Source organism: Lobosporangium transversale, assembly GCF_002105155.1.
Source record: "Lobosporangium transversale strain NRRL 3116 chromosome Unknown BCR41scaffold_23, whole genome shotgun sequence".
Classification (NCBI taxonomy): Eukaryota; Fungi; Mortierellomycota; class Mortierellomycetes; order Mortierellales; family Mortierellaceae; genus Lobosporangium; species Lobosporangium transversale.
The window spans coordinates 128,369-381,723 of NW_019029001.1; the positions used below are offsets into that span (position 1 = coordinate 128,369).

A 253,355-nucleotide genomic window follows, 5' to 3' on the forward strand; every position below is an offset into this window, starting at 1 on the left:
GTACTGCGTATGTACTCCCCACCTTCGGACAATTATAACATCCGACTTGGAAAACAATTGACTAAGTTTTTAGCCTTAAAGGAAATGATGATCTGCAATAGCCGATGAAGGCCCGTTTTGGAACAATAATGTTGAAAGAGATAATGATAAGGCTGATTAAAAAAAAAAAAAAAAAAAAAAAAAGAAACCTCTCCAGTCCAAACAACTAAAGAGAACATGACTTGAGATGATAGCGACAATGATAAAAACGGTTTTTAATGGCCTTCTTCTGATTCTAGTTAATTTAGCATTCATACAAAAGGTTCCTTAGTATGACGTATTTCGCAATAGCAACTATGAGGAGAAAAGTCAAGAATCTGGTGGCTGAACATGGGCAACTCTTTCATCATTATTTATCCTATATTGATTTGTGTTGTTGTCCCACGTTGGCCTAGCTTTAATTGTGGGCTGAGTTACTACATCTTATGGTTAACATATGGCCTCGTCTGAGTCATCAAGGTTCTTCAGGGTTAAAAGGCATTAGGAATATGATCACAAAGAGTATATTAAATAAAGCATGGCTACGCTTTTTTTCTTTTTTAGTTTCTAACCGATTTCACATGAAAGTGCAGGGGCCACATTCAACTTTGACTCGTGTCAAGGAACCATGTAAACCTGTATAAAAGTAACAAAATTGCTTACCTTAATATTCTTCTATACCTCTTTATTTACTTTGTTGCTCAAAAAATCTTATTATAAATATATTTATACAATGTACAAACACCTTTTCCCATCAAACACGTTTTTGACCAACCTATTTTCGATCCTTCCTCCACATTTCCCTGTCTATACCAAGTCTTCACATGCGAATTTCACAGATTTGTTTTTGCGAAAAACATATTTTGGAAAGCCTGTCTAATGTGGACTTGTTTTTCACGGTTCTGCTCGATTAGGCAAACAATTGCAATTGAGAAGGTGGGCGAAATAAAAAGATATTTCAAAGATGGATGCAAAGTGTCTGAGTAATTTCAACTGGAGTGGTATCCTCTGTCCTCTAAAATAAAGAAAATTGAGCGTCTATTTTTTTTTTTTTTAGATCAAGTAACGGATGTTGACTGATGCGAGCCATGGCATGCCATCCCCATAAAAATCATACATCTTGTTCAACCATGTTTTACCTTAGTCGTGCTCATATTATGTATATATATATAATATACATGTAATATCCAGCTATTGTTTTTTGTGATCAGAATGTTTATGGAGTCTAGAAAAACGTATGACGTTAAAGGCTACCGGAAACCTTAGCTATTGAGCACGATGATGACTTTTCAGGGACATGGGAGGAGATTCAACGGTTCGGCTAGGATCGGACTATTAATTATTCACCCGTCTCTATCCGATTGGATGGCTTAGCAGCCTACAGGCCCAAGTGATCCCTTTTCCAGGGCCATCAAGAAACATTTAATTATTATATAAACTAAGAGATATAAACGAATGCTAAATAATGTTACATATAATATACATTTGGATACTATCATTGAAATCATTTATCCAAAGCAGAGTTCAGAAAAGGCCTAAGTTATTAGTCTAGTGCATGGAGCATTAATTGGAAAGTCATTCAACTTGACTACAGTACAGCATTGAAGGAGCATTGGAATAAAACAATGAGATAGACGGAGTTATCACCTGTTAAAATATTCATGTCATACCTTTTTCTTATATGTACGTACACCCATACACCATCGATAGATACAAACCATCGGTCATCTTTTTTCCATCTATTCCTTTCTCATTCGAATCAGTAGATCTTCTTCTTTTCATCCATGTGTCTAAACTTGCATACATATGGTCAAAAGATCTGATTGTATACTTCAAGTGATACGTTGGAATCATAGGATCTAGAGGATTTACGCGTTTTGTACTGATTTTTTTTTTCTTTGTATATTCTTATTAACATTATTATTTATTTGGTCTTCTCTCTTTCCTCCCCTTCTGAGCTCTTCGAGAGTTCAAGAGTTGCGAAGAGAGAACCAAGGACTATTGTTTGAAGACAGTTATAGACAGACTCCATTCTGATCAATCAATTCTTCTCTTCCCATGGATATTGAAACAGTTCATTTAGATAAGGGTCGTCTGCTTCAAGACGTGTTCTTGGATTAAAATGGCATGTGCGGCTGCCAAGGCCAAGACTTTCTGTTGTGGAGACGAAAGTTTTGTCCGTTCTGTCCATACTCTCTCTGCCAACTTTTACAAGCGATAACCACTACTTTACTTTGTTAACTTCCTCCTTTTTGTCTTATTGTTTCCCTTGTTGACTAGGAGGTGAGTCAAGGAAGCAAAGAAAAAAAAAATACGAACGGAGTTGGCCTTTTTTTTTTTTTTTTTTTTTTTTTTTTTTATTCTCCCCTGTTCCACTGCCTTTCCTTCAGTGACTAATGCAAAGGATACAAGGAGAGGGCAATTTCCTCTATTATTTATGCCTTTTGCTTTTGTGGAGGAAACGGATAATACAGATTACCTGGTGCACGCGCACTGTCCTTCTCTTCCTTCTATCTTTTGTTACAAACAGATGCTTTGTTCTCTCTCTGTCTTCTCTTCTCTTGGCATAAAAAAGGTACTCTGCGTCTCCTTTTTTCATTCTTGGGGTAGAGCATTTAGCATGATAGCGGTAGAAATGGTAAAGAGGCAGGCTTGTGATTTTTTCACGAAATGCGGAGATATCAAGACGATAGATATAAATTGTATTGGAGAGACCCAGGTCGTCACAAAAGTCGAAGGAGAAAGAGACCAAGTCGAATATCATGGGCCTGACCCCTCAATGATAATGCTGATAGAGATGACATAAAACCACTCGTCAGCGTTGTATTTGCCACTGAAATCGTGAACCCGGCCTTTTTTTTTTTTTTTTTTTTTTTGTCTAAACTCCTATTCTTTGGGGATGACCAACATACCATCATATTTGCCATCGGGTCAGCCCCTGAAAAGTGGTCAGAACTCGGGCCACTTTCAGTTAGCAAGAGAAAATAACATTGGCAACAACCACAAAAAAAAAAAAAGAACGAAAGTTTGTCAAAGTACAGATGGTATGATGAGCTGTGCTTAGGTTAATTGTCTCACTCGTCAAAACATGTTCCCTTACTCCACTCTTTTTTCCCTTGCTCCACAACCTCTTTGTGAAGTGTCTTTCTTGTCTTACATGAGGTTTTGGCCTCGGCGTATGGGGGATATAATGCATCCTGGAAAATGCTGTGGAAATTGCATACGCGGATAGCCTTTGAAAGAAAGAATTTGCAGAAAAAAAAAAAAGCGAGGATGTGGCGATAGACAGGGCACCTCCCCAAGTTTCCCTTTTTTCAACAATAAATAGATGAAGCAGGTGCAGGCGTAAGTATAGTCGGGCCTTTTGCCTTTACCGAGGCTTAATGCCGCAATGAAAGGGGCAAATGAACGAATAGAAGGATACACCACGTATATAAAAAAAAAAAATGAAATAAAAAATAAAAAGGTAGGAGGTAGGAAGGGGCGTCTCCACTGTCAAGTATTGGTTCTAATTTGATTCTGTGGTTTGCTTTTTCTCGCTTAATGCCAATAACGTAAACGCAAATACCAGTGTTGTTGTTTGGTGGTACAGAGACTGATGTAATGATGCGACGCGCGTTTTTTTAGTCTTAGTTAGCTGGTCATGGCATTGTTATTGTGGTGCGAGGCTAATAAACAAACATGTAGAATGCTGTGCGTTGCCTATTCGGCTCTATCTCAAAGTGGGTCTTGTAGAGCTTGATACCGACCACGTTTAGACGCGCATGTTTATTTTGTTTTATATAACTAACACGACATGGTGAAGAGATATGGTTTAACAGACAATTATAGATGGTGCATGTAGATTGTTTCTTGACAAGTTGATATGCAACGTAATTATTATTCGTGAATATGTGAACCTTTTTCTGCCTTGTTTATAAAAAAAAAATAAAAGTATATAAATAAGGACAGACATTTCGGACCGTTATAGGGCCATCAGTTACTCTTCTTTTTGTTTAGCTTGTTCTTGCCTTTGATAATGGATGGATCAATCTGGCGAATACCGATGGATATTATGGGCGCGTGTGACGACAGTTCGTCGGTCTCGGATTCATTGTCTAATAAAATACAATTCCATATATCTTTATATTCATTTTTGAAGGAAAGAGCGGAGTGGAGTGGAGTAGGATGGAGCAGGGCTAAGTGCTCAACTATTGGATCGAGGATCACTTTGACAAATTTATCGATACAAATGACATGTTATACGAATAAAAGTATAGAGTGTTATAAAATAAATTTAACATATTTTATTTTCTTTCCCAGCACACTCCACATTGCTCACTTTCACATGCTTACGGTTTTACTTATTGCAATGTTCTCTAATGTCCCTATTTGTGTCTTTCTTTTCTTTGAGAGGACGGGCCAAGCACTCTCCCCCTCCACTTTTCTTTACAAAAAGTAAAATATTATATATATATATATACATATTTATATATCTGTATGTGTTATACGCATAATATATATATTTATATATATTCAGTAATGGCTAACATTCTGTCTTTTTTTATTTTTTATGTTGACATATGCGATATCCGTAAAAGGAAATCACATCTGGCACTTTAATATGAACGTGGAGAATAGCTAATAAAAACGTGCACAAGAACACAACTGAACGATGTGCTTCTTATAACATTTTCTTTCTCTATTTGTTTAAGAAGTCAAAAAGTGTTCTTCAGGTCAGTTTGTTGACCTTTTGATCGGATGATCATTTCGTTACAATGATATGGACTCTATTGCCATTATCTATCTACTCTTCTGATTTCTTCAACAAGGATGTATTGAGAATAAGTGACGAGAATGGAACGGAGGGTTGACTGAGAATGGCGAGGAGGGGTCCAAAATTTGGATCGAGAACAAGACAGAAGCGGCCGTGGTTGTGATTTGCTAACCATATAAACAAGCTGGTTTGATAAGACGACATATGTTTGTTGCGGTTAAAAAAATAAAATATAAAATATTACAGTATAAGAATATAAAAACATGCATATAATGAGAATATTTGATCCTTGCTAAGATGTGAGCATTATCACTATTCAGTCCAATACAAAAAAAAAGACGCACCCCTGTCAACAACCACACAATCACACCACTTTTCAGTGGAAGCCCGCAAAGTTACAAGTTAGTAAGTATATCTATAATATTTTTATATTGATGAAGATTTTAAAGGTTTAAAATATTCACTATTTACTATTTACTTTTGTTTATTAAATCTGTCGGTCTCTCTGTTTGCTCGCATTCACATTTTGCGCAACCGAACCTATGCTAGACCCCTACCCTTCCTTCTCCTTGGAAGGAAAGGTCGGTATAAAAGGGAACTCTTCCCCACCCCGCTCTTCCTCCTTCGACGTCCTTTTCTTTTCTTTTCTTTTCATTTTCTTCTTTTCATTTCTTCTTCTTCTTTCCCTTCATACTCTTGCTCTTGCTCTTGTTCTTTCTCTTTCTCTTGTTCTTTCTCTTCATTATCTTCACTTCAACTAATCATCATTATCTCTATTGTCCTTAACCTCTCTTTTGAAACGACCCTTGTTCTATTTCACATTTGACTTGAGATTTGAACACAATAAACTAAAACACACGATCATCCAAACAATATCCACACACACCACTCTTTCCACACAACGTACATACAAATAAGCTTACAATAGCCAACAATTATCGCTTACACACGGATACATCACAACAATGTCGTCTACATCCTCTTCTCCTTCATCCTTTTCACTCGCTACTATCATGAATGATCCTGCTCCAGTAGACAAGAGTCGGGATACCAGCAGGTCTGGCACCCCTACTTCCTCCAGTGCTGATTCAGATCATGATGCTCCCGAACAGGCTGTTCGTCCATATGAATGCCATCTCTGCGATAAATCTTTCTTTCGTCTAGAGCACCAAACACGTCATATCCGCACCCACACTGGCGAAAAACCTCATCCTTGCGACTTTCCCAACTGTGACAAACGCTTCTCGCGATCAGATGAACTCACTCGTCATATGAAGGCCCATACCTCTGCCTGCAAGACCGGTAATGCAGACATTCTCTCCACCTCTCCTCATCACTATGCTACCTATCAAGAATATCTCCATGCTCTCGAATCTGCAGAATGGGCCCGGAAGCATATCTGTCCCGTGCCCAATTGCTATAAATCCTTCACTCGATCTGGTCATCTTGCTCGTCACATCCGTTCCCATACCTCTGAGAAGCTGTTTGTCTGTCCAGTTGAGAGCTGTGGCCTTGGCTTCACGCGTTCAGATGCCCTTCGCGAACACACCAGAACACATGTCATCCGTAACAGGAGCCGCAAGCCCGAGAATCTCAAAGCCAGGTCAAACAGCGGAAAGAAGTCTACTTCTCATTCGCCTGCCAGCTCTGCGCGTTCATCCGTCTCGCCTTATCATTCTGAATCGGAGGATTCTATGCCTGAAGTCCCATCTTGGGCTAGGATGACGCCCATCCATCCTCCCAATGCTGTTCAATCTAACGTGGATAGATCTTTTGTATCTCAACATGCCAGCTTTAATAACATCAGTAACAACAGCGATTTGTTTGCAGAGCACACAAGCATGCTTCAAACTCCTCCTTACTCCCCCCCCACATCCCCACGTTATAACAGTGTGAGCTCGACTCGGTATGCAGTAGCGCCCTATCCTCAATTCAAACAGCAGTCTGCACTCCAGCCTAGTCTTCCTTCGCTGATGGAGACCAACTATAACTTGCACCAGCATCACCATCAGAACAGCAATAACTGCAGCCATCGCATCAGTGACATCTTGAATGGTTCAACCAACTTGTCGCTTCCTCCACCCACCCCTAGCGGCAATAATAATTCTAATAGCAATGGTAGCAACAACAGCAGCAACAATAACGGACTGAGCTTCGGACCAGAATTTAGCAGGACATTGCCTCCTATCTCGTCCTTGCTTCCTATCTTTTAAAAGGCAATACTATCTTTCGAGTCTTTCGTGGAGAAACATCTTCATGAGTTCATCTTGTACATAGCTCCTATCCAACTACATACATATTAATATTATCATTATCACTTTTTATTTTAGTTATTTTTTGTATTTCTCTTTTCATCTCTGTAGACAATTGCTTTGCTATACTTTTTTTTTTTTTTTTTTTTTTTTAAAAAAAAAAAAAAATACATAATAATTTCACATTCCCATAATGATAATAAAATTAGCATTCAATCCGAGCTGACATATGAAGGCGTGTGGTGCTGTATAAAAAAGATTCATTTCTACCAACTCATGTAATAGAAGAATAAAAACCATTACATGTGGCTTTGACTTATTTCACTTATACAGCTATAGATGACTATTCTGTCGATCAAGGATATCACGTTTTCCCTAAATGACTGGTAACTTTGATCCGTTGCGACACAAGAGTAACAAAAAGGATATGCCGCTATCAATGACATCCTGACAACACTGATCACTTTATGGTTCCTTTTTTATTTTATTCTATTAGAATCAATATGTCAACTCATGCTTCTGTTTTGTAAATAACAAGGTATGGCCCATCAGTTCCATCAAAGAAGGAAATAAAATAAACATTAGTAAGGGTAGAATACAACATTAGACAAGCAAGAACACCTTGCAAACCTTGTATAACATGAACATAAAAATCACACATGCATTGCAAATGAGCATGAAAAAGGGTGGATGCCCATTTGTGGAGCAAATTTCGACCGTTGAAAACCTTAAAGTGTGATTAAGAGCTCCGAATGTGTGCAGCCGTCGGTCGTCGTAAACCTGAGTTGGGTCGTCTTCCTAACCGAGCCGTCACCCTTTATCTCTTCTCATCTTTTTTCTATTTAGCAACCTGTTTTTGAGCAATTTTTCTATTTATTATATATATGTGCATGTATATATATTTAATCTGAAGTTTCCATGAGGAGCATTGTTAAATATTTTTTACTATTGTCTATTTCATCTCATGTTCCCCTAAAATATCAGATTGGATTGACGAATGTCAGTGAGTTTGTCTTTCGGACTATGCTGGGAACCCCTTCTGTTCGTCGTGCGTTGATTCAATTCATCAAACCAGAACGACTCTTATTACCAATCTTGTAAACATCCAAGTAACTTGAGGACTGTCAACTATGTTACAAAGAAAGGAATTCGATCACTGACAATGCCAAGACTGGATGAAATAAAATAAAAAATAAAAAAAATAAAAAAAAAAAACAAGGACTCTCTTGTTTTTGTACATACCTTTATGTCTATGCAACCCCACCGGAAGTATTTTGAATAAGCCTACCAAGTTTATTGATCTTCTTCGTGTTCTCACTTTCAGATGCTCTCAAGATTTTTTTTATCTTATTCTTCGTGTCGCCTTGGGAAAGTATTCCCAGAAAGATATAAATCAACCTTTGTCAATTTGTTGTTAGTCAGCCTTTTATTTTAAGTGTAAACAGTGTAAACAATGTAAACAACATGGTTCAAGCAATAAAAAACTGGCATGCCAATTTTCTCTCTTACATCTCGCTATGCTCTTTTTTTTTTCTTCTTCCTTCTTCAATAGGTTTGTGTAAGTTGATTCGTAAGCTCGAACAGAGTTTAGGAGAAAGATATTTAATATTCGCGTGCTGAAATATGGCATGAGGCCCAACACGTTGAGACAAAGGATAAATACATTCCGTACAAACAATCATTAACGAGCACATGTGCCTCACCGTTTTGCCTCTCACAATGCAGCACACGCATCCTATCGATTGTCTACTATGTCTTTTGAATTGTGTAGGTTCGCGTAAAACTCGTGTGTAAAAAAAAGGTGAAATGAAGGGCATCCTTGTTTTTTTTTAATACTTTACGATTCAGATAGGAATCAGCTCTTATTTGAATGGACCTTTTGAAGACAGCTAGGATAGATTCCTATCCTAATCCTATTCTACATTCCTTGTAGCTTCTCATGTCCCGTATCATATGTGCAGCCCCGGTTGCTCGATCCCTCACGTGAATCCAACCAGTTAATTATTACATCTCCAGTAATAGCTTTGTCTAAGTCTAACTGTAACATTATTAAATAGCATATCATATGACATATGATAAATTTAGGATATGATGCGTTATGGCATGATGCGTTATCCAAGATCAACCTTTGACTCCCACACTCTTTTTCTCTTTTTTCATATCACTTTTCTTTCTTCGTTTACAAGCACCAGGAAAACGCGGTTACAAGCGAAAAGACTTTAAATCCACGTATTCATATCTTCAATTATGCCTCCAGCTGCTATCCCGTCAACGCTCGCTGACCGCCTCACGGCTCTTGTCAAGGTAAAGACCAAAATATATATATATAAAAGAAAAAAAATCAACAAGAGTAAAGCAATGAAAGGCATGCCAACTGAGGAAAGAACAAAGCGGCAAAGCAATATGGGCAGGGTCGTATGATTGGAATAAAAATGGGCAATAATGTATGTGCAATACAAAGGATCCATAGACAGACCGGCAGACTGACAGATGAGAAGTGCTTTCACCATTAAGCTGAGGATATCAAAGGCAACAACAAGCATGACGTACCGCTTTCAGAAGTCTGTATTGGAAGTTTTATGCATGGATTGGCTCTCTCACAGTACATCAACACACAAGAATGATCAGCCTCTTGTCATCATAACTATGGGCTAGGACATGAATCACTTGAATTAGGGACCTTTTTTTTTTTTTTTTTTTTTTTTTTTTTCCCTCTTTTCTCTTTCTTTCATTGTGCGTGTTTGCACGCCTTAAAAGAAGAGTCATCGCTCGTTGTTGCTGATCTGACATCATGTTCATTGAATTGTTTAGGGCCCCCAATTCATTTGGTGGTTGGGCCATGTGATGATGCTGGTGTCCACTGCATTTTATGCATTATATTGGATCACTTTCAATTCCAAAGCTGGAACGCATTGGTATACGCGTGCTTTCTTTGGAGCGCTTGTCAGCTACAGTGTCGTCGTCTATAAGTCATTCCCTGTAAGTAGCCATGTCACCCTCTATCTGTCTATTTTCGCTTTATTTGGCTGTGACTTTGGGTGCAGTGCCCACTTGATCCAGCGCTTTCGAATTGAATATTATTCATGTCAAATCGAATGGCAGTAAACAGCAGCAAGTATTTGGTAACAGCAGCGTGCACAAATATACTCCACGGAGATGGCATCATCGAGTTGGATCAACTTTTTATTATACTCATGCTTTAATGTTATTTACTTTAACATGATTCTTGGCGTTCTGGAAAAGGGCTTTTGTCACCACACCCAATACCAACAGGTTGACTTCGAAGCAGGACTTTTTAATTTCATCTATCTCTCCTTTGAAGCAGCTTCTGCCTCTTACAATGATCAACACCTAGCTTAAAAAAAGTGCTTGCTTTTGCATTCTGTCATCCCTCGCCTTTGGAACCCTAACGACGAAGGAAAAAAAAAAAAAAAAAAAGAAAAAAAATGACGAAACATGGAGCAAAGAGAGAGAGTAGGATTTGTGAGAGAGCAAATGCTTAAACATAAACAAACATGCATCGTTTTCTTCTGGTCACACCTGTTATCTCTTGGCGAAAAGAAAAGTGAAATTAAATTACGCGCAAACATGATACCTTTGTTTTCTATCACACGGACTCGGGACTGCGGACTGTTCAAGGGGAAGGAGTGTATGCATGAAAAAGAAGGTGTTGACATGCATGGACCGTGCTTAATGCGTTTCCCTTCTCACTTTTTTTTTTTTTTTTTTTTTTTCTTTAAATTCTTTTGTCATGCGAATAGAATATCCAATTCACAGTAGAGTTTGTTCAGACTCTTTTTAGCGAGGTAAGGGAGCTTGCCAATTTTATTTGCATATTTTCCTGTAGTGTTCTTTATTGCAGTCTTTTAGTCGCTTAATTAAGAAATAATAAGTATTGATGCCTTACATATGATCTCGATTGGTCAACCTAGGAAAATGTCCAATATCTGCTCATGGCTTTCTTCTGGTGGAGATCGACACCCATGCTTGGTAAGTAGTCCAAACGAATACTTAAAGGCAGAAAATATGGAAAGAAGGATAAATTGCATTTCGTTCAGACCAGTTTTTTTGACTGATGACTTGACTATTTTACGACCAAATGTGAATACTTTCAATCCCCGCTAGCTCCTCTGATTCCGTATGCTATCTTTGCATTTTTCAACTCGCTCAACTATGCCAGAACAAATATCCTTCCTGCCATCTTCCCTTCACTCCCAGCTGGTACAACAGACCCTACTCATGCTTGGGTTGCCAATGTCTCACGCAAGATTCAAGTTTGGACTGAAAAGAACCATGCAGGTGCCATGGCTTTTGTCGCCTACGTCGAGGTTGTTGGAGTCATGGGCTCGTTAATCTTTGGTGCCATTACGTATGTATCTTTCCCTTTCACTTGAATAACATAGACATTATCAGTGCATCTCAATAACTAATAATGACACGTATTTTTTTTTTTTTTTTTTTTTTTTTTTGCTTTATTTTATTTTATAGCTTCCAATCGTCTTTCTTATCGCCTATTGTGTATGCCAACTTCCTGCGCTTCCGTTATTTTTTCTCTTTGCACACCCGTGCTGCGTTCGCATTAATCCGTGCACGCCTTGACAATTTGATTGTGCCTCCAGGCGGCAATCCCAATGTCCCACCAGTAGTTGCTCAAGGATACACCACTATCCGTGGCGCGATCACACGCTTTGGTCAAGCCGCTGTTCAGCAGCCTGCTGCACATGCTCGTGCTCAATAAAACGGAAGTAGCCCACGTGACATACCACAGATTGAATTTGTTTGTGGAATTTTTTTAGACGCATTGGATCAGATATGAAAAGAGAAAATAAAAATCAATGTTAATGTCGCCACGGCGACATAAGCGACAATAAAACAGGAATCAATAAAAAAAAATAAAAAAAAAATAAAAAATCGATAGTATAAATATAAAAATACCCCATTGTGGCCAAGAAGGATCATTGAAAAGCATTGGCCTGTTGCTACAGCAGTAAAAAAGCGGACCAAACTATCGGAGGGTAATAACCTTTTTGTAGAGCCCATAATGACATGACAAAGAACACTTGTTATGTGGAAACTTTTTTCTATTATTCAGTACTTTTGAAAGAAGCCTTTTGTGTAGAAGCTAGATGTGTTCTACAGTAAAAGTTACAGTAAAGGCAATCATTAAAAAAAAAAAAAAAAAAAAAAAAAAAAAAAGATACTTTTCAACTGCTTTCGCCAATCTCTTACATGCGCTTTATTTTTACTCTGTAGCCATTTTTTTCCGTTAGTTGACTTTTTTTTTAAACCCACTTCCTTTCCTGAAATTCTAGTACAGGATAGCTCTTCGTTCTACAAGGGGTCATCATTCTGAACGCAATCATAGATACAAGCACAGGCACGACATGAACAATCGAAATCATGACACGGTCATTTTATCCTGTACAACCAATAATGTTGATCCTTTGAGAGTAAAAAGTAAAAAAGAGGTCTTTTTACGTAGTAAGTAGTCTTATTTAGACAATAGGGGGAAAAAAGAGTATCTGGGTATGACTGACTGGCTGTTTAGCTGACTGACTTATATATATATATATAAATAGTGGGTCGAAGAATCAGAAATGCCTTTGAAAGGCACAGTCGTAACGAAGCAGGCAGGCCTGCGATGATGATGACCATCCCTAGATCGCTCCAAGGGAGTTTGGTTGTCGAGAAGGAAGATGGCCTGGATAATGAAGCTACCCCCAATGTCAGTACCAAGATAAGATCAATCGAAAAAGCATCAGCAGCATCTGTTGTCCAATACCATGGTAACTATGATGGTCATAGCATTTTCAACGATAGAAGTAGCGATGGCTCAGGATCTGCCAGAGATAGGGTGTCTTCCCATCTTCTCAACAAAGCAAGCCCCATTATTCTCACATCTTCCCCTCCAAGGCCTTATGCACAACAATATCCGAGTCCACTCGTACAGACTAATGTCCACGTAAATCCGAGGGTTGTCAAGTTCCAGACCATGACGGAGGCCCTACAAGCTCACAAAGCAAAGCGACGAGGGCATGAAAATGAGACACTCCTACAGCAAACACAGGAACAAAAGCAAATAAAACACCAAAAGCCTCGAGATCACTATAGTGGCAAAGGGGTAAACAGGGTCAGTGATGGGGAGTATGGTAGCTATGCGGATATAGGGGAAAGTGATTGTCGACCTCTGCGTTCCAGAACTAATCGATCAACATCCAAGGATGAGCAAGCACCTAAAGTTTCTACTATTCCTGTTGCTATTGCTGCTACTGCACCAGAAGAAGAGACCAAGAACAGGCTCATTAACAATAATTCGCCTGCACACCTAGCAGAAAGCAAGCGAATTAATAATAACTGGATGGATCAGTATCAGGATTACTGTATGACTAACGGCTATGACGGAAACACACATAAATCCGCCTCTTTATATCCACTTTCATCCTCATCCTCCAGCTCCCCTCCTCCGCTCTTTCGTGCCGGCAGTAGTGACATTGCCAGCCACAATAGTCATGGTAGGGATATGGCTGACGTGAACGATGTTCAGGAGGATCACAATGAAGGACAGGGTTTCATAAGCTGGACAGATCATTTTATTGCGCTCCACAGCACCTACAGGGACCGCCTTGCGTTACTCCACTTTCGGCTTTGTGCAGAGGTACATCAGCTCCTGCTTTTGCATCGACATGCGATACGGCATCTCCAGACTCAAATTCTACGCACAGTTGGAGAACTAGAGCCTCTGCTGTCGGACACAATCCATAACAAGATGTTACCAGAAATGGCTCGAGATTTAAAAGATCAACAAAGCTGTTGTCAGGCCGTTGGTAAAGTTATTCGGCGAGAGTTACGGCATGGAATGCTAACAATTTCTTCAGTAGAGAGTGACTTTACTGGAATTTATCTCCCAGAGGATGATGGCGGTTTCTTTGAGAAGGAAAAGAGGAAGGAAAAGGAAGAGAATGAAGAGGATGTAGAGTGGACACTCTTTGGATGGTCTGAATCGCAAAAGCCATTCGAGAGCTGGCGAGATGTCTCTATTGCACGACAGAAGCTACACAACATTGAAAGTAAAGAGAAACAGCCTCTGGAGATACAGTCTTATAATAAGGACGATGAAAGTGTGAGGCGGCGGAAATATTTCGGTACTGGCGGTAATACTAGCGATGCTGACATTGATATTATTGCTACTGTCGCTATGGTTCCTGTCAAGGATCTTCATGACCAAGATGGGAATACCAACGACAGCGCTTTGGTGCTGCGCGAGCACAGCTGTCATGGTCATAATCCCACCCGCAGCTTTAACCACAGTAGTAGGGACGATTACCACAAATATGTTTCTCAAATAAGTAACAAGTGCAGCAACAGCAATAGCACTAGTATTAACAGCCCTCTGCTTCGTCCTTCTTGCATTTCAAGGCTACAGCCCGAGCCCATATCAGCATCGTCTTTAGTTGATACCGAATCGTGCAAATGCGCCCGATCAACTGTTTTATCAACATCGCTTTTGGATGTGCATGTTAACACATCTACTACTCGACCAAGGACCCGTCGAGGCGGACAATTTTGGCCTATTTCATATACTCCCATAGAATCTCATCCCCCTGCTGCCACCAATATCACCATTTCTACCACACCTTGCAGACATAGCATACATGGCAAAAATGACTGTAGTAAGAGCAGCAGAAGGAGCTCTCAAGAAATACATTCCACGCGCTCATGCTCATATTCCATTCGTCAAAAACATTTAAAAAACCATAGCAATCGCAAGAGGCGAATCGGTCCTTCAGGGAATGGAGGGGCACTTCGGACGAGGATGACGGACAGCGTGCGGAACTTTTATCAAGGTGGAACCCATTTTCACTATGCGACTGCTCCTTGTTGTGTTCACTGGCACAGCGTCCACCATAGCCATCACCATAGGAGCTGTATCAGAACCTCAAGTCCTGGAAAGGATAGAAGCGCGGAAAGGGATTACCACCGCCATCGATGTGGTCAATCGTATCAGGAAGATCATAATGACGAAGATAGCAGCAGCAGCGAGGTTGACGAAAAAGATAGGAATATGAGCCACGATCCTTCTACTAGCATGCAGGGTTGTTGTCTGAGATACAGCATCCCGACCCATGGAGGCGATAGGTACCTTGATAAAAATGATGAAAGAGTCTATACAGGCCTGATGACAAGTAGGTGCAGAGATGGTAATCGGGAAGACCCCACCTCAGCGAAGCTTCAAAACGATGATATTTTTTATTATAATATTGCTGATACGGACATGGGCGTTAGTTCTGGTTGTAGAGGCAATGGTGATACCCCCCATAACGGCAATGGTGATACCCCCCATAACGGCAATGGTGATACCTCCCATAACGGCAAAGGTAAAGCCGAGGTTCTGGACATACCATCATCTTCCAAAGCCGGCAATAACCGAGTCCACATCTCTCGTAACAAACCTTGTACTCGTCCGTGCCCAGGAACGCGGATTCAGATACAGACACAAAGCGTCACACAGAGGCATAACAATTTGCCTTCTCGTAGCAGCACTTGCTCGACTTCATCATCTCAAGACGTTTCTTCTTTGTCCCTTATCTCACTACCTTCAATCACTCAAGACAGTGATAGTGTTGGAATTCGAGGCCGATCTGTTGTAGTGATTGACTTGGCTGATTGGGCAAAGGTTTACAAGTCTCAACTGCTACGCGAACGATGGGATGTCCAGGAACAAGAGCTGGAGCAGGAAGAAGCACAAGCACAAGTCTTGGCAAACAAAAACACCACATCGTTATTAATGTCATCCTCATCATCTTCTAAAAAGCAAAATCAAAGCCGACGAGGTAATCATAAGAAAGAAACCGACGAAGATTCGTATCCTCCAGATCAAAAATGGATTCGTGAGATGCATGTACAAGAGTCAACATTGCTTCTTGAGGGCCATCGAGAGGAGGCCAAGGCACTTCGAAGAGCACGAAGGGTCAAAATGGCACTGAAAACAGCCAGTGTCTATCATCTATTGGATAATATCTATCAAACTCAGTGTCTTCCACATAACCATAACCGTCATTTTTATCGCAGTTGCGTGGTGGGATTGCAGAAGAGTTAGTTAGCATTTTTGAAATCTTAAAGTATCATAATATGGGTTTCTAAAGAGTAAAAAATAAAATAATGGGGACTTGAAGAGAGAGACAAAAAACAAGAAAGAGACGACTTTTTATTAACTCTTTCTAAACGAACTTAGTCAGTAGGTTCTTGTGATATTCTCCCCAGATACTTATTTCCTCCAGAATGCTTTGTTCAAGCTTCACTAGCGGCAGCAGTCTCGCTTGCAGCAGCAGCATTGGCCTCTGCAATCTGGAGCAAGTTCATAATGAGCTCTTGCTGCTCTAGCGTAGTGGCCTTTGTGAGCTCGTGGTATGAGGCAGGATTGTGTTGCTGGAGACCAGTCAAGACCTCACGAAAGACCACATAAGGATCCAGGTCATCCAAGGGCGATTCAAAGTAGATCTCTTCCTGCAGGCTGTCCGAGTCTTCATCGTCATCCTCATCATCGTCCTCTTCTTCACCGTCATTTCCAGTAGCTCGGGTCTTGGCAGCCTGCTGAGCCAAATACTCAAGGTACTCGTGACCTTCATCGTAGACATCCTCTTCATCATCCACCCACTCTTCTTCAATTTCATCATCTCCTGCAAGAGCGGCCTCGAGGGCAGTCTGTCCTTCATTATCACTATCTTCATCATCATCGTCATCGTCATCGTCATCATCATCGTCCGATCCAATATTGTACAGCTTTTCCATTTCCTTGCGCTCTGATAGTAAAAAAGAAAGTACAAACTATAGTCAATAAACAAAGAAGGAAAACCATAGATCATCAAAAAATAACGTTTTTTTTTTTTTTTTTTTTTTTTTTTTTTTTCGTGGGCTATAATGACGAACGACTTACTAGCTTGAGCAACAGGAAGACGTTCAAAATTGCGGAGAATGCCGTTCAAGACTTGAGGCCAAGCATTATGGAGGGTTGGAGGAAGTTTCTCCACAGGGACGTTGAGGATGGCACAGAGCGCAAATATGGATAGCTTCCTGTCATGGACACGCGTAAATTTGTCTAGGTTGGCAAACCAGACCTCAAAGAAGCGTTGAGTCCATTGGTTCTCTTCCAAAACGCGCAAAGTCTCCGTAGCATTGTAGTACAGAGCGTTCATTACAACTTCCGTAGCTTGAACGCGGAATTCTGTCGTTTCGATTCCCTCCTCAGGGGCCAAGTAATAAAAGACCAAGTTCAAGATCGGGGTCACATACTTGTCTACATGACCACGACAGTTTAACAAAAATGATTCTGCCAACTTGCATGCCTGTATACGGTCATTCTCAGAAAGACGATCGCTCTTCATCACAGTTTCAATAATGTCATAGATAGAATGCTGTACATTTGCGTTGGCGCAAAAGATCTCTTTGCCATAAGAGAGATAGTTATCAAGCGAGGGTAGCATTTCTTCCATAAAGTCCAGAGCCGATTCCTTGAAAGTCTTGTAAATGAGTTCAAAGACGCCCCACATATTGGCGGAAATGGCCTTGGCAGAGAAGGTGCAGCTGTCAATGATTTCGAAGATGCCATCGAATAGATCAATGATCGAGTTTTGGAGAGTAAAAGTAATGACAGGTAGGATTGCGACTTCAAGCTGGTTCAAGACATCGGGTGTACTCTCAAGGCTCAAAATCAAGGTACCCATAGTTTTAAGAACACCCATAGCAGCCATAGACTTGTCAGAGGTGTCATCATTTGCTTTATCCGTAAACTCATCGAGACCATCCGAGTTAGGCCCCATATCCGCACAGATGCGCATGAACGTGTCTCGAAGCTGCTCGCAGAGTTGAACAGCAAAGGGCGTCAGATCCTGTGCAAAGACCTCTACGAATTCATCCATGACTTCTGACAAAGTGTCGATGTCGATTTGGTTCGTGATAGCGAGGAACTCATGCATAATAAACTGAAGATGAGGCTTCATGGCCTCACAGACAACCTCGTGTCGGATCATGGGACGAAGTGCCAGCGCGGCAGCAACCTTAACAGGTAGCTGATTGTCACGAAGGTTTTCCATCAAGTTGGTAAATGCGATGCCAGTGTTGTTGGGATCTTCAAAGTCCAGGTCACTGAACTGATTAATCATCTCACAGGCCTACAGAAATAGGTTATAGAGATGTTAGTATTTGGTGTACGTGTTTTCTGTTCAAAAATGTACTTAACCGTACAGTTTTTTTTTTGCTTATTCGGTGTAGCTTACACGAGCACGAAGGAATGGATATTGACTTTTGAATTCAGTGAAGACGTGGTTGACAAAGAAAGGCTCCATATTGCTGGCAAGAGCTTTCTAAAAGTAGAAAAAGATAAAATAATAATAGTAGCAATGATAGTTCAGTATTAGCTGAAGAGTTTTGTTTTTCAACAATGAAGAATTAATACGGATTTTTTTATTTATTTATTTACTTTACCTTGCGCAGAATCATGGGAGCCAAAGCACCGATCATGACCAAAGCGCCATCCTTTTCCCTAGGGTTCTTTGCGTCTGCAGGAGATTCATTGTACTTTTGAAGAACATCATTGGCGAAAGAGAGAACTTGCATGAAAGCATTCCGTCTATAACGGGCCATGACACTCATAAAGTTGATAGCAGCTGTGGACGGATTACTGAAATCCTCGAGGACATCTAAGATATCGCAGGGTTGGACAGTAAGGTTAATGAATCTGATTTGGTTTTCTTGACATGGAAACCATCATCTATCGTCTTTTTTTTTTTTTTTTTTTTTTTTAAACCTTACCACTCTTGGCATGAACATATTCGACAGGATCATCAACCCAGAGGGCTTCATCAGCGGGTGTGAAGCATAGTTGTGGGAATACAAAATGGGTGATCAAAGTCACAGAATGAGGCTTCATCATGGACCAAATGTGCTTATCCTTGACACTATTTTAGACCACAAAATAAGAGGTAAGTCCAAAATCCAGCTATTTGTTAATACGTTCAGGATCGAATAGTAAGAAGTAATAAAGAGCAGCATCTTTTACCTTTCCTCAAAAAAGTTGCCTATCAAGCAGAGGACGCGGGGGCTGAGCCAAGCTTGCTTTGCCACCCATAACTCAACTTGTTTCAAGTAAGCAGTCAAGATGTTGGGTGCAAAATTCTGAACAAATCCAGTGGCGAAGGTTTTAAATTTGGAATCAGAGGTCAACGCCGTAGGGTTTCCATAACGAGTATAGAGACGGTTCAAGCACTGGTACGCCCATCGTTTAGCCTTCCACCAAGGGTGTTTCTCTAGCTCATCCAGATCAGTGGGTAAACCCTCTGTGGGTACAGACTTTTCCACCATCTGAATAAACAGTGTGCCCCAAGGGATGAGTGAAGAATTGTCACGGAGACGTTCTGAAAGATCCAGTTGAATGGTGTGGTGATAGCACTTGAAGATGATTTTGAGCATCTCTGCAGCCTCGACATTGTTGGCACTGATGAGTCTTGTGCCGATTTGTTGGATAGCTGGAAAGAATGATGAAATGATTTCCTCAACAGGCTCGCGATCTGATGATCTGAATCTACAAAAAGCAAAAACAAAAACAAAAAATAAAAAATAAAAATCAACTTATGCTCTTGATCCACACATACATACATTGAATTTTTTTTTTTTTTTTTTTTTTTTTTTAAAGAAAAAAAAAGATATACTTGTAAGCACGGGTGAGCTCCTTCAATGCTAAAAGTCCGACAAAGGCAATCTGAGGATCTTGAGATTGAAGTAAGGCTTGGACTTGAGCGAGGTAACCTGGGTATTTAGAAGGGAAATCATTCGAAAGGATCACACCAAGAATTGTGATCAATTGGGTACTAATTGTGATTGATCCACACGGTCCAAAAAGAAGACAAACGCATTTATGATTAAATTAAGGCGAAAAACTATTATGCCTCAATTCAGGTATGCAGAAAAATAGCAATGATAATGTCAAAAAGGATAGAGAAGAACAAAAAGGAAAAAAGAGCGAATTTCTATAGGACAAGATGAGAAAGCGAGGCGTTACCGAACAACAGAAGGAGTACTAACAAGCAACTGGAGAATGTTGTCTTTGATGGTCTGCCTGTCATTATCTGAAATCTTGAGATGGGTCGGTGTAGACTCTGTCTCAAACCAATATCGCTTCACAGCATTCTTGAAGTAAATGGACGCTTTATATATATGTCAATGTTTTGTAAGATTGGTTGTTTCCACCAAGGTCAATTGAATTGTTTTTAAAATATATCCAGATTTGTCTACGCTTATGAGGCAAAAAAAAAGTCTTTGCCCTTACCAGCTTGGCGTACATGTAACTCGGATTCTTCAGATCCAATAATCTGCATTGAGCAGAGAAGAGTACCCTGGGTACCTTCCAGCTATATGTAGAATTAATCAATCATTGTCCATCATCAGCCAAAGTAATAATAATAAAAAAGAAAGCGCGCTTATACTATATGGAGACACATTTAACGCGTCAAATACATTTTTTTTTGTTATAATACGCGTCAAATACATATCAGTTATAGTAAAATAATTATATGTAACGTGATTTTTTTTTTTTTTTTTTTTTTACTTGTTTGAGTTGTAGCTCTGCCTGCATGCGAATATTAGCATCAGGTTGAAATGTAGCCTGAAACAGATTATAAAGTGTCTGGATATCCATGATATTCTGTAAAGTGAATTGAAATAAGGTTGATTTAGGATGAAAGAGGATGAGGATGAATGGAAGAAAGCGAGAAAAGGATTAAAGGGGTATGAAGAGGAAAGGTCGTCAAGCAGAGCCAAGTGTCAGTGTCAGTGTCAGTGTCAGTGTCAGTGTTCAGTTTTATGTCTTGTGTTATTCAAGGTCAGGAACAGGAAAATAAAAAAAATAAAAAAAAAAAAGAATAAACACGACCGTTGTTGAGCAGTCACTTTTGACCTTTTTTTTTCCTGAGTCAAATGATCATCTAATTGCTAATCTCTCTCTTCTCTCTCTTTTCCACCTCCTCCACACATAAACACGCACGCATATTCCTTTCTTTTCTTCCATTGATGCTTCCTATCAAGACTACTGTCGCTGCTGCACGCTTGCAAAGCTCTCTTCGCACTCAAGGAGTCCGATCCTTACAGCAACTGCTTCCGAAGAGTTCTTTCACCACAACTCAAATCATTTGTGCCACAAAAAATGCTCGCCTTGCTACTTCTTTCTCTGCTTCCTTCTTGACATCCTCGAGGACAGCGTATGCCTCGTCCATATCAGGAAGTAAATTACCCCTTACTGCTGACAAATACCCTTATCTCAAGCGAAATCAGTCCTACAAGAAGGTCTCTTTTTTATTTTACTTTTTTTTATTTTTATTTATTTATTTTATTTTTATTTATCTTTATCTTTATTTTTATTTTTATTTTATTTTATTTTTATTTTATTTTATTTTTATTTAATTTTATTTAATTTTATTTTATGTTTATTTTATTTTTATTTTTATTTTTACTTTTTTAATTTTCGTCGGTATGAACCTCCTCGACTTTCTTCCTCCATCTTCCTAATTTGGCCTTTTCTTCTGGTACATATAGCTTGCGGATAAGGATATTGATTATTTCAAATCTATTCTCGCTCCTTCAGCAATTTCCCAGGACGAGGAAGATCTGGAAGCTTTCAATATTGACTGGATGCAAAAATATCGTGGTCAGTCCAAATTGGTGTTGAAGCCATCTTCTACTGATCAGGTTTCCAAAATCCTTAAATACTGCAATGATAACAAGTAAGACTCCAGCGTTTACTCACACTGTCTCCCTTATCATCATCACACTTGTTATTTATAAAGAAATAGGAAGGAAAAAAAGAAAAAAGAAAAATAATGCTCACATGAGGATTGGGTGATGGGCGATTGCATTTTTTTTTTTTTTTTTAATCTTTGATGACTGATAGATTGGCAGTGGTCCCTCAAGGCGGGAATACTGGTCTGGTAGGCGGTGGAGTGCCTGTGTTTGATGAAATCATTATTTCTACTGCTAACATGAACTCAATCAGAAGTTTTGATACTGTCTCAGGTATAAGCGATCGTTTTTTTTTTTTTTTTTCTCTCACCGATCCTATGCTTCCTTATTTTAAGGCATTCGAAACTCTCTGATCGCTTTTCCTTTATTATTATTATTGATATTTATAGGCGCATTAGTATGTGACGCAGGGTGCATTTTGGAGGTATTAGACAACTATTTGGCAGAAAAAGGATATATTATGCCACTGGATTTAGGCGCTAAGGGGAGTTGCCATATCGGAGGCAATGTCGCCACGAACGCTGGCGGATTGAGGCTTTTGCGTTATGGGTCCCTTCACGGTACAGTCCTCGGACTCGAAGCCGTCTTGCCCGATGGCACCATTCTGGACAACCTCTCAACACTCCGTAAGGACAACACGGGTTATGACTTGAAGCAACTGTTCATTGGCTCTGAAGGAACTCTAGGCATCATCACTGGAGTCTCAATCATGGTGCCCAAACGCTCCAAGGCTGTGAATGTGGCACTTTTGGGCGTCAGTAGCTTTGAACAAGTTCAGGCTGCATACAAGAGATCTAAAGATGAATTATCTGAAATTTTATCCGCTTTTGAATTTTTTGATGGAGCCTCGATTGATCTGGTCAAGAAGCATCTGGTCGCTGGCAAGAACGACCCTCTGGAGTCACAGCATCCTTTCTATGTTCTTATCGAGACTAGTGGAAGCAACAAAGATCATGATGATGAGAAGCTGAACAGCTTCCTCGAAGGACTATTGACAGATGACATTGTTCAAGATGGCGTCATGGCACAGGACACAACCCAGTTTAAGAATTTATGGGCTATTCGTGAAGGTATCCCAGAGGCATGTTCCAAGACCGGATCAGTGTATAAATATGATCTCTCAATTCCTGTACCAGTATTTTATCAGATGGTTGAGGATATGCGTGCTCGACTTGATCAGGAGGGCGTATTGGGCGAAGATAAGGATGTTCGCTGTGTCGTCGGCTTTGGACACATTGGTGATGGTAAGAGAGGAAGGAAAAACGTAGAGGAAGAACAAAACAACAAATGACTGACATATATCGCATTTGATCACTTTAATTGGAGTTGTTGTGATTCCTATGGCTTGCTGACATGAGCATCCTTGTAATCATTTTCTATTAATGCTATATACAATACAAATAGGAAACTTGCATCTCAATATTGCTGCAAAAAACTATTCAGAAAAGGTGACCAATATCATTGAGCCGTATGTGTATGAATGGACGGCAAAGTACGCAGGGTCAATTTCATCCGAGCATGGTCTCGGCCTTTTCAAATCGCCTCATCTTCATTACTCCAAATCGTCATCTATGATTCAGTTGATGCGACGAGTCAAGGATATGATAGATCCCAATGGAATCATGAACCCATACAAATACCTACCCGAGAAGTAGTAACCTATACTATATAGACTAGACATGTACAGAAACGCATTATGATTGTTTTTTTTTTTTTTTTTTTTTTTTTGTAATGTAATGCAGCAATTCCGCCTTAATGCTTGCACACGCCATAAAATCGGTGCCTATAGCTTAAAGACATGACATGTACCTCGCTTGACGAGGTGTAAAATCGCCTATGGTGTCCTTGACCCAACGGTGTCGTGATCGTAGTAGGCTTGGCAGCCGTGACAGTATTTGAATCGCTTCCACCCTTTTTTATCAGTAACCGAGATCCACATAGGAGAGACTTGTAACTTGTAGGGCCATGATCATTATGCTTGCCACAAACAGCTATTACTGTGTCCTCTTCCGTCGGTCGTTGCGCAAGGCGCCTTGACACTCACTCTATGCCATGTTCGATAAGTAACCCCGGTACCTCTTATGAGGCGGCCTGGATCTAACGTTATTATTTAAGTCTTAACCTGCAATCGCTCAGTTGCAAATGTCCCTGTAGATGTTTAATAACTCATTCATCAGTTACCGTTCAAGTTTTGACGACAAAAGAACTGAAATAAACCGACAAATTATCTGATATGCGTCTCTTGTTCAGAGCTGTGATATCCACAGCCTTCCCTGTCTCATCGCCCCTTCACATTGTTCCTGTTTCAAATATAAACTGCGTCGCCATGTATGTGGCAATGAGTGTCCCAACCGCACCTTCTGTCATTGTACCATTGCTAAGAACAAGATATTACTCATATGATTCTTGATCTCGTTTTGTCCATCTCAGAGACTACTGAATGTACCTCTGATTAGCCTTCATAAAGCTCAGGCGGGCCTTCAGGTTTGTCTGCCTTCTCTCCTGCCATTCACGGAATGAATGGCGCTCGGCTTTCCTCCCCATTTGTGTCGTCTTTCCAACGTTCTCTGACCAAGCACTCTTCCGGTATAAAGTGTATCATAACAGTTACAAAGATAATGATCTGCCTCAACTCCTTCGTCACATCGTTTCCAACGCTCGGGACCATATAAATAAGAATACCGTTGCTTCATCTGTTTCAGCATCGGAAACATGACTAACAGTTTCTTGACTATCTGCTCGCGCTTAGTAACCTTGCACACTAGTATACAAGGCTTTGGGAGTTATTGTGTATTGTGTAAGATGCAGCTTTTTCGACATGCGTACTATTCATTCCTGGATGTAATGGCGTATACTACTCTTTCATTTCGGCTGTGCTTCATGATTTTTTATTAAGGTAGCACAGAGTGTTGTTCATGAAGACGTCTTCTATTGATTTAAAGGATGACAAAGACATGCATGGAGTCCTTCTGTACTTTGTCAGCCAAAGAGAAAGCAAAAAAAAAAAAAAAAAAAAGCATGAGAAATTACAAATGAGCGCATGCAAGGGTAGTACGAAAGTGATAGTGATAGATAAATATGATTAGAAAGGAGGTTTACACAAGTAATATGAATGAAGCTTTTTCGTGATTAAATTTTGATTACATTAATTGGTAATACATTTTTATTATGAAGTGATGGCTCACCTGGACCTTTCTTTTCCAAACATCTTGCATGCAGAGCAAAATAGTTTCTTCTAACGGTCAACGGCCAACGGGATAACTATTGCTGGGAAGTTTTTTTTTTTTTTTTTTTTTTTTTTTCCCGTTAAATCTCTGCAGAAAAACATCGCGGGCCAACGTCAAGATGAAGTCTCTTTCCAGGCAAAGTATAAATGTTTGTGTTTGTCTTATTTTTTTTGTATGTGTGTATGTTGTCATTTAGCAATGATTCAGGAACAAGAAAAAAATATAAAAAATAAAAATACAGGGGCATAAGGCGTAAATGTTGATGTAAGTGTATCCTCAGATTCAAATCCTGGCCCTGGTCCAGGAGTAAGCAAAAGTATTCACGCGAGGACAAGCGAAACAAGTGGTGGTATTTCCAGAACCAAGCAGAGGATATGAGGAGAGATTCCTCGATCAGAAAGGACAAGATCTGCATTGTAGAAATAACAGAATCTATCGATCGTCTCGTGGCAATGATGGACTAAAAGTACAAGAGGACATACAACAATGTACATGTATAAAATATACAGGATAATATACGTGTATTATATATATATCTAGATATGTATAAACATGTATTACTTCGCAATAGAACAAGGATAGAGTCAAGGAAAAGACATGCAGTTGAAAACCAAGACAGAAGAGGCGAAGTGGCTTCAAAGAAAGGAAAAAAAAAAAAAAAAAAAAAGCAGTTTTTTCATCATTTTCTTCCCGGGGAGACGTACATGTATCCAACGTCTCGTAGATCAAAGAAAGGAATCTTTCAGTGAGTAAAAAAAGAACAAAACAATGAAATCAATGCCGCTTTTCCCCTCTTCCCCTTCTCCCTCTCCCTACCCCAAATATAAAAATGTATATATTTTCAACCAACATGTGGAGACAGAAATAGGATCAAAAAGGATACAGCCTTTAGAAATATTCTGCATATTTTTTGCCTTTTGAGTAAGGATAGGGTAAAGAACAACAGGGGGACTTAGATGTGGCACTCTAAAAAACAGACAGAGACACTCGACAGGGGTTAAAACGAAGGAAAGAAAAAATTGTCTTGCGGGTTGAAAGTCGCTTTTATTCTTTTTAGCACCTTGCTCCATCCATGCGGGAAACAGTGATCCATGCCAGATCCTCAATGCATAGACTATGCAACGCCTTTTACTCCTCCTTTTGTCTTTTCCCATGCAATAAAATAAAATAAAATAAAATAAAATAATAGCAACCAAGGAGGAATAGAAAAAACAACCCTGGCAAGTATCCTCATGAATGCTTGATTGGAAAGCAATTTCGAGAGCATTACCAAACATGTCGAGAGCACGATTCGCAAAAGAAATGGTTTTTCTTGCAGTGATTTGGAAAAAGATTGAGAGCGTCCGACATCATGACCGAAACCCAAAAGCCGCCTGCTACTCTTCTCCAAACAGTGACAGCGAGTGTCAATGACATGGATCTTTAGCCTCTCACTCGTCTGCCCGTAAAGACCTCTTGCTCCTTCCTCCTTCTGGATCCAAGTCCGAGATAACAATGAACCCTTAAAATGTCTCATAACTCTATCCTTTTCAGCTTTTTTTTTTTTTTTTTTTTTTTTGATCTGCAAAAAGGAACAATAGGGAATGGAGGAAATAAAAAAAACTTTTGATACGAGAGCGGAATATATTATGGAGTAACAAGAATACTGACATGGTAGGTATTCAAGTCAAGCGAATAAAGATCGATGGTAAATTGACTATATTTCTTTATTCCAAAAGTGGGGTGGAAAGGGGAGAATGACGGTGATGATGATGGTAAGGTATGGCATGTTTTCCGTTAGTTTGATAGATCCGATGACAACGAATGACAGCAGCTTTTATGAATCCTAGTCTCTCAGCGTACCCATCATGACACTAACTATGAACTATGCTATCGACATCCATCATCTTTGATATCTCATTTACCCATGGTTGCTCGACATTGGTGAGCATGAATAGGAAAGATTGTTGTGTAGCAGGATTGATATCGTGCCCTGTTGGGTCAAATCGCCCAATGATAAGAATGAGAGTGAGAAAAAAAAAAGCAAGAGCGAAAACCATGCGCCATGTACCACCCTGTCCATGTAGTGCAGTATCTCCTTCTTTCTTTTCTTATTTTTTTTCCTTCCATCTGTTGTTTGTCGATCTTGCACTCGAACTTTGTCATCCACTTCCTTTGCAGTCCATTCACATTCACATCACACTCACATTTACATTCATATTCATATTCACATTTATATTCATATTCATATTCATATTCACATTTATATTCATATTCATATTCATATTCACATTTATATTCATATTCATATTCACATCCATATTCACATTCATATTCATATTCATACTCATATTCATACTCATACTCATACTCTTTTTCTTAAAAAATCATTTGTTTCTTGCATACGATTCTAATTGATACATCCAGGTCAGGAACAAAGCCCCTCACCTTGTTTCATACTATAAACAGTATTCAATTTACACATAACGACATCAAACTACTACATCCAAACAGCTTTAGATGTCAGATAAAGGATGATGAATCCTTCTTTCTTTTTTTTCCCTTCCCCTTTCTAATCCCTCCAACGGACGCGTTTATTTTATTTTTATTTTTTTTTTATATATAAATGTAAAAAAAGAAAAGAAAAAAAAAAAGCTAACGAGACAGTCCTGTCGTGTGCTTTTCAGGGCACTTGCCACTTGAAACGCACACTCGATATCTGTAATGCATGTGTAGTTGTTCAGTTATTGGCCATCGTTCTTTTATTTGGTCATTGGAGTGAGCTCAACACCCATCCATGCGCCGCTTTCTTTCTTGCATCCCCGCGATCTTTTTTAGACCCGATGTGTCCTAACCAACTCATATCTTTTTCAATCTGGCGACACAGGGCTTTTCTTTGAATAATCGATTTTGACCATGCAATCTGTTATTACGTTTGTGGCCTAACACTACTCCACTGTACCCAAACCAGGTACGAGTCTCTTTCTCCCTCAAACACATCCACGTTCTGTCTCTGTTTTTCAACACATCCCCTGCAGTTTGACAACTTGATAATTTGGACTAACCATTAACAAGTATTACAATTCTCTGCTTGATCGCAGATCCGTTGTCGCTATCACCGCTCATGTTGCGCAAAAAGTCATCATTTTCTAGTCGTACTTCCTCTCCAACACCCTCACCTATCCCTGCGCGTCCCAACACACCTGTTCACTCCCTTCTTCATCACGAGTCTAGCGGGGTCCGACGTGCTCTGTCTAGTCTCCAGAACGCGTTACATCCCGCTCGGAGATTGTCCTCTGATGAAAAGAGAATATTTGCCCTTTCGGACCAACAAAGCCATCTCAGCGCAAATAACTACCGCTCTATCAACACCAATCCTACCAAACTCTATACCTCCATTATTAACAATCGTCGCATCCCCCTGAGTCATTCCAACGGTACTTCTGACTCCCTCTACACTGCCAACTCGACCATGACCCCACTCACCACAGACGACGATAGCTCTTCCACTACTAGTCACCCTCTTCGTCTCCAGCGACCACGCCGATCAAGTAGATCTGGCTCTCTTCCATCATCACCGCTTGGCTCTTTCCTGTCGAACGGGAGTTCAGTCGCACTCTCTACCCACAGTACACACATTACCGAGACAGCGAGCGAGTGTCATGAGATTGAGGATGAGGATGACGCTTCTGACAATCTTCACGACAGTCCAAATGGCGCTGCTCTGCGGGTCCGACATCTCGAGCATGAAGCCTCATATTCGGGCTACTTGGCTAAATTCTCATCTAGGACCTTCTTCTCGCGCAAGCAATGGAAACGTCGCTACTTTATTTTGAACCAGTCCTCCCTGCACTGCTTCAAGTCCTCGGACCCACAACATCCACTATTAGAGTCTCTAAAGCTCTGTGCTGATACCATTATTTGTGTCACTGATATGTTTTCAGGCAAGCGATATTGTCTTCAAATCACATCGCCTGGTGAAAAGAACTGGTACGTGCTTGCAGATACAGCTGCAGATATGTCGAGCTGGCTTCGTGAGCTTAAAGGCACGGTGCTTCGAATCAGGGGTCTTCCTGTCAACTCTAGGCCAGGCACTCATTACTCGGACTCGTCCGAAATGTCAGACCTTTCCTCATCTTCTGCAGCCATGACAGACAGCATTCCAGCTATTCCTCATATTCCAAGTCAACATGATGGTTATGTCCTTATTGGTAGAACGCCGTCACCAGCACCATCTTCTCGTTCTTCCCATCTCTCTCATCCCCCACAGCGGCTCGACTTGTATCAGTTTGCAAACATGACAGATTTTACCCAGTTAGGAACACCCAAGTTATTGGAATCATCATCAAATTCAGAACAAGAGATTAAATGGAAAAAGGACAGTTCTTCATCTTCGGTACATATTCCCGGAGAATACGCTAGCTTTGGGACCGTTATGGAGCAAGCGGATGCCCTCCCACTTGAGAGGAATGAGCATTTACCCACACCGATATCTCAACAAAAGAGATTGAGTGAAAGTCCATACGCCGCAACGATAAAATCCAAGATACCCTATAGCACAAGCGATAGCAATAGCAATAACAATAACGATAGCAATAGAAATAGCACTAACAGCAGTAATGGACGTCGTATCTCGATCGTCACTGACCAACCTGAGATAATGATGAAACTGCCTCGTCGAAGTTCACAGCGATTGAGCCCTGTATCACCGCGGCCAATGAGTCCCAACCGTAACAGCCCGCGCTCTTCATTGGTGGTATCTCCTCCTCCACGAAGTATCCATCGACCCAGTATTTCTGTTAGACAATCTGCACAAATCATCCCATTACAGATGACGGGACGCTCGCTGTCACCGACTCCAGGTCAATCTGCTAATATTCTACATAGTTCTCTTGCAAGATCGACTAGTTTCCGGGGCAGTATGCTGACTGGATCGTTACAGGAGCGCTCGTATAGATCACCTTCTAGACCAACCATTATTACTGACTACCATTCGCGGCCCACGTCCCCAACACCGATAGCGTTCTCCTCGGCCCCAACTTCACCGCTGCCAGAGCCACCGCGCTCTGAATCTCCTGTGATGGCATTGAAGCATTCTCTATCTCTTAGCTCGAATGGATCATCACAGCGAATCGCGATAGTGCCTCGCCATCATGATCCCGAGCGGTTGATTAAGCATCGGCCATCCAAGTCCCGCAATCGTTCAAGGTCACAGGAGTTAGCTCTAAGCGTCCGTCTGAATGATGTACAGATCAGTATGGCCAAAAACAGGGCGAGCACTCCCTCCCCTCGACTTAGTGCTATTGTCACCACGAATGATCTGAATGACGATGCATTGCCGACCCCTCCAATTTCACCATCGGGCATAAAGATGAATGGCGATACTGTCTTTAAGCATTTTCCGCTTCTTCACAATGGTGGTTTGGTCCTACCACCGCCTCCAACTGGACAACAGCCAGACCTTCCAACGTCAACAGCGACTTCCAATGATGGTAGCATCAATCAAAGTGGACCTTCGAGTCACAAACACTCCCTTTCAACTTCATCACTGCGATCTGTGAGCTCTTCATCCTCAATTGGATCCTTCTCGACAGTGTCGCATGGAGGGTTGAACAAGAAAAATTCCACTAGAGAATCTATGAGACTTTCAGCTCGTCTTTCAAGTTTGGTTCCCATTCCGTTGGAATCCACAGTGTTTGTGCCTAATCCACCTCAAACAGCTCTGCCACCCATCCCCAACCAATCCACCTCTCCAACTTCGCTTGCTGAAGTAAAGGATCAGAACATTAAGAAACAATTGTCAGTTGAGACAGAGCGCATGGAAGAGCTCTTTAAGGACACTGAAGCGGAGGCCAAAATCACGAACGCGAATGAGTCTCATGACCTTACTACTGCTGATACAAAAGAAGGAGGGGACAAGTCAGCAGAGGTTTCCACGCCAGAATCCAAAGATGGTGATAGGGAGTTGAAGGCAGCTGAGACCGCGGTGGATGTTCCGATTAAAGAGCATGTGGCGACTTGTATCCAGAGTCGACCTCTTGGGAAACAGACAAGCACGTTTGAAATGATCTTGGAGGAGGAAGAGGGAGCAGATCACGAGTCAGTTACGTCGAAGGACATTAGTTCGCAAAGGGCGAACCCTCAAGTCAGCGGCGGCATCATTCAAGCAAGCACTGATGAGGAAGTTGACGCTACCAATACTTAACCACTAACTGCTTCTGCTCCTGTTTCTTCATCCTCCACCATTCGTTTTCAATACCCTATTTCATTACTAATCTTTACCTACTTAATTTTATCATAATACCCTTTGTTTATTCGTTTTATTAGCTTATTCGTCCTTTCTGCCCATATCGTTTGTTTCTTATTGCTAATGCTTAATTTTCTTTACTTTCTTTACCTAATTCTGCCCTCCAGTCATCCTAATACTAAGATCCTTTCCTCTCCTTATTATCATTGTCCCTTTTTATATTTTTTATATATTTTTTCTTTCAGTTTTTTTTTTTTTTTTTTTGTCTTTTTTTATACTTGTCAAACCATGCTGTCTTGAATAAAAATCTGATTGCTAAATAGTAAACTATAATTTTGCACAGGGATGGGGACTGTTGCATACTTTACAGAACGTCTGTTGCGTAAAAGATTAAACGAAATAGATACTTTCTTGTGGATAAGAGCATACATCTTGTATTAATGGACGTAGCACCTTGTACACGCTCTATCTATGTTACTCGTACACAGACTTGTAGCTCTGCTCTGGATATGATAAAAACTTCAATAAATACTCCATCGGTGTGGTATGTAAAAAAATTTCTCGCCCCGCATTATAGACAACAAAGAAGCGCCTAAATTGTTTGTTCAATGTTTTCATGTTCACACACATACATCTTTTACTGTTAACGTGTTTGTTTTGTCTAGAATACCCACATCCAAAAAAAAAAAAAAAAAAAAAAAACACATTCCCATGATCGGTACCAAGTTTGATAACAGCATACCATGCATGAAAGATAGAGCCTTGACACCATGGCTATTGTTATATTCACCTCATGCAGACTCCCCATAATCAACTTGTGATCACAACTGCTACTTGGACGCATGGACTCTATTGACATGTTGACATGAGTTTTTCGATCGTGCTCTGTCTCTGTTGCCAAGAACTTGAAAAGATATATAGACCCATTCTTCCCCGCTGAACTCCCCTCATTACCGCTCACATTCTCTCAACACTATCTACAACCACAACACTCAAATCATACACAGACATTTCACCACTCACTCCAACAGCCCCCACAAATCCTATTAGCAGTGCTTACCAAACTAGGTCTATCAAGGAAGATAAGGAAGCAACGGATGTGGGAAACCAAGCCTCACCGAATTGTATAGGAAAAGATCGAATTAGTCAAGCTACATAATGCGGTAGAATGGATCAACCTAGATTGCCCTCGTTTCAAGTTGATACTACGGCGATGATAGCAGCCATCACCACTACATACATCAGTCAATAAGTACTGGATAAAAATCATGCTCTCAACATCATTAAATAATGCCATGAAGGCCCCCAAGCGGTCACTGGGATTATGAGTAAGTCTTCATATATATATATATTTGTGTAAAAAAGGAGCCAGGGTAGCTCCATGAAAGGATACATGTAGCCACAGTTTTGTCAACCTATTTTAATATGTAGGATAAGCTAATCAATTCAACATTTGTGGGCCATAAAGAACATCACTTCTGATGACATACTTTTCTCCCTGTGTAACTTTACTTCCCTCATGAACTAAATCATGCTGAAAGACCAAGGCCTGTCCAACTTTTGGGGACACAGCCACACAGTTGCGCAGAGTCATCTCCTCGTCAGTTTTGGCCCACGCCATCCGTTCCTCTAAAAACGTAGTTGCACCTCCTTCACAGCCTTCATTCAAATAAAACTGAACCGTGACCTTGGTGACATGACCAGACCCATCGGTTCGCCTATATTCGCCATCCATATGAGGCTGGAACTGATCACCAGGTCTGTATTTCAGGAACCGGAGTCGCTCATTCATCCCAATGACGGGTCGTTTCTGATAGATGGTGGGGACATGTTGCTGAATTCGTCTCCATAGCTCTGCAGCGACAGCATGGTCATCAATGATACATCGTTGACCATCGCGATATCCTGGGATATGAACTCCAGAGCCTTCGCTGCCAGTGTTGACGAGCGCAATATCGTATCCCACCGCTTCGGATCGAGCAATTAGAGATTGACATTCTTGAGGCGTCAAGATGTTTTGGAGTGTGAAGGCCACAATAGATTGGTCCTGACGATGTCGACCCAAAAGAGGTTTTAGATCCAGATGTGATGGTTCTCCTGGCGATTTGACCAAGGCTGCAGTGACCTTTGGGTTAAGGACGCCCTGGAGTGAGGAAGTTGTTGATATTGACTCTGATGCCATGGAGCAGTAGCTGTATCGACTGAGTTTTGATGCGGGATATCTTGAGGACTATTTGGTAGCAAAAGATTCCAGAGAGAACGGAAAGGAAGAAAAAGATTTAATAACCAAACAGTTCAAAGTTTTTATACTAAAAATGTTCAACCGTGGGCAATGCACCGATGTCAACGTTTTACAATGCCGCAGTCAATAACTCTGGACAGGAGGCGCAGGCCATATCGTGGCGGGAAAATGTTCGGTCATGTGGTTCACAGTAACTATGTCAGAACTCAGTAATTCATATTCCGTTGTTTGAGAGTTGTAAATATAATCAAGAGGCAAAACTATGAATGGCGATTGATGGCATGCACTTCTACCGAAGCAATCAGTAGCCAATCAAAAGAAAGTCCAAAATAAACATTATACTCACGCTCCACTCGCTCATTCTTTTATTGTTGCAGTTATAATCCTTTACCATTCATTCTTAAGATTATTGCCTTCATTCATTCAATTCATTCACTCGTTCTACCATATCATGGCATCATTCTCTTGGGACCAGATTCGCAATGAGGTGCGCTCTTTTCGGGCATTAGTTCAACCCACAGTTGTTACCATCTGCGACGTCGTTTTTGATCCCACTCGAGACCGCATCTACTTCCTCGCCAGCGACCTCTCGCGCTCATTCAAATCTCCCATGCTCTTCCGTGTTGACCTTCCGCCATCTTATTCAACCTTGTCTTCATATTCCCCCGAAGTGGGCAAGACTGAAGACGACATGGAATCACATATTGATACAGATACAGATACATATATATATACAGATACAGAGACAGAGACAGATACCGCAGCAGATTCAGATACCGACATTAACACAAATAATAGCACTATTCAGGTCTCAATCTTAACAGGTCCAGAAGCTGCACAGCATTCACACTCATCCTATCGCCACATAAGCCAATCCCATGATTGTCGTTGCCATGATCATCAGCAGTGTCAATGTCAGTCTCAGCCCCAGTCTCAGTCTCGGCCCAGGCACACTCGATACCGACGCAGACGACGACATGGACACAATGATCATGACATGGATCTTATACCCTTCAATCCAGACTCATATCAAGGCTTTGCCTCCCTAGCACCACCGATCCACATCTTTATTAGTCCTAGGACAGAGCCCATCCAAGCAGCAATCGGGTCCTCCTCCACCTCTACTTCATGTGCTAGTTCTGTTGGCGCTAATGGTTCAGCTAACCAGAGATACCCCCACAATGCCTATACACCTGATGTTTCACTCGAAGCTTCTACAGCCACGGACCAGATCCTTGCAGCTGCACCTGTGTTGGACTGGACCCCTGTCTTGACTGAGGAATGGCTTAAATATGCCAGTACATGTTGGGGACATTCTCCATGCGATCGATTATCTTCCTTTCAATTTGAGCCTCAAGTAAATCGTCTCATGTTTTCATTCGGTACAGTCATATACACTGGCGATGTCCAAGAGGTATTTATGGATCCTTTGGCGCACTGTCCTTTATATAATCATTCCTAAACTGAATGGCACCATTTCCTGCTACTAACTATGGTTACTTCCTTTTTTTTTTTATGGCACACTCTACACTAGGATGGTAAAGTCAACCCGCAGCCTGCTCAATCAGATCCACATCCCTCAACAGACAGCCCGAGTCTCAACCGAACATATTCCAACATGGTTCACAATGCTCTAACAGCAGGACTCAACCTTGTCTCTGTCTCTGGGCCTTTGACATCGCCACGGGCATCACTTTCAGGATATGGGTCTACACCTACATCTACATCTACATCAGCGTCTGCATCTCCATCTCATCTGGATAAGAGTGGTGCTGGATCAACAGGAACCAGAGCAGATCCGAGGCTCGGCGGATCAGCCATGGATCTAATCGCATTTACGCGTGATCAGGATATTTGGGTCTCTACGATGACAGGAGTCGAGACACAGCTGACGTTTTGCTCTCGTAACACAAAGAAATCCGACATCAGTTGCGGCATTGCCGAGTTTGTGATGCAAGAGGAATTCCATCGCTCCACAAACTATTATTGGGCTCCGCCTCCACCGCAGTCAAAATCACGTCGGAGGCCGCAGACACAAATACATATGCAGACAAACACACAGGCGGATATGCAACCATGTATGCATATGCATTCAGATCACCCATCATCTATATCGCAGGATATAGACGCTCTTCCTGTGTCAATAGCCAACAACGCGTCTTGTAGAACAACTGAGAAAATCTTGTATCTGCAAGTGTCCGAAGCCATGGTGGATTTGGTTGTGATTCCAAGGCAAGGAATGCATCCATCCTGTGAGGAATATAGATACCCGCATGCGGGCACTCCAAATGCGGTCTCGGATCTCCAGATTGTAGAATTTGTCCCGAAACGGTTTGAGAAGGTAACCGTGCTGGACGGCTTGCGAAATAGCCTGATGACGGCTTTATAGGGCTCCTTATCCTTCTTGGCCATACTAATTAATAGTCTATATTTTTGTTGCTTCGCATGCTACATTAACCTGTAGGACGAAGTACCAGAGCCCCTTCATAAACGTCTATGGGGTAGGGCATCACTGTACAAACTATTCCCTTGGCTCGAGTACATTGTACGCTTTGGATGGATGCCAGATGGAGGAAGGTATAGTGGGACAAAGGCAAAAAAAAAAAAAAAACTGGAAAAAAGTGTAGATATTGATATAGCACTGCTATTTGTTTCTACTTTTGATCAGTGTATGGGTACAAATCTTAGATCGCCGACAGCAGGTTACAGCAATTATTGTGATTCCATTAGAATGCTTTATGTCTGTGGCGGAAAAGTCGGATTCATCAGAAGAAATCGAAGACAAACTTGCCAGTCGTATCCGCGTTATACACGAAGAGCAAAGCAAATACTGGATCAATGTAAGTTATAGAAAGCCTTTCCGTGCACAAAATATAAATAAAAGTTAGATTTTTATATTGGCTTCTGCCCTTTGGTATTATCGACTAATAATATCAATTAATAGGTGACAGACATCATACATATTCTTCCATCAGAGCATCATATTACCGACAATCACTCTATGGGAGCCCAAAGTGAGGAAGGCGCTTTAATTCAATTTATCATCCCATCGGAACGTACGGGATATCGTCACTTGTATCTAGTAACCCACTCCTTCAAATTTGGATCCACGGTCAGACCTATTACTGCAGGGCAGTTCCAAGTTGTAGATAAGCAGATCACTGTGGACCCATCTCGCCAGCTCGTTTACTTTACTGCTAAACGTGATTCTGTCTTGGAAACTCATCTCTATGTGGCAAGCTACGCCCGCAGCGCTCGACCTGAGAATATGAAGCGATTAACAGAACTTGGATACAGCCATCAGGCCATTGTAGATGTGGAGAAAGATCGGTTCTTGACCATGTATTCAAGCATGGATCAAAGCCCGGCATGTGCAGTGATACATCTACGGTGGAATGATTGTCGTCTTACAGAACCGGCTTCACCTTCGACCTCAATTGGAAAAAATTATGGAAACAACCATACAGAAAAGATATGCTGGTGCGATTGTGGATGTCACTTCCCAAAAATTTCATCTCATGCATATCTTATTAAGCAAGGGATTATTAATCAAAATGCTGAAAGGATCCGACGCGCCCCTGTTGTGGCTTCTTCATGTCGCCAACAGCAAGGCCACACGCGGTCTTTTTCAGAGTCATTTGTAAAACCATTTACCTCATCGCCTTCTCCACGAATGGATTCTGCGTTGGATGGATTCAAAGCAGGACCCATGAGCTCGGTTTCAGGATTCCTAGCTAATCATTCACTGTCAAGCAGTCTGCCAAAAATGTTTACTCAACATCACCATCAGCGTCGCAATCATTGTGACTCAAGTATGGTTGTAAGCTCTACTGATGATAGCCATAATACCGAAGGATCCAGTTCAACAGGGACGCGCTTACCCAATTTTAAGTTTATATCAGCGATTCGGTCCTCCCCTTCTTTTTCTAAAGCGCCGTCGCTCTCTCCTTTTTCCTCCTCTCGGTCTTCTCCATCTTCATCTGCTGACTCATCATCTGGTAGTAGTCTTATTAATGCGACTCATCACCCTGTGGGGGAATTTTTCTCATTCATGAGTTCTGATAATATAAAACTACATGGCTGCCTGTACAGGCCTGCGAACTATATCGAAGGTCAGAGATATCCGACGTTGGTTTGTATCTACGGCGGGCCAAGGTCACAGATGGTGTTGAACGAATACAAACTTCCTAGATTCTTACGTGTGTTTTTAGCGGCTAGTCTAGGCCATGCAGTAGTAATGATCGATGGGCGAGGTAGTAATGATCGTGGACTGGAGTTTGAAGGGAGATTACGTCATCAAATGGGTTTGGTCGAGATTCGAGATCAGGTTGAGGGCCTGGAGTTTCTGGCGAGACCTGAAAATGGGGGTATAGTCGATATGAACCGCGTTGCCATTTCTGGGTGGAGCTACGGTAAGTACTGCAACAAATACAGCCAAAAGCGCGTATCTTTTATTGGATAGAGTAGATTAATTGGTTTCTTAATTCCTTCATCTCGTGTTTGTAACAAAAAAAAGGCGGCTATCTGTCTCTGATGGCTCTGGTGCAATATCCCCACATCTTTAAGCTGTCTATTGCAGGGGCACCTGTCACACAATGGGAACTCTACAACTCGGCTTATACGGAACGCTACATGGGGCTTGTTCATGAAAACAAGGATGGCTATGCTAAAAGCAATATACTCAACTGGGTCGACAAGTTCCCAGACAGGTAAAGAATGATCGAAACACGCTTTTTTGTTAATATTGTTTGCTGATATTAATATTGGCATGCCTTTCTATTTTTTCTGGACCTTTGTAGTGAAAATCGTCTATTAATTGCGCACGGACTAATTGATGAGAATGTCCACGTCAAGAACACAGAGACCTTGGTGGAGGCTCTCGTGCGAAATAATAAGCCACACCAGACCCAGTTCTACCCAACTGAGCGTCATGGTCTTCGAGATTCTCGCACTAACGAGCAATTCGAGACATTATTGCTTTACTGGCTTAAAAATTACCTATGAAGTGTAAAAAAAAAAAAATGGCTCTTGTGTTTTGTATCTAAAATCTATTTACTCAAATCCATTAATGGCAACATGCTCTGTAGTGAAGTCCTTCAGGCTGTATTCAAAAAGGATTGTGCTCTCAAAATCCAGTAAATATAATAGAACACATCTTTAGAAAGCTCCCAGTATTTTAGAGGGATTTGGCATCTCTCATGACGAGGTCAAACAACTTTAGAGGAGAATCTAGGCTAGAGTATGTTGTATGGATCTGTCTAAATTCTATGGCTCTCGCCATGTTTACTCGCTTAAACTCACTTTTAAGGATCAGTTATTTGATGGACAATATTTGTGTAGGGGGTTTGCCTATTGTCAGGAGCTTTTGAACGTCCGTACACCATTACAGTATATATTTTTGAACAAAAAAAGGCAAATTGGAGTTTTACATGAAACAACTATCAAGATGCATTAAATTTCTGATAAAATAAATGAAACAAATTTTTGAAGGCGTTCCTAACGCCTATGAACTTGTTGACTTGAACTTGTTGGGCCTCGTTTGTGTAGTTATATGGGACAGGCACACACGCGCATTGTTCTCGGATCCGACCATGTCACGATCACAATATATCTGACAGCTTCGACAATACTTGGACCTGTTGACATGAATTTCTAGGAATGCGTTGCGGTTGGGGCGGGGACATTTAGCACCAGTGTAATACTCATGAACGCCAACAACTTCGTATCCAAGGGGCCTCGCCTGTTTGAGGAAAAAGTAAATAAATGAATATAAATAGGATAGAGAATAGAGTGACCAAAGTCTCTTTTTTTTTTCTGATACTTACTCTCGTTATGAATCGCTTTTCGAACTCGGAACGCTTCGAGGATAATGCAGTTTGTGTGTTGAAAGAACCAAGATCGATTACGAAAACTGCAGGGTTGGAGGAATCCATCTTCCTCCCGTTGTTCCCTCCAGCAAGTTGAGGGATTGAATCAATCCCATAGTCGTATGCAGTTTTCTGAGCTTTTCTCAAGTCCCAAGTCTTTCGGAGATGCCACTAGCGGAGATAAAAAGATCGGAGTCTTTTCCCCTCTCCATCCCTGTACAGGTACTCCAAGTACGAATTGATCCCTGAAAGCGTCATGGGCGGCAGCACTGACTCGATCAGATCGATACCGAATTGGGCCTTTCACTCTTCAAGCAAGTGACGGTACTTGATATAAGGCCCGTACAAGAACGATCGACGGATGGTGGTGAAGCGAGGGACTTGGGGCTCCCCTGGACTCAGCGCTGCTGCAACCATTGTCTTTACCTCTCCAGGATCCATCCCAACGACAAGCGGTGTCGGACCGGAACTTGAGGAGACATTCTTCAGCATCTTGGAGCCTCGTTTCCAGTTGATGCTAGAGACACGCGCTCTTTCCGTATCCGAAGTGTCTGATCCATCGTCCGAAGAGAGGGTCCAGAGCCAGGAGCCCTTGGAAGCACGGGAGTACGTGGTGCTCCACCTCGCGCACGTTTCACAGTCGCAGGCGGGGCGGCGCTGAGCTTTCGCTTAGCACAAGTACGTAAGTGGGCCCTTGATGATGAGCTTTCAGCTTCCTGCTCCTCAAGTTGCAAAAGAGCGCTTTCCATGTCATCGTCATTTTCATCATCGGGGGGCCTGGATGAAGACGCTCGAGGCTTCGGGCGTTCCTTAGTGGTGTCATATGCTAACAGGTTGAGCACGAGTTCATTGGTGCAGATGGTCCCCTTCAACTTGAACCGATCCGATAATGTATCCATAGTCCCACCTTGCCATGATATCCGTTTATGCGCTGACGGGTTCGAACAGGGCAGAGCAAGCTACTGATCGACAATCCCTTACGCCTCAGAACCAGCTGGGCAGCCTCATCAATGCTCGCATCATTTGCGAATTCTAATGCGTGGGGGCCTTACGACGCGTGTCCTCGTGACCGTGGAAGATGTGGAACAAATCCTCCTCAGATAGATAGACGTATGTAGGCTTGTGTTTACTTTTTGGGAAGTCTGCAACATTCTGTTTGACTATTTTTCTCAAAGAATTAGCCAATCGGGTTTCTGTTTCCTGGCCGCTGCCCAGTCTCGGAGAACTGCTTGAGTTACATCCAAATGAAAAAAAAAAAAAAAAAAAAAAAACCTAATTGTTGTTTCGCGATGCAGGAGTGCCGCCTCATGTTTAGGCTTGGACATAAAAGTGCGACCCACCACTGATCCCATGAAATGCACTCGCATAGCATGCTTAACGGAGATCATTGTCAATATCAGTACAGTAGTGCGGACATGAGCCGACGTATGCCCTGGCCGCTCGGCGAACCCGAGGAAATTTGTTTTAGCCTTGTAATGTACGAAGGCTCGCAGGGTATGGGGCTTTTGAGGAGGCGGCCGATGACCAGGAACGGGATTTGAACGCGTTACTATGGTTGTCTGTGAAGCACGCAAAGCTCTTTCATATCCAGACATCCTCCCAAGTCGCCCTTTTTGGATTAGCGTACTCAATGAGAAGTAAAGTCCTCGCTCTCGAGGATGTCTTCAAGGTCCGTGATATCTTGCTGAGAGAGGATGTGTTGCACCTGAGCCGGCGACAGGGTATTGAGGAGGATTGTCGGTGAGCCGTACCCGTGGTTGGATTGCTGCTCGAGAGCCCTTGAGATATGGAAGATATCTTGCTGTGAGAGTCCTGGTTGCGTCCGAGCCACCAAAGGCGTATTGGAAGGGATCACCGGTGGAGTAAATGTGCAGCTGTATTTCCGCCCGAGGATCCTGGCGATATCGAGGGCAATAACCTCATAACTTATGATCCTTGCCGAATGAAGATAGAACACATGAGACTGCAGGGCATTAGACAGCTTCCTCGCTGCAGGGTTGGACATGTTTCTACACCGCAACGTGTTTGCCTTGATACTTCTTACAGCCAAGGCCTTGGTGAAGTATCTCTTACGCAAGCTATGGTCCCTTTTTGTGGTAGCAATAAGGCCTCTCCTCTCTTCTGGTTCTGATGTACTACTTCTCCTTGGTAGTATCTTCTTCTTGTAGAGCCGACGCTATGTAGCCTTCCTAGACGGATCTCGCGGTGACGCTGGACGAGAACTGTGTATGTCAGCATTCAGGGTCATTGTTTGGGGATGCAGCTTTGCTTCTTTACTCTTGAAGTGTGGCCGGAACTGATTGGGGCTTGATCCTTCGCGGATATATGCTGTGAGCGGCCTATCAGTCATTCAACATAAAATAAAAACAAGATAAATAATTAGTTGTTTGTCAGCTGCAAATTATGTCAACCACTGATTAGTTGTGTGCTAGTATTGATAGCAGCAGCAAGAAGGAGGTACGGTGAACCAACTTTTGAACTACAATCTCAGTGACATGAAGAGCTTTCAGTTGATTGAAAGTGGTGAGCCCGGACATGAACATCTGGTTGGTAGGGGATGGGTCTTACATAGATGAGGTGTGATATCTAAAAAGACATTACCAGCTAGAGCAAAGTACTCAGAAGCGATAGCCGTGATTGGCCTTTGGTTCATCGTGGTGATATAGGAGGCTAGTAACGCACGAGCCGATTGAGCTTGAGGCAATTTTCGGATGATGTTTAGATTCCTCGATAGGCCATACTGTGGGATATTATTTGTATAGTCGTTTTTAGACACCACTCCAAAATCCTCAAGGTGATCAGGGGACGGTAGCCGAAGAGCTTGCATTACATCGATCTTCCTCAACAGAACAAACCCTTCTTGCCCTGTTAACCTCCTAACTACGTAGGAGATACTTGGATAGATTAGGAAATCACTATCTGACGACACAGCAAACCTTTCAAGCACATTCAAGCCTCTATTAACCCGGGATTGGCCACGACATAAAGCAGCAATGTATGCATCAGATTTTCCTTGACAGCATACAGTGAACATGGTCACGAGACCATCTGCCAATCTGTTTATTGTCTCAGTGGTGACGACGAAGGCTCCTCAGGCAAGTTTCAATTCGGTGGATAATAGGTTTGGAAGTCCATCTTCCCTGGGCTGACCGACCGCGCATCATAGCGAGGTTTTCCTGCAGCCTGTATTTGGCTATTTTGGCGCTCATTATATGCTTTTAGCTTTTCTTCCGTGCGCGCCCGTCGAGATGTAACGTAGAACAACGTGGGTCAAACGACGATGATATGATGTGCGCCAGCCTTATACCCGCTTGATATGGATTGAGGCTGGAGGTTGAGGCTAAGCTGGCCAAAATAAACTGGTAATAAGTGCCGAAGATATCGATGTCAAAATGCACATCAGATTGTGTTAAAGGCTTGAAGCCTGCGTTTCTTCAAATACTGGTAGAGGCCGTGCACACCCATGGTATGGATTATAGAAGGGGGGTGATTTGGGATGGGGTTTTTGGATAGGCTTGTAAAGTGTTGGAAGGAAAGATGGATTGGAGAGTAAGGATAAAATGTGGGTCTGCACATCAAACCCGTAGGGTATTTATATGATTTTTTTTATTTCTTTTCTTTTCTTTTCTTTTCTTTTCTTTTTTTTTTTTTGTCGTTTGGAAGATGGGCAAATTTACCCTTTTTACGGACGAAGGGATAGAGTATTTTTGTGCCTTGAGTGTTGACAAACATGGCATTAAGAATGCAATGTTTTAACCTGATTGAGATAAACATACTGTGTAATACGAACTAAAGTTCAATAGGACAAAAAGTGGGACCTTTATTTTCAGGACAGACGACATTTTATACATATACTAATATGATATCGTCTTCTAAGTCATCGTATATACGCTCTGTGTGTCTATATGATGCAAAGAAACTAAAATTTGATATAATTAATAGTTTTCTAAATTGTTCATGCGCCCAATCCGTCTGTGCGTTCCAAAGAAGCAAAAAAAAAAAAAAAAAAAAAAAAAAAAAGGAGACACGAGCCGGTGCCAAGATTTTAGTATTACACTTCTTTAGGCTAAATCACTTTGTTTATCCCTTGAACCGTAAAACGGGAAATATTTGCCCATTTAGCTTTCAATTCATGGCAGATCAGACCCAGTTCCCTGTGCTTTCTACTGGGATATATTTTCCGTCTTTGCATGCCAAGGAATAAAGAAAGCAGTAAAAATCAATCGGCAAAAAATTAGCACATATCAAGCTATATAATCACAATGCACTCTGTCTACCATTCACTTGCCTCGACTTCTTTGCGCATATGGCAACCTTTACCGTGCATTCATTTCTTGTTGATAGTCATGGCGAAGGCTGGAGTTGGCAAATGTAGATTGGAGAAGAGCTGTAAACAATACTCAAAATAATAAAAAAAAACCCTATTTGTTTTTCTGTTGAAAATCTGATGAGTGTGTTTATTTCAAAAAACGTGACCCTTTTGTTTCGAGTTGGATTGCCGAAGTATAAAAAAAGCGGCTCCACATTGAAATCAAATTTGTGGTAAATTCATCAGCGTTTTGTTTCGTTCTCTTTCATGCACCCACGAATACATCCTGCCTCTCTCTCTTCCTACATAAAGAAACAAAAGAAATTTATTTGCCAAGATTTCAAGTACGTCCTGTACTGTATCAATGTCTTTGAGTGACTCTTGTTGGCCAGGAGAGATTTAAGGACATTGTTGGCGCAGATTTTTCTCCGTTCTGCTCTTTCCTCAGACGAATAAGATGACTGAGGGTAGCTGGAAGAGCTAGTTGTTGCTGCACCGATCATCGTGCCTTGGGAATAGACCCGTTTGCGAGGGTTGTATTCCTCGGTGACATCATGGACGTCTACAGAACAGGCCTTTTTTTTGCCCTCGCGGATCTCTTTCCCTTTTTCTCTTTCATCTCTGGCTTTCTTAGCCTTTCATGCATAACCACTTCTTCCTTCTTTCCCTTGCTTCACGCTAAATTCAAAGAAAGCACCACTTGCTGATGAAGAGGCAGCATTGCCAGAAGATGATGAAGCGATAGCATTTCTGCGGGGTATGTTGATAGATTGCTTTGTATTATTGAGGGGATTGCGTAGATATTTGTGAGTACGAGCAAGTGTTGCAAGTAGTGGTTATCGTAATAAATGGTGATGCATGATGTATAATAAAAAAATAAAAGAGAGAAATATAAGTGAGCATGGTTTTATACTTTTAATGGATATTATCAAGCCAAAGATCAAGAATATACTTTCCTCATATTTCAATTATTCAATCGTTATCTTAATGGTCTTGGTTGCTTAATTCCCTCAAGCGTCAAGCGCACTTTTTTTTTTTATTTTTATTTTTTATTGTTTTTCCTTTGAATAAGGAATGAGGAATGAAGGTATGAAGAATGGAGCATGAAGCAGGGTGTTGATCTGATCAGATCGCTTTTTAGAGCGCTGCGCGCGTGTAACTGAAGATTTTTTTTTTACTTTTCAGTTAAAAGACATGTGCCTGAATTAGTTTCTTAAGGCTCGACCTATCACGTTCACGACAGTTGCTAATATCAACTGTAGGTCTGCCTAATATGTTCAACTTATCAGGAAAGATGGGCTTCTATGCGATCTTCCCGCTATATAGAACGATTGCGTGTCTCAAAAATATCCAAGAAATAGCCAGTGATTAATACCAAAGATGTTTGGTTTCAAGGCCAAAATTAAGGCTTAAGCTCTCTTACGTTTCGCGACGCTGTGATCGCCTTTGCTGAGCCATTCTATGGCGGAGATTCTTTCCATCAAGTAGACGCTTCTTGAAGTTATCGAGCTCAGTGTTTGGTGGCAACACTTAAGTCGACATTTGATGGCCGGAAGCTAAGGCGTGGCGAGCTGCTTTGAAACAGCCTTCTCCATAGGCTACACTCTCCTCCAACTTCTCGCTAGCCTCCCTAAGGTAACTGCGAAGCATTATATTGTAGCTCTTGTTCCACGCAATGTTTCGAACTAAATCTGGGGTTATTAATCGGACCCGGTATCTTAAGGTTTTTCGAGTAATCATTGTCTGAGATCACACAGAACAATACCAGATGTTCATGGGCTGGCGGGCTTAATGCCTGGATAACGTTGTCCACGTCGTAAGCCCCAAGCTTCCGTTGAGGGCACTGAGGAGGCCACACTGGGGTGTAGACTCATTCATACGCGAAAAAATTGAAGTCTTGGGATATCACAATCTACCATCCTCCACACCATGGCATCTTATGCATGGGTCTGTTTCATATACGCACAGGCGGGCATCGTAGATAGAGGCGAGGCCTGTTGCCTGTTAGCCCCTGTCATGGTCGCTCAGAATGTGGGCTTCTCGAAGGCTTTCTTTTTGGATGTGCCCCGTGAGTTGAAGCTTAGTTCAAACCCCGTTCCGTGGATTTTTCTCGAAGATGTTCATAGCGTTCTCCAAAGCGCCCATATTTCTACCTTCTGACTTGTCGTTCTGTCCTTGCGTGTCCTTTTTCAGTACAAGGACCGCCATCAATATTTATGGTTAGATAGTCTGTTTTGAAAAGGTCCCTCAGCTTGAGAGCCAGAGGTTTGCCTACATCAATAACGGATTTGTGTTCATCTTTGCATGGACTATTCTACTGTGAATGTCGTAATTGAATGTATAGCCCGTTTCATTTGGTCACGATACCTTATATTTTTTAAATTGATTGAATAGACTCAAGCGAAAATTGAATTGTATTGAATAGCAACTCTAAATCCGATGTCGTTCGCTACTTGCAAGCTTGGCTCGCTGTCCTCTATTTGCACGCCGAGCGACGGAAGAGGTCAGTGGCTTTGACGTTGAATAACTGTTATGCGTCACTATGTTTTGCTTCCTTACCTTCACTCTAGCTCTCACGCAACACAATCAAACATGATGATCGTCAAATTCACAGAGTTCCATCAAGTAAGTAATAGACTATCTTTTTTTTATCATTTACCTGCGCTTCCTAATTATTTGTGAGTAATCTCTGGTTTCTTACGATGAATAGACGCGGAATCTTTCGATCCAATGAGAACATCGCAGCTTCCTTCTCCCTTTTCTTTTTTTTTGACCTTGGAGGTCGTTACAAGGAGACGCCAGATGTTCTGCTGATTCGAACTGGCCACTACCCATAGTGGGGAAACTTTTTGAGCAGGTCTTTGACCTTGTGCAAAAGTTTCAGCCCTCCGGTTTTAAAAAGATTCTGTCAAGCATCTGAGTCTTTTCTTTTTTTTATATTTTCTTTTTCTTTTTCTATGGCTGCTGAGGGATATACGAAGGGACGCCGGATGCTCTGCTGATTCGAACTGGCCACTACCCATAGTGGGGAAACTTTTTGAGCAGGTCTTTGACCTTGTGCAAAAGTTTCAGCCCTCCGGTTTTAAAAAGATTCTGTCAAGCATCTGAGTCTTTTCTTTTTTTTATATTTTCTTTTTCTTTTTCTATGGCTGCTGAGGGATATACGAAGAGACGCCAGACATCTCACTGATTCGTTAACTGCCCACTATTTATAGTGATGGAAACTCTTGGTCTTTGACCCTGGTTTCAGCAACCCAGTCGTATCGAATCTCAAGGGTTCTGGCTCTATTTCTTTTTTTTTTCTATTTTTTTTTTCCCCCTCCAAGACATGGTTCCGCCTTGGTTCTTGCTATCTCCTGCCAGCTCGCCAGGTCTGACCACAAGTTGCCGTCTGTTCTCCGTCGCGGAAAATGGATAATATGATTATTTTTTTGCATGGTATTACAAACGCAAGGCCTTTATTCAAACCTACAACATGCAACTCGACATCGAGACCAATTTTAACCATCATATATACTCTGAAGTAATATTAGGCCAACCAAGATTTTACCCATTCGCACACTCGGATTCTTAGCAGCTGTCGGGCCGCGGTTTTTGTCGAGGCGTGGATGAGGATATCGTGGGCAAGACTCTCAACAATGTTTATATTTCGTTGGAATAACAAAAAGCATCAAGCATTAAAGTCGAATAACAAAAAGCACCAATCATTATACTCGAATTGCGCAACAAGAATTATCAGGCAATAAAGCTGCATATTTTCGATAAACCCTTAATATTTATTTATATATATCATGTATTATGCAAAACTTGACTGCAATTATGCCAGCTAATGGCACACATGTCTGCGTGATCATGGTAAGAAAGGCTATATCTTCTGTATGCCATCGATAGCGTTTTCTTCACAAAGCTGCTGAAGTATTCAATTTCTTGCTGTTGTAGATCTCGATCATTAGACTAGGTCATACACTGAAGGCCTAACATTAGTGACGGCTATGGCGGGGTTCAATAAAGGGCTCCCTCTTGACAACAAATAATAAACAACTTTTTATCTTCCTTCACATTCCAGCAAAATTTTTACAATGTCTTCAGCACAATTTTCTTTAATCCCCAAAGAACTTAGTGCGGAACAGGCAAGCCGGAGAAGCGAGTCTTTTATTTATGAAGAGTCCAACCAATCCATGTTTTCTCAAGAACATGAGAATGATAATCCCTTCCTCATCAGCATGGATGAAGGTGGTCTTCATGCACCGCCACGACTTAGTAAGACAACCGTAGCGGAGGAGGAATACCGCCTAATCGCACATATCTACGCAAAGCTCAGCAATGCGCCGCCAGAGTTTCAAAAATGGATGAGACAATCGTTTGGCATGAAAGAGTGTGTGCAGATGGCTAAGCTTACCGGGGTAAATGCACATTCCTGTCTAGCAGCTATCAACTACTCAAGGACAGGGGTATTGAAGTTGCCCAACAAGGGTGTGGGACGTGGCCGTAAAGCACAAGCAAAAGATAAAGTGCTCCAGGGACATATCACGGATATCATCAGGAGAACTAATCTGGGAGGTATCCCGAATACACTTGGACGAGTGGTGAATGAGCTCAGAAATGAGCATGGTATCAGGACGTCAAGGTCAACAGTTCATCGATACCTACATGCAAGTAACTTTTACTGGGGAAAGGGGGTTCGAAGGAACTTTATGCACGATGCACCTCACATTGTGCAATACCGACTGAAATACCTCACAGAGCGTTTCAAGAACCTGGTGGAGCTTGACGATGGTTTAATCCCTATGATGCCAGAGGTATTTCTTGATGAGTCCTATTGTCACCTGGACCATTCCTCAAAAAATCGATGGGTAGAACGGGACGGAGGCATTGTGTGTGAATCATCTCGGCAACCACTTCTCGTCATGTTCGCTGCATTTGTCATCTATTACGACCGTGACGAACAGAAGGTGGTGGGGAAGTTTGTTGAGAACAGTGTTCACATCTGGGCGGCGAACAGCAAGGCATCTCTTCAGGGAAACGCCGATCATATGCAGCCCAATAGTCAGATTCTTGCAAATGATCATGACTATCATGGTCATTTTAACCACGAGGTGTTCGAAGAGCTGTTTACGACGGTTTGCCAAAGTCTGGTAAAGATGAATCTCGGTCCTTGTAAAATACACATGGATGGTGCCAGGTACCATTTCCATTGCCCTGATAGGAAGCCAACGGCCGCCAATAAGAAATCGGAGATAATGGAATGGCTTATATCTCATCAATTTGGAATTCCACCCGGTTCTAACGGTGATCGAACGCCAAGCAAGTCAGAACTACTTGCTTATATAAGGACCCTTGATTACCAGCCACGGTACACGGTCTGGGACATCGCATTAGAGAATGGGGGCCACTGGATTATTAGGACACCTCCTTATCATTGCGAACTCCAGCCCATTGAATTAATCTGGGGCGTTATAAAAAACAGCGTAGCTTACATGATATCCGGATCGATGGCTGCCGATCAACTTATCCAGATGCTGAAGGAACTCTTCCGAAATGTTCAAGTTAAAACTTTCGTTTCTGCCTGGAAAAAAACCCTTAGTTTTGCCTACAGATACATGCAGGAAATTCGTGGCCAGACATTCGAGACGGCCGAGGTGCAGGAAGAGTTGGAACAAATTTTTCATTCGATTGATTTTTCCGAGGCCACATTCAACAGGCTTTTTGGGATTGGTGCTGCCAGAGGCCGATACAATGTCTTAATTGAGCCCATGGAAGATGGTGATATTGGTGATGAAGTTGATGAAGTTGAAGAAGACGTTGATCTTATCCCGACATCTCGATCCTTGGCTCCTGATGAATTGGAGGAAGACGATAACTCAATGCCGGCTTCACCTTCAGCCCGTTTTTACCGCCACTAAGTTAATAAAAAGCATGTGCTGGTGGTCCACCTCAGTCTTAAAGCATTGATTTCCTACTCTGTTGATTCCATCCATGTTGCTTATTCATTTAGCACAGTCGTTACAAATGTTCCTGATTTCATCTGGTAAGCTTGGTCCACTTATTCCCAGAGGCGGGGCATTGTCTCATGTTGCACAAAGGAGTTAGGAGTTATATTTTTGTCGCTTTCACAGATAAAAAGAGGTCTCTGAACTTCTTCGCAATACTAATAAACCTCTTCACAAACTCTTCACAAAGCTTCACACAAAACTTCTTCACAAACCTCATAAATACCTCACCAAACAAAAATGGCCACCAGCACAATTTTTCAGAAGCCTCAAAAGGTCAAGGTTGACTTGGATACTATGATATCTCAACTTCCAATTGGCAAATGGCCAAGCCCAAAAGATCTTACCCTTTTCCATTTCGTCGAATGGGCCGTCAAGGAATACGGCGTGGATCGTGAAGCTAGCAGTTTCAGCAAAATTATCAGTGAGATCAGGAGGGCGGCGCGACCAAGAAGAGATGACTCAGTCCTGATCATCATTTACAAGGAGAACTTACGTGCCTTACTAAAAGGCATAAAAAAAACAAACATCAACAATTACCTGAAAGTATGTGTCGAATAATTTAACGTTGAACCAATGTTTACTTCCATTATGATCCAATATTAATAAAAATAATAACAACTAGCCCGACGAGTCTGACAAGACTAACAAGTCTGACGCGGATGAGCCTATCAACCACCTCACTGGGGAAGGCGAGAGGAGTAGTCAGGTCACCGATAGGTTGGTCTTAAACGGAGGTTTCGATGTATCTTCTCCCCTCATGGAGGTACGAGAAGAACTCATTAAACTTGAGGAAGAGCGCCAGGGAACGCTCCTCTCTCCACATGATATTCTGTGAGTGCTTTTTACTACCATTTATTTCATTGCTTGAGAACACACCGAAGGCCGTGACGCTGATACAGTTCTTACTGTGTTTTCTAGCTCCATAAACTTCATTTTCACAAAAGAGTTTATGGAAAAATATTTTTCAAAGGCGGGGCGTCGTAAACTCAAGCGCTTTTTCAAGGTTACAGAGACCAGTGTAGCCTTGAGTGAGCAGGATTTGGATTTTTCCAAATTCTGCGTGGAGAAAGCAAAGGCGTCGAACTCTGCTTCCGAGTATCGCGCCTTTCTTGAAAAGGGTCAGGAAGGAGCAAGTGAAATGCTCAAGAGCATTTTCACCAAACTTGGCGAGGACGAGATGTTTTGGGAGTCGCCTGGCAAAATAAAAAAAAACGAGGCGACGTACAGCGCGCTCTACGTCAGGCCCTACATCTGCGCCATCGCATCGACTTTGGGATACTGGTGAGTAGTAGATCTGTCAGTTCTTTGTTCTTCATTCATTTCTGCAGGATATTCACATGTTATTTCTTCACTCTTGGTATAACACGTCTCCGCTTTCAGCGATAGCAGAATCCCAACGGAGAAATACTATACGGAGCGCTTTAGACCAGATAACCTGGTTATGGTCGACGGCCTGCCTCTACTCGTAGTGGAGGTGAAGCCCCCAGGAACCTCTAAAAAGCTCCTTGATAGAGATTTCAGGAAGTTACTTTCTGAAATGAAGCTGGCACTAGATCTCTTGTTCGCCAAGGGTGTAAAAGACCCAACGGTCCTGGGTCTGCTTGTCCAAGGTATGTTACACTCTTGTATATTTTTACGATCCATGAAACCTAAACGGAGACAGTGGTGCTAATTCACGCTTTAGATGGTCAAATGGAAATCTTCGTGATGACCCTAGATTACGAAGCCGTTTATATCCCCAGATTATTGGGCAAGGTCAAAGTGCCCAAGGGCAGGAAGAGCCTTAGCGTGGTTGCGGAAGCAGTGCCAATTCTGGAGACTACAAAGACAGCTTACTTGAAAGCCAAGGAAGCTGTCGGGGAGCGTGTGAGGGTTACAGACGAGGTGAAACATACATGGGTGAGGCCATCTTTTTACCTCCAGATCAATAGAAAGCGCAAGAGATCAGAATAAATTGCTTCATTTAGGATTGTTTATTGTGTTATTCGACTTTAATGCTTGATGCTTTTTGTTATTCCAACGAAATATAAACATTGTTGAGAGTCTTGCCCACGATATCCTCATCCACGCCTCGACAAAAACCGCGGCCCGACAGCTGCTAAGAATCCGAGTGTGCGAATGGGTAAAATCTTGGTTGGCCTAATATTACTTCAGAGTATATATGATGGTTAAAATTGGTCTCGATGTCGAGTTGCATGTTGTAGGTTTGAATAAAGGCCTTGCGTTTGTAATACCATGCAAAAAAATAATCATATTATCCATTTTCCGCGACGGAGAACAGACGGCAACTTGTGGTCAGACCTGGCGAGCTGGCAGGAGATAGCAAGAACCAAGGCGGAACCATGTCTTGGAGGGGGAAAAAAAAAATAGAAAAAAAAAAGAAATAGAGCCAGAACCCTTGAGATTCGATACGACTGGGTTGCTGAAACCAGGGTCAAAGACCAAGAGTTTCCATCACTATAAATAGTGGGCAGTTAACGAATCAGTGAGATGTCTGGCGTCTCTTCGTATATCCCTCAGCAGCCATAGAAAAAGAAAAAGAAAATATAAAAAAAAGAAAAGACTCAGATGCTTGACAGAATCTTTTTAAAACCGGAGGGCTGAAACTTTTGCACAAGGTCAAAGACCTGCTCAAAAAGTTTCCCCACTATGGGTAGTGGCCAGTTCGAATCAGCAGAGCATCCGGCGTCCCTTCGTATATCCCTCAGCAGCCATAGAAAAAGAAAAAGAAAATATAAAAAAAAGAAAAGACTCAGATGCTTGACAGAATCTTTTTAAAACCGGAGGGCTGAAACTTTTGCACAAGGTCAAAGACCTGCTCAAAAAGTTTCCCCACTATGGGTAGTGGCCAGTTCGAATCAGCAGAACATCTGGCGTCTCCTTGTAACGACCTCCAAGGTCAAAAAAAAAGAAAAGGGAGAAGGAAGCTGCGATGTTCTCATTGGATCGAAAGATTCCGCGTCTATTCATCGTAAGAAACCAGAGATTACTCACAAATAATTAGGAAGCGCAGGTAAATGATAAAAAAAAGATAGTCTATTACTTACTTGATGGAACTCTGTGAATTTGACGATCATCATGTTTGATTGTGTTGCGTGAGAGCTAGAGTGAAGGTAAGGAAGCAAAACATAGTGACGCATAACAGTTATTCAACGTCAAAGCCACTGACCTCTTCCGTCGCTCGGCGTGCAAATAGAGGACAGCGAGCCAAGCTTGCAAGTAGCGAACGACATCGGATTTAGAGTTGCTATTCAATACAATTCAATTTTCGCTTGAGTCTATTCAATCAATTTAAAAAATATAAGGTATCGTGACCAAATGAAACGGGCTATACCGAGGGGACATACATGGGCAGGATGATCAAGATTTGCCGGCAAAGAAGTGTCCACGCCAGTTTTCGAGGGCAAAGCCCCACGAGCCGCTATCAGCTTGAAGAAGGACTGACTAATACCCAAGCAAAAAGAAAAGGAAAACGCGAAAATAGGATTGCTGTCATTGCATTGATGGAGACTTTGAGCTCTGAGATAAATACACTAAAATGTCTAAAGTATAAATATCGGCTAGACATTAAAATTTTTTACGAGGTTGCTAGTCTATGTCCTTGTTCGCTTATTTTTTTTTGCAATAATTATGACTATGATTGTTACTTTTGTCTCTTCCCTACTGTCATCTTCATCCCATCTCGTGAGCGAGCAGCAAGTTAGGCCCCAGAACTCTCATAGCCAATCTCGTCCCATACTCGATGACGATACGGACGATGAAGAACTAGCACACAGGAGCATACACCCAAGGGTTGAAGACGAGAGATCTTTTTACCGAAAAGTGGAAGCAAGTGCGCAAATTGGGCGGGATTGGGTTGCTCAGTGGTTGAAAGGCTATGGCAAGACCAAACTGGTTAGAAAACTGCCTCTTCATTAATGTGGAAAAGCGGCCTTGTGAATGTCAGTGAAGTTGACATCTGTTGTCCGATCATCTAATCCAAGCCACATTTATATCATTTATTTCAACCAGCCAAAAAAAAAAAAAAGTTTAGATAATGTCCATGGATTGCTGAATTTTCACCCTATTTACAATGGCAACTTGATCCTTTTTCCGGACGAAGGGATACACCTGTTTCACTTCAAAGCCCATGCAACTTCACAAATAGTCTTCAGTCCTTGCCAAACATCGGATTAGAATGCGCGTGGGTTGCAATGGATACCGCTCTTTCCCCCACCAATAATGGCCGACACTTTAGCTCCAAATTCAAATGGATCACCATTATAAAGCACCAAGCCCGAAGGATTTCTGGGAAGCCCTGCGATTTGCGCTAGATTCCAGCTCAGCAGGCCGATGGCTTCCTTCTCTGTCAGACCCAAATCCGAGCGAGCCCATGCAGCCATCCATAGTATATGGCGAATATCCTCGAATTCTTCTGCAGCAAGGCCTACAGTAACACCTGCCCCGTACAATGCAGAAAGTCCAGTGCCTTTTGACAGGGGGGCTCCCGGGAGGCACCTTTGGGCTGTCCATTGGTGAGGAGTGCAATGATATGGGCGCAATATGACACCAATGTCTGCCTCTGCCAGGTGCTCTGCTACTGTCCAGGCTTCTGTTGCTCCAAGCAAGCTCAGCTTGATCTTCGCTCCCTGGTGTTCTAACTCCTTTTTGATCTGTATCAAGCGAACAATCTCGTCTCGGTTATGGACCTCGACCACTAAAGGAAGATTTCCTTTGACAACCCGAGCAAACTCATGGGAAGGATTAAACAAATTTAGCAGTCCTTTTTCCAGTGAAGAGCGTAGGAATGCAATTTGGGACGAAACCGTAGGAAAAAGCCTCGACTTGGATGCCTGACCAAGCCTGACATGCAGTGCTACATCTTTTTTGAGGACAGCATCCTTGGATGCAAGTGCTATTCGTCGTTTTTTTTTTTTTTTTTTTTTTTTTTGTTAAAAAAAAGTCAGTTGCCTCGGTCTCATTCATGGCGCTTGCTTAAATAATAACAAAAAGTACCATTTTGAGCGCCAGTACTGAATGCAACGCTGACCCCTGGATGACATGCTGTGATACTGGCGCAGTGACACCAATCAATACTCCTGCCTTATAGGCTTCATCCATGTGAAGGCCACCAAACTTGAGGGCGTCAGCCGCGTGGAGAATTTCGGGATTCAGATTTGAATAACCGTCCCCCGTACTGGACTCAGGTGGAATTTCAAGTAGACCAAGATAAGGTGTGCCGACAGAGATAAATGAAGGTAAAACAACGCCCTCGCCACCCAGATCATACATTGGTATGCCCTCTTTTTCCGCCGCAGCAACGTGCTCTCCACAGTGGCCGATACAAATGACTCGACCGCCTTTGGCCACTACACTCAAACTGTTGTTGGAGGACACTTCTTCGACATTCTCAAGGATAATCTTTTTAATCACTGTGAATATACCATCCTCAGCTTTGTCTGTGCAGGCGTCCTTGGCCTTGGGCACAGCCAGGTCTAGATACTCTCGGAATCTGAGCGGCTCACTTTGGTGACTCCATTGTGATGGATCGGCGTCCTTGATTTGAGCTATGCCATCAATGTAAACTTGTAGAGGATGTGATCCTAGAGACAGGGGATGCCTCTCCCAGACGACCAAGTCCGCGTCCATACCCACTGCAATTTTGCCGATACGGTGATCCTGTCCTATGGCTTTGGCTGGAACAGAAGTCACAGAGGCTAGTGCCTGCAGCTCTGTGAGGCCATAATGACGAGCCATGGATGCTTGGTAGATGAGGTGCTGTGAATTTAGAATTGGATGATCACTCTTCATAGCCACAGATATACCTGCATCTACCAATATCTTTGGTGAATTTACGGAGCTCTGAAAAGCTTCTTTCTTGTAGCCGAATTTTCCAGCAAAAGTAGCAATTACAGGGACACCCTTGTAAGCGCGCTTGAGAATATCGGGGATACGATAGGCATCAAGGCCATGGTGGAATGCTGCAATCTTGAACTTGAACTCGTTCGAGTGGCGCACCATTGCCTCAATATCATGTGTTTCATAGCAATGAATGTTGAGCTTGACATCGCCTCTAAGGATGCCAATTAAACTCTCATATTGCGGATCCTCTGGGAATGGAATGCTCAAACGATAACGGCCAAAGCGAGGTAGTCTCTCTATAGCGTTACACCAATCGTCCTGAGCTCGTTTAAGTTCCGTTGCTTTGGCGAATTGCTCGCGGAAGACCCAGCCCTCGCCAAGTCGTGTAGAAGGCATCTGGCCCCGTCGTCCATAATTGTTTTTAGCATTTTCACCACATGCCATCTTCATATAGCGCCACTTCTCTTCTACACCCGCCTCGATTTGCATATCCTCTGTACTGAGTGTATCGACCTTTCGTAGCTTGAATGCGAAAGCTTCACCACCTATCACATTACCGGACCCAGGTAAGACTAGGGTGCTAGTGACACCGCCCGAAACGATCCATTCTCGCGCGACATCACTGGGGTTGAATCCATCGATGGAACGCACAAATGGTACCGTTGGGTTGCTCATTTCATTAAAGTCGTTTGTTGCTGATAAAGTTGGCCAAGAAAAAACTCCTACATGGCTACCCAACAAAACAGGATAGAAATTGGTTAATATGTTGAGTAATTGTTCTTTATGCATCCTTTTTTTTTTTTTTTTTTTTTTTTTTTTTACTTATGCATGTCCACAATGCCTGGAGTTAAGATATGCCCTTTAAGGTCGACAACAACTGTGTCCTTGGATCCCTTGATATCCTCACCAATCTCGACAATAATGCCATGGTCGACTAGGACGTCACCTTTGAAGACCTCAGAAACACCATCAAAAATGTGTAGGTGCGGTCCCATTGACGAACCTTGGATTATGCGTTCTAGTTTCAGGAGCCGGGTACAGATGTTTACCTTCACGGCGGATGGCTTTACACTTGGCTACACCTTGCATGAAGTGTTTTGCAGAGATTCCTGGAGCCTCAAACTCAATCGGGTGGTGGGAAAATTCATTGGTGGCTCCAAGAAGATATGCAGTCATCCCTAGGAGAGCTATCGCTGCCGCGACTAAGAGTGCCGTAATATTTTTGTCCTGAAAAATAGAAGTCATTCGACTCCGAACAGAATAGCCTCCGCGTTCAGGGTCTTGTTGAGGAAGTTGTTGGTAGTCAGCCATGATTGAAAATGCAATCAAAACACCTAGAGTTTATGTATGCCTTTTTTTTTAAAAAAAAAAAAAAAAAAAAAAAAAAAAAACTATAATAATGACAATGCTGAGGAAAGAGGAGTATAGAGGAAGAGGGGAAGGTGAAAGGTAGGTCGAAACCCCCAACTATTTAATGGTAATGATCTAAGCCGTGAGAAATTTGCACCATTCAAAAGAATTACTGATTGATATCCACCCCTTGCTGCCAATGTCGCACAAATGTGCAATTTAAAAAGCACGACGCTTCCAAAAGAGGAAACCATTTGTCATAGGAATAGCTCACAGATTCAGTCACTCACGGGCTTTTATGCTTCCAGTGCTAGGAATCGGATACGTCATCAGACTGTGAAGGATGCATTAAGAATGAAGATGTAGGATATGGTATTTAATTACAATGCAAAAACATGCTGTAGGCTAGCTTTGGATAGGGCCGAGTCGTGGTGAGGATCGTGGGGTTGGAAGTGACCGTTCCATGCTGCCAACACTCCTATCACTATCCTCACTGTTCCTAGAGGCTGTCCAAGTATGACTAACTGTAAATGGAGCTGTCTTGATTGATGTTGTATCCTGATTCACTGCTAGATCTCTATTCACAATCAACGTCGAGTGGGGAAATCCTGTCTCTACTACTTCTGTCGTCGATGACATAATCTCTACAGCATGAGGATGCATTATAGGAGGTTCAGAGCCGCTGCCTCGGGTGGTTGATTTTAAATGGTCTGGCATGCCAGACTGAGATAATGCCTCATCTACTATTCTTTTATAAGCCTTTTCGTTATAAACATCATGGATTCCATCGCCAGGCGTGTTTCCATAAGGGACTGCGGTAGAAAACAAACAATAAAATAAAAATAAAAATAAGATAGAGGCTAAAAAAATATAAATAAAAAAGTAGGAAAACTAGGTATGTCACTTACCAAACCATAGCCACCATGATGGGCCCATGATACTCTTCCAGTTACCCATCAATGAGCCGCGGTGCCATAACTGTTCGCCAGGCTCAACTTTGACAACGTTGAAACCTTGTCCTGACCAATAAGGAGAAGACGAGAAAGAAGACGCTAGGGCTGGGTCCGATCTGATGTATTGAACTCGAACGAAAGTAGCTCTTACATCCTGTAAAGACTCAATTGTTGTCCGATTTTTGAGGATATAATCAGTGTGAGCCGCCGTGAACGAGACAATGAGCAAACCCAACAGAAAAGCTACAGCGGTCATAATCGGCCAGTGTGTATTAAACACACAACGAGGTTGAGTATCATGTCCATCAGCGTCTGAACCATTCAACGGAGAGTTTATCTCGCACCGCCGTACAGCAGATGTAATCATAGGTATCATCGTTGTAACAACAAAGACAGAGATTACAGAGGCATAGAAAATGAATAGATAAAAAAACTTGTGATTGTTATAGCCGATACAGCCTCTGACCCAAGGACAATGGTGGTCCATCCTGAGTACGCATTTATCGCATTCGGAACAATGGTGGCACCGGTCTGGTTTGACGATCTTACATATATCGCACCATCGAGGACGGCCATCTCGCTTAGCAATGCTGAGGGTGGCAATAGGTTTCTCCGCACGCCTCTTTCCATGTGTGGCTTGTTTTATCCTTTTATCGATATCAATTCTAAAAGAGCCATTTCCTTTATCGTTGCATTGAATCATTGTCGCCTGGCTGGAACAACGCCTTTCCTTCTGCTTCATTCCCTCTGCTCCAGAAGATGTCGCTTGATATTGATGTTGCGCACGATTAGAGCCGGTTGTAACGTTATCAGGCTTCAGCAATGGCGTGGTATCTGTTACTGGTGAATTGAGTCTCTCTCTTCCCTCCCTAAGATCATCCCGAAACGATGGCATCAGCAGGGCTATGGGGATTCTTTGAGGTTGATAAGGAGTGGTCGTGGGTGGGATAGGAGGCGTGGGGCTTCTCTGCGGTGGCTAGTGAAAAGTAGTCCAGAGTAACATGCGCATAATATTTTTAAAGTTTCCGTGATCAGTCTATGTACTAGCACGAACGGAACACTAAACGTAAGACAACAAATGATAGCATACATCCAATGGAGATCCTGGCCCACAGTTGAGACAACGGATATATGAGATAAAGAAGAGCAGCGATAGAGTATTAATCACGCCCAAATAAAGACCTAGGGTAGTAAAAAAGATCATCAGGCATACATCAACATATGTACCCACATGTCAAGCATACACCCCTTTATTGGCAATCTATCCAGCTCTGGAGGTCTCAAGAAATTGTGGAAAGTCGTCGGTGCTAATAACCACATGTTACTCCTGCTAGTCTTCATCGTTACCTGCCTGTAGGGGACGACGCTGCTCATGAAGTATAAAGTCAACTTGTATCGACAATAGAAACATAAAAAAGCTCATTAATATTATCAAATCAACTATGCGCAGCAATGAGATGAAGGCATGCAGAAAACTATGGGAGAATAAAACAGAAACTTCAAAGAAAGTAAGGAAAGACAAAAGAGGAACAAAAATGAACTTACTGCAAACTCGAAAGCTGAAGACATAGTAGATGTAGCCTATGACCAGAGCAAGCCCCAGAGGCATTAATGGTTGAACTACATCGCGCACCACATCCAAAGCCAAGGATGATGAGGGATTTGAGCCCGAATTTGTCCCTGCGCCTTGTGCGCTGGCAATGATAGCCATACTATCATTTGCAGCAGCCAAGGCAGCCGCACGCTGAGCAGCAGCTAATGCTGAAGAATGAACCTTGTATCCGTCCACTGTAACTGTGACGGCCGAAGTAGCATTGGCATTGCTATTGATATCACTAACAGTACTGGCATCAACATCGACATCAACATCGGAATTAACATTGCATTCGACATCAACGTTGGTTAAATACTCAGAGGAGTGTAATAATGTTGAGGCATTCATCATTGCTGTTGCCCCATGCACCGGCAGCAACCCCTGATGGGAGGAGCTGGTCATAGTGGGCTTAAGTGAGGAAGTATAAAAAGGAATGATTGAGTTCGAAGGAAGAAGTGGAGAGGAAGGAAAGTTTTATTTCAAGAAAAAAGGAGATTAAATGAGCACCAGCCAACTACATTTATAGGCTCGCAATAGTTTTGAGAATATTATCCGCCATGCAATGTTGAGATAAAAACAATCTCGTCCTTGTCCTGTAGTTCATACTCAAGCTCGCCCTCCAGCTCCCAGTCTGCACCATTGATCAGCACCAAAATGCCTGCTCGTCTGTTGGATTCAAATCAAACAAATTAGATTAGACCAAAAATTAAACAGATGAACAAAGCACCAATCTGTCTTGCTTCTTAATCATGTAGTGATCAAAAGACATGAATAGTATGCCACTATCCCTTCAGCTTTCGTCTACTTACACAGAGCCATCGTCACCAATAAACAACTCTGGCCTTTCTTTCAAAAGCTCTATGCTGGTCCATGCAATAAGATCTCGAATTGTAGCTGCGTGTCGCTCCTGCTGATTCGTATCTGTATCCTTGGTCACAATAGGAAAGAATGCCGGCACATCTGCTTGGATTGTCTTTTGATTGTCAAATAGCAGTTCCATACCTCCACTAAACGTTTCTTAGAACAATAAAGTATCAAGATCATACACCTGGAAAACGATAGACCCTTCAATTCAATGCGATCCAACCCAATCCAGTTCATTCCATTTTATTTGATTCCTCATCTGTAACAATTTATCTACCTGAACTGAAGCTCAATCTGTAAAGTATCCTTTGTCGCCATAATTTATAATCGCCAAATGCTGAAACAACTTTAAGCAAAGAGTGCCTTTCGTAAAATATTTAGCAAGCGTTTTGGTCACGTGATAAATCCTACCAAACTCGTAGAAACACAAATGCCACAGTTGAATCTAGACACACATCATCTTTTACGATAGTTCTGTTGTTGTTCGTGTCGTCCCGTTCATCATCTGAAATGCTAAACCACAGGATTTTGTCTTTGTCGGCAAGCCCATTTATGTATCTGTTGATATCCATTAGAATTTCAGAGTCATTGAAAACCTCTGTTTCTAAAGCGAAGCTTCGACAGAGTTCTATATTCAAGTGCGTCCATTCCTCAAGTTCCTTCTTGGCAAATGATGTCGATGTCTTGCTCATGGTACCATTTTTGCTCACTTGCTGTGTACGGCCAGTTCCTTTGGACTTTGGTGAGTGAGGAAATGCTACAGTGTGGCAATCGCAGCCCAGTAAAGTGTGGGTTAAACATGGCTCATCTTCATGAAACGTAAACAGGTCCTTGAGCTCCTCGATCGAGAACTTGTTCAATTTTTCTGAAGTCTTTCCATCCTACAGCATAATATTTCCAGTCTTGAAATAAGAAGCCTAGTCTTGTGACTACCATCACACTCTTGTAACCATACTCTAAATATAAGTGCTCAACACGTACCATCAGAGAATCGCAAAGCCCAACTTTGGTAAGTTGGCGTTGGTATATCTTTTCTTCGATAGTCCCAGACCTACAGTTGAGTTGAAAAGTATGTCTTAGCACCATAACAATAGAAAGTCCCTGCTGCTCTTGACCAGCTGTCTCATCAATAGTATTAACAATAGTAAAAAAGCTTACGACAACAAGCGGTAGATGTAAACTGGACGCGTCTGGCCATCCCGGTAGATACGAGCCATAGCCTGCAGATCAACACTTGGATTCCTGTGTAGGGCATTCCGTATGCAGATGCTAAGCTGCGTCAGTGCTTTATTCATTATATATAAACAGTACACTTCGTTTTCTTATCATCTTACCAGTCAATATCGAACATAATCTACAGTGTGTCAAATATAATTAGAGAAGGATAGTAAATATAAGAAAAGAAGAGGAATTTATTTGCCGTTGTAGACTACAAAAGACGTACCAATCTAGAGGCGCCGATGAGATTTAGCCCTAAACCGCCAGACTTTGCGCTTAATAGAAAGACGACTATGCAAAAACGAACATTAGCTTCGACGCAATAAAATAGACCGCCTGATATGATAAGTATCACATATACTTACATTTCCGGCAATTCGGGGCATTGAACTTATCTACATATTCTTGACGTTTTGATGTGGGGGTTGATCTATTGATATTAATGAGAATGATACATTATGATCCACTTATTGACAAACTCCATGCGGATCATAGCTATGTCATTCGAATTGAACCGCTGTCATACCCATCAAGGCGGAAAAATGAAAAGTGGTATCGGGTACAAATCCCTTCGAGCAAGTCCAATGTTTGCGTGAAGTTGGACACAAGCACCACACGTTCGGTTGTGTTGCGCTTAATTGATTTCAGTAGAGCTTCCACGAAACTCAGTTTTCCTGAGGTTTAAAGATGGACAAAGAGCTTCAGGATTTAAACGGAAAAGATAACAAGAAGCATTTCTCTGATCCCTTCATATTGATGTGAGGCTTTGAGCATTACCTGAAATTGATGAACAATCCATGTCATAACCACTTCTTTGTATCAGTGCTTTAACACCATTGTAAAGCCCCAGAATATCAGGATCATCTTTGAGCTAAGATGAGTGAATAGCATGCTCTAAGGATTAGCAGATGACGTTTTTATGCCAAGTTGCACGGCTCTTATCTTGAAAAAGGGCATGCCTATTACTTACCTTTGCTTGCTCAAGTACCAACTTTGGAGAGTTGCACAGTTTCCGTAACACTGTGATGCAGGCAAGATAGCGACTACTTTCCATTGAGAAGCAATTTTGTAGATATGGAGAGTCTAAAATATGACGATACATCGCACATTGTAATGGCGACGGTCGACAAAAAATGACAAATTCAGCTATTGAATGACCCGATGGAGAGATTAACGAAACAGAAAACCTAGTAAATATCAATAGCAAAGTTTTGATCCTAATTTTCGATACAAGCGTCAACTTATGTTAATATAAAATCCGCTGTACACTTTCGAGGCAGGAATTCGTAGCTGACTTGAGCTGTGCGTCGGAGAATAAACTGATTTGTCAATCGAGTGAGCTATCAAAAAATACCAAGGAAGGACCTGTCAGAGGAGCTTTGGAAGCTCTTTGTTATTAATGGATAGTGATTCATGAGGTGTGTCATGAAAGCATACTATACATACCTCTTGTGATCTATAGTCGCAACACATCAAGGGAAATTAGTCTCGAAATCGTAACTCTTATTTCTAGAATAAGAATCATTATCCACATACCTCTCTAGTCCGAGTAAGGCATCCGATGAAGAACAATCGGGTTGCCGGGACTTGACAATTGGGTCCTCAAAGACCCTCTTGAATGAGCTATAATTCTCAAATAGGCCAGGATTCACAAAGTCTATCATCGAGAATAGCTCTCCCAGGTCATTTTGTATTGGAGTACCACTTAAAATGATTCTGCGCATAGTGGAAAAAGAGCGGATGACTTGTGCAGTCTTAATGTTGGATGTCTTAAGTCTAGAAAATAAGCTGGAGTCAGTTCAACATTCATATGGGCCGTTTCTGTTAATGCACAACAAATAAACATTATTACCTATGACCTTCATCACAAACAATAATATCAAAGTTGGTATTCACAAGCTCGTCTTGCACGGTTCGTAGCTATATAGTACGTTGAAGATGTATTTGAGGCCGGAACAGGGTTTATAATTTTGATCGACTAGTGTTTTGGCTTTACCTTCTCATATCCAATAATCATCACAGGGTAAATTTTTCCCAAAGTAAAGTCGGTCATGGTCGACTTTGAATCAACAGCGAAAACACGTAGCCTCTCGATTCCCAGCCATTTCTTGAATTCTTTCTGCCAATTCTATAATATTATTTTTTTATCAGAGCCAAGGCCCAAAGACTTTAAATACAAATGTGGCCACCAATAAGAGCAGTTAACTACTATCTATCTACTTATATACCTTGATTAATGATGCGGGGCAAACTATCAAGGCCTTCTTGATAACACATGACTCCTCGCCATAATATGGGCTCTGCTTGAGAAGTGTCCAGATTAGAGTAATAGTTTGGAGAGTTTTCCCCAGTCCCATTTCGTCAGCGAGGATAGCTCCTTGACCGTGGAAGTTCTTCATCTGCATAACGCACTCATAAAGAAATTGAACACCTTCTTTTTGGTGGGGACGGAGATGTTGTCCTAATACAGGATCAATCACCACATCCACAAGACCAATGTCACCAGGAGATCTTTTATTTCCGCAGCCTTTGATGACTCGAGGATGATTCCTAGGAGGGCGAGGCAAGAGGATAGCATAGGGGGCATTGGGATTGTGCCGTGGTTGAGGCACAGGGCCTGAAGCTTCGACTGGGGTAGGGGGAGCGAAAGGCGACTTGAACTTTGTAGCAGGCATAGATGATATGCCAGCTATAACATTACACATGACACTCCATGTCGGTCAAACGATATAGTTCAACACTGAAAACACAACAACTAGGCCAATGCATCAGGTCTTACATGCTGCTGAGGCACTAATCGCGGAATTCGAGCCGTTCATGAAGCACTGCCCTGAACGATAACGTGCAATGTCTAGGGAGGATACGATCTATCAATAATGTACATGTACATGGTACATTGTAAATGCCTATTTCTTTCTTACATTTCAAATAACCTTGATAAGACTCACCTCAATATCTTTTCCACCAGATGACAGCTCATCTCCATCTTTGATATCCAGTACAGCGACCTTGAATCCCTTAGCAATGCTTTATTGTTAATTTTTTTTAAAAAAAAAAAGTTAGCCAGTAATTCTTGATAATGAGCATGCATCATATGTACGGAAATCATACTCTTTTCCTTCCATGTCCCTAAGCACGCCACTGGATCCATTGACCACAAGAATCCCTAGAGGTTGTTTACCCAACAATAAACATATCAGCCTCGGATAAATGCAAAAGCGGTTGATGATGCTATTCCTAACTTGATGGTACTGTTATCATTGTAGTTATTGTAGTCGTACTGCTGATCCATACCATCACCATCCCACGATTTGTGCTTTTTCCCGCTCTTCTTTCGCCTATAGCCAAAAGATTTCAGCAATTCAGATCAAAATCTTTTTCTTCAATTACAATTATAATTGTCTCGAATCATCTCAATTTTCATACCATAAGACATTAAAACATCTTTCTTGTACTATCCGCTCTGTAGTCTCGGTAGTGCGGAGAGTTGGTTGCTTAAATGCCAAAGCAGTATGTAGTCCAGCTTTAGGCTTTGGGGTGTTTCCTGAGAGCTTTGGTAATTTTATTGCATCAGAGTCAACTATCTCTGATACTCTTTTCTTTGATCCAGGAGGATTAGCAATCTCCTTTGCTACCATTAAGATAGGAGATGGGGAGTCCGTAGTAGAAACAATGGAGGTATCTTGACGCAGTGGCGATTTGAAAGCAGACATCAAAGGTGACTTGAATGGCTTCATAAGCTGCCTATTGAATGGCGTGGATAAAGCTGACGAAGACGTGGAGGTCTCTACTGCGCTATGGCTAGAGCTGCTGTCCCCAACAGTTTCAGTTCCAGGTTTTCTAGATGAATTGTTAATGAGTAAAGGTGGACGCAAGATCTTCTTGCGAATCTGTGAAGGAGCAGCATCTCTTTGCATTATTATAAATGTCTTCGAAGGAAATGATGGAAGCAATTAAATGAAAACATGCGTGCGAACAGATCTTAAGTGGCAATCGAAATAATTCAATGATTATTTCTCCTTCGAAAGAGATTATGGTGTAGAACAAAGTTTATCGGTGACTTTCCTGGAACCCTTCGTCCGCGCCGAGAAAGACTTCACGAGAAGGTTTTCGAGAGCGCCCTATACCTGCCTGTGTGAGTTCGAGTAATACTTCTGTTCGTTAATATCATCTTGCCGGAATCAACAAGAGTCTTCGTCAGCACTAAAACCTCGACAAATCCTTTGCGAGTTTATATTAGACATGAAATGAGTAGCAGCTCATCATAAAGACATCTGTGACCCCTTGTATGTTACTACTCTAGTCTCCTATAGCTTCACATAATGCCTCTGTACATGCAGCACTATCAATAAGGATAACGCATTTGGGAGGCAGCTCCAGCTGCTTATCAATAGAGCGGCGCGTCCCTTTGCTTTGCTTCGTTATTTTATGATTGCTTTCACAAGTCAAAAATATATTAGAAACGATAGTATTGGACTGAAGAAAAGGGTTGAGCGCAAACGTGTTTCCATCACTGACGAGAATGGCCAAACCGACGCTGGCAATTTAGTGACAATGACAGTCGAAAGAGTTGAAGGTGATGGGTCTTATCCCTTCATCCGTAACAAGGGCAAATTTGCCATTATAAATGGGCTCAATCCATGGAAATTTTATTTCGACGTTGAAATAAATGACCGAAAACTAAACTGTCATGGAGCTATCCTGGCTTCTTTATTTGTGCAAATAAAAAAACTCATGAAGGCTTTCGCATGACCCTAGCATCCCCTTGGGAGTCCATTGTATCGTTTATTTATAGACTGATGTAATATAACAGCTATAATATTCGCTGCCGTAGCATCGACTTGAAAGGAGGGCAATCTGAGTTGATTCATTCTACCGCACCATAGAGCTTGACTAACTTGATCTTTTCCTGTACAGCTCGGCAAGACTTGATTTTTCACATCGTTCGCTTCCTCGTCTTCTTGCGTCCCTTGATATATCTGGGTTGGTAAGCACTCCTGTTGGAACCAGAGGGAACCACAGCAACATATCATACCCAAGATGATACAAATATCTCTGTTGGAGTGAGTGGTTCAGATGTAGTGGACATAAACGGCGAAAGAATGCATCGAAAGGATGTAAGCGGTTATGGGAGCAAGGAAGAAGGGGTTGGTATGCCTATTCAAGTCCTTGGCAACAGAGCATGAGTAGCAGTTGTGATCACAAGTTGATTTCGGTGAGTCCGCATAACAATGGTATAGTTTCAGGGTCCTATCATCCACACACAGCATTGCATTATTATTGTTTTCAGACCTGGCACCAATCATGCGAGGTATTTCTTTTTCTGAGGGTTCCTAATGTTAAACGGCCAGACAGAAAGCTTAAAAGACATACAGACACAACGGTGAAAAAAATGTATGTGAGCAAACAGCTGCTGTGCTTATTTGTTATCTGCACATGCCTTCTTTCACTGCGGGCTTTTTTTTCCTTTTTTGTTCGTCAATCACTGTGTGCACGAACATGCACCAGGCTATTGAATAAACAGCTGAAGCGTCTCTTTGATTTCTGTACATGTATAAACACATTTTGCATCGCGGCGTTTTTTTTTGTTTTCTAGGCAATTCCAATACATAAGCGTTTTCCATTGGTGCCTCCAGAAGAAATAAACAAACTTTATTTTGGCGACCACTTCACAATCATGCCATGGTTATAACAATCCCTAGGAAAAAAACTCAAACGCGTCGGTATTAATCTCGCTTCTGTTATTGTAATTTCGTATATCATGTTGATATCTGTAATTTTATATGCATATATTTTGGCGATTGGTATCAACTATCAAATTCACACATACACACACCAAACGACCGCCAAAAACCACCACTCTCGCTTCTGCTCCCTCCATCCACAAGGCGCTGCGCAATATCACCATTAACAAGGCACCGTCCAGTAAGAAAGGGTGCTTAGATAGCTTTTACTCCAAGCAATAAGCGCATGCAACTACATCACTCCTATCTCCGCCATTGATGCCGGAACTTGAGAGCCAACGAATATATCTGCTTTAACGCAATAGGCTGTTAGAGCAAAGAGCGACATCTGAACCCATTCTTTGATAAAAAAGGCTTTTTTTTCTCATGTTGTTACCTTTGACAAGGATGTAATCACCTGTTTCAAAACCACCGCATCCCAACTATATACTCTTGAACTAGTCCAGCAAGAGTTTCCGCAGGCCTGCTTCACCAGTGAGTATGGAGCAACGCTTCGAGTCTTGGCCTCTACGGAGAAGAAACGAGCCCGCCAATAGCCTAGTCTAGTGCCCACACCTCTAGCTTGTAGCCACACTATTATTGTGATGTTTGGGGAGAAGCATGCTACTTCCCTATAGCTTTTCATTGTAGACATAAATATATATTTACTATAACAACTACCAGTACTAAAAAATAATAATAAAAGTATCATAGATCTCGAGTCTTTAAAGCAAGATGGGCTTCCATAATCTTAGCCTCGAGCTGGGCAATCCTTGCATTCTGCTCAGCCTGTTTGATTAAAAAGCCATTCTTCTCTGTTTCCAACACTGCAACCCGCGTATTGAGGCAACGTTTAATGGTCTCCAGCTCTGCCACCTTAGCCTCTAGCCCCTCCAACTTGATTAACTTCTTGAGACGGGACCGGCGGGCGGCATCGGTGTTCTTAGCACGCTTAGCTAGAATTTCCTCTGGTTCTTCTTCGTCAATACTGCAAGGGCGCTTGGCTGTGGTCTTGGCCTTAATCTTGGCTGTACTTGTAGCCGTAGCCATAGTCATAGCCGTAGCCGCTGTAGCAGTAGATGATTGTGATGAAGACAATATGCCTTCCTGAGCGATAGAGCTAATTATATTCAGGGGGAGCTTCTTAGTCTGTTCTAGCACTGCAGTCTTAAGTTCTTGGCTCCAAGGGATTTTGAGAGCTGCTGCTGCTTGCTGTAGTCGGCTGGTTGTCAGTCCATGAGGTGTTAAGAGCTCCATTGGGCCGAGTCCAAACTCTTGGGCTGCTAGGCCTTGCATACCGCAGGGGTGAGATTGAAATGTATTGGGGCGCTCGAAAAGTGATGGCACAGGAGTAATTGACAATACTGTCTCGTACTTGAGTAAAGGTGATTCGTCTTCGAATGAATATGGACTGGCTGTGGTAATAGGAGGCGTTTCATCGCCAACCAGCAGAGCCCCGTATTGGAGATCGTTTGCAAGCCATTCATCGAAACCTCTACCTGCATTGGACGGATTAGGAACAGTAACAGGATGTTGAACTGAGGCAGCAAGCTTGTTGACTACAAAAGGTTAAAGAGTCATAAATGAAAGAGCCAGATCTGTTGAGTGAAATGGTTAAATGGATTGGTCACAAAAACTGAAAATAAATAAAGCTTACACTGTATCAAGGCAGATTCAAGTGAGTCAGCAAGCTGAGGTGTGTTGGCATTGGCCAGTAAAGAATTGTTAGAAGCAGCCATTTAGACTTGAAGGACGTCCAGATAACGTAGATCGTACTTGAATATAATGGTAGAAATTATAATGAAGATACTAGTAAAACTAAATGAGTTCTTCTACTTCTTGTGGTTCTTCTTGTGTAAAGGGATTGAGTGATGCGAATGGTGCTTGTTGGGAGAGTAGTGAAGGCGCAAATCATTTTTGGATTATGGCTGGTAAAAAAAAAAAAAAAAGGAAATGAGACAAAGTATCAAAGTCTTTTAAAAATGAGGTAGCGAAGAAGGGGAAGATTGCCGTTCTTTTTTGCTCCAAAAGGTAAAAAGTCAAGCTAGAAAGGTTAAAGGACAAGGCACACGATATATATCAACTTTTTTTTTAAGCAGAGAAGGGGGCCATGATGACAAGTACAATAAAATCAGGATTCGGGAAATGAAAGTGTAGTAAGTATATGAATATAGTTATATTTAAAAAATGGGATTCGACGTTGATGGGTTGTTAAAGTGATAAAGAGAAGAGAAGGAATCAAAGTCCTTTTATACCTTTTGTTGTGCATGTTTTTGGGCAAAGCAAAGCAGCACAGTTCAGTGTAACCATGCTCTTGGACTCGAAATGACTCATCTTTGCCAATGCATTCTTCCTGTCAGCTAAATAGGTCAGAAATCTGAAAAAGGGATTCATAGAATGATTTTATACAGGTAAGATTAGGCAGGTGTCGTGCTTTGCCCAAATCCACCAGTTCGTCTCAATTGCTCATAGTTGGCTACTTCAACAGTATCTAATCGGTTCCTTCCCCTCCTCCTCTCCTCTTTCTTCCCTTTATTGTCATCCGTCTCTTTTTCGCTTTGTTATTTCTCTTTCTATTTTCTCTTTCTTTTTTTTTCGGCATAAGTGGACAAAATTATGGCTATGTGTGATGTGACCAACCTTGGCTGCCATTCTATCCTCACCAGAAAAAAAGCCACATCTATCGGTCTGTATAATGTATATATTTATAGCGAGATCCTTCAAGCATGGCAAAGTATAGCAATCCACCTCAATGTTAGCCAAATGGAAATTGCATTCACAGATATAAAAAGGTAATCTATTGTAGCAAAAAATTAGTTTCAGAGTTTATAAAATGTATTTAACTTTATGTGGGCTCATCTAATACTGCATTCCGTCTGTTGCTATATCCTACTTCCATCACTATCGTTTGCAAATGCCAGGCGCTCGTCTAATTGAATCAACAGTATGCTTTATTTTCCCTATATGAAGATGCAGTCAATGATTCCTCATCCGGACTCTAACGTAGAGTCCTTGTCAGGGATTTTTGACCAAACTCCCCAGGAGCACTGGCGTTGCCAGGTCTGAGGGTTTCTTTAGCGATCTCTCTGAATGATCTCTGCCCTTCAAGAGATCGACCACTGCTCTTAAGTGGTTGTCCATGGCTGATGGCCTCTGTCTTGCGATGTTTGCTGTTGGCTTCAAAAGGGTCTGAATCATCGTCAAAGAACTTTCGCCGGAACATTAAATAGGCTTTTTCTTTGTCCTTAACCTCTTCGTGTAGTAAGGCCACCTTTCCTGCTACAGCGAGAAATCCTTCATGTTGATTTCTCAGAACTTCAGGCAGAGCTTTCAGTAGATAAATATACACAGTATAAGTGTTTGGGACTTGAGCAAAATGAAGTGGATCAAACTTTCAAAAGAAAAAAGAGAAAAAGCCTTAATGAAAAAAATCATACCATGAGAGACATGCGGATGCTTAACGTTAAAGGAAACAAGATGACGCTCGATATCCTATTGGGTTAAAAAAAAAAAAAAAAAAAAAAAAAAAAATCAAATAAACAATGTTTTAGATAAAAACATTTTTCGTAGTCAACTAGACTTCGATAAGTATATAATACCTCGATTGTGCTTCGGAAAGTACGAAGTTGATCTTCAAATGATTGGCATTGATCCATGAAATATCTAGTTGTAAATAAACGAAAAAAGTGTTCGATGAAGATTCTGCGAATTTTGAAACCCTTGTATGGAAATAATCATGTATAGAATACTAGCGACCTACTGTCCTGCGGAATTATTTCCTGCGTAAAGAAAATTGGCGTGGGAGGTGTTGGCATAGGCTTCAATGATCCTGCCTGCAGAATCGGCTTGCTTGAGCTCTTTATCGATTTTATCTTGCAAGGCCTGGATTACCATGGTGTCACGTTTTAGTGCATCATTCAATGTTACCAAGCGCTTCAGAATTCGGAGTTGTCCATGAGGTATAAGGGTTAGTCAGGCGAGCCGGTCACAAATAACCCTTTATCCTACAAAGCAAAAGAGCAGAGCATGATGGATTATGAAGCACGAACCTTGGATAACTCCTCGGTATCCTTTGAAATCTTGTCTAGTGAATCTGACGATCTCGCTGTGAGTGTGGCTGATAAATGGATTTGGCCCTGTAAAAAGGAGCTGTGGAGATTGAATGAGCCACTCGCTCTACAATTATGTATCCTGTTGTATGAACTAATAGCATTTGGATGTAGGTTCTATGCAAGTCCTTAGCACTTACTGCAGCTGATCAAGCGTGTTCTTAGCGTCTGATGGGAGTTCCGTGTATTTCGTTGACCCTGCAATGGTGTCTGGTGTGAGTACACTTTTAAGAATGAAGAGATGAATCATTTTTTTAAGAAAAGCCATTAATTGGAGAATTATTTTGCCATATTAATTACATTATTGAGCAATATCATTGCTGCTTACACTGTTGTCGTCCCTCCGGTCAATGCGGATGCTGATAGAGTATTTTTATTCGCAGCATTGCTTAAAGCATTTGAGGCGGCTGTGGAGTTTGGATTGCCAAATAAGGTGCCTGAGATGGTCGATGGTCCAGAGACAAACAAGCTTGGGGTCGTAGTTGCAGAAGTGGACGCTGGTGTGGACAAGGAAGAGAAAAGTGACGTGGAAGCTGGTGCGGATGTAGCGGATGTAGCAGCTGCGGATGTGGATGTAGCGCCGAGAGAGCCAAATAGGCTTGGAGTCGATGTAACAGGCGTTGTTGAGCCAAAGAGACCAGTAGTTGATATTGCAGGAGTCGAAGTTCCGAAAGAGTTCGGGGCTGAGGAAGCAGGAGTCGTTCCGAAAAGGTTTGAGGATGAGGTTGTTGGTGCTGTGGGCCCGAAAAGATTTGGGGCTGATGTAGTAGGCGTTGTTGAGCCAAAGAGATTAGATGTTGTTGAGGCTGTTGAAACTGGAGTGGATGCGCTGGAATGATATACGTGTAAAAAAAAAAAAAAAGAATAAATGAAACATGATAACAATGACGAAACAAAATGTACTCTGTTAAAGCAGATGAACTTGCCTTGCAAATAACGACATGGCGGGAATAAGGAGGATGGAGACGCGTGTGTGAATCAGGACAATGGAGGACGAAGAGCTTGTTAGTTAGCGGGGTAGAGAAAGAACGCGTTTTTCTTTTTGTGTTTATCATAAAGAACGGTGGCGCAGTGGAGAGGCAGTCAGCAAGTCAGAAAAGAAAACTATTTGATTTGACTATTTAATTTGTCAGACGCTAGAGAAAAGAAGATTGACACTAGACCTGCACGGGATACATGGCAATCAATGGGCACATGTGGTTATTATGTACATGTACAGGATGGCATGTACGGTAAATTGGCTGTTTCTTTAATGCAGCATGTATCCAAATGTTGTGCTGTGACGACAAAGAGTAAATTTCCAGACTGGACACATGCTTTTATGTGTGAGGAAAAAGTGTATCGTTGCAAAAAGCTCCTTTATTTTTTATTTTCGTCAGTTTCTTTTCTTTTTCTTTTGTCATCCATCCCATCTCTTCTCCCCTAAATTCATTAAAATAAAAAAACCTTCTTTTTTATTCTTTTTTGGCTTTCTCCCATCACTGCCACTGTCATCATCATCCTTCCATCCATCACGTTCTTATCGTCTCATCCTTTTACTCCCCTCCTTCTCTTTAACTCTCTCACTCTTTCCTTCTCTTTCCTAGCAGATATATCATCTATCCTTTTTTCGATTGTGCATCCCATGTAGGTTGCAGTTCCTTGTTTAATCAGCACTTTTTTTTTGTTTTGTTGAAGAAAAAAAAATAATACTCCTTTTTCATTACTATTCATGGCTCTTCTCATCATCCGTGACGCTAACAAAAACGTGCCCCGACTTTGTTTTTATGACCCTCTGACGTCTCTCTTATCCACAGACATCATCTCTTTTCTCATTAAACATGACTGAAATCCGTCGAAAGCTCGTTATTGTTGGCGATGGTGCTTGTGGCAAGACCTGTCTCCTTATCGTCTTCTCAAAGGGAACCTTCCCTGAGGTATGTTGTCCAATCTAATCCTGTTCTGTTTTTCTGGCGCAGTATTGCTCTCTCTTTCTTTCTCTCTTAATTTTTTTACACACTGCTCTTTCTCTTCCGACTTATTCACTACTCAATGACTATATGTAATATATAATTGCAACATGAGCATGTCGCAGCAGCTTGGAATCATGCTGTTACAAATTGTTCATTCACATCATCAATGCTCGTCGAAAATATACTCATCCTTGAAAACAATCTCCTTGTTTCCTTGTTAGATTTATGTCCCCACTGTCTTTGAAAACTACGTGACTGATGTCGAAGTTGATGGCAAGCATGTCGAACTTGCTCTCTGGGATACTGCTGGTATGCTTTTTTTTTAGTTTATAAAAAGTGCAAGTGAATTGATCGAGCAATTTAGTCCTAACGATGTATTCTCCCTCACATGTGCCCTACATTCACCATTTCCACATTTTAAATAGGTCAGGAGGATTATGACCGTCTTCGTCCTCTCTCTTACCCTGACTCTCATGTGATTCTCATCTGCTTTGCCATTGACTCACCTGATTCCCTGGAAAACGTACAGGAGAAGGTATATTAATAGTGCTTAAAAGAAGTAACGATAAAAAGTGTAGTTTATCGTTATGACTGTAGTCTAATTTTATTTTTCATTTTTATCTGTAGTGGCATTCTGAGGTGCAGCACTTCTGTGGCGGGCTTCCCATTCTTCTTGTAGCCTGCAAGAAGGATCTTCGATTTGACAGGACTACTATTGAGGAGTTAGCAAAGACTAAGCAGGCTCCTGTCACACCAGAGCGAGTATGTATCTACAAAAGGAACAAATTTGGTGTTTTAGGTGTCTGGATTAGGTGTATTGATCTGAACAAGCTTTTATTATTACATGTAATGTTACTTTTTCGTTACATACGCACACAACTAACTCGTGTTCTGTATTTTTTATTTCGACAATGGTTCATCTTATGATTTAGGGTTTGGAGGTCGCTCGCCATATTAAGGCTAGAGATTATCTCGAGTGTTCTGCAAAGACAGGTGAAGGTGTGCGTGAGGTGTTTGAAAGCGCAACCAGAGCATCGCTTTTGGCCAAACCCAAGGGTGGACGCTCGCGCGGTAAGACCTGCCTTGTTCTCTGAAGAACACATATGCTTTGGAAATCCAGTGGATCAAATGCGGTCGTTTTCTTACTATTACCGGACAATCATTTAAGGCAGTGAACAAAGTAATCTGTAGACATTGGAACAGTAGTTAGATAAGATGCAAAAAAAAATACACCAGTATCATCTTGTTCTATGTATTTGTTGTTGCAATGTTGAAAAGAAAGAACTTTGAGGCTGTAGTGCAGTCACATGCACCTTTTCAGGATGGTGGCGCAACTTCACTACAAGAGTGCCTCTTTGCATGGACACATCTGTATTCCTTTCACTTCGTAACATCTCACAATGGCAGCAGTCGGTGATACTACATCGGTCGTCCTAAACCAGCCTAATAATTCGGGATTGCACATTGCCATGTATGTATTCCATTTTGGACGGCAGTAGAATGTTTTCTTCGAATGATGAAAACCTCTGACGCGTCAGCGTCAATGACCATATTCTAAGAAAAATAGCCGATTTTGCAGTGATTCTTGGCATCGCAGACAAGCATATGGTCTTCACTCACAATGGTGCCTATGGTCTATTTCCCATTGATGTCTTAAACCTCCTCACCACCTGCCGTGACTCGATGTAATGACAAGCGCGATTATGAACTAATAGCTTTCGGTTCTCTGGACACTTTAGACATCCATTGACATTGCTCAATATCTCTGACCACTATACAAGGAACGTTATACAGCGGGCAGGCAATAACAAGCCTGTGCATGGTAAACTTCAGATTCTGTTTTACTTTTTTTATTTTTATTTTTATTTTACTTTTTTTTTTTTTCCACCCTGCTATATATCAAACAAGTAAAGAATGCTCGCTCAAACTCTCGGCGGCTTTTTTATAATCTTTTGTATCATAGTCATTGGTGCATTATTGGGCATTCAGACTGGACGCGAAGTGGAGATATTCAACTCGTATGAGCTTCAGTTCACTCTACAACCAACTGGCTCAATTCGAATCCACGATGAATACTTTGTAACAAAACAAGAACAATGTAAGTAAAGTTTAATGTATCATGAATATGCGTATAACTAGCATGGATTCTCTCAACTTTCATAAAGACTTACTGAGACAAGATTTTTGGAAATAACTAGTTCGTCAAGTGTTCCCGGCCTACGATTTCCTAGGTTGGTATACCATCGGTTCTAAGCCTTCTATGATTGATATTGATGTGCTTCAACAGGTACAGTCCTCTTCAGTACGAGGCTAGAAACATGTCTTACTTTTTCCCACCTCGTATTCATGATCAACTATCTAATACTTTCTGTATGTTAATATATTGAACTTTGATGATTTGCAAGCTTTCGGTATACAACGAAAGTCCATTATTTTTGCAGTTGGATCCCAATGAGATCCCAACGCCCGCTCGTTCTTTACCCATCACAGTATACGAATCGCTTGTCGATATTGTTGATAACCAGCCTCAACCAATGTTTATTAAAGCATCATACAAGGTAGAAACTGGCGAGGCTGAAAGAATTGCGGTAGATCATGTTGCTCATGCATCAACTCATCAAGAGGGTGAAAGCTCGCTTGTGGCCCATCTCTCAGGCCAAAAGAATGCGGTCAAAATGCTTGATACCCGCATCAAACTACTCCACCAATACCTCCAAGACTCTATTCAAGGTAATAGAATTTGCTTTTTCTTTTTTAAAAATAAAATAAAATAAAATAAAAATAAAAAAAGGACACAGGAATCAGCATATTAACTCTATATCACTATCATGGCACTAGGTCGTGTGCCCAAGGATCATGACTTGGAAAGACAAATCTCTAGTTTATGCAATCGTTTACCGACTATTTCAGGACAGGCTTTCGAAGAAGAGTTTATGACGGTAGAATCTTATCCATATTTTGTTCTCAGTATCCATTGCTTTATCATCCCTATATACAAATCCTAACTGTACTTTTCTATATATAAATTGACCTCCTTAGGAGTATAATGATGTCCTTTTGACTTCATATCTGGCTACAGTAACTAAAGGCACCTATGTGATGAGCGAGGTACCTACATCAATAGTAGCATATTTATATTATTAATACCATCTTGTTTATAACCATCAATAACTAAAACTAAATCTTATTTTTATGGTTTTGCTTTGGCTGCAACTAGATGGTGGACAAATTTAATATTGTTGCCAACACATCAACTCACCAAAGTCACGGACGCCCCCGACGCGGAATGCTCGGCTAATTGCTAGTGGCACTATAGCAATTTGCAACCTAGTTGATGAAAGTATGAAGACTTCCTTCTTGTTCATTTGTTCTAGAATAAACAAGCATTTAGCAAGTGGCTTTACTATTACACTATTACACAAGTAAATTTACTCCTATGAATCTTTTCCAGGTATGAGAGATTCCAAGTTTGTAACCACTCAGCAATAACTGATCTGAAACTATAAATTATCCTGGCATGTTATTCTTCAATATGCGTAGACGATTATGTAGTATGCAATATCATAAGCAAATGAAATAAAGGAATAGATGGCTTAAAAATATATTAATATTTACTCTGATTAGTATAAATGTAAAGTAGAGCCTTTTCTTTTCTTTCTTTTTAAGCCTTAAGAGCCTCGATAGCTTTGATCTTGAGGCCAAGGTGACGAACTTGATCAATAGAAGACCAAACATGGTCTTGTTGGATTGCACGAGCCTTTCGTGCAGCGAGCTTCTCTCTACGAGCCTTTGTAGGCCATGCATGAGCTGTGAACTCAAAGTTCCATCGCTTGAAAATGAAGACCTTGACAAAGTCGAGAATGACAAAATAGACAAGAGAAATTCCAATGACAGCGATACCCCAAAGCCAACCAATAGCCTCACCAACGATCACGCCATATACACAAATCAGCATTGCGAAAACCTGGGTGCCCATGACAGCAATAAAGAAGATTGGTGAGGGGATATTCTCCCAAAAGTATCCAGAGAGACGTGTCGAAAAGATGACGAAGTGAGGCGCAGAGGAGATATGTAAATACATAATGGCCTCTAGCTGATGCTCAGAAACATCAAAGACATCACGTGCGATAAAGAAGTGAGCAAACGAGAGGGCAGTCAAGAGTGCACCAAGCACAATAGACAGGAAAATGAGCTGGCCTATCCTCCATTTGTCAGGATGAGCAGAGATCTTTGCATTATCAACCGAGATTACCAACGTGGCAGCATCGTTCAAAATGCAGATTAGAATAAGTAATATTGGCCTCATCCTCCACTGGAGAGCCATGGTGATACAGAAGAAAAATATAAGGAAGTGGACTGTGGAGGTGATACGATAGAGAGCATACGATCGCATACGCTGGAAAATAGCTCGAGAGGTCAATAGCCCGTCAACGATAGTAGACAATCCAGGAGCGAGCAAGACTATGTCAGCAGCAGAACGAGCAGCATCTGTGCATCCGTGGACAGCAATACCAACGTTAGCTTTTTTGAGAGCTGGGGCATCGTTCACACCATCACCTGTCATCCCAACGAGGATACCTCGATTCTGAAGCAATTCAACAACGCGATATTTGTGCTCAGGGATGACCTGCGCGAATCCGTCAGCACGAATACAATGTTCTGTGATCTCATCTTCAGATTTATCCTCATTCACCAAGTGACCAGCATCCAATATAACACGTCCCAGACCCAGACGATGCGCGACCTCCTTGGCAATAATCTGCTGGTCTCCGGTAATCATTTTAACATCTACACCCATATCGTTACAGCGGCGAATAGTCTCGCCAGAATCCGGGCGAGGGGGATCAATCAACGAAATCATTCCAACAAGTTCATACTCCTCTAAACTGCTTCGTTTGGTGCGCGCAACACCCAGAGCACGGAGACCGCGCTTTGCAAGCGCATTAACAGCACGGACAGCATCATCGTCACCACCAACAAGGCGAATAATAACTTGAGGAGCGCCCTTGGCGACCTTAAAAGATTCTTGAGTGTCCAAATTCAAGACAGTCGCCTGTGTCATTTTCGTCGCTGGATTGAAGGGTAGGAAAGACGTCACTTTGTATCCAGGGACATCATGCTTATGTGTACGATCTTTGAGAATATCAAGCTGATCCTCTGCAGCGGTACGGACAGCAGCTTCAATGGGGTCGTTAGCACCAGGCTCGGCCGCAAGGTAAGAGTATAGTAGGATATCTTCTGATGTGTAGTTGTTGGTCAAGTAAGGTTCGTCAAAAGTCAGCTCGTTCAGTGTCAATGTCCCAGTCTTGTCAGAACATAGAACAGAAACCGATGCCATTTCCTCCACAGCTGTCAGACGCTTGACAATGACTTTGCGAAGCGCGAGCTCCTTGGCACCCATTGCCATGGTCACAGACATGACTGTAGGAAGACCGACAGGGATGGCAGCAATAGTGAGGACCAGGACTTGTTCGAGAACGTGTTTGAATTCACCCTCCTTAGTACCTCGATTATCGACCAAGAGGTAAATGAGAATAATTAGGACAAGGACAACTGTGATCAAGATCAAAAAGTTGCCGATACGGTTGATAATCTTTTGGAAATGGCCTTCTTCAGTGGCTACGGCCATAAGGCCCGCTGCACGTCCAATGAAAGTATCTCCACCGGTCTTTGTCACAACCGCCATTTGCTGACCCTGCTTGACGATTGATGAAGAATACACGGTAGCGCCCTTATTCTTTGCCAAAGGCAATGATTCTCCGGTCAAAGCAGACTGGTCAACCATCAGATCGCCCTCAGTGCTCTCGCCAGTGGCGCCAATTCCAAGAAGGCGGCCATCAGCAGGAATGATATCGCCAAGACGCAAAATAATCACATCGCCAGGCACAAGTTCAGAAGTATCAAGTTCAACTAGATGACCGTTACGCCAACAACGAGTTTTCAATGCTAGTGTTTGTTTGAGAGCGTCCAGAGCCGATTCTGCTTTGGCTTCCTCAACAAAACCAATAGTGGCATTGATGAACAGCAAGGCCAGAATAATGCCAAAATCAGGCCAATCCTATGTCGAATAAACAGCAAAAAAAAATAAAAATAAAAATAAAAATAAAAGGCAGGAAAAGTGAGTCAAGCCAGTTATAAAACAGTTTTAGGATACCAACTGAGCAAGGAAAGAGACATTGTCTTCCATCCATTTCAGCGAGTACAGAAGTCGCGCTTTTAAATGACACAACGGTGAGAGGCGACAATTTTATACTTACACCAACAACTGCTGCACAAATACAAGCAATCTCAATCAAATAAGCAATGGCGCCTGTGAAATAACTGAGGAACTTGAGTAAAGGATGGCGCTTCTTCTCAATTAACTCATTGCGGCCAAAAGTTTCACGCCGTCGAGCAACCTCATCGTCACTTAAGCCCTGGCCGGGATCGGTATGAAGCAGTGCCTCAAGCTCAGGCGATATTTCCTCAACATGCTCATGGTGAACTTGCTCTTCAATCTCAACGTTTCCAATCTTGTCTTCTTTGCTTACAACTACTGGAGGCGCATCCTGCGTCTGAATTTCTGTTTTTTCGTTCATAGCCATACCTATTCAGGGTGTAGACGCTGAGCAATATTGGTGGTATTTCATTAGGCATTAAATTGTATATATTTTTTTATACACTTGTCACTTTCATAACATAGCACACTGAAATTTTGTGAATATGTTTTATGCATTGAGAGCGTTGATGGAACAGTCATGGGATACAGGTTTTTGATAATTCTTACATACCCCGACACGTTTAGGCTGTCTTTGATCAGGATAATGATAAAAATATGGAAAAGAAAACGGCAGTTGGTATAGAAGGGTGTGCAGGTGTTCGTAAATGGGGATGCAGAGGATCAAAAGAAGATACGCTCAGGTATTCTGTTGTTATAAATGAAGAAAGAAATAGAGAGACAATAACAACAACAACAACAACAACATCCAGCGAATGGATGCTGACCAAGAGTGAAAGTATTTAATTTAAAAAAAGAAGAGAAAAAAAATAGTAGAAAAGATGATGGAGTTATGGTGTGAAACGTCTGTCAGTTTAATAAATTGATGCTTTTTTTAACGCGGGTCTATCAAATGATCCGATCCGCCGCCCTTTTTGGACAGGGTTGAAGATTTGGATGCAGACGAGATTAAATTGCTCAGTCCAGCCCAACTCATGTCTTTTTTTGGGTATAACTGTATCACTGACACTGATCATGCTGATGCCATTACACATGTTTGTTTTGTGCTCAATGACACACGCGCGCACAGGAAACAAATAAAGCGTACAAGATGGAATAAAAAAATCATGCAGTTTTCCTGATAAACAAATGTTCAGAACATGTGGTTCGTCATTACAACGGCTTTTTTTTTTTTTTTTTTTTTTTTTTTGTTTACTGTGCAACATTAGGCAATACAAATAAATGATGCAAACTTCCATTCTTTCAGAACACGGTGGAGACATTTTATCCATCAAGAATACAATAAAATTATATGGGCGAGTCGATCTTTTAAACGTAAACAAGTCTGGAGCAGAGCAATCAAGTGTTTGTGCATCGTATATATAGACTGTACAATCATATATATATATCTGTAAATGAAAATGATATCAGCAATGTCGGCCTAATGAAGGTTGTATTATAAATTACATCGTGGTGAGGACAATCCATCAACAAGAGGATAAACTTGAAAAGACATTTTAAGCTACACTAAGATTTTTTTTATTGATGTAATGGCTGGCGGGATTAGTTGTCTTCTCTTCATTTGGTCATGACCGGATATATTTCGCAATCAAATTAGTCTCCTTGTTGCAAGCTTCTTAGAGATGTTGAAAAAAGAAGGTCTGCCACTGAATCATTCTAGACATTAAAAAAAAAAAAAAAAAAAAAATGAAAATCGAGTGTCGTGTCTGTCAGATGCGCAGCACTTGATCTACTTTACTAGCTGCCACCTTGATGTCAATAGGATTAGAAAAAAATAGCCTACATCCTGGTGGGGCATGTTTCAAAACTACATATTTATCCCTCTACTACTTCATTCAAATCAGCAAGTTGTTAGCTCTCATGATCCTAACAATGCCTGGAGAACACTACTAATGGAGTATTTCTTTGCATCGCTATGGCTAACAGTTGTCCAACCTTTTTCTTTTAGACGAGCAGTCATTCGACTCACTATCTTGGTACTTCCTCCAATTGACATTTGTAGTTTAAAGGCTTAACTAGGACATGTACGTAGTTCATATACAAGCAAAGCAGCTGTTAATGTTTTTAAAGTTCGAATTAGGGGAGAAAGTGGTAAGTACTATGAGGATACAAGTTGGAGTCAATGATCCATTGCCTTCGCTACAATGCGTCCATGATTAGTAAGGAGCGCGTGAAGAACAATGACAAGAGACCGTCGAAATTCTCGTTATACTGGTCAAATTCCATGGCTAGTCGAGCTTTCAGTGATCAAACCCGCCGAGAACAAGCCGTCTCATGCTGACATCACTGATCGTTATAAAAGCCGCACTGGCGTACGAGAAAGTGACATCGTACATGGCTCATAGTCCATGTGGTGTTCATAGCCATCGGTTACCATGAATGGTCGAAGAAAGCGGCAGCAAAAAGCATCCACGCTCGTAACGACAGCCATTGCCAACGCAACGAGCTCAAACACCCCTTTGTGATACGTATAGCGATATCGCTAATAACACTATAATCGCTTCTCATAACCTGCGGTTTGCAGCCAAACACAATGCATACATCAACGTCGGAATCTTCGGGCCTGTTTCGTTGGCCAAGTGCATTAACGAGTATGTACACGAGCCAGCACAGGGCACCAATTTCTGCTGCAGCGAACAGGAGGAACTGTCAGCTCCGAAAACATCGACGTTTTATCTTCCGCAAGAGGGACTTGGTAGTAAGCATTTTTACGTGGCATTTTCTAAATGTGTATATACCCAAGCCATCGTATAATGCTCGTTAATAATAAAAGAATTGGAGGTAAGCTCGGATTATACGCATGGGGTATCGTCTATAAGAATGTATATATCGCAGACGTATGCTTGTCTCTCCTCCAGTCTTCATTTTTTTAGCGTCTCTGCTGCTGTCTCTGCTGTCTCTGCTGTCTAAGCTGTCATTGCAATATCTGCTTCAAGTCTTCCGTTCCGGCCATCAATTTACTTCAATACGCTCGCTTGAACCCCCAGTGCTATGTTTGTTAGATGTTCTCTTTCTCCTTATATAGTGACCCTGCTGAGCTATCCACTTGAAGAGGGTGAGGGGATTTCAAAGGGTCATATCGTATTATAAGCGCAGTGATTTTCACCAGTGTTCAAAGCTTGCAAAAATAAAAAGGAAGCACCATACCAAATTGCAACGCAACGTATGAATTACTGTGGTAAATTCCAAAGCCATTTTTGTTTTAATAGTAACAAGTCATATGTACAGAGGACACTACGGAGCATCCACTCCAAGCATTCGAAGTTGTTCCTTCAAGCCCGTTAGCTCTTGGTCCTGCTCTGCCAGGCAGATTAAGAGATCCTCATGCTCTCGCTCAAGTGCCTTATGCTGTTCTTGCCGACTTCGCATCTCCTCACGCAGTCCTGCAAGCGTATTCTCGTATTGCTCCTGTTCATGAGCCTATTTTTATATATTTTTGAACAAAAAAGAGATACTTATTTGAGCAACATGTTCACGACATTGATTCAGCAGCTCACATTTAAAAGATAGACTTGTACAAAAAAAAAAAAAAAAAAAAAAAAAACCTTCTGTGCAAGAAGCTTTTTGGCCTCCTCCAGTTGTGATCTTAATTCTTCTAACTCTGCGTCTTGCGTCGACAGCTTGGTCTGTAACAAAGTCAATTTTGACTCGATCTCGGCATTATTGGGAAGTGCCAGCCCATTTTGTGTGGGTGTGTTTTCTGGAGACAGTGTGATTGACTTCTGTGTTCGTTCTACATGTGATACACACAATATCCTTATAAGCTTCAATAAGAAGGTAAAAGGAAAAAAAAATAATAATTGTCCAGAATATCTTACCAAAGGTGCGTTTCATAAATTCAACAAATGAATAGTCAAAGTAGAGATTAGGCAACTTCCCATCGCTTTCTTCGGATGGAAGAACTATCATAAATGGCGCGACTGAATTAAAAGGTTTAGACTCGCGTACGCGAGTAATGCACGCTGCAAAATGGTCATGTCCGATACGGCTCAAGATAATGGGTTGAATAGTAGCTCGTGTGATCAATGCATCCTTCTCCCAGTTGAATTCATAGCATATCCCAAGTAGAAAGGCAGCCAAGCCCTGAACCATAGGATCTTCTTTGGATGATGGACTAATAAGCTCGATTAACTATACAAAAATCATCCATAGTATTAGTCATAAATCTTCTGACAGCATCATTTCAGCACCAGCATTGTAATACCATGAGAGTGCAATTGCATGGTACAAAATCAAAATTTTCATTCTTACAAATTGCAAGTGTGCACCTTCCGATAAAAAGTCCTTAATGCTCTTGGGACTATCATAGCACCAAATACACAGTAATGCTAAGTAACCCAGAGCAACTCGTACATCTGCTCGTCCCTTCACAGCAACCATTAACGCGGCTGCAATGGCATGAATTAGCGACACAGGATCTTCACCTATTACCCAGTATAGACATGTAACGATAAAATATTATTAGCTTTGCCACCGAACGATACATTTAACTGAATCGTCGCTTTACATTTTAAATTTAATAGACTTACCATTTTCTTCGTCGCCAAACGTTATCGCAAGAGCGATACCCTTGGCTCGGGCATTGTTCTGCAAGATATGAGAAAATAGAACGGATGCAAACCAGCTGTTGTATGGATCCGCCACAGTTGTTTCAGCGTCATCTTGCCATCCTTGAAGAGCGCTGAGCAAAAGTGTTCCTGGTGATTGTGGTTTTTCTGAACGATAAATACTGTATCAGATAATGTCCTAAACTTTCATATTCTGAGCCAAATGCCGTTTGTTGGTCTTTGCACTCTCGTTTACTTACCATGAGACTCTATATTTGGATTGTCTTCTGGAGGCGCATTCAGAGTTGTGGCTAGTACTAATTGTGTATCTGGATTCTCTAAAACAAAAGACTATAGCTAGGAAAGTTAATACTATAAAAAGATAAAACGGAAACAAAAAATTGATTTTTCCACGGAAACTTAGACTTTTCAATCTACACCAACATTACCTGAAATAGACAGGTAGCTGCCGCCCTTACTGAGTACGTGCAGCCAGGATATCGTCCTACAGCAATGGCTACTACTTCAACAATAGCGGGGCAGCGTTCGCGTACTTCTAAGTGTCTATGAGCCTGGGCACCACGGTCGCCTACAGTAGAGCCTCTCCCAGATTGGAAGGAAGATCGAGATAATTGAGTTGATGATCGTGAAGGTGCTGCAAGTGAGAGTGACGCATCTCCTATGGGGACAGGCGGTGGGTGGGCTGGAGTAATGACAGCTTTGGATAGCGCATCTTGGTTGACTTTGTTCAGCCGAATTAGCTCCGCTAGAGCGTAGAATGCACTGGCCTTCACCCTTTGAGGAGCATTTGATGCCAAAGAAAGATCGATCAAAAGCTGGAGGATCCCGCATTGAGACATGGATCTCTATTAGTAAAAAATAGTAATATCTTGTTCAGCTCAAGTCCACATAGCTCACTTTCTTCCTCAAAATTAGGTGATCGGGCAAAACTCTTCCTGAGTTGACATACCTGATTTGGTGCAGTGTTTGAGTGGTCAGGAACAACAAGGACGCGAATCAGCTCCAGAATCATAATCATATTGTTCCCCTTTTGGTCCGACCATTGGTCTCTCAGCGGAAGCTCATGCCTGCCGTTGCTATCCAACGTATCGTCTTCAAACAAAGATGGGATTCGCTGTATACAGCTCGTCTCACGAAAGTAATTCTATAGTATTAACCCCCCAGATATCAGCAGCCATACGATGTGAATAAGTGGGTATTTCCTCATCATACTATTCGATCTCCTTTTCTCATTCAGATCTTCAAAGAGTCAAAACCATATTGGATATATACTGGTACCTGATTTGAGACATTGTATCTAAGAAGATTCTGCACTAATTGAAGACAGTCTTGGACAATAATCCCCCCCGAGACGGCCCCCTCTTCGTCTATGATAGCCAATAGTCTCTCGAACGCGTTTTCAAAAGCAACGATCTTTTGCAAATCTGCATTCGACTCTGTCAATGATATCAACAACAGTAGCCCCTCTATGGATGAGAAGGGTATTATTAGGTTATTTTTGATTTATTACAAACAGCTAGTATTCAATATATCCAACCCGATCTTACCATTGCGAATAATCTCACGGCGATCATCCAATAGTGCAATCAGCCTTGACATGCCAATAGGTGACGTCAAGATACATTCTTGAAGTCGCGCGGCGTTATTCAGTACAAGTGTAGAAAGCAGCGATACCACATGGAATCGTATGTAAAAATCATTTTCCTCGAGCATATCCAACAGGATGGCCACATCACTAGCATCCTACATCCATGATAATGAAACATCAGAATAAAGTCATATTCAGCACACAGTAATCTAGTTGAGGTACTTTTACTCTCCAACATATAAATATTCCTTGCCACTATTCTTGACTCCTGTTAAGTAGCTTGCCTTCATGATTGCATTTGACATCTCCAGCGCAAACTCGATGGTCCCTTCTCGATCCTATGCGGTAATATGATGCATGAGAGAAACAACAAGCTGATTATCAGTAAACATCGCCATCTACTAGCTCCTCGATTCAGTTTCTTTTTATAGTAATCATACCGTATCCGGTTGACAGAGTACTGTTAATGTCTCTAGGACAGCTTTACAGATATCAATGTCCATGGAATCTCGTCGTAACATGTTGCAGAGTACTAAAACTCCTCGTGTTCCAACATCCTAGTTGAGGATTACGACAACTCGCTATTTGTCAACGACTATATCATATACAAACATATTCATCGTAGCCTCTTTTGTACCCCTTTTTTTTGTCATCATGTTCATCTTTATTATTTCATCGTCTCCAGAAGAATAGTGATCAGCCATCCATACTCTTTTGTGCTCTCTTGAACAGGACTTGAGAGCGAGAACAGCGGCACGTCTGTCCTCGAGAAGGGTGGCATGCTCTATTCTTTCACAAAGTCTGTCAATGATTTCTGATCCTGTCTGATGTTGCCCTTTTTGTCCACGCAAGGCATTGAGGCCACTGGCAAAAAAATCCATTGTTGTAGTAAAATGTCCTTCAGATGAAGTCAATGATGTTAAGTTTGCCTAAACCTGATTTTGACGTTTCTATTGCCACAAGTTACTAGATGTTGAAACAGCAATGAAGAAAAAAAAAAGGGAGGGAAGGAGGGTGAGAGAGAGAAAGCTTATCCTGTCCTTCATCACCAACGTTCAATTTAAATTTTCGAAGCTCTGTAAGTATACAGTCCCTAGCATTAATTGAAATAGGCGTTCTATCATGCTCTCCAACTCGGCAGCACGCTTAAGACTTTGCAGGTAGTTCTCGGCCAGGAACACGTGAATGTCTTCAGCCTTCTAAGTAGGCCCAGTTTTGTCAAACCTTTATTGCGGTGGAAATGACAAAAGGCTCATAATTGCGTGTTCCATACAATGGACACGTATCAACAGCCAATACATGTACATGTACATGGTGTGGCCAAGCTATAAGCGACGGACGCGTTGGATGACTTATATATAACTAGTTAAAGCCCTTATATATCCAGAGCCATCTCTATATTCTACCTCCTCGTCCTCCGCTTTCTCTTACTATCCACTTTGTCGCCCTATGGTCCCTTTACCCTACTGATTCCGACAAAACCACCCAAGTTCTTTTTCTTTTTCGCTCAGTACCAAGTTTGCCTTGGGAGGGCTGCCGAGAATGAGGGTGGGAGACTAACGAATCAGGAATACAGGAACAACAGTTGAAACATAACTTTGATCTACTAGGGACTGAGGAGATTAAGCTTGATAGGTTAGAGAAGTGTCCTCCGGCTACGACAACAACCAATACAACTATGGGTACAATGACTATTGTGGATGTTCGCTAGCCAGAGAGGTGTGCTAAAATCAGCTTGGTCACTTAAAAGCACGACCAGGATGATGAACAAACATGCCACACTAATGCGCCATTTAGTACGGCGGGTAAGTTGATGATATTGGGATCCCTTTTATTTGTTAGTTAGAAACTATATCCTAACAATGACAACGGTTCGAATATAGTCTATGAATTATCAACCAGTGTGTGTTGCGCCCACGTCCTCTGCAGCAGCTTTCTCGAAGCTGCCTTTCTACGCTCAAAATACTAGCTGCAGCTGCCAGATCTAATTCAATTGCTATACCATCAGAGCGAAAAGCATTGCTCGTGCCTGCTTGGTCCAAGTTCTCGTTTAAAAGAGATTTGCAAGCAACCAGCGTCAACATCAATAGTAATTGGAAGGCCATAGTCCAACTATAAGTAAAACCAATTACTGTTTTTTGTCCTTTTGGCTATCGAGTTATTTCAGCCCATGAATTATTGGCGCTTTGCAGACCAAGGGATAGCAGAATGCAGAGTCAAGGTTCGATTTGGTTGGTTTTTTATCTTTTTTTTTTTTTTTTTTTTTTGCAAATCATATGTTGTGCTATAGCCACGAGCTCATAGGTGTTTTTTGCTTGAGGATGGGTGTCCAGCGCCAAAGATTATTAAGATGAGGAGGAGGATCATGATCGAAATATCCTGCATCCATCCCATAACTGCACTCCATAACACGCCTTGCTTCTCCCTCCATGGGAATACCAGGTGAAGGATGCGTGGCGACCAGTCCATCACATTTAATTGCCCGTCGTTGTCTGCAAGGACCCATGCGATATTCACAACACGCATAGCCAAAAGTAGCAATAAAAGGTACTATTGCTCAACAATTAATATGAAAATACAGAATTAGATATTCTTGTGATGCTCTACGTCCCAATGGACTTGACAGGGATCAGAACACAGCCTTACCGAGCATATATGGTCCACTTTTCTCGGTTCATATGGGTCATTAGGCTCTGGAGGTGATTTCTTTTCTACAGCTACAGTCTTTTTTCTCATTTGACGAAGCACTGCACGGTATTCGTCTAGTGCCCAAAATGCCGTTGCATGTATCACGACTCCTATAAACATAGCCTGACTAGCCCAGCTCAAGGCATCGGACAATTCAAACACAAACTAATATCACAGAGATAACATGACAATAATACTGGGTGAGGATCGTGACATTGTGAATCGATATCAGATTACGATAAATGTAAAGCAATGACCTTACCTTCCAGGCAAAACAGGTTCGACAGAGTAACAAAAGGATGAGCCATCGTCGCGCTAAACGTTTCTTGAGCATTAAATTCCTGCCACCAATGCTCCGAGGCCCTTGCTGAGGAGGTAAATAGTCATCTACAATCTTGACAATACCGAAGAAGTTGTCCTCCAAACCAGTTTCAGGCTCAGGTGGAAAATATCTTTGCGCTGCAAAAAGATCTCTACCATCGGATGTCCAACAATTTCTTGGAGATTCTAGAGATCCACCAGAGGACGAAGGTGTCTTAACTTTTTCATCTCTCCCAAATGGCCCGTGATTAGAGCTGAAGGCCAAGGAGTCATCTTCATCATTCATGTCAGCGTCCGTATAATCAGAGAATCCAGACCTAGCTAAAGGTCGTCTTAGTTGGGCTAACGAATGATTCAATTCAGACCTCTCTGTTTCTGATGTAAACTCCCGATGAGACCAAGATTTCGTCTCATTTTGCTCTTGCGACCTTGCCGACCGGTGCGCAAAGTGGTTTTCGGGAGGCTGGAACTTTGCGGAGGGAAAACCCAACATTTCGCCTAAAGATATGTTATTAAGCCCCATGTTGGCTATGATAGAAGGATTGGCTAGTGGCGAGGGTTCGTAGGCTCGTGTGTGAAATTTGACATTACTATTGCCAGCAGTAAAGCTGTTATTAAACATTTCTGCACTCCCGGGTCGTGAACCCGGCTGGAATGACGCGCTTTCCTGCTCCGAGTGACGATTTGGGTCCCGATACATGCCAAATGCTGCTGACAGATGGTTCGCAGAAGTTAGGGTAGGCTTATTAGATGACCAACTCATCTGATCAATGTCAGGTGAATCAGTGCGGGATCTTGGGCCATCATGTAAGAGCTCCGAAGAGTTTATTGCTAGACGAGTTGACGTGGACACAGCATTGGATTCACGCTTCTTGGTCTATTAATAGATAAAACACGATGCTTGGTCAAATATGTATAATTCTGATGCTACTATATCAAATAGAAAATGCCAAACAAGCACTACCTTGTGCTGGTTTTCCAATAAGGCATTGTTGCGAGAGAGGACTTTCGACGACGGTGGGGATATAGCCTGTCTCTCAAGCTTGAATTCCAATGGTTCCTGTAAATATCGTCCAGTATGAAATGCCAAGAGATATATAATATGTAACATGAGAATTGCACTACAGAGCTGAGTTAAATTCTGCTTCCATTGACCGATAAACAAAACTAAATATTGCAAAACCAGAAGAGGAACCGCGCCGATTCGTGCCCAAATATGGTATTGACGTTCTCGGATCCGAATCCGTGGCATCCTTTGTATTGTGAAATGCATTGGATCCCAATATAATCCTGCAATCGACAGTCCCATCAAGCCCAAAATGACGATAGCTGATAGCTCATCATCGGAAAGAGTGCGAAGCAGCTGTCCATCAGATGTTGACCATGGCCAAAAGGCAGAAGAATAAAGCTTAGAAAGTGCCCCTATCATGTTTTGTAGCGTCAGACAGCCTATACTTTGGGTGAGAAACTTTGGTAGCTGAAATATCTTCGAATCAAAGAGTGCATCGATGCCCAAGAAGCCTACTAAAAAAAAGATAGATAAGTATTATGGGAATGTGTTAGAGGCATACATGTGTCGATATAAATGGGTAGGGCCAGTTCCAATACTAGGCACACAGTGATAAAGGTTCATACCAATGATTTCAGTGCTCAGCAATGCTGTATGCGCGCACAAGTAACTACATCCTGTAAAGAGCCAGCCTATACTTGGATATTTCCGTGCAGGTCTAATATTATCGCCTCTACTCTTACTCAGTGTTGCATTCAGAAGGCTAGATTTGATCTGATGACCCTGTTGCGCTAACTCTTTCTGGACCTTATCCAGACATCTTACACAAGCCAATGGATACCGCTCCTCAAGCTGCCGTCTGTATGTCTCTGCACTGTCGTAGTAAGCTTCATAGTTCTCATCCTTCAAACGTGTTATATGAACAGGTCATGTTAAATTCGTACTACGTTTTTTAAACAAAGTTCTCAGATAGAATGACAAAACGACGAACACACAACCATACCTACCTCCTCGTCTGGTATATAATTGCTTAGTAATTGATAGACAACTCGTTGATGACCGCTGCACATTTCACAGAAAATGTCATTTCGCGAGGTCTGTCGAATATCATTATCTCCTGCGATTCTCCTGTTTTTTAGGCTGTAAGCTGCATGGGATACGCAGGATGCATCAAACAATTTTTTTTTTAAAAAAAAGTATTTAAATACTAAATCAAAAGCAAGGAAAGCGAATATTTCGTTTCTAGTCAAGCAGAGGCACTTACAAATACGTTTCGTAACATCTTCATTCAATGATTCATCAAACATTTCCGGGACCGGCACAATATTTCCATCCTAGAACAAGTTTATGAGTTTCCATTTCAGCAAATGAGGCAGTCAATTATTACTCTATATGTCTTTCCCAAATAAGTCTTTTTAAATCGCTATGCTAGTTACTTTATCCCGACATTGATGTGTCTTGCAGTGAGGGCATGTCCAATCAGAAGGCGATTCATTCTTCTGATTTCGATGAAGCCATGAAGGGCGAAGGCACGACCAACACTCGACACGAATTGGGCGATGAAGAATGGCTTCGATCCATGATGGCGGGCGTTGGATAGGGCGCATCTGGTGTGTTCGACCCTTTGGTAAGGTTGATACGGGTTGCATATTTAGGATTGAATCAGTCGTTTTTGTTGCTGTGCCTCACCCATCCTAACACGCACAAAAAAAAAAAAGTCCCAGAAGCAGTCCCAACGCACGCGTCCATTTTTGGCACCAATTAAAAAGAGAACACTCATCATCCTTTTTTGCTCTCACACTACTTTCTTTTACTTTCCTTGCCAATTTTCAACGACCCCAACATCCTTCTAGCCGTCTAATATAACTTCAAGATGTCTGTCTTTCTTCGTAGTCCTATTCGGGCATCCATCTCTTCTCTCTTTAGAGCTTACCCTCATAAGATTATACCTATTGGAATGCGAGCTTTCACAAGCAAAAGCAGTGCTGAAGACTCTGATTCTGGACGTACGCACTCCACTACCCAAAGAACTAACCCTGCTACTGACAACACTAACGCCAGTGCCGGGGACAGCGATAGCAGCAAAGACGGCTCCTCGTCAGCTAAACCTCTTGGGAAAGTCAGCGGCATTGTTAACAGCATTCTTCATGGTTCCGGCTCACTGCCCAAGGTTCAAAGTCAAGAATCATGGGGACTTTCCCTGGCCCGAGGAAAATATGTTCATGAACTTCAGAGTATGTGCAGTCGGCCTATTTGCTACTTTTTCTTCATTTGCATCGTTGACACACGGCAGTGCACAAGCATTGGTATTGATAGGGAATTCTTTTGGATTTGTCACTAGAGCACCGCATCCGACCTGAACGATTTGATGATTACGTAGAATTAGTGTAAGTAGCATGGACTTTTTTTTTCTTTTTTCTTTTCTTCATCAGCAGCTTTGTGTTCTTCTATTGATCATTTCTTTTCACGCGTTACATGCATTGTGCTTAATGGGGTCACCTACTGCAGGTCTGAGGCTTTCCCAAGAATGGTTAAAGAGTCCAACAATAGACTCCGCCTGACTGGAAGTTGGCTGACGGAGATTGGTCAATTAGATACTGCAGGCAAGTATTTTAACTGACATTGGATTGAATGCATAATAGGGCAAAAAACAATAGTCGTGAACGAATTATATAAAGCATGAGCCGCTACTTTTCAGGACTGTAAAGTATCTAGAACTCATTTTCGCCGAATATATGTATCAGTCATGCGGATTTGCATTCTGGATCCTTGAAAATCAATGTTGTCATCGATTGTTCCGAGATATGGATAATAGTTATCATGTGGTCATTAAAGCAGAGGTGTTGGATGTGGAGCAAGACTGAGAGCACTAAACTTTAATGCGCATAAAAAGCGATGACACTACTCTCTTTCAGACGACTCTGAGAGTCACAAAAATACTAAATAGAATTCCATTTAATACTATATGTTCTCTATTGTAGTTCACATCTGGGAATTTGATGGCTATGCAGGTCATGTACAGGAGATGGACCGATTGAGGAAGGACCTAGTAAGATATTAGAGGCTTTGGTTGTGCACTTTGTTTTACTCTAAACTCTTTGATCTTTATCTTATACTCTTTGAAATAATAGGCTTATCAAAAGTTTTTGAAGGATTTGCGGCCTTTACTTATCAGTCGAGATAACCAGATCTGCCTCGAGTTTGCATTCTGGAAATCCCGACCACCAGTTGCTCTGGGAGGCATCTATGAGATGAGAACCTATCTTTTGAAGGCAAATTGAAAATTTCATGAGCAGTAATATAATGACGTTTAGTTAAGGCTGCATTTCCCCATCTAATCGAACTGTTTTAACTAAACGTGCTACTACTAGCCTGGAAATCTACTTGAGTGGGAGACTAACTGGCGCAGAGGTTTAGAGTGCCGTCGCCAATTCTGTGAGCCAGTCGGAGCATGGTTCTCACAGCTTGGGGAGTTAAACTATGTTCATCACATGTGGAACTATCCGTAAGTGGCCTGAGGTGTGTAAACATGCTCAAAAAAGGCCTATAAATCTCACCGCAACCCTTTGCCTCTGCTATTTTCATTAATCGTGTACCTAGGGATCTCGAGACGCGTAAGAAGACACGCGAACAGGCCTGGAAAGTGGACGGATGGGCAGAGACTGTGTATAATACAGGTATGTGTGTAAAAAAACTAGAATCAAAAACCAAAATACTTTCACCATGTTTTAAGAAACATGCTCACGAAATTCTCGTCTCCAAATTTAGTGAGACTGATTGAACGGATGGAAGCCAACATATTGCTTCCTATGGGTTTTTCGTCATTGAAATAAAAGCTGTAGAGTAGACACTTTGAGTAGCCGGTGATAGCCATACATGATTAAAAGGTTTTTTTTAAACAACTCGTGATTATTCTACAAATGAGTGTCGCATGTTCACGACGATTCTATGTGGGCAAATGAATTGTACAAGGAGTATAGATTGGGATGCGTTGTACCAAATAGCTCCATCTGGCAAGAATAAAGGCGTGCTTTGAAACCTAGAAACGCGCAAGCTCACTTCCTGTCGTTCAACATCAGAACGGGTGAACTTGTAGGGGTGTGAAGGGGTGTAAGCTCAGACATGGAGGGCCCAAGGTACCGCTGCTGGAGTTCATATACAAACAAGGCGATGGCGAACATAGGCTAACCAACAGGAGTTTGATTTAGTAGACGTACTAGCGCTTTTTTTTGTTCCATTTTGTGTTCAACGCTCACTTACAGCGACGATGAGAGACCTAGGGACAACACCTTTGAAAAGTGCAGCGAATCCTTCGTTTCGCACAATTTGTTGGAAGCAGTCAGCAATGCCTCTATAAACAGGCTCGCCAGGTTTTCTCGTCACCTGAAGCCTCGTTTTGATTACTATATTCAGTGAACAATTTTGTATAAAAGGCATTAGAATCAATGGTTGCGCCTATCTTCGAAACATTTTTCAGGATCTTACCATCAGCGGGTGTAACTGTGGAGGCGCCAACAACACCGGCGACAAGACCAGCACCCAAGACCACGGAAAATGGGGTCTTGCCGTCTTCATCTGCACCCTGTAGTTTGATGTATGAGTTCAAAGGAAAAAAAATGATTGAGAATGGCACGTCCCTAATTCGTTTACGGTAATTTGGGGAAAGGAGAAATTGTGGCAAATAGACATTAATAAACCGTTTTTCTTTTCTCTCCTTCCCTAAATGAAGTAGTCAATGCTCTCTCACCTCAACAATGTGGCAGGAGTGCCTCTGTAGAGACCACGCAAACCCAAAGAGCGTACAATGCTCATAGCAGTGGGTCGTTGTTCATTAGGAGTCAGTTTTTGGGATCCGGCCAATTGCATCTGAATCTTGACTATTTCCATGGGGTTGGTGGCTATGACCTGGCAGAAACCTGCAGTTGCACCGGCGAGCATACCATATTTTATTGGTAGCTTGTCTTCAGGCACAGAAAGACGCTCGGCCCAATATTCACGCGAAAAGTCATTAACAGCTAACTTGATGGCTTTTTCAGGGGTGATCCCGATCAGATTAGGAACAATACCACGATACAGACCTCGAACACCTTCCTTAGCGACGACTTGACGGAAGCAGTCGAGTCTAAGTAAATTACAGCACCGAGATCAACAAAGCACTCATGAACACTTTGTTTTGCTATGAATTCTACTCCTTAGATAGACTGGCCTCTGATCCAAAGAGCCATTTGGCGACAAAAATACTATTTAATCACTCGGCCATAGCTCAGCCTTGCATACATTAATGGGTATATGGCGTTTCTTTTTCCCACATTATCGCATCATCTCAAAGTTGCTGTGTTATGAGATCTAAAAAATGCTTGATTCACATTTATAAGGTCCAGACTGTGTGTTGCACACTTACCCTCCACGATACTGCAGCTTGCCCAAAGAATCTTTTTTTTGGTTTTGTAGTCTAATAGCAAAAAAAAAAAAAAAAAAAAAAGTATAGACTGTCTTAATTGCTACAGCGCTAAAATGAGGGAAATTTCTCATTTCACTCCATTGTCGACAAGATTTGTCGTCTCCTGTCAAAATAAAAACTAACCTAGTCTTGACCATGTCAAGCGGGTAGACGATCAGAACACCAGCAATACCAGCCACTGCACCGGCGCCAAGCTTCGAAATAAATCTGTGAAAAGGAATGGAGTCAAAGAAATATTTTTAGTATTTTCTGTCTAATTATCAGAATCTGCTGTTGTTTCATAACTTACTTGCTGCCTGTTGCTGTTGAATGGTCTTGATTGGCACCAAATGCGTATTGATCGTGATGCGATGCCATGGGATGTGAACAAACTAGAGGTAAGGGAGTGGAGATGATGAAGCAAAGATGGAAAGAGATGCACAGACTATGGGCTACACAGGTCGTAATGAAGACTTCTTTAACAGGGAAAAAAAAAAAAAAAAAAAAAGCAAAGTACATGTATATTTTGCGTTCCCGTGCCCAACTGGAGTTTTTTTTTTTTTTTTTTTTTTTTTTTCCGAGAACAATGGACTGTGGAATGCAAGCTACGACAAAATTAATGTTGCAGGAACGGCATTTTGCTATTTGTTTGTTTGTTGGAATAGATTGGGGGACTGTCCGCAACAACACCGTCATCCAACCCCCATCCTCTAGTTTCGCATCTACGCGTGAACCCAGTACTTTAACTACTCATACGGTACTATTAGCTTTCTTGAGGATAGCCTTATTTTTGGCTCTTGTAAGCGCCCGTGCTTGCTGCATGAAGAGGAAGGACAGACGCAGATCCATCCTCAGCAATCCTTCATCAAACCCTATTAACCCACATTAGAAATGGATATCATCTTTTCATACCATCTACCACGTTACCGCACGAACCCATCAACTATATCCTTGTCATACAACTGCAACTAGGATCCTTCCTGTGCAAAGAAATTGATATTAAGAATAGTTTCCTTATTATCACCTGTCAACTCTGAGACTTCAATGCAGACTATTCAAAGACAGGACCCACGATGATCTCTCTACGCAGTTTCCTCATCACGACCGTTTGCCAACCTGTGGTATTGTACTGGAGCTCAAATGCAAGCTTAAGTGACAGCCACTCTTTGTCTCTTAAGGACATTTTTGCCTCTTCGGATGCATCCATGTTACTTCATCTATTATATACCTAAGGTAGGCCACTTATCTCTGGCCCAACTTCTTCTGTCACCCACCTCGACTTCGGAGTCCAGGATCTAGTCCAAAATTAGGTAGAAAATCTAGTAAAACAACGCACTTCTGATCAGCGTGGTTTATTTCTTCGATCTCTGACATATTTATTTGAAGCATCAATGCAAATAGATGCCATAGATGGCCATTAGCAAGTCTCTCATTGCAACGCTAATAAATGCAATGAATGTGTGGCTTTATGGCCCCCAAGCGGGGTTTTATTTTTTCTTCCCACGGGCAACAACAGGTCTTCTATTCTCCCACACTTCTTTTTCCTCTCCTCTTTCCTCTTTCCTCTTTCCTCTTTCCTCTTTCCTCTTTCCTCTTTCCTCTTTCCTCTTTCTCTTTTTCTCCTTTCTCCTTTCTCCTTCCACCATTTCCCATTCTCCATTCTCCATTCTCCATTCTCCATTCTCCACCTTCCTTAACCCTTTACTCCTCCTCACTGCACTCCACTTTCTTCTACTCTTTCTGAGTGTCATTTTACGCTTGTCTTTCCTTGCAGATCTAAAAAAAAAAAAAAAAAAAATCTGCATCGCGTGCATTTTACACGCCAACGACAAAATACATAGTAGCATTGCATTGCCAGTGAGCCATACAATAGTGCCTCTTTGGTCTTCTCTCTCGTCCTTCGCTTGACTCCTGTTGCTCTCCTTATACTGATTCTCCGTGCCGGCACTCTAGTCCAAAAAGCTCATTGTTACCATACTCATTTGCAATGCTCTCGCTCAAACACATTCACAGACCAGCCATACGATGGACTTCGCGTTTGCAATTGAAAAAGGTATACTAGCTCTTTTAATACAATAGTGCCTGAACATTTGTTTCATAAAATTTGACTCGATTATTTCTAATATCCTTTTTTAACTGTATGATAATAGACTTACACAACCGATCGATCTCGTCAACCTCTGCATGAAGAATGGGCCAAACTTGCTACAAAAGAGCTCAAGGGCAAAAATCCTGAGGAGCACTTGACATGGAGAACTGCTGAAGGACTCAACATCAAGCCCGTCTACACGCAAGCAGATACGAAAGGCATTCCTGATGAAATTCCTGGTGCTTTTCCGTTCACCCGAGGCCCTTATGCTTCCATGTACACGGCTCGACCATGGACAGTCCGTCAGGTATGAACAAACAAAAAGAAACAAAAAAGAGTTTTGTGCCATGACATTGGGTCAATATACATGGATCCTAGAGAAGGTCACATGAATCTCCGCATTATTCTACTTTACGAAAACAACCATCAATCTGACAAGACGTTGATCGGGATTTTTTTTTTCTCCACCTCTGACACATGACAGTACGCCGGATTCAGTACGGTCGAGGAATCAAATAAGTTTTATCGAAAAAACTTAGCTGCTGGACAACAAGGTCTCAGTGTAGCTTTTGATCTGGCCACCCACCGAGGGTAAGAACAGAAAATTACTCAAAAAAAAAAAAAAAAAAAAAAAAAATTGGTATTTATACATTTTTCTGTAAAACAGTTATGATTCTGATCATCCTAGAGCCGTTGGTGATGTTGGGATGGCAGGTGTGGCAATTGACTCGGTCGAAGATATGAAGGCAAGTTATATAATCTGAGAAACCTTTTTTGAAACTGAGTTCAAGGAGACTAATCTGGCTTTTTCCTGTAGATTTTGTTTGATGGTATCCCTCTTAACAAGATGTCGGTCTCTATGACTATGAATGGCGCAGTATTGCCCATTCTGGCCATGTTTATTGTCGCAGGATTGGAACAGGTTAGTAATGAGCATTAATAGATAGGCTGGGCTCTGTAGCGGTTTATTTACAAACATTGATGGAAATGTCTTATTATTACGATTTAGGGAGCCAAACTGGCCGAGCTATCCGGCACGATCCAAAACGATATTTTGAAAGAATTTATGGTGCGCAACACCTTCATCTACCCTCCTGATCCATCCATGAAGATCATCGGTGACATCTTCTCGTATACTTCTGAAAATATGCCAAAGTACAACTCGATCTCCATCTCGGGATATCATATGCAGGAGGCAGGTGCTGACAACGTTCTTGAGATGGCTTTTACTATTGCGGATGGTTTGGAATATATTCGCACTGGCCTTAAAGCAGGCATGACGGTCGACCAGTTTGCACCCCGTCTCTCCTTCTTCTGGGCCATTGGTATGAATTTCTACATGGAGATTGCAAAAATGAGAGCTGCCCGCCGCCTTTGGGCTGTTTTGGTCAAGGAGAAGTTCCAGCCTAAAAGTGAAAAGAGCTTACTGTTACGAACTCATTGTCAAACCTCTGGATGGTCTTTGACTGAGCAGGTAGGCAAAGCAGGAAAAAAAAAAAAAAAAAAAAAAAAAAAAAAGTACTTATCTTTTTCGATTTAACTAATATCTATTAGGATCCTTATAACAATGTCATTCGCACGACCGTTGAAGCAATGGCTGCTACCTTAGGAGGCACGCAGTCTCTTCACACAAACGCGTTTGACGAAGCCATCGGTCTGCCAACTGAATTCAGTGCCCGCATTGCCCGTAATACGCAGCTGATCTTACAAGAGGAGGCATTCATTCCCAAAGTAGCTGATCCATGGGGAGGTTCCTACATGATGGAATCAATGACCAATGATATGTATGATGCTGCTAAGAAGATTGTCGAGGAAGTCGAAGCGATGGGAGGTATGGCCAAGGCTGTAGCAAGTGGAATGCCAAAGCTTAGGATCGAAGAATCCGCTGCTAAGAAGCAGGCTCGCATCGATTCAGGTCAAGGTGAGATGCTGTTCAATGAAAAATATGTGTGTATAATATTTGTTGCTCGGAGATAATATATTTATATGATACGGATACTTTGTTTTAATCTTTTATTTTTTATTACTATGACTTGTTATTTGGGTAAAAGATGTCATTGTCGGTGTCAACAAATATCGCTTGGCCAAAGAGGATCCGATTGATGTTTTAGCCATTGATAACACAGCCGTTCGTCTGGGCCAGACCAGACGCTTGGAGGAAATACGTAAGAAGAGGAACGTCGAAAAAGCAGAAGCATGCCTAACGGCACTGACCGAATGTGCTAAAACGGGTAAAGGCAACCTCCTTGCCCTTGCTGTTGAGGCTGCCAAGGAGAGGTGCTCTGTTGGTGAAATCTCATATGCGTTGGAGAAGGTATGGGGGCGCCATTCACCTTCTATCCGTGTTGTCTCTGGAGCATACAAGTCTGAGTATGGTGATAGCAATGACGTGAGCGAAACCATTTCCTTGGTAGAAAAGTTTTTGAAAGAACAGGGAAGACGCCCACGTTTATTGGTGGCCAAGATGGGTCAAGATGGGCATGATCGTGGAGCCAAAGTGATTGCTTCTGGATTTGCAGACTTGGGTTTTGATGTTGATGTAGGACCATTATTCCAAACACCAGCCGAAGTAGCACGCCAAGCTATTGATGCTGATGTGCATGTTGTTGGCGTCTCATCTCAGGCAGCAGGCCACAAAACACTTGTACCACAATTGATTGCAGAGTTGAAGAAGCAAGGAGCCGGAGACAAGCTTGTGATCTGTGGAGGTGTTATCCCCCAACAGGACTATCAGTTCTTGTATGACGCTGGCGTCACTTCTGTGTTTGGTCCTGGCACCCGTATCCCTGTAGCAGCACAAGAGGTAGTGAACAAGATTGACGAAAAGCTGAAGCTATAAAATGTAGATAAAAACAAAGAACGAGGGAAGAAAGTTGAATATTTTCGCATTAGTAATAGAAGCATTGAGCACTGAGGAAATATCTTCAAACGATAATAAATCATTATATTTCTTCATGTGTTCAGTAAACTCTCTCTTGCAGCTCTCTTGTCAATGCTCAAATATCACTTTTCATTTTGTCTTTGCCCTTTATAATGGATGTGCTGTATCCTGTCATTCTATCCTTTTTGTTACACACATCGACTCTTTTTCAGTGAAGATTAATTTGATAGTATGACTATCCCAGGGCAATGTAAACTGCAATCCATTTTTGAGCATGGGTGTTCGGTTCATAAAGTCGTCTTGTTGCCCCTAAAACAAAGATTTCTTTGCTATGTTGATCTGTAAGGTTTTTAAAGTTAGTCCAGAAATTCAGGGGCAAAAGATTAGGTAGAAAGGATACAGGAGACGAAAATAACAGAACTTACAAATTTTTTGTGGGTGTGCCGGCACCCAAATACTTGTGTCTAGCGTCGTGCGCGCTTTGCACCCGGAGCAGGCGACTCTTCCGAAGGTTTGTACTTTGCAGGTCTCTCTTGCCTCTCAATTTGAGCAGGACCAATTCTTGCGATGTTTTCCGCCCCTACTGCGTCACGGTCGAAGAATACCTTACATGCCCGGCAATAATTAAAGCGAAGGTTCACCGCCTCTAAAAGCTATCGCAGAGGGGTCGAGGGCAGCGGGCGCTGGTGTAAAATTCGTGCGCCCCTCGTGTCTTGACTTAAGCGTTTCAACTGGCAGTCGTTTATCAGCAAGGGCTCCAGCTTTTCTTATTTTTTTTTAAAAAAGTCATACCTGTGTGACAAGGTGTCTCGTTATAGCAGTGTGCTTGCTGGGAACCCCTTTACTACTTTCAAAGGACCCTAGGCCGACGACACTCGCTGCACCGCGTAGTCGAACGTAGCTCGTTGAGCCTTTCGTAGGTCCCATTTTTTTTAAGTGTCATCTAGACTCGTAGAACTCTTGAAGCACATCCAAATTCTTTGATCCTGTCTGTGTCTGGGACTCCTTGTTCATCCATTAAAAGTACTCATTGTACGTATCCCTTCCAAACACAGGGATGGCGCTCTCAACCTCAATCATTCCTTTTTCACGCTTCCTTTTGTTCAACAGGTGATTGAAACGGAGGACGGGGAGGTACAAGAACCTGCTTCTCACCTTTACCGTTTGCCGCAAGTTAGGGTTGTGAGGATCCAGGGAGGAAAACGTAAGGACGTTAACAATACCAGGATCGCATCCGACGATAGTTGTGGTGTTTGCGGATGGGCATCGCTCTGGCTCGTTGAATGTGAGCTCAACATTTTCAAGCAGTTTGGAGCTCCTCTTCCAGTTTATGTTTGCGTAGTCTTCATCTGTCAGGTCTTCATCGGCTGCCTTTGAACACGTCGTGTTGAGGAATCCTTGAGAAAGCTGTAGATTCAGAACAAGACTGTTGGTAGGAATCGTTCCTTTGAGTTTGAACCGAGTTATATCTTTGTCCTGTGACTGTAGGGATACTTTGTCTCGATATCCATGAACCATGCGATCACCTCCAATGTCACAAAAGAGAGCCTGTATCAAAACCCCTTTTGTTCCCTGTATACACTCAAGCATTGCAGTCTTGGAAGGATTGTTGAGAGGCAGAATACGCTCCAGCAGCCGCTTGGTATCTTCGTTCACCCAGAGGATGTCAACTAGGGCGTGTTCAGATAGATACACATACCCAGGTGTCCAGGGGGACGTAGGAAAGTCTGAGTATTTTTTCACTTTTTTGTTCTCCCGCAAAAAAACTCAATATCGCTCATATCTTCGTTTGTTTTCTCGACATCAAACTAGAAAAAATAAAAAATAAAAAATAAAAAAGTCTGGATAGTTGCAGAATATGCATGAAAATACCCTACACAAGGTTATACCATTGCGCTCCTGTAGTGCTGCTTTAATGATGTCTGTACTTGGCCCATTAGTAGCTCTGATGCTCTTGGAAATGAGATCTTTTTGGGATCAAAGCCTTGCACGTCCCCCAATGCGATGTCTATTTCCTTTATTGGGGGAAGTTCAGTGGTGGCCTTCATAAGTGAGGAGATAATGGGGCGTTTCTACCGCCTTTCCTTGTTTTTTTTGCCCTCACGTAAGCTGAATTGGGGCCACCTTGACCACTTAAAAGAAGGGTGGCAAGACGGAAGGAATAGCCAGTGCTATCCAAGACCTCGTCCAGTGCCTTTTTCCTCGACCTTGCTGCCCCTAGTAACCGCATGATCCTCTCAATGTCCAAGGCAATCGCCCAGACTATACATATTGATGGGGAACCTTGTACTGAGAAAGAAAAAGCAAGGACAGAACGGCAAGCCATAAGACAAAAAAATATGGATGCTTTGGAGAACGATATGAGCACCTTCGAGAGAAATTCTCGGAGTGGGGTATGGACTCGTCCTCAAGTCATGAGGCGCATCCAGAAGGGTCTTCGAGAATCAGCTGGCAACAGTCCTTAGCTCTGTCTTCGATGTCTGTCTGTGTGCAAATGAAGCGGATCCATGCATAGGGTGCCATAATGAGGAGAATGATAGGATCGTGATATCCCAAGACTCTGATTTTTTTGCGTACGAACGAGTCTGCTTCCTAGTGCGATCCTTTCCACACCGTAGACGGAAGTTTGAGGCTTACGACGTGGACAATGTTATCAAAGTACTAAACCTGCCATCACACGAACATCTGGTGTTATTCTGTGCCATCGCAGACAATGATTACTCAAGGAACCTCGAGACGTTGGACCCGATTAATAATCTTCGATTAGTTCGAGAGGTTGCGTGGAACAAGAACTACAATAAAATGCTTCAAGATTACCTTAGGGAAGCTAATAAGATGTTGGGAAGGAATGCAGCCTCTGAAGAAGGCCGTTTCAGAGTAGCTCTCCGTATTTTTACTTCCGGCCATCAAACGTCGGCCCAAGCGTTACCATCGAACAATGAGTTCGATAACTTCAAGCAGCGTCTACTCAATGGAAAGGATCTTCGCAATAGAATGGCTCAGCAAAGGCGAGCGCAGCGCCGCAGAACGTAAGAAAGCTCAAGCTATAGTTTTGGCCTTGAAACCAGACGTCCCCAATACTAATCGTTAGTCCCTTTCTTGAATAATGTAGAGGCGCACCATCATTCTATATAGCGGAAGGGTCACATAGAAACCAGTTCCGGCCCATCTTTTCTGACAAGCCGAGCATATTGAATGGGCGCACAGTTGATATCAGTAACTGCCGTCAGCACGATAGGCGAGGCCTTAAGCATCCACCACGTCGGAGAAAGGCAAAAAAGAAGCAACAGAAAAAACAAAAGCGGAAGCACAAAGGCAAGAAGCCCCACAGGGCTAAAAAAGAAGGTGCACCAATTAGGAACTTGAAGGATGCTACGAAGGTTGATCACAGCTACAGTAGTAAGCACCCTATCAAGGCCTTAACAATTGGGTCCCTCAAGGCTTCCATGGCAAGGAAAGGCGGACTGGACGCAGATGAAAGGGATAATATTGCAAGCCAGATCCGAGGGGCAGTTGTTGTCCTCAACCGACTACGCCGCTATGCATACTGGGCGATTGCCTTGGACATTGAGAGGATCATGCGGTTACTAGGGGCAGCAAGGTCGAGGAAAAAGGCACTGGACGAGGTCTTGGATAGCACTGGCTATTCCTTCCGTCTTGCCACCCTTCTTTTAAGTGGTCAAGGTGGCCCCAATTCAGCTTACGTGAGGGCAAAAAAAACAAGGAAAGGCGGTAGAAACGCCCCATTATCTCCTCACTTATGAAGGCCACCACTGAACTTCCCCCAATAAAGGAAATAGACATCGCATTGGGGGACGTGCAAGGCTTTGATCCCAAAAAGATCTCATTTCCAAGAGCATCAGAGCTACTAATGGGCCAAGTACAGACATCATTAAAGCAGCACTACAGGAGCGCAATGGTATAACCTTGTGTAGGGTATTTTCATGCATATTCTGCAACTATCCAGACTTTTTTATTTTTTATTTTTTATTTTTTCTAGTTTGATGTCGAGAAAACAAACGAAGATATGAGCGATATTGAGTTTTTTTGCGGGAGAACAAAAAAGTGAAAAAATACTCAGACTTTCCTACGTCCCCCTGGACACCTGGGTATGTGTATCTATCTGAACACGCCCTAGTTGACATCCTCTGGGTGAACGAAGATACCAAGCGGCTGCTGGAGCGTATTCTGCCTCTCAACAATCCTTCCAAGACTGCAATGCTTGAGTGTATACAGGGAACAAAAGGGGTTTTGATACAGGCTCTCTTTTGTGACATTGGAGGTGATCGCATGGTTCATGGATATCGAGACAAAGTATCCCTACAGTCACAGGACAAAGATATAACTCGGTTCAAACTCAAAGGAACGATTCCTACCAACAGTCTTGTTCTGAATCTACAGCTTTCTCAAGGATTCCTCAACACGACGTGTTCAAAGGCAGCCGATGAAGACCTGACAGATGAAGACTACGCAAACATAAACTGGAAGAGGAGCTCCAAACTGCTTGAAAATGTTGAGCTCACATTCAACGAGCCAGAGCGATGCCCATCCGCAAACACCACAACTATCGTCGGATGCGATCCTGGTATTGTTAACGTCCTTACGTTTTCCTCCCTGGATCCTCACAACCCTAACTTGCGGCAAACGGTAAAGGTGAGAAGCAGGTTCTTGTACCTCCCCGTCCTCCGTTTCAATCACCTGTTGAACAAAAGGAAGCGTGAAAAAGGAATGATTGAGGTTGAGAGCGCCATCCCTGTGTTTGGAAGGGATACGTACAATGAGTACTTTTAATGGATGAACAAGGAGTCCCAGACACAGACAGGATCAAAGAATTTGGATGTGCTTCAAGAGTTCTACGAGTCTAGATGACACTTAAAAAAAATGGGACCTACGAAAGGCTCAACGAGCTACGTTCGACTACGCGGTGCAGCGAGTGTCGTCGGCCTAGGGTCCTTTGAAAGTAGTAAAGGGGTTCCCAGCAAGCACACTGCTATAACGAGACACCTTGTCACACAGGTATGACTTTTTTAAAAAAAAATAAGAAAAGCTGGAGCCCTTGCTGATAAACGACTGCCAGTTGAAACGCTTAAGTCAAGACACGAGGGGCGCACGAATTTTACACCAGCGCCCGCTGCCCTCGACCCCTCTGCGATAGCTTTTAGAGGCGGTGAACCTTCGCTTTAATTATTGCCGGGCATGTAAGGTATTCTTCGACCGTGACGCAGTAGGGGCGGAAAACATCGCAAGAATTGGTCCTGCTCAAATTGAGAGGCAAGAGAGACCTGCAAAGTACAAACCTTCGGAAGAGTCGCCTGCTCCGGGTGCAAAGCGCGCACGACGCTAGACACAAGTATTTGGGTGCCGGCACACCCACAAAAAATTTGTAAGTTCTGTTATTTTCGTCTCCTGTATCCTTTCTACCTAATCTTTTGCCCCTGAATTTCTGGACTAACTTTAAAAACCTTACAGATCAACAGATACAACAGAGAAACACAAGGTTCTTAAGACGACCTTTTTTTTTTTCTTTCTTTAATCTTATATGAATAAATGAACTACATGGAAAAGTAAAACGACAGGAGGATGTGTGGAAGAAATGATTGATATGATGAAGCGATAGATAGAGATCTATTACTTGGTGACCTCATGAATAGCTCTAGCAAGGTAGGCAACGTTCTTGCTCGAAATACCAGCGACAGAGATACGGCCATCCTTGGTCAAGTAAATGTGGTGCTCGTTCTTCAACTTTTCAACCTGCTCTGGCGTCAAGCCAGTATAGCAGAACATACCAATTTGGTTGGTAATGTGGTCCCAGTTGAGCTTAGATTTGTGATCGTTGACAAGATGGTTCTTGAGCTGAGTGCGCATGGTAATAATGCGGTCAGCCATGACCTTGACCTCCTTCAACCACTCAGCGTTCAGCTCAGGACTGTTTAAAACAGCGGCAACAATGCGGGCGCCGTTAACAGGGGGATTAGAATACATGGGACGGACAACAATTTTGATCTGAGAGTCGACACGAGCCTTTTCCTCTGGAGAGGAAGTCACCAAGCTAAAAGATCCGGTACGCTCGCCATAAAGACCCATGTTCTTGGCAAATGATTGGGAGAGAGCGAGCAAGTGACCATCCTGGACAAACTTGCGGAGAGCATAAGCGTCCTTGTCAGTGCTGCCAGAGGCAAAGCCTTGGTAGGCCATATCGAAGAAAGGGAAGTGACCAGCACCTTTGATGATCTTGGAGAGTTCATCCCACTGAGCTTGGGTCGGATCAACACCAGTAGGATTATGGGCGCAAGCATGTAGCAAAATAATCGATCCCTTGGGGGCATTCTAAGACATTCATATTTCATTACATCAATAAAAGTACATGTTTAGTCATAAAGCATCATGGTGTTGATTCACAATTCCATAATCACGCTTTCACAATGGCTTTACCTTGATGTCGTTGACCATACCCTCGAAGTCGAGGCCATTGGTCTTCTTATCAAAATATTTATAATGGTTAACCTCCAAACCAGAGTCCTTAAAGATTGGAATGTGATTACCCCAGGTAGGAGTTGGAACAAAGATCTTCTTGCTGGAGGGGTACCATCTAGCAAGGAACTCGCCTCCAACACGGAGAGCACCAGTACCAGAGATAGTTTGCGTAATGGCAATCTGCCGATGAACAAGCGGCGAAAAGGGAACATAAAAGGAATTTATACTTCAACACCCGCAAGTATAATCTGTAAAACATTCTAAATTAATACATTTAAGGTGTACTTACGCGACCCTCCTTCAAGGGAGAGCTATCTGCGCCGTAGGCGAGAAGAGCAGCACCCTTGTTGAATTCTGGAACACCAGTAATACCGGCATATTCTTTGTCAAGCAAATCCTTCATGATCCTGTCCTCAGCCTAGATAGATATATAACATTAACAAAACACATTAAAATCAAGAAGGTTTGATTCCTTCACATCTTTTCTTATGTCAAAACGATGATACCTTGCGGACACAATTCAAGACGAAAGGCTTTCCAGCATCATCACGGTAGGCGCCGACACCAAGGTTCATTTTGTTAGGATTGGTGTCCTTCTTGAAAGCCTCGGTGACACCAAGAATAGCATCAGGAGGGCCTAGGATTTTCACAAAAGGAAAATTGCGGGGGAGAGCTCAGTAAATTATAATCACATGTGTCACTCTTGAGTCTTTTTAAATCCACTTCATGACATTTTGAGACTTCGGATAGGGAATAATGAATACAAAACAAGTCCTTTTACACTACTCCCATTGTAGTACTAAACTACTTCAATAATATCCCAGCGTGAGGACAATGCTAATATGAATCAATCCAGAACTGGACGCTGATTTTGATGCAGCTTATCCTCCAGGAACTCTAAACTTTCTCATGGATGCTGACAGACGCGTCCTATCTCAACGGCAATATTTCAGGCAAAAGACCTACCCATGGGAACGTTAGACCACACTGAGGAGAAACGAACGCCAATAGCTGCAGTAGGACGCAAAGTGGCGCGGGTAAGGACAGCGCGAGCAAAGACTCTGGATTGAGCAGCCAACATGATGAATGGGATGATGAATGGTTTGTTTTACGAGGATGAGGGATGTACAGTAGGAAAACGGAAGAAGAGAGAGTGAGAGAGAGAGGGAAAAAAAAAAAAAAAAAAAAAAAAAAAAGTTAAGAATGAAGAAAAGCTGATCGGTTTCTGTCACGAGCAGTGTGGGACATCGACCATGTGTGCTTGTCCCTGTGTATCCGCCCGATTGCGGGGTTTTGCGGGGTGGCATGCCGCTTTGGGGTAACAAATCCGCACAAGCAAATATTCCTGGATTCTCACAGAAACTTTATTTTGACCAAGGCGCGTTCATGTGTGGTGTGCACTTTGAACTGCCCATTCGACTCACTGCTCTCACCCTCACAAAAGAGACAGCACAAACCTCTCAAGAACGTCATAGACGTGACTGTGAAAGATTATAAGCGTGTTTTCTAATTCCTCCTCAGCCTTAAATGGTGCTTGACGTTTGGTGTGCACTGAACAACCGTCTTTCATCCATAGATATGCTCCATTCTTGGCTATCGCTGGAGGCAAAGGGGCCGCTGTTAGTGCATTAGATAACCACGGACGACGTTGGCTATGTTGTAGCTCGCCATCACATCTCTGTGCATAAATGTCTTGCATTTGGAACAATAGAGTCGGCGAATGTCAACCTGCCCTACAAATCCTTCACAGTTTGGGTGCTTCTTAGAAGTGTAGTATTTGTTCACGCCGGCAGCAATGTATCCAAGAGATCTGGCCTAGGAGAAGCGTAGGTGTATTATTATCGGCTATAGGGTAAGAAAATATAAACAATAAGAGTAAAAAATAAAATAAAAACTTATTGTTTGAATGAAGTAAGGTTGAAACGACTCATGTAAGGAAGAAAGCCTGGTATTGGAAGGAGGCTTCCCCAGACATACAGCAATCACAACCTTGTCGGCAACTGAACCACCCACCATCTTGGGCAAACGGCTGGCGACCTGAACGTATTCTTCATCTCGGGCCCTCTTCGCGTTCTACTGATGCCTTTTGATGGCTCTTTTCGTATTAAAGGAACTGAGGTGTGTCTCCACTTCTGCAAGCTTATCGATGTATTCTAATGCTTGCTCCATTGCCGCGGAGGGGTGATAGACTGCTCTCAATATCGCTGATGCATTTTGTAAAACCATCAATGATTGCTGTTGTTCTCCTTTTTCATCCAGTTTCAATGCTTAAATGTGGGTTGATACACCGCCTTTTGCTTGGTAGCCAGGTTATAGAACTTGGGCTGTACGGCTGTGCCATTGGAACCTTCATGATTTGGCAACAAAGCATTGGCACCAATCACGCACGCTTGTCCGAGGTCCAAAATCTTGATGTTTTCTGGTTGACATCCCCAAAGCCGGTGAATATCATTACTGGCCTTGACTGTCTTCCTAATTTCGGTCAAATAGTAGTCTGCACCACCAACTGCAGAGGTGATTCGAGAAGGTAGTTTGTTCTCAGGCAATCGTTGGTACTTCACTGCATTCAGCTCGTTTATCTTAAATGCCAGGAATTGAAGAAGGAAGCCATCGTTCCGCAAGACATAACCATTTGTCGTGTGTATTTGATTCAAGGATATCGGTCTCTCATCTCTGATAGAGACGTCGTGTAAGTCTTGGCTTTGAATTCTTTGAGCCCTCAGCACTGCTCTGGTTAAAGCCTCCAATGTCGGTAATTAGCTTGCTGATAAGGAACCCAGGTTCTTTTCAGATAGCCAGCTCAGGCGCCGTTTTCCAGAGGATAAAGATAAGGTTGGGCCCGGACAGGTATATGAAGGGGTCCTCAAACGATGATAGTGGGGCTAACCTTCGTGAATTCTCTAGAATCTTCCTCATAGGGATGGAGTTTTCAATTGTGGGGATTTTGCAGTCAATGGTAATTGGTGTGTCAGCAGGTAAAGCGCCTCTGTTCCTTAGGGATTGGATCTATAATATCAAGGAGAGGAATGTCATGTCAGTTATATTTTATTACTTAGATGTATTAATATCTATCAGTGTGAGAAAGAGTTGTACCTTTTCGCAAAGTGTTTGTGAGCCCTTCACGCAGTGGTTCTTCAATTCGGTAGCCAGTTGCGTGACAATAGACTGTAATATTGTTGATCCAGGGTATGCCTGCCTTACTTCGATTTTATCACGGCTTGCAATGCTTGGCAAGAAGTCCTTGGTTCTGTCTATAAATCTTTGAGCACCCGCTCCTTTGCCGTTGGGAGGCTCACGAGTGTAGATACACACGACAAACGCGCCTAAAAAGCTAGTTTGGATGTTCCTTGGTGCAGCGTTTTCAACGATCGACAGCTTCCCCTATCCTTGTGACTGGTGTTGTCAATACAAAGGCTCTCGACATACAGGTGGTGGCTCTCTAGCAGACACATTTGACTTTTGAGGCTTCACCAACAACTTGAAGGTAGCTCTTAATGGCAGATGCTAGATCAGTGCTCGCTTGATATTCGCGGAAATGGTTCCGACATTAAGAGTACTTGTCGGATGTTCCAATTCCATGACTTTGACCAGACCTTGTTTATTCATATCATTTACATTTTTTCGTTCTGCTTTCTTTTGCTGTTTTGTCTTTTTGGGCTTCGGAGTACTCAATCTGCCACTAACAGTACTTTCGAATCCCCTTCCCCATACTTTCCATCTGTACTTCTTCATCTTCTGGGGGGCAGCATGCTCTATCTGTCGCGTACGTGACTTGAACGAATAGCACATTCGATGCTTATATTTCTTGCCAGATGCATGAGGAGATACCCTTTTGGACAACATCAATCACCGGGACGTTGTTCAAAACAAATAAATTCAATAATAGAGCACGTTGGAGAAATTATGAAGTGGCTTCGTGAAGTGACTTGAACTTGAAGTTCGTTTTAAGTCCCATTTGTGCGATGTCATACTTATAGTCATTTTTCGAGACAATACAAAGCACGATCAACTGTCCCCTTGAGATGCTTAAATGGCCTAACATGGTTAGAACGTGATAAATATAGCCTTTATGCCTGGACACAGGTCGCCAGGTGGTCGTTATACTGTACAATATTTTAATATGTCCACTCGCTTCCCTTTGAAGAAGCTACAAACACAATCAGTAACTCCTCTCCCAATGGCCCCAGCGGCTAGCAAGTTAGTGTTGTTTTGCATTTAGTGCTAGGTTGACGGAGCTGTCGAGACAAAAAGCTCTAGCTGAGTATATCCCATTTGATAGACAAAGGAAAAATAGTAACAAAGCAACTAGAATGTCATTTTCCTGCCATTGCACCCTGGACGCAAAGTAGGCAGAGCTTTGATTACTTTAACATATAATGACCACCCAACAAGCTATAGTCTTCATTCTTTTATGGTTTATTACAGGCGTAGAATATTAAACATTGCCCAACGCATTTTCCACCCGCTATCCTGTTTAAACGAAAAGCTACAAATGGGCGAGAGAAAAAAGGCGATAGCTTATATGCATGCCTTGCAAGATAAAGTAGCCACGCTCCAGGACAATTGTTTCTGAGGTAAAAAGGGAAGATGTCCTGCATCATGTGGTAAAAGCAATTTATGAACAGAAAAATTGGCCGAAGTTCGCCAAGATCGCTCGCTAATATCTCTCTCAGAAAAGTACAGGATATCAACGCTTTGGTCCTCGAAAAGACAAATTTAAATGCGCAAAGACCATCACACACCATCGTTGAGAGATTGCAACTCCTGTGGGATACACTAATTTAAAGCTGCTCATCTCCAGAAACCGTGAACTTCTCTCAGCTCAGCATAGCATTGCCCCCTAAGGGGAATGCGGTTGTGGAAGGAGAAAGGAGAAAGGAAAAAGAAAGCTTGAAGGAAAGGGCCGAGAAGATGCAATTGAGAAAAACGAAAAAAAAAAAAAAAAAAAAAAAAAAAAATGCAACGAAAGGATGGTCTTTATCATAGTGCGTCTTCAATGCGGGAGCCTGCTAGGCCAAAACGTATGAAAGCATACTTATGCTTATGTTTTGCGTAACAAAACTCATCCTTTCTAGCTAACAAACATGTAAGGGAAATTGAAAGGATGTACAGAAAGTGACTTGGATTTTATTGATGGACCCTTTTACCTCGCTGGACAATCTTTATCATCGCCGCACTTTCCTTGACTGATGCAGAGGCAGTGACATTGATTGATGGCATTCTTTGTACAATGCCATCCCTTGTGCAAATCCCTCAAATCCTGGTCGATCTTTTGCAACCGGCTTCAGCTCGTGCAGCCTTTGGTCGAGCATGACTCGGTAATATTCGACAGCAGTATCTCTTTCTAATTGCTCCAACGTATGGTCCTTATATTTAGTTTTGCTGGCTTCTCCCTGAAAAGAGCTCATTTCCACGAGCGAGTTGGCATCCTGTCGTTGTTGTCGCCGCCGCTGCTGCTTCTCACGTAATTGTATCAAATTATGGCTTTGGAAAAAATCAAGAGTCATACCTACAAAAGCAGCAAGGAGTCTACCCTGTGAGAATGTCTCAAGTCTCCCCGGAACTGGGATCCATAATGTTCGATACATAAGTGTCCACACAAGGCTTTGAGGAGCAAGATGCTGATCTCCGCATCCTATCAATGGCGTGGTCATCATAGCAGCACCCAACTCGACTTTAAATGATAAGAAGAAGGAAAAATACTATTAATGAATATATATAATAGGCAGTATAGTTGAGTCATGTTAAGAGTTATTGATTTACCTGCGCGCTTCCCATTTGGCGTCATGGCAGTCTTCAAGAGTTGCTTCAGGATAGTAGTTGCAAACTGAGCAGGGCCAAGGTGACATAGTGTTGCCCGAAAGAGGTCCACGTCGATGTGGTAGCATGACTCACCGAAGACTGGCCATCCTTTTTCCTTCCTTGTCACTATAGATGTCCTGCCGCCCAAGGCAATGGCTTCAAAAGCTAAGGAGGTCTGTTGTGCCAACTTTGGTACATCATAAGTACCAGATACAGACCAAGCTAATGACGAAACGGAACCAAACATGCAGCATTTTTAGTATGTTTGTCCTACATCATTAAATAGGCTTTTATTCATAATCACCATTTACTCTTTCACTGATCCCTTACGATAATAATTAAGAGAAGCTGCTGCCAAGCGCTCCTGGATAATGGCCATCTGACGATCATTATTATCCACCGTTTGGTGCTCCAATGCTGCCTGGATTTCACTCTTCAGCAGCCGCATTAGCCGTGTTGGAAACGCTTCTCCAGTAAGTAAAGATTTGAGAATTGTCTGTAACATCGCAACGGCTGCCACTGTCTTTCCATTCCCATGACTATGCATTGTGTTGGACTGGCTCGAGTGATGTACAGGCCTAATACCCTTCGCTGCAAGTGGTGAGACAATGTGCCCTGTTGGAGATAGCATATTTGATGAATGAGCATGAATTAAACCTGATGCAGGCTGTGCGCTCGGTAGATGTGCTTTTGTTGAATCCGGCGATGATACTGAAGATGAGAATAAAATTTCCTGACAAAGAAATTGGACGACACCAACTAGCACAAATAGCAGGCAGGGCTGAAGAAAATAATCCAACCCGCTATTGAGTGTGGTAATATCGATCACGCCTGCTTGACAAGCGGCAAGAGACTGTGCAAAGATTGAGGGCGAAATTTCCAGCAGCATCTGTGGCTTGGATGTTCTATGTATCAGTGGAAACAGATGTCGGAAGTAAAGTTAGCTGTATCCCCTTCCTTGAGAGCGCTCCATTTTTTATATGATACGTAACAAATTATCATCATCCTACTGGATCAAATCATCCGAGATTCCCATGCTATCGAAAAGAGCACTGACCCATCTTCCCATCAAGCTATGCATATCCGCTGACATGGATGACATGGATGTAGCGGGTATCACGGCTGAGGTGCGATGGAGCCAGAGATAACAAAATCCCTGTTTTTCTTTGAAAATGCTATTCAAGCAACTCGCCAGTTCATATCGACGAATGATAGTCATGATAAGAATCAGAACTGTTCCAAGCCCTTCTAAATTAGAGTTGCATGTGTCTGTAATTGTGATTGCGTACAAATATATATTAGAATGAGTATTCCGCATGGATATTAAGAGACGACTTGTTTTATGTCGTTTGTTAGTTTTGCCCATTACCAATATCATCGCCCAAACTATGCTGGAAATTATTTACAAACCCTTCGAGAGGAACTAGTAATGCTGACGGTGGCTGCAAGAAATGGATGAGATCTAGCACCAACGGGTTATCATCCAATGTTTGACAAAGCCTTGAAAGTACAGGTACGTCATTCCTGAACCCTGCATCCCTGCAAACCTGATAACGAAGGAAAATCAAGTAGGTCCCATAATGAAGCTCCATGCTGTCAGTCACTAATAAAGAACAATCAATTCAAAACAGGAAAAAGAGAACTCCAACAGTTTCTTCATTCCTCTAGTTCCTCTGAGATAGGACATACCTGAATGATACGATTAACCAATTTTTCTTGGTGCACAAAATCACTTAGAGTCCTTCCACAGAGATCATCAATTAAATCAAGTGATGAATGGTTGATAGCGCAATAGTCGTCAGAGGTGTCTTGAAAGGATGTTAAGCCATGAGGAACATGGAGCTGATTGGGTCGGATAAGCCCCTTCGTAATGCATCCAACAGCAATTGCCCGGAGCACGTCCAATTGTTCTACTGTACTGTCCCCTGCTATACTCTGATCGCATTCATTTAATATCCCACGATAGAATGACAATTGTCGAAGAGCAGATTCTACCAAGCTACATATCTTTCAAATGTTTTTGTCCGAGATTATCATTGTAAGAGTGACTTGAAACTTAAACACCAAAGTAATAAAATGAACTAGATAGTACTGTGACCATGGCCAGCATATGAAAGCATTCTGCATACCTCGCCTTGAGGGAGACCAAATTGTGAAACGATATAAGGGATCTGTTGGTTATTACAGAAGAATAGGTTTGTTAAATGAAATGTCACCAATATTCGAGCTTTCATTGATTAGCTCACCCTTGGATGCAAAAATAACTCACCTTGACCGAGACTAGAGACTTCCAAATTAAACGCTGAGATAGGGTAGTAGATTCGGCTAGACCTGTTAGTCCAGCGAGCCAAAACTGCAGCAGTACCACGTCCATCTCCAGGGCCTTGATCTTCTTCATATCCTTGAGTCTCTGAACAACGAATATGTCGGGGACCACTGGACGAATACGAGCCTGCAAAGAAAAGAAAAAAATTACTGTCAAAATCGGAAACATTCAACTCCCCTCCTTAATTTAAAGAATATTAATTGAGGATAGGTTAAACTTGCCATTGTATATGTCAAGTACATCAAGTCAACTGCAACTAGCATCTCAGTGTTGCTGTTAGTCTCCTCCATATTCCATGGATCCATTACTGATAATTAATTGGCACCCGCCTATGTCCAGTCTTAATACTGTTCAGGTATAACCACTATAATGGCTGCCACTGTTGCCTGTGTTTTAGTCAGTTTGCATATACTGTATGTGTTTTCCTTGCTGTAAGGAATTCGCGCTTGAATGCGTTTTACAATGGTAAAGGCATGAGATGGTTAAATGAATGCAGGGACACGGATAACGAAACATTGCTCTGGACCAGTGGCTTTGACATGCCTACCTGCCTTGATTCTCAGATATGCATTGCCTGCTTTTTCACCCAAAACCTAGAATTGTGATCGCTTCATCCTGAAATCTTATTACGGACACAGATCCCATTTGTCAACAAAGGACAAGGATACAGCGAGACAAGAAGACAAGGAGGAGCAAGCGCGGCGCCAGTAACATCTGCCCTTATTGTTTTATTTGCTCGTATGCAGACTACTCAGAGTGCCCAGACTGGCCCCGCATGGACGCTTGATATTGCAGAGACACGTGTAGAGCTTCGTGAAGCTGTTCAGGCCTGCAATGAACGTGGACTCTACTTTTCAGCGCGATGGTAATGGAAATGCTAGACGGCATGACTAAAAGCTGAAGATGAAAAAAGCAAAGCATTGACTTTGGGGTTCGATTCATATTTATTAGGGCAGCTGAAGCACTCAACGGCCTTCCTACCATAGGCAGCAGCGGCACCCACAACCATGAGAATGGACTTCCATCTACTACAGGATCTTTGGGGCCCGAGACTCATCAGAGCGGTCACCATATCTCTAAATATGTAGCAGAAGTATCGCTTTACTCAAGTATGGCTATTACGGAGGCTGATCTGGCTGAGTTTGACACATATTTGATGGCAAAGACTTTCTTCGACCTCAAAGAATATGATCGCTGTGTGTCTGTCCTGGAAGAGCGCACTAGCCATAAGTCACGATTCTTGAGACTCTATTCGAAATATCTTGTATGTAAGAGGATTCGCATTGTTATCGCTCCATTAGAAAATGCTCTTTTTTTCTGAACTCTCTCTCATTGGCCATAGGCAGGAGAAAGAAGACGGGAGCAAGATACGCGCGAGGTTTTAGGTAATGCGTATGCTTTTTGCTCTACAAAGTCTGAAAATTATTAAAGCCTCCGAAGATGATTTGGCACCATAACCTTACGATCAAAAAGGAATGTTGCCTCTTTTGGGGGGTTTATAGGCCCATTAGACAACGCCATGGCGGTCAACAGAGAGCTTGAAAGTATTTATTCGGAGCTTACAGCTGGTTACCAGGCGGGGATCCTCGACTCTTTTTGCAAATATCTGTAAGTATAGCGGGTTTTCCTAATCATTTAATAAAGCCTAAAATTGATTTTAATCCATAGTTGGGTCGACCTTTAACTTTTTTTTTCTTGATACCATCTTAGATATGGCTTAATCCTGATCAAACAACAGCGCAAGACTCAGGCTATCGCAGTCCTTATAGAATCTATTAATCAGTATCCGTATAACTGGAGTGCTTGGCAAGATCTCAGTTCATGCTTGCTTACCTTTGCTGCGGTAGGCTGCTGACAAAAGCAAAAAAAAAAAAAAAAAGACACAGCATTTCACACATAAAGTACTGAATACGGATACAATTTTATTAGGTCACGAACATTCAATCAGATCTACCTGTTAGCTTCATGACGACCTACTTCCTCTCCTATGCCACCCAAGAGTACTTTAGCAGCCAGCAAGAAGACGCCGTGGTTTGGCTGGAGGAGCTGAGTGAAGCATTTCCAAGAAGTGCATACGTCAAGTGTCAACGCGCGATAGCACTCTACCACGCTAGAGGTGTGTACCCATATTGAGTCGAATTATGGATTTGTCTTTTCATTTTTGTTGAAGATCCCCCTTACGGTTTTACTCGATAGATTTCCCAGAGGCAGCCAATGTTTTCGAGGAGCTGATAACGGAAAATCCGCATCGCCTTGATAATTTGGATATTTTTTCAAATGTTTTGTTTGTAACGGAAAATCGGGCAAGGCTGAGCTTTTTAGCACATAGCTGTGCTAAAACTGATAACTATCGACCAGAAACATGTTGTATCATTGGAAACTACTATAGTATGAAGGCTGAGCATGAAAAAGCTGTGGTTTATTTCAAAAAGGCTTTGAGATTTAACCGGAGCTATGCCTCAGCGTGGACATTACTTGGACATGAATACCTGGAAATGAAAAACACATATGCAGCAGTAGAATCCTACAGAAGAGCTGTCGGTAAGTTTATGCACTATGGTGATGGTCGAATCTCGTGTCCGATGATGGAGTTTCCGTTATAACATTCAGCATACACATTTATGCTCCATGTGCTTGTCATGTCATATGGTCATCAGACTTCAATCATCGTGATTACAGGGCTTGGAATGGTTTAGGACAAACGTATGAAGTCCTCAAGATGCATTATTACGCACTCAACTACTATCAAAGGGCTACAGCTATCCGACCATACGATGGTCGGATGTGGTGTGCCATGGCTGAGTGCTATGAGTATCTAGATCAAGACCTTGCTGCGATCAAATGCTATACAAGAGCATTATTAGGCTCAGACCAAGAAAAGATGGCACTCAAAAAACTGCCCAAACTGTATAAAAAGATTGATGACACTGAAGCTGCAGCACATTACTTTCGGAAAAGTCTGGAGCAACTACGAGAAGAACAGGTTAGTTTATTCTTAGTCTGTATTGTTCTTTCAGTCTCACGACAGTTAAACATAGTAGCCATTCATCATAAATGTCCGATGTCTTTTAACTCTTCTTTTTAATTTCATCCCTTATAGAGTGAGTCAGAAGATACCTCAGAGGCATGTATTTTTTTGGCATTGTATGAGCGCGAACGAGGCAATCTTGCCGCAGCGCTTGATTATGCAACAGAAGCGATGCAATGTTCATCCGAACAGCATCAAGAAGACGCGAGGGCATTGATGCGCGACATTCGCAGCGTGCTAGATGCGGGCGAGACATCGGAGATAGACTAGGAGGACCATGCTATGCGTATGCTTGGCCTGTTGGCATCCACTGTTCATTTGTGCAATAAACAAAATAAGTGTGGCGCCATGCTTCCTTCCCTGCTGACCTTACTGGCATTGATCTGTCCAGTTCATTGATGTGAATTTGATCGTCCCAGTAAAAGTCAACATTTACATGTCCCAGTGTCTATTCAGCTGCAAAGTATACATCTCTGCCCCAAGAATTATCCAGCAGTATAGAGTTGCGTTGGATCAAGTATTATCGGCAATAGTATCAAGCTGAATGCTACACTCAGAGGATTTCTGATTCATTTGTTTGATCATGTTGGGATTTGACTTAAGAATCGATTCTAGACGCCCTATCATCAGAACTGCTACAACGGCTGCGTCAATACAGTCGAATATGGTGTATTGATCAAGGAACCAATGTGATCATCATCAAGAAGAGCATCTCGGACAATCACGATCAAGTACCTTTTGTGATGTCTTGTACGGCCAACAAGCTGTTGTTAATATCCTGAGTCCATTCTAGAACAATTCGGGAAAAATGCCACAGACGCTAGGAATTACAAAAGTAACCATTCTGGAAAGCTAATATATTGCTGGTTCTTCAACAGTTAGCTCACATGCCAGATGCACATTGATAATGACAGCCGAACCAAGGTTATCTATGCTACATGAATGGTCATTTTTGCAGCTCGATCAGGAACCTAAAGGATAAGGAGCTTCATAAGGCATTAATGGGCTACCTGAAGGGGCAATTCTAAAACTCTAACAACTGCAAACTGGGCATTAACAATAGCGACAGGAATACAAGGAATATTTAACTGAATACTCCATTACCAATGGATACGAGCTCAAAGCTACATACTACAAGCTGATATCGCCTACATAGAACGCAAGACATCGCTATTTTCTTTATCTCTTAAGTTATTTCCCAGAATGGAGCTATTGCACACGACGAAGAGTATCTCAGATCCCGAGTGTGCTGCCAGTGCAAGTTGGCTGGACATGTAGCCTACCAAAACTAGTTTAACAGTGCAATAGGGTTTGAGATCACATGTATATATATCATAATGTTAACTGTACACTGTTGAACAGCTGTTTCACATGAAATGTCTTTGTCATTTTTTTACATCTGACACGTGAGAGTCACTGTGGAGAACAATAAAAAGGACTTGTCTAGCTGAGGCAACATTGAAGAATGGCAGCCGAATGAATACAAATACCACTGTCATTGACCCTTATGCTAGTAGGAAAAAGGATAAGCGAGAGAGAAAGGGAGAGAGGGAGAGAGAGAGAAAGAAAGAGAAAAGAAACTACGTTATTGACAAAGTTCAGGAGCGTGCAATGTGCGAGAGAAATGTGAAAGTGTGCAGTCCCTTCATGGTCGGTCGCCTTTTCGAGTTAATCTTTCCTTTGTCTCCTTTACCCTCTTTCTCTTCTTTCATTGATTTGTCCCATTGTCTATTTGTGTGTGCTCCCATCCGTCAATCTCCTGATCTTTTCCCGTCTTAGCTTACAAACTGCACACATCAAAGACAGACCACCACCTACTATTCCTGGATATAAATACAGCAGACGGCAAATGGGTATCTTTTCAAAACCCACGACGACTTCGGTTGTCTTTGATCCTCACGCCTTCAAGGCGGTCTTGGTCAAGGTTGTAAGAGCCTACTCCAATAATCGATCTACAGTCAAGCGCTCTATCTGGATCACCATTCTCGTCACCCTCGCCTTTCGTATCCATGGCATGGCAACAAACAAGCCCAAGAAGGACAGCAAGAAGTCCGGTCTTATCAAGGGCGATAAAAAGAATACTAAAGTAGCTGTAAGTTCCTCGATCCTCGGGTTTAATAATATTGTTTATTCACTAATGAATGAGGATCAAGAAAAGCCTGGGCAGATCAGAAGGAAGATTACAAAAAAAAAAAGAAAAGGGGGGGAAAAGTGGTTAAGTAAACGTTGCGAATGCAAAAACTCATTAATCTTTTTCCACCCTCTTTTTCAGGTTGATCGGGTCTTCTTCGAACGATTTATGAGGCTCCTGCGCTTGGTCATTCCAGGGTGGCGATCTAAAGAATTTTGGCTATTAATTGTCCATTCAGGATTCTTGGGTATGTACTATGCATAATACACATTGGTAATTCCCTCTTCCCTTCACTATCAAAACTGAAAAAGAAAGTCGAGAATACAGGATGCCATAGCTGGGGCATACATAATTTCTTTATTAGTTCCCCATATGTCTGACCAAGCCGTCCTTTCGACATTCTAACCTCAACTGTCTCTCCTGATGCAGTCTTTAGAACCATGCTTTCCGTGTACATTGCTGCCCTCGATGGAAGGATCGTCAGTGCTTTGGTCCGTGGTCAAGCCAAAGACTTTATGGTGGGTCTTCTCTGGTGGATGACCGTGGCTGTACCTGCCACTTATACCAACAGCATGGTAAGTTCATAAAAAATTTCTTTCAAAATGAGTGAAAGTTTAGTATGTTGATTTTTTTTTATTATTATTCTTGTTTCCTTTTAAAGTTGACGTATATGCAAAGCAAGCTGGCCATCCAGTTCCGTACACGTCTCACGAACCACATTCATGAGCAATACCTCACTGACATGACCTTTTACGCCATCGGCAATCTGGACGACCGTATCAAGAACGCAGATCAGTATGTTTTTTTTTTTTTTTTTTTTTTTTTTTTTTAACTGCAATGATATATATTAATAGCTCTTATTACACTACATACGATTTTACCAACTACCAACCTTGACTTTTTTTTTTTTTTTTTTTTTTTTTTTTCGTTTAGGTGCATCACAGTGGATGTCAACAAATTCTGCACATCTTTATCGGAACTCTATTCCAACTTAGCCAAGCCTATCCTCGATGTTATTATTTACAATGTTCAGCTCTCTAAGAGCGTTGGGGGCGAAGGATTATTCGGTGTCAGCGCACTACTTCACGCCTCGGCCTTGGTGCTCCGGGCATTGACTCCTCCATTTGGCAAGATGGTAGCGGAGGAGCAGCGCCTTGAGGGTGAGTTCCGCTTCACACACTCACGAGTGATCGAAAACGCTGAGGAGATTGCACTCTTTGGAGGACATGACGTCGAGAAGGCGATCCTGGACAGAAACTACTTTGCATTGATCAAGCACGTCAACCGCATCTTCCGCATGCGTGTCTGGCACGGCATGCTCGAAGACTTTATCATCAAGTACTTCTGGGGCGCCATGGGTCTTGTCATTTGTTCCATCCCTGTCTTCTTCAAGCTTCCTGGTCAGAGTGGGGGGGCTGATATTGGAGGCCGTACCGAAGGTCAGCATCTTTTTCTTAAGCTATTTTTTTTTAAAAAAAAAAAAAAAAAAAAAAAAAAGTTGCTATTGTGACTAAAGAGTTTCATTTTTACAAATATGTATTCAGGCTTCATCACAAATAGGCGTATGTTACTAAGCTCTTCGGACGCATTCGGACGCATCATGTACTCATACAAAGAAGTGACTGAGCTGGCTGGCTATACCGCCCGTGTGTCTGAACTGTTGGACGTCTTTGAGGATGTAAAGGCAGGTCGTTTTGAGAAGAGACTGGTTTCCTCAGCATCAACGGACGAGAACGCTAGGGTGCTCTCGGGTCGTGGCGACGTGGTCGAGGATGACACCATTGAGTTTACAGATGTCCCTATTGTGTCACCCAACGGCGATGTTTTACTCAAGAAGTTGTCTTTCTATGTCAAGCCTGGCATGCATCTGTTGATCGTCGGTCCTAACGGTTGTGGCAAGAGTAGTTTGTTCCGCATTCTGGGTGGCCTTTGGCCCGTCTATGGTAAGGGACATCAATAGGGCTAAAATATCATATTTTTGCTATACCATGACACTCAACTCTAATATTTCTTCTGTTGATTTATTGTTTGTTTGGTAGGCGGTACTGTTCACCGCCCACACCCTAAGAATATATTCTATATTCCTCAGCGCCCATACCTATCCCTTGGAACACTACGTGATCAGATCATCTATCCTGGCACTGTAGAGGACATGAAAGCTAATGGATACACAGATCAAGATTTGCAAGAGATTCTTGAAGTTGTTCAGTTAAATAACATTGTCGAACGCGAAGGCGGATGGGGCCGTGAGCGCGAGTGGCGCGATGCCCTTTCAGGAGGCGACAAGCAGCGTGTATGTTCTTTTATTTGCTATTTGTTTACTTGTTTTCTGCCTTGGTAAAATATGGCGCTGAAATATTTACAATATTGTTTTTTAAGATTGCTATGGCCCGTCTCTACTATCATCGTCCTCGCTATGCTATTCTTGATGAGTGCACAAGCGCAGTGAGCATGGAGGTTGAAAAGATCATGTATACCCACTGCATGAGTAAGTTCAAGCTGCCACTTCCTCTTCATCAAGCACCGATTCCTTGAAAATGATTTTTTAGATGGATGTTAATGTTCTTTTTTTTTTTAGAACTCGGAATTTCTCTCCTAACAGTATCTCATCGTCCTTCCTTATGGCAATACCACAACGTAAAGTTGCTCGCCGATGTATCTTTTGTTTTATTTATGTAACACTTAGCGATTCAATGCTAATCTCTTGCTTTTCTTTTTTGCTTTTTTTTTTTTTCTTCAGTACATTCTCCAATATGATGGTCAGGGTGGCTATGTCTTCACCAAGCTAGATGCTGAGCGCCGGCTTGCTCTCCAGGAGGAGCGTCAGGTACTGGAGCACAAGCTGGCCGAGATTCCCAAAATTGAGCAACGTTTGGAAGATCTCCGTAACCTGATGATGGAACGTGGCTCTGGTAAAGCTACTGATGAGGCTCAAGAGTCCTCTACACACGCATAAAACGTCATATCCAGTGTGTATTTCGGATTTTTCTATTGATTAGATGAAAACAATTAGTCGTTTCCTCTTTTCCTCTCCTTCTGCTTTTCTAACCCCTTGTTCATTAGCCATAGAAATAAAACTTTGTTGAATGATGCAATGCTTGATGTAAACTTTTATTTGACAGATCTTGCCTATGTCTTGTCTACTTGTTTGTTAAAAGCCAGCGCGGTTTCATACTGTGATATACGCTCCAACTGAGATGGATCATCGAGCAAGATCGCCAATCCTGCAACAATCCTCAATGTTGCAACGTCTCCTCTCCGAGCCAGAGTTTGTAATCCAACAGATGATGTCGCCTGAAGAATCTCCACAGCGTTACTTAGAGTCGGATCGGAAGGTCTATGCTGACGATATGAGGCTCTTTTTAGCACTGCCGCTAGAGTCAGCTGGCATTTGCTTGCTTGTACATAAAACCCACGTCGTTCCAAGTATTGGCCCCATTCTGTCAAAATCTGTATATGAAGTTTTGTCAAATCTTTGGCTGTAGTAGCAACTGACATTTGGGACACATCCATTATACCCAAACCTTCCTGAGGCTTGTTACTCTTTTCTTGCGCATCCATCACCACATCTGAGCCTTCGATACCGCTTTCTTCCTCGTCCCCGACATCTTCATTCTCCCAAGATCGTATTCGAAGCAACATCAACGCCTCACGGTACATTTCCATCTTGCGGTATGCATCAATGGCTTCAAAAACATGACCAATCCCCAAGTAGCATAACACAGCGGCATGGATTTCACCTCGCACTTCAAACTTGGATGCCGTTTTCTTCATCATCTCCTTCCAGGCACCCACTCCACCCAATGGGGATAATGCTATACCAATCCAATCATGAATCCCAAGTTCAGAAGCCGGAAGTGCTCCGAGGACATCCATCATCTTTGGAACGTCACCCATCCAGTAAGATACTGGAATCTGGCCAAGTTGAGCAAGTCTCCTTGCTTTTACTGGTGAACTTGAATCACTATCCTTGTAAACTGGCGCCGTAATAACACCCATGCCGCTTCCTACTGAAAATATGCTGCTGTGGTGTTCTTGTGTCTCTTCTTTTCTCTCTCCTTGCCCCTCCCCTTCCTCCTGATCTTGTCCCTGCTCACTTGCTTTCCTTTGCGCATTTACCAGCACTTGGGCTTGGGATGATGCTTTTCTAGAGTGGACTTTGCTAACTTGATATCCCTCAAGCTCTGCCAGTGCTTTGATTGACTCTCGTGAACCGTAGAAAATCAAATCGCTACAGGACGCTCCTTCGTCATCAGTCGCGGCTACTTCCTCCGGAGCATCACACCTCTGTAAATGTTCCATAACTTGGTCCTTGGACTTTTTTTTGATACCAACTTTTTGCTGTTGAATGATTGCTCCGTCCGTGTACGTAGAACAAGGCCCAATAATAGAACCTTGAGAGACTCTTTCGCTTGTATCGGCATGAGTGCTTGAATTTCCCTTATCTTCGTCGTTGTAACTATCATCTAGGTTCATCTCATCCACATCCATGCCCAAGATACTGGACAAGATAACACCTTCTTCCTCATCCTTCTCAAGAAAGTCGCGCATAGCGCGCCATCTCTTCCTCGCTGCCTCATGCTCCGCTTCGCTCCTAAGTGTGCCTCCCTGCCGAAATCGCCTGCAGTACAGGTTACGAGCCAGTCGTATAATCTCCAGATGAAGCTTTTCTTTGGACTGGGTTCGGAAAGCCTTCGAGCTTGAGGGGAAAAGATTGACTCCTTTAACAGGCGTTATCGATTTATTATCTTTGGATGCCGTTGGTGGATGCCCTGTGGAGAGTTGAAAAGCACTACCATCTGTAACTTTGGCTGTACTCGCCCGCGCTCGCTTAGATGCAGTAAGATGAGTTTGTGGGATGGGGTCGCCTTGTCTTTTCGGCAACTCAGACTCTTCTGCTGCTTCTACCTCTATATGAGTTCCAGTTCTTACGTTACTATGAGGCTCAATAAGCGGTCCAATCTGCGTTACTCCTACTTGATCTGCAGCACTGGAAGCAGTTGCTTGGTCCTTAATTAAAGAATACATTCCTGAATGCGGGTTTGAACCCACTCTCACATGCCTAAGCGCCGCAATCTCCTCTTCTGAAATTTCATGCTTTCTCCAATTCCAAAGGCATACTCTCCAATCGTTCCCACCAGTATAAATTTGATCCACCTCTGACAAACTCCAGTGCGCTGAAAGGGCCTGATTCCCATGACCATCGAAATAGGCTAGTATTTTATGTTGTTGCGGAAGAGGCTGGGCAACAGCAGAATCGATTGCATTAGCAATATGCATAACTGTGCCGGCTGCTGCTGTATCAATGTAATCCATTTCTGGGTCGTTCTGACAGAGATTAGCGCTCAGGCCAACTTCGTCATTCGTTTGAATCTCGTAGACAATTGCTTTTCCATCAAACGAGACGCTCACGATTTTTTGGCCAGTTGGGTTGGATTCTTCGGCGGGCCTATGCGGCGACCAGGCTAAGTCAGAAATCCCTCGTGAGTGGCACGAAAAATAGGCGTGAACACGACGCGTGGGTAAAACTGTACCACTATCCAATAAACGCAGCAACTGTGCCTCACTCTTATCACTCTTGCTAGCGCTATCCTGACGTCTTCCGCTTGTCTCTCGCTGACCACGCTCCCTCTTTCCTCCCAGAGTTTTGGCTGAAAAACAATAGAGCTTATGGATGGCCAAAGCACCATCGTCTGATCCGCTAGCAAGGAGATAAGAAAGCTGGTCGTAATCTTTGATAATGTTTGACCCTCCATTTTCAATCCAATTCCACTTCAGCCGGTTCACGCGTCGCCGGTGACCTTGATACACGTATACCAACTTGAAGTATCTCAACTCAAATACTTCGACAGAGCCATCATCATTTCCAATCGCAAGGAGGTCTTCATTGGGATGAATAGCAACATCTCGTCTCTGAGGAGCCTCAATGCCCTTGATAACCTTTAATGACTGATACCACGCGGAATTTTGCTTCTGAATCACGGCTTCAAGACTAAGACTCTTTTTTGTAGGCTTCGATGTATCTGTGACGAGAATTTTGCCATCACTGCCACATGTGACCACACAAAATGTAGCCTCGTGAAGAGAAAAATCAAAGAGATCCGGAACCGGGGCCTCAAATACCTTTGGGGTACACCAAGTCATGGAAATAACAGGCCCTTCATGATAAGACTGAAAGATTGTCATGTTTTGGTCCACCTTACCTTTGCCAACCGCTCTTTGCCTCCCGTTTTTCCTTTGTGTCGATTGCTGATTGTCAAGTCCAGACCCACTCATAATATCCTCTATCATCCCAATCTTGCCATTCTCAAGTCCAAAGCAAAGTTTGCCCTCGTCAAGAGTGTGCCACTTTACTACCCGGACTTTACTCTGCAATCGATCTATAGTCACACATTCATAAGGCTCATCCTGACTAAGTGTGTGCCAGATCTTCACTGTTTCGTTTCCAAGCCCCATGGCCAATCGGCTGGGGTCTAAAGGGCTAATGTCGAGACTATAAACATTCCCTCCAATACATTCTATCTGAGCTATACCCTGGTTGTTTTCAATGTCCCAAGCTATGATCCTTCTATCCATTGATATCGAGAACGCAAAGCCTCCAAGAGGCCACATCATTATCTGGTATACAGTACGGCTATGCACATTTCCATGCATGATCTTGACAAAATCTCTAGTATCTCCTTTGAGTGACCAGCGAACCATACTCCCACTAGAGTGCAGTAAGAAGGACATATATACTTGTGTTAGATGATCGAAATAGACGACAGACATATTCATGTATTCGATATAAACCAGTATTGATAGAGGCTTCGGCAAGAGCATACGTACCGACTTGTACAAGAAACGACCCCTTTACCATCGGAAGTCCATCCAAGAGGCACCCATATTTTCGATCGCTGGCTAGATCCTAGTTTTTTGTCCAGTTCTGGCATTGAGATTATTCTCACGGAGCATTCTTTTTCAATATCCCAGATCCGAATAGATTGATCTGCAGATCCTGAGCCTAAGAGTGTATAACTTTGACTGTGTGACTCTAGCCAAAACCATATTTGATTAGACCCAGTTGAAGGTGTTTTGCACAATTAGCAATCCTTTGTTTACAACGGAGGACAATTACCCGATAACTGCTGCCACGAAAGACTCTGAATCTTTTCTGTATGACCATATAATCGACGCAGCGCAATAATATGAGTTAAATTAACTTGACAAATAAGTATGTCGCCCCCATCCAGTCTAATTAAAGGATTTCTCGGTTAGACCATGTATGCTAAGTGCATAGCTACCTTCTTTTTTCTTGATGCTAGTACTATATGCTTGCTTAATCGTAATCCTTACCCAATAGCTGCAGTATCTGGATGCGCAGGGCTAGAACTTATACATGAAATACTGGGCTTCTCTGGTAGAACCTTTTTATTCGATTTGCCTTGGAACGGTGACCATACAGCTAATACTCCTCCTTTGTCGCCTAATAAAGCACAGATATGTCGGTATGAAATAGTTAGTCTTGACACCGATTCAAAACCACAAGCTATTTCAGGTAATGTTTACGCCGCTTTTGCATATTAACCATTTTACCGGATACAATAAGGCGACCGTCTCCAGTCCATTCCACAGCCTTGACTGGTTTCTAACAAAAAAAAAAAAAAAAAAAAAAAAAAAGCAAGAAGTCATTATTTTTCGTGTCGTTAGCTCGATCAATTCAATACAACACTCTTTTATTACTTGATGCAGTTTCTTCAGTGACGCCACTGCCCGTTGATCCTTGATATCCCAGCAAATAACTTTAAGATCGTCCCCACAGGACGCTACAAGAGTTTTTTGATTGGTCAATGCATCTTGATCTTGTTCGAGTTTAGAGCCAAGGCTCCCGTTCCCTAAAGTAGACGTCATCGTAGACCTTGAAGCTATAGCATTGATCCTGGCGGTATGCCCATTGGCCAATATGCCCTGGTACTTGAGAGTGAATGGATTAAGTATATGGATATCATTGTTAAGAGAATACAGAAGCCAGCCTGTATCCTCGCACAAGCAATAGAGACAGGCTGCGTGGGGTTGATTCCACTGTGGTGACGGAGGGAAAGCGGTATCCATGAAGACAAGGCTCTGTCCGCAATAAATTATCTTTGCTTTCTTTAAGGAAATCGAAAACAATAAAGACAGTCACAGTAAATGCATGTGATAAGTGATTGTGTACGTATGGGTCGAGTCAATTATTAGTGGCGCTCATTGCCACTAAAGCATCGCTCATGACTCTTTTCGTCGTTGAAATTATGGCTGGCAGCATGGTAGCCAAAAGTGACACAACTTGATACCCTTCTTTCTGATAAAATAGCTTCGCTAAAAGTAATAGAATTAGCGCTGGGACATCGAGCAACTTACAGTACTATGTGCCGAATTGGGAGGCTTCGGCATGCTAGGATCGAAGCATACTCCTCTGATAAAATACTTTTTAAAGTAAACAAGAGGATCACTAAGGAAGGTGCCAATCAAGGATACTAAAACATACACTTGTGGAGAATCGTGGTTACCGCATATCTGCTAAACGCCTCCACCTTCGATGCAGCACCTTTCTCGAGTCCTCCTGAAAACCATCAAAGTACTGCAGATGATACAGAATGCTTTACGATTGTGATCTGAGAATATCGAGAATTGAAAGGGCAGCTCAGTAAGTCCCATGATACACATACTCATCTTCCCATCAGCTCAAGTGACAAGAACTCCTTCAATTACCAAGAGAAGTAAGGAAGAAAACGACGGAACAAATAGGGATAAGGAAAGCTCTAAAAAGTCTAAGTAGGGCCAATTGGATCAGGAATGGGATCAAGCAGAGCAATGACAGAACCAAATGTGCCAGGAGTAGGATAAAGTGAGACGGATCTTCCTCCTGATGGTGCCGGACAGATTGTAACCACTAGGAGAACAGCTGTGAGGCCGGGATGTGCCGTCAAGGTTGATATCTCCGTCCATGTGAAGGAACCAGTCTATACTATGTTAAAAGTCCGCTTTCATCGGGTGTTCGAGGTCCTGGTGCTGCAACACTCCTCATTATATGCTTTCGAAACAACTATTTTAGTCCCGACAATAAATTACTGCCTGGCACTCTTGAGTCACGGGAGTCGAAATAGATTTATATATCTGTAACTGACTCTTTTTACATATTCACAATTCCTTTCTCCACTCTCCACTCCACTGTAATCTTTCGCCATGGCTCCTGTCAACGACTCCACTCCCGGTCCTAGTCCTCTCAGCGACATCAAGAATCTGCTCAAGCAACTGCATGAGAAAGTTGATCGTCTCGAAGCCAAGGTCGACAAGGTCGAGGCTAAGGCTGCTGGCAAGGAACAGGATCCTAAACATCTTCGCATGATCTTGATCGGACCCCCCGGTGCCGGTAGGAATGCAATTTCATCTTCGCTCCCCATCTTTCTCTTCATCATCACTCTCTCTATTCTATCTTTTCGCATCATTCTTTTGATCATCAAATTTTTCAAAAAAAAAAAAAAAAAAAAAAAGATCGTGATCATTTCTATAAAAAAAAGCCTTTCCTTTCAGACAAATCAACACTTTGGACGCTTTTTTTTCTGTGTGTGTTATGGGTATAATATAGATTTAGAAGAGGGAAAATAAGAGGGATAAAGATAAGGGACGAGAGCGATTGATCAGATGTGAACCAATATACAAAGTGGATCGTCGTTTGAAGCTGAATTGAAATCGATCATATATCTTCTTGAAGTTGGATCGGTTGAAAAACCAAATGAACAAAACAGAGTGGGAGAAGATGAATAAGCACATCTACCTCTACCTTAATATACAATCAGAGGTGTTATCAATGAAAAAACATAAAAAAAAAGAATATAGGATTGTATGAATTTTATGACATCCTTGGTCTGATCGCAAGGTGGTAACGGATAACAGAGCGATAACGATCGAGGCGGAATTTATCTTTTTTTTTATCCTGCTCTGTTCTGTGAGCAATCAAATTGGATTCAGGGCCGATCCCCGCTTTTAGACGTGATTACCTTTAATTGTTCGGATCTGTTGGCTGACTATTAAGAAGAAAAGAGAGCAAAGGAATTCACATGCCGTGCATATGTCAGTAGCAAATCCTTCATACCTTATTTTGCATGCACTGATTATAACTATAGTGGCTTTCACAAACAGCACATCCATTCAGAAATACATTACATTGCACGCTTACTGATGACCTGTCGTTATCATCAGGAAAGCAATTACAAGTAGCCCGCTAATCTTTTAGTGTCAACTCAATCTGTTGCTTTTTTATCTCTTCTTAAGGTAAAGGCACCCAAGCCCCAAAGATTAAGGAAAAGTACTGTGTTTGCCACTTAGCTACTGGTGATATGCTTCGTGCCGCCATCTCCAATAAGACCAAGGTCGGTTTGGAGGCCAAAAAGGTCATGGATGCCGGTGGATTGGTCAGTGATGAGATCATGGTCGACATGATCAAAGACAACTTGGAGAACAATAAGGAGTGCAAGAATGGGTATGTTTAGAGCAGCTTTCTTATCAAATGCTAAACCATGCTATAGAATAGAATGCCTACACAAAATAGAGACAACTAATTCTTGACTCGTGTAGATTCATTCTTGATGGATTTCCTCGCACCGTTGTTCAGGCAGAGAAATTGGATGCTATGTTGGAGGCCAAGAACCAGCGCTTGGATACTGTCGTCGAGCTTTCCATCGACGACAACTTGTTGGTGTCGCGCATCACTGGTCGTTTGATCCACGTTCCCTCGGGTCGTTCGTACCATAAGGAGTTTGCTCCTCCTAAAGTTCCTATGAAGGATGATATCACAGGCGAGCCTCTTGTTCAGCGTTCTGATGACAATGCTGAGGCCCTCAAGAAGCGACTAGTAACCTACCATAAACAGACTGTCCCTGTTGTTGAGTACTATAAGAAGAAGGGTCTTTGGTCTCAAGTCGATGCTGCTCAGGATCCCAAGCTCGTCTGGTCCAGTATGCTTGCCATCTTTAGCAAGACCGCTTAAAAACCCTTTGATCACTTTTGCTTGATATTTTTCTTTCTTCCTTTCTCGTCTTTAATGATGATATATGACCATGATTTGGTCGTAATGACTGTAGATTCTTTTTTTTTTAACCGACTATACTTCCTATCCTAACTGATTTTCTCGACTGTTACATATTTTCATTAAAGCAGAGAAATGAGTTGTTTGAAGTCTGTGTCTTATTTCTTCGTAGAATGCCGAATATATAATGAATGAAAAGCGCTACCATTAACGACATTATTATTATTATTACTATTATTATTATTTAATAGTTTGAGTGTATGCAATAGAATTACCTAACATAACATCCGTTCAACACTCATTTTACCGCCACTATGACGCCTCCCTGTCTCTCCTAACGATACATTCTCTATCTTGCCATTGCTCATGGCCTTGTCTTCATCCTGATAGTCTTCATCATCAAGTTCATCGCTCATATCAGAGTCTTCCTGTTGAGTTTCATCTTCTTCATATTTGTCTTCGACGTTAACAGGTGTACACCTCCTTTTCCTCTTCTCTAAACTATTACGACACTCCTCTACGAAAGTTTGAGCAGAAATACCATGGCTTGCGCCTAGCTCACCATCATTGGGTATTTCTGGCTCTAGCTCTGGCACGAGGCTAGGCGATGTTGTAGTGGATAGTGCACCAGACGACATTTGAGACAAAAGCAACAAACCATCTTTGGCATCTTCGTCTGAGGACGGCTGCCTAGCTGAGACGCGCCTTGGATCGTGTACAACAGAAGATTTGGGTACAGATGGGAGAGAATGAATAGTGCCAGAAGATGAACTATGCTGTGTATTAATTGCTTGCTCTGTTCTAGCGCGCTTTGAATATGGGTAGCCAAGTCCTGTAGTCATCATGGGTGTAAATATCGTACTGTTGGCACTGTTAAGAGCATCTAACATATCTGTTGTCTTATTGTTGGGGTTGCTGTTGGTAGCTTTTTGAAACTTTGCATTGGCTATAGACTCTGGAATAACAGACTTGAGATACTGTATGTACTCGATAGTGCTCTGCAGAATGGATAGTTTATGCAAATGGTCCTCATCGACGCATGCTGGTACTAAGCACTTTAACTGCAGAATCTTGTCATTAATCCGTTCACGTCTCCGCCTTTCAATCGCCGAATGTGATACCTTACGCATCATTTCACGTGTCTCCTGATCAACCTTGTCACTGGAGGAGGCACGGCGTTTAGAGCCTGCACCTCCATTGGCTTTAGCCTGTCGCGCTGAAGCCATTGTAGGGGCAGTCTGTGGAGGAAGCATCATGAAGCGCTGTGGCGAGCTGGGTATGGAGCGCTGACTAATACCCATTTGTGGGCTTTTTAGCTGGGTAGGATGGGATGCGGGGCTTTTAGGATGCTGACCACTGGAGTACGGAGATGGAAAAGACCGAGGAGACAATACTTGGAATACAGATGTGGATGAAAGGGAGGGAGCAGGGAGCAACATATTGGGGGGTATTGGCTGCTTTAGGTTGCTTTCATATCTCGGAGATTGATGTGGACTTGACTGGTGCTGAGGATAATGCTGTGGTGTCGGATAGGGAGAGAGTGGGCCAATGAAGGGAGACGACAATGAGTGGTTCATACGTGGCGACCGCTGAGGGTTAGATTGAGGCGACATGTTGCTGTAATTTCCAGGCTGCGTTGGTCGTGGAGAAGGTAAAGGCAGTGACCTTGCTCCTCCTACAACTAAGCTGGATTGTGGAATCTGTTGAGGGACCATTTTAGGAGAATAGTGTGGGGCATCATTAGGATGCAACGGCTGCTGTAAAGGTGGAGGAAGTTGATAAAACCCGGAGGAGTGTTGATTGGATTCTGAGGCTTTTTGGTATGGAGAGAGTAGTGAACGTGCGGGGGAAAGAGGTGGCGTTGCACTAGAGTACAACGTGTGATTAGGGCGTGTACTTGATGATATGGAAGCTGACGAGGGATAAGAAGCCTTGCTCGATGAGTATGAAGCATTGTCTGCACAATCGCCGGCATTACCCAGGGAAAGTGTTGCGCTTGGGTTTGGGCTCGCAGAGGGTCGTTCAGGACTTTTACCTGAGCAATTGGTGAAGAATGGTGTAGGATTTGTGGATTTGGTGGCGTTTGATTTGGGATCCTGTGGATTCATGCTGGGTGAGGGATCTGGACTGTGAGGATGATGAAAAGAAGGGTCAGAGAATATTATTGTTGTACACGTAGTAGTTGGAGGTAATGCAGAAAGAGGGATAGACCGATGTGAAAATATGGAATTCGACGCAAAAAACTGATTGAAGATCTCATAGCTTGTGGCGGTTATTCGATTGCAGTTTAAACAGTTAAAGGACACTGAGTAGCAAGTAGTTGGAAACTGGAGATGTGTAAGAAGAGCTGCACCCGGAAGCGATCAAGAGTTGTTGCGTCGTACGCAAAATTACCTGATTCTGTCCTAGAATGGAATATGTTCTGAGAAAGACAGGGAATGAGAAGGTGAGCACACGAACAACAAATAAGAAAACGTGATCGCGAACTGATGCAGATGTGCACGCCACCTTTTATGCGTAAAGTCCTTTCCATTTTAATGTAGAAATTCTTTACCACCAATACAACTCAACTACAAAAGTCATATGGGTACATGAACCTTGTATTTGAAGTCGAGTATGTTCTGTCACGTAGTGAGATGCCACCAAATCAATTCAATCACCGTTATTAGATTAAAAATATATGGGATCGTGACTTAATGAAATGGGACCTACATGTAGTCTATAAGTCCGCCCCATTAAAAATCGGGACAGCCCATCTAGATCAAGGATATTGTAAAAAGAGCAAGGAATACATTAGTGCATAGAAGTAAATAAATTAACTAAAAAATATTGTCAAATCAATACTTACAATTTTTTTAAGACGAAGGCCTTTCAGGACCTAGTAATATTTGGTAGTAGACCAAATTGTTACTACCGGCTTGATGTCTCTCCTCCTCCTGGGCGCAACAAAGGCTCTTTTGGTATCGAGTTTGGACCTAGCCTGTCAGTGAGCGTTAGTGCAATGCACATAAGCTAATGACGAGTCTAACGCGTCGTAAGGATTCGTGGCTGTGTGCTAAAATTGCAGTCATAGGCATGACATTACAAAAAATCACAGGCCTTGAATAAATGCGTTTTAAGAATGACCAGACTGCAATGATGGATCCCCTCAAACGCCGCCCATGGCCTCCATGATATGACAAGACTCTAATGATGGCTCCTTCAACCATCGATACAGGTACATGATTAAATTGATTGTACATTTAAAGGTGTAGAGTATTTCTATGCCATGAGTGTTGAAAACATGGCTATTAAGAAATTGAAACTTCATACACATCCTCTTTTTTTTGGTGACGGCGTTATTGATATAATTGTTGGGTTTCTTCTGAATTGCTCATGAGCCAATCCGCCTATGCGTTCCAAAAAAAAAAAAAAAAAAAAAAAAAGGAACACGAGCCCTTCTTTGGGCTTAATCACAGTTTATTCTTTGGATCGTAAAACGGGAAAATTTGCCCATTTAGCTTTCATCAACTCATGGGCGGAACTGATCCAGTTCAGTAAAAATCAATCAGGAAAAATCAGCAAAAACCATATATCAAACTATCTAATCACGATGCACTATGTTCACTATTCACTCGCCTCTACTCCTTTGCGCATCTAACAACTTTTGCCATTTCTTCATTTCTCGTTGATAGTCATGGCGAAGGCTGGATTTGCCATATGTAGATGATTGGAGAAGGGCTGCAAACAACGCTTGAAATAAAAAAATAAAAATAAAAATAAAAAAATAAAAAATAAAAAAAAATAAAAAGAGAAACCTGTTTGTTTCTCTGTTAAAAAGTCTGATGAGTGTGTATGTTTTTTTTAAATATGCTCCTTTTGTTTCGAGCTGCATTGTCGAAATATATATACCCAATTATGGGGACAACATTCTACACACAAACCACACACCGAGAGTAAATTTGTGGTAAATTCATCAGCCCTTCGTTTCGCTCTCTTTCATACACCTACAAATACCCTGCTTCTCTCCCTTTCATGCTGATACAACGACATTTATCTCCCACCCTCTCACATTCTCACAGATTACAATCTCTTGCTCTTTTAAAGTAAACCATGTCTACCCTAACAACTTCAACTTCAATTTATAGCTGCATAAACTAATGTTCGTTGCTTGCACTGTCTTTAATACTGTAATTCAGGGCTCCCATTCGATAATCGAATAGAATTCGAATGCACTGTAAAAAAAAAAAAATTCACCCCTTTTTTATATGCATTCAAATTTCATTCGATTGTCGAATAGGAGCCCTGAATATACTTCCTCTAAATGGGTATAAAAGCCCTCTATTCACACCTTTCAAGAAGAGGTTGCCACCAAGAGGGGTTAATGTACATGAGCTTGCTGCTAAACCTGATTCATCTTTTAAGCTAGATCTGCTTGGCACTTTCCACAGCGATATACACAATCTCATCCTAAGAAAATTCAACCGGCAGAGCTCTTTCACTGCCTATGGCCATGCTATGATTAATACCAATCTAAAGGTCTTTGGCCCACTTGCCACAGTGACGGTACACATTGATGGGCCCCGCTGCAATGAAAAAGCCCGCGCTTATAAAGACCGAGATGCTAAGCGTACAACAACTGGTGCAAAGCTCGATACACTCATAGCCAACATAGAAATTAAGCCCACTGAAGGGAAATGGGAATCTTGGAGCCATATGATTCCCATTAAAAAGAATCTTCGACAGCTCTTCACATTCAGTCATAACGAGAAGAGGGGACTCGCAGCACCATTTGACCGATACAATAACTTCTTAATCTGCCATTGCGGCAATGAAGCTGATGTATGCTTTGCCGTCAAATGTACGCCAACCAGTATCGCTGTATCTGGGGGCTCTGGTCTTTTTACCTATTGTTCTATACAAAGAGTTCTTCGTCTAATCTCTCATCGCCATCACATTTATGTGCATGAGAAGCAAGATGTCCTGGAAACCCTTGGATTTTCAAGTGACATTCCACTCCTGGTCTATGACATTGTATCCGATCACGATTACATCCCAAATATCTCAACTGTTGGTCTTGCTACAAACATGAAGGCTCTTTCAGTAGTCATTGACACTGATGCCGAAAAGTTGGCGGCATTGTATGTTTGTGAGGTCCAGGCCAATAGCGCTCGAACTCCTTTAAAGGGCCAATTTGACAATTTAATCAGTGTTTTTTTTTTTTTTTTTCGCTAAGATTCAAACCCAAGCTTTGCAACAACCAACCGCTAAAGGTTCCCTTATTACCATGACAGAATAGCCGCGGTATCCGCTAGGTACCAAAACAAAAATAATTAATCTCAACCCAGATAAGCTCCTTCGAATGAACATTTTTCAAAGCGTATACAAAGAAACAAAAAACGAAGTTATCTAACCCTTGACATTGCTGTTTCGTAATTAGGCTCTTTATACCTAAATGCGCAAAGCCGGATCGCTATCGACCCGTTTTCCCTACTGTGAAACGGAACTCTCTCCTAAGAAATATGATCTGACTAACTGTAAACAACACGACCGTCTCGTCAGCCCCGATCATCAAAGAAAGCCCAGGAAAAAGGGAAGAGGATGAGGATGAAGATGAGAAGGGGGAGGGAGATAAGGAGGAAAGGAAGAAGAAAAAGAAGAATAAAGGGAAAGCCAAGTACATCAGAAAGACTGATAAATCTAGGAAGGTGGAGGCTTGACTACTGCCAAGGATCGACGGTTGAAGAGAGCCCACCCCACTACTGCATTAACTCTGGGTACGCTTAAGACGTGTATAGTTGCCAAGCTGAACTCCAACTCCGATCCCAATCTCAATCCCGAGTAACTTGCTGCTATAATCCAAGGGCTTATTTAATCCTTTATCAAAATGCTGAATGAGTTACGAATTCGAGCTTTCTGGGCCTGTGCCTTGTGATTGATAATCTGGTTACCATCCACAAGCTGCTCAACCTTCGAATACTCAAACATCTTAAGCAGCCTAGACTTCTTCGAGTGCTCAGCGGGGTCCCCCATCCTCAAGTCATGGCGCAGGCGATGGCGATGGCGGTGGTGATGGAGATTATGACGGGGATAAGGATGATGGTATCTCACTGGGTGTCAACGGTATTGACATTCTTAGATGGCGACGGAGAAGAAGCAGCTGAAGAAGATATATCGAGTATAAATCCGCTGTCTTCAGTGAACTCCAGCCCTCGGCGAGAGATCAGCTGGAAGTCATCTTCTCGACAATGTAGAGGTTAGATATGATACTCATGCACCATGCCCTCCCCTGGAAACACCATTATTATTGGATCCAGGCGAGAGGCGCTCGGTGATAATTGTAAAGTTGGATCCAAAAAAAACCCCCTCCAATGAGCATGAGATCCTCCGGATTCTAGAGCGTATCTACAAATCATCCAAGAGGTTCCGGAGTGAGTTAGATAGGCGGGAGCTTGGAAGAGGGATTACAGTAATTTAAAGCAACATTCCGTCATTCTCAAGACCCACTCTACCACAGTATTTCACTTATACGAGCTCACCGCCAAAATAAGCTCCATCAAGTACTGGAGATAGCTTCGCTGGTAGTGGAGTTGGAGCCAATGACAACAATAGAGAGGCTATATATAGAGTGTTAGTCAATTTCTATAATGATGGATGGTTTGTTCGAAATATCTGGACAGTAGAAAAGCACTGAATGGATGCGTTAATTATGTAGTCAAGGCAATTCTGAAGCTTGCAGGCGGAAGTAATGGAAGAAGAAGAGGCACCAATACGAATGTGGTGATCTGTATTGGGCTTGGATCATTCAAGGCAAATCGAGAGCAAGCATCGAAGCATGAGATATTGACGAAGAAGCTTGTTGGAAAGGTTGAAAAAAATAAAAAATAAAAATCATGATCAATGGACATTTAATTTTTGGGTCTTTAAAATGGAGTATTAAGTATCCACGACCTCACTGCGAATACTTTGATCAGAAGTATGCTTTACAATTTCGACAGTACTTGAATCGGGGTGCTGTTGGTACTGAAAATATTGCAAGGGTCTGTGAGTCGCAGATAATACAGCAAAAATGACCTGCAAAATATATGCCGTAGAGACATCAAGCCGGCAGTAACAATTTGGTCTACTACCAAATATTACTAGGTCCTGAAAGGCCTTCGTCTTAAAAAAATTGTAAGTATTGATTTGACAATATTTTTTAGTTAATTTATTTACTTCTATGCACTAATGTATTCCTTGCTCTTTTTACAATATCCTTGATCTAGATGGGCTGTCCCGATTTTTAATGGGACAAACTATACGGAAGTTATGATAATAAATAAAGAAGAACTGGTGGGCATAGCAGAATGGTATACTAAACCATTTTGGCAAACTCCTCGCGATCAACCTTGTTATCATTGTTCTTGTCAGCAGCCTTGATCATGTCATCGATATCAGAAGAAGTGGGCTTTTCTCCTTGACTGGCCAAGACCTCCTTGAGCTCTTTTGCTGAGATGGACCCATCACCATCACGATCAAAGCTCTGGAAGATGGCACTCACCTCCTGGGCGCTCTTTTGCTTTGGCTGACCCGAGACTGAGTTGGGGTTGTTGAGGCCAAGAGTCATGTAGACTTCCAAGAACTCATTAAAATTGATTTTGCCGTCTTTGTTATTGTCGCCGCGAGAGAAGAACCTTTGAATATCGTACTCCTCAGGATCACGGTTCAAGTTCTTGAGAGACTCAATGAACTCTTTCTCGGTGATGAAGCCATCGCCATCCTTATCGATGGCATTGAATTGCTGTTTGATAAGGACAGTCTCTGATTCGGAATATTTATTGTTGGACTAGATATTAACAAGCCAATCAATGAGGGAATATGTAAACTTGTTAATGGACGTTTTGGACTATTCTTTCATGCTATTGACGATAGAGAGAGAGAGGGAGAAGAGAGAATGAAAATGAAATACTTGCCATGATGTTTTGGTTTGTAAAACGTAGTGATGAGTAAATGAGGTTGAATTAAGGAAAGAAGAGAAGAGATGGGTATTTATTCTTGTCATGCAGTCGTAATCAACTTTGACAGCAAACCAAAAGTCCTCTTGTGTTGTTTTAAGTTCAGACGTTTCGTTGGGTCAGCAATTATACATGTATCGATCTAGTGACTGATTTTGTCATGTCTTGTCTTGTGTAGCACTAAATTTTTGATTACCTGAGCCTTTTTTTTTATAAACATGCAAACAACATGCAATACATGGATCTTTAACATGTTGTGCCTTTCAAGTCAGCTCAGTACTTTCGGTACAGAACTCTAGTTTGAATATGATGGCTTCGCTCACATAGATATGGATAGAAATACGCCATCGCAACGAAGCGAATACGCCAATACATGGATCTCTTACATGGACAAATACACACTCTTCTTTTCTTTTCTTTCTTTCTCTCATCTTCTTTGGAGCATTACTACTATAAAGATCGTTGGAGCTACCTGTGCCTATAAAAAAGTTTATTTGAAGAGGCCACGTGCATACAAAGGAAGAAAAGAGGGTGTTAGGGACGGTAAGGCTAAGATAAACAAGATAAACCATGATGTCTCTCTCATACATCACTGTGGCGATATGATCGTGTGGACAGGACACGGTGACAAACGCCATACCTTAATATACCCATAAATATGGCAAAGAAAGGTATAATTAAATTGACAGTCGAGTGTTTGCTCCTAAAGAACAGCTCGAAGGGATGAACAAAGGCTAGTCATAGACTATGGGTAGCTTGCAAGGATGGTAAAAGGAGAGGGTTGATATCCTGAGTACACAGCTATGACAAAACTTATGAAGAGCTTATTATCAAACGGGAGGAATAGGCTCATGGAGCTTGGCTTGGATTGACCTGGCTTCACTTGAGCAAAAAAAATCCTAGTGATCATGCGGACGAAAATGCCCAATAACTTACTTTCAGATCCTGCTTTTAATTTACATCTTTCCTTCATTGTTGCCTATGACTTGGGCAGTGAGGACCTTATGAAATAGGAATGTTGCTGCATTAGCAGCCATTTATATGGATCTTCATTATTGTTTCCTGTCCTTTTTTTTAAAGAAGATCCTTAATCTTATTAAACACACATCTTCCTTTCGTTCTCGTTACTTATTATGATATTTCAAACATCCTCAACGGAATATGAGGTAAGAGCCTTATCCCTAGAAATCCCATGTACGAGCATGTCTTGGTGCTTGTGAACGGCTTCTTCCTTGCTATACCTTTTCCCTGTTGCCAACACTTGTGGCGCTCACGTCACATGACTTTTCTAGCTTGTCGCACGCCACTTAAAGGGTTGAATCACGTATGTTTCTCACTGACCATTTTGACCATTTCAAACATACAGACTCTAACACCTTACACTTGACTTGTCTACATCTTATCTCTTATCCCAATAGATTAATAGATTATGAATACTCTGATCATTCTCAGTATGATAAGGGAGTTGACTCTAGCAAGAATAGTTCCAAACATGGATGTCCTAGAGCTCATGTGGATACTTGATATACTCTTCTTATTATGGTGCTCGTTACAACACCATCATAATGTCGTCGTTGCCGAAAGAGGCAAGCGTTTGCACACCGCAGTCTCTTGAAGGAAACCCCTACTCATCATACAGTAAGGGTATCTTAGGCCCGCTGACCGTAAACTCCAAGGTGCTTATCGCTATCACCGCTCTACTAATTAGCGCACAATTTTTCTGAAGGCCCCTCCTTAGTTCAATTGGCTACCACTCATTACCATAGTATACGCGACATAACCAAGGGGTTAGAGTCAACAAAGTAGTTTTCAAGTGTATCAGAAGTTCCGGAGTAAGCAGGCAATACATATATGAAATATATTGACTATTCCGGATTATAAAAGTAGAGCAAAGTAGCGGATAGTCTCTACCACTAATATTTATAAGCTGTTCTATCGCTTGACCCACGGTTGGAAGGACGATTCTAGGACAAATATGCCTGTGGCTTGACACATATTACAAATGATAACTCTGGGAAGCAAATAAGTTCATACACAAGCTCATTCTTTCACATTCTGCAGAAATGTCTGCTCCATCAGCGTCCACATCTTCCTCTGCAGATCCGAGGCGATCTGATCACATTGTCGAATACAAACCTGAGGTTAAGCGTATTGAAGATGACGATCCAGATGTACACGGATTCGTTGCTCTTTGTGCTGGTATGTGTCAATGAACACAAATATCTTTTCGAGTGCTGCTAACAAGTCGACAAGCTCATAAGTCCTCTCTTTTCTCTCTTTTATTTTAGCTGTCATTGGCTTGATGATTAGGGCAAGTATTAAGTACTGAATTAAATTGTTTATCCAAAGTTTTAGTCAATTATGAATCGCTAGGACAATCAACCATATATCGCAGCAAGAGCGCGATAGCGACATGACTATTTGCTGATGAAGAACGAAAGAGCGTATAAATCCTTAAAGGAAACACCATTAAAACTTAGCTCCATCCGATGTTATCTAGCACTCCATTTGATCATGCACCATATCATTTCGATCCGTCTTCGAGTATAGTATCTCAGATGTGTGACAGTTCACAGCATATCACGATACAATGAAAGCTAACAATTCTTGATGTCATCTGCAATCATAAAGATCAAATATTACTCCAAAAGAAAGTACCATCGTTAGCTTTTCAGGAATATAAGAAAATGACATGCAGTTAATTAATATATATACTGTAATAACATTTTTATGCATCAACTAGAACCGAACCTGTCTTTGGTTAGGGATGATATTCTCAGTTGAATCATACCTCAATCAACGCGCAAGTGAAGGTGGACTCATGGGTTCACCAACTGCAACCATCTTGTAAGTTTTTTTTATTAAAAAAAAAAAAAAAAAAAAAAAAAGTATAAGCAAGTTTATCAGAAAAAGAAAGAGTCTTTGACCTCATCTAATAAAAAAATGCATATCAATATATATAAAAAAATCCCTCGTGTTTTCATCTTGTAGGTTTTCAGTCTCTTCACTCGTGATGAACTACATGCCAGAAATCCTTGCTGCATACTCTGGCGTGAAAACCTGAAGGAATGATACCAAAAAATTGTTTTTGGCAAAATTGACTGCAAATAAATATTAATAGCTGTTGACTGAACTACCAATATAGTCCGTCCCATTAAAAAACGACATTCCATCTATTGTAAAAAGAAGAAATGTATTAGAACACAGAAATAAATAAATAAATAAGAAAAAAAGTACTATCAAGCCAATACTTACAATTTTTTTAAGACGAAGGCCTTTCTGGACCTAGTCATGTTTGTAGTAGATTGTGTCCTACTGTTGTTGCCGGCTTGTCTCTCCGCCTCCTCCTGGACCCAGCAAAGGTCCTTTCGGTGGTCTTGATCCCTCTACTCCTCCTCCTCCTCCTTCATCTGAAAATTTCCTTTTTGTGGATCTGCTACTACCACCACCACTGCCACCACTACCTCCACCGCCGCCACTACCGCTAGAAGCTTGGCCTTGAGTTCCTCCGTCCGGCGGCATATATTTTGAGGTCGTTTTTGCTCTCTTATCTGCGACTCACAGACCCTTGCGATGTTCTCAGCACCAACAGCATCTCGATCAAAGTATGCTTTACAATTTCGACAGTACTTGGATCGAAAAGGAACATTCTCCAATATACTGTCACAGTGAGGCCGTGGACACTTGGCAGATGTGTAGTATTCATGACAACCTGCAATGGGGTAGTCTAGAGATTTTGCCTGTTCGAGCCAGATTTAATACTCGTTAAAAAAGAGACTCAAAAATTGAATGTCATTGATCAAGGGATTTTTTTTTTACCTTTTCAACAAGCTTCTTCATCAATATCCCATGCTTCGATACTTGTCCTCGGTTTGTCTTGAATGATCCTAGTCCAATACAGATCACCGCATTCGTATTGGCATCTCTTCTTCTTCCATGGCTTCCGCCCGCAAGCTTCAGAATTGCCTTAATCACACAATCAACGCATCCGTTCTGTGCTTTTCTAATATCCCAGCTATTCCGAACAAACCACCCGTCATTATAGAATTCGACAAGCGCCCTATATTTAGTCTCCCTATTGTCGTCACTGGTCCCAGATCCACTGCTACTACTGGCCTCAACTCCACTGCTACTACCGGTCCCTGCTCCACTGCTACTACTGGTCCCAACCCCACTACCAGAGAAACTACCTCCAGTACTTGATGGAGCTTGATTTAGCGGCAAGCTCATATAAGCGAAATACTGTGTTAAAGTAGGCCTTGAGAATGACGGAATATTGCTTTCAAATCTCTGTAATTCCTCTTCTAAGCTTTCGCCTCTCTAGCTCGCCCTGAAACTTCTTGGATGGTTGTAAAGATACGCTCTAGAAATCCGGAGGATCTCACGTTCGTTAGGTTTCCTTGGATCCAACTTTGCAATTGTCATCGAGTACCTCTCGCCTGGATCGATCCCAATGATAATGGTGCTTTCGGGGGGAGGGCATGCTGCCTGGGTGTCATATTTAACTTCTACATTCTCGAGGAGACGGGATCTCTGCTTCCAGTTGATCTCACGCCAAGGACTGGGACTCACCGGGGACAGTAGATTTGTGCTTGATGTACCTTCTTCGACTGCTTCTTCTCCCTCGTCGCCATCTAAGAATGGTTCATCAACTTCCAGCAAGTCAATATCGCTGATACCCAGCAAGATATCGTCATCTTCATTTCCGTCGTCGTCTCCGTCATCACCACCATCACTTGCACCATGGCCTGAAGACGAGGTTCCCTGCTGAGCACTTGAAGAAGCCTGGACTGCTTGAGATCTTTGAGTATCCGAAGGTTGGGCAGCTTGCGAACCTCTACCTCTTTTTTGCTTCGATGTGTCATAGGCAAGAAGTGTTAGGGTAAGGCCGTTTGTAAAGAACGATGTCCGTAGTTTCCTTCTAGGGCCATCATCAGATTGCAGTCCAACGTCCTTGTATCCTTTCAAGGAAAACAGCTCCTGCAACAATATCCCCTTGTGGTTAAGGATCTTGTCCTCTGCAGCCCCCTTGGTACTCATGTTTAGTTCCAACAATTGGACTATTTCCTCTCGAACTGTTGGGTTAGACCGTAATATATCCAGGAGGCAGGCTTCCGTTAGGCAGAGAGACCGAGGCGAGAAAGCAGACGTAGGGAAATCCAGATATTTTTTGGCAGTTGCATTTTGCTCAAAAAAGAATTGGATGGAACTTCTTCCATCGCCTGGAATATCTATGTCAAACTAGACATTATATTGAAGAAATGATTAGGAACATTTCTATAAACATATTATAAGATTATATTTACCTGCACATTCCGATAGTGAGACCTTAGCGCTGCTTGAACAGGGACCATGACCATCCGAGACGACTTGCTGATCACCAAATCGGGATAGATCTGGTTTAAAGGACCAAGCCCTGTCTTTGCATAGAAGTTTTCGTATGCTTTGAGCTGGGACGGCTTGGCTACGTTCCCTTCGCCTTTTTTCTTCACTTCTCTGCTATACCTAGATAATGGACTCATCACTCCGTGATACAACAACGCAGCAAGGCCGTAAATAAAGTCCCTGCTATCAAGAACTTCATCTAGGAGTTGTGGGAGATCAGCTGGATTGGATGGCCCAGTGGTAAGCAGGTTATCGACCCACAAGGCGCAGGCCCAGAAAGCTCAAATCCGTGCCTCATTCAACATTTTAATAAATGATTGAATGAGCCCTTGAATTGTTGCAGCAAGTTGCTCGGGATTGAGATTGGGATCGGAAGTAGAGTCCAGCTTGGCAACTACACATGTCTTTAACGTGCCCAGAGTTAATGCAACAGTGGGGTGAGCCCTCTTCAACCGTCGGTCCTCGGCAGTAGCCTCCTTCACTTTCCTGGTCTTATCAGTCTTTCTGATATACTTGACCTTCCCTTTGTTCTTCTTTTTTTTCTTCTTTTCCTCCTTAACCTCCTCTTCTTTGTCATCCTCTTTTTTTTCCTTTTCCTTTTTTTTGGGGGACTTTCTTTGATGGCTGGAGCTGACGGGACGGTCGTGTTGTTTGCAGTTGGTCAGGTCATATTTCTTAGGGGAAAGTTCCTTTTTCTGGGTAGGGAAAACAGGCCGATAGCGATTCGGCTTTGCGCGTTTAGGGATATAGAATCTAATTAGGCACAACAATGTCAAGGGTTAGATGACTTTTTTTTTTTTTTTTTTTTTGTATATGCTTTGGAAAATGTTCATTTGAAGGAGCTTACCTGGGTTGAGGTTGATTATTTTTATTCTGGTACCTAGCAGATATCGCAGTCCTCATTCTATCATGGTAATGAAGGAATCTTTCAGCGGTTGGTTGCTGTGAAGCCTGGGTTTGGATCCTACCAAAGAAAACATTAATTGAATGGTCAAACTGGCCTTCTGCAGGAGTTCGACGGCTACGGGCATGGACCTCACGAACATATGATACCGTCAACTTTACGGCATCAGTGTCAGTGAGCGCAGAGATAATCTCAGCATTTGTAGCAAGACCAAAGGTTGGGATATTTGGGGTGTAATCGTTATCGGATATAACGCCATAGACCAGGAGTTGACTGTCCCTTGAAAACCCAAGGGCTTGCAGGACCTCTTGTTTCTCATAGAGTGCAAACATGTGATGGCGACGAGGGATTGGACGAAGAACTCTTTTTATAGAAGGATAGATGAGAAGGTCAGAGTCCCCAGACACAGCGATACTGGTTGGTGTACATTTGGCGACAATACACACATCAGCTTCATTTCTACAATGGCAAATCACAAAGCTATTGTATCGACCGAATGGGGCCGCGAGCTCCCTCTTCTCGTTATGACTGAATGTGAAGAGCTGTCGAAGATTCTTTTTAATGGCAATCATATGGCTTCGAGATTCCCATTTGCCTTCATTGGACTTGGTTTCCATGTTGGCTATGAGCGTATCGAGTTTTGTATCCGCTGCTGTACGCTTAGCATCTCGGTCCCTATAGGCGCGCGTTTTTTCTTCGCAGCGAGGCCCATCAATGTGTATCGTCACTGTGGCAAGAGGACCAAAGATCTTTCGAATGATACTAGCCATAGCATGGCCGCAGGCAGTGAAAGAACTCTGCCGGCTGAATCTCCTTAGGATGATATTATGTATATCGCTGTGGAAAGTGCCAAGCAGATCCATCTCAAAAGATGAATGGGGTTCAGCAGCAAGCTCATGTACATCAATCTCCTTTGGTGGCAGGTCTCTCCTTGAAAGGTATGAATAGAGTCCTTTAATACCCATCTAGAGAAAGTATAGTGTAAAACAGTGCAAGCAATGTTGGTTTAAACGGCTAAAGATTGAAGCTGAAGTTGTTAGAGTAGAGATAGTTTACCTTTAAGAAAGCAAAAAGTTATGATCTGTGAGGGGATGAGGATGTAAGAGTACGGGTGAGAGCGCGAAAGCAATGTCGTTGTAAAATGAGAGAGAGAGAGAGGGAAAAGAGAGGGAGGCAGGACGTATTTATAGGTGTATGAAAGAGAACGAAACAAAAGGCTGATGAATATGGAACAACTCGCATTTAAACTAAAAAACAAGATTCTCAGCGACAAGTTTTAACTTTTTGGATTTTGAGTATTGTTTACAGCTCTTCTCCAATCATCTACATTTACCAAATCAAGCCTTCGCCATGACAATCAACAAGAAATAAAAAAAAAAAAAAAACAGACTTCCTTACGTCCCCCTTCGGTATGTGTATCTGTCTGAACACGTCCTAACTGACATCCTCTCGACAATCCTTCCAAGGCTGCAGTGTTTGAATGTGTACAGGGAACAAAAGAAGTCTAGATACAGGCTCTCTTTGTGACATTGAAGGAGATCGCATGTTTCATGGCTATCGAGACAAGGTACCCCTACAGGCACAAGACAAAGGTATAACTCGGTTCAAACTCAAAGGAACGACTTTACCAATGGCCTTGTTCTGAATCCACTTGCCTATGACACAGTCCAGACGAAGAGACAGCAGCAGTCTGACGTAGATGAAGAAGATCTCAGCCAGGAATTGAAACTTTCTCAAGGATTCCTTAACACGGCGTGTTTTAAAGGCAGCCGGTGAAGGCCTGATAGATGAAGACTACGCAAACATAAGCTGGAAGAGGGGCCCCAAACTTCTTGAAAACGTTGGACTCATATTCCATGAGCCAGGGCGATGCTCATTTGCAAATACCACAACTACCGTCTAATGCGATCCTGGTATTGTTAATGCCCTTACGTTTTCTTCGCTAGACCGTCACAACCCTGACCTGCGTCAAACGGTGAAGGTGAGAAGTAGGCTCGTCAACAGCCTGTGTGCCTTATATGCGTTGCACCAATGCTCACTGACAGGTTGAGCCTAAACTCGAGATACCAAAATAGCCTTCTTTGAATCCATGGAGGAAAGACACCAAGCCGGCAACAACAATAGGATATGATCAGTTGCATATTTCACAGTACACGTGTTACATGAAAATTTATAATACAGACATACTAACAGCTCTATGTCCCATGGTGTGGTGCCCGAGACAAACTTGCAGTTTTATTTTGATACAAATTTGGATAAATGCCCCATGGATGTGATGTGTGAACCCACATCCTATTCTCACTTCTGCTCCCTGGTTACTATTCGTCTGTCTAAAATATTTCATGAGCTACTACAAACATGACTAGGTCGGGAAAGGCCTTCGTCTTGAAAAAGTTGTAAGTATTAGCTTGACAGTGCTTTCTTGACTAATCTCTTTATTTCTATGCTTGGTCTAGATGGTGTTTTTTTATGGGGAGGACTATTTAGACAACATATAGACCCCACATATCCTAATCTATAATGAATTGGTTTGGTGATATTGTTGTAAAAAATAGGTATATCTTCGCTTAAGGGACAGAAAGATAGACACAAGCAGGAAAAGGCAGGACAAAGGGTGTCAACAAGGTTAACAAGAGAAAATAGAGTCAAATAACCTTGACTACAAACAGCACCATAGAATGTCAAAAGATGGGAGCTTTATAGGTGAGCTCACAAACTGAGTTACCGGAAGACAAATGCTTGTTGTGAAAAGGGGAAAAAGATAAATGGCAAGATGAACTGCGGATGAAGAATAAGACATGTGGGGAAAACTGAAGACTTTATTAAGAAGGAAGTTTCTTTGGCTTTTATACTCGGTAGTTTCTAGGTGAGGCGGACCCGCCTATGACTACAAAGGCTTTGCGCAAAGATTCCTTTAAGCTGGTTCGACAGATTAGTGGATACAAGATAAACTGAAATTAATTTTAATGACCAGTTGACCAGTCACACCACTTGCAATAACAAGCGAGTCAATTGGCTGCCAATACATTTAAGAGTATTCAAAAAATATAAGGGATTGCGACCAAATGGAACTGGCTATACTAACCTGTACAAGCCATAAAAGGATCGCGTGTGCCTGATTTCCATACTTTCTGATCTTAACATCCACGTGAAATGGAGTGAGAAACGATCACTATTTAATAATAATGATCATTGTCTTTATAATTGCAATACTTGTTTATAAATCTAACTATTTTAGTAAAACGTTATAATTGAGCAAGAATTAACGTAATGTTTATCGTTAAGCTGTAATGTAAGAAAAGCTGTTTCAGCCAAGGAAGCACAGCATCCTTATATTGGGATTGTGAGTCTATTCAAGTAAGGAATGTTTCGCTGGGTGTCATCATATAACAAATGCAATTAAAATAGGCGGTGGCGATCATTGCGTAGAAATTATCCGTTTCTCCCTAGCCCGTTATGTTTCAGCATTTTTCACCGTCCAGCGAGGCGGGTTAACATAATAAAAATTAAGGAGAAAAGAGCCGATTTGTGTAAGGTAATAAGGGTCTAATATCACTCTCTAAGATGCATGTATAAATATAAATGTAATAACATCAGCAATGAGCCTGCCAAGTTACCATAGTCTAGTGGGTTCGAGATTCAGAAACTCCACGAGACCAAAGTTGATGTATATATATATATATAGTATATATAAATGTGTATGTATAAATGTAACGCTACTACATTGTTGACATTTAGCAACAAAAGCACAGATCGCCACAATGTGTATAAGCCAATATAGGCTATTTATTATAACATTTACAAGTCATTCACTCTGTTGATGGTAAGGCATCGATGAGGGACACCCTTTTTTGTTTGTGGCAACAAGGCATATCATGATCGAATAAGAGTTATGGCAATAAACAAACAACCAACAAATGGACATGTCGACTCTCGACTCCCGCCAGCCCTGCCACCTCCTTTTTCTTTCAAAAATCTGTGACGTTAGATTGGTGGACAGATTCTGGCTCTCTGTCCATGCGACGCTTTGGTACGTTATATAATATGATTCTGTTCTCAATAGGAGCCCACATCGCTGAGAAAAAAGACCTGTTTTGTGGCGGTTCATTTTGATGTTTGAGATATTCATTTATAATATAAACATGTATATTACACATATATATATATATATATATAATATTATAGGTATATATATAATATTATAGGTATATATATTTAAAGTAGAGGAATGATATGGTGGCTGATTTTACATGTGGAGGTTCACGACAATACGAGGTAGACCTTAATGTTTATTACTTGTTTTAGATTTACTGAAGTTTATTCCTGTAATCTAACCTAGCCACGCATCTCGGCAGTTGGAAATCCCCCGAAATAAAGACCCTGCTCGGTCTATGCAGGTTCCAGCATGCATGGAGTTGAAGTGAAAGGAACTTCATCTTTTTATTGGTCTCCACAGACCGCGTTGCTGCGGGCTTTTTTTGAAAAAAAAAAAAAAAAAAAAAAAAAAGTACTTGAGTCCCTGATTTATCCCGTAAATCAACTTGGAATAGAATAAGTATACATCAAGGCTTACCATTAGAAGGCTGATTTTGTGGATAATTTTATACGGGATGTTTGAAAAGCAAATTGAATGCAGGCCTTTCTTCGCAGCTGCAACTGCTCCGAAAATCTGTGACTTACCAAAAAAAGATTGTCGCATGAAGGTATATTTGTATACGGCATATGTATAAGGATTGGAGCATAATATGTAAAACGCATGAAAACGAAGAAGTGGGAGGAGTTGTGGAAAGGGATGATGAGGACCTATCTGCGGAATCACGAACCATGCACATTTGTTCAAGAATGCACTAGTCTATAGTACTTCATAATAGGGGAGGGACAGATGGATGCGCGTGTGAAATGGACTGTAATAGAGGACCCTGATAAATATACAAATACACATATATATATATAATATATTATAAATGTTTGTTTAAATGTGTGATGCATGGTTGCTCTTTACATTGTGTAAATCATTGAGTGTCTTGAGTCCACACGCCTTTCATTAATTCCCTCATTCTCTGTTTGTGTCTCCTATCTCGTCATAGACTGCAGCCCATCGACAACAAAGAGGTGAGATACAAATTAAACAGTAGTCTATCCCTTTTCTTCTCTTGGGGCTTCTCTCATGCAGTCGTAATCAGCGGCAGTTGAAAAACAGCAATCTTCATGTAGGGACCAGACTACAAATGTATGGTCCGGTTCAGTAGGTTACAACCTATATATTTTTACACAAAGAGATGAATAAATTAATTTTGGTGGCTGACAACAAGTAAATTAATTGGCTACCAATACATCCGAAATAATCGGCTAGATTTGCCGGGTTATTATATATCTTATGAACCAGTACATAATCTCTATATATATATATATATATATACATGTATATGTTTATTATACATATATGGAATAAAGATTTTATAATTTGTACGTTGAACAGGCTTGTCCTTTGTTCTTTTGTGTGTTCTCAAATGTGATGATTTTGTATTAGATGTCTCTGATTATATATTATACGTATATAAATTTGCAAGCTTTGATGTTACGGCTAACAAAGAGCCGATCATCTTGTGCTAACCTGTGCATGCTCATGCGCGTGCGTGCGTGAGTGTGATCGCAAAGACAACAAAATGAGTGGCATGGAGAGCATAAGATGCGAGACTAAGCTTTTATTTTTTGCTTGCTAAAAAAGGTTTGGCTGCTTCATGCAATGCAAGAGCCCCTTGTTTTTTTGCTCCTTCTTTTTTCCAGTTAAGAGGAGAGAGCAAAAAAAAAATTGAGCGAGGGAGATGTCATCGAACCAAAAGGACACAAAACAATCCATTGAATTAGACAAATATATTATATATATACAAACGAGTTGTTCTTTCTCCTTTTTTTTCATTCAATTCCATGTGTGCGTGCGTGCACTGTATTCATCTCAACTCAGCTCAGCTCAGACAGCAACTCTTACTTTGAATATATTATATTATATATATATATATATACACATTTATATCTATTCAATTGTATTTAAATGTATTTTTAAATTATTGCGCGGCTTGTTGACCTGTTGGTTTCTATCAGTCCTACACCTCCTTGGTTCCTTTCTCCACCCAGCCAGTCTACCACCAGAAAGTAAAAAAGACATATCAAGATATATATTATATCACTTAACTCCGCGCTAGACCATTAGGTACAGATATATATTATATATATACAATACTGACTATAGGCTTAAAGATTAAACTTAATAAATATATACCCGCTAAAATAGGTAATCTGTTTAAATCATATTATAAATATGAACATATATGTCTAGCTTGCGTGTATTGTATTATAGTCTAGTTTAACAGCTGTCTATTTATTATATATATATGTATATAGTATATATATATATTAATTTATTATTGATATTGTCTCTATTTATTATAATTTATTATATAGATACTTTTCTCTATTCAGTTTCCATGTCCACTGTATATATATATTTGTAAATATATATATACAAGTATACCAAAGATACCAAAGTGTACACAAGATTTATATCCGCTTTGTTCCCCTTGTCTACATTTCCATTTGTGTGTCCAATGTCCTGTTTCCCATAGTCCTCAGTCCGTCCGTCCTCATCCAATCTCCGACTCACACGCTATTTTATCCTACTTTGTCTTGTCATGCTTGTTTGTTTTGCGTCTATTTGTTTATTTTTTGTTGTCTGTCTTTCTTCGTTCGTTCCTTTCTGTTTCTAGTCCCTTCCTTCCGGCTGACCGTTGTATCATTTTGCATTACATATTCTAATCCATACAAAACAAGCTCAATTATAAAGTATGTGAGCAATATCCGACTCAATACTCTCTTTCAATGGATCTAATTCATTCCAATTCAATATTAGTCTACATTTTCAATCCTATATAAACCTGACCATACTTCTTTGTTTCCCTCTTTTTTTTTTTATACCTGCCGTTCTTGATCTTTTTATCCTTCCATTTCCGTCATTTGTTTTTCCTGTCAACAGCGTCCCGCTTGTCTGCCTCTCAGCGGGAAGAAATTTCAACTCCTTTATTTCCTTCCACCCTTTATTTCCCTGATTCACGTGATAATAATCAATCTATACATCTTTCGCACGCGTACTATGACCATGTCTCCCACACTTACTATGTCCTCATCCTATTCATTATCACACCCTTCACAACTTACCAAGACCCATGCAACTCACACAGTCTTTCATAGCAGGACAAACAGCGAATCTTTCTTGTTCACACCTCCTCTCTCTCCTACTGAACAACAGCTCTTGGAGTTTCTAATCCCTGACATCGAACCATCAGAGTTGGCCGCCTATCTTTCGGCACCCACCACACCCGTCCTTTCTGACGTGTCATGTTTGATTGGACAGAGCCCTGTACTTGCCGAGGAGCATCCTATGTCCAGTGCTTATGTCAACAACCTTGAGACTGTTTATCCTAGTCCTGTTTGTGCAGCTGCCGCAGCCACGGTTGTTGCTCTAGATCGCTTAGATGGTGGAGATGTGTATCCCATGCTCTCCACCTCGCCTACAAGCCTTCAGATGGACTCGATGCTTCATGCCAAGAAGAAGCGATGTTCTACCTATGCCTTCCTTGGTTCGGAGGATGAAGAAAATTGTGATGGATCTTCGGATTTTTCAAGTTCTCCCGTTTATGTGATGTCTAGCCGTAATTCCCGTAAACGTCTGATGCTCGAGCAAGCTTTCGTCAGTCCAGATGATGAAGAGAGCTGCTACGCCCAAATTTTCCAAGGGACTTCCTCAAATGACTCGACATCTGATCTCTCAACTACTCTTGCATTTGATCTCGTCTTGGTTTAAAGGACCCCTATTTTCATTTTTATTTTTATTTTTTCTTTTGTTACTTTTTTATTATTGTACAATTCGCGCGTTTTTTTAGCATCATCTGGCATTTTTTTTTTTTTCTTTTTTGTAAAATGATTGCTGTACAGTAGATATTTATCAATTTTGCTCTTTCTTTTTTATTGTTTTCTTGTAAGCTGTACATTGTAACATCGCTCGCTTTCATTTTTCACATTGTAGCAGTAGTAGTCTCGATAACAGAGTAGCAATCCAGACGCATTGTAACCATACTTTATTATTAAAAATATATTAAAAGAGGAGGAGAGCTTTCTCTTCCTCAGCTTTTTGGCATACTCAATGGCACTGAAAGCCACCATATAATAGATTATTTTACATTGCATGCATTGATATGGAGTGTTTCTTGGATATACAGTCTTGTTTCCTGAGGAAGATCAACTAGTTTTGCCAATAGAATGGTTTAATTGTCAGTACCATGGCTTCATCAATATAAGAAAGCAAATCATTTTTTCTTTACCTTGACAGCAAGATTTGACTGCAGCCAACAGAGGCGCCAGCTTTTGTATGCTAGTATCCTTTTTTCTTCGTGATACACTCTCTACTTCGGAAAACGAAATAGTAGGAGCTACATCCAAGTAATATACAATCTCGATGGCGCGTCTTTGAAGCTTAGGAGGCAAGTTCACAAAAGGTCCCATCACTGTCCGCTTTTCGTCTTTGTTGTCTTTTCCTGCCACTGTGACACAGAAGAAGAGGGTCATATAGCTCTGGAAAGTCTTTAAAAATTCAACACGCTCCTTTTCATGTGTTGTTTCTGTATGACAATCGCCTGCAATCATCACCACCCATGCTAACAAGTCTAAGATAATTTGAGTTGTCTCAATCCTCTCGATTCCAAGATCCCACAACAGTTTAGGCAATTTGAGTAGACTAGCCGTAAGGAGCCGGGACATCCTTTCCACTGACTCCTTTTGTTCTCGTCGATATTTCTTGGACACTCCTGCTAGATCCCTTTGTACTGTTCCAGCACACGCTCCAGGAATCAAGACGCTGAAAGAGCCAGTATAGTGAGGATGTGATTGAATCTTTAAAGGTATATACGACATTGCCGTTAATACCATAAGCACTATGTTTTTGTCATTGTTGATTCTAATGAATTTGGGATATTTAAACCCATCTTTGTGGTTGCATACCTTGATAACTAGAGCAAGAAACTGGAGTAATATTTTCTTGGACCCACTTTGAACATGAGCATTGTCAAAGAAATTCATTAGCCCTTCAAAAACCCATTCCCTTCTTCGAGGTTCCAGACAGTTCAGCAAAGTCCACAGTGTTGGTAAAAGTGAAACTAAATCTTGTGCTTTAAAATCAGTTGACAAGCTGCTCATTCGCGACGGTTTTCCAGTATTAGTATTGATGAGACAATCTTTATCCTCAGCTTCGGGATGAACCCATCCTAGTGCGTCAAGAACGAATTGAACGACTTGATCTGCCCATTTAGGGGCTTCGGTCTGTACAACGACCGTATCATCACCGTTACGACCCTCCGACACCAAAACATCCTCGTCACTATCATAGTCTGATGACGAAGAAAAGAAAGGTTCATCTGCTACCGTTACTGCCTGGCGTTTCTTGACCTCTTTATTGGAGGGCTGACATGAAGTCTTGACAACTTGTCTTTTCTTTATCTCCGATTTGTAGCTTGGCTTCTGCACACTGCTCCTCTGTTGCTGCCGTGTTCTTCCAACACCCGGAGCCAGTAAAAAAAGCGAAGTCAGTTCACAATAGATTGTATTCATCTCTTGCAGTGTTGCAGTCACCTATATAGCCAAGAATAGCCAAGGACGACCATAGAGACAATGAAAACTAAGATAAGTAAAATATCCTTTCAGGCTAGTAGGGCTCAAAAAAATGAGGAGACAATCTCCACTTGAATGTTCTTTGACAAAGGATGTGTTACAGGAGACATACCTTAGGGTTCATCATGGCTAGAGTATCCTTGCCGAATGGAAAATAAATTGAAACATGTCGAAGCAAGCTCTGGAGATACTCCTCTAACCATATTTGTTCTTCTCTTTCCATGCTTGCTTCGAGTTCAGAATCTGCATTCATTTTTTTAGGACGCGCAAGAGCTGCCCTCCAGAGAATCCCCCAAATCTTGAGAACTAGGTGAGTGATTGCCAAGGTATGGTTGGCATGGATGCTTGTTGAAGAAGCAAAAACGGCAGGTGCATTGTCCAGCCATAAGGAGAGAAGCAATGGGTGTAGAGTTGAAATCAATGGTCTAACTTGCGCAAGCCTGCCTTGGATGCCTCCTAGAATGTTCTCACCGCCTTCTCCACCTCCATTTGTACTGATGTTAGCTTCTGTCACTGTTGCAGCAGATCCTCTTCCCCCCTGTTGCGGAAAAATCCTGATTTGAATATTAGCTGCCTCTCTGAAGTCGCTAATCGGGTCTTTAATCCCTCCAAATATTGTTCTCGTCATGGGCGAGCATGAGGTAATTGGATGAATTGGGAACGTGGAGAGAATACCGTGATGTGTTTGAGCACGGCTGAAAGATATAAAAGGTGAAGAATTAAACATGAGATACTCATCTTGGACATTCCTTTCAGAATGAGTCGATTGGTCGCTATCAATAGATTCGTTGTCTGTGCCCATTTCTCCCTCCTGACTGCTCGCTTCACTACCATCCCCAATATTATCAGAAGCGCTACCTACGGTACCCTTATACATTGATCTTGCAGAGGAGCGCTCGCTAACGTTCTGCTCCTGTAATTTTCGCCTCTTGATTCCCCTTGAATCCCTCAAGCTATCATGCCTATCCCACTGGGTTCTAATAGCGTTGAAAGATTTGCGAGCATATGGCGTCCCTAGGAAGTTTCTCAGAAACCAATATGGATCTTTCTCACACCCTTCGCCTCCAAGCCCTTCCTGTAAGAATCCAACCAAGCTCTGCAAGACATCACATTTGGCCTTTAGTGACCCTGGCGCATTCTTCCCTGTACTAGCCCTTGACACAAGCCTAGATGCAGAGAGTGATGATCCCAATCCACCTAACGTCGCATTCGTGAGTGAGGTATTAAAAGACATGGTACTTGAGAGCTTGGATACGTTCGTAGCATTTGAGTCTGAGGTCAAAAGCGACACGTAATTGGGGATAATCTATGAAGGATAAAAAATATTAATATATTGTTATTCACATGCTTTCTTACAGCCGAGCACCCACTAATAGCTCTTTCTTCAATAAGCCTCACGGTATACATACTTTATCCCAGAATCCATCAACAACAATCTGACCTCCTGCTGCCACCCACAGATCCATAAACTTTAGAGCGTCCTCACGAATATCCTCCAGAATGTGTGTCATGGCGGAGCAAGTGTAAACAACTAGAAGCGGCAGAAAGGGGTGAACATCTCGAGGATGAAGCATTGGAATGAACTCTGATAGGAAATTCTGCAATGTCTTGCGAACTATACTGGACTGATCAAATGAGAAAGAAATGATGGCCATATTAAACATCACGATCGTCTATGGATATACATAAAGGGCTATCTTGAGATAATCAACAGGTAGAACGAGCATACATCATCGATTAAAAGTCGGACTATTGCGTTGACAAGTACACCAAGGTGAAGGGACAGAAGATGAGGATGATGATCAAAGAGATCACGCAGGCCCAAGATAGCATCTTTACGATTGCCTGGACTGTAGTGCTTCAGTTGTGTAATTAGTTCCGCAAACGTGGCATTGCGCGAATTTGTGAGTAGAGTGGTCTTGTCATGCGTAATAGATTGACTAGGGAGCGAGATTGCTATAAAAAAAGGGGGATAAGAATGACAGTTGTGAGCTCCTTTGGGGAGGGGGAATTGTACAAGTTATAGTCTTTGGAGTGATTTTTACCTTTTGCTTTAAAGGATGTATCCGTAAAGTTGTCCGCAACAGCCTTTTTCTTTCCTACTTTCAGTTTAGTTTTCTAATAACATGTATAGAATTCATCGATGCAATCGATGCAATGATGATCATAGTCAAGGTTAGAAAGTGATAAGAAACTCTTATGAACCTCCAGTCAATAATTTACACTCATGTGCTTTAACTCGCACCTTAAAGTCAGCATCTTTTTGCTTTTTTTTCTTATTGCTTGACTTTGGCATGACAGATGCAATAGGACGTTGAGGAGGAGGATTAGAACAGGACAAAAATGAAGAATGAAAGAACCAAAGAACATGGTTCTCTTTTTTTTTTTTTTTTACTTTTATTTATTTAAGCGGCTTAGTTTCTGAGATCAGATCAATCTTTCTCTTTTAACTCCTGTTGCCATCTCATGTGCTCTTAACAAAGACGATGTCAATGTTGGTCTTCTTCGTTCGACCATCGTTGCCTTCACCTGTCGATTGCGAATCCCACCCATCTATTGGAACCATTTTATTTTCTCTCACTTTCAATTGTATTTTCTCTTGAGTATGCCACCGATCTTACTTTCTGTCTCTTACATCCTGGACCTTTCTATTACCTGTTTTTTTTTTTTTTATCTCTTCGTCTAATCTGGAGCGATTTGGCTCTGGATTCTCTTTGAAAACTCAATTTATAAAGATTTTCTCCAAAACGAGCAATGAAATGCCCTCTATTAATCGAAGTCGATTCTTGAACCATCCGCATAATTAGCACTGTTAAAAAATCCGAAATATTTAAGCCCTAATATCACACCAACCAGCTTGGTTCCTCGGAATAAAATGCAATGTATTACACAATTATACATGAAGAACGAATTTATAAAATTTGAAGCCACCAGGCCCAGTTTCTGAAGTCTGGGGCAGGTTCCCTCATGGTCTCTTTTTTTGATTTCACTTATGAGTTGCATCAAAGAATTTCACTTGCTTTCAACATTGCTTGGCCTGTTTGAATCCCACACAACTTCATAATTCGCAACCATTAGACACTCGTGACTTTAACTTGTCCCAAATGAATCTCCCCTTACCCACTTACACGCTCAGTATGCACCAGTTCAGTAATCAATTGACAATCTTTGCACTTGCTATAACAGTTTTTTGAAGTCAACAATCAGAGATGAGAACCCATTCATCCCAACTATATACCATTTTCTTTATACCAATTATCATTTTCACAGCATCAATGCGCGTGAATAGAGTCTTCGTCACAAAAATATGATGAATTACTACTGATCAATATTATCATTCTCAGTCTTCGGGATTTCGTCTCTATATTCTACGAGCAAAATACCCCAGACACTATAGCCAAAAAACAGCTATACTGCACAAATGGATGTCCATGGTTTCATAAACCCTGGCCGCCGTGATTAGTACTCAAAAACCATCTTTCCGACGTGGCCTGTTGCGTAACGCGACAAATTATCCGCTATTTATGGTCGTCAGGGGCTTCGGTCCATTTAACCGCTTCATCAGGTTCAGTTTACATTTCCCAAAGTAGCTATCTCAGGCTCATTCATTCGCGCTCTTGTGGATCTCTCTCACATTCAGTTTCTGTTATTGTCTCAGGGAAAGGACAAGGAAATCATTGCTACTACGTCTGGATATGGGTCCACACACCACACCCATGGGGTATTTATTCATTTTCTGGTAGAGGGACTTATACCAGGTAACTACGTATCTATCTGTAGGATGACATAGGTTCGTTCTAAAAACTTCATATCAAAGATTTATCGCGTCTTTGTATGGCGCGTTATTGCCACTAATTTCTACTGCTAATCTTTTTAGTGCATTAGTGTTTTTACTAATTTTTTTCTATCATAATATTGCATACTGTGGTATATGCAACAGAGCGCGATGAGTATCACAGTTCCCACGGCGCTGCAACTCCCAACAGTAATAATTCCAGACTCCCTCTACTCTAGACTGACCTTCGCTTATTTCCTTCGAAATACAAAGCTAGAATCATGTAGGCTGTAGGATACACGTTGCTGCTTGTAGATGAAATAGAGACCCCGTGCAAATAAAAAAGACCTCCCGTGCAAATAATTTTTTTTATTTGCACGGTGGGAGCAGTGTAAGTACGGGGCAGTGCAAATAACTTCATCCATAAAAAAAAGGCCCCCATGCAAATAAAAAGGATTAGGACTAAGGAAAAATGCACCCCCCCGTCAGAATAAAATTCTGAGCCCCGGTTGAGAATTCCCTTGACCCCCCCCGTCAACATTCATTTTTTCGGAATTCTTACCCCTGTCCCCCCGTCAGAATTCCGGTACACCCCCCGTAAAGATTTTCAAAATGTAAATCTTTACCCCCCCGTCAACCATCTTAATTGTGGGAATCCTTACCCCCCCGTCAACATTTTGAAGCTGTTTTTAAGAGAAGATTTTCTGTTCTTGGTTATACCTAGATCTAACTAGCTATTTAGTTCGACACCATTGATCCTCTCTTACTTTGTATCTTGCCATCAAAGCATGACAGTAGATCAGTGGATCAGTTCCTTGATGAATGATCTCTTCCTAGATTCGTATTCATCAGGTTCAGAACCCTCGGCAACTTAACATACACCACATGCGTCCAACATAGTCTTAAAAGAAAAAGACAAAAAAACATTGCATTATTATTCAGCGTCAACGCTTGGCGATCCTAAACCATCTTTACAATTAATAGAGGTTAAGATTAAAATACTGTACTAGTTGTGTGGAAATCATAGGATGTAATACTCTTTTTTTTTTTTTTTTTTTTTTTTTTGAAAATCAGCTCCAGAATGTTGACGGGGGGGGGGTAAGAATTGCGCGGTTGACGGGGGGATGAGAATTCCGGAAAGAGAAATGTTGACGGGGGGGTCAAGGGAATTCTCAACCGGGGGTCAAAATTTTATTCTGACGGGGGGGTGCATTTTTCCTTAATTCAAAGGATTAATCTATTTGGCAGCCCATACCAAATATAGTAATTTTTGCCTCTATTTGGCAGCCTACTTCTGGGGCTGCCACTTAACTTCGCACTCTTGGGTGGCTGCTGGGCTGCCAAATACATAACTTTTTTTTTTTTTTTTTTTTTTGATAACAGGGTCATAACATCAGTGGTAAAACAGGCAGCGTTCTGTGGATACATTGCCTTGCACAGCTAATGCCGCCGGAGGTACTAAGGGCAGCGGCGATGACATCTTCACAAAACAGTTTTCAATGTACACGGTTAGGGAATGATTTATTGAAGACCTCTAGGTAGCAGTGAGACGCGTTTGCTCCGAGCGAAAACCTCTCATAGTGTCAAGGACTGACAGGACGAGTGCAAGAGAAGGTAAGTGATTTAGGAACAAGAATGAACTTAGGAGATTCAAGAATAGTTTTATTGCAGACTGAGGTTTACTATGTTACAAATCTATCATATTTATACTTGTTTGACTGAAGCGGAGACGCGCTTCAAGAACTCTAAATAAAGCTTACTCAAATATTTCCTAAGGACTTTTACCATATGCGGAACTCCAAGTGTTGAGTTAACTTAATACACAGGATCCGAGGAAGATATCTGGTGCAATCTTATTTCAAGGTTCCTTGGCACTATAAGTCTTGGTTATTGGTTTATAGCTCTTCTAGAATCCTTGGAGCTATTCACGGAGCTAGAAAACTAGGAGACGCGACTTGGCTTGACAGGCAAACTATGCATGGAGGAATGAGTGAAGGAAATGAGCGGAACAAATTAATCAAGCACACGTGATCTTTTTCAGATTCGAATCAGACAAAAGTCATTCATCAATTCATGAGCTAGACATTGCTTGCTGTTCGTGACACATAGGCATTGATCTCCAAATGGCACCTCCAAAACTGTATGAGCGACCTACTTGAAAAAAAAAAAAAAAAAGTCATTAGTTTTCTAAATGAGACAAGACAATGTCACTACACATAACTATGACGTAGAAGACGGGAGCTTTATTAATTTAAAGTATGAGCGTTATATACAAATACGGTTCCTAGGAATGAAAAAAAAAAAAAAAAAAAAAAAAAAGCAAATAACGCTGGGTAGGCTGCCATATAGATTGTGAAACGAAATTGCTCACCTGTGTCCATTCAGATGGACACAGGCGGACACAGGTGGACACAGAAGGATACCAAGTCACAAAATTTTTATATTTCGCTTCACAAATCTTTTTCCACAAAATGGATTTGTGAAGCGAAATAGACAAAATCTTTTTATGGTAGAGACAGTGTTAATGATTAAACATGACAGTTTTTATATTGATGAAGTATTCAATTATTTCTGTTATAGTGCGTTGGTAGCCGAGTCGAGTCAAAAATGCTTTGATAGTGCTTTGATGGTGTTTTGTCTTGTTAATAATGTTGACGATAATGCTTTTTCCTGGATGATACTTATGCTAAACACCTTGGAATATCACAAATTTCACGACAATGGATTGCTTGTACATTGTATTTTCTCAGCCTCTTTTGGCTCAAGGATGCAGCCAACAGTTTTCTGCCTCTTGTAGCTCAGTTCATGTCTTGGTATTTCCGACACCATCACTACTTTGTGCTTTATTGCTTAAATTTGTATCCGAGGATATATATATATGTATATATAAAAAAAAAAAAGAAAAAAAAAAATTACCCTTACTCATCTACTCGTCCGCATCTTGGTGGCAGCCTTCGTCATTCCCGGTGTCTTTCAGAAGCTCTAGTCGAATGGAATTGATTGTCCGACCCTTGTACTGAGCTGTCAGTGCGTCTACTACCTCTTCGAAGTCTCGCTTCTGTTTTTCGGCAATATTCTTTATCAGATCGAAAATTTGACGCCTGCGCCTGAATGCCTTGTGACGCGCCTCTGTGAATGGCCATTTGTGATTTTCCTGCTTTGCCTGAGCAACGGGCCCACGGAATTCATCCCATGCTTCCCTGACCGTCAATTGCTTGCCATCGCCTTTCATGAGGTAGCCTTTATACCTTTCATCTTCCGGCAATCGTTGTGTCTGCTCTGAGGTCATTGGAGCCTGCACATGGCTATGTTGATATGGCTGTTGCTGAGGACATGGTGGCAATTGGTTGGAAAATAATGGCTGCTGTTGCGGTGGAGTGGCCTGGCGAGCTTGATATAGACCCTGCGTAGTAGGAGCCTGAGGAACCGAAGGAAAAGAAGCTAGGCGGCTCTGTGCTGGCGCCAATGGAGAAGGATTAAACACAAAGGGCGGGCAAGACTGCACATGATATGGAAAAGGCTGCCGCACATTTGCGCTTTGTTGCTGCTGCAGCGATTGGAGAAGTAAGTGGATTTGCTCCTGTTGCTGCCTCTGTTGCTCCTGTTGCTGCCTCTGTTGCTCCTGTTGCTCTGTCACAAGGGTGGATAGGGCCTCGAGCTTCTGGACCGTCTCATGCTGGAGTTGATGAAAGACCCGCGCCTCTACCGACAACGTGTTAATGGCGCTTACCATAGTTTGCGCATTAACTGGCACATCCGCTTGGATGATGCCTGCTTGTCGGCGATGTACGTCGATGGCCCGAAGCAATTGATGTTGGAAATCCAGAAAGAGCTGGCAACCAAAGATTTCTGGTAACGACTCGAGGAGTTTGTTCTCCAACATTTTCCCCTTGTCGTTCGGCTTCAAAAAGAGCACTGCATCCTGAAGGATTACTCGCCTCATACGCACAAGAAGTTTGAGGAACCCAATGCGTGTAACAAGGGAGTCAGTGCTGAAGGCACGGGTCAATCGTTTCGAGCTCGTCTTCTTCTCGATTGGCGTCCAAAAAATGTCTTCGTCTGTCGGGACATTTGGATCGACCCCCAGCATTTCTTTGGCGCACTCCTCTCTCCAGGAGTCAGCTCTCTCCGGCATATCTTTATCAAAATTTTCCTCAATCCAAGGAAAGACCAGACGCTGGAGCTCTAAGGGCGGGGTGACCAAATCACGCTCGATAAAGTAAGGCTCATTCGGTCCAAACTGAGCCATACAAAAAGCGCCCCTGGTTGGGTTTTTTGGAGCATAGAAGTTCTCCATTTGCCCCATGACCCACCTTCCCAAGTGGCGAATATCGTCCAGGCTTAAGCCTCTTTCGTAGGCTTCCGAGACCCCTGCATGTCGGCCAGAGTGCGTAATTTTGGCCGAATGCACGTCGCAGGCACGCATTACAGCCGCCGTAGTGCTCATTTGGGTTCGGCCAACAAGCGCTTCCTTTCGGTTCTCTAACCGTTCTTGGCTTGTTCCACCCCCTGTTAGCACCTTGATGCTGTACCACTCGTCAGGGTCCGCAAAATTGGGAAGAGGCTCCTTGAACACCTACAATAGGGAAAAAAAAAAAATAAGGATATATGTCACTTTGTGTAATTGAATGAGAAAAAATCATACGCTCGCGTCAAGACTGACGGCATCATTTACCTGGAACCGTTCTAGCATATAAAATGCAAACCCGCCCACGGTGCACCTTAAGAACAGCTTATGTCGATAAGCTGTCGCATAGAGTTCGACACCTTTATGGTTTGTCTTTCCACGTGTGATGCAGAAGACAAGCCCCGACGCCAGCTTTGACCCTGGCGCGGGGTGACGGGTCTGAATATTGAATGTGTTAGCCAGGTTCAAGTTTCGGATGTCCTCATCCCGCAGCAACATATGATGGCGTGCAAGGAGGCATAGCCTCTCCCTCATATACTGAAATCTTGTAACACTGTCGTAAGGTCGCCTGCCGCTTACTCCAACCGTCGGAAGCATGCGCCATGTAAAGGCCAACATACGCAGGTACATTTTAGTGTTGTAAGGTTCTCGTACGGCACAGGTGGCAGTGCGGGATAAGGTGCCTGTCGTTACTTTGTGATGGACAAGTTTCTCTCCATAATTTTTGATCGCCTCCGCTAGTGGTACATCCGTTCTTGGGTTTGGGGCGGGATTGGGATACGGAGCTGTCGAAGAAGACTGTTGCCTCCATAAGTATTGCAAAGCCTTCTTAACATTTGCGACTGTCCCCAGCGTGAGAGGAACAAAGACAATTTTGCTGCCATGTTTGTCCTCTGGTGCTTGCAGGATAACTACAAACGCAAAAGTATATCCAAAAAAAAAAAAAAAAAAAAAAAAAAAGTAATTGTATATATAATAAAAAGTATCAACCATTAGTGTAAATTGTAACAATCAAAGATACATTAAGGTGGATGCAGGATTAAGGAATGGTTTATTAAGTCATAATTTAGTAGGCTATTTATATTGATAATTAACACTGAGTTGCGGCCATGGTGTCTTGTCACCTGGGGTACGCGTGATGGCGGAGCCTTCCCAAAGGTTTGGATCCCAGTACTGTATAACAATTTATATATTAATACATGGTTATCTTTACATACCTTGTTCTCTTTCATTTTCAGTCCTGATAACGGCTGCAGTCTTCCGCTTCGGCGTGATGTTCTTGCTTGAACCCCCAACAGTTACAGCTTCATGTGATGCTCGCTCCTCATCATTCAATGCTATATCAATCTGCCATTGATGTGGGTCGACTCCTTCAGGTGGCTCCATATTATCCCAGGAGGGAGGAGCCTTCTTACCTCTCTGTGCCAATGACCTCAGCTGAAGCTCCAGATCTTCATCCTGTTCCTGTTCCTGTCCTTGTTCCTGTCCCTGTCCCTGACCCTGTCTCCGTTCCTGATCCTGTTCCTGACCCTGTCCCTGACCCTGTCCCTGTTGTTGACCTTGGTCTATGCTTTGGCCGTCGTCGTCATCAACTTGCTCGCTGTTATCTAATGTCTCCAGTCTCTGCTCCATGTCGCTTAGTTCATGTTCGTCGATATCTGCCTCGACTAATTCGTCGATCTCTTCTCCCTCATAGACTGCGTCTTCCCCAGCCTGAGAATTCGAAGAATCTCCTCCACCCTGCTGGGCATACCCAATAGCGCCACGGTAGCAACGATCTGTGCCGATCAATCGCTTTACTGTTCGCTTGAAGACAACCGTTGTGAAGTATTCAAGCATGCGTTTCGCATCGACGCTACAGTCACCTTGATAATTTTCATTGCAGTATTGCTAAAAACAAAAAAGAGAATTAGCCAAGTCGTCTAGTTTGATAGCCTGTCTGAGATAGCTCATAGCGACATTTTGATGATCCAACATACCTCCCACAGCCGGAGCTGTGTCTTATATTGATTCACTGTCGTCGATGAATCTGGATCATCTAAAATCATCTGCAGCACACTTCTCGCCGACTCCTTCCGTGCGTTCGCCAGGGCCAGCTCTTCTTCTGTCAATGGACCGGAGTGAAGGACATTTGAGGATAAAGAATCAGCCTCACAACGCCTAGGGCGCTTAAAAGACTTTGCACTAACTCTAGCAGTCTGTGCCACTGGTGAAGGCTCTGGAGTCGTTTCGTCAGTCAGAATAACTCTTTTTCTCCTCGGTGCTGCACGAGTGGATCCAGTGCGAGTACTTGACTTGGTTGGCTTCGTCTGACTGGTGCTTTGTTCCAAATCCATGCAGGTGAAATTGGATAAAATCTTTTCGTTGTTGTTTGTCATTTTGAAAGTGAGCAAGCAGGAATGAACCTTTGAAAATGCGAATGTGCCGTTATTTTTCTCAGTTTTAGTCAGGGGAGAGGGCAAGTCTACTCTGTGTATTGTAGGTTTTATTGTTTTATTGTGTATATGAATGTATGGAGGAATGAAGGCGTAAAATAAAGAAGAAAGAAAGAGATCTTTAGCATGCCATGATGACATTGTTAAAATTTCGATGGATTTGATGTCAATTCAAATTTCAGGACAAGTGTCGGAGTAAAAGCCACAAAACGGACACATGTCTTGTACGTACAGACATGAAACATAATACCCTTAAATGGAAAAAGGGCTGGATTTGGCATCATAATCCATTATAGATTAATCCTAATAAAAAAGCCAGAAATATCTTAAAAGATATCATCTTATGTTTGTACTCGGACTCGAACCGAGGACCGTCTGTGTGTTAGACAGACGTGATAACCAACTACACCATACAAACATCTTGATGCGGTGTTTGTCTGTCCTAAATCGAGGCAACTTAAGCTCACGTCCTATAACAAGTGACGTCATGGTAGGTAGGACCAGAGGTATACCTATAGTGGTACCCTCAAACCCACCCCGTCCTGCCTGGACGTGAGCTCAGCCACCCGATCTTCCCCGCTATAATAAATAGTGGACTCTCCGTCCCTGAAGTGTTCCTTACCTTTATCTTGGTACAACACTTCAGGTATGCAACCTCATTCATCTCAGCACTAGTTACTTGTATAGTATTATATGTATCATAAACTAATAAAGACCTTTATCTTGGTACAACACTTCAGTGTGTTCTATGTATTTGCGTCTCGTTGCGGTTTTTAAGGGCATCTCAGTATAACCCCCCGGTTCTTAAGACAGTGATTTTTTCAATGGTAGCAAAGGCACCACGGTCTTAACGAGCCCAATAATCAACGATCAGTCCACAGTTTTTTTTTTGGTCGCACAGTTTTTATTTGTCAACAGTTTTATTTGTCCACAGTTATTTGTCCGTAATTCGGTTACACAGTTTACAAATAGTTTATGGTGGTTTTTAGCCCACCAAGTGATACAGAATCGGAATCAAGTTATACCACGGCAGAAATGGATGCAGCAGAGATATTTGCACAGCGTCAGCAACAGTTGCAGCAGGCCTCGAGTGAGGAGCTCGCGCGAAGAGTCGAGGAGCTCACTAGGCAACTCGAGTTCGCCAATAATCAATTGGCCTCAGCACCAGCGCCCCCGGCAGTAAGCCGATGGCTGGACCCTCACAGGCCAGCCCCGCAGTTTGCCGCTCAGACCTCTACTTTCTCGGGGCACGAAGTCGCCTTCGACCTTGATGCTTGGCTCAAGTTCATCGAGCTGCAGTTCCGGAGTCAGACGTGGCCGGACAACAAGAAAGTTCCCAGTTTTGTCACCATCCTCAAGGGAGGTGCTCTGTCGTGGGCCCTCCAATATATCGATGACAAGGGCGAAGACATCGGTTGGGATGCGTTCAAGGAAGACTTCGTTAAGAGATGGACGCAGACCCATCTTTCACAGAACCTGAGGGCCCAGTTAGACGGGCTAAAGATGGAGAAAGACGAGGCCCTAATCAGCTTCATGAGCAGATACGTAGCGTTAGCCAACAAAATCCATGACAAGTCTACAATGGACAAGAAGTTGGAGTTAGCCAGAAAACTCCCACAATATATCCGAAACAAACTTGTTGATATCATGAGGCCTGAGGATTCGCTCGAGACCTTCACTCACAAGATTGCCTTGAAGGATCAAGACCTGTCGGCCTTCAGATCCCTCACCAGTGGCCATGCGGGGGGAAACCCAGTCCATGGCAGTCGTAACCTTGGGTTTAGGTCGCAGTCCTTCGCTAGTACTAATGCCGACGCCCCCAGGTCCAGTGTGCCAAGTGCGCCAGACATGTCCATGGATTTGGACCATGTCCGGCAGCGTTTCACGGAGGAAGAGCTTGAGGTTGCGGCCATGCAGACTCGCCAGCATAGTGAGGGTCGAAAGTGCTTCCACTGTGGCAAGAACGGCCATATCAAAGCAAACTGTCCAGATAGAAGTAAGCCGCGATGCTACGGCTGTGGGATCCCTGGACATAGAATAGAGTACTGCCCTGGCAATAAAGGTCGCAATTCTTCATCGTATATTTTACAGTCCTATCACCTAAAGAATGGCAATACCCCAGAAAATTATAAAGAGTTGAAGCGGCCGGTGCACGAAGTACGCGCAAAGGTCGGAACCTTAGGGGCACGCGTGCTGATCGACTCCGGTGCTTCCGGTAACTTCGTCTGCTCTGAATTCATAAGGGATCTCAAGAAGGAAGACTACCGTTTACTACCCTTACCTAAACCAGTCAGGATCCTGATGGCTCGTGGCCAGAGCTCTGTCTCGTCAACCACGGCTACTCTTGCTCTCAGTATGGGCGACGAGGTAATGAGAGAAACGGGAGCCGTCGTTGATAATTTGAGATACGATATCATCCTAGGGCAACCCTGGCTGCGAAAGTGGGAACCCGCAGGTAAATTGGCGTACTGGAATATACAAATGGCAAGGTCGAAAAGGTTGGCAGGCGATACGCAGCGTAAGGGAGGAAAATAATGGCCAGCTGGCTTCAAATATTGAATCTACCGGGGCGAGCGACAATAAGAGCGTTAAGGAAACTGCAGAAAGGACAATGGAAGGAGACGTCATAGAAAGTGTCGCAGAGACAGTGGCAGGCACAGACGAACTGTGGAATACGACAGTAAGAGAGGGCGAGGAAGCAACAATGGGAAATGTGAAGAGCGATGGAATGGAGCAAGTAGAAATGGTGAAAGCAAATGAGGAGACAAAAAATGGGGAATCTACAGAAAAAGAAAAAGATCATCTGATCTCAACCTCTGCAGAGCATGAGGCCAAGAACCGTACAGACGTTCGCCTCGTCGGAGTGAAGCATTTCAAGAAGATCCTGAATACTACAGAGGATTATGGAGTTTGCTTTATCAGTGGGGACGAAGTAGAGTTAGTGGTCAATTCCGTTGACGCCGCCGGTGAGGAGCAGAAAAGGTCCCAGAGAGATACCGCGCGCTGATAGAGGAATTCGCAGACTCCGTCTTCGCCGACTTGAACAAACTTCCCCCACACCGTCACGTTGATCATCGCATCGAGACTGGCTCGGCCCTCCCTATCGCCATGCCGGTGCGGAGGATGTCGCCTGAGGAACTGGATGCATTAAAGGAGCAATTAGAAGAGCTGCAGAAGAAAGGCTTCATTCGGCCCAGTATTTCCCCTTGGTCAGCGCCCGTTGTATTCGCTAGGAAGAAAGACGGAAGCCTCCGTCTGTGTGTAGACTACCGCGCGCTCAATGCAATTACCGTCAAGAATAAGTACCCTCTGCCACTCATTGATGAATTCTTCGACCGACTCTCAGGTGCAAACCGAGTTTTCTAAACTCGATTTGCAATCAGGCTTCAATCAGATTCGAGTCAACCCCAGCGACGTGGAAAAGACCGCTTTTGGTACCCGCTATGGTCACTTTGAATATTTGGTGATGCCTTTTGGTTTGATTAACGCACCTGCGTCCTTCCAGGGGATGATGAATGAAGTTCTGCAAGGCGTCTAGATAAATTTTGTTTAGTCTTCATGGATGATATCCTAGTATTCAGTCGCAACCCTGAGGACCATAAGGAACATTTGCGTTGGGTACTTGAACGTCTGGCGAAATATCAACTCAAGGTCAAGATGTCCAAATGCGAATTCGGCAAGCCTGAACTCCTCTTCTTAGGCCACGTTGTGAGCGGTGAAGGCTTGAAAGTCGACCCCTCAAAGACAGAAAGCATCCAATCATTGACGGCGCCCACCAATGTTCAAGAGGTTCGTCGATTTTTAGGTATGGCTGGCTACTACCGCAAATTTATTAAAAATTATGCCTCTCGGGCCGCTCCCCTCAGAGATCTCACAAAAGAAAAAGACAACAACAAAATCAAGACCAGACCTCTCCCCTCGCCGTGGGGCGAGAGAGAACAAGCTGCCTTCGACGACCTCAAGCAAGCCCTCGCCTCAGCTCCCGTTCTACGCCTTGCCGATTTTTCTCGCCCCTTTTTCATCGAGACTGATGCGTCCCTCACTGCCATTGGTGCCGTCCTGAGTCAGGACTTTGGTTCAAACGGCCGGAAGGAAATGCACCCTATCGCTTTCATGTCGAGGAAATTAGATGAGGGTCAGCAGAAATGGCCAACACATGAGCGCGAATTGTATGCAATTGTGCGCGCTTGCGACGAATGGCGTACTTATATCCAGGGCAGAACAGTCAACATTTTGACCGACAATCACAGTTTGGTGTTCTTAAAACGACAAAAAGGCATGAGCAGACGCATGGCGGGATGGAGCCAACACATGGAGCAACAAGATCATGTTATCATCTATCGTCCGGGCAAGGATAATCCTGTTGCCGATGCTCTTTCTAGGCCTAATGAGGAGAATACCAAGGACGTCACCTGCAACTTCATGGAACTCGCCAACGGGGGAGCTCGGAATAAAAGAGAGTAACCACGACGCAGGTGTTGAGGCGTTCGAGGAGGCATTATTGATGGCCATGCAGAGTTTGACGAGACACTGGAAGATATGGATTGGCCTCTATTAATGGTCGAGTATAAGGAAACGGGCACCCTCGCTGACCCCGCACACCAGGACTTCCTAGGTTTAATGAGGGAGGAAGAGGATAATTTTGTGGTGGAAGACGGGAAAGTGTTTAGAGTGATGGGTGATACGCAAGTAGAATTTTTAAATTTCGCTCGGCGCGCAGATTACATGGCCAAAATGCATGAAAGTATGGGACACCCCGGTGCGCAAGGCTTATTTGAACGCATCCAGCCTAGATATTGGTGGCCTCGTATGCGTGAGAGCATTCAAGAAGCATGCCGTACTTGCAAGGAATGCCAGCTGACTCGCGGAGGAGCAACGGTCACCGAACCTCTCCACACTTTCTCGGTGGCTAAACCCTTCCAACGCTGGGATATCGATTTCATCGGACGCTGTCCCAAGACTAAGAATGGAAACATGTGGATAATAGTCGCTGTAGATTACGCCACTAGCTGGACAATAGCCAAAGCTACGCCTGACGCCACTGCCGAGACAGTCTCAAATTTCATTTATGAGGAAATTGTCATGAACTTTGGTTGCCCCGCAGAGCTGATTTCCGATAGAGGCAGTCAGTTCATGTCAGAGGTCCTGCGAGAATATCTTAAGAAGATGAAAGTTAAACACCGGCTCACCTCCGCGTATCACCCGCGCACAAATGGCAAAACCGAACGCACTAATGGCATCCTCGGCGCCGCATTAACAAAATACGTCGGTGATAAGATGAAGCACAAGTGGGACCTCTTTCTAGATCAGGCACTTTTCGCCTGCCGCACCAGAATACATAGCGTATCTAAGAAGTCACCATTCTACCTAGTCTATGGAGTCGAGCCCACGATACCTGGCGACCTCACTCGTCCTTATGTATTCGATGGAGCGGTTTTCACAGAGGTTCAAGCCGCGAGAGAGGCCGAGCTTGAAAGATTGAAACTTGAGAGGCTATCAAACGAGGAGCGGCAACAGGAAGCCGCAAGGCTCATGGAGGAAAGGTATAATGAGAGACATGACATCGACCCCGAAGCTCCGAGGCAAGTGTACGAGATTGGCGACTGGGTTTTAGTAAAAAACATAGCGAAAAGGAAATTTGAATACCCTTGGTATGGACCATTGCGTGTCGAGACGATTACCCCTTTTGGCGCCTACAAGCTTATCTGGCCCGATGGAAAAGCGAAAATGGACCTTGTGCATAAAGACCGTCTGAAACCAGTGAATCTACCCGCGGGTAGTCCAGAACCGACGCGCGCATGGTATAAAACCCGCAACAGTCGCGATGAACTCACCATCCCCATGGAGACCATTCAAGAAGAAGACGAGCGAGGGCCTCAGTCGGAGCCAGAAGTAGGTACAGCAGTGCAACCCATACCCCTCGAAGGTTCATCGCGTACAACGGCCCCATCATCATCAGCAAGGCCCGCAGCTACCGCATCGCCCCCTCCTGCGCGACCACCACGTTCCCTCTCAAGGCCCAATCCAAAGATTGACGCCGCAGGGGCGGCTTGGATTTCTCGTGGGGAGTCTGTCCTAAATCGAGGCAACTTAAGCTCACGTCCTATAACAAGTGACGTCATGGTAGGTAGGACCAGAGGTATACCTATAGTGGTACCCTCAAACCCACCCCGTCCTGCCTGGACGTGAGCTCAGCCACCCGATCTTCCCCGCTATAATAAATAGTGGACTCTCCGTCCCTGAAGTGTTCCTTACCTTTATCTTGGTACAACACTTCAGGTATGCAACCTCATTCATCTCAGCACTAGTTACTTGTATAGTATTATATGTATCATAAACTAATAAAGACCTTTATCTTGGTACAACACTTCAGTGTGTTCTATGTATTTGCGTCTCGTTGCGGTTTTTAAGGGCATCTCAGTATAACCCCCCGGTTCTTAAGACAGTGATTTTTTCAGTGCTGAGTATCCTAGCCGATGATAAAGGGAGAAACCAGTGACCTGCACGTGCCCGATCAAGATACCCCAGCCACCGAGAACCCCCACGTCTGTTTAACGCTTCTGGAGCATTTTGTTCATAGAGTGTAGAAAATAAATCCCCCATGACCCTGAGGGTCCTTGTTATCAAAAAAAAAAAAGGTCTGTTTACGCGCTGACGCCTAGAGAGGAGCCCAATGTGCCCAATGGCTGAGTAGTATTCTCTTCAGGGCACCCCCCTGTCTAGCCCAGGGGCCGGGTTCGAGTCCTGGTTAAGGCACATAAAGTGAAGCAAACATGTGCCAGGTCAGGGATTTGCTTGAGTTTTTATACTTTCTCTCCGAGACAGCCTAGTGTTCTCCGCTAAGGCTAAGATCGTGGGTGCACTACCCTAAGTCGCCTGTCTGGCCACACGTCTTAGGTATATATATTCCACCCCCCCGGCCGAACCAGCGGTACATCTGACAGCACATTCTCTCATCCACCCACTTGACTAGGACAGCTACACTATCATGCAAAACTGATTCAATAATTCATTCCCATGTGCATTTCTTTTTTTCATTCCTAGAAACCGTATATGCATACACCACTCATACTTTGGTTTAATAAAGCTCCCGTCTTCTTCTACGTCATAGTGATGCGTTGTGACATTAGCTTGTCTCATTTGAATAGCTAATGACTTTTTTGTTCATGCAGGTCATTGAATCAGTTTCACATGTGCTCATTCGGTGGCCAAAGATCTTTATTCTTTTGTGAGGCATAACCTTACATCAATAGATAGTATTCCAACCATGGGCATCACTGACAGCTTGGAGTCTCTTATGGATACCTATGATGAGTTTGCGGCAGAAGCCCACTGGGATCCTGTACCATTCAACCGATATTCGCTCCCATAGTTCATCACAGCTCTTAGCTCGCTCCGGATACCTAGAGAGCCGCCTATCCAATTCTGCCCACATGTGTTCAATAGGGTTGAGGTCAGGGGATTGTGCTGGCCACTCTAGAAGTGTACCTTCCTCTTCTGTCAGATGTACTGACTCCAAATACTTCCTAACAATCTTCGCCGTGTGCTTCGAGTCATTGTCGTGCTGAAAGACGATATCGCTTTTAGTTAGGCCCCAGTCATCAAGCGACATCTGTAGATCCTCCTGCAGTAGTTTGATGTAAAGTTGTGCGTCCATACTATTGTCAATCTTTGCAATGTATCCAGGTCCGTACCATGAGAAGCATGACCACACTTTAACATTACCACCCCCAAACTTGACAGTGCCTTGCACCGACCTGCGAGTGAGGCGTCCCGGATTGTCGTCCCAGATCCACTGCACGCCATCAGAGCAGATTCGGTTTATTTTCGATTCATCTGACCAAATAACCTTTTTCCAATCTTCCAGAGTCCATTCCTTATACTTTTTGATAAAATGCAAACGAGCTTTAATATGCCGTCGACGTAAAGCTGGCTTATGTACACGCCTCTTTGCTGTCAATCCTAACTCCTTGAGCCGTCGTCTAACGGTGGTCTCAGAAACAGCCGCTGGTATGAGCTGGTTGGCTCTGACGGTGGCCTCAACTGCAGACTTGAGTGTACCTCGTTTCATGTTCACCTTAAGATACTGCATGATACCTCTAGGTACTTTCCTTGGTCGACCGCCTTTATTGACTGGCATGTACTCCTTATTATGTGCATAGATCCTGGTGGCCGTCGCTATTGATATACCAACACTAGCAGCAGTTTCTCTAGTAGACATGCCTCCCATCATTAACCTCCTGGCTTCGTTGACTTTCCTTTGTGGAGTGGGTCTCATATTCTGTGAAGGTATAGTTAAGAGAGAGTTAAGCAAGTGTTCATAAAGGAAAGAGAGAAAAGTCCTTTTTTTACTGGCATTAAATGACGTCCAAAAGTTGTCATGGGCAACATTTTAGACCACATGTGAAACTGATTCAATGACCTGCATGAACAAAAAAGTCATTAGCTATTCAAATGAGACAAGCTAATGTCACAACGCATCACTATGACGTAGAAGAAGACGGGAGCTTTATTAAACCAAAGTATGAGTGGTGTATGCATATACGGTTTCTAGGAATGAAAAAAAGAAATGCACATGGGAATGAATTATTGAATCAGTTTTGCATGATAGTGTATGATCACAAAGTTTGACGGAGTCCAAAGTAGAAATTTCAGACCAATCCCGCAAGATTTGGGTCTACATGCTAGTGGATTTGATCGAATAAAAAAATTAAAGTCGTCCTTAGCTAGAGTCGGCACGCCAGCCTCCGCGGCTTTTCACGGGCGCAACAGGCCACATCGGAAAGATGGACTTCGAGTACTGACCACGGTATACATTGGTGGAGAAATCATGGATACGAATTGGCTCTTCACAACCATACCGTGGGAACTTTGAGAGTTTCGCGTGTTTCATAGTTGAGGCGAAAGTGAAATGTTTTATGGTAAATCGGAAGTCAAGGAGATCAAAAGGTTTATTATTTTAGCTAGGTCGGAGCCTTATATAGGCTCCAACATAGCCGTCACTAATTGCTCTGATCTATGAATAAAAAGGGGAGTGCTCCATTTGGGTACACTCCCTAGCCTCAGGACGTAACAACTCCCCCCCAGATTTTATGTAGGGTTTTTGGCGTCTTGTCTAAAGGCCTTGAGGAAAAATAAGAAAAACCTCTTGTTGTTGAAAGGTAGGAGGAAAAAAAATAAACCTCTTGAGGACAAAAATTTAAACCTCACGTGAGACTTCACAGTGTCTATTCTTAAAACTTGTTTTGATATTTCTTTTCTGTGATTAGAGAGAGACTTTATCTCAAAAAGTAATGTCAGCAAATGGATCATGGAAATATAACAGCCATTGGATCAGGATGTGTCATACAGGAGATGTGGGTAGTAATTATTCAGCATGTCAAAAATGTAGAAATCTCATTGGTCCTTTGTCAAACAGGGATCACAAAAAGATCACGCCATCCACTTCCCCCCAGAAGGACGAATGAGGATTCACGAAGCAACTGAAGAAGATTAAGGTCAAAAGGAATGAAGATTGGAAACTTCAAACGCTCACTCATTCCTTCATTCCTCAGTATTCACTTTTGCTACTCAAACACCTTCTTGCAGGGACACATACTCATTACTTACTTTCCTTATAACAGCCATCAGCAGACAATTATCAATATGCCTTCTAACAATTCTCCCTCTTCCCCCCTGTCTGACTCTTCAACTCTACATGAGTATGAGGACTATGAATTTATCCCTACGGAGCTTTCAACAGCTCCGTCTTCACTCATATTAACAGAGACTGCAGACGTGGAGAATCGCAGTAACTTCGAAGGAGATACTGAGGAAGAGAGCAGCTATGACGCTGAGGACGACGAGGATTATGAGGGTGAGGAGGATCTGTGGGATAGTGACGAGGAGACTCGTGCCTGGAAAAAGGCACACTATCAGTTTTACCACCCAGAGGCACGGAGCCGATCAGCCTCTCTGGAAATCCCAGGACCTCGTCCTATCAGGAAGCGAAAGGAGCCCTCTGGTGATGAAGAGTCATCAGGCAGCGAAAGCAGTGAAGCAGAATTGTCAAGCTGTGGAGTGTGCACGACTCTTGGGAAGAGAAGACGTTTGATGGCGGAGAGTGGCGATGATTCCGCGAAGAGCCGCCTCCAAAGAGAATTCGCATGGGCTAAGAGGTATGAACGCCTCTACAAGAAGTATACTAAGTTGCGCAAGCAATCAGAGAAGTATAAGACTATGCGCATACGGGTAGAGAAAGTTGTAGATTCTCTTAACTCTCAGTTGCCATCACATCCAGTTGCTAGTTGCAAATGCTGCAAGGGAAAGAATAAAGTTGATAGTTGCTAAATTGAAATTTATTGACTGTTGCGTTGCAAAAAAAAAAAAAAATATTGAAATGAGGACGAGTGTGTGCTCTCTTTTCTTCATACTGGAGAAAACTTATTTGTACAAAAACTCCAGTTATCTCAACCCTACTAATATAACAGCTCTCTGCACTTTACAGCTTTGCCGCTACATGACGCTTGTGCCGTTTGGTCTGGTTATGGGTGAGTTGTCTCTGCTTCCTCTTAAGAAGTCTTGTTGACTCTGATGCGTTATTCTTTTGCTGCTTCTTCCTCTTTCTGTCATTAATATGAGGATTTTGCTGTCTTAGGTTCTTCCAATATTGACGAATGATGATGTCCGAGTCAAAATTCTCATAGGGAATTTGCTCGTTGTATGAGGAATCATAGCCCTTCCACTTTACAGTATACATCATTCCTTTTCCCGTGAGTTCGTGGTCAACGATAGACTCTATTTCATACGACTCTTCACTGGGAGCATCAAGAGCTTGAGTGACCATTTTGAGCTGGCTCGGAGCATAATTACGAGCCAATTTCTGGTTGGTAGCGTCTAGCAGAGTGTAGGCACCATTTTCGGTACGAGCCACTACTTTGTATGGGCCTTGGTATTTAGGTGCTAATTTACCATTGGGCAATTCTTCCTTCGCCATGACAAACGCTCCAGGTGGGAACTGAAGGATTTTGTGTGTCCTGTTGAATTTCTCCACCATTCTTTTTTGCGTGTCAGAACTCTTATCATCGATAGCAGGGAAAACTAACGCGGTGAGATATTCCAATCTGTTCTGTAATTCTTCTTCAGACAGGAGATGTGACTCGGCTGAGGAAAAATCCGTTAGTCCTGCAAATGAGCGTCCATAGAATAATGAGAATGGCGTTGAATGATGTAGACTCGCGACTCTAGTATTCATTTGGAGCTGAACCATTGGAAGATGGATGTCCCAATCATTCTGTATGCCTTCGAGTTGTTTTCTGAGGATGTCCTTAAATGTGCGGACAAACCTCTCCGCTACACCATTCGAGCGTGGATGATATGGCGTGGAGAGTCTATGCTCTATTTGCAACTTTTGCGTTATGAGACGTGACACTCCATTGACGAATTCAGTGCCATTATCAGTTTGGATAATTTTAGGGAATCCAATAGAGCAGAATAGCTTGAAGAGGGTGCTGGCCACCGTAATGGCTTCCTTATCAGGCAGAGGCTCCAGGAATACAAATCTTGTGCAGATGTCAACCACTACTAAAGCGTAGTTATTACCCCTGGAACTGGTTTCAAATGAGGCTAAATCGAATGCTATGTGTTCCCCTGGGAGTCTGGCATGTATGGCAGTTAAAGGATGATACCCCTTTCTAGCTATGTTGAATCTTTGGCATGGTCCGCATTGGCTAACCCATTTGAGACAATCATCTCTCAATTTAGGCCAAGTAAAGCCTTTAGCATGGATAGCAGTAACCATGGCATTTCCTCCAGGATGACCGAATCCGTGTGCTAGGCGAAGATGCTGAAGCTTTTCTTCAGGATCTTGGATGATTTTTCTAGAAGCATCCTCCAACTGAAGTTGATGAGAGTAAGGAGCAGTTATATCAATAACCTGTAGAGTGGAAGGCAGCTGCTGCGAATTAGATGACTGTGGAGCTGCCTGAACATTCTCGGTAGTCTCTGTTCCTCGCCTCATAGAAGCAATCTGCCGACTCGTAGAACATGTAGCTTGTTCTTCTTTAGGAGACTTCCACAATTCCTCAGGAAATGCGCGAGATAATGCGTCTGGAATAATGTTCAGCAGGCCTGGACGATAAATACATTCAAAATCATAGTTGAGCAGAGTGGCCTTCCAATTCAGGATTATTTGTGGCAACTCCTTCTGTTCATGAATGTACGTCAGAGGTCTGTGATCAGTATATAATGTAAATCTTCTTCCCCAAAGGTAATGGTGAAATTTCATTAGTGCAAAAATAATTGCTAAGAGTTCCTTCTTGTAAGCTGGGTAATTTTTCTCATGCTTATGCAATGCTCTGGCTTGAAAGGATATGTAGTTGACCTTGGTTTCATCTTCCTTGCCACCCGGTAGCTGATATAGGACAGCTCCTATGCCTACGTTAGAGGCATCTGTGGCTACAAAGAATTGCTGAGTAAAATCAGGGAACGATAAGGCTGGAGCTTGGGCTATAAGCGATCTGATGCTGTTAAAGCTTCGCATTTGCTCCTTATTAAGATCAAAAGTGCCTTTGGCATTGCGCAGGGCATCTAGAGGTGCTGTGAGCGAGCTGTACAAGGGTATATACTCCCTAAAATAATTGAAGAGGCCTAAATAGCGTTGAACCATCTTCTTATTGGTAGGTGGTGTCCATGAATGCACATTAGCAACCTTGTTGATATCTATTTTGCGTCCTTCTTTGTTGATTATGAACCCCAGTAGTAGCACTTCTGTACTAAGGAATTTACTCTTTTCTCTATTGATTATCAACTTTGCAGCTGTAAGCCTTTCTATGACAATGCTGACATGAAGAATATGATCCTCTGCTGTGTGCGAATAGACAATAATGTCATCCACATAATTGTCAGCAAAGTGCAGATCATCTAAGAGTTGTGACATTCCTCTTTGGAAGATACTCGTGAGGGGTTTTAAACCAAAAGGTGCTCTAGCAAACATATTGCTTACCACCGTACGTAAATGCAGTTAGTGGTTGGCTTGATTTCTCTACAGGCATGCGATGATACGCCTGAGACAGATCAATTGTGGTGAAATACAGATGCCCTGCTACCCTCTGCTGGATATCAGTGATTAATGGTAGAGGGAAGACATCAGTATCCTCTAGTTGACGATTCAACGTTCTTGGATCAAGGCATACTCTATATTTCAGAATATTACCATCCAGGTCACGGCGTGCTGCCATTGTCAGGGAGTTATTATACGGACACCCCTTAGGTGCTGGAACGATAGCACCCGTTTCTTGCCACTTCTGGATGGTCTTTTCCACTTCTTCTTTTTCAATTTGCGAATGGAATGGGCGAGATCTTTCCTGGATGATACAGGTGGGTTTAACCTTTAGCTGGACCTTCATTGTATCAAGATTGCAAAATGAATTTGGCGAGATGGCTTCATTCGCATGTAAATAAGGCTCCAGCGCTAACAGGAACTTTTCTTTCAATGCTTTGAATTCAGCATTGTTTTCTCTTTCTGGAGTTTGTGACGGAATGACTTGAGGTTTTTCATCATATGGGACCCATAGGGATTCCTCCTCTCGTATCTCCGGCATGGCTATTCCCATGATGGAAAAGCCGAGTCTAGCGAAGAGATCCATTCCCAACACGAAGTCATAATACTCAATGTCCATGACCGACAATTGATATTCTCCAGATCTATTGTTGCAGACCAATTGGACTTTATCACAAGTAATGACATTATCCGTGCTAGTCCCTTTTTCTATCATTGCTATAGATTCTCCTGGTACTCGACCATAGCGAATACCTTGCTCTATGGCTACTTCCTTACTCAGCAAAGAAGTTGTGGCGCCTGGATCTAACAATGCTGTATATTGTTGCCCGTTTATAAATATAGGCACAGCTATTCTATTATCACCAGGAGCGGGACCTTTGAAAGCCCCTAGGTGCTTGATACAAGCTTTCTCAACAATTGAGTACGAGGAAAAGAAGGATTCTTTATTCGGAATTATGTCTCTTATGAGCGCACTATCACTAATCCTCTTAAAAGCACTGACTGAGGCAAGCGGCTTGCGCACATCAGTTCTCTTGACGTCCTTGGGCTTATCCTTAGAATGATCTCTGACTTGATCCTTAGCATAGCGACAGTCCTCCGGGGCATGTTTGTACGGATTCGACCTACACTTCTCCGTTCCCTTACACCAGACCTTGAATGGTTTAGCCTTCTTGGCTTCTCTATCACTTGACGGATTGGCATTAGGTCGAGATCTTTTATGACTAGATCTCGGAACCTCTCTAGGAGTGTATTCCGATCTGGACTTGATGGATCGCAAATACTGTTCTCCAGCGTCTCCTCCATACTTCTGGATAAACCAATGGGCGTCATCGGTTCGTTTCTCACCTAAGGCACCTGGTGTCTTTTCTAGGAACTCTAGAAACTCCTTCAAAGAGCTAACACTTTTCACTGAGCCGAATTCCTTGATGACAGCCTGAAATCCTACGTCGGACAGATGATTGCATAAAGCTTTGATGAGCATATAGCAGCCATCATCTGGGATTCCAGCTGCCTCAACCAGAGGTAGCAATCGTTGCGCGAACGACCTAATAGTGTCATTCTTCTCAGGCCTCATAACTAGCGCCATATCAGCGATGTAAGCCCCTAGAATGTCAAACTTTAGAGCTTTATTCAAGCATGTAACTGCCCGAGACCAGGTCCTGTCTTGAAGAGGCACTTTCTTGATGAGATCGTCATAGTCTCGCGCCAGGCCGGACACTTTGGAAACGCAGAGGGATAAGTAATCCCATGCTAGTTTGTCGAAAAGAACATCAGAAAGGTTACGACGGAATATCCTCTCAAAGTCATCACGGAAAGTGACAACCCTGATTGCTATTTCCTTGACCATATTCTTGCCGGGAACCTTGGACACGTCTAAATCAAGCATAGGCGCATCCGCAAACGTTTTCTTCTTGACCTTGGTATAGTCTACCTCTTCTGAATCTTCCATCAAAGGAATGTTCTCTTCTTTGAAGATTCGATGAAGTGCGTCATGTTCGGGATTAGCAGGATCCCATTTCACCGTTATACGGTGACTATCTGCTTCAGACACACTCGATCTATCAATCGAAATGTCCTCGCTTGAAGATAAGCCATTTCTGACCTCCTCCATATGTTCAATAGAACTATTCAAGTCTTCAGTTTGTCTTACTAAGACCTTCAAGATGTCTGCCTTCTGTTGAGCGAGATCGCCTAAGGCCTTGGTAAGTGTCTTTTCATCAACGTCAATTTTTCTTAACTTTGATTTGGCATCATTGTACCTAAGGAACAGCAATGCCTTCTTTCTGAGTGTCTCCTCCTTCTGAAGTCTATAACTTCGAAGAAGCATCGTAACATTCTCGATATCGGGAACAGCATCACTGCCGAACTCGACTACACTCTCCGTCGTATCTACGACCAGGCTAGCCACCAATAAGTTCAACTGCTCGACAGGTGTCAAGCCTGAGCCATTCTCTGGTGAAGAGATTTCCATATCAACATCTTCGTTAATTGGTTGCAAAAGTCAAGGTAGTGTTCTAGGGGGATCTAAGGGTGCAATAAAGGTATCTTTATTCAGGGGGAACTATGCTACAGAACTAGATAGAAAAGTAGACCTATTTATACTAGTTAATATCCTGTTGCAAGGAATGCTCTAGAAATATGGGCGAAATACTATGTTGCACAAAATTATTATAGTGATTTCGCTTGCATCCTTCCCGTCATGAAGAAACCTATTATCTTGTTTTTCTTGAAGCCTCAAAGACGGCAAGCGCCTCTTTAGCGTTTGCGAGCGAAGATTTTGTTTCCCAAGTGGCTTCATCTAATGGATAGCCTTTCCAAAGAACGAGCCACTTAGGAGTTTTGCCAAACATTTTGAAGTCAATGATTTTGTCGACTTCATACTCCTCTTCTCCATCTACCAGCTCGGGGGCAGGGCGTGGTGGTGAGCGGTCGCCGAATTCACGAGGTGACTCAATATAGGGGCGAAGCAGATCGGCATTAAAGACTGGATGCTGATGCATGTCAGGCGGTAGTTCCAGCTTGTAGGCATTTTCATTGACCTTCGAAATGATCTTGTAAGGGCCTATGTACTCAGGTTCCAGTTTCTGCGACGGTCTATTTTTATGTCCCGCGACAGAGATGTTTTCCGAGCTTAAGAGCACCATGTCACCCACAGCAAACGTAGCAGGCCTGCGAGTTTTGTCCGCTTGGGCCTTTTGCCTATTCTGCGCTTCGATAATGGCATCCTGAGCTAGCGCCAAATTCATCGACTGGGTTCGAACAAAATCACTGACAGCCGGAACATTGGTATCAGGTGGCTTTAAAAGAGATCCAGGGACTAGTGGATGGTGACCATAGTTCAGAAAGAATGGGGAGAAGCCTGTCGTAGGATTGACAGAGTTGTTGTATGCGAACTCCATCATAGGCAGTAAAAGATCCCAGTCGTTTTGCTTGTACGATATGTAAGAGCGGAGCATTTCTTCTAATGTTCTGTTGGCGCGCTCTGTTTGTCCGTCTGATTGTGGATGGAAGGCAGTAGACATGTTAAGTTTGGTGCCCATGAGCTTCATCAACGTTGTCCAGAACTTGCCGGTGAAACGTGAATCTCTGTCTGACACAATTGTCCGAGGCATGCCGTGCAGTCTAAAAACATTGTCGAAAAAGAGTCGTGCAACATCAGAGGCAGTGTCGGTAGTTCGGCTAGCGCAGAAATGAACTTGCTTGGACAGTTTGTCCACAAAGACCGTAATCGCGTCAAAACCTCTGGCTGTCTTCGGAAGCTTGACAATGAAGTCCATTGTTACAGTATCCCATCGTTGGCTTGGAATTGCCAAAGGTTGGAAAAGCCCTGCAGGAGGCTTTAGTGAAGGCTTGTTACGCTGGCATTGCTCACAGGAAGCAATGTATTTTTTTATATCCCTCGCCATGCGTGGCCAAAAATATGTTCGTCGCATGCTACTGTACGTTTTATCGAATCCCAAGTGGCCTGATATAGGAGCGTCGTGAGCGTCATGCAAGAGTTGTGAACGGAGTCCGTCGTCCTTGGGTATGCAGAGGCGAGGGCCTTGTCCAGCGTTGATCCAGAGTAGACCATCCACCACGAAGTAACGATCCGAGGTAGAGGCATCCTTATACTGATGCACGAGGGGACCTAGAATTGGATCGTGTAGGTAGCAACTGGCTAGTTGTTTTCGAATGCCAGGGTCTAGATTGATATCCAAGGAGTTCAAAGTAGTAGGTGTAGCCTCCAAGTCCTTGAGGTCCGGTCTTCGTGAAAGAGCATCAGGGACGACGTTATCTTTACCAGGTTTATACTTGAATACGAAATCATACTCTTGAAGCAACTCCATCCATCTTGCTTGTCTGCGAGTCAAGTTCGGCTGGCTAGGAAAATGTTGTAGAGTGGCATGGTCGGTATAAACGACAAAGTGAGAACCATCAAGGTAGTATCGCCATGTCTTCAGAGCATGCACCACAGCCAGCAGTTCTTGTTCGTGTGTAGGATAGTTGCGTTCCGCTGGGTTGAGCTTGCGTGAAGTAAAAGCTACTGGTCGTGATTCACCATTTTGGTCCGTCTGGAACAGGACAGCACCAGTTGCAAAGCCTGAAGCGTCTGTTTCGACTGCTGTAGAGAGGGCAGGATCGAATATCCTAAGAACTGGTGCTGAGCTCACTGCTCTTTTCAAAGTCTCAAAGGCGTCTTGTTGAGATTTTCCCCAGTGGAATTCCTTATTGCAGCCTAACAATTGTGTGAGGGGAAGAGCAATATCAGCGTAATGAGAAATGTACTGATGGTAAAAATTAGTCAAACCAAGGAATTGCATCACATGTCGTTGGGTTGTTGGTACTGGCCATTCCCTTATTGCCTTGACAAGTCCGCCATTCGTCTTGAGTCCATCCTTGGATATGACATGGCCTAGGAACTCAGTCTCTTCCTGCATGAAGGAACACTTGGATAATTTACAATAAAGCCCAGCTTGACGCAAGAGGGAGAGTACTTGTCGGATGTGCTCTAAGTGATCTTTCTCGTTATCGGAGTAAATTAAAATATCATCGAGATACACAACAACACATTTATCAAGAAGTGGATCAAGTACGTTACGCATCATAGTCGAGAACGCTGCTGGTGCATTTGTAAGACCGAAAGGTACGACGTTAAACTCGTAGTGGCCATAGCGAGTTCGGAACGCGGTCTTGTGTTTATCATCAGGATGGAGACGCATTTGATGATAGCCCGAGAGTAGATCCAGCTTGGTAAAACATTTAGCTGTTCTGAATCTGTCGATCAATTCATCGATCCGTGGTAAGGGGTACCTGTTTTTCTTTGTGATCTTGTTCAGGCCCCGATAATCAACACACATTCGAAGCGAGCCATCCTTTTTCTTCACAAAGAGGACTGGAGCACCGTATGGTGAGGTGCTCGGTGAGATTAATCCTTTTTGTAAAAGATCAGTTAGCTGCTTCTTCAGTTCATCAAGCTCAGCGATCGACAATCTGATGACAGGTCGGACAGGTGGGTCAGCATAAGGGTCAGTCTCTATACGCATGCTATCACCTCTGTCAGGGGGAAGGCCATCGGGAAGTGTTGTAGGAAAGACATCAGGGAATTCGACTTGAACGATTTGCTTGATAGAGTCCGGTAGTTCAGAACTACTGCTAGAGACAGGTACTGGAACTCGAACTTGGGCGAGGAATACAGAGGCATCAGGTTCCGAGGCAACGGTAAGGAAGTTAAGAGCAGATATGACGGAAGATCGCTGTCTAGGCTTCCTGTCGATGCCAGTGCAAGGCCACAAGACCGGGGTACCTTGGTATTCAAAATGCAGATCATTTGTTCGCCAATTGATGCGAGGGTTGATATCCGTCAGCCATGGTTTACCCAAAATTAGGTCGTATTTGGATAGAGGATAAACAATGGCGTTGATTTTATCCTGATACGCGTTGCGGGCGAGGGTGAACGTGGCTGTGTGCTGAGCAATTGTCTCGGTACCGTTGGGAAGAATGACAGGAATGGGTCTACCCTCAATTAGCGGAACATGTGTGTTCTCGCAGAAAGAGGAACTTATGACATTGCCTTCGGCCCCTCCATCTACAAGAATGCGCGCAGGTCGACCATTCACTGCTCCAATGAAAGTAAGGAGTCGGCGAGAGTTTTTATGTTTGTCATAGGTAAGGCTGAAGGATTGAAGGCGAATTTCGTTACGACAATGGGAGTGGCGATTGGATGAACTAGGGGTAGATGAATGAGTGGAAGTGAGTGAAGTGGAAACAGTGAAAGGATCAGTGGAGGGGAAAATAGGGTCGGAGAGGGGATTGTTTTTTAGCAATGAGGAATGAGTAGGGGAATGGGGATCAGGATGAGGTGAATACTTAGAGAGTATATGTAAGGAAGTAGATGCAGTGGGAGCAATAGAGTGATCAGAAAGGGGCATGGATGTTATATTTGTGCACAAAGGATTTTTATTTGTAGTCATCAACTGTAACTGACCATGCCCTCTATTATCCAGGGCTTGAAGGCTGGGGCTAGAGGGGGCGAGGCAGGCCTGGTTTACTGCTCGCCCTCCTCTTTTCCCGACTCAGAAAGCGTATGGTCATTGTTTTCTATATTAAAGACAGAGGTGCGTTGGCATTGTTCGGCTCTATGACCTCGGTTCCGGCATCTGAAACAACGCCCCTCACGAACGCAACGTTCTCGTTCAGCTGCTGTGAGCTTGGGTAGCGAGCTTGGCTTGGAGTGGTTTCTGTTTGGTCGTTGCTGATGGAGAGAGGTGTACAGGTTGGCAACCAACATTCTCATGTTATCGAGATCCATTGGTGTAGGGCCAGAATTATTCTCATGATGGGGTGATAAGGCGTTCGGGGTAGCGGATACAGGGGTGGCATCGATGGGATGTAGAATACTGTGGACAATGGTCGCCTGCTCAATGGCATCGTCCAACGTCTCTGGCTGTCTAAGTCTTACCTGCTTGCTTGTTTCGGGCTCAAGGCCTAGCATGTATTTTTGCAAAGCAGAGTCTTTGTCGAGATTTGTAGCCAGACGTAGGTGGCTTCTAAACTTGCTCGTATATTCTGCCACACTCATCCTTCCCTGACGAAGTTTATCCAACGCTCGGCGAGCTGCATTCGCAGAATCTGGAGGGGTGAACTGACGGAGGAATGCTTTACGGAAGTCAGCCCAAGGTGTATCGAGATTCAACCCGGAATCTCTCCACCATGCCTTGGCTTCGCCATTGAGACTGAGGACAGCGTATCGAACCCATTTGGATGGCGTGAGTGTGACAATAGTGTAATACTCCTCCAGGCTGTCGACAAAGTTTAAGGCTGCAACAGCGTTAATAGCTCCTTCGTAAGGCGTAGGCTTCTGTGGCTTTAGGACCGTGGCGAGGGTTCTGGCTAGGTCATTCTCAGCGGCTTCGTTGGCTTTAGCAGTAGAGAGGGCCTGATTAAAAGCAGTAGCTATGGCTTCGCGAATGTTCAGAGGAAGATCGATGGACGAAAGGGCGTTATTCAAGTGTTCCATGGCGAGGGGTGAAATTCAATGGTAATTGTAGTTCTCTGGGTGTGGTCGTGGTTTCCTTTGCTACCAATGCAAAAGTCAAGGTAGTGTTCTAGGGGGATCTAAGGGTGCAATAAAGGTATCTTTATTCAGGGGGAACTATGCTACAGAACTAGATAGAAAAGTAGACCTATTTATACTAATATCCTGTTGCAAGGAATGCTCTAGAAATATGGGCGAAATACTATGTTGCACAAAATTATTATAGTGATTTCGCTTGCATTGGTACTTTATTAATATTAGACATGATTGAAATAAAGGATGGATTGAAATTATGGAAAAAAAAAATGGTTGGATGGATTGATAAAATGGATGGATGTAACTCTATGTAGATCCTTGAAAAAATGAAATGTTTTATGGTAAATCGGAAGTCAAGGAGATCAAAAGTTGTTTATTATTTTAGCTAGGTCGGAGTCTTATATAGGCTCCAACATAGCCGTCACTAATTGCTCTGATCTATGAATAAAAAGGGGAGTGCTCCATTTGGGTACACTCCCTAGCCTCAGGACGTAACAGAAAGAATGATTTAGAACGAGATTATGAAAATAAATTCCTCATCTCTGTGGGTTCTTGTTAAAAAAAAAAAAAAAAAAAAAAAAAAAAGGGGGAGCAATGTGTAACGCCTAAAATGACAGGGGACGCAACTGTGTTGGGAGGCATAGACGTAGCAGAGGTGAATTCCTTGGCTCTCACCAGGGACAACGACGAACAGTAGACGTGAAGGCGATCAGGACTGAGGCAGACCAGCGGGTGACGGCAAGCTACCGACACCAGGTGAAATTGGCGGTTATGGAGCGCCTGGGGAGTTGCAAATTTTTGATGATTGAGGACTGCGACTAAAGGATGACCTTCGCGCACAACAGGCCAAGTAGGGAGTAGAGCCGTGCCACAGGTCCCCAGGGACCAAGGAAGTCTAATCAATGCCGACGTGGTTTATGAACAGGATGCTGTACTGTGGCAGTATGACGATGCGGCTTCTGCTGATTATTGGATACCGCTTTATTTGCGGCCCCAGTAATGGGGCAACTCATTTATAGAGCTAACATCTAAATAAATCCTACATGACCTCATGGGTCCTTGTTGTCAAAAAAAAAAAAAAAAAAAAAAAAAATGGATGCGCATCGCAACAGGCGCTGTCCAGGACCTACGTTAGGCCTACCCGCCGCAGACAAGGTTCTGTTGCAGAGCTTGTTAAGACAGCGACGGTTGACAAAAACCATGGAAAGGATGGAGGATATCATCAATGTTCGCCTTAGTAATAGGGCGGAGCAGTGTTCAGCCAAGGGACTATTGGCAGAACCCAAAGAAGAGCGATCCAATTAGCCACAAAGGCTAGAGCAGTCAGTTTCATCTTTCATTAATAAGAGATCACGGTTGTTAAGAAGCTCAACACACCGATCTGGCAAAGCTGGGGATTCAATGCTTGATACAAGAGGCTCCACAAATTTGTTTAGTCTCTTCCCAATAGACTAGGATTAATAATGATACATCTACCGTCTGGACGCGCGTCGATGCTCATCGAAGTATTGTTGATCTTTATCTTTAATGACATTAAGGCCTCTCTCAATAGATTTCGACAATAATAAGTAACGGAGCCTCTCTCCAGCACTATTTGCTCATATCACTGCATTTGATAAATCACAATCGAGTCACTGGACTCGGGCTTTCCTGCATTAATCCTGTGGTCGTTTTTCTAGTTTAAATCCCAATCTTCTTTTTGTTGGCTTGTTTAACTCATCACAGGCACAAAGTCGATATCAACGCATGCCTTTGTAAATCCTTACACTTAAAGTTAATATACCATATCCAATAGAGATATAATGTACACAAGGTGTCTAGGCGCAAAGTATCTGTCAATAGACATTTGTTTTGGAGATCTGTGAAGAAGCAGAACGAACCGTGGTTTCTGCCTCTTATAGTGAATTGACCATGATATGGGATGAAGATAAATACTTGAAATAGTTACCCTACAGACCGTCAATTGTCAACAAGTACACTTTTTTTTTTTTTTTTTTTTTACAGTTATTATTTAGTGAGAGTTAAGCTTCGATAGATTTGTAATATTAAGGCATCAGTCTCCAAGGTTCATGGTTCTGGAATGGAGACGCTTTCTGAGATGGGCGGCGGTACACTCGACCGATGGGGTCGGTTCTGTATCGTAACCCGCCGTTGGACCCCACGCTGTACGTCTAACCCTTGCTCGCTCAGCTCTTTCCTTAGTAGCTCATTAGCCGCACGACGTGCTTCATCCTGTTCCACCTCTTCTAATTCTTCTTCTGGGTCTTCCCATCGTGGTCTCCGCATCGATTTTCTAAACGTCTCTGCAATTAATTGAGCATCACCTGCACTTAAGGTGGAGCCTTTGGCAGCGCGAGAAGGTGCTTTTTCTGCTGAATCACTCACCGCATCCGCCCTTTGCTCTCCTGTCGTTATTGTTACTGTTGCTGGTATCTCTTGGAATGGTTCTAGATGGAGTATTGGTGACTTGCGTTCTACTAGAGGTAAATAGGTGGTGGGAGATGATTCTTGATTATTATGGCCTAGGATGCCCGGCGCGACCTTGATTACTGGGTCAGCTGAGCGAACAGTGTTGGCCGAGTTGCGTCCTGTTGCCAAGGCAATACCAATCGTTGGGTTAACGAACGATCCACTACTTGTCATGCTCTTATCTCCTTCGTCCTTGAAAATGTATTTCTTGCTAGCGTCATCCGTAGGTGAGCTGGGCTGATCATATAGATTTTTAAAATAGCTGGGATCACCTTTGAATCTTTTCCGTGTCCTGAGCAAGAGGCCTATGGCTACAATGGCGATTAAAAGCACAAGGACTCCCGCTGAGATAAGCCCGATGACAAGAGGTGATAGGCCATTCGACTCCTTGGTAGAGTCCGCTGGTAGGATCGGCAGGGTTGGTAGTACTGCTCCAGAACCGGGTATATTCTCCGTTGCTACGATATTGGTTGGCTGTGTAGTAACATATGTTAGTGTGCCTGTGAGTTGTGTTGTCGGTAATGATCCTGTTGATGTTGCAGTTGCTTGAATAGGGACCGTTGTGCCATTCACAGTTTGTTTGGTACCTGAAGAATCCAGGAATAATTAAAATCAGAATAATAAAGTAAGTCTCACTTTCAAACCTTTTTTTTTTTTTTTTCAGAAAAAAAAAAAAAAAAAAAAAACTTACGAATCATGAAAAAGGTGCTAGAGTTAAGCGTTTCGTAATTGCCATCAGGAGGATATCTCGCTCTGATCATCAAGATATGGCATGACCGGTTCACTGGTGCATCCTCGGGGAAGAATGGCGCCTCGAGCCTTACAGCCGTCATACCCAAGTTCAAGTCAACCGCCTTATGCACCAACAGCGTGCGAGTGGCGTTTGCATCATCAACGATATATATATCAACCCTTTCATATTGGTTGAAAGGTGCAGTCATAAGAGGGTTCCAGATAATAGACTCAAGTGAGTCCTGGGTCCAACTTTCTCCAGGGGCAGGGGCGCATATTGGGACGGATGTACAGGCTATTCGAATGTATTCCAACATGGAGAGTCAATATTACTGGGTTAGTGGATTGAATTGCTTGGTGCAAAAGATGAAAAGGGTCTTCTTCCTCTCCGGTGCTCTCTGTGCACAACCCTATTGTCCGTTGGGCTGCACATGTCAATGCTTTCATAATATGCTCAAAAATACAGGTTAGTATATGTATTTCTTGCTTGTGCTCCACATGCCCTGCCTGTGGTTCGTTGACTAAGGAGTGCATGTGCCTGCAGACTTCTTACAATATATTAGAGTCATCTCATGAAGTCTCGTAGGATGAGGTATTGTTTTGTCATGTTTATTTGGTTGGAGTGGGCTGGTGAGGATGGTTAAATGGCTCCATCCAGACGGAGCGATAAAAATAGCAGCAGACGACAAGAACACAGGCATGAAATACGCACAGAATTACACACACAGGTCTCGTCATTGTTGATGTCGCAAATGTACTCTATTAGTTTGTTTGTGTGTTTCCGCACCTTTCCTCGCCCTCTTCTTGCTCACTTGTCATTTGTTCACTCTTTTTCATACTAGAAAGAGTAAAGGGAACTTCCTTGGGACGTCATGTCTGACCATGTAAAACAAAAAAGTAATTCGTTGCAGACCGATATGTGTATGTGTAAATGAAGGATGAAGGAAGAACAATGGAATAAAAATATAAAAATAAAAAGACACATACACAAATCAATGATGGTGCGTATTCCTACCTGATTCCTGAGCCAACGCTTGCTGAGAAGCGAGCTGTAGAAGTAAAAGGAGGCTAGAGAGTACGGCCAAGTAGCCGCGAATAATGTGCATTTGTTGAAGAGAGAGAGAGAAAGAGATACGATAACGTTGTGATTTTGTGGGGATTTTTCCTGGGCTGTTTAACACGAAGTGAATGTGATAATGAAATGCACAATGGCTCTACTATTTCGGTGTGATTATGTATTTGCAAATGCTGTCAATTTGCATGACCAATTGATGATAAATTACTAAGACTGACGGCTGTGTATTTTTTTTTTAGTTGATTTGCTGCTATTGTGTTTGGATGCTTTTAGAAAGGAAGAAGGCTTGCAAAAGAGTTGAGTAAAAGGAGCCAAACAAAAATGGATTCTATGAATGAAAGAGTTTGAATGCGAATGCAAAAGGAGTGGTAGCAACAGGCGATGGCATCTGTCAAGATCAAAGCTGGCAACGGCACACAAATATACTCCAAACAAAATAAAGTGAGGTAAAGGTTAGAATGAAGGTCGAGTGTGGATGCGATGCAAGGCAGAGAGAGGGGAGAGCGTGGGTGAATTAAGTATGCAAAGTGCAAGAATGAGAGGAGGGGAAAGAAAATAGAAAGGTGTGAATGAATGTGTGCATGGGAACAAAAGCTCAAAAATCATCTTATTCCTTAACGCTTCTGACGCCCGCCGTAAGCAACTTTTTTTTATGGTATAAAAATATAAAATAATAATGATGCGCATTGGCATCGATCTCAGTTTATTACTTCTGACTTAATCTTTTTTTTTTTTGGACATCATTACTTCACTCTGGGTTTTGATATACACCTATTCACTAATCTGAACTTTTATAGATCCATGTTTTTTGCTTCGATAAATATTATAAAAGGGAGAAAAAGGACCACCAGGACAAGATACTGCGGCAATTGTGTGGACAGGAGTTTTGTCAATAAATTTTTTGTCTGGGGAGACCAACCTACCTTTATGATATTTGTTCATTGTTGCAAGTAATAATAAAAAAAAGTGCATTCAAACCCACAACATGAGCTGGGTCCTTTCTGTTCTGAATCTTGAGAATTATATAATTTAAAAATATTCATCTTGCTTCGTTACACAAAGTCTGGTGGAAATGAAGAAAACGGTAGAATCATATTATTTCAAACCTTGATAATTCCATGGAGAGTAGAGAAAGGCTTTTTTCTTTTAGGAAATGGGAGGGTGGAGTTAAGCAAAGAAAATGAAGAGAAAGTGGGTTTGTAATCGTATACAGTTTTTGTAGTAGTAAAAAAAAAAAACCTATTTTCATTGGTAGTTTTAGTAGTAGCATTAAATGGTGGGTACAGCTAAGCAGAGGGTCAAGCTTCTTTTTTGGTTAGGCCTTTTCATATAATTGAAAAGGACTCAACTTTATTTTAGTCACGTGGGAGGGATCGCTACCAACTATTTAACGAGCAACAGCTCAGGAAACTGAGTCTTTGCTTCTTCTTTTGCATAAGAACCATTGGAGTGCTGACTGCCCTCGTTCAGTCTTTTGTATTGTGTTGTTCAATATTTGTATTCAAGAAGTATTTTTCTATCTGTAACTGGAAGTGGCCGGCTTCACAACTCACTAAAAAGAGCAAAATCCCCTAACACTATCTAGACACACCATGTGGTGTAAGCGCCACATTGAAGATTCTACCCGAGGATATATCTAAAGAGCTTGGAGATGCGGCTGCTCCAAAAAATTGAACTAGTTATCCTGCTGAACCGCGTTATCAACACAGTCTTCGACTACCGATTGAAGTGCCTCTGTAACAGGCATAATGTTGACACTGGCCTGAGTCCCTGGAGGAAGGTAGTTGGCAGGAGTTCACTGATGTGGAAAGGGCCCGGAACGACCCCTGCTAACGGCCTGTATTTGATCTGGTTGCCACAAATGGCACCACTAGCAATCTACAGTGAATAAAGCAAGTGGAGATGAGTGCCTCTTTTCTCTTTAAAGGCCTTCAAGTCATGCATCACAATGTCATTAATCAACTGTTACTGACGATGAATATGGCCTTTTGAGCCAGCATAGAGATTCCCTCCTCTATATCGGTAATTACTCCCTGCGCTAGCTCCAAAAGAGCCAAGGATTCCTGGTAGTCTGTCATCCCCCCACCACTTTTACGCATGATTGCCCTTAGGCATGAAGTTCTTTGCACTAATCACCGTGATCATCCCACCATCGCCATCATCCAATCATCGGCTCACACTTTGCCTTTGATGCCTCTCTTCTTCCCCTTCTCTACTTTCCTTCTCTTCCTTTCATCTATCTCTGCTTGCTGCTTCACCTTGGTTTATTCAACCTGCTTTTTCAACTCTCCGTTCCAGATCGTATCATGTTAGAATCCACTGTGCTGTTCCATCTGGCCTTACTAGTTTGTACAGTTCCTAGCTGGCGCTTAATGTTCCCATAAGGACAATAGCGGGGACAGAACTGCGGTGAATCGGAGCGGCTCAATCGAGCAGGCCCTTTGGAAGATGTTTTTGGTGAAGGAGCTCGTTCTTGGCTTTGCTGAGCTGTTGTTTAACGGAACCATCCTTGATCTTTTCCTCTTGGAACCTACGACTTCTTATGGTCGCGAAGGCTTTGTAGTAGATTGCATCAAGACTATTGATTATTCAACCATTAAACAATGGATAAATGGATAGCTTGATATCCTAAATGACTGCCTGTAATCTGTATCTCATAATTTACTCAGTAGTCACGTTTACAGACTCTTCATATTTCTTTTTCCTTCATCATCATCCTCGTCACGTCCCCATTTTGGCTTTTTAGTTGTGCCGTTACTCTTTTACCAGTGCAGAGCTCCGCTGCTTTAAGATAACCGTTACTAGGGTGCTAAGATGCCCGTGGGGGCTGCACATCAACACTAGGGGGTGTTGGCCTCGCAGGGATGAATACTAAATATCAGTAGGTTTGGAGGTACGAGTCGATAAGTTAGAAGGAATCAATAGTTTGGGTAGGGCGTTCCATTGTATATTTACGTGCTTTCCTTCGCGGCGAAAATAGGAATATGTCGACGTTGGGTTGTTGTGAGAGAAAGTAGGGTAGGGGTCTGCTTATTTCGGGCACCGTGATTGGGGTGGTGACCTCTGGGTAGTGTGCGTGAAGCGGAACTTAATTGAACAAGCTGAAATATTGTCGACGAAGTAGTTCAAAAGGGTCGATGGAATAAACTGCGTTAGAGAGTAGTTAGGTGCTATGGAAGCTTCGGTTTTCAAACCAATTTCAACAAGTTTGTGTAGAGGTTTTTAAGTGTTCACTTTTCCGAGAGATGGAGCCGGGTTTAAAAAAACGCTAGTAAAAGTGCTGTTTCTAGGATCAGTTACGTTTGCTGTTGCACTTAAATCCGTTAGGTATGAGCTCGGACTTGTAGGCCCTGTTGGAGCCATTGGAAATCAGGTTGAAATGGCGCATTCTGGAGGCATGCTGGGGTGAGCGGCAGTAAGGAAAATCCAATACGAGGAAGAGGAATTTATGTATCTTTTCAAATACATGGCAGCACACAGTAATCAACAGATCGATGTCAATAACTCAGTTTATAATTTCAAATATAACATCAATATAGAATCCACGCGTTTAGAAAGCAGTTGTGACCACAGATTGATGCTAGAAAGCCCGCATCAGTTGAACATGATAATAGCTATAGTATCAGAACTCTATTTCACTCATGGCAAGTGGATCATTTCTGGTTTCAGACTTGGAATCAATCATGCGGGACACTTTTATTTTATGGCGTGGGGTTCCTTTTGTTGAACGGCTGAGAAGGTTAATAGGCGTACTAGCGCGCTAATAATAAAAAAATGTATGCATGTGAACAAGACGAAACCATCCATCAAACAATTGATGTGCTTCTTTGTTGTCTGTACATGCCATCTTGCATCGCGTTTTTTTTTTTTTATTGTTTTGAAAATCTATGGCGGTACATGCATGGTGGCAATCAAGGAACGTAGGCTCGACCCAGCCCTCTCTAGTTTGAAATGTGACAGGAAACATATCAGTTTCCTTTTTAGGTCACATATGACTAGAGAGGGCTCGTACCCATCCCTCTTCACTTTATAAAGGTGACAGGAAATTCCATTTCCTTTTTGAGTCACCTAAAGTGAAGGGGCTGGGAACGAGCCTAGGAACGGGGGTTTTTTTTGTGTTTCCTTTTTTGTTCATCAATTACTATATATATGAGCATGCACTAGGCAATTGAACAGACAGTTAAAGTGTTTCTTTGTTTTCTGTACATGTAGAAACATGGCATTTTCTCGCAACGCAGGCATATTATTTTGACATTTCGAAATAAAGAGTGCCAAAACACAAAAAAAGCATTTTCCTCCAATAGAATAAGCAAACCATTTAATTTTTTATGACTACTCTACAATCATGCAGACGCCAATCTCGCCAGGGCGAAAACAAATCCCAAGGATTGATGTAAAAAGCATTGGTTTTATCTCACCTAATATTATGGCAGATACACACCAAAAAACTGCCAAAACCCACCTCTCTGATTCACTCACCCGTCCATTCACAATGCGCTGTACAAACTATCAACAAGGCTCCGTTCAGCAAGAAGAGGGTAATAAGTAGTTTTCACTCCAAGCAATAAATACAAGCGACAACGCCCCTCCTATCTCCCCATTGATGCCAGAGACCTGTATGTCTGAATCTATTCTCTGATAAACAAAACAAAAAAAGCATTTTTTGCTATCATTGCTTGACAAGGATTTGGCCACCTTTCCTTTTCAAATCCAGTTTCTACACATCAAGCCAATATGGACATGTATTCAGCGCAATAATTCTTCTGTTGTTTACTGTTTTTTCAACGAGGCAAAGTATTAAATTTTCTGACAAGACAAGAGCCGACCGTGGCTTCGCCAGGGGCTTGCGGTTCGTTTTTAATAAATGGGAGATTTCGCAAGAAAGATATCTCCACGAAATAGAAATTCAAGAAGGAAAAGAATTTATGACTGGGTATTATTTAGTTTACAAGTAAGGACGACGAAGGTCTTTTGAATTAATTGATGATTTTTTTTTTATTTTTATTTTTAAATTTTATTCATCATTCCGAAGCTCTAGTGCTATGTGTGGCGTTGGATGCGACGGGTGAGTTCATGTGGTTGAGTGGTGATGGTGAAGAAGCAGGGATGGGAATAGCAGGGATGATGTTGCCTTGAGTATATATTTTGGTTGTTGGAGATGCAGCGCGGATCACGCTATGCGCCCGATTCAGTTTAATTACCTGCGCTACTTCGTCATCCCCTGCAGGCGAACCTCCAGCTGACCCAGTCCGGATAGACGACAGCAGGTTCGTTTGCGACTGCTGTGCCATATAGCTGGTATATGATGATGTGGGTTGATATGTTTGTTGTTGTAGCGCTGGGGGAAGCTGACGTTGTGCAACTGGATGGTGATGAGGCTGCGGGATGTATAAAGGCTGTTGGAAGACAGGGGCGTGCTGTTGTTGTTGGACTGGAGCTGGAGCTGCTGGTTGTTGTAGCATAGGCTGTGGTTCGGGTTGTGATATTGTTTCATGTTGTTGCAACCCTCGAGTTTGCTCTTGTTCCTGTACTTGCGCTGGCGCTGGAGTAGGGGGAGAGGGTTGAGCATTCTCCTGTCGTAGTTGAGCTGCCTTCCTCTCTTCTGTATTGATCTCAGGGGGAGAATCAGTAGAAGTAGTTGCAATGGTGCTCACAGTGGCAGCAACAGCGGGGGTTGCTTGCTCCAATGACAATCCCAAATCGGATTTCCAGCGGTTCATAAATTTCTCTACTGAAGCCTGGTGTAGCATTCTGTTTTTGGACCCCAATAGCAATGATTGAAGCAATGCAAGATCCGAGTGCGATTTCGAGAATTTGCCCTCGTTGATTGAGTTGGCCAGATCCGAGAGACTGCCGGTGGCAGTGGGTCCCACAAGCTGAGCCTCTAGGTCGGTTGTTGACAATGCGAAAGGCGGTCCTCCCACCATTTTCTCATCTGCCATTTCTCGAAGCTCCTCAATAGTGTATCCAAACCGAAAGAACTCAATCTGATTGTCTTGGAGCTGTTTCAGAAGCCTGGCTTTGGACTTCCAAAGTTGATTAATAGAGAGGGTGTCAGCCTTGGCAAGGATGGGGATTAAATTGATGTGATGCATAATTCGTCTCATGAAAATAATGTCAACTGGCTTGAGATCATACAAAACGAAGTAAAGACATGCGTCAGGCAGTGAGTGTGCCATAGGGGAATCCACAAGAAGTCGTTCAAGGAAGGGATAGTATTGGGGTTGTTGGGCAGAGGGGGGTCCAGGGCGAGTGGCGGTAGAAAGAGGAGTGATAGCATTACCAAACAGACCAAGTGTGGCGACATACTGTTCTGTCAAGAAGGTATCAACCCTGTCAATAGTTTCACGTGCATCCAAAGTCTGTCCATATCCAACAAAGTCATGCACGACAACGTTCTCTGCAGGCACCATCTTGACATCGTCACCATCCATCTGTTTGTCGCCTCCGCCTTCACCATTGTTGTTGCCGTCCTCAGGTTCATCACCTTCAGCCGAAGATTTTGTTGACACAAAAAGCCATCTGGGGATTTCGAGGGTACTGACTGTACCCCTAACTAGATGCTGGCTTTCATTGTAGACCCGTCCATTATTAACCACACAAGCTGTATCATTATTGCCTTTAATACTTGGTTCACTATTAGAGTCGTTGTCGTCCTCATCTGACCCATTATTATCCCGGGCCGAAAGTGTCATAAAATCAGATACAGATGGTTCCTGAGTAGACTGAACCTGTCCGGGGACAGTATTAAGAATCAAGTCGCGTGCTTTTGTCTTGCCTACGCCCGTGTCTCCAGCGAGAACCACACGCAGCGACGAAGCAATTTCTACAAAAATAATTGATAGCACAAGTGCAGTGCAGACAAAACAAGATGAAGCCAAATGAATGTTTGAAAAGCAAGTACGTTATGTTGTAAATTAATTTAATCCGATTCAAATCATCAAATCAAATCAAATCAACTTCAAAAAAAAATTACCCAGCGGGAGAGTGCCTGGCATGATATGAACAATGAATGTGGGAATGAATGATGGAGAAGTTAGAGGAAAAAGAGAAAGAAGAGAGGCGAGGCTGTACCTATTGCTCATAATATTTTTTCGCCTTAATTGTTCGCCCTCTTACTGTAATTGTAATTGCAGCGGGCTCATTCTTTCTTTCTTTTTTTTTTGTTTTGGCATCATTGAAGCCGCTTCGCCCGGTCCCCATCAAAATGACCCAAATGTTTTACCACGAGGCAGTGCAGCAAATGTGATATATACAAAGAGCCATCAACAGAAGCACTCTGTTTTTATTAGGTCTACCGTGGTGTGTATGTATAGGGGCAAAAGATGGAGAAGGAGAAAGAGAGTGCAAGAGAGTATTGTATATCACATTCATGTACCCTCTCTGTCTTCTAATAAAAAAAGATGTACAATCCCTGATGGTTCTGTATGAATGTCTGCGTCGTCTGATTCAACATGAATGTTTAGCCTTCACTTCCAAACTCTAGTGTGAACTTGGTATGCTCCACCACATCATCTGCACTGACTGTTGGGCGCACGGATTTAACGGCTTTCAAAAAGTCTTGGATGCCCAAGGTTGGTTCCAGCAATTGATCACCCTCCACATCTTCCCAGCTCATCTCTATTGCATTTGGATCGCCTGGTGAACACGGTGTTAGGTGCTTGGTCATCCTAGAAGGATCTGCACGCGACGGTGCGTCCACCCATTTGAAATGGGTGCTGATCTGTACTTTACGGATTGGCATCATCAATGCATCGCGTACTGCAATTGCAATATCTGACCCAGAATACCTGTTTAAACAACGACGTGTAAGGAGTAATTGATTAAAATACTCACCTCAATGATTCATATAAAGTAATATACAAGACAAAAAATTACCCTTCAGTGATTTGTCCCAAATGTTGAAAATCCTGTGCTGTCAGAAGACATGGTGTCTTGCCAACATTGAGTTCAAACATCTTTGCCCTTGCATGTGCATCAGGTAATGGGATATAAATTCTCTTTTCAAACCTATTCATCCGGAAACAGACGTTCTGATTAATATATGTCCAATAAATGAACAAAAAAAGGCGTATTAAAGAATTGACATACCTGCGACGGATAGCAGAGTCTAATTGCCATGGGATGTTGGTGGCACCAAGAATCAAAACACCCTCCATATCATTACCTACACCATTCATCTGCACTAGGAACTCTGTCTTGACACGACGAGATGCCTCCGAGTCTCCTTCTCCTCGTGATCCACATAAAGAGTCAACTTCATCAATAAAGATAATTGCAGGCTTATTCTGTCTTGCCATTCGAAACAACTGCTTGACCAACCTATATATTATGACAAATATAAAATAAAAATAAAAATAAAAATAAAAAATAAGACACCAACTCCATGTTTTCGTAATTATAGTTGAACTTCGTTTGATGACACATGCTGACAATAAGAAAAGCTTGCCTTTCAGACTCTCCCATCCACTTGGAGACCAAGTCCGAGGAGGAAATAGAGAAGAAAGTTGAATTGGCTTCTGTTGCGACAGCCTTGGCCAAGTATGATTTACCAGTACCTGGTGGTCCATACAATAAGATACCCTTCCATGGCGTGCGGTTTCCTATTAGCATTTTCATGCCATATTGTATTAAATAAGCAGTAACTCAAAGAAGATTCAAAATAAGCTCTGTGAGGAACAAAAAGAAAGGAGTAGTACCAGTAAAAAGATGCGGGAACTTGATAGGAAGAATGACGGCTTCCTTAAGAGACTCTTTTGCAGCGTCCAGACCAGCGACATCTGACCACTTGACGTTGGGCTTCTCTGTCAGAATGGAAGAGGTCAACGCTCCTTTGAGCTTCTTGGTATCTGCATCCTCATCATCGTCATCATCGCTATCCTTTTTTCTGTAACAAAAAAAAAAAAAAAAAAAAAAAAAAACAATTCCAATGTAATCAATGTAAAAATAAGTATTTGAAACAGAAAAAGTAGTCCAGTCGGTCCTTATTCCTGTCTAACCAGAGGAAGTGTGCTCTCATGCGACAAAGGTATAACTTGAGGTGAATTTTCATCCATACGTTCAGACTTCACTGTAAAAAAAAAATACGTACTTTGAGCCCTGACCATTGGATGAATTAGCCATGGCCTTCTTTTTGGGTTTCTCTTCCAGTTTCGCCAAGTGCTCTTTGATACTTTCAGCCCTTGCCATATACTCGATAACCTTTTTCCTGACTGTATCACGCACACGTTCATTCTTCTCATCTATAAGTTGACAAGTACACATTCATGAATATTATCGTTAATTTCATTCCATTCTCCTTCTCTGCCTGCTTGTCACTGATGGATCTCAATGTAGAGTAAGAAGCTACAACGGGCAACCATAAAAGACCTAGCCACGCATAAATATACTTTTTTTTTTTTTTTTTTTTTGTTTTTTTTCCCGCTTGCTTTGGCTGTTGCTTGACCCAGCTTTAGCTATGTTATAGTCTGTACACTTACATTTAAGGGCAGTCAAAAAGTATTCAAGCGCTGTCTGATACAATGGTAGAGCCTCCTCAAGATGGCCCTTTGTGTCCTCTTCAGTAGCCCGCTTCACAGTTTCGACAGCACGCTTTTCATCAAGAAGTATGGTATATAAATGAAAGAAGTAGAATCGTTCGATGTAAATATACGAATGCCCTTTTTTCTGCTTTACGTCTCTCCATCATTATATGTACAAATGTAGGCTTACAGCAAGGAAGTCAGCCATGGCGACACACGACAAGCACTAATGACTGAAGGTGTTGTTGATGTAGTGGTGTAGTCGTAAGATTGAAGTTGTAAAAAGTAATTATCAAAGGAATCCTTCCTTTTTGTTGTCCTGAATCTGTATACTTCTCCCTCTTACTTGTCAGTCGGTTAGTCAGTCAGGTTAAGCGATAAATGAAAGAAAACGGAGGTTGTGTGGGCTGTTTAGAAAAGAATGGGTAAATGAATGTGCAGGGTCATGTGTGTTCCTGGGCATGCGTGAACAAACGTCACTTTCTAGGCAGGGGCCCCCTGATTGGATATTTCAGAAACAGGAAATAAAAATTTATCAAGTATATAATTAAAATGGTCTCTAATGCATGCAAATTACTTGACAACTGCCCGAATCGTCTGTAAAAAGTGAGATTATTTCTAGCGTAGTGCACTCATCATCCTTTAAATCTACCGGTTTGAGCTAAGCATCTCATCCGATTCTGGTTTGCGTAGAGTTTCTCGGTACGGACACAGGGGAGTGATATCGTCGTTCCGTGACTGGATATATGAATAAACTATACACCATCATTCCACACCCTTGCATCGCTATAGCGACAACGAACTTATTACTCCTATCATTACTCTTACCATTACTCTTATCATTACTTTTTATTTCTTATTTTTATTTTTTTATTTTAGAGAGTTGTGATCATGTCTCCATGAGTCAATCCATTAAGGTCTATCTCCAAATTTATAGGAACATCTAATGCATATGGATCAAACTCTCCATCGATAGTCGCATGTTCCTGGAGCCGTTGATGATGATGTTGATACTCTTGTTGGCGCTGCTGTTGACGCTGTTGGCGAAGCTCGTTCTCATTATCAAGCTCTATTCTACTTTTTTCATGTCCATACATATCATATTCTTCAATACTATAGCCATCATCCGCAGCTTCATCATAATGGTCGTTATCATGCCCCGCGTCCTCCCATGGCTGAATTAATGGCCGCAACGGTACTGGTGGCATCATCGACAGGTATTCAATATCCCTTTCTGAAAGTACACGGGCTGCCTTGTTTTCTTCTTCATCTGGGTATATTATAATAGTCGGGATCACAAAAGTGCCGAGGGGCTTCCTGTTGCTGCTGCTGCTGCTGTTACAGACATTTGCTGGCCCTTGCTTCTTTGTCTTTGAAAACATGCTAGCAATGTTGGCAAGGCCGGAAGTGCTACTAGCCATCGAATCCCGTCCTTTAATACTAGTGATTGGAATGATCTCATTCTCTGTAAAGGTGTAGTCTCCATTGATTCTTTCCTGCCGATATTGCAATGGAATGATGTCGAGCCTTTGTTCGTTCGTACTTTGCGGAAGTTCCACATTATCACCGTTTCTCCCATTGTTTATCAAGTAAATATGGGTATCTGTGAAATTTACTTGGATCGCTGGTCTCTGACCACAAATGCGACGATTATAATTTTGGCTACGATCTTCGGTATCAAATTCGATTTCATCATCTTCTCCGATCTTGTAAAGTCGCTGCTGGCTTATGGAGGACTGGCGTATAGGGGTAGCAGGGCGTGATGAAGGCTTTAAAGTGTAGCTACTTTCGTTTCCATGAGAAGTTCGGATGCTTTTTTGCTGATTCAATTCCTGGTTTTTCTGTTGCAACTGCCGCCTTTGCTGTAAATTCGTAGGCATTTCAGTCTCAGTTGATGTCCCGGAGTCCAAAACCGGTATATATGACTTGCTCGAAGGAAATTCATAGTCATTGTGAAGACATTGATAATTTTGTACTTGGTTCTGCCTTGGTATACCATCCAATGTTGTGATGTTTGATAATCCAGGAGATATATATTCGAAACCCTCGATTATGTGCTCAAGTTTGTCGCTTTTGATTTTGGTCAAGGGTTGTTCTGCGGAGCCTATGTATACATCATCCTTAGGTGTTGTCTTCACTGATTTTCCTGATTGAATGGTTTCGTGAATGGTATCTGAGGGCTTGCTCGATCCTTCTAACAACGAGTTTCCTAAATCGTAATGTTGGTCCGGTATATAGATGGTTATGTCTCTGTTGGTGGTGTCTGATTTCAGCTCTATCGATAGAGGGGCTGCAGCAGTATTAGGAGCCCTGTTGGACAAGAACTCACAAGCACCATCATCCTCAAGTGTGATCACAATCTGGGGTACTCTTTCCTCTTGTGGAAGATGACTAACATTGCTGTCCATGCTCAATGTCCTTCTGTCTTTCTCATGTCCATGTTGAGGCTCTCGTACTTTGCAACTTGGAGGCCGCTCCTGGTAATGTGGTTCATGCATGTTAGCAAACTCCCTTGGCTTATCCTGTCCAGTGTTCGTGCTCTCGAGTGGAGCGACGGCTGCTTGCCCCAACCCGAGGAGACGTTGGCTTAATTGGCTGATCCCCTTGTTGCAGCGGCTGGTAATGTTGCTGTTACTGCTACTATTGCTGTTGCTACCATCAATTTGTCCCAATGAATGATGATGAAGGCTATGACGAATGCTTTCGAGTCTTCCCTTAGGGTTTTGAATGTCGAATTTACTAACCGGATCGATGGTTGCCACGCGTAAGCAAATAATACACATTATGGAGATACAGCAAGAAACTGCATGGACCCCATAGAATGCGGAAACAGCGGTCTTGAAGGGATGTGAAGCATTCTCGATGATCTTTTGACCCACTAATAAGACTGGGCTGATCAAGTTCTTTGATATGGTAATCAGGCCTAGAATTATTATAACGTGGAGGACAGCCAAGAATGCCCAGATGCTTAGTAGTGCTGCATACTATGGAATTATTAGTAATTAGAGTAAAAAAAGGGGAGGCAGAGGTAAATTCTTTGTACTACAGAATAAAAAAGACGAAACAAACGCGGGAAAGAGAAATTAGCTTACACAATAGAGGTATCCTAAACTCCTGATATGTGCGGCACTGACGCCAATGACTACAAAACATAGGCCAATGGCCGTCAATCCAGCTCCTATCCATGCACCGGAGTCAACCAGCAAATAGGTCAAGGCTAACAATGATCCCTGGATAGATCCATTAAGAGTCATGGAGAGTCATAAAGAGGGGAGGAGTTGTAAAGAAGTAGGGATCAGAGTATATAACAAAATAAGATGGATTTAAATGGCGGGTAATTTTCATCAATTTTAGTCTCGTAAGCATGAAGGACAAGGAAATTTATCCATGTTTTATAACATTTTGCAATAAACAAAATCTCCGTGGCGTAGTTTCGCTTTTTAAACACTGCTGATCTAAACAAAATTATGAGCCTACCGTCTGTAGCCAGAGCGACACTTTGAGGATCCCAATAAGGCTCAAGCCCATAATGGATGTTATTATTACGAATTGAGGTAGAAGACAAAAGACAATGAAAAGGGCAGGGATCAAAAGAGGAGTAATTGCAGTTGCTGAGATGTGAGATCAGTTGTGCAGGCAAGACAAGCAAGTTCTGTTATTGTTGCCTGCAAGGGAGGGGAAGAGGACAAAAATATGATGACGTTGTTTTAGGATGAAGGATTGATGAGTAATAGATGGTGCATAGGTTTGTATGCAGTCGAAACAGTATAGGAATGACGGAAGAGGTGGATAGATGTAAAGAGCGAGTGTGGTTTACAAGAGTGGTAAAAATACAAAAAAGAATCGATATTGTTACTCGATTGGACAGATTGCGAGGAGATGGGGTTGATTGCCAGGTATCAGATTGACTGATGAGAAATACGAAAAAAAAAAAAAAAAAAAAAAGTAAAGGAACAAAGAAGGAAGGGAGCAGATAGGAGGTGTGTATATAATGCTTAATGTGTCCTTGATTCCTATTTGTGTCTAGATCAATGTTGAGTTAAAAGGAAGAGAGCGTAAAAGAACAGATGAAGCAAAGGAAAGAGAGGAAAAAAAAAGAGAGAGAGAGTAGAAAAGAAGAAAAGAGGGGAAGAAAAAAGAATGAGCAAATGCGATGCCAGGAACAAGCACATAGACTTGAGTTGTAACAAAAGGAAAGTATGCTGTGGATTAAAACAGAAGCGTGTGGAAGCAAACAAAGAACCAGAATTAAGAGAGGCAACCTCGTTTGCACGTTTGCAAATGTTGTAGATCATCCACGGCGTACATTTCTATACATGAAATGGTGATATGGAGGTATTGACTATGCATCGGCCCATGCTCATGCTTTGTTATTGTTACTCGTTGTCATTTCATTTTATTGATTTGGTCTCTTTTTGAGAACATGTGTCGCAATACTGCGCATAGCCAAGATGACGAAGATCTCTGGCTCATTATTCGTACTTATGACTCTTCTCTGGCCCGTCCCAAGGTTACCCAAGGTCCATGCTTTCCTTTGCTGTCGGAAAAGAAGGATAAGTTCACTAACAAGTGTACAGTGTTGGCTAGTGTTATGGGCTACAAAGAGAAATTAAAAAGTGATTGGCAAAAAAACCATGTAATATTCATTTTGCTGATGTGTACATAATGTATCCTACCGAATCGACTTTCTCATACGCTTTCTACACCAGCCAGCTATCTATCTTTTCTAAATTTGATCAAGAAAGGACTTTCTGGAGGTTGAATCAAGTGAGGTCCCTTGCTCACTCTTCTTTTACATTCCTTTTATCTTGTTCCTTGAATCCATTATGAGCGGATGCTTCATATCTTCATATTTGTATATCTTATCCATGTCTTTGTCTCTGAACCCCTTTCTCTGTTTTCCAAGAATCATTTAACTCCTGTCGTAAAGTAGGAGCTAAAGAATGCTTAACAATGTTTCTAGTCAAATAATAATAGTAATAATAATTGTAATAATAATAATAATAACAATAACAATAACAACAACAACAACAACAATAATAATAATAATAATAACAATAATAATAATAACAATAATAATAATAACAATAATAATAACAATAACAATAATAATAACAATAACAATAATAATAACAATAATAATAATAACAATAACAATAATAATAATAACAATAATCGCCCTTTTTTATTTTTTTAGTGAATGCTGTGATCAGTGTTGATGGTGGATAGGATGCTTTGTACTTTTTTTTTACAATAATGATTCTCTATTTTCGGGCATCAGCCCTAATAGAAGCACGGACCAATGGATAGGAAAAGACTAAAGTTGACCGTTCTTTTTGTTATTTATTTATTGTGTCTATTTAGAAATATGCGGATGAGGTTGAGAATATCCATAGCAAATACAAGTTATACAGATGAAGAGTTTAGACTCCAATGTTGATCAAACAGGGTGCTATCGTTTCATGACTTTTGCACGTGCACATGATAATGTGATCCTTCAGAACGAGAAGAATGATGACAAAAACAATCGTGGTTGTGAAGTGAGCAAGAAAGGAATGCACGCGATCGACCCGGATAAGAACATATTTATCCAAAAAAAAAAAAAAAAAAAAAAAAAAGATAATCATGTATTTTGTACTCAGATTCGATTAAAGATAATGCAATTCAAAAACTAAAAGAGCTTGATAGGCCAAGGGAAAGTCTACAACGATTGAAGACAAACATTAACAACTCGGAGATGAGAAAGACAACAGGCGACGCACATTCGTGGTTTTCACTGGTATAGTATACCGCTCTCATAATCCAAGACCAGATAAAAAGGAGTATGTATTGCTTTTTTTTTTTTTTTTTTTTTTGGTAGAAGAAAGTGAATTGATTGATGAAGAAGAAAAGAAAAAAAGCGAGAGTGTGCTGGTATGAATATATATATATATATATATACCATGTGAAAGTGCTTTTATTTTACATATTTATATATTTATTTCTTTGGCTGTGAATGAATTATGTAAAAAAAAAAAAGTGTGAGAGCCGGGGCTTCAGTCTCAGCATGATCATAATGTGTAAGAAATAGAATAATGCATGTGCACGGTTATCTTGACACTGTTGTGATGAACATAACCGGTAGATTTAAACAATTGACAGCTGCAATAGAAGAACTTGACCCAAAGCGAGGATCAGTTGAGATACGTAGAAACGGCTCTATACAATCATTGGCCTTTTCTTTAAAAAAAGGGTGAGAAATAGAGTACAGGAGTGTTTAATAAGGAGCAGACACATGTCCCATGGACAATTATGGACAGGAGTATGTCATAAACGCGTGCAATAATGTGTACCTGAATATGACATGAAATCAGAGTCTACTCCGCAGATCTCGGTGGTGATAGAAGTTGTAGCAGGAGCAGTAGCAGGAGCAGTAGCAGTAGCAGTGGCCATGATGAGTAAAAGTGAATACGCCGTAGAATCACATAAAAACTTAAATAATAAAATAAGTAGAATTAATGAAAGTGAGCCATGGAGTAAAGCAAGAAATGGCGTGCGAGCGGTGCTCATCCAACTGTTCTCATTCAATATATTTCTTAAAATGCTTTTAATGCAATCCATATAAAAACCAGAAGTGCCAGTGCATCGTGTCTCTCTTTTCCTTCCTCTTTCTTTCCTCTTGCATAAACAAAGCACACATTTTGCATCCTCCTGTCTCTTTCTTTCAACTCATTGTTTATATTACATCTCATTCCCAGCAACTTGTTCATTCATTCATTCAATCTTCATTCACCCATAACTCAATTCGATAATATCCCATATCCATATTCCATATCCATACATATTATTGCTCAACATCCTTCATCCTCCTATCCCAAGAAAAGAAAGAGGCAAAGAGAAACCCACTATGAGTCTCCAGATCTACGACTTTGTGTCGTTCTTCTTCACACTCATTCTTGATATCTTCTTCAGAGAAATTCGTCCGCGAGGGGCGCATAAAGTACCTCGTCAGGGCCCTGTTATTTTTGTCGCCGCTCCTCATGCCAACCAGGTATTCTAAAGATCAATCCAAACCAAACCATTTGAGCTGTTCTTTTTCTTGTTGATGACTTATCTTTACAATCACATCAAAACAATAATAGTTTGTCGATCCCGTTATACTAATGCGCGAATGTGGTCGTCGAGTATCGTTTTTGGCCGCCAAAAAATCAATGGACCGCCGTTGGATCGGAGCTATGGCTCGCGCTATGAATGCAAGTACGTTCTGAACCTATATTTTCATCTTTTATCTAGAAAAAGCGAGAAAGGCGAAAGAAAAAAAAAAAAAAAAAAAAGTTCCAGGTCCAGTGGAGGGAGAGAAAAGATAAAAGTCAGTAATGTATATGCAGTCTACCCACCAAATTCAACCATTGCGCCTATTGTTTATTTCTTTTCTGTGGAGAAACAAAAAAATTTAGTTTGTTGAGGGACCAAAAAGAAACGTGGGAAATAGTGCTGATATGGGCATTTCACATATGTATTTGTGCCTACATTTTCATTTATATCTCTACATCTTATTGTTGATTTCCTTTTATTCAAGGTGGTTTGGCTCGTGAAAGCTGGCGCCAGCTGTCTTTTTTTGCTGTTTTTCTCGATGCTTTGTCATGCATGGAAATGACAAAACGGCTGATAGAAATAGTTTTTATTCGGTCCGCTTAACTTGCATAATTTTGGTTGGATCAGAGTTTTGGGTCTATAGTCGCTCGCTACAATCATCAGACCAGGCCTGGCGTGGAGCTTTCTTTACTTTGACATGCATAAATAGTGTATCTTCACAACTATGGTCAATATGCTATAAGGAGGCATTTGTTGCCGTACTTATTGATTTCCCTTTTTATTTTTTATTTTTTCAACATGATACCCATGTCGCATAGTTCCGTCCGTGTGTGCTTTGACCATTGTCTTTGCTCATGATCTTTGTCACACCTTCACTAAACGCAGTAAACCTTTCTTTGTACAAAAAAAAAAAAAAAAAAAATAGTTCCGGTTGAGCGCCCACAGGACTTAGCAAAGGCTGGTTCTGGAACTATCAAGCTACTGGATCGTTATGGCGATCCTCTTCGCATCACAGGGGTTGGAACCAAGTTTACAAAGGAGCTCATGGTGGGAGATCAGATCACTCTGCCCAAGGATGTGGGGACTTCTGCAGTCGTTGAGATCATTTCAGACACAGAGCTGATCATTAAGAAGGAATTTAAAGAACTCAAAGCCCTTGAGCTGTTGACCAGTGCAGAGGGCGCCAAATACAAGTGCCTGCCTCATATGGACCAGTCTAATGTGTACAAAACTGTTTTTGAACGTCTCAATGCTGGTCATTGTGTCGGTATCTTTCCTGAAGGAGGCTCGCATGACCGTGCCGAAATGCTACCCCTTAAAGGTAAAAAAAAAAACAAAAAGATTCAACCAGTTCTGCTCTCACTGCTGATGTCGCCTTTTTTTTTTTTTTTTTTTTTTTTTTTTAGCTGGTGTTACGATCATGGCTCTGGGTGCTTTAGCTGCTAATCCGTCCTTGGATCTCAAAATTGTTTGCTGTGGCTTGAACTACTTTCATCCTCATCGCTTCCGCTCTCGTGCTGTCGTTGAGTTTAGTGATCCATTGACAGTACCTCCAGAGTTGGTTGAAAAATATAGAAAGGGTGGTGCTGATAAGCGTGAAGCCTGTGGAAAACTCCTTGATACGATTTATGATACCCTGAAGAATGTTACCCTCAATGCCCCAGATTATGAAACTTTAATGGTAAATCTCGCTGAGCTCTTAAAGCTATGGCAGTTAGTGATGGTGCCAAAAGTTGAAGAGATATCAAGTCGGATTGATTGATATGAACATTGTTTCTTTTCTATAAATGCTATCCTTAGGTTATTCAAGCTGCTCGCCGCCTGTACAAACCAACACATCGGAAGCTACAGATCTCTCAGGTTGTGGAGCTTAATCGCCGCTTTGTTGCTGGATACTTGCATTTTAAAGACAATCCTAAGGTCATTGAAACCAAGGACAAGGTCATGCATTACAACACACAGCTCCGTTACCATGGACTTCGCGATCATCAAGTCAACATCTATACTACCAGAAGACATGCTATCGAACTCTTAATCTCTCGTATCGCTCAAATGGTCTTTTTGAGTATTCTGGCGCTTCCAGGGTAAGTTTTTTTTTTTTTTTTTCTTCTTTCTTCTTTCCTTCTCCATCCTTTTAATCTAAAAAAACTCTTAATATTAACAAATTCGGATGTCTTGAAATTACATTTAATTCTTTTATTTGGCTTTTCCATAATCCATAGAGCCCTCATGAACCTTCCTGTTGCTATCGTCGCACGCATCATCAGTAATAAAAAAGCAAAAGGTATGAACTTATTCGATACAAGGTCATTGATCAAGTTGGGATTGCAAATCCGTAAAATTAATTTTTTTTTCTTTTTTCTCCTTCTTTTCTTTCCGCTCCAAATCTGAACAGAGGCATTGGCGGCATCTACAGTCAAGATTGCAGGAAGAGATGTACTGGCAACGTGGAAATTATTGGTCGCATTGGGATTGATGCCTGTGCTTTATTTCTCATACTCTGTCATCGTCTTTATTTTCTGTGGACGGTACAATATTTCATTGACAACTCGACTTTTAATTGCTTGGGCAGCCTGGGCATGTATTCCATTTGTGACATATGCCAGCATTCGCTTCGGCGAGGTTGGTATTGATATCTTCAAATCTATACGACCTTTGTTTCTGTCCATCATTCCAGGCGAAGAAAACACAATCAATGAGCTCCGCAAGTCTCGCGCAGAGTTGCAAAAGACTATCAACCAACTCATTAATGAACTTGCACCAGAAATTTACCCTGACTTTGATTCCAAGCGCATCTTGGACCCTTCGCCTAACGATCGTCCAAGCCGTGCAGCCTCTCGGTCGGCTTCAGGCACCAATTTGGCTCAAACTATCTTCAACACTATGAACACAGCTGCACAACCGATTAATCAATGGTTGGGTATTGATGGTCGCTTTGAATGGGAGCGTGCCGATGATTCAGACGCCGATGATGTGTTCTTCTTCCTAAACCCCGCAGGGGCAATCCAAGGTCGGTCAAGGACATCTTCCTGGGGCGCATGGACACCCTCTGTGGATGGCTCTCGATCCAGAAGCCGAAGCAGGACTAGCTCTTTCGCATCAGGGCCTCAATTGGGTGAAGGGTTCAAGTTGGAAGCATTGACCGAATTGCCCAAGGACAAGCCCTTTGCAGAGGTTACACGACGTCTGAGTCTTAACAGAAAGCAGAAGCATGGGCTAAGTGATATGACTAAAGCTGGTAATGAAGTTCGTGAGGTCGAAAACGGAGGTGGATTCATGCACGAGGGACATTTTGTCAGTACACCACCTATTACTGTTCAGAACATGGATGATCCCATGGAAGTAGCCGAGCCAAATGAAGCATAGCATGAACAGATGTTACGGTAGCGCAATTTTGAAAAAAATAAAAGTCATAGTTTTTACAATCGAGTGGGCTTACATTTGTGCAATATTCTAGATATACGCAACGACAGGTGGATAACGTCGTAAACGCTTTAACGTCAGGATTTTCCGTATCCAAGTTCTTTGTAAAGGCTAGTAACGGTTTTTATCTTACTCCCGGAGTGGATTAAACCCATTAAGGGAATGGGGAGACCCGGTATTTGTTTTATTAGGTTCAGTCTCGCCAACGCGATTACCATCAGCGGTGGCCTCATCTTCGCTTCCGCCCTCATTTTCATTCCCTTATCTATCTTACAGCCTTTTCCTGCATTTCTAACACCTTTTATCTCGGAGGATGACTGGTTTCAAAATTAGAAGCTCAGTTTGACCTTTAGAATAAAAGTTTAGCCATTGATGTATTAATGTTCTGTTTAAGCATTTGGGAAAAGCTCTACATCTCATATACTTTTTACTATTCCTATTATTATTGTTTTTTGTCTAACTTCTAAGAACGTGACATCGCGTCATCACTCCGCCTCGTCTCAAAAATCAACCCAGTGCCACGGCAATCTCGGATCATACGTTCAATCTCCTGTCTTTTCTCTTCGCGTCTCCATGTCATATCTCCAACGGTCTCGTTCTGAATATTGTAGCGACGGAATAGATTACCCAACTCAGAACTATCTCTATTGTCTATGGCAGCATCATCGAAGCCGGTCCTATGCTTCTCTTCAAATCGCCGTTGAAATAGCTCTTGCTGACGTTGCTCCACGGTCGTCACTATTCCTTGTGATCTATAATATTGCTTCCTGTTGTTGTTGGTGTGCCTTGGCTCTCGCAAATGCACTAATGCTGCTGGGCCTTTGGACTCGGAATTTTTTTTGCTAGTATTCCAGTGATTTGCCTCTTTAGCAGCAGCAGCGCGGATGGATTCGGAGAGAGTCGTGGATATATTACCGACCATGCTATAGCGAGATAGAGATGGCCGTGCAGCAGAGCCAGGGACATATAAATAGCTAGCGTTATTGCTGCTGGCGCTGGAGGAGCAGTTCGGTACAGGAAGGAGCTGAGGCACACTTTGATAGAATTCTTGGCGGTTTTTTTGGCTAGAATGTGTTCCATGATTATCAATTATGTCCAAGCTTGAAGAAGAGGCTCTTCTCAGTCCGCCAACATGAATAGTTGCTGTCGACCCAAGCCAATGGCCCACACTGCCATCGGATAGGGGTGCAGGCAAGGGCGTGCCACCTGAGTTCATTGCCATCCCTGGATCATATTCCCAGAAGCAGTCCTCCACGCTACCCAAGACTTCGCGTCTGTATCCGCCTAGTAGAACATAAAACATTTTTGAGCAGCGCTTAATGTCGTTGACGAGCGCGACACCCCATCCAAAGGAGTAAGCCTGCTGTGGGGTGTGCTGTAAGATGGTAGCATGTTGTGTAGTAAAGATATGAGGGCCGAGAATCGAAGCCAACATGTCTGGTTTGATTCGATTAAAGCTAGACCGATTGAGAATTGCGAGCGACAGATTCAATAGCTCCATTAATAAGGCTTTGTTCACAGATGGGAAGCTGGGATGGTTAAGTAATGAGTTGACTGTGCTGATCTTGTTTATACTCTGGTTGCTAGTTGTTGGTGTTGTTGGCACTAGAGGGGTTTCATAAGAAGGGTAGAGGAAGGAAAAGTGAATGCTCTGCGGGAAGACCAAATCCTTGCAAAGATATATTCATATCATTATTGAGTATAGCAGCAATAATAATAAATAATTACTTGAAGTCAACTCATCCTGAATCTCTCTAGGGACAATGGCCTCTCGGAGGTTCTTGAGGGCTGTGAGCATGACGCCTGCGACAGTGTCGATCCTCATACACTTGAGTGAAAACAGATCCCGTCGCTCAGGGTCAGCCATCAAGGTGATCATCCCTGCGACGACAGAGGCAGGGTATGGGTTCTTGAGTATAAAAGGATGATTGAGCCCTCTATCTAAGATTTCATCCACACATGACACTACAATCCTGTAGACGAACTCCGTGGGGAGTGAACATTGATTAAACTCCTGCTTCAAGCTCTCAAGCTCACGGTTAGCGGCTAAACGCCTATTAACAAGGCGAAACATGGGATGAACAATACTATTGCTGGCGATGGGGAATGTTGAATAGCGTTGCGATATGGACAGATAACAAAAGACTGAATTTAGGTATTGGTGTATATGAAAAAATTGAATGATCTCAAGTAAAAGCAAGAAGGGAAGAGCAGCCAGATATTAGGGTGCAAGTAGGAGTGTAAAGGGGAGAGAAACGACAAACGGTGGCCTTTCGTCATATGAATGGATCTTTGAGTCTCCATGTTGAAAATCCGTCAGTCCAGATCATAATGCACTGTGTTTAATGTTCTTGCAGCAGGTAAAGAAGACGAAGATGCTACTGCAGCGCAATTAGTTTTGAGCGTGCATACTGAAGATCAAGCAGGTGATGAGAAAAATGAGGAAAAAAAGGTATGCAGTAGGCAACATGCGCCTTTTTTTTTTTTTTAAGCTGTATGTTGGTATAATCGAAGTTTTTGGTTATCACAAAAGTCCCTAATATCGCTGTACTATATGCTATGTCCTTCCGACCACAGCCGTTGAGCTGTCGCCTGCTTTGCACTTCATGCGATGTCATTCAGGGAAAAGGCAGATATAAGGTGTTGTTGTCTCCCTTAGCATATTCCCTTCATAGCTACTAAATATGTTAATATATTTTATTGCTTTTCCAGAAATCCATGCACATACTTACATGTACTCATTATTTTTTATAATCTTTATTATATTTCAATTTGACCCAGAAGAAATGCCATCCAACTATTATAAAGCATAAATAGAGTAAATTGAATGTAAGGAAGAGAACGCGTCACAATCCTGACTATTTCCCGTTATCCTATTTATTAAAATAGGTTAGCAAAGCTGTGAATACTATGTAGGCACCAACTGCGAAACTAACCTGGCTTCTTTTATGCAAAAAGAAAACTCATGAAGACTTACACATAATCCCAGCGTCCGTTTGGAGGCTTAGTTTTTATATAGTTATGATAATATTCGTCGCCGTGGTATCGACTTGGAAGGAGGGCAATATGGATTGATCCATTCTACCGTACCATGAGGCTTGATCTTTTCCTATACAACACAGCGAGGCTTGATTTGTCGCATCCACTGCTTCCTCATCTCCTTGCATTCTCTTGGGATATCTGGTTTGGTAAACACTGCTAATAAGATTTATAGGGGCTGTTGGAGGCATAGGGGACCATTTCAACATATCATGCTCATGGTAATATGTTCGAGTGAGCGGTGGAATGTTTGTGCGTGATTCGAGTGTTGTGGATGTAGATTGTGTTGAGAGAATGTGGGCGGAATTGAGAGGAGTTCAATGCGAGGAGGAATGGATCTATATACCTCTTTTCAAGTTCTTGGCAACAGAGCATGATCGAAAGATTCATGTCAGTATGTCAATAGAGTCCATGCGTTCAAGTAGCAGTTGTGATCACAAGTTGATTTGGGGAGTCTGCATGAGTTGAATATAACAATAGCCATGGTGTCAAGGTTCCATCTTTCATGCATAGTATGCTGTTATCAGACTCGTTTTTTTTTTATGGATGTGGGTTTTCTAGACAAAACAAACACGTTAACAGTGAAAAACGTATTTATGTGAACATGAGGAGAGCATTGACCAAACAATTTAGATGCTTTTTGTTGACTATCCCTTCGACCATAAGGTTTGGAGGAGACATTTGTCCTGTAAAAAGTCTGCAGTAGATCAATGTAAAGATATTAGCCATCACAGCCATATAAAGTATGTATTTTTTGAGTAACCTCCGAATGTCAATTAGTTTACTTGAAATGAACCCGTCGCTACCACAATAAGCCACAAAATTAATTCAATCATCATTTTAGAATAATATATTGGAGCCCGATTTGCAAAAATGACGATAAAAAAGGATTGATGAGTTATACCACCCCGTCTAATTTTTTTTTTGAGAAAACGAGAATACACTGTGAGAGATTAAGGTTACAGGACATATCTGTCTTAATTATGGTTGAAGGGATAATGCCATTGTTTCGAAATATTTGCATGCATGGGAGCGGGGCGAGAAATTTTTTTTGTGCAAATCTTTATTTGTTTCCGTTACACGAACATGCACAAGACTAGTTGAGGTGTGTCTCTTTGCTTTCTGTGCATGAAGAAACACAAGGCATCTCACATTTTGCATGGCGACGTTTTTTTAATTTCTAGACTATTCGAATCAAACTGGAGCCATAGCATAAGTATTTTCTGATGGAGCCCCCAGAAGAAATAAACAAACTTTATTTCGGTGACCACTCTACAATCATGCAGACGCCTTCGCCACGGCTATAACAAATCCCTAGGAAAGACATGCAAACGCGTCGGTATACATATCTCGCTTCTGTTGTTGTAGTTTCGTATATCATCTTGTAATCTGTGTTTCTGTGTGCCTATATTTTGTCGACTGTCCAATTCACACACACCAAAAGGTTGCCAATATCATCCCTCTCTCTCGCTCTCACTCTCGCTGGCAACCGCTAGGTCGCGAAAATAGGATCGCACCCAGCCTCAGCATATTGGAGAGGCAGCAGGCGGAGCAACCTCAGAGCACATATAATTCAAGCATTCATACATCGGACTCATCTGGCTCTGGATCCCAGATAGAAGCATGTTTACGGCCCCACAAGAGCAGTCAGTTGCTTGGAGTTAGCACTCGGCAAATGACAGCGATGCCTACTAAGGACCTCTTCAGCTGTTGCTTCGAATTTAGCCAGGGGATCCATATCCGAAACCGTCGAGGTATTGACAAGAGGAGGATTATACTTCAATTCTGATCCGCTTTTCGACGTAGGTGCGCGCTTTTTTTTATCCAGGCATCAAGGCTCACGAGGCCAGCCTAAAAATTGAAGAGATAGACATATATTTGGATATGGAAGAGGTCAAATCGGTGCTGTAGCCGACTATAACTCCATGAAGTCAAGTGGCTATCGGCCCAAGCTCCTCAAACGCAGCTCCACGGCCTCTGACACCGATTCGATCCAAAAATCTGCTCCGTTAGGCGAGAAGGGACCAATGTGTATAGATATGAGTCGGCTATACTGACGAGAAGCTACTTGATGGAAAGAGGACGTTAGAGGAGGAGGAAAAGCAGCAGCAAGTTCCTGGAGTCCCGAGGGAAGAGGAAAGAAGAGAAAGGAAGGAAATCACTTCAAAGAACTGAGAAGATACAAATGAAAAGAAGGGGAATGATAAAATAATAGAGATAAAAAAGTAGGAAGAAACAGAAAGATACAAAAGTACGAGGATATCTATTATGAGGAGCATTGTAATTGGATCAGCCTCTCCATAAATGAATTGAGGGTCCCTAACAATCTCCTCTGGACTACTAATCAACTAGGACAAAAACAATCTTAGGCTCTTCCAAATAATTATTAAGAACCATCTTGCTAGTTTGCTTATGCAAGGATATTCATGGCTCAGTTATTTTTATTTATGATATTAGGAGAATTAAGAGATTTTGGGAGTGGGATCCCTTCATACTTTAATACGTTTTGATGGATGACTGTATTTCTTGAGATGATCCGGATTCTTGCGGTAGCAATTGGTTCCATAGCGACAAACTATCTGAGTCGTAGTGGTTGTGATAGCTGTAATAGTAGTAGTAACAGCGCTACTGCTGCTGTTATCATTACCACTATCTGACTTGGACTGTTGAGCTTGTTCCAGTTTCCGCTTCCTGTTGGCCGTCGAGTCTGTGATTCCAGCAGAAGGATATGGAGGAGACGAAGACGATGAGGAAGATTCGGGCTCGTCGGGAGAATCACTTGATTCCGCATCGCAACTAATGTCATCGTCATCAGCATTGATATTATTATCGCTATCCGCGTTGTCAAGGAAAGCCTTTGTGCTGTCCGATCCAACATTGTCATCATCTTCGTTGTTTTGAAAAATCAAACTATTTTGCTTCAGGAGCGAAACTACCTTGGCAGGTGTAGCTGTCTTGAGTGTTGGGGGCTTATACGTTTTGCAATATTCAACCCATTTAATATCGATTCGTTCGCCCAAAAAGGTTGGAAAACGAGGGATGAGTTTGTTGCTCAATTCTTGGAATTTGTAGGTAATAATGGCGCCAACTTTAGGAGGCCGCTCTCGTTGAGCGTCCGTAAATCCCGAGCCGACGGAGAAGCAGCGACCATCGGGTGTCTTGACTTGAAGATGGCCCATTCTATGAGAATTTTTGCCTGAACCCTTGACCTGAGCCACTACAATAGCCTCTTCATCGAAAAATGTCTTGACCTTGAGAAGTGTCTTCGACCTCTTGAACTCGTAACGCGATCGTGGAGCACGAAGCATGATGCCTTCTCCCCCATGGTTTTGAACATGGCTCAGCTCTCGCATCAAATGAGCCTTGGAAAGGCATTTCTGTACGGGGACCAATCGACAATAGGGTGGAACTTTGTTATTATTGCTATTGGAGCCTGATGAAGATGAAGTGTCCATCCTATCTTTGCCATAGGTGGGCATGATGGAGCGAAGGTACTCCAGGCGTTTTTCGTACACCATATCCAGCTTGGGAGCATCAAAAACCAAGTAAGTCATCTCCTTCCATTCATCTGCACGGTCAGCCTTCTGGTTTTTGACAATGGAGACACATTGCTGAAAACGAGCACGGCCGAGCCAGAGTTCTCCATCTAGAGGTTGGTCCTTAGGCAGGTGCTGGCTAAAGAATGGGGGTGCAAAGAACCTGTTGCCTGCACGCGAGTAGAAATGGGTGCCGTCGAAATATGCACGTACACCATCCTTTAAAATGAGGGAGGAAAAAAAAAAAAAGCAGTTATAGATTTGTTGAAGAATAAAAAAAAGATTACAGTGAAATGGCAAATATATGTAGGAGGGGTTTTTTTTTCTTGCTTTACCAATTTCTCTGCCATCCAGTAGCCGGAAGGGTCAACACCCGAGTCCTCAGCCCAACTGTGGGCTAGCATAACTTGTTGAGCTTCATTTGCCATCTTTATTCAAATATTGTATAGGTAGTGTCGTTGTTAATGTAGGGGGACTTGAAAAGGCACAAAGAGGATGACAAGTTGTGGAAAGAGTGTGTGTATGTAAGTAAGAATAAGAACTAATGAAAAAAAAAAAAAAAAAAAAAAAAAAAAGGAATGGCGGAAAGGCCATTTTATATGCTTGTTACAAATTGAGAGATTTTTTAATGGAATGGTGGCAAAAATCTTGAATGGTGGCGAATGGCTGTGTCTGTCAATTGCTGCATTGCCCACATGTGGTACAGTACAAATATGTATTTATTTATGACCATCAATTTTAATTGTGCATGTCCTAATAAGGAGGACAGCCACACTTCAATTGACAAATCATTGACAATCATGATCCCCTCTATTTCAAAGTTCAAACTGTGCATTGACACGTGATAGTCATAGTGTTGCTATCCCGAGGATTTTGGATTATTTAGGGCAGAACCAGATACAAGTGCATGTGATATGGCTACATGTACATAGTCATGGTCTCAGCATGGATCTAAATGGCACGAAAGAGTAAAACAAAAAGAGAGAGCGAAGATTGGCACAGAAGGGGAGGGTTCAAGCACACAGTTGGCGATGTCTGTGAACATGTTCTTGTACACAGTTGTACGACATGGACATGTCAGTACGAGAGGGCACCTGAAAAAGTGACATTTTTTTCCGGCTCATGAAATGTAGAATACATTTCTGCTCGGCTCCTTAATCTTTTTTTTTTTTTTTTTTTTTTTCTTTATTGTCATCGCATTCTTAGAAACTCACCAGTCCATTTTCACTTCTCCTATTCTCCACTCATTCTGCATTCTCCTTAGCTCTTACTATGCCTATAAAACAAAAGCCAAGAGCTACTGAAAAAAAGACTGAGCTCAGCTACCAGCCGATCGTAGTCACTGCGCTTGATGGTTTCCTCCTCAGTGGCACACTCTTCTTCCCACAAGGGCCAATCGTCACTGCTCTTCCGCCTGATGCTGTCCCCGTCAATGACACTTCTGATTTCTCTAATGGGGCAATACGCAAACAAGCAATCGATCAACTGACAAAAGTCGCTATCATTGGCTCTGCTACCGCCACCATTCAGGATTATTATTTTAAATTTGCACAGTATCTGTCCCAAGAGCTTGGAATGGTTGTCGTCACATACGACAACCGTGGCGTGGGCCGATCTATGCCCAATAATGAGCAGCTTGCTTTCCTAAAGGCCTCTGCCGAAAACGTTCCGCTCTCTCCCGGCAACTCGTCTTCCTCAGCCCCACCACTGCCACCCAAACCATCCAGCATGTCCACAGTTCCATCACAGGAGCCCAATAATGCATCATCCAAGGATAAAAAGAATATTAAGAGCCCATTGATCGGCTTTGAGGCTACGATCATCGACTGGGCACTCAAGGATTTGCCTGGAGTCTTCACATATGTGCTGGAGCACTTTCCACATAACCCAACTGTTTATGTGGGTCATTCCGTCGGGGCACATATCTTACCTGCTATTGACGCCTACTACACACGCAACGTCGAGCGATGTCTCTTCGTCAGTGCTACATCTGCTTATTGGCGGTATATGAATAGTCCCTTGTTCACTTATTGGTTCTTCTTCATTGCCTCACCCATCGTCAATGCACGATATGGATACTATCCAGGAAAAACGTTATGGAACGCAATGGAGGATTTGCCCAAGGGATGTTTTGAAACTTGGTCGTATTGGGGATCGTTTAAGGATTACATGTTAGGTGGTAACCCCGAGTGGAAGCCTAATTTTGAACTTTTCAAAGTGCCAACGTACTCAATCTATTTCTCGGATGACGACTTTTCGTCAACCTCGGCGCCACGGATCGTAGAGACAATCCCAAATGCTTTGCGGAGATGTGTTGGCCTCAATCCGGTAGAGGATTTAAACATGAAGAAGGTTGGACACATGGGTTTCTTTTTCAATTCATGCAAGGAAAAATTGTGGAAGACAGTTGTACACTCGTGGCTAGTTGAGGGACACGCGTTAGATCGTGATACGATCAAAGAGCAGGTTAGACTTCAGAGTAGTCATGCTCGACTTTAAATATAAGATTCTTCAAACCTCACTCCATGTGATACACGCCTCCTACAATTGCGCCAGATGCATGAAGCACACTTGTCCCATTCGACACCTGAAGAAATTTGTGAGAGCCTCTGTCATTAACAAATAAACTACAGTTCTCAACAAATTCTTTCACGAAACAGGGTTTTGTCATCATGCCTGACATACGTCGAAGCCGAACATTCATTGAGCAAGATCAACAGAGTGCCCATCAGCTCTTTGTGGATGCTCAAGGACAACCATTACAAATATGCATCTCTCGCTCTGTTCAGAACAGCTCGGATCTTGAGAACTTAATTAGAGTAAATGGCGGGACCAAACTTTGACTTATCAATCTTCCTACTTGGAAGTGAAGCATTTTTTTTTTCTTTCTTTCTATTTTTTTTTTTTTTTTTTTATTGACTAACATAGATATCTTACCATCTTTATTTTTCTGTGTGGGTTTAATTTTACTACTATCTCATTATCACTTACTTTAATCGTCAATCGCAGCAAAATGGTGGCACCATCACTCAGAATGAACGGACAGCGTTCATTTGCTTGGCAGATCCAGGACGGAAATATGCTCAGGCAATGCACTCGACAGACTGGATTAGGGATTGCATTCAGAAACAGACTCTTGTCAATCACAATTCGCCAGAGTATCAACTTCAACTCGCCAATAGGACCGCAAAGTCTTATTATTCATTAGAGGATGATAATTTATTACGCCAATACATCAAAGAAAAAGCGAAAGAAAATGCAAAGCTGAAAGGAAATTGCATTTACCAAGACTTTGCTGAAGCGGTATGTTTCCCACTTTGTACTCAAAAAAAGCTTGATTGACGACAATCAAAGGCGATTTTATTTTTTTATTTTTTTTGTCTAACAGTCTGAACAACCTTTGACTTGACTTTTATGGATATTGCTTATATAGCACAAACAGCATTCATGGCAGTCATGGCGGGATAGGGCTGTGAGAGTTTTGAAACTGACGGATCCACCATCTCCATATGAGTTCAGCAAAACCAAGCAAAAGGGACCGTTAAAAATGATAGAGCAAAAGGAAGTCCAAACGAAAAGGCCAGACAATCTTTTAGAATTATTATCACCATCATTAAGACCTCAGTTATCGATCTCTAGTGGTCAATCAAACCAGCAAATGAGCATGGATGAAAAGGGGTTTAACAATGTATCATCCAAAATTGCACAAAAAATGGAATCGGCATTATCACAAAATCCCGTCATTATTGATCATGAATCCAACGGCAAAGACACTTTGCAATATCAGACACAGCATTTCTCTAGTCAAAACACTGCTCCCTTGTTCAACATTCTAGAATTGAGCGACATTGAATCGGATGAGGAAGAAGATAATTTCCATCGACAGAATATGTCGGCCATCGCCCGTAGTCGCGAGAATCGTGATACATCACAAAAAGCGCCTTTACTAAGCGAATTCAAAATAAGCTCGACATACAATATTGATAGCTTAACCTGCATCAATCCTCCAAGTAAGGAACCAACACAACACAGAAAAGAGGTCACGCCGGAGAAACTAACTCCATCAATTACGAATAAGTATTCTTCGCTTTCGCCTGTCAAACTGAAACAGAATGACACCATTGAACCACAAGACTCGCGAATAAGTTTGAGAACATCACTATCTCCTATGGATCGTATAGATTTCAAACCTGTAACAGGGGAAACCGATCAGGCAACTCCTGCTGTCGCAATGAAAATGTCTAAGCTAAAACAAACTAGCTCATTATCACAATCATCACAGTCCTCACAATCATCACCAAGTGAGGCACTCTCGAGTACTATGAAAGAAACCACAAGCCCACTATTAAAATCTTCAGAGCCTCCAATGATAGAGATGGTCCTGACTACTGAAGGACAAGCATTGAGAAGTCCTTTTCCGCCATCAATGACGCCAATCAGATGGGTAAACGATCCTCAGGAAGAACTAGCCATAACTGCTAATACCTTATCCATATCACCAATTACTCAGGACTTAATCAAGCCAAATGGGCATCAATATACTACAGATTTTGTCGGGTCAGAACTGTTAACACCAATGGCGACAGAATCATTAAATTTGGATTTACTTGACAAGGATGATGTCGTTGTTGCTAGACGCATCGTTCAAGCGATTAAAAGAACCGATAAGATAATTAGACCCTTCTTTCCTCCTCGACAGAGCTCCTATTCGTGCAAGGACAAAGCCAATATAGATCTGAAGTCGACTCAAGATGATGGAAGTCCTTTTTCTGGGTTTGATCTTCCGGCAAAGTTGATTACAGCATCTTTAAAACCACATCCGCATCCACCGCGCCGATTTCAATATACACGAGGATGGGATACGCAAACTTCTCAAGAAGAACCAGCGCCTTTAGCGCAAGCGAGGGAGGCACACCAGTCATTAGCACAAGCCGTGGAAGATAAAGGAATATCGACAATAACAAAATCAGACACTGTGACATTTATTGGTGACCAACTGGATGATTTGGTTTTATCAGACGATGATAAGCAAATTGAGGCCATGATTCCACGAGTAAAGGGCAAAGAGTGCACAGCTAATGGTTCTTTTATAAATATTATGATACCCAGTGCACTGACAGAGAAAGAGGAGACAATAATGCAGGACAAAAAAATTAGTGTACTAGAGCATGACTTCGGAAGCAACCAGACTGTAGGAGTGAAAACATCAGGAGCAGTCTCCCAAGGCACGAATGAATCGGATTTACCAGCGACGGACAACCTAAGTTTTGATGATGGCGTAGAGCTGGGCGATAAAAACCACTTCAACGACGTTATTAGCTCGATTAATGATCAAGAAGCTAGTACAGAGCTTATCCAGCTACGTCCAGTAGCTGAGAATAAGACTCAATCATCATCAAAGCAAATGCAAGGAGACGAAAAGGATGACGTTGAAGAGGCTTTAATAAGGCGAAGAAAATTCGTGCAAAAACTTGAGCATATACAAGGGATTATATCGAGTGTTTCTGAGAACCAAACTACAACGACTGTCTTGAGCAAAAATAGTTTTGTTAAAGAATCACAAGTAGAGCATGGCCACCACGTAGAAACGCGACGTCTAAACGAGCCTACAAAAGTAGAGCAGCGAGTGAAGAAGCCAGGGCAGGTCACGCCATCAAAGCTTCAGCAACCAAAGAATGACTCAGTAGGGGAACAAGTGCAGGTTGGGGTCGCGGAGGGGCCGCAAAAGCCAATCGAGGAAAACATAGTTACACAGCAACTACATACAATGTCAACAGAGAAGGAGCCGCACAGCGGAGCTTCTTCCAGCGAAATTACAAAATGCTTATCTGAGGGTATTAAAGAGCATACATTAAAACGCGATGCTATTCAAGCATATTACAGTTTGGATGATGCAAGGAACAGGGACGATCCGGAAGCTGACGAGGATATCCTTTATCAGCGAAGTCAGTTGCTAATATACTTGCGGCATTTATACAAAGATGAGATTCGAACCATGGTAATGTTCGAGCTGGTGCCCCAACTGAAGGCCATTGATATCTTGGATGCCTGTTCAGGCGATTTGGATCTTGCACGGACATTTGTAAACGATGGCATGACAGGCAAGTGAAATTGGCATATTTGTTGGTTAGCAAGAAACAAAAAAAAAAAAAAAAAAAAAAACAACTAAGCTTTAGTTCTCAAATACTCACACGATACCACTATACTATAGAAGAGATCCAGGATCGATTCTGGACAAGGTTAGACGACAGCAAGATCTTTTCCAAGAATAAGGAAGATGAAATTGCATTGGTGAAGAGACACTCTTTGAGTGAAATCTTGCGAAGACTTCAATATCTGAAACGGACACGCAGTGAAGCGGAGCGGTTTTTAGTATCGTCAAACGAAATACATGCGTCAGGGTTGTTGAAGCGGCGCGCACAATCTCCATCGTCACCACCATTAATAAGGGCTATTTCGACATCGAACACTAAACGGCAAAAATCTCTAGCATAAAAACAACCAAATGGGCTTTTTTTTTTGTAGTTTCTATCAGTTGTCGCTGAACTCAACATAGTTCATGCGTCCTAATATTTCCCATTTTTATTTATCCTGATTCAGAAAATGCCAGGTTAATATTTCCTTCAACTAAAGCTTCGTATGCTTCTTGGAAGCAACCTTTGATTAAGCGGACCAAATCACCATTGCAACTTGCTGTCACATTGAATCCAACATCAAATGGGTCCATAATATGGAGAGTGATTCCATTAGCATTTTCCTTGGCTTTTGCGGTCGCGATACGATTATGTTTGATAGTAGCCGAAGTTGCTGTAGAAGAAGGGGAAGAATAGACTCTGGAGCTTGAAGCTGTATGGCTTTGTAGCGTTGCTCCAATGTCACTGCTACTACTATTACCACTATTACCAGTACTAGTAACTGAAGTGGTTAGAGAAGTCTTAGAGAGCTGCCCTGGCCGCCACCGAAAAGCACCAATTCGAGGATTCACTTCCTTGAACTCATAGTCAAAAACATATCCAAAGAAACGGCAAAAATCGACCAATAACTCTGCTACGCTCTTGATATTCTTATCGCCAAACCCCTGATAAAAATCATAATCTTGATCGAATGAACAGTCGATCCCTTGGACAATCTTTTCCTTGATAGGACGGTCATCTTTATCCATCTGCTGCCCTAACTGCCCTTGTTGTGTATCATTGTTCTTTTGATTTTTCGGTTGAAGCTGAAGTTTTGGTAAAAGTGGTGGATTTTCAGTCTGTAAAAAAGTTATTAACATGAGTGCTAATGCATAGCTCCCCAGCGGCACAGAGTAATATTTATCCTGATGTACAGATCCAGTGAGGAAGTGACACTTCCCCACCAGATGCTTTAATGCGATCATTATAGGGACAAAGCGGGGTTCAATTTGCGTATATGTGTGAATAAGCTTTGAGCGTTGGATATCCAGAGGCTCATTCAAAGTAAGGTGACAAACAATCCCTGATTTCGGGTCTGTGAATGTAATAAAGGCGAAGGGGATATATCTTGAAATGGGCATCGCTGCCATTGCGGCCACTGTTCCTTCTGACCCTTGTACGGCCCTTCGCTCCTGGACGCTACTGCATGTTGAGATCGAGACACCTTCGTAATGAAAATGCCGTAACGCATCCGCAAGTGTTTCCATACTAATATGCTTGTTATTCCCCGTCAATGTCAAATCGAGATCACTCGATTGAGTGTAGAGTCCAGATGCAAACGATCTTAAAAAAAAAAAAAAAAAAAAAAAAAAAGAGGAACATTTGTATAATTGAAATTAAAGATATAATAAACGGTCTCTTTTTTCTTCGAGAAATTATATGATATCTGCAGTTAGACTCACCCTACGGCTGTGAGCGCAACAAAGCAGAAATCAAAGTACTCGCTTATCTCCATTTCAAGTGTCTTTATAAAATCCTTGATTTCCGTGGATGTTACAGATGTAATAGCTGAGGACTTGGCGACAAAAAAAAAAAAAAAGTGAGCTTTAGCCGCTTATTTTTTCTTTTCAAAAAAGAGGATATAACAAAATAACCATCGATAGCAGACCTTGTGTATCTTCCAAATAAAATCGTTTGTAATCTCTAACCGGTGCACAGCTTCTTGTTCTTGTATCAACTCCTGCTGTCGATTCCATTCCTCCTGTTGTCTATGAGCTTCCTCCTGTAGTTTCTTAGCCTCTTCTTGTTCCCGTATTTTGGCTTTTCGAATCTTGTTCTGATTATAGTCCTTAGAATATTTCTGAATGCCTTCAAGGCCCCAGTCAAAGAATATAGCTGGCCCCTTGGATCCATCCATCATCCACTCATCCCGCCGTAAATACCGAATCAAAGTTGCAATGTCATCTTGGTATATCTCTGGTATGTATGCATACTCCCATAAAAACGTCTGAATATCTGCTTTGGACAACCCTGGAATCACAAGCGAGTATTCCTCATTCAGATCTGCATCTATGTCTGCATCTAATACAGATGATAATCTACATCCACTAAGGTGGTTCCATAGGTCCGCTGCCATAGTACTTCCTCCACGATATCCAGTGCGCTCTTCGAAAAATGGATCACCATCTGTTCTGGACCTAATACTAATATTGCTGGGGTTTCCAATACGATTGTGGATGTTATTATTTTTGCCAATATGGCTACTATGATCTAGTTTTTCCTGCTGTTTCCTTTCCTGTCTAGCAGAAGAAGATGCTGTGGAAGCAACTGATGGTGCTTCTTCGCGAAGCTCTACATTCCTTGGGAAAAGCTCGAAGACTCCACGATCCAGATTTTCGATATAATCTAGTAAACCCATGACGGTATGAAGTTGATTTCGAGTAATGAATTGATCGCAAGGAATGTCCATCAACGACCGATTACGTTTATAGAAATCGACAACGAATAAAAAACTGTCTGCAAGATCCTCCACTGAGAGAATGTAGTTCTTATCAACTGACACTTGAGATGCATACTCAAAAAGGACACAGTCATATAGAATCCCGACAAAATGCCGTCGATTGACCTTCATCCTTCTCTTTTGACTATAATTATTATACTGTTATCACTCTGTCTAATGTCCTTGTGTTGTGACAATAAGTGATAACCAAAAAAAAAAAAAAAAAAAAAACTTCAATAACACTTGATAATATTTTTTTTTGTCCCACCAGCAACTATTAAATAATGTAAATGTACCTTTTTTAGTTCTGAATCTACAAAAATAATGTCATTCAGAAGAGATGAAATCAATGAGAATGAAGAAGGAATTTTTTTTTTAGGATATGACTGGGATCTACTTCTATAACTTCCTAAAAATATTAGATACGGTTTGAGCAGCTGCTGCAGTCTTGAAGTATGAGGGACATGCAACTCTGACATGCTCCCAGGCTTCATCCAATGCCTCAACAACATGTTGTGGCAAGGGACCTTTCTCTAAATCCCGCAAATTGTCCTTCAGGTGCTGCATTGAAGATGCACCAATAATAATACCATCCTGTGGACCCAGATCGGAGTGATGCGACATCCAACGTAAAACAGTCTCAATCAAGGTCAGATTGTTATCCTTGGCTGTCTTTTCCACTTTCTTGACAGCCTCAAAGAACAAGTTATTCCAGTAACGTTCACGATAACTTTTTTTTTTTTTTTAAAAAAAAAAAAAAAAAAAAAAAAAAATTAGAAAAAATACAGAGCCATTTTGCTTTATTCCTAATCATGACACAATGTCTTACATTTTTCCGAATTCGGTCTACATGTGTAAGTAAAACCGACATGGTTAATCACCATTTTAATCATTGAGCATCTAGTCACAATTAATTTTTTTTTTTTTTTTTTTTTTTTTTTTTCGTTAAAAAAAAAAAAAAAAAAAAAAAAAAAGCATACCTTCGTAGCAAAGCGCCCACTATCCTGAGCATCATTGCTATCAAAATTATATCTACCTGAAAGAAGGCCTCCAGCCTAAGAGAAAAAAAAAGAGATGTATCAGATGTCATGAAGCGTAAAAGGAGGATATGCTTAGACAATGATTCATTCTTACGATAGGGTTATAAGCGTAGAATGCGATGTTGAGAGCCTTGGACAAGGGAAGAGTTCTCTGACAACATCTCTTGTGATCGCATTGTACTGAGAAAAAAAAAGGCACGTGTGTGAGAACATCCGAAAGTATCTTGAATATCGAAGAAAATACCTGGGAATCATACCATTCCTTGATAAACGACTGGGAGAACATATCCATGCTGCTTACAAAGCTGATGGATCAATGTCACTTGCCACGCTGCAAAGTTGGACAATCCAAACTAATGAGAGCCGTTACAATTAAATTGTAAAAGAGAAAAATAAGTTATAATTTATGGCTGGTCTTTGGCCCATTGCCATCCATTACGAGCAAAAAAGAAGATTATCAATTACCCGTTCAAAAAGCCCTTCACGGTAGAGCTCATCCACAGCTTTGACAGTTTCCTCAAATGAAGTCGTATAGTCAGGCGCGTGCAAATAAAAAATGTCAATTTTCTTGAGCTTCAACGCCATCAGTGACTCTTGAAGCGTCCTCCTCAGATGCTCTAAAGCATGCGCTTTGGGGACAGAGGGCCAGACTTTGGTCGTAATTTTGAAAGGTTCTGTCGGCAATTGACCCAAAGCCTAAAAAAAAAAAAAAAAAACCCTATTTATGTGTGGTCTTTTCTTCTCTTCTCTTTCTTATGTTCATGAAAAATGTTACAAAAGGGCTATCAGCTCAAAAGTCTCTTACAATCTCAGTGTCACCTCCACAATAAAGCCTGGCGGTATCAAGTTCTACATGACCGTGAGCATAGAACTCATCCAAATAGGCTTTGATGTTCTCACTACCACGCACACGAACGGTCGTAGCAGCCGCATCAGATCCCTCTAATCCGAAGGTCATGGTGCTAAGGAGAAAGGGTGTAGAAAGCTTGAGTGAGGGCCTTGCTTTACTCCATTTACTATGACATCTCCATTAAAGTGTGTTCAAAGCAAATCGTAGAAACAGATCAATTGTAATCTTACCCGAGGATAATGCGTGGTGTATCAACTCCAGACACACTTTATGTGTGTAATTGTAGCGGGGGAAATTAAGATGAAGGCGAGAGAGAAATTGGATGTTAAAGAGTCAAAGAGTCAAAGAGCCATAGAGTCAAAGACTGTGTAAAAAAAAAAAAAAAAAAAAAAAATACCAACTTTTAAATATTTGCGTCAAAACAGTAACCCAGTACCTGTTCCGCAGCAACAATCATTCCCCTGCTTGCATGAACATCAGCTTGCTCCCATAGACCCGTGCGCAGGACACCTAATTCTTTTCGTATATGTGTGACCAATTTAATATTGAAAAAAGATATTTACATGGCCTCATGTATACCTTTATTCACACTAATAAATCTTTTTATTTGCACAAGCAATTATTATTTCACTCTTTTCAAGTAATAATTAGTGAGCTTTCTCTCAATAAAAACGTCAATAAACGGGAAGCATTGAGATCGCATAAACAGGTTGATGCGTTTCTAACCGTTGCTGTCACTGGATGTCACGATCAAAAAGGTACATTGACCTACAGCGGTGAGCCTTTTTTTGTTGAATGTCAACAATACAGGAGCTCCTGTGCTTCTCATCAACACAGGATTGTCCTCAGTGAAGGTATCAATGAACGGCACATTGTAAACTGTTGTTCCTTCTTCGAGCACCAGGTACTTACTACATGCTGCTATATCCAATGTACAAAAGAGGATGCTGGATATAATAGTCCACTCAGCATTAATCGAGACTGCACCAAAAATTGTGACAAAGTTGGCTTTAAGCATGAATGGCTCTGGGCGACAAATGGAGCTTGTTATCTTCGATTTAAAATATTTTTTTAAAGGATTTATTCAGGATCTATGGAGCAATACCTGCGCTCTTCATTTCAATGATCTTCCCTGCCTTGAGCTCATCATCGACTCTCTTTTTGAGGAAATCAAGCGCCTTCGGCGAGTACCTCTTGCACCATCCTGTTTTCTTGTCCCTTGGAGCACACCTTCGAAGCGTGGTCACGCTCACCACATCGGAAACATTCCACCAATGGGCAGAACAACAAGATATGCCCTTCTTGATTACATTTGCGGCAAGTTCTACGCACCATGGGCATAGTCTGCTGGCTTCGAGCTTCGGTGGTCTGGAACACAAGGCTCGGCTTAAGCTCTACTCTAATATGCTTTGCTAACTCAGAGGAACCAAACACTCGCCTCGCTATAGCTGGGCTCATCCTCGAGGTGGTCTGGGCTACTCGTACCTCAGGTGTTCGCTCCTCAGCGGCGAGGGACTAGGCCCCAAACATGTTAGTCAATTCGTCCGCACTCAACTCATTGACCCTCTCTTTGTCGTTTTTGAAGTGCGCCAGGAAACCGGAGTAGTATGTCCTAGGTACTAAGGTCGATCCGAGAAGAACATTCGTCTCTACTGGTGCGGCATGTTTCGCGTTACTGCAAACGGTGGCATGACTCTCAGTAGTGTAAATGCCCAAGCGACTCCCTTCGACCAAGAGTATTACTGACTCAAAGGTTTCTTTCAAGGTCGCAGGCGCCTCCTTATTCTTGACTTTGAAGGGATGATCCTGCCTCAAACCCTTGCAGAATCGGTAAGCCAGCAGACGCTCGGTAGTTGTTGGGATCTTATATGGTTGTCCTTCACAACCAGTCTCTAGCTCGAGGAGCTCCAAGGTAAGCTTCATTCTTTGGACATAATTAACTGTCGTCTCATCCTCCCCTTGCTTAATAGAATGAAGCTCCTCCAAGATAACGTCCTGGCTTCTTGGAGTAGAGGCTTCCATGATGACATCGTTAACAAACTGGCCCAGGTACCACTCGTCTTGTTTGTCATTTTCCAGCGCTTAATCCAGCGTTGGATCTTGCCTGTTGTCTGCCTCTCGACGAACATCAGCTTGTTGCTCAGAGTTTCCCCTTCGGTGACACCTCCGAAATCACTGATCCACGTCGCAGCGGCGAGACCTTAAGCCTCCTTCGACGGTCACATAGGGATCATGATGAGTAAGATTGATAGATTTGACGATATTGTAGCTGTCACCCCCTGCGTAGATCACCAGAAATATTTTTGGAATAGGAGAGCTTCGCCTTTTGGTGATTTGCGCAGTCGATTACTTCCAGCTACAGATAGACAAAATACAAATAAAGGACAACACAATGCAAAAGATTGAACGAGAACAGTCGATACTCCAATGATTCTTGTACAAAAGAAGGAACAAAGAACCAGTTACCTGACTGCTGCTGCTCGTTAAATAGTTGGTAGCGATCCCTTCCCACGTGACAAAATAATTGTATATCCTTGCTCAAGGGGCAAAAGACAGACACAAAGACTTCAACAAGAATAACAAGAGAAAATAGAGGCAAATAACCTTGGCGGCAATCAGCGCCATAGGATGCCAAAAGAGAAGATGGGGGCTTTATAGGTGAGTTCACAAACTGAGTTACCGAAAGACAAATGCTTGTTGTGAAAAGGGGAAAAAGGTGAACTGCAGGTAAAGAACTAGACATATGGGGGAAACTGAAGACTTTATTAAGAAGGAAGTTTATTTGGCTTTTATAATCTAGCCTACAGGCCTGACTGCGGTGCTTTCTAGGTGAGGTGGACTCGCCTATAGCTTATGAGGCTTTGCACAAAGATTCCTTTAGTTGTGGTTCGACAGGATGTCCCGATTAGTCGATACAAAATAAAGTTAATTTTATATTACTATTAATGACCTGTCACAGCAATTCAAACATTGTCTATAAAGAACACGTGCAAACAACTTCATCCTACCATGGTTTGATGTCAAAAAAAACATGATCAAGACTCCCAAGGCAACCGCATCTATTGCAAGATATACTGCTTGCAGATCCATCAAGGCTATTGAGGGAATCAAATGAACTGGAGTTTGTTACCCGGGAAAGAATTAAAGGTATTTCCTCTATGAGCAAACGCGCCAAGATTGTAACCATGTTGGGCAGCACAGACATAGAGGAGGTAGTTTCTTAGGGTCTACCCCGAGGATGACGAGTAGTTGTTGTGAAAACGATCAAGTCGGAAGCTGATCAAAGAGTAATACGGAGATATCGGTAGCAATTGGAATTGACGGTAATGGAACAGGAGGGAAGAGTGTCGTTTTTCGATGATTGAGGGCCACGGCTAGAAAACGAGCTTCGCGTACAACAGGTCAAGTAGGGAGCAGGCTTCATCACATGCCCCATGAATTAAGAGCTACCACTCATAACGATGTGATTTATGAATAGGATGTAGTTCAGTGACAGTACGACGATGCACCCCTTTCAGGATCATATCAACGACTGCTTCGTCAGTTTTGACGAAAACGTCGTACGCGAGCAGTCAAAGGGCCTACTCGATCTGGCTTTGACTCTGGTGATGGCGCTCTCCTATTCGCATCTCGCAAGTGTTCCCGATATTTTGAGGCATAGAAGAGTGGTATCTAAGATACTTCGCAGTAGATACTAAATAAAAAATAATCCTCTCCTCTCTTCCTTTCTCCTTTCTCTTCCTTTCTCCTTTCTCTCCTCTTCACTCTTACCCATCCTCACTCTCGCTCTCGGGTTCGCCATCGCTCCCACCATCCTAACATCATTTTTGAATAAATTGAAAGAGGTTCGGAAGAGGGTTATTGCTTGCCCAATGAGTTGAAGCTGACTCGCAGAAGGTTTTGTATACCTCTCCCTCCTCGCTCTCTCTTGAGATCGAGTTTCTGTAAGTCCTCAATATGCAAGCTTATTTAGATGCCTTTGTTTGTTTATCCATTGGGCCACTCACTTCACCATGCTCTTTTGCTCACAACACAAGGTGGAGGAGGATAGCAGGTAAATAGTCTAATGAGCGGCCCCGTTGGACTGGAGAATCGGCTGTACGGTTAAATTGGACATAGAGCCGACTCGTCTGTAGTGATAGGCGAGGAGATGAACAATATTGTATCTGGGGGATCAATCGTGAGCTAGGGATGCAATCTCTTTTTATACATCTTCATGGATTTTTTTTTTCCTTCTCTTATCAGCGGAGGCACGGTGCGTACATGAAAGACACCTTTCTAAACTCCATTTACTACAATAAACCGTCTGCGACTCCATAGTTTTCTATAGTCTAGGCGCGTTTTCCCAGGAAAATATGGACTACCTTTAATGTTACGGATTTATTTTTTACGTTTTATATTTTAAGATATCTTGTTAACACCCATCTGCTGAAGCGCCATGATGCATCATCATGGAGTAACCATGCGAAGACCTTGAAGCGAGCGAAGTCGAGGAAGTCGATACGGAATGCTCTCCATTCACCCTTTCTCTAGCAGTATATGGGTATAAGGCCGTTAGTTCTGGCTTGGGCTTGGGCTTTGAGGATGATGGTGTAGGGGAAATTGGTCGAGCGCGGGCCCATCGTCCGAAATATACTTCCCCTACGAAAACTCCAACTAAGATCACGGCAAAATAGGCGGAATTGTAGGTCATGATTACTAACATGAGCATATATCCAACCCCAACTACTGCAGTCATTAGTAACGCTCTTGAGACCTCTGCTTGCCAAACGAAAGGTTGGACAGTTGGCATAGGGGACAAGAATGATACTGAAGAGCTAGGCTTGCCATAATGATCATGATCGTAAAGATAAGGTTGATAAAGAGGATGACGGTGTTTCTTGGAAAGTCCATTATATCTGAGATTGAGGTTACGGTTGAGTCCAGCATGCGCTGTTAATTGAGGTGGTTGTGAAAATGATTGTGTCAAGCTACCCTCATCCTTCTGCCCTTGCTCGCCTTGGGGTCTCTTCAATTGCTGCTTCTGCTGTTGGTCCTGGGCGTGAAGGGCGCTAAGTGAATGGTCGGGAAATATCTGGAGCGCATTGCTATCCTGCTGCTTTGCACTCAAAATGCTCTGGTTTTGATTCTCGTCATGATCGTTTGCAACTGGTACTAAATCTGGTTCTTGTTCCCCTTTTCCATATGCCTGTTTGAAGGTACGGGGAACATGAGTTGATGATAGACGAAGATAGTAATGGAGATAAAGGTACGCTTCGAGATATCCCTGAGCAGCGACAAGAGCACGGAACCCGACTGAGAGCAAGAAGAGACCAATAAGTGCTCCAATGTATTGGCCTTCTCCCATAGGTGTCAGAGCCGGCGACCAGATGGCAGCACCATACCCTGGCTGAAATCCATCAGTCATTGTGTGGTCGTGTTCCATTATAAATAGAATGGACGAGGAAGATGGCTAAAGGTAAATGAAATAAAAGATTAAATTAATCTCATTAAAAAGAATGCAAAATTGAAGTCGAGATGCAAAAGGGGGAAAGACGTTGTTATCGGGCTGTCAGATAATTTTGACAGATGCAATTAGAGTCCTCGCCAGAAAGTCAGGGACACATATATTTTTAAAATACTCAATTTGAATTAAAATTCGAAAAACAAAAAATTTACGTACGAAGTTGGGATTTCATATATATATTTATTGAATAATAGAGGATGAATTGATGCCATGACAAATAAATCTAGAAGCGGAATGGACATCATTCTTGATCTCATTTACCTCTTCCTCTTCCTCATTCTCATTGTACAAGTGATAAGATGTCTTTTGAGCCTTTTGATATCACTGAGGATTTTGGCGACATGATCATAGTCGACAGCAGTGAGTGGGATACAGAACTTGATAGAGTAATGAACCAAGAGCACATCGAGGCTGTTATCCTGGAGCCTGAGGTAGTGGACCTTTGTCAAGATATTGGTAGCGTCTTCAATTTTGAAGAGGAATGCGAGTCTGAGGAGGAGCGTCTTGTTGATAACAGAAAACGCTTCCGAAAAAATTAAAATTTTGAGTTTGTACGTATTGTTTTGTGTCTAAAAATGGAAGTATTTTATTCAATTCAAAAACGTGACAAATATATGTGTCCCTGACTTTCTGGCGAGGACTCTAATTGACAAACTGGTCAACATTGTGGGCGGATCCTTTTTTTTTTTTTTTTTTTCTTTTTTTTCACTTATTTTTCCTGCCCTAGAACTTGTCTGGCTAAAGCATTTTTCAGGCTCAAATGCTTTCTTTGAGTGAGCTATCACCAACCTAACCTACTGCTGAAAGAGAAATAGCTGCACCCAATGCATTCTTATTTCTGTCTTTCACTGAGATTGGGGCGTCATCCTTTGGATGTTTTGTTGCTTAATTCCTCATATCCTGCTTTGTTAGGTAGATCCCAATGTCATCTAATATCATTTTACCTGGCTGTATACACAGTCTATCCTCTATAAAAGTATAAGTTATCAGATCAAACATCACTTCCTTATTATTTCATTCACCCCTACTCTTTTAATCTTTCTCCAGTGCAGCTCACACATTTACATTTATATCTTCTCCTTGCGCTCAATCCCATCTACTATTAAACACGAAAGAAATAAAATATTTAGCGAAGATCATGTCAATAGGGCAATTGCAGAGTTTACAAAGCCTGATGTGGCAGCATGGGGCCTCATTTCCGAGACGAAGGACTTCAAGGTGTACCACCGATCTGTGGCCAACAGTTCGCTAAAAGAGTATAAAGTCTTGGGTACTCATCCTGATCTGCCGACCAAGTACCTCATACAGGCATATACTGATTTAGACTTTCGAAAGCTCCAACATGGTGGGATGGAAGGCCCTCAAGAACAATCGGCTCCACTACGTGGTCAAGTACCCCTGGCCATTGTATCCTCGAGAATATATATATGAGATGCATATACAAGAGCTCAGAGGTGGTGTTATATGTTTTAGTGGAAGAAGTGTGCAAGACGTGTCGATATCAGAGCGGCCAGGTACCGTGCGAGTTGATGACTTTAGACAGGACATTGTGGTGCAGCCGACCGAAGATAACAAAGGTTACTACATTTGGTGTAGATACTATGACAATCCCAAGGTAAGTCAACATTGACATGAATTGCTGTATGAGTGTAATAATTGGTGACTTGGTACGTATTGCAGTACATACTTATTGAATCCACTGTCGCTTACTTCGTACTGGAAATATAGGCTAATATCCCATTAAGTATCATCAATTGGGCGGCTCGGCCTGGTATTCCAGGTAATGAACTCTGATTGTTCTTAATTTTGGAGAGGCAGTGTAGTTTTGGTGGTTGTGCTGACCCAATAACTATAACTCCCTATTCCGCATAATCATTATCTTCTTCTTTGCATGAAATCAGCTTATCTCAACGCTTTAAAGGATGCTGGCCATAAGTTGATGAAGAAGGATTTTAAAAAGACTGTGGACGGGAAGTCTCAGCACGTTTCATTCTCTGCAAAAGTGATGGCAGTACCCGTTCAGTGCTAGTGGCTCAAAAGAAAGTGCGATGGAAAGAATGTTGTGATACCGTTTGATATCTCGAAGTATTTCTAGATAGTAAGGACTGAGGAGATGAATCAAATACAGAACATTGAACGTGTAAAAATGGAATGCTGTTAGTGGCTTAGACTATCTAGCATTGTGCAGACAGCAATGTCGAGAATTTCTTCCACTCTCTCTTTTCCTCTTCTACACCCGTCGCCCTCCTCTTTTTTTCCCTACGCTTTTCTTAACCGTAGTCGCTTGTGCTGTCTTGCAAACACACTTTAAAAAAGACTTGGTCTGTCCAGGGTGGGACAGTTATTATATCTCATTCGCACTTTTACCTTCTATACTTTCCTGATTGCTCGTCCACTTCTTCATCCTTCATCTATCACTCGAATCTCAGGCACATCATTTTACCTCACATGTGAGTGGTTCTTTAATAGATTGCAAACAAACATTTATCCATATACTTGCATGGTTGTATAGTTTGCATAGGAAGAAACGCGTATCCTGCCTAAAAAAAAAAAAAAAATGTCTGAAGCACAAACAGCATCTTCATCTTCATGGACTTCATGTGCTCTTTTTTTTTTTTGTTCCAAGGCTATAAATTGCTACTGATCAGTACTCTCTCATGTGTCGTTGTCTTTACTCAGCCTGATGAGATTGCCTCGTTTGTCTCTTCTTCATTTGTAAATGCTTATGTTCTTTCTTTGCTCTGCCCTCAATTCTCGTCATCGAGTACTTGCAAAGTGGGAAACTTTGAATCAAATAATCACAATAAAAATAAATGCATCACAGTCATTCCGACTCATTTAAACACATCACTAACGACTTTTTTTTTTTTTATTTTTTTTATTTTTATTTTTTACGCTACATCCATCAACACGATTCAACTTTGCCAACATCAGCCAAACTGCCATCTATCTTCTACATTCTGTCATAGTCTCCCGGCGGATTTTTCTCTCTACTTTTTTTTTTATTGTTTATTGGGGTGTACATCACGCAGATACACCTTGCACCTTGCAACTGACAAAGTTATTGCCCTTCACTGAAAATCTATGGATTGTAAGTTTTTACGATGTTGTTTTACTCGGACGTAGATCAGTCATCATCAAGATTCATTACTGTCTAGCTTCATTTATAGTTGTGACAACCATGGCACCAAAGAAATGCGACTATGACAGATCACAAATTGTTTTCGGCATCAATAGGCTGTATGCTTGACCATTTTTCTGTTTCCAGCATGAGAAAATGAACTTCCAATCCATTTATAATGCATGTTGTCTTTCTATCCTGAAGCACCTAAATATCTTGAATCTCATGTGTCCAAGCCAAAAGGCTAGAATGGCGGCGGAGAACTACGGGCAGCATGATTCATTATTTAGATTGTGTAGTCGTACTCATCCAGGCCAAATTCTGGCCATCACATCGATTTTCGAATAAGCATTTTCCACTTCTCTTTTCTGAATAATTGCCCCAATTCGGACTACCTGTAGGAGATATAGGCAGTATATAAAAACTTGATTGCTCTTTTCTCGATCTCTCTCAGATTCTGCGTTGGAAACAACTCCACCGATCCGTTTCTCAGCAGATCTCTTTTGACATGCACAGTATACTTTGCCTACCTCTCGTTTATTAACCATGAATTCTTTCGACTCCTAACATTTAATAGCTCAGGACTCTTCAACATACGAAGACGATAGGGTAGCATCACCTGCGCCGCGTAAGCGCCATCCTTCACTCTCGCACTCATCATCTGATCTTGATGATGGGCAAGACAGCAGTGAACGAGTTAACAACAACCACTCAGAATCAGATGCATCTTCCTTTGACTCTTCGAGTGTAGAAGACAATGATGACGACGATGAACCTGAATACAGACCTACCAAAGATTCCAAAAACTATGATGATAGCACATATGACAGTTTTGAAGAGGTCAATGGGTCTGACTCGAGTCAAAAGTTAACCAATAGAGCACCAAGGACGAGTAGATTAGAGTTCAAGAATGTTGATGCAGAATTATATGATCTACGCCGATCAGGCCGTAGTCGTCGCCCTCCAAAGATTATTGATGATGATGATGACGGCGATGACAATGTTGACGAGGAAGAAGAGGTAATTTAATGATGCTTGATACGTTATTAGTAGTTTAACTTCATCATGGTATTTCAATGCATTTGACTGGTCAAAAAAATCCAAAATCATTTACATTTCCTCAGAGTGATTTTGAAAACGATGAGGATGATGCTTCGGACTCGGGCACAGCTGAAGGATCAGAAGATAGCGGCAGCGACTTTGGATATAGTAACAGAAAGAAGGCAGCGTCCAAGAAACAGACAAAATCGCCCAGATCTTCAACGCAAAAAGGTATGCTTCACCCAAGTACTGAACAATAAAATTATGTATTAATTCGGAAGAAAAGAGAAAAAAAAGTTGACTCCAGCACCATGCTACCTCATTCTCTTATTACAGACTCGAGATCAAACGGTCGAGGTAGTCAGAGGGTGACTCCCCAAGACACGCCTTCTGCTAGTGATTCTGATGAGGACTGGGGAAGTTCTAAGAAAAGATCTGGCACCAAACGTAGGAAACGAAATACTAAAGGTAAGCCTTTCCTCCCCTTTTTTTTCAAGTGAGTACTAAATAAGAATAAAGCACTGCATAGGAGGCACACTAATCAAAGTATATTGAACCTGTTTGTTTCATAGCTAACATCGATACAGAGTCTGGAATGCGGTACTCGTCTCGGGGGGGTCAAGTGAATTATAATGAAGACGATAATGACTGGGGTATAAGTTCAGAAGATGACAAGCTTCCAGTATATACGAAACCCGCAGCTCCAGAAGAAGAAGGTGATGTCATTGAAAGTATACATGACTTTCGTCGATCCGAAGCCACAGGTGCGTTCTCACTTTCCACAGGATTCCATTCTTGTATTCAAACGTCTTCAGGTATGATACTCTGTTGTTAATCGGGTACAATACTACTACTCTTTCAGACGATGATCCAGATGAACCAGATGATCCACATCACAATATGGAGTTCTTGATCAAATGGAAGAACCACAGCCACATGCACAATACATGGGAGCAATATCAGGACCTGCGGCAGTATAAAGGGTTCAAGAAGGTGGACAGCTACATTCAGCGAATTGTATACCCAGAAATTGCTCTGAAGTCTGATCCCACAACAACTCGAGAGGAAATTGAACAGTCAGATGTGAACCGAGAGATGCTCCGCGATGAACTCAAGGATTATACGTCTGTTGAACGCATCATTGCTTCTCGGATCTCAAAGACAGGCGAAACTGAGTACTTTTGCAAGTGGCTCCGTTTGCCTTACAGCGCCGCCACCTGGGAAACAGAGAATCGAATTTCTGAAAACCATCAGGCAGAAATCGATGCGTTTCTGGACCGTGAATCAAGTCAGAAGGTGCCCTACAAGACCGCCATTTATTCAAAAGGACAGAGACCACCCTTTAAAAGGATTGTCACACAACCTGATTTTCTTGTTGGCGGCCAGCTTAGAGATTATCAGTTGACAGGTTTGAACTGGATGTCACGACTATGGTCGAGGAACGAGAATGGCATCCTGGCAGATGAAATGGGACTAGGAAAAACTGTTCAATCGATTTCAATCATTTCTTATCTATTTCACCAGCATAATCTTTACGGTCCTTATTTGGTTGTGGTTCCTCTTTCAACCATTGGTGCCTGGCAACGAGAAATTGAGCGATGGGCACCCGACATGAATTTGATCGTGTATATTGGTGATGCTGCAAGTCGACAAACTATTCGTGAATACGAGTTTTATCAAAAGGGATCATCCACCAAGATTCGGTTCAACATTCTACTTACTACATTTGAATTGGTTCGCATGGATCGCGCAGAACTGGACAGGATCAAGTGGACCTATCTTGCTATCGACGAGGCACATCGACTCAAGAATAAACAATCACAACTTCATGAGACTCTTAAAGACTTTCACACTGCGAATCGATTGCTAATCACAGGAACCCCATTGCAGAACAGCGTCAAAGAATTGATTGCACTTTGCAACTTTTTGATGCCTGATAAGTTCGTGGATGATGATGTTGAGATTGATATGGCGGATGCAGAACAGGAGGCCAAGATTCGTGATTTACATGAAAGTCTAAAACCATACATGCTTCGTCGTCTAAAGAAGGATGTTGAAAAATCTTTGCCCAAGAAGACGGAGCGTATTCTCCGTGTAGAACTATCCCAGCTTCAGACTCATTACTACAAGAACATTCTCACTAAAAACTTTGCTGTTTTGAATAAGGGTGTGTCGGGACATGGACAACTCAGTCTGCTCAACATTGCCATGGAGCTTAAGAAGGCGAGCAACCACCCTTACCTGTTCCCAAACGCCGAGGTGGTCTCTGACAAACGTGATGATCAACTCAAAGGGATTGTTATGAGCAGCGGCAAGATGGTTCTATTGGATAAGCTGTTAACAAGGCTCAAGAAAGACGGGCATCGCGTGCTGATCTTTTCTCAGATGGTGAGGATGCTGGACATCATGACCGACTATTTGGCCCTGCGCGGATTTGCTTTTCAACGTTTAGATGGCAGCGTTGGCTCTGAGGCTCGTAAGCGATCTATTGAGCACTTTAATGCACCCAACTCAATCGATTTTGTTTTTTTACTCTCGACACGTGCTGGAGGACTCGGTATCAATTTGGAGACAGCCGATACAGTAATCATTTTTGACTCGGATTGGAATCCTCAGAACGATCTACAGGCTATGGCTCGTGCTCATCGTATTGGACAAAAGAACGTAGTAAACGTCTATCGGTTTGTCTCAAAAGATACGATCGAGGAGGACATTATTGAGCGTGCCAAGAGGAAGATGGTGTTGGAGTATTGTATCATCAAACAGATGGATACCTCAGGGTTGGAAATTTTGCAACAAAAAAAGGCTGCTGAGACCTCGACTGGCTTCACTAAGGATGAACTATCAGCTATTCTTAAGTTCGGAGCCCAGAGTATGTTTCAGCAGGCAGATGGCGCGGCTAATAAGAAGTTGGACGAGCTGGATCTCGACGAGATTTTGGCGCGCGCTGAGGATCATGATACAACCGATGCAGTCAATATGGCTGGTGGCGAAGAATTTTTGAGTCAGTTTCAGTACGCAGATTTTGGTGCTGGAGACATGTCCTGGGATGAAATCATTCCATTGGAAGAGCGTGAGCAATTTGAAGCAGAAGAACGGGCAAAGTTAGAGGAGCAACTCTACACTCCTCGCAATCGTGGTCGAGTCTCGTATGCTGAAGGTAGAAACAACTCACCATCACCAGAGTCCGAAAGTGGCCGTCGTCGGAAGCGTAAAGCATCCAGTAGCTCAAACTCTGCCCCTGCAGGACCCAAGAAAAAGCGTGGTGCAGGACTAGACCCTTCAGAGCTGAACACAAAAGATCTACGTGCTCTTGCACGTGGTATGCTTAAATTTGGCATTATCACGGATCGCTACAAAGATGTTGTAGGAGAAGCGGAACTTGAAGATAAGGAAGAGAATGTTGTCAAAAAAGAGGCTGAAGACCTTATCCATGCCTGTGAAGATGCTCTAGGAGTATCTCATGATTCAATTGACAATCAAGATGATGATGAGGACTTGCCGTACGCAAAGAAAAATGCAAAGGCGGTTTTATTCACTTACAAAGAGATGGACAAGATGAATGCAGGCCAAATGATTCTTCGTCTTAAGGATTTGAGAGCCATGAACAGAAGGTTGGATGGAACGGACCTTACCAAGTTCAGAATGAATGTGCCTCTGAAGCCCGTCTTGAACTGGTCGTGTTCATGGGGTCAGAAGGAAGACGCCATGTTAGTAGTCGGAATCTATAAACATGGATTTGGGGCTTGGGATAAAATTCAAGACGATACATCCTTAGGATTTGCCAAGAAGTTTTTCTTATCGACACAAGATGCCAAGGATTTGAAAAAGATCCCCAAAGCTCTCCATCTGGTTCGTCGTGGCGAATACTTGTTAAAGACACTTCGTGAATCAGAACGTGACAAGAAAACGAGGCAATCCGCAGCAGCATCCTCTGGATCAAGACGTGAGCCCGGCAAATTATCTCGGCATTCCACTAGTAACAGTAACTCACGAGATTTAGTGAAACCTAATAGCAGTAACAGCCGGTCAGCATCGAAGCATAGCACAAACAGCGGCAATAAATCCCGAAATTCCAAAGCCCGACCGACTCGCTCATCTAGAAATGACGCTGGCTCAGAATCAGAAGCGACTGTAGAGTCTCCGAATAGCCACCATGACGAGTCAAGCAAGGATCTATTGCGAGGTGTTGGTCGTGATCTAAGAACCATCAGAGAGTCAGGCAAGAATGCTGTCGAGCCGCAAGTTATTGCAGAGTGTTTGGCACGTATCGGTCGTGAGATTGAGAGTATTGTAGTTAGCGTGTCTTCGGCCTCCAAATCAAGGTCGGATCGTGACCGGCTATCAAAACAACTATGGACGTATGCAGGCAAGGCATTCCCGACAGGAGCAATTCACTATGCACAATTACGCAAAGGATACCTTGACATCAAAAACGCAGAGGAACAAGCATCAGGGTCGCCATCAAAAAGTCGCCAACCATTAGAGGACGGACGAAGATCAAGCCACAGGCGATCAAGTCCATCTTCGTCTCGACGAGACTATAGTCGTGGTCGTGATACTTCAAATGGAGGCCATCATCGATCTAGGTCAGGCAAAGATGGTAGTGCCAGCCCTCAGCGATCTTCCAGCTCGAGACGTAGATCCAAAGATAGAATGCATTCTCGTCCACGGAGGAGTGATTCCCTTGAGGATGAACGGTCGCGGTACAGAGACTACCGTTCAGGCTCCTCGCGCGATCGGGGTGGCTCATCTAGACACCGATATCGTTCTGACGATGATGATGACGAAAACCATGGAAGACCAACTAAGCGTCGGAGCATAGGAGATGGCATCCGAGAGAGTGATCATGTTGGTAACAATAGTAATGGAAGTATTGCCAATGGCAACAGTAGCCATGATGACCGCTCCCGAGATAACAACCGCAAGAGGGATCGTTCATATGATCGTAGTGATCGTAGTGATCGTCGAGATCGCAGCCGGGATCGCAGCCGGGATCGCAGCCGGGATCGCTCTGGAAGAGGAAGAGACAGAAACCGTGATAGAAGTCGAGACCGATCACGTGGTCGTAGTCGAGATGACAACAGGCGGTATCGATAGGACAAGGCCACCTGATTAAATGTGTAGATCAAGCAAGGCTGTCATATACTTAAAGAATACTATTATAATTATTGTATAAAAAAAAGTAACAATAGCAGTAAGGCACTAATATTGTATGTGTTGTGGCGCGCCATATTTATTTTATTTTTTTTTTTTTTTTTTCGTGTTTTTTAAAAAAGAGCGGCATCATTCAGCATCATATTCTTCCCATTATCCTCGCTGTTTGCATCATTAATTTGCATTTGTTAGAGGATCACAGTGAGATCATTATATGCCTATTCACACTCTTTATACATACTTGACCTAGTGCTTGTCCTTTTTTTTTTTTTTTTTTTTTTTTTTCCTCTTCTACAGAAGCAAACATGTTCTATTCAGAGGCCATCCTCTCCAAGAAAGGGCCTCTTGCCAAAGTTTGGCTTGCTGCTCATTGGGAACGTAAATTAACCAAGAACCAAACTCTTCAGACAGACATCAATAACTCAGTTGGTGAGTCAATAATGTCTTCATTTTAAAAACACTATCAACTTTTGAATCAATATAATCGTCACTAAAACTTGGCTCTGCCCTTATTATTGACTTGTTTTTGCATAACTTATGGACACAAATGCTGATGCTAGATGCTATTATGGGGAGCGACCAGGCACCTATGGCACTTCGTCTCTCGGGTCAACTACTGCTTGGTGTTACAAAGATTTATTCACGCAAGACAAAATACCTTCTTGAGGACTGTAATGAGGCCTTGGTCAAAATCAAAGTATCTTTCAAGTCCGATGCCCTCAACGGTGATGGTAACTTACTGATGCTCGATGGCAACACCTTGGATATCACTGGAGATCATTCTAAGGCCACAGCAGCAGCATTTAATGCTATTACGGTCCCTGACGCCATGACAGAATTTGACTTGTTGCTCCCAGCCCAAACTATTGATATTGGTGCCTGGGGCTTGAATGACAAGATGAACAATCTCTCAGGCCTTCGGGATATCACCCTTGAGGGAAGCAATGAGGACAACTTACTCACTGGCAACTACCACTTGTTTGATCATGGACATCGCCACGGATTAGATATTGAAGTAGGAAGGAACCAGATGAATCGAAATGGAGGTCGTGGATATGACGCCATGGATTTTGACCTCGGAGGCGTAGATGATACCCTGGACTTGGATATGTTGGGTGATGCTGAAGATTTTGATTTCTTGAAGCGACCTCATGGTCACAATGATCTTGAGATTGAAGTAGGCCGTGATGCAGCTGTGACGCGTCGTTCTGCCAGTGTGGATCCATTTGGTATGCTCCCCTCCGTCGATAAGGGGCTACGCCTTGGAGAAGACTCTGAAGACGGCCGTGCACCTAGTGTTCATGGTTCGGTCCACGACTTGCCCGCGCTCGATGACTTTATACCAGCGCCGGATGGTGTCCGCGGGCCTGTCAACTTTGAAATTGCAAAGGGTACAGGGCATGATCAGCTGCAAAACCAACAGCCAAAGGAGGCTATTGTTAAAAAGCGTAAGCTAATTGTTGATGAAGAGACCGAGATGTCTCAGGAACTTTTAATGGGCACAAATGCAGACTTGGTGGCGGATGGATTATTGACGACACATGAAATGCTTCCCCGATCTCGAAAGCTGCTGCGACTACAACAAATTCAACAAGATGCTGCTCATGGTGGTCTCGCAGGCTATCTTTTGGACTGCACTGCTGGTCCTCGCGTGATGGGAAGCGCTTTGGTTCCTGAGCTGGCGAGTATGTTTTCGAGACGACTTCAAATTGTTCCAACTGAGACACCGGTAGAGGATCGCCCTGTGGCTGACGCCCAAGCCGAAAGCTCCATGTGGCAGCAAGATCAGGTTGAAAGTTGGGTAGACCAAGTGCAGGATAATGAACTTGATTTCGGTGTTCACCAGACATCACCGCCTCCAGCAGATATTTTCGACGAAGGCTTTCAACTGGATTCCCCACAAAAGGATATACAGGCACAGGCGCAGGCTACTGAAGCCGATGCTCATTCCGAACTCGCTCCTACGAAGACTTCGTTGTTTGAGGAGATGGAAGAGACAGCTGCACCAGTAGCCACGACAAAGCAACTACTTGGAACAGTGTTTTCGACGTCGACTATTCAGACCATGCGACTCGTTCAACAAGGTATTGAATCAAAGAAGAACCAAGATCAAGGTGGCGAGGTTAGTAGCGAGATCAGCGCCCGTACGACGCGTACATCCAGTGTGGCAACAGCTAGCTCTAGTTTGAATAAGAATAACTCCACACGAGTGACATTCTCAGAGCTGATGGCAGGGCCCAACAAGAGTCAACAAAAGCGGAGCAGAGCTGATGCGGCCAAACTCTTCTTTGAGCTGCTGGTACTGTCAACCAAGGATGTTGTAAAAGTGAAGCAGGAGAAGAGCTTTGGAGAGATTGCAATCGGAGGCAGTCCCTGGTTAGAGACTCTGGTGGAGGCAGACGCCAACACAGCCGAAATTGAGGCACAGGCATAAAACAAAGAAACAAAAGGCCGTCGATCATTTTACTCTATTATTATTATATTTTTTTATCGTTATTATTATTATTCACTTCTCTTGTTGATATTCCAATGTCTTTTTCAAATAAAAAAATCCAATGACTATCTGATGGCGCTGAACGATATTTTTGGTTGTGTAATTGTGAGCGCGTGGCGTGTTTGACACGCGCACATGGCACTTACCCCTGTATTTAGTATCGTCTTTTTTTAATTCATACATTCCTACATTCTCTTTTCTCTTTCCCATTCCTTTCATTCAAATAAATCTTTTATAAGCTAGACATTCAGAAAAGATTCCAGTCAAGAAATATTCTCAATATAAGAGAGGAATATAAAAAAAAAATGCTTAGCACAATTGGAAAAGTGTTTAATGGACAGACAGGACTAGAGGAGAATAAGAGCGACGACGCTCCAAGTAACATGGGAGGAGCCACCAATGAAGCATCTGAGGTACTGAAGAAGCAACTTTTCCTTAAAGAGCAACCAGAACATTTTTTTTTTTTTTTTTTCATATGTATTTACTATTCTAATCTCTATGTATTCACCAAAAGTAGAAACTAATCCAAGAGTTCTTTGGGGCGATCCAAGAGGGAGACACAGACACGGTGCGTCAACTACTTATGGACCATAAGACGAATCTGACGCGGGCAAGGTTTAAACCCGAGCCTCGGTCTGTGGGGTTCCCCGCTGAGATTGAGCGAGATGCATATACGCTCTTGGGAGCGTACTTGGGACCTTTGACTGGATTGCAATATGCAATCCTAACAGGCAGAGATGGCATTGCTAAGGATATCTTGGACTCTACGTTTGAACAAGGTTGAAAAAACAGAAGCCCCTTGCTGATTTTGTCTAAATTAATCGAATGCATTAATTAACTCAGGACACCTTTTCTTCTTCATCCCTAAATCTGAATATATTTATCCCCAAATATAATAGATGTTGACGCCAGATTTGGTGTAAGCCAAGAAGAGAAATTGATCAGATCTAAAAAAAGTTTTTACATGTTGCCTCTATTCAAGGATGAAGCTCAAAGCGAGAAATATTCTAACTGTTTTTTTTTTTTTTTTTTTTTTTTGGTACTACTTGACTTCGCCTGAAAAAAAGAATGGAAACACAGCGCTACATTTGGCAGTCCTCTTGGGAGCTCCAACCCTGGTTTCGGCTCTAATTGAGCGTAGTGCGGACATCACACTCAAGAACAAACGTGGATATTCTGTTGTGGTACGTTTAAAAAAAAAAAATAAAATAAAAATAACAGGAGTCCTTAAAAAAAAGTAAATTTGACTTACTTCCTGCAATCCTTTTTACTTGCAATGTTATTTTCTGAATGCATACTTATAGGATATGTCCGATAATCCAGACATCCTGTGCTTGTTAAAAGCAGGAACAGTAGAACAGGAAGAATAGACTTTCACAATGACGACTTTACTCAATACAGACTCGAGCATAAGCCTTTCAGTTGAACAATGGGCAGTGCGGCCAGCTAGACTTAAAGAAGAAGAAGAAAAAGAAAAGTAAAGAAAAGTAATAAAAAAATATTAATAAGGAAAGATCGAAGCCCAAGATATCAAGACAAACGCTGGCGGTAAATCGCATTCTCTGTTCAAATTGATAAATCTGAATAAGGGAGAGGTATACAAAACCTTCTGCGAGTCAGCTTCAACTCATTGGGTAAGCAATAAACCTCTTCCGAGCCTCTTTCAATTTATTCAAAAATGATGTTAGGATGGTGGGAGCGATGGCGAACCCGAGAGCGAGAGTGAGGATAGGAGGGGGTCTAAAGGGTCAAAGAAAGTAGAAGAGATGAGTCTGGCACAATGCATTTAAAAAAAGGAAAAAGATATTTGCTCGTTTACACTGCTCCTCCCGTGCAAATAAAAAAATTATTTGCATGGGGTCTTTTTTTATTTGCACGGGGGCCATTGTTTCAGTCTTAAATACCAATACCAGGGAGCCTTCCACGACACAAGCTCAGATCCGGAGCCAATACCCAAGCATCAAATATTGACTAGATTATTTATCTAAGAGTCCTCGCCAAAAAGTCTTCAACTAATATAATGAAAAAACAGAAATTTACGAGTAGGTTTCTGTCTTAAAACAGAGAGTATTTTATTCAATTTAAAAATGTGAGAAATATATTAGTCGTACGTAGCCCAAAGTAGATATTGATATTCTTTATCTGACTCTAGGACTAAATAAAGAATTAAAAACGATTTATCTATAATTGAAATAGCCATTGCCAAATCTCTTTGGCAGCCCAGTTGCCAAATAACATTCATTATTTACTTGGCAGCCTACCCAGCGTTATTTGGCCTCTAACTTTTTTTTTTTTTTTTTTTTTTTTTTTTTTTTCATTCCTAGGAACCGTATATGTATATAACACTCATACTTCAAATTAATAAAGCTCCCGTCTTCTACGTCATAGTTATGTGTAGTGACATTGTCTTGTCTCATTTAGAAAACTAATGACTTTTTTTACAAGTAGGTCGCTCATACAGTTTTGGAGGTGCCATTTGGAGATCAATGCCTATGAGAGGTTTTCGCTCGGAGCAAACGCGTCTCACCTGCTACCTAGACGTCTTCAATAAATCATTCCCTAACCGTGTACATTGAAGACTGTTTTGTGAAGATATCATCGCCGCTGCCCTTAGTACCTCCGGCGGCATTAGCTGTGCAAGGCAATGTATCCACAGAACGCTGCTTGTTTTACCACTGATGTTATGACCCTGTTTATCAAAAAAAAAAAAAAAAAAAAGTAATGTATTTGGCAGCCCAGCTGCCACCCAAGAGTGCGAAGTTAAGTGGCAGCCCCCAGAAGTAGGCTGCCAAATAGAGGCAAAAATTACTATATTTGGTATGGGCTGCCAAATAGATTAATCCTAGATTAATCTGTCCATAAAAAGTGTAATGAGAGCAAAACATCCGAAAACCCGGATTTGAACCAGGGACCTAGAGATGACAGACAAACTACAGTCTCCCGCTCTACCAACTGAGCTATTTTCGGAAACACTGAAGTCTGTGTCCTAAATCGAGGCAACTTAAGCTCACGTCCTATAACAAGTGACGTCATGGTAGGTAGGACCAGAGGTATACCTATAGTGGTACCCTCAAACCCACCCCGTCCTGCCTGGACGTGAGCTCAGCCACCCGATCTTCCCCGCTATAATAAATAGTGGACTCTCCGTCCCTGAAGTGTTCCTTACCTTTATCTTGGTACAACACTTCAGGTATGCAACCTCATTCATCTCAGCACTAGTTACTTGTATAGTATTATATGTATCATAAACTAATAAAGACCTTTATCTTGGTACAACACTTCAGTGTGTTCTATGTATTTGCGTCTCGTTGCGGTTTTTAAGGGCATCTCAGTATAACCCCCCGGTTCTTAAGACAGTGATTTTTTCAATGGTAGCAAAGGCACCACGGTCTTAACGAGCCCAATAATCAACGATCAGTCCACAGTTTTTTTTTTGGTCGCACAGTTTTTATTTGTCAACAGTTTTATTTGTCCACAGTTATTTGTCCGTAATTCGGTTACACAGTTTACAAATAGTTTATGGTGGTTTTTAGCCCACCAAGTGATACAGAATCGGAATCAAGTTATACCACGGCAGAAATGGATGCAGCAGAGATATTTGCACAGCGTCAGCAACAGTTGCAGCAGGCCTCGAGTGAGGAGCTCGCGCGAAGAGTCGAGGAGCTCACTAGGCAACTCGAGTTCGCCAATAATCAATTGGCCTCAGCACCAGCGCCCCCGGCAGTAAGCCGATGGCTGGACCCTCACAGGCCAGCCCCGCAGTTTGCCGCTCAGACCTCTACTTTCTCGGGGCACGAAGTCGCCTTCGACCTTGATGCTTGGCTCAAGTTCATCGAGCTGCAGTTCCGGAGTCAGACGTGGCCGGACAACAAGAAAGTTCCCAGTTTTGTCACCATCCTCAAGGGAGGTGCTCTGTCGTGGGCCCTCCAATATATCGATGACAAGGGCGAAGACATCGGTTGGGATGCGTTCAAGGAAGACTTCGTTAAGAGATGGACGCAGACTCATCTTTCACAGAACCTGAGGGCCCAGTTAGACGGGCTAAAGATGGAGAAAGACGAGGCCCTAATCAGCTTCATGAGCAGATACGTAGCGTTAGCCAACAAAATCCATGACAAGTCTACAATGGACAAGAAGTTGGAGTTAGCCAGAAAACTCCCACAATATATCCGAAACAAACTTGTTGATATCATGAGGCCTGAGGATTCGCTCGAGACCTTCACTCACAAGATTGCCTTGAAGGATCAAGACCTGTCGGCCTTCAGATCCCTCACCAGTGGCCATGCGGGGGGAAACCCAGTCCATGGCAGTCGTAACCTTGGGTTTAGGTCGCAGTCCTTCGCTAGTACTAATGCCGGCGCCCCCAGGTCCAGTGTGCCAAGTGCGCCAGACATGTCCATGGATTTGGACCATGTCCGGCAGCGTTTCACGGAGGAAGAGCTTGAGGTTGCGGCCATGCAGACTCGCCAGCATAGTGAGGGTCGAAAGTGCTTCCACTGTGGCAAGAACGGCCATATCAAAGCAAACTGTCCAGATAGAAGTAAGCCGCGATGCTACGGCTGTGGGATCCCTGGACATAGAATAGAGTACTGCCCTGGCAATAAAGGTCGCAATTCTTCATCGTATATTTTACAGTCCTATCACCTAAAGAATGGCAATACCCCAGAAAATTATAAAGAGTTGAAGCGGCCGGTGCACGAAGTACGCGCAAAGATCGGAACCTTAGGGGCACGCGTGCTGATCGACTCCGGTGCTTCCGGTAACTTCGTCTGCTCTGAATTCATAAGGGATCTCAAGAAGGAAGACTACCGTTTACTACCCTTACCTAAACCTGTCAAGGACTGACAAAGGGTTTGCAAGGAAAGGTAAGTGAATGAATAACAAGAATGATAATGAGCTGAGAACTAGAATGGATTCACGAATAGTTTTTATTGCAGACTGAGGTTTACTATGCTACAAATCTATCATATTTATACTTGTTTGACTGAAGCGGAGACGCGCTTCAAGAACTCTAAATAAAGCTTACTCAAATATTTCCTAAGGACTTTTACCATATGCGGAACTTCAAGTGTTGAGTTAACTTAATACACAGGATCCGAGGAAGATATCTGGTGCAATCTTATTTCAAGGTTCCTTGGCACTATAAGCCTTGGTTATTGGTTTATAGCGCTTCTAGAATCCTTGGAGCTATTCACGGAGCTAGAAAACTAGGAGACGCGACTTGGCTTGACAGGCAAACTATGCATGGAGGAATGAGTGAAGGAAATGAGCGGAACAAATTAATCAAGCACACGTGATCTTTTTCAGATTCGAATCAGACAAAAGTCATTCATCAATTCATGAGCTAGACATTGCTTGCTGTTCGTGACAGATTTGCCAATTTTTTAATTTTAGCGAGATCACGTATGAGGTGGCGGAGACACAATTCTTGTTCTGGCTTCACTCCAGACCGACCAACCACTCTTCCTGGCAAGTTTTCTTTGGCGCTTTCTATGAGCAGCTTTGAATACCATTTCCATGCAAGGTCAATGTCGATTCTTTGAAGGTCTTCTGGCGTCAAGAGATCCTTTTCATCGTCGTTCTGGGCTCTCCGTAGGCCCATTGTAGAAGATTCACTGCCGTCTCCAATTCTTATATTCACACCGTTCTCAAAATTCTCCCAATCGTCGTTGCTGGCATCGCGAAGTAAGAATTTGTAGCCCTTGGGTTTTTTGTAAATGATGTGGTGAAGTGGTTGTTGAATAAGGCGGTGCAGTGTCATTTCTAGAGTGACCATTTTGTGGTCTGACGCCACAATACCATCCAATGATTTGTGTTTGACCCTGAGAAGCCTATCCGTGAATACACTAGATACAAAGATCATGTCTATACGGCTCGTATTCTGGCAGGTATAGTCTTCACGAAGAGGGTGTTGAGCGCGGAAAACATCATGAAGTGGCTGCGTCTCCATCCATTGAAGTAGTGCCGATTCTGGTCTTATACTCGTTGCGTTCTCTCGTCGTCGATCGAGCCGGGGGTTCCTAGTAGCATTGAAATCCCCAAGAATGATTATACCCCTCCCTTCTCCTCTCGCGTCGTTATATTCTTTTTGTATCCATTTAGTAATTACTTCTGCTTCATCTTCCCTTCCCCTTGGTAGGTAGCAGTTAATTACTCTGATTTTAAATCCCCCAGGAAAGTTGAAATCTCTCGCTTGGCCTCTGCTCCCACAAGATGAAGTTCTCGCAGCGTACTGGAACCAATGCTGAGCGATCAAAAGCCCAACCCCTGTTCCCTGTGTTGCACCTTCTTTACCACTCACCCACCACATTTTATATTTAGTTTGTTTCAAATTTCTTGCCATTTTACTCCCTCCAACATGCATGTTGGTTTCTTGGAGTGCTATCATATCTAAATCTTTCATATCACCATATTCACATAACGCTTCTATTTTCCCAGCTTCTAACGCACCCCGTATGTTAAATGATCCAAATTTAATAGCACTGCTATTAGATCTATGTAGTACTGTCCTGTCTATTTTGAGTGCTTGCATTACTCATTATGGACTAGTGGTTTTGGCGGCAATCCACTTGAGGTTGATTTCTCTTCTTTTCTACTTTTTTCCTTACTACCTGCTCCGTTTGCTATGAGAGCCATAATCCCTGCTAGGGACTCGTTAGTAGGAGGCATGCCTGGAAAAGCAGCTGACTTACCTTTGTTTTTGGGCACGTTCCTGTGGAACTCTCCACTCAGTCCTGCTGCCTTCAGGTGCTCGGCTGCGTAGTCCATTCCAAGATGTTGGCTCATCATTCCTATTAACATTTGGATTAGTAGACTGTTTTGAGCACGTAGTTGTTGTTGCTCTTCCTGTAGGCGTTCCACTGTATCTACCAGTTGCTGGATTTTCTTATCGACTGCACCAGTGTTGCTGTTCTTTCCTATGACGTTTGTTTGACCAGAAGTTTGGGTATTGGTTTTTTCTTCCTGTGCCTTCTGTTGGTTGCTTTGAGTAACACTTCCACTCTTTCCCGTGGCGGCTTTGGCGTATGAGAGTTGTGGTACAACTTTCAGTGCTCCTCCCTTTTGGTATTCCTTGACAGCTTTGATGTGCTGCTTTGTCTCCTGGAGTGCAATGAATACCTCGCATTCCCTCATGATGTGTCCTGGTTTGTGGCATTGTCGGCATCGTTTGTCGTCCTTATCACCCCAGAAAGTCTCAATGCCCCCGATTTTGACTGGTTTAGTCATAGTTTCCGCCATTGCTTCTGCAGAGGGGAAATACACGAATGCTTCTCGTTGATATTGCCATTTCTTCCCGTCTTTTGAAAAATAGCGTGGCACTTTGACGAAATTCGCTTGCTTTTCTCCAAGGAGAGGCTCCAAGTCCTTGTCTGTCGTTCCAAAAGGGAGACCTGAGATTTTTGCGACGTGTGTCAATGTCCACTCGACTCGTTCATTGCCGATTTTGCGGATGCGCGCGAGTTCTTTTCCAATGAAGACGTGCTCCCGGTTGGCCAATTTGAATTTTGTGACGTCCTCAACATTGTTGTAAACTACTGCTGCGGTGATCTTGACTCCCTTGGAGCATGGGCGGGTTGCAATCTTTTCAATAGTACCGAACTGCAGCATTGCTGACTTGATAAGGAATTCCGGAGTCCTAGGAGCAATACCATAAACCTCCACTGTGCGTTCCAGTTCACGTTCACGGGTGTCGGTATTCATTTCAAAAAACAATGGGACTTCGTGTTCATTTCCGTCTTCATCTTTGTGTGTAGCAGTCATTTCCAGGAGCGCTGTCAGGGATGGTTGATCCTCAACAGCAACACGGAAAGCAGTATATCCATTGACTTTGACCTTGTGTGGTCCTTCTGTGCAATAGATGGCAGCATCCAACAAGACTGTTTCCAGGTCTTTCTTTTTTTCGGCAACCGTTGTTCCATAAAGGTCCTCGAGGAAGACGCCGGCCGCCTTCAGCCTATCCTTGGTGCGTTTCACTTCCTGCCATTCTGTGACTCCCACAGTGGCCATTGCGTCATCGTCTTCGTCCATTGCGTCCTGTTCTTGTGTAGCTGCACGCAAGCCATTTGCACCCAGGCTGCGGTTATACGAAGGACGGCTCTTAGAGCCCGTTCCCTCGTCAACGCGGCTCCCGCTCGCCTCTATGCCGCTTGCGGGACCGACTTCTTGGTTGTTGGGCTGTCTTTGAGATCCGATTCCGCTATTTGGAATGCGAGCTCTTTTCGAATGAGGGACATTTCTGTCCAAATTGGGTGGATCATGTTGCTGATTTTTTCCTAATGCAGGTTCCATGATGAGTGATGTCGT

General features: G+C 42.4%; 63 protein-coding genes and 2 non-coding genes across 65 annotated transcripts; 28 read left to right on the forward strand and 37 right to left on the reverse strand.

Moving 5' to 3' along the window:
- Positions 1-5,892: 5,892 nt before the first annotated feature.
- On the forward strand, positions 5,893-6,057 carry BCR41DRAFT_294227 (hypothetical protein; the record flags this gene model as incomplete). Its single annotated transcript, XM_022020396.1, has 1 exon — positions 5,893-6,057. A coding segment is annotated over one exon (165 nt), but the record flags the coding sequence as incomplete, so codon positions are not given.
- Positions 6,058-9,152: 3,095 nt separating this feature from the next.
- On the forward strand, positions 9,153-11,904 carry BCR41DRAFT_355462 (hypothetical protein). Its single transcript, XM_022024489.1, has 6 exons — positions 9,153-9,330; positions 9,838-10,005; positions 10,788-10,832; positions 10,959-11,016; positions 11,152-11,395; positions 11,515-11,904. The coding sequence occupies exons 1-6, from the start codon at positions 9,274-9,276 to the stop codon at positions 11,762-11,764; spliced, it is 822 nt and encodes a 273-aa protein (XP_021880418.1). The 5' UTR covers positions 9,153-9,273; the 3' UTR covers positions 11,765-11,904.
- A 769-nt stretch (positions 11,905-12,673) lies between these two features.
- On the forward strand, positions 12,674-16,123 carry BCR41DRAFT_397151 (hypothetical protein; the record flags this gene model as incomplete). The annotated part of the gene is made up of 1 exon (XM_022028868.1): positions 12,674-16,123. One exon carries the CDS (start codon positions 12,674-12,676, stop codon positions 16,121-16,123), a length of 3,450 nt encoding a protein of 1,149 aa, XP_021880419.1.
- Positions 16,124-16,224: 101 nt separating this feature from the next.
- On the reverse strand, positions 16,225-20,899 carry BCR41DRAFT_381219 (armadillo-type protein). The gene is made up of 10 exons (XM_022027298.1): positions 20,627-20,899; positions 20,348-20,429; positions 20,081-20,225; positions 19,731-19,889; positions 19,082-19,603; positions 18,835-18,980; positions 18,508-18,722; positions 18,300-18,386; positions 16,961-18,194; positions 16,225-16,826 (listed from the first exon to the last, which is right to left on the reverse strand). Exons 1-10 carry the CDS (start codon positions 20,714-20,716, stop codon positions 16,315-16,317), a joined length of 3,192 nt encoding a protein of 1,063 aa, XP_021880420.1. The 5' UTR covers positions 20,717-20,899; the 3' UTR covers positions 16,225-16,314.
- Positions 20,900-21,025: 126 nt separating this feature from the next.
- Positions 21,026-23,514, forward strand: BCR41DRAFT_355466 (D-lactate dehydrogenase 2 mitochondrial precursor). Its single transcript, XM_022024490.1, has 5 exons — positions 21,026-21,360; positions 21,610-21,797; positions 21,965-22,086; positions 22,203-23,057; positions 23,218-23,514. The coding sequence occupies exons 1-5, from the start codon at positions 21,088-21,090 to the stop codon at positions 23,466-23,468; spliced, it is 1,689 nt and encodes a 562-aa protein (XP_021880421.1). The 5' UTR covers positions 21,026-21,087; the 3' UTR covers positions 23,469-23,514.
- Positions 23,515-27,776: 4,262 nt separating this feature from the next.
- On the forward strand, positions 27,777-31,307 carry BCR41DRAFT_93159 (hypothetical protein). The gene is made up of 3 exons (XM_022031086.1): positions 27,777-27,797; positions 27,907-27,990; positions 28,121-31,307. The coding sequence occupies exon 3, from the start codon at positions 28,144-28,146 to the stop codon at positions 31,222-31,224; it is 3,081 nt and encodes a 1,026-aa protein (XP_021880422.1). The 5' UTR covers positions 27,777-27,797; positions 27,907-27,990; positions 28,121-28,143; the 3' UTR covers positions 31,225-31,307.
- Positions 31,308-32,728: 1,421 nt separating this feature from the next.
- BCR41DRAFT_296102 (hypothetical protein) lies at positions 32,729-33,289 on the reverse strand (the record flags this gene model as incomplete). The annotated part of the gene is made up of 1 exon (XM_022020428.1): positions 32,729-33,289. A coding segment is annotated over one exon (561 nt), but the record flags the coding sequence as incomplete, so codon positions are not given.
- A 581-nt stretch (positions 33,290-33,870) lies between these two features.
- Positions 33,871-38,986, forward strand: BCR41DRAFT_387181 (hypothetical protein). The gene is made up of 7 exons (XM_022027869.1): positions 33,871-34,922; positions 35,043-35,849; positions 35,973-36,085; positions 36,177-36,348; positions 36,453-37,920; positions 38,025-38,217; positions 38,308-38,986. Exons 1-7 carry the CDS (start codon positions 33,960-33,962, stop codon positions 38,510-38,512), a joined length of 3,921 nt encoding a protein of 1,306 aa, XP_021880424.1. The 5' UTR covers positions 33,871-33,959; the 3' UTR covers positions 38,513-38,986.
- A 25-nt stretch (positions 38,987-39,011) lies between these two features.
- Positions 39,012-40,596, reverse strand: BCR41DRAFT_422862 (hypothetical protein; the record flags this gene model as incomplete). Its single annotated transcript, XM_022030214.1, has 4 exons — positions 40,007-40,596; positions 39,802-39,926; positions 39,334-39,546; positions 39,012-39,248 (listed from the first exon to the last, which is right to left on the reverse strand). The coding sequence occupies exons 1-4, from the start codon at positions 40,272-40,274 to the stop codon at positions 39,012-39,014; spliced, it is 843 nt and encodes a 280-aa protein (XP_021880425.1). The 5' UTR covers positions 40,275-40,596.
- Positions 40,597-41,499: 903 nt separating this feature from the next.
- BCR41DRAFT_93207 (hypothetical protein) lies at positions 41,500-42,591 on the reverse strand. Its single transcript, XM_022031087.1, has 2 exons — positions 41,944-42,591; positions 41,500-41,714 (listed from the first exon to the last, which is right to left on the reverse strand). The coding sequence occupies exons 1-2, from the start codon at positions 42,407-42,409 to the stop codon at positions 41,620-41,622; spliced, it is 561 nt and encodes a 186-aa protein (XP_021880426.1). The 5' UTR covers positions 42,410-42,591; the 3' UTR covers positions 41,500-41,619.
- A 10,355-nt stretch (positions 42,592-52,946) lies between these two features.
- On the forward strand, positions 52,947-54,036 carry BCR41DRAFT_93444 (hypothetical protein). The gene is made up of 3 exons (XM_022031088.1): positions 52,947-53,124; positions 53,342-53,571; positions 53,689-54,036. Exons 1-3 carry the CDS (start codon positions 53,025-53,027, stop codon positions 53,851-53,853), a joined length of 495 nt encoding a protein of 164 aa, XP_021880427.1. The 5' UTR covers positions 52,947-53,024; the 3' UTR covers positions 53,854-54,036.
- On the reverse strand, positions 53,850-56,876 carry BCR41DRAFT_381221 (hypothetical protein; the record flags this gene model as incomplete). The annotated part of the gene is made up of 4 exons (XM_022027299.1): positions 56,341-56,876; positions 54,673-56,248; positions 54,032-54,557; positions 53,850-53,908 (listed from the first exon to the last, which is right to left on the reverse strand). Exons 1-4 carry the CDS (start codon positions 56,511-56,513, stop codon positions 53,850-53,852), a joined length of 2,334 nt encoding a protein of 777 aa, XP_021880428.1. The 5' UTR covers positions 56,514-56,876.
- Positions 56,877-57,137: 261 nt separating this feature from the next.
- On the reverse strand, positions 57,138-59,946 carry BCR41DRAFT_355487 (DHHC palmitoyltransferase-domain-containing protein). The gene is made up of 5 exons (XM_022024491.1): positions 59,367-59,946; positions 59,169-59,210; positions 58,912-59,003; positions 57,777-58,797; positions 57,138-57,680 (listed from the first exon to the last, which is right to left on the reverse strand). Exons 1-5 carry the CDS (start codon positions 59,815-59,817, stop codon positions 57,274-57,276), a joined length of 2,013 nt encoding a protein of 670 aa, XP_021880429.1. The 5' UTR covers positions 59,818-59,946; the 3' UTR covers positions 57,138-57,273.
- Positions 59,877-60,619, reverse strand: BCR41DRAFT_355490 (ubiquitin-like modifier 1). Its single transcript, XM_022024492.1, has 3 exons — positions 60,557-60,619; positions 60,225-60,422; positions 59,877-60,081 (listed from the first exon to the last, which is right to left on the reverse strand). The coding sequence occupies exons 1-3, from the start codon at positions 60,595-60,597 to the stop codon at positions 59,964-59,966; spliced, it is 357 nt and encodes a 118-aa protein (XP_021880430.1). The 5' UTR covers positions 60,598-60,619; the 3' UTR covers positions 59,877-59,963.
- A 67-nt stretch (positions 60,620-60,686) lies between these two features.
- Positions 60,687-64,172, reverse strand: BCR41DRAFT_307346 (SNF2 family N-terminal domain-domain-containing protein; the record flags this gene model as incomplete). Its single annotated transcript, XM_022020857.1, has 13 exons — positions 60,687-61,160; positions 61,261-61,330; positions 61,438-61,521; positions 61,614-61,633; positions 61,724-61,788; positions 61,863-61,927; positions 62,024-62,171; positions 62,431-62,643; positions 62,765-62,837; positions 63,030-63,273; positions 63,350-63,417; positions 63,494-63,625; positions 63,726-64,172. 13 exons carry the CDS (start codon positions 64,170-64,172, stop codon positions 60,687-60,689), a joined length of 2,103 nt encoding a protein of 700 aa, XP_021880431.1.
- Positions 64,173-64,633: 461 nt separating this feature from the next.
- Positions 64,634-65,544, reverse strand: BCR41DRAFT_323811 (hypothetical protein). The gene is made up of 2 exons (XM_022021525.1): positions 64,924-65,544; positions 64,634-64,835 (listed from the first exon to the last, which is right to left on the reverse strand). The coding sequence occupies exons 1-2, from the start codon at positions 65,412-65,414 to the stop codon at positions 64,694-64,696; spliced, it is 633 nt and encodes a 210-aa protein (XP_021880432.1). The 5' UTR covers positions 65,415-65,544; the 3' UTR covers positions 64,634-64,693.
- A 2,162-nt stretch (positions 65,545-67,706) lies between these two features.
- BCR41DRAFT_355494 (hypothetical protein) lies at positions 67,707-69,163 on the reverse strand. The gene is made up of 2 exons (XM_022024493.1): positions 68,878-69,163; positions 67,707-68,779 (listed from the first exon to the last, which is right to left on the reverse strand). The coding sequence occupies exons 1-2, from the start codon at positions 68,957-68,959 to the stop codon at positions 67,929-67,931; spliced, it is 933 nt and encodes a 310-aa protein (XP_021880433.1). The 5' UTR covers positions 68,960-69,163; the 3' UTR covers positions 67,707-67,928.
- A 996-nt stretch (positions 69,164-70,159) lies between these two features.
- BCR41DRAFT_355496 (hypothetical protein) lies at positions 70,160-72,368 on the reverse strand. Its single transcript, XM_022024494.1, has 8 exons — positions 72,256-72,368; positions 71,658-72,158; positions 71,470-71,553; positions 71,270-71,369; positions 70,981-71,153; positions 70,820-70,883; positions 70,658-70,712; positions 70,160-70,547 (listed from the first exon to the last, which is right to left on the reverse strand). Exons 1-8 carry the CDS (start codon positions 72,270-72,272, stop codon positions 70,219-70,221), a joined length of 1,323 nt encoding a protein of 440 aa, XP_021880434.1. The 5' UTR covers positions 72,273-72,368; the 3' UTR covers positions 70,160-70,218.
- Positions 72,369-72,727: 359 nt separating this feature from the next.
- BCR41DRAFT_355498 (P-loop containing nucleoside triphosphate hydrolase protein) lies at positions 72,728-74,519 on the forward strand. Its single transcript, XM_022024495.1, has 6 exons — positions 72,728-72,955; positions 73,126-73,245; positions 73,503-73,590; positions 73,707-73,816; positions 73,909-74,043; positions 74,214-74,519. Exons 2-6 carry the CDS (start codon positions 73,150-73,152, stop codon positions 74,373-74,375), a joined length of 591 nt encoding a protein of 196 aa, XP_021880435.1. The 5' UTR covers positions 72,728-72,955; positions 73,126-73,149; the 3' UTR covers positions 74,376-74,519.
- A 122-nt stretch (positions 74,520-74,641) lies between these two features.
- On the forward strand, positions 74,642-76,872 carry BCR41DRAFT_355501 (maintenance of mitochondrial structure and function-domain-containing protein). The gene is made up of 8 exons (XM_022024496.1): positions 74,642-74,752; positions 75,021-75,103; positions 75,245-75,379; positions 75,480-75,568; positions 75,687-76,011; positions 76,120-76,220; positions 76,321-76,389; positions 76,499-76,872. Exons 1-8 carry the CDS (start codon positions 74,682-74,684, stop codon positions 76,577-76,579), a joined length of 954 nt encoding a protein of 317 aa, XP_021880436.1. The 5' UTR covers positions 74,642-74,681; the 3' UTR covers positions 76,580-76,872.
- A 70-nt stretch (positions 76,873-76,942) lies between these two features.
- On the reverse strand, positions 76,943-79,865 carry BCR41DRAFT_371493 (H(+)-ATPase; the record flags this gene model as incomplete). Its single annotated transcript, XM_022026609.1, has 2 exons — positions 76,943-79,339; positions 79,539-79,865. 2 exons carry the CDS (start codon positions 79,863-79,865, stop codon positions 76,943-76,945), a joined length of 2,724 nt encoding a protein of 907 aa, XP_021880437.1.
- Positions 79,866-82,688: 2,823 nt separating this feature from the next.
- BCR41DRAFT_355505 (p115 like vesicle tethering protein) lies at positions 82,689-86,880 on the reverse strand. The gene is made up of 13 exons (XM_022024497.1): positions 86,365-86,880; positions 86,095-86,211; positions 85,939-85,992; positions 85,614-85,809; positions 85,345-85,532; positions 85,016-85,210; positions 84,495-84,911; positions 84,306-84,396; positions 84,028-84,213; positions 83,750-83,922; positions 83,317-83,629; positions 83,044-83,231; positions 82,689-82,918 (listed from the first exon to the last, which is right to left on the reverse strand). Exons 1-13 carry the CDS (start codon positions 86,533-86,535, stop codon positions 82,733-82,735), a joined length of 2,475 nt encoding a protein of 824 aa, XP_021880438.1. The 5' UTR covers positions 86,536-86,880; the 3' UTR covers positions 82,689-82,732.
- A 603-nt stretch (positions 86,881-87,483) lies between these two features.
- BCR41DRAFT_355507 (hypothetical protein) lies at positions 87,484-87,882 on the reverse strand. The gene has a single exon (XM_022024498.1). The coding sequence runs from the start codon at positions 87,757-87,759 to the stop codon at positions 87,511-87,513; it is 249 nt and encodes an 82-aa protein (XP_021880439.1). The 5' UTR covers positions 87,760-87,882; the 3' UTR covers positions 87,484-87,510.
- Positions 87,883-87,924: 42 nt separating this feature from the next.
- On the reverse strand, positions 87,925-90,424 carry BCR41DRAFT_94061 (hypothetical protein). The gene is made up of 4 exons (XM_022031090.1): positions 90,299-90,424; positions 89,628-90,112; positions 88,605-89,540; positions 87,925-88,507 (listed from the first exon to the last, which is right to left on the reverse strand). The coding sequence occupies exons 2-4, from the start codon at positions 90,090-90,092 to the stop codon at positions 88,238-88,240; spliced, it is 1,671 nt and encodes a 556-aa protein (XP_021880440.1). The 5' UTR covers positions 90,093-90,112; positions 90,299-90,424; the 3' UTR covers positions 87,925-88,237.
- A 1,042-nt stretch (positions 90,425-91,466) lies between these two features.
- BCR41DRAFT_355509 (hypothetical protein) lies at positions 91,467-93,574 on the forward strand. Its single transcript, XM_022024499.1, has 8 exons — positions 91,467-91,906; positions 92,014-92,059; positions 92,181-92,275; positions 92,654-92,721; positions 92,804-92,944; positions 93,044-93,177; positions 93,273-93,349; positions 93,441-93,574. Exons 1-8 carry the CDS (start codon positions 91,546-91,548, stop codon positions 93,503-93,505), a joined length of 987 nt encoding a protein of 328 aa, XP_021880441.1. The 5' UTR covers positions 91,467-91,545; the 3' UTR covers positions 93,506-93,574.
- Positions 93,560-95,334, reverse strand: BCR41DRAFT_355511 (mitochondrial carrier domain-containing protein). Its single transcript, XM_022024500.1, has 6 exons — positions 95,257-95,334; positions 95,074-95,124; positions 94,420-94,794; positions 94,158-94,309; positions 93,933-94,075; positions 93,560-93,856 (listed from the first exon to the last, which is right to left on the reverse strand). Exons 1-6 carry the CDS (start codon positions 95,268-95,270, stop codon positions 93,728-93,730), a joined length of 864 nt encoding a protein of 287 aa, XP_021880442.1. The 5' UTR covers positions 95,271-95,334; the 3' UTR covers positions 93,560-93,727.
- A 1,023-nt stretch (positions 95,335-96,357) lies between these two features.
- BCR41DRAFT_93952 (hypothetical protein) lies at positions 96,358-97,185 on the forward strand. Its single transcript, XM_022031089.1, has 2 exons — positions 96,358-96,422; positions 96,499-97,185. Exon 2 carries the CDS (start codon positions 96,523-96,525, stop codon positions 97,018-97,020), a length of 498 nt encoding a protein of 165 aa, XP_021880443.1. The 5' UTR covers positions 96,358-96,422; positions 96,499-96,522; the 3' UTR covers positions 97,021-97,185.
- BCR41DRAFT_355515 (methylmalonyl-CoA mutase-domain-containing protein) lies at positions 96,891-100,131 on the forward strand. The gene is made up of 8 exons (XM_022024501.1): positions 96,891-97,165; positions 97,263-97,508; positions 97,686-97,792; positions 97,869-97,947; positions 98,019-98,123; positions 98,211-98,675; positions 98,756-99,122; positions 99,253-100,131. The coding sequence occupies exons 1-8, from the start codon at positions 97,100-97,102 to the stop codon at positions 100,038-100,040; spliced, it is 2,223 nt and encodes a 740-aa protein (XP_021880444.1). The 5' UTR covers positions 96,891-97,099; the 3' UTR covers positions 100,041-100,131.
- A 415-nt stretch (positions 100,132-100,546) lies between these two features.
- BCR41DRAFT_397174 (hypothetical protein) lies at positions 100,547-101,009 on the reverse strand (the record flags this gene model as incomplete). Its single annotated transcript, XM_022028869.1, has 2 exons — positions 100,547-100,735; positions 100,875-101,009. The coding sequence occupies 2 exons, from the start codon at positions 101,007-101,009 to the stop codon at positions 100,547-100,549; spliced, it is 324 nt and encodes a 107-aa protein (XP_021880445.1).
- A 90-nt stretch (positions 101,010-101,099) lies between these two features.
- Positions 101,100-102,312, reverse strand: BCR41DRAFT_422876 (hypothetical protein; the record flags this gene model as incomplete). Its single annotated transcript, XM_022030215.1, has 3 exons — positions 101,100-101,752; positions 101,972-102,035; positions 102,187-102,312. 3 exons carry the CDS (start codon positions 102,310-102,312, stop codon positions 101,100-101,102), a joined length of 843 nt encoding a protein of 280 aa, XP_021880446.1.
- Positions 102,313-102,421: 109 nt separating this feature from the next.
- Positions 102,422-104,873, forward strand: BCR41DRAFT_397176 (hypothetical protein; the record flags this gene model as incomplete). Its single annotated transcript, XM_022028870.1, has 5 exons — positions 102,422-102,539; positions 102,679-103,111; positions 103,195-103,786; positions 103,938-104,001; positions 104,221-104,873. 5 exons carry the CDS (start codon positions 102,422-102,424, stop codon positions 104,871-104,873), a joined length of 1,860 nt encoding a protein of 619 aa, XP_021880447.1.
- A 90-nt stretch (positions 104,874-104,963) lies between these two features.
- On the forward strand, positions 104,964-105,426 carry BCR41DRAFT_397177 (hypothetical protein; the record flags this gene model as incomplete). Its single annotated transcript, XM_022028871.1, has 2 exons — positions 104,964-105,098; positions 105,238-105,426. The coding sequence occupies 2 exons, from the start codon at positions 104,964-104,966 to the stop codon at positions 105,424-105,426; spliced, it is 324 nt and encodes a 107-aa protein (XP_021880448.1).
- Positions 105,427-105,590: 164 nt separating this feature from the next.
- Positions 105,591-107,727, reverse strand: BCR41DRAFT_355520 (aspartate aminotransferase). Its single transcript, XM_022024502.1, has 5 exons — positions 107,523-107,727; positions 107,063-107,193; positions 106,846-106,974; positions 106,515-106,736; positions 105,591-106,409 (listed from the first exon to the last, which is right to left on the reverse strand). The coding sequence occupies exons 1-5, from the start codon at positions 107,635-107,637 to the stop codon at positions 105,711-105,713; spliced, it is 1,296 nt and encodes a 431-aa protein (XP_021880449.1). The 5' UTR covers positions 107,638-107,727; the 3' UTR covers positions 105,591-105,710.
- A 3,948-nt stretch (positions 107,728-111,675) lies between these two features.
- BCR41DRAFT_355523 (mediator complex subunit Med5-domain-containing protein) lies at positions 111,676-115,155 on the reverse strand. Its single transcript, XM_022024503.1, has 9 exons — positions 114,906-115,155; positions 114,628-114,810; positions 114,488-114,529; positions 114,048-114,365; positions 113,728-113,905; positions 113,369-113,627; positions 112,689-113,263; positions 112,320-112,580; positions 111,676-112,230 (listed from the first exon to the last, which is right to left on the reverse strand). The coding sequence occupies exons 1-9, from the start codon at positions 114,987-114,989 to the stop codon at positions 111,722-111,724; spliced, it is 2,409 nt and encodes an 802-aa protein (XP_021880450.1). The 5' UTR covers positions 114,990-115,155; the 3' UTR covers positions 111,676-111,721.
- Positions 115,156-115,277: 122 nt separating this feature from the next.
- BCR41DRAFT_355524 (anaphase promoting complex subunit 8) lies at positions 115,278-118,089 on the forward strand. The gene is made up of 9 exons (XM_022024504.1): positions 115,278-115,549; positions 115,636-115,948; positions 116,027-116,069; positions 116,187-116,292; positions 116,395-116,527; positions 116,614-116,800; positions 116,881-117,225; positions 117,342-117,667; positions 117,785-118,089. Exons 1-9 carry the CDS (start codon positions 115,425-115,427, stop codon positions 117,980-117,982), a joined length of 1,776 nt encoding a protein of 591 aa, XP_021880451.1. The 5' UTR covers positions 115,278-115,424; the 3' UTR covers positions 117,983-118,089.
- A 1,106-nt stretch (positions 118,090-119,195) lies between these two features.
- On the forward strand, positions 119,196-122,944 carry BCR41DRAFT_387198 (ABC transporter transmembrane region 2-domain-containing protein). Its single transcript, XM_022027870.1, has 10 exons — positions 119,196-119,804; positions 119,985-120,090; positions 120,273-120,418; positions 120,505-120,638; positions 120,777-121,282; positions 121,388-121,786; positions 121,883-122,136; positions 122,223-122,331; positions 122,422-122,480; positions 122,584-122,944. Exons 1-10 carry the CDS (start codon positions 119,562-119,564, stop codon positions 122,797-122,799), a joined length of 2,172 nt encoding a protein of 723 aa, XP_021880452.1. The 5' UTR covers positions 119,196-119,561; the 3' UTR covers positions 122,800-122,944.
- Positions 122,945-122,972: 28 nt separating this feature from the next.
- On the reverse strand, positions 122,973-127,934 carry BCR41DRAFT_397182 (WD40-repeat-containing domain protein; the record flags this gene model as incomplete). The annotated part of the gene is made up of 6 exons (XM_022028872.1): positions 122,973-126,552; positions 126,672-126,846; positions 126,961-127,076; positions 127,179-127,308; positions 127,419-127,470; positions 127,566-127,934. 6 exons carry the CDS (start codon positions 127,932-127,934, stop codon positions 122,973-122,975), a joined length of 4,422 nt encoding a protein of 1,473 aa, XP_021880453.1.
- Positions 127,935-129,014: 1,080 nt separating this feature from the next.
- Positions 129,015-131,023, forward strand: BCR41DRAFT_355528 (adenylate kinase-domain-containing protein). The gene is made up of 3 exons (XM_022024505.1): positions 129,015-129,234; positions 130,137-130,344; positions 130,440-131,023. Exons 1-3 carry the CDS (start codon positions 129,048-129,050, stop codon positions 130,849-130,851), a joined length of 807 nt encoding a protein of 268 aa, XP_021880454.1. The 5' UTR covers positions 129,015-129,047; the 3' UTR covers positions 130,852-131,023.
- A 142-nt stretch (positions 131,024-131,165) lies between these two features.
- Positions 131,166-132,503, reverse strand: BCR41DRAFT_371506 (hypothetical protein; the record flags this gene model as incomplete). Its single annotated transcript, XM_022026610.1, has 1 exon — positions 131,166-132,503. One exon carries the CDS (start codon positions 132,501-132,503, stop codon positions 131,166-131,168), a length of 1,338 nt encoding a protein of 445 aa, XP_021880455.1.
- A 2,884-nt stretch (positions 132,504-135,387) lies between these two features.
- BCR41DRAFT_397185 (hypothetical protein) lies at positions 135,388-138,035 on the forward strand (the record flags this gene model as incomplete). Its single annotated transcript, XM_022028873.1, has 8 exons — positions 135,388-136,010; positions 136,106-136,142; positions 136,574-136,710; positions 136,910-136,992; positions 137,124-137,300; positions 137,585-137,736; positions 137,844-137,913; positions 138,013-138,035. 8 exons carry the CDS (start codon positions 135,388-135,390, stop codon positions 138,033-138,035), a joined length of 1,302 nt encoding a protein of 433 aa, XP_021880456.1.
- Positions 138,036-138,051: 16 nt separating this feature from the next.
- Positions 138,052-138,947, reverse strand: BCR41DRAFT_337686 (calmodulin). The gene is made up of 2 exons (XM_022022083.1): positions 138,822-138,947; positions 138,052-138,694 (listed from the first exon to the last, which is right to left on the reverse strand). Exons 1-2 carry the CDS (start codon positions 138,822-138,824, stop codon positions 138,224-138,226), a joined length of 474 nt encoding a protein of 157 aa, XP_021880457.1. The 5' UTR covers positions 138,825-138,947; the 3' UTR covers positions 138,052-138,223.
- Positions 138,948-140,926: 1,979 nt separating this feature from the next.
- BCR41DRAFT_371508 (hypothetical protein) lies at positions 140,927-141,927 on the forward strand (the record flags this gene model as incomplete). The annotated part of the gene is made up of 4 exons (XM_022026611.1): positions 140,927-141,062; positions 141,364-141,407; positions 141,607-141,710; positions 141,855-141,927. The coding sequence occupies 4 exons, from the start codon at positions 140,927-140,929 to the stop codon at positions 141,925-141,927; spliced, it is 357 nt and encodes a 118-aa protein (XP_021880458.1).
- Positions 141,928-145,050: 3,123 nt separating this feature from the next.
- On the reverse strand, positions 145,051-146,502 carry BCR41DRAFT_355547 (hypothetical protein). Its single transcript, XM_022024506.1, is given in 2 exon segments — positions 145,051-146,391; positions 146,402-146,502. 1 exon segment carries the CDS (start codon positions 146,115-146,117, stop codon positions 145,092-145,094), a length of 1,026 nt encoding a protein of 341 aa, XP_021880459.1. The 5' UTR covers positions 146,118-146,391; positions 146,402-146,502; the 3' UTR covers positions 145,051-145,091.
- Positions 146,503-147,441: 939 nt separating this feature from the next.
- Positions 147,442-148,037, reverse strand: BCR41DRAFT_355552 (hypothetical protein). The gene is made up of 3 exons (XM_022024507.1): positions 147,870-148,037; positions 147,743-147,847; positions 147,442-147,631 (listed from the first exon to the last, which is right to left on the reverse strand). The coding sequence occupies exons 1-3, from the start codon at positions 147,950-147,952 to the stop codon at positions 147,556-147,558; spliced, it is 264 nt and encodes an 87-aa protein (XP_021880460.1). The 5' UTR covers positions 147,953-148,037; the 3' UTR covers positions 147,442-147,555.
- Positions 148,038-152,113: 4,076 nt separating this feature from the next.
- On the forward strand, positions 152,114-153,117 carry BCR41DRAFT_355554 (hypothetical protein). The gene has a single exon (XM_022024508.1). The coding sequence runs from the start codon at positions 152,300-152,302 to the stop codon at positions 153,008-153,010; it is 711 nt and encodes a 236-aa protein (XP_021880461.1). The 5' UTR covers positions 152,114-152,299; the 3' UTR covers positions 153,011-153,117.
- Positions 153,118-153,507: 390 nt separating this feature from the next.
- BCR41DRAFT_94567 (hypothetical protein) lies at positions 153,508-157,224 on the reverse strand. Its single transcript, XM_022031091.1, has 7 exons — positions 157,115-157,224; positions 156,915-156,987; positions 156,599-156,825; positions 156,279-156,494; positions 154,982-156,175; positions 154,204-154,830; positions 153,508-154,060 (listed from the first exon to the last, which is right to left on the reverse strand). Exons 1-7 carry the CDS (start codon positions 157,163-157,165, stop codon positions 153,941-153,943), a joined length of 2,508 nt encoding a protein of 835 aa, XP_021880462.1. The 5' UTR covers positions 157,166-157,224; the 3' UTR covers positions 153,508-153,940.
- Positions 157,225-165,831: 8,607 nt separating this feature from the next.
- BCR41DRAFT_t87 lies at positions 165,832-165,905 on the reverse strand. Its single transcript has one exon. It is a non-coding gene; the product is annotated as a tRNA-Val (tRNA).
- A 22,243-nt stretch (positions 165,906-188,148) lies between these two features.
- Positions 188,149-189,599, reverse strand: BCR41DRAFT_397198 (hypothetical protein; the record flags this gene model as incomplete). Its single annotated transcript, XM_022028874.1, has 2 exons — positions 188,149-189,137; positions 189,242-189,599. 2 exons carry the CDS (start codon positions 189,597-189,599, stop codon positions 188,149-188,151), a joined length of 1,347 nt encoding a protein of 448 aa, XP_021880463.1.
- A 5,779-nt stretch (positions 189,600-195,378) lies between these two features.
- On the reverse strand, positions 195,379-197,419 carry BCR41DRAFT_422892 (hypothetical protein; the record flags this gene model as incomplete). The annotated part of the gene is made up of 2 exons (XM_022030216.1): positions 197,334-197,419; positions 195,379-197,183 (listed from the first exon to the last, which is right to left on the reverse strand). Exons 1-2 carry the CDS (start codon positions 197,353-197,355, stop codon positions 195,379-195,381), a joined length of 1,827 nt encoding a protein of 608 aa, XP_021880464.1. The 5' UTR covers positions 197,356-197,419.
- Positions 197,420-197,604: 185 nt separating this feature from the next.
- BCR41DRAFT_422893 (P-loop containing nucleoside triphosphate hydrolase protein) lies at positions 197,605-200,324 on the reverse strand. Its single transcript, XM_022030217.1, has 8 exons — positions 200,069-200,324; positions 199,837-199,948; positions 199,449-199,599; positions 199,057-199,244; positions 198,807-198,960; positions 198,449-198,679; positions 198,236-198,367; positions 197,605-198,147 (listed from the first exon to the last, which is right to left on the reverse strand). The coding sequence occupies exons 1-8, from the start codon at positions 200,084-200,086 to the stop codon at positions 197,820-197,822; spliced, it is 1,314 nt and encodes a 437-aa protein (XP_021880465.1). The 5' UTR covers positions 200,087-200,324; the 3' UTR covers positions 197,605-197,819.
- A 429-nt stretch (positions 200,325-200,753) lies between these two features.
- Positions 200,754-203,810, reverse strand: BCR41DRAFT_387210 (hypothetical protein; the record flags this gene model as incomplete). The annotated part of the gene is made up of 3 exons (XM_022027871.1): positions 203,356-203,810; positions 202,971-203,108; positions 200,754-202,862 (listed from the first exon to the last, which is right to left on the reverse strand). The coding sequence occupies exons 1-3, from the start codon at positions 203,404-203,406 to the stop codon at positions 200,754-200,756; spliced, it is 2,298 nt and encodes a 765-aa protein (XP_021880466.1). The 5' UTR covers positions 203,407-203,810.
- Positions 203,811-206,528: 2,718 nt separating this feature from the next.
- Positions 206,529-210,375, forward strand: BCR41DRAFT_355600 (hypothetical protein). Its single transcript, XM_022024509.1, has 7 exons — positions 206,529-206,908; positions 207,000-207,114; positions 207,878-208,273; positions 208,359-208,633; positions 208,753-209,036; positions 209,175-209,236; positions 209,348-210,375. The coding sequence occupies exons 1-7, from the start codon at positions 206,765-206,767 to the stop codon at positions 210,316-210,318; spliced, it is 2,247 nt and encodes a 748-aa protein (XP_021880467.1). The 5' UTR covers positions 206,529-206,764; the 3' UTR covers positions 210,319-210,375.
- A 463-nt stretch (positions 210,376-210,838) lies between these two features.
- On the reverse strand, positions 210,839-212,449 carry BCR41DRAFT_397205 (hypothetical protein; the record flags this gene model as incomplete). The annotated part of the gene is made up of 2 exons (XM_022028875.1): positions 210,839-211,980; positions 212,104-212,449. The coding sequence occupies 2 exons, from the start codon at positions 212,447-212,449 to the stop codon at positions 210,839-210,841; spliced, it is 1,488 nt and encodes a 495-aa protein (XP_021880468.1).
- Positions 212,450-213,626: 1,177 nt separating this feature from the next.
- On the forward strand, positions 213,627-215,471 carry BCR41DRAFT_397206 (hypothetical protein; the record flags this gene model as incomplete). The annotated part of the gene is made up of 4 exons (XM_022028876.1): positions 213,627-213,635; positions 213,772-213,808; positions 214,911-215,168; positions 215,308-215,471. The coding sequence occupies 4 exons, from the start codon at positions 213,627-213,629 to the stop codon at positions 215,469-215,471; spliced, it is 468 nt and encodes a 155-aa protein (XP_021880469.1).
- A 942-nt stretch (positions 215,472-216,413) lies between these two features.
- On the reverse strand, positions 216,414-217,354 carry BCR41DRAFT_307304 (putative ATP-dependent DNA ligase; the record flags this gene model as incomplete). Its single annotated transcript, XM_022020856.1, has 2 exons — positions 216,414-217,169; positions 217,286-217,354. Coding segments are annotated over 2 exons (825 nt in total), but the record flags the coding sequence as incomplete, so codon positions are not given.
- A 626-nt stretch (positions 217,355-217,980) lies between these two features.
- Positions 217,981-219,823, forward strand: BCR41DRAFT_94927 (Alpha/Beta hydrolase protein; the record flags this gene model as incomplete). The annotated part of the gene is made up of 2 exons (XM_022031093.1): positions 217,981-218,026; positions 218,157-219,823. Coding segments are annotated over 2 exons (1,339 nt in total), but the record flags the coding sequence as incomplete, so codon positions are not given.
- Positions 219,537-223,491, forward strand: BCR41DRAFT_94922 (hypothetical protein). Its single transcript, XM_022031092.1, has 4 exons — positions 219,537-219,769; positions 219,960-220,253; positions 220,384-223,051; positions 223,162-223,491. The coding sequence occupies exons 1-4, from the start codon at positions 219,623-219,625 to the stop codon at positions 223,443-223,445; spliced, it is 3,393 nt and encodes a 1,130-aa protein (XP_021880472.1). The 5' UTR covers positions 219,537-219,622; the 3' UTR covers positions 223,446-223,491.
- On the reverse strand, positions 223,162-225,256 carry BCR41DRAFT_94937 (hypothetical protein). The gene is made up of 3 exons (XM_022031094.1): positions 225,012-225,256; positions 224,806-224,911; positions 223,162-224,686 (listed from the first exon to the last, which is right to left on the reverse strand). The coding sequence occupies exons 1-3, from the start codon at positions 225,097-225,099 to the stop codon at positions 223,537-223,539; spliced, it is 1,344 nt and encodes a 447-aa protein (XP_021880473.1). The 5' UTR covers positions 225,100-225,256; the 3' UTR covers positions 223,162-223,536.
- Positions 225,257-226,241: 985 nt separating this feature from the next.
- BCR41DRAFT_378031 (Aldo/keto reductase) lies at positions 226,242-227,840 on the reverse strand (the record flags this gene model as incomplete). Its single annotated transcript, XM_022027131.1, has 8 exons — positions 226,242-226,572; positions 226,843-226,846; positions 226,879-226,897; positions 226,977-227,012; positions 227,039-227,062; positions 227,140-227,235; positions 227,348-227,578; positions 227,688-227,840. 8 exons carry the CDS (start codon positions 227,838-227,840, stop codon positions 226,242-226,244), a joined length of 894 nt encoding a protein of 297 aa, XP_021880474.1.
- A 4,238-nt stretch (positions 227,841-232,078) lies between these two features.
- BCR41DRAFT_355610 (Ctr copper transporter family-domain-containing protein) lies at positions 232,079-233,251 on the reverse strand. Its single transcript, XM_022024510.1, has one exon. The coding sequence runs from the start codon at positions 233,155-233,157 to the stop codon at positions 232,147-232,149; it is 1,011 nt and encodes a 336-aa protein (XP_021880475.1). The 5' UTR covers positions 233,158-233,251; the 3' UTR covers positions 232,079-232,146.
- A 2,437-nt stretch (positions 233,252-235,688) lies between these two features.
- Positions 235,689-236,490, forward strand: BCR41DRAFT_94981 (hypothetical protein). The gene has a single exon (XM_022031095.1). The coding sequence runs from the start codon at positions 235,828-235,830 to the stop codon at positions 236,314-236,316; it is 489 nt and encodes a 162-aa protein (XP_021880476.1). The 5' UTR covers positions 235,689-235,827; the 3' UTR covers positions 236,317-236,490.
- A 681-nt stretch (positions 236,491-237,171) lies between these two features.
- Positions 237,172-242,595, forward strand: BCR41DRAFT_94983 (SNF2 family N-terminal domain-domain-containing protein). The gene is made up of 4 exons (XM_022031096.1): positions 237,172-237,631; positions 237,737-237,868; positions 237,973-238,164; positions 238,263-242,595. The coding sequence occupies exons 1-4, from the start codon at positions 237,436-237,438 to the stop codon at positions 242,498-242,500; spliced, it is 4,758 nt and encodes a 1,585-aa protein (XP_021880477.1). The 5' UTR covers positions 237,172-237,435; the 3' UTR covers positions 242,501-242,595.
- A 239-nt stretch (positions 242,596-242,834) lies between these two features.
- Positions 242,835-245,118, forward strand: BCR41DRAFT_337703 (Rec8 like protein-domain-containing protein). Its single transcript, XM_022022084.1, has 2 exons — positions 242,835-242,986; positions 243,118-245,118. Exons 1-2 carry the CDS (start codon positions 242,863-242,865, stop codon positions 244,989-244,991), a joined length of 1,998 nt encoding a protein of 665 aa, XP_021880478.1. The 5' UTR covers positions 242,835-242,862; the 3' UTR covers positions 244,992-245,118.
- A 123-nt stretch (positions 245,119-245,241) lies between these two features.
- On the forward strand, positions 245,242-246,564 carry BCR41DRAFT_355615 (hypothetical protein). Its single transcript, XM_022024511.1, has 5 exons — positions 245,242-245,464; positions 245,569-245,830; positions 245,951-245,970; positions 246,119-246,235; positions 246,356-246,564. The coding sequence occupies exons 1-5, from the start codon at positions 245,357-245,359 to the stop codon at positions 246,419-246,421; spliced, it is 573 nt and encodes a 190-aa protein (XP_021880479.1). The 5' UTR covers positions 245,242-245,356; the 3' UTR covers positions 246,422-246,564.
- A 1,371-nt stretch (positions 246,565-247,935) lies between these two features.
- BCR41DRAFT_t86 lies at positions 247,936-248,018 on the reverse strand. Its single transcript has one exon. It is a non-coding gene; the product is annotated as a tRNA-Tyr (tRNA).
- Positions 248,019-253,355: the final 5,337 nt, after the last annotated feature.

Coding starts and splice junctions, on each gene's coding strand:
- BCR41DRAFT_355496 (XM_022024494.1), bottom strand. Junction 71,554..71,657: donor ACCGGAGGGACGACAACAGT/GTAAGCAGCAAT, acceptor CATTCTTAAAAG/TGTACTCACACCAGACACCA. Junction 71,154..71,269: donor ATACCGAGGAGTTATCCAAG/GTTCGTGCTTCA, acceptor CGAATTCTGAAG/CGCTTGGTAACATTGAATGA.
- BCR41DRAFT_355610 (XM_022024510.1), bottom strand. CDS start 233,157: ATGGAACACGACCACACAATGACTGATGGATTTCAGCCAGGGTATGGT.
- BCR41DRAFT_94983 (XM_022031096.1), top strand. CDS start 237,436: ATGCATTTGACTGGTCAAAAAAATCCAAAATCATTTACATTTCCTCAG. Junction 237,869..237,972: donor TAGGAAACGAAATACTAAAG/GTAAGCCTTTCC, acceptor TTTGTTTCATAG/CTAACATCGATACAGAGTCT. Junction 238,165..238,262: donor TCGTCGATCCGAAGCCACAG/GTGCGTTCTCAC, acceptor CTACTCTTTCAG/ACGATGATCCAGATGAACCA.
- BCR41DRAFT_355509 (XM_022024499.1), top strand. CDS start 91,546: ATGTCTGTCTTTCTTCGTAGTCCTATTCGGGCATCCATCTCTTCTCTC. Junction 92,060..92,180: donor GATGATTACGTAGAATTAGT/GTAAGTAGCATG, acceptor CACCTACTGCAG/GTCTGAGGCTTTCCCAAGAA. Junction 92,945..93,043: donor TGAGAACCTATCTTTTGAAG/GCAAATTGAAAA, acceptor TGCTACTACTAG/CCTGGAAATCTACTTGAGTG.
- BCR41DRAFT_94981 (XM_022031095.1), top strand. CDS start 235,828: ATGGACTTCATGTGCTCTTTTTTTTTTTTGTTCCAAGGCTATAAATTG.
- BCR41DRAFT_355507 (XM_022024498.1), bottom strand. CDS start 87,759: ATGGCCTTCCAATTACTATTGATGTTGACGCTGGTTGCTTGCAAATCT.
- BCR41DRAFT_94567 (XM_022031091.1), bottom strand. CDS start 157,165: ATGCCAAAGTCAAGCAATAAGAAAAAAAAGCAAAAAGATGCTGACTTT. Junction 156,826..156,914: donor TACATCCTTTAAAGCAAAAG/GTAAAAATCACT, acceptor CTTTTTTTATAG/CAATCTCGCTCCCTAGTCAA. Junction 156,495..156,598: donor TCCGACTTTTAATCGATGAT/GTATGCTCGTTC, acceptor TCATTTGATCAG/TCCAGTATAGTTCGCAAGAC.
- BCR41DRAFT_355547 (XM_022024506.1), bottom strand. CDS start 146,117: ATGGGTATTAAAGGACTCTATTCATACCTTTCAAGGAGAGACCTGCCA.
- BCR41DRAFT_355520 (XM_022024502.1), bottom strand. CDS start 107,637: ATGTTGGCTGCTCAATCCAGAGTCTTTGCTCGCGCTGTCCTTACCCGC. Junction 107,194..107,522: donor GTGGTCTAACGTTCCCATGG/GTAGGTCTTTTG, acceptor TGAAAATCCTAG/GCCCTCCTGATGCTATTCTT. Junction 106,410..106,514: donor GTATGGTCAACGACATCAAG/GTAAAGCCATTG, acceptor TGAATGTCTTAG/AATGCCCCCAAGGGATCGAT.
- BCR41DRAFT_93444 (XM_022031088.1), top strand. CDS start 53,025: ATGGGCAGGATGATCAAGATTTGCCGGCAAAGAAGTGTCCACGCCAGT. Junction 53,125..53,341: donor GCTTGAAGAAGGACTGACTA/ATACCCAAGCAA, acceptor TCTCTTCCCTAC/TGTCATCTTCATCCCATCTC. Junction 53,572..53,688: donor GCTATGGCAAGACCAAACTG/GTTAGAAAACTG, acceptor TATTTCAACCAG/CCAAAAAAAAAAAAAAGTTT.
- BCR41DRAFT_355552 (XM_022024507.1), bottom strand. CDS start 147,952: ATGTCTTATTCTTCATCCGCAGTTCATCTTGCCATTTATCTTTTTCCC. Junction 147,632..147,742: donor TGTCCTGCCTTTTCCTGCTT/GTGTCTATCTTT, acceptor TTGTCTAAATAG/TCCTCCCCATAAAAAAACAC.
- BCR41DRAFT_94061 (XM_022031090.1), bottom strand. CDS start 90,092: ATGATAGGGGCACTTTCTAAGCTTTATTCTTCTGCCTTTTGGCCATGG. Junction 89,541..89,627: donor TATTGGAAAACCAGCACAAG/GTAGTGCTTGTT, acceptor ATCTATTAATAG/ACCAAGAAGCGTGAATCCAA. Junction 88,508..88,604: donor GAACCTGTTTTGCCTGGAAG/GTAAGGTCATTG, acceptor CTGTGATATTAG/TTTGTGTTTGAATTGTCCGA.
- BCR41DRAFT_355490 (XM_022024492.1), bottom strand. CDS start 60,597: ATGGCGACAAAGGATACTTTACAGATTGAGCTTCAGTTCAG. Junction 60,423..60,556: donor CAGATTGAGCTTCAGTTCAG/GTAGATAAATTG, acceptor AGAAACGTTTAG/TGGAGGTATGGAACTGCTAT. Junction 60,082..60,224: donor ATTGGTGACGATGGCTCTGT/GTAAGTAGACGA, acceptor TGAATCCAACAG/ACGAGCAGGCATTTTGGTGC.
- BCR41DRAFT_94937 (XM_022031094.1), bottom strand. CDS start 225,099: ATGGAATCGACAGCAGGAGTTGATACAAGAACAAGAAGCTGTGCACCG. Junction 224,912..225,011: donor TTATTTGGAAGATACACAAG/GTCTGCTATCGA, acceptor CCAAGTCCTCAG/CTATTACATCTGTAACATCC. Junction 224,687..224,805: donor GTTGCGCTCACAGCCGTAGG/GTGAGTCTAACT, acceptor TTTTTTTTTAAG/ATCGTTTGCATCTGGACTCT.
- BCR41DRAFT_94922 (XM_022031092.1), top strand. CDS start 219,623: ATGCCTGACATACGTCGAAGCCGAACATTCATTGAGCAAGATCAACAG. Junction 219,770..219,959: donor ATCTTGAGAACTTAATTAGA/GTAAATGGCGGG, acceptor CGTCAATCGCAG/CAAAATGGTGGCACCATCAC. Junction 220,254..220,383: donor ACCAAGACTTTGCTGAAGCG/GTATGTTTCCCA, acceptor TTGCTTATATAG/CACAAACAGCATTCATGGCA.
- BCR41DRAFT_355498 (XM_022024495.1), top strand. CDS start 73,150: ATGACTGAAATCCGTCGAAAGCTCGTTATTGTTGGCGATGGTGCTTGT. Junction 73,817..73,908: donor TGGAAAACGTACAGGAGAAG/GTATATTAATAG, acceptor TTTTATCTGTAG/TGGCATTCTGAGGTGCAGCA. Junction 74,044..74,213: donor CTCCTGTCACACCAGAGCGA/GTATGTATCTAC, acceptor CTTATGATTTAG/GGTTTGGAGGTCGCTCGCCA.
- BCR41DRAFT_355600 (XM_022024509.1), top strand. CDS start 206,765: ATGAGTCTCCAGATCTACGACTTTGTGTCGTTCTTCTTCACACTCATT. Junction 207,115..207,877: donor GGCTCGCGCTATGAATGCAA/GTACGTTCTGAA, acceptor AAAAAAAAATAG/TTCCGGTTGAGCGCCCACAG. Junction 209,237..209,347: donor CAGTAATAAAAAAGCAAAAG/GTATGAACTTAT, acceptor AAATCTGAACAG/AGGCATTGGCGGCATCTACA.
- BCR41DRAFT_355501 (XM_022024496.1), top strand. CDS start 74,682: ATGGCAGCAGTCGGTGATACTACATCGGTCGTCCTAAACCAGCCTAAT. Junction 75,104..75,244: donor CAATAACAAGCCTGTGCATG/GTAAACTTCAGA, acceptor TTTGTATCATAG/TCATTGGTGCATTATTGGGC. Junction 75,569..75,686: donor ATATTGATGTGCTTCAACAG/GTACAGTCCTCT, acceptor ATGATTTGCAAG/CTTTCGGTATACAACGAAAG.
- BCR41DRAFT_355487 (XM_022024491.1), bottom strand. CDS start 59,817: ATGACCAGCTCCTCCCATCAGGGGTTGCTGCCGGTGCATGGGGCAACA. Junction 59,211..59,366: donor CTTCAGCTTTCGAGTTTGCA/GTAAGTTCATTT, acceptor TGTCGATACAAG/TTGACTTTATACTTCATGAG. Junction 57,681..57,776: donor ATCATGGTGGCTATGGTTTG/GTAAGTGACATA, acceptor TTTCTACCGCAG/TCCCTTATGGAAACACGCCT.
- BCR41DRAFT_355515 (XM_022024501.1), top strand. CDS start 97,100: ATGCTCTCGCTCAAACACATTCACAGACCAGCCATACGATGGACTTCG. Junction 97,166..97,262: donor CGCGTTTGCAATTGAAAAAG/GTATACTAGCTC, acceptor GTATGATAATAG/ACTTACACAACCGATCGATC. Junction 97,509..97,685: donor GACCATGGACAGTCCGTCAG/GTATGAACAAAC, acceptor GACACATGACAG/TACGCCGGATTCAGTACGGT.
- BCR41DRAFT_355511 (XM_022024500.1), bottom strand. Junction 94,310..94,419: donor ACTCCTGCCACATTGTTGAG/GTGAGAGAGCAT, acceptor TAAACGAATTAG/GGACGTGCCATTCTCAATCA. Junction 93,857..93,932: donor CTAGGTCTCTCATCGTCGCT/GTAAGTGAGCGT, acceptor CCTGTTGGTTAG/CCTATGTTCGCCATCGCCTT.
- BCR41DRAFT_355528 (XM_022024505.1), top strand. CDS start 129,048: ATGGCTCCTGTCAACGACTCCACTCCCGGTCCTAGTCCTCTCAGCGAC. Junction 129,235..130,136: donor GATCGGACCCCCCGGTGCCG/GTAGGAATGCAA, acceptor TCTCTTCTTAAG/GTAAAGGCACCCAAGCCCCA. Junction 130,345..130,439: donor AATAAGGAGTGCAAGAATGG/GTATGTTTAGAG, acceptor TGACTCGTGTAG/ATTCATTCTTGATGGATTTC.
- BCR41DRAFT_355462 (XM_022024489.1), top strand. CDS start 9,274: ATGCCTCCAGCTGCTATCCCGTCAACGCTCGCTGACCGCCTCACGGCT. Junction 9,331..9,837: donor GCCTCACGGCTCTTGTCAAG/GTAAAGACCAAA, acceptor TGAATTGTTTAG/GGCCCCCAATTCATTTGGTG. Junction 10,006..10,787: donor TCGTCTATAAGTCATTCCCT/GTAAGTAGCCAT, acceptor TCATGCGAATAG/AATATCCAATTCACAGTAGA.
- BCR41DRAFT_337703 (XM_022022084.1), top strand. CDS start 242,863: ATGTTCTATTCAGAGGCCATCCTCTCCAAGAAAGGGCCTCTTGCCAAA. Junction 242,987..243,117: donor AGACATCAATAACTCAGTTG/GTGAGTCAATAA, acceptor TGCTGATGCTAG/ATGCTATTATGGGGAGCGAC.
- BCR41DRAFT_422893 (XM_022030217.1), bottom strand. Junction 199,600..199,836: donor CTTTTTGACTGCCCTTAAAT/GTAAGTGTACAG, acceptor GTCAACTTATAG/ATGAGAAGAATGAACGTGTG. Junction 199,245..199,448: donor TCCAATGGTCAGGGCTCAAA/GTACGTATTTTT, acceptor TTTTTGTTACAG/AAAAAAGGATAGCGATGATG.
- BCR41DRAFT_355523 (XM_022024503.1), bottom strand. CDS start 114,989: ATGGATCCATGGAATATGGAGGAGACTAACAGCAACACTGAGATGCTA. Junction 113,628..113,727: donor TAGTTTGGGCGATGATATTG/GTAATGGGCAAA, acceptor TCACAATTACAG/ACACATGCAACTCTAATTTA. Junction 113,264..113,368: donor ATCTCGGATGATTTGATCCA/GTAGGATGATGA, acceptor ACTGATACATAG/AACATCCAAGCCACAGATGC.
- BCR41DRAFT_355494 (XM_022024493.1), bottom strand. CDS start 68,959: ATGGCTGCTTCTAACAATTCTTTACTGGCCAATGCCAACACACCTCAG. Junction 68,780..68,877: donor TGAATCTGCCTTGATACAGT/GTAAGCTTTATT, acceptor AACCTTTTGTAG/TCAACAAGCTTGCTGCCTCA.
- BCR41DRAFT_355524 (XM_022024504.1), top strand. CDS start 115,425: ATGCAGACTACTCAGAGTGCCCAGACTGGCCCCGCATGGACGCTTGAT. Junction 116,801..116,880: donor AGCACTCTACCACGCTAGAG/GTGTGTACCCAT, acceptor TTTACTCGATAG/ATTTCCCAGAGGCAGCCAAT. Junction 117,226..117,341: donor ATCCTACAGAAGAGCTGTCG/GTAAGTTTATGC, acceptor TATGGTCATCAG/ACTTCAATCATCGTGATTAC.
- BCR41DRAFT_381219 (XM_022027298.1), bottom strand. CDS start 20,716: ATGGATATCCAGACACTTTATAATCTGTTTCAGGCTACATTTCAACCT. Junction 18,981..19,081: donor GGCAACTTTTTTGAGGAAAG/GTAAAAGATGCT, acceptor GGTCTAAAATAG/TGTCAAGGATAAGCACATTT. Junction 18,387..18,507: donor CTCCCATGATTCTGCGCAAG/GTAAAGTAAATA, acceptor TTCTACTTTTAG/AAAGCTCTTGCCAGCAATAT.
- BCR41DRAFT_93207 (XM_022031087.1), bottom strand. CDS start 42,409: ATGTTCACTGTATGCTGTCAAGGAAAATCTGATGCATACATTGCTGCT. Junction 41,715..41,943: donor AGATATCACACCTCATCTAT/GTAAGACCCATC, acceptor AATGACTGATAG/GCCGCTCACAGCATATATCC.
- BCR41DRAFT_387181 (XM_022027869.1), top strand. CDS start 33,960: ATGGCATCATTCTCTTGGGACCAGATTCGCAATGAGGTGCGCTCTTTT. Junction 35,850..35,972: donor TCCCGAAACGGTTTGAGAAG/GTAACCGTGCTG, acceptor ATTAACCTGTAG/GACGAAGTACCAGAGCCCCT. Junction 36,086..36,176: donor TGGATGCCAGATGGAGGAAG/GTATAGTGGGAC, acceptor ACTTTTGATCAG/TGTATGGGTACAAATCTTAG.
- BCR41DRAFT_355466 (XM_022024490.1), top strand. CDS start 21,088: ATGCTTCCTATCAAGACTACTGTCGCTGCTGCACGCTTGCAAAGCTCT. Junction 21,798..21,964: donor AAATACTGCAATGATAACAA/GTAAGACTCCAG, acceptor GATGACTGATAG/ATTGGCAGTGGTCCCTCAAG. Junction 22,087..22,202: donor AAGTTTTGATACTGTCTCAG/GTATAAGCGATC, acceptor TGATATTTATAG/GCGCATTAGTATGTGACGCA.
- BCR41DRAFT_355554 (XM_022024508.1), top strand. CDS start 152,300: ATGACCATGTCTCCCACACTTACTATGTCCTCATCCTATTCATTATCA.
- BCR41DRAFT_93159 (XM_022031086.1), top strand. CDS start 28,144: ATGTTGCGCAAAAAGTCATCATTTTCTAGTCGTACTTCCTCTCCAACA.
- BCR41DRAFT_323811 (XM_022021525.1), bottom strand. CDS start 65,414: ATGCAAAGAGATGCTGCTCCTTCACAGATTCGCAAGAAGATCTTGCGT. Junction 64,836..64,923: donor AGATGTTTTAATGTCTTATG/GTATGAAAATTG, acceptor TTTTGGCTATAG/GCGAAAGAAGAGCGGGAAAA.
- BCR41DRAFT_355615 (XM_022024511.1), top strand. CDS start 245,357: ATGCTTAGCACAATTGGAAAAGTGTTTAATGGACAGACAGGACTAGAG. Junction 245,831..245,950: donor GGACTCTACGTTTGAACAAG/GTTGAAAAAACA, acceptor CAAATATAATAG/ATGTTGACGCCAGATTTGGT. Junction 246,236..246,355: donor AACGTGGATATTCTGTTGTG/GTACGTTTAAAA, acceptor GCATACTTATAG/GATATGTCCGATAATCCAGA.
- BCR41DRAFT_355505 (XM_022024497.1), bottom strand. CDS start 86,535: ATGGATTTTTTTGCCAGTGGCCTCAATGCCTTGCGTGGACAAAAAGGG. Junction 83,630..83,749: donor AAGGTGCACACTTGCAATTT/GTAAGAATGAAA, acceptor ATTTTTGTATAG/TTAATCGAGCTTATTAGTCC. Junction 82,919..83,043: donor AAAAGCTTCTTGCACAGAAG/GTTTTTTTTTTT, acceptor ATATAAAAATAG/GCTCATGAACAGGAGCAATA.
- BCR41DRAFT_387198 (XM_022027870.1), top strand. CDS start 119,562: ATGGGTATCTTTTCAAAACCCACGACGACTTCGGTTGTCTTTGATCCT. Junction 120,419..120,504: donor CCACTTATACCAACAGCATG/GTAAGTTCATAA, acceptor TTCCTTTTAAAG/TTGACGTATATGCAAAGCAA. Junction 120,639..120,776: donor CGTATCAAGAACGCAGATCA/GTATGTTTTTTT, acceptor TTTTTCGTTTAG/GTGCATCACAGTGGATGTCA.
- BCR41DRAFT_93952 (XM_022031089.1), top strand. CDS start 96,523: ATGGCCATTAGCAAGTCTCTCATTGCAACGCTAATAAATGCAATGAAT.